Consider the following 288358-nt stretch of genomic DNA (forward strand, 5'->3'; position numbering starts at 1 on the left):
TGAATTTCTGAACATTTTGATACGTCAGAATTCTGATAGTAGGTATGCGGAATCCACAACAAAATGTATGAACGTGCGTTGCGGCGGGCCGGGCGTCAGAATTTTCTGATGAAACGGATAATGTGCGGCTATTGAAAACAAAATTTTGACAGAAAGCGTCAAAGAAAACGGTCGTCAAATGAATCAAAGTTTGAGGAGTTTCGGTTTCCCCGCTGACCGTACTAATTAGCGGTTAATTTAACGCGTAAATCAACGGGGAATTAAACTCGTCAAATGTCACATTGATTCATCGCCCCTGAACCTGCTAAGTTTACAAACTTACAACGCCTTATTTGGTTTGCTCCGTTTGGAGCCAAAAGAGCGGGCGGTGAAATGAATATGAAATGATAATTTTGTAGCTTTTCGGTATTAAGCTTAGTAGATGTAGAAGGGTAGTTCCCGAACCGGTGGTAGGCAACGTAGTTTCTTCGTTCGACTTTCAAAAAGTGTATCATGATACTACTACATTTTGAATAAGAAGATATTTTATTTATTTTATAGATTAACTTGTAATGCACTAATTTTGGCGCAAAACATGCTTAAATTTTCACCAAGTCTTGGAATTGGGGGGGGGGAGGTGAGCCAAGATTTTTTTCTTTATTTAAGGAATTGATATAAGACGAGTTTAACGTCAACGTCATGTTAACGAACGCGTCAATTCCATACATTTTTCGGCGATTCCATAACGAAGCGACAACGGAAAAAGTCTTGGCTAAATAGCCAGAGCTTCTAAGGCATTGATTTTGGAACGAAGTTACATATCGCGCGTTGCTACAGGGGGCTAGACAGAAAAAATTAAGACGAAAGAAAGATTAGTTTTAAGCCGTGCGTAAGGTAGCGCGTGTTTCTCTTTTTTTTGAGTGTATACAGGTTTTTTGTACATAAGAAATAATAACACTTGACTGACGAATTCTCAATATCAATATCGATCCGACGTAGTTTTCGGTGTTCTGATTTTTTCCGGACGTTCGAATTTTAGAACATTCGGAGGCAAGCGGAACAGACCAGCGTGCAGCTGTTCCTACCGTCTGACCATCGATCGTGAGGAAGTTTGCTAATACGTTGTTACCTGATTTACGGGGAATTTCTCAAGTCAACTGCAACTTAAATGCATCATTACTTACAGCTCTCGTAACAAATTGTTTGCTATTAATATGATATCCTGAACCTCTTGAACTTGCTACTAATATTGAATATCTATAATCTATAATAATATTACTAGCTATTTGACCGAGCTTTCCTCGGTATTCGATAAAACACGGATAAAATGACATTTTATAAAAATGATTCCTAGCTAGATCGATTTACCGCCGAAAACCCCTATATACTAAATTTCATGAAAATCGTTGGAACCGATTCCGAGATTCCTTATATATATATTTTTTTTTTTTTGAATCTCGGAAAAGGCTCGTTTAAAGATATAAGATAAATACGAAAGTGTCTGTCTGTTACCTCTTCACGCCCAAACCTCTGTAACGATTTTGCTGAAATTTGATATGGAGATAATTTGAGTCCCGGGAAAGAACACAGAATATCTTTTTCTTCCGGAAAAATGCACGGTTCCCGCACGATTAACAAATTATACCGCAACAGAGTTGCGGGCGTCATATAGTCGTTAAATATAATAATTATTTAAGTTATTAATTTGAATATCGTTGAATATTACCTTTTACTTAACTTTCACGAACCCAAAAGAAATGATAATGATATATGTAAGTCTAAATACACGTTTGTCGCCTTAGTTAAACAATAAAATAATATGTAAGACTAATTCCAAATAAACGAATAAGAATTCAGATCTGGTATTTTCATTTATTTTATGGAGAGTTTTGATGTTTTGGTGTCATTAAATAGGATCTCAAACTTCCGATTAACCTATTTTGATGAAACGTACATCAATGGAATGATTAATAATTGGTAGTCATCCAGTTGATCTAGTAATACTACTGTACTGTAAAGAGAAATGTTTAATTCACGTGTAAGTGTGACCGAAGCTTTACTGTAGTAAACTTTATCTCGAATTCACGAAACAGTTTTACAAAACATAAGAACACAAACACAAAACGTTTGCGTTGAAGGAGTCTTACGCCATCTTACGCCTTCCGGGAAAACTACGTCAAACGAAACGTCATAAGTTCCCAAAACGTGTAAGGCAAATAAGCACGTTCACGCCTACAACATAAAACTGAATTTAGCTGGTCCATGAATTACGTGTTGTACTTTCGTTTATAGTAACTACATTACAAATTTTATAGCCTAACGCACCAACAGAGGCTTTATTTTTAATACTAGTAATAAAATAGAAAGGAGCAATTGCTAAAAAGCCTGGGAATACTTAATTATTATGACTAAATTGTTACAAAATTAAAAATAAGTCGATAGAAATTAGAAACTTCCTAAGAATTTTTTTTGTAGAAAGTCTAAAAATAAAACCGCGACTATAAAGTTCTATAATATTATCTTACTCATTATAATTTTATTTTTTATAAGATCAATATTTTATAAATATACAACTGGAGAAAATCGTTTAGTTCTCTAATACATCCTGAGATTGTCATTGAACTTTGGCTTTGTTATCAAAACTCCCACTTTTGGACTACTGTGACTTTTTGACCTGTTTTGAGATGAGAATGCTAATGTTGAATCTGACACAGAAACTAGACAATGCCTATACAAACCGTAACAAATATCCAGCCAATAATAGCAGCCTCATCTATAACATCATTTCATATTTTATACCATTTTTACTTTCTCCGCCGCAAAATATCCATTCAAAGGAGAAATCGCCACAGGCAAATAATTTGCTTTGTTGTATTAAATGTAGTAATAGAATATGCCCAGGAATTTTATTCTTATTCCCAATTATTAGAAATAGAAGAATAAAGCATTGATGTTATGAATTATTGTAGACACACAAGTATTAAGTGATGTTTGAATTTCAACGCTTTGTCAAGAAAAACCAAATTTATTGCACCTACCATATATATTTTATATTAAGTAAGCCGATGACATTGTCCTTACTTATTGGCATTGACATTGTCAAGAATACGTGGATGTCACTCAGTTGCCATTAAAAATGACACCAGCAGCGCGGCTATGTAACTTGTCATTTCTACGCCATACAAAATTATATTAGTGACATTTTAGTTTTTACATATTGACGGCGCAGGCACTAGTTCTTTACGCATGTCAATTTCAACTAGCTAAAACAGCCTCCTGATTTTGTGAGATCGCTCTGAAAGTGATTTATTAATTAACTTAATGATTTATTATTTAAACGAAAAGAGGTGGTTATCAATTCGACCCGTATGTAGGTATGTAATTTTTCCAAAACTGCCCTTGTCGTATAATATGCTTGTACTTAGTCTATTACAGCGTCTAAACAATTAATGTGCCAAATGTCAAAAGTCTATGTATGTATATATATGTATGTATATACCATACGTATGTATGTTTGTGTTCCCATATCCCCGGGAACCATGAATGATATTTTTTTGCTGTAGTAAGTTTTTTTTTTATTTAACCACTAGCTGTTGCCCGCGACTTCGTCTGCGTGGACTTCAGTTTATAGCGCGCGATGTCAACAAAATTGGTGTCAAAAGCTTTAATAAAAAAAACCCTGGTACCACTTGAATCAAAACAGCTGTGCAGTGTCAGTAGGGTTGCTGAGGATTCCTCTTCCGCTTCCTCATAATGAGGAAGTTCCGCAATATTTTGGGTTCCTCAACCGTTATCGCATTCTCATAAATAAAAAAAAATCCTCTTCCGCTATCGCTTCCTCAAAATTTAAGAGGAATTTATGAGGAATTTCACTGCGCATGCGCGTCGCGTATCCATCTTTTTTGTGTGCGTGTGTTGTGTATGTTACTGAACTCCTCCTTAATTGCTGGACCGATTTTGATGATTCTTTATTGTGTGTGTTTTGAGAATGGTTTAGATTCATAGTTGGGTCTACTGGAAAATGCCCTTTTAATTATTTTTTGTGTAATGTATGTACCTAGTTATGGATAGAGAGGACAAAGACTTGTGGGTTGGGTCCGCTAGTATTTATAATATCCTATCATCCTCTTCCTCATCCGCTTCTTCTTCCGCTTTCTCATCCGCATCCTCTTCCTCAAAAAATATCCTCTTCCTCATCCGCATCCTCTAAATTTGCGCGTGAAAATTCCTCTTCCTCCTCTTCCTCATAACACTTTCTCAACAATCCTATTAGTGTGCATATAATATTTCAATTTTTTTAATTAATCTTTATATTTTATGCCAAATTTTTAAGCTTATTTACCATCCCAATTACACAACTTATAGCCCGTCACAGACCTAAGCTATAATATATATATTAATATATTTATAGCTAGACATATTTTCTATACTAAATCCACATGCCACAGAAATATATATTATAGCTGAGTGTGTGGTCACGCGAAATTAGTATAGAAAATATATATTATTATGCCGAGCTATAAATATATTAATATATATTATAGCTGAGTCTGTGACGAGCTTTACCCATAAACTATTTATCATTGATAGGTTTAAGGTTACGTCACTGCATAGATAAAGTACTGATTTAATAAGTAACGTAAAAATAAGTAACGTAAAAAGAAATAACAATCGAAAAATTTGACTATACGATAATACCACCTCTTATAGAACGACTTCTGGGCAAGCGTTAGCGCGATGTAGGAGACGCACGGCGCCATCTATTTTGAGTTTTTGGAACTAACTTAATTTGAACAAATTTACGCATTTTCACCCCCTTACAACGCTTTTTTCCAGTAAAAAAGTAGCCTATGTTTTTTCTCAGGCTTTAGACTATCTGTATATAAAATTTCATTACAATCGGTTCGGTGGTTTTGGCGTGAAAGCAAGACAGACAGACAGACAGAGATACTTTCGCATTTATAATATTATAGTATAGATTTTCGCACCAAGGATAATTGTAGTAGATATTGTTCAACTTGAAAGTACTGCAAGTTTCATCAAAATTGTTTCAGTAGTTTTGACATAGGGAATTCTACGTTGGTTTTATTTTTCAAAAGCATTAGTTATCCCACCAAAAACATAAAATGTAAAAAAAGAGGGCACTGACTTGCCCCCAGATTACATACAATTTTTAGGAGCTCGAGCACATAAACGTCAAATAGATCAAACTTAACATCCCACTTAGGTTTAAAGATACGTCATAGGTTTAAAGGACCCAGTAGTCGTATAGATAGACAATATTTTAATCTAGATTATTTTAAATCAATGATATCCTCATAACAATGTCTTAGGTTCTAAGAAGTAATACTGTAACTTCTATTAGGATATTGAATTGAACATTTAATTTCCCATGTAGAAAAGGCCACGAGATATTCTTTTTAATACAAGAACCACTGTACTTCTCTACTCAGTTTCTTTGAATAGATTTAAAATAAAGTATTGTTTTATATTCACTACGAAATTTCATAGTCTATTATTACAGTTATAACTGTGGTATCTAGATTAATCTGCTATAACTTTTAATAAAATGTATAATATTTTATCTCAATTGTATAAATATGCAGCAAGTAATTGTTAAATAGACTTAAGGTCACACTTAGACAAAAATTCAAAAAAATTCAAATTCTTTAGTATGCACACAATAATATACAAGAGTATAAACTAGGTAGCGTATATCACGTCGTCTAATCTCATGCTAAGTAAAAACTTGTGTTATGGCAATCAGACAACAGATTGCACGCCGAACAATTTTATCTTAATTCATGAAGCCCTAAGCGGCCGCATCCGGTCGCGATAACAATAGATAAGCTATTGTGTCTCGTTATTCCACGATCTATGGGTTAATATAATTTATTAACACATTCACACACACAATCACACTACAGTTTATCTCGTAAAGTCTCTTTTGGTGACGTGATGCGCCGTGACCTCCGGTAAACTACACAGGCGGGCCAGAACTCCTCCAACTCGAAGATGGTTAAAAGTTGAGTCGGCACTCTCACCACAAAGGAACTGAAATTCACTTTGTGGCGAGAGTGCAGACGCTCCACCCTCAAGGTGTAGGTGGCCTTCTCGCGTTTACTAAGTCTCCGACCGTCTTGGACCAGTGCAGTGCAGAGGTTTAAGAATTACTTAATTAAAGTTCAACGAATGCTTAAACATAAACTCCATAGTACATTTTCATTAAATTAACGTTAAGGCGCATCGCACTTTTTAGTTCGTGGAAATAGAACGTATGCAATTATATGCAGTAACGCACACGACGCGCAGCGCGGACGTGTGCGTTACTGCATATAATTGCATACGTTCTATTTCCACGGACTAAAAAGTGCGTCACGGATAGTCAGTCGTCTGCGCTGCGCCTAAAAAAACATTGAATCTCGTCAAATGCAGCTCCTAATGCATCTCTGCACTACATTACTCTGTGGGTGGTGTACAAAACAAAAGGCTGAGCACACAGCGCGGCGCTCGGAGTCGGAAGTGATGTTGGTCGGTGTTCTGGCGCTCGCGCTCGCAGTGGCGGCTCAATACGAGTACTATGCGCCGATAAGTATGTGTTGAGTATATTGCCAATATACGTAGACTACTACTATTCGTTCATGTATAGGGTATAATATTATGTAGTTTTGTACGAATTTGAGGTGTAACAATATTATGTGTCTGGAAGCTATGTGTTCTTAAGGGTTGGTTCCGTCCGCAACACGACGAGGCGAGGCGATGCGCAGCGTGGTATAAATTTGTATGGATTTGACAGATTTCAATTGCGTGAGACCTCTTGCGAATCTGTCAAATCCATATAAATTTAGAAATGCATCTACGCGTTGCGTTGCGGTCTGAATCAACCCTAACTTTACAAAAAGTATAAGAAGTCTCAAATAACGTTTTTTTCGGGACTTAATATTATGATGAGTGTAGTTTCGTTTGTGTGTATCATTTCTCATATTTCCAAAGAACAATAGATAAAATAATGTTAGAAATATTATGAAATGTAACTTTTAATTATCTAACACCAGCATGCAGTCATGGCTAGCCTGTTTTTTGGCACGCTGATGAGAACGCCTCAGGAGAACGCCGGGTAAACCAAACGTTATGAAGCGTCGCGTCGTAGCTAATGATTACGAACATAAGTTTGTACGAAAACATGTTAATATTGTCAAATCTTTTCAGATCCACCAGAATACATTCAAAGAGAACTGCTAAATTCTAATAAACCCCTACCACACAGCAAAATAAAGAAGTTCACCAATGTCAGCTTTAGCGATGTGTACAAAAAGATACAAGCTATCACCCAAGCTATGACTGTACATGCGAAGAAGCATGGGTATCATGTCGATTTCAAATTACAGTTTTTAAATAATTAGTATGAGTTTCACTGCCATGACTACAATATCTAGAACAGCTATACTCAACCTGTGGCCCGCCGGTACATTATCAGTGGCCCGTGTGAAGTGTAGTGTGAAGGCTATATTAGAGTGTATCAGGAGTTTCCAATCTTTTTGAGGCTGCAGCGCAGTTACACGTAGGAGACAGGACGAAAGCCTATTAGACACTCGAAATCTGTATGTTTAGTTAGTCTGACGTAGCTCCCCCAAGCAGGAGACGGGGCGAAAACCTATTAATCAAATGACACTCGAAATCCGTATGTTGAGATTAGGTTAGAATAAATTCACTTTTATAATCAATTACTCAGTTTGTTTCTAAAAAGAATAATTAAAACTCAGCACTAACGACGCGATACCATTTCGTTAAAAGCAAGTTCCAGGTGTGGAGGGGGGGGGTTCCCAAGCAGAACATCTTCTGCTTAGGTTAGAATAAATTCACTTTTATAATTAATTAATTAATTTGTTTGTAAAAAGGATAATTAAAACTCAGCCCTAACGACAGAGCAGATACCATTTCGTTAAAAGCAACAATTCCAGGAGTGGGGGGCAGTTCGGGGGTGCGCAACCCCCCCAAGCATTCGATAGGGCGAAAGCCTATTAATCAATCTAAAAAATGAACATAACCTCCTCCGTTCCGGAAGTCGGTTAAAAATGTAGACCATGTGTTAATCCAGGATATCAGTTAACGGCTTGTAAATTTTTGCCAAAATCGGCTCAAAAGCAGTAGAGTAGTCATTGAACAAAAAAAAAATCAAATGAAAACGATCATAACATCTCCTCCATTTTGAAAGTCGGTTTAAAATGTAGCCTATGTGTTAATCCAGGATGTCAGCTACCTCCTTGTAAAATTTTGTCGAAATCGGTCCAGCCGTTTAAGCGTGAAGAAGTCACAAACATACAAACTCACAAACTCACATACTTTCGGCTTTATAATATTATTAGGATATGTGAGGTATTAATGAGACACGCACAGCCAGTACAACCGTTTATTTCGGACTGATCCCGCGACGTCACAGACACACCCGTGCGTGCGCAGGTAATTAAACAAATACATTACAATCCTCCACCCTTATTTTATAATTATTATTAATAATAACACAGTAAAAAAACCTAACTATATTCTTACAACCAGTAGTAAATTACACAATACACGTATAGTATTGCAAAGGTAATCAGGAGATATGAATTAACTATCTATGACATAACATTTAGGACTTAATTCTAAATTCTAAACAGTATTTTAATGCTAATTAATTAATAATTTTAATTAACGTGGAGCATTATTTTGCGTCAGCATTTCACTAATATATTTATAGTTCAAATACGAACAACAATTTACATGAGTCTGTATAACTCATATTATTATACAATATACATTATACATACTAACTAATATTACACAAGCTTAGCGAGTAAACTGTTTAATAATATCAAAACCGACTGAAAATTCAAAACAGTTTTAAATTAAATTCCGCAATTAGCTTTGTATCCATAATCCGGGGTAAACGCCATAAAACTGCAAGTTTGCAAGATTTTTCTAGTTTTAATAAAGGTTATGTTAAGTGTAAATTGGTTAGCTCAGGACGACATGCAGGTCCTTACGGCGCGGCGGCGCTCATCTGCCACGCACGTGAACAAAATACCAAGGTGGGAGACATTTTTGCTGATCTCGTTATATACGTGTTCGGCAAAACGTTATGGAATTGTGTTTTTGCGCGGAAATTCTGACAGTAAAATCAAAGGTACAAAATACTTGGGTTTATCGATGCTGCAGAAGGTTTATTGTAATCATTATAATTTTCTGTTCTTTTCTGACGGTTGAAATTAAACTTTGATGGCAAATTAACAATATTATTATAAAAGATAATTCTGTAAGTAGCACTGCGTGAAGATGCTGCCTTTATTGTATACTAGCTTCTCAAAATCCACAATGAACCAAAGCAAAACCCATCCAGAAAGTTGGCAATCATCGTCGTTTCCAGTTATGCTTTTACATTATAAACAGAAATATGATTTTCAAGATTTAAAATATCTCGATACCATCCAAATCGGCTAAGATGTTTAAGAGTTAAGAGGTTACACTTTTCGCATTTATAGCAATGTGGATTTCTTCAATTTTTCAAAGAAATTGAGATAATGAAACTTTGAATTAATATCTAACACAGTGAAGTGGCAACAGACACTCAGACGCTCTCAGGGCGATAAGTCACCGAAGGAGAGCTTTCCATTATGCGATCGCATTAATCAGTCACTAATTGAAAATACTTCACTTGAAAATTCAATGTTAATTGAAGATTATATTATAGTTCTAATATTACTAGTTTTTTTATGAAATAGGGGGGCAAACGAGCAAACGGGTCACCTGATGAAAGCAACTTCCGTCGCCCATGGACACTCGCAGCATCAGAAGAGCTGCAGGTGCGTTGCCGGCCTTTTAAGAGGTAATAGGGGAGGGTAGGGGAGGGAATAGGGTAGCGGATTGGGCCTCCGCTAAACTCACTCACTCGGCGAAACACGTCGGTTTTCTGTAGGGACGTGGTATTTCTCCGGTCGAGCCGGCCCATTCGTGCCGAAGCAATATGGGCGAAATACTTTATATGGCAAAACAACGTATGCCGGGACAGCTAGTCGATATATAAAAAGAAAAAATGTTGCATTATTTTATCAGCGATACAGGCATCTACTATAACAGATAGCAACATATAAGTATAGCGCATACAATAATATTATGTACATAATATTGTATTCGTATAATCGAATATTCGCTTGAGTGATATTATTTCTTAGAAGGCCAGATATTCTGGAAACCCTCTGTAGTTGGGGACTGGTGTAATTCATGGAGCAGCAGAAAGGAATAAACATGGCGCAGGGTACGCGATTTTGTCGTAAATTTGTCAAACGCAGGGCGGCGGTAAATACTGCCAACCCCAACAGATGTAAATGTATATTGATAGTTTTATTGCAATGTCGTATTTAACTGAGAATTGGCACTTTGTTTTACTATCAGAGAAGTTGATTCATAAGCAGATGGCGGACCTACTTATTTTGGTTGCGTTTTGTCAAATCCAGCCGACAGACGATGACATAGTTAGGCATCCATTACACGATCATACAAGTGACAGTCAATTCCGTCAATCATGAATTATGTTCGACTGATGGTGACTGATGAACTGACGTGGTATTAGACGGTCACTCAATTCTATTCAGTTTTATGTCAGTCAAAGCCAAAATTTTCAAAGGTTACTATAATCGTGATCGCGTTGGGCTTGACATAAATCGAGCAATAATTAACGTGGTTACGCCATTTGTCTAAAAATCAATTTTACAGACTAGACAAAATTAGTATTTCTTAAGATGTTATTATGAAATGCCGCGTAGAATCGTAGACAATCAAACAAAATTAATTACGAAACTTACCGTGCGTACCGTCAGTGCACACTACAGATAACTAATTACATCCATCTATTCATATTGAAAATTGTAGGAGCAATTTTAAGGTCATTATTATAATAAGAACGTCAAAATATTTTTTAAAAACCTTACCCCAAGTGCATCATATTTTGAATGCGCAAAGTTTAGATTTATATCTTATATCTTTAAACGAGCAATTCTTGTAGTATATATACCTAATTGGAATCTCGGAATCGGCTCCAACGATTTTCATGAAATTTAGTATATAGGGGGTTTCGGGGGCGATAAATCGATCTAGCTAGGAATCATTTTTAGAAAATGTCATTTTCATCAAATCTGTCAAACTGCTAGTGTATATTGTAGATAGACAGTATTATATTATATACAACTACTATCTTCCATATAATATAGATATTTTATATGTATATTGTATATTGTAAATAGTAGAGTGGAGCGACTCTGAACACTCTACTCAGATATCTCTCTCGATACCACAGACATAGATCTTGATCTATGTCTGTGCTCTACACTCTAAACTAAATGGGCCACGGTAGAAGAAAAGTTGCTAATTTAGAACATAATATATTCGTACAAAATTTGGAATTTAAGGATCTATAACTTTAGTACCCTGTACCGTAGACGAGAAATTTTAATAATACTACAATACATACTAATTTGTATGATATAGGCGACAATATACGTACTACATATTAATATATTATACAACTAGCTGTTGCCCGCGACTTTGTCCGCGTGGACTTCAGTTTATAGCGCGCGATGTCAACAAAATTGGTGTCAAAAGCTTTTATAAAAAAACCCTGGTACCCCTTAAATCAATACAGCTGTGCAGTGTGCACACAATAAGTATTTCATTTTTTTATATTAAACTTTATATTTTATGCCAAATTTTAAAGCTTATTTAGCCCTCCAATTACACAACTTTACCCATAAACTATTTATCATTGATAGATTTAAGGTTACGTCACTGCACAGATAAAGTACTGAGTTATTTAATACCGTAGAATAGATATAACAATCGAAAAAAATCGAAACTTAAATGTAAGATGATACCACGTCTTATAGGAAGACTTTTGAGCAAGCGTCAGCGCGATGTAGAAGACGCACGGCGCCATCTATTATGAATTGTTGGAACTAACTTAATTTGAACAAATTTACGCATTTTCACCCCCTTACAACCCTTTTTTCCAGTAAAAAAGTAGCCTATGTCCTTTCTCAGGCTTTAGACTATCTGTATACAAAATTTCATTACAATCGGTTCGGAAGTTTTGGCGTTTGGCGTGAAAGCGAGACTGACAGACAGACAGACAGACAGACAGACAGAGATACTTTTGGCGTTTGGCGTGAAAGCGAGACTGACAGACAGACAGACAGACAGAGATACTTTCGCATTTATAATATTAGTATAGATTATGTGCACACTGCATAGCTGTTTTTGGGTATTTTGATTAATTAAGGGCCGCGCTACACCGGAAGCACTTACCAGGGTTTTAAAAAGTTTTTAAATTTGACACAAATTTTGTTGACACTGCGCGCTATAAACTAAAGTCCACGCAGACGATGTCGCGGGCAACAGCTAGTTATGAATAAAAACAATATTATATAGTAAAGTAGGTATGATTAGTTCTGTTACAATAATAAAGTAAAAATTAAAACGCCATCTGTTTTCATATATTAGAATTAAAATGTTGATTGCATTGATATATTTTCTGGATGGAATATAGGCCAACACGGTACACTCGAACTCCTTTATTTTAGAGCGCCTTCTGTTGTCAACTTGTCACATATTTTAGAAATGCAGTAGGAGTTCTATAAGATAAGAAAGATTGATTATTATTATACCAAGTGATTATATTATCGTATTACTAACGTATTAAAAACTATAAACAAAAACATACTAACTAATAAGTATCATTAGTTCTATGTTACAATAAAGTAAAAAATAAAACGCCATCTGTTGAATCGTATTAGAACTAAAATGTTCATTGCATCGATATATTTCTGGATTTTTTATAATATTATACATAAAATATGTTTAAGATTTTTGAAATTTTATTTTAATACACATCCAAGACCCAGGAACATTGAAAACTTTTTGTTCCGCCTGCGGGACTCGAACCCAGGACCCCCGGGATGAGCGCTGGCCACGCGCAATGCGAATTCATTTTCATCGATATTTTCATGGAAATAAGATATTTTCCCACATCAAAATGTAGCCTATGTCCTTTCTCAGACTCTAGAATAACTGTATACAAAATTTCATTGCAATCGGTTCAGTAGTTTTGGCGTGAAAGCAAGACAGACAGACAGACAGACAGAGATACTTTCGCATTTATAATATTATAGTATGGATAGTATGGATTAGAAATGCAGTAGGAGTTCTACATAAGATAAGATAGATTGATTATTATTATACCAAGTGATAATATTATTTAACATAATATTCTATCGTATTAAAAACTATAAACAAAAACATACTAACTAATAAGTATGATTAGTTCTATGTTACAATAAAGTAAAAAATAAAACGCCATCTGCTGAATCGTATTAGAAGTAAAATGTTCATTCCATCGATATATTTCTGGATTTTTTATAATATTATACATAAAATATGTTTAAGATTTTTGAAATTTTATTTTAATACACATCCAAGACCCAGGAACATTGAAAACTTTTTGTTCCGCCTGCGGGACTCGAACCCAGGACCCCCGGGATGAGCGCTGGCCACGCGCAATGCGAATTCATTTTCATCGATATTTTCATGGAAATAAGATATTTTCCCACGTCAAAATGTAGCCTATGTCCTTTCTCAGACTCTAGAATGACTGTATACAAAATTTCATTGCAATCGGTTCAGTAGTTTTGGCGTGAAAGCAAGACAGACAGACAGACAGACAGAGATACTTTCGCATTTATAATATTAGTATGGATGATAAATCCACCCATACGTTTATTGCCGCTGTACAAACGAATCTGCTCCAAAGCTTTTCCTTTGCAAAACGAGATTCAAATGAAGGCGCGGAATTTGAATACGTAGATTTGCAGAAAGTTTTTCATTGTTTGCTTTATAATTGAAAGACCGCGCCAAGCATAAAATAATAGTACGCCGAAAGCGTCTTGCACCGAAATTGAATTAGTTATTCTAGGACTCCCCACTTATTGAGTGAAAACTATTTTCAACTTTGTTTATTTGTGCCTTGTTTATGATTTAATTACTTCGCCAGTAACTTCGAGTTGAGCGGATCGAGAATATTCAGCTGTTAATAAAATTGTGTTACGATGTTACATTACAATAAATTCATAGCGTAATGAACATTTTTATAGCTGCTAATTGCTAATAAAACGTTTTTATATTTTAATGAAAAATTGTTTAAGGTAGCCTATCATAATTTAAAAACGATTATAATCCAAAATGTTTTAAGAAAATTATTTAACGACCTCTGTGGCATTGAGCGTGTGGCGGCTCGAGCCAGGGGTCGGGGATTCGAATCCCGCTGACAGAACAAAAAAGTTTTAAATGTTCCTGGGTCATGGGCTCATGGCTCATGTTTATGTATGATATAATAAAAATCTTATGATGTTTCACACGATGCTGACTAAAGTTTTTGCTCTAGTGGACTGCATTTTCGAGAAATAAAAATACGTCCAAGCTTAGAAAGCACGGAGGTTGTATAGCTCGTATCAATCTCAACTGAATGCGGTCGTTGGGGGTGTAATTGTAAGGAATAGGCAGACATAAGCGCCTCGTAAAAGGCTACCTAAGTGGTGATCCTATATAAAGTTTTATGACCTAGATATTTCTAGATTCTTAGAATTCGGCATAGTAGAAAAGGCATAAGTACGAGTATTTTTCGAAACGAAGTAGTTTAAAAAAAATACCTATGTACTTAGACAAAGCCGCTGCCTACTTCATATTATCGGCGTAACAAAGAAATACCATGACAAAATAACTTATTGATATTAAAGAGTTGTAATTTTTTAGCGCGGGCTTTGAGCGTGGCGACCGAGCAAGAAATTCCATATAGTAGAGTAGATCGTGGGAGATCGACCTTCACCGATCTGATAACCAGATGAGACGTATTTTTTATCAAGTGTAATTTATAAACAAATATGCCTATAATTACTTGCCTATCTAAAAGTGTTCATGGCTATTTTTAATTAAATTAACTTTAATCGATTTTTTTATCACTTTCATTCTTTTGATAACAAATGATTTTTTTTTCACTATTAGTTTTTAACACACAGAATATGCCTCAGTAGGCTTGCCTACTTATTTATGTGTATAGATAGCTACCTGGCAAGCCGATGTGAACAGGTAAGTCAATATAGGTGACTCCATCGTTCTGCTAACTTAGGTATGAAAAATTATATCAAATTTTACATTATTTTATTACAAAATCAGTCATATAGATTTGCCTGCAAAAAATCATACTTAAAGTACTGTTGCCTAGCTCAAAAATAGCCAAGAGCACTTTTAGATAGGCAAGTAATTATAGGCATATATTTTGTTTATAAATTATATTGGATAAAAAAAATGTCTCATATGGTTATCAGATCGGTGAAGGTCGATCTCCCACCGGCTCTTAGAGCAATAACGAAAAAAAACCTTCGACAAACTTCGACTTTGGTCGGTCGGTCGGTGTGGCGTTGCCAGACTTCAGCACGGTGTTTTTGCGTGCGACTAGACGTATGCGAATTATAATTGCATAAGTCGATAAAAATGCTATGCTTATTTTTGTTAAGTGATGACGGTCACAGGTCAATGTCTCTGAGTAGGATCATAATACTGGTATCGGAAGCAATCAAAACAAAGCAGGAACAATATGTACATTAATGGAAAATATTACTTAGGGCCTGTTTAACCACCTCCTGATAAGTGACGAATAGGCTATCCACCAATTATCTTGACAGATCAAGTATGGAGAATCTGTCAAAAAATTGTGAATAGCCTTATTTGGCACTTTATCAGAAAGTGGTGAAACGGGCCCTTAGGCTGAAAAAATCTTGGCCGTGAGTCAGAATTCAGAGCTACCTACGTTAATTTTGCATGAAGTTTTGCCGTATACCCGCGTGATGAATGCCGCAGTGACAGTGAGCGATAGTGGGCCCACCTCATTGTGCGCTCTGATAATATTGTGCCTAATATATTAACATGTTTGTTCAGGATTCGGGACAATTTGTTCTTGCATATCAAGATCTATGTTGTTTCTGACGTATGTTCTGTTTTTGCTTTCCCCTGTTGATCTTGAGGTCGGCTTTGTTATTAATAGCGAAAGTTGGAAGTCCTAGTCCAAAAACGAAAAATGAATGTCAACATAACTTTTGTTTTTATCATAAAGTTAATATACCTAGCGAAATAGAGAAACAATCTCGAGCTGTCAAACGAAACCAAAATTGGTTTTCATCTGTGTGAAAAATATGTGTACGTATACACTTACACAAGCATGATTGAACATGAATTCTATGAGATTAAATTGTCAACGTGCGGCACGTGCCGACTGGACGTCAAAAAAAGAGTGCTGCTGTCATGTATCACACGTCTCTTTTTACCACACAGTGTTACTGATAGAGACATCTCTCTTGCTCAGGCCTTTGTTTCTCTATTCCTCTAGGTATAATAACTTTATGGTTTTTATAATAATATAGTAAAATTATGACAAAAATATTCGTCATCCATATTAATGAGACACAAGAACTATTCAATTGGTTACTTTTTTGTTTTTAATTTGCCCAAACAATATTTGAAAGAAGTGATGCTATTACACAGCTCTTCAACTCTACAAGGGACGAATGCAGACCTTAAAGTAATATCCTTTAGATTTTACACCCTTTATAACTTTTCACTCTTTTAAATAGAATACAATTTCTTACACTTAGGCCACTTTCCCGCAGAATTTGAAATCTCGTTAGGGAACACCGAAGCCATGTGTAAACTTATCAAACGCTCAACAGTGAACGGTAAGTAATGAAATTCATTATTATAATTATGTAAAGACAAACTATCCTAAACTAACAAGTGATCGGGGTTTTGACCCAAAATGGCGCGAGGTTTCGTCCCCATTAAACCTATTGGGGCAATTTAAGCCCTGCATTAACCTAGCCAATCCCTTATTATAAAGGAAGGTATTTGCCTAACAAAAGCGGTCTAGGGGTCCCTTGTTTTTGTTTTCCATTTATTGTAATGTTTTGTGGAGGTTAATTTATTTTTACGTTTGGATTTGATTGGCTTTATGACTTTTGGCTTGTACGAGATAAATCGAGATAAATAATTAAGATTTCTAGTTTTATCAAAATTAGATTATCGCAAGCTGATTTTGCTACTTTAGTTTATAGTTTACTAGCTTCTGCCCGCGGCTTTGCTCACGATAAGAAGTATTATTATATACAATCATCCATTCCCTATTTTATCCGCTTAGGGGTGGCATTAATAAAAATCATTTCTTAGAGGATGCCTACGTTATGAAATGTACCTGCATGCCAAATTTCAGCGCGATCCGTTTATGTACTGATTTGGGCTGTGCGTTGATACATCACTATGTAAGTCAGTATACCTTTGAGTTATATAATATATAATATTATTATTTACATAAGTACATTATTTCTAATTCGTGATTTCTCAATATAATGTACTTATTATATATTATAGATTTATCGAATATTTAGTATCTTTTCTAGTCAAAAAACGAATTCTTCAATCCTATGTTTCAAAAACATCAACGCATATTCGTTAGCCACAACTCACAATTACGCATAATTAATGGTAAATAGATGTCATAACTAATAGTAATTCCTAATCCCCTCTACCAGGCTGCTCGGAAGTAGCTGCGGTAATAAATCTAATGTCACCGTGAGTACCGGCGAGATAAGAAATACAACATAATTGAAGCCATCCATTTATCATGATCAATCTTCCCGTACATCTCTTAGGTTAAGTAGCGATACGCTTAAATACGGCATAAGTGTTTCTAAACAATCGCCAAGCTGCGGTCCAATTGGGACTCTATTGTGATGGCGGAGAGTTGGAATTCGTGGATGCAAGCTGAAACTTTTTCATAACTCTGCTCAAAAGTGACGCTGGTGTGAAAAGATATATCGCGATTAAAAAGAAATCTGCATCGTTCACGGTCCATTAAAGGTGAGGTACGGCCTGATATGAAGTCGTTTTGTCGCAGATTGTAATGAAAAATATTGTTATGTCTCGATTTACATTTATGCATAAACATGGCTGATTATGTCGTATTTTTTATCCGTATTTTTATGATGATAAAACGACATCATGGCTTCGCTGTAGCGGCAACAAGTTTTGCGCGAAGATCTTTTATCGATTTTCACTCTCTTCTTTCTTTTCTTTCGATATTTTATCTTCAGAGTATGCTGTTATTTTAATGAAGCTTTAAGCACAATTGACTTTATACTCCAAGCTTTAAAACTTTAAATGTTAAATGCCAGAAATTTCATAAAAATTATTCTGTTTTGACTAGCCTTGCAAACTGGGCTACAGTAACGTAAAGATGTGAAAAACTTCACACACCTTTAATAGTTATATTTTTTAAGATCCTAGATCGAGGAGCCTAAAAAGAATAATTGCTGTTTCTCTATTCTAGACCACGGCTGTAGCTTTTGTTAAGTCAGTCAAAGGATAGTTAAAGATCAAAATACTTTTTCACAGTATTTTGTTGATTATATTATATTATATATATTTTTGGTCAGGATTTGCATCGCATTCGTTACCAGTGATCGGCTCCATTCAGGTCCGTGCAGTGTTTGCTAATGAATATTCGGGCACAATGCGTACACGTCCGTATTGGATACACCATACACCCTCATCCCGCCCGCGCCAGTAGATAGCGTTCCATTTTACTTTGAATAGAATTTCGGATATCTTTGTAACGACTTTATATTCTAGTCTTAATAAAGATGTAGGTTATTGTGTTAACTTCTTAGCTTGTCTATTTTATGTATGTTTTAGTAGGAGCTAACGTAGCCCTGTTTAGGTCATACGTTGTTGAATAAAATTTGTGGTGTGTTAGCAATAGTAACGTTATACCACTAGATACTAACTACCGCTCTACAAGTCACCTACGACATAGGCCAAAATCAAAACTAATGCTACCTATCTTGTAAGCTTAAAATTAGAGAAACGGATATTTTCCATCCACGCCCTCCTATCAATATAATCCACGATTCATTTTGGTCAGGCTCTAACATAAAGTTAATATACCTAGTGGATTAGAGAAACAAAGGCCTGAGCAAGAGAGATGTCAATATCAGTAACACTGCGTAGTGCGTGGTAATAAGAGACGTGTGATACATGACAGCAGCACTCTTTTTTTGACGTCCAGTCGGCACGTGCCCCACGTTGACAATTTAATCTCATAGAATTCATGTTCAATGATGTTTGTGTAAGTGTATACGTACACATATTTTTCACACAGTTGAAAACCAATTTTGGTTACGTTTGACAGCTCTAGATTGTTGCTCTATTCCGCTAGGTATAATATTACCTTTATGGGCTCTAATGACACCTAACCTTAGCACCTAACCGATTTTGTGTGCGTTGCAATCCATGTACCCATGACTATGTCATCCAAGCCAAAAGATCATTGTAGGTATGTGTCAGTAATTTAATGGACACAGCTTTATTACGAAAAATATATTTCGTCATAAATAGCCAGCATTTATTTTATAGCTTCATGAACATCAGAAGACGTTCACTGATTAATGTGGGCGACTTAGTGGACATTTTGTATTCGCATTATTACCATTTAATGTTTTACAAGATATATGTCGGCCATGTTTATCACATGTTTTTCCTATGTTGTTAATATGGTATTGATATTTATTACTTGTATCGAAATATACTGCCGTCTAATGGACTTTTTATATGTTTACCAATTGTGAGCGTTAGGATCGGTGCTGACTAGTTCCACTTATTTCGACGATTATGTTTGCTTTGCCTCACTTTCTATTTTGTTCTGTGTTTTATGAATATACTGTCTTACTTCTGAATTATTGACTGATGAATGAATCGTCAAATCATCAGATTTGACTCCTAAAAATGAAACCTTTTTATGGTTCAAATTGCTGCTTTTATAGTCCATACAGTACTACTGATATTATTATAGTTTATTCTTCTAGTTCAATTAATCCCTCCGGAATAGGCCGACTATTTTGGAAGATTATACGTGGGAGAGCCATGTTTCGGCACAAATGGGCCGGCTCGACCGGAGAAATACCACGTTCTCACAGAAAACCGGTGTGAAACAGCGCTTGCGCTGTGTTTCGCCGAGTGAGTAAGTTTACCGGAGGCCCAATCCCCTACCCTATTCCCTTCCCTACCATCCCCTATTCTCTTCCCTACCCTCCCCTATTACCCTAAAAAAGGCCGGCAACGCACTTGTAGCTCTACTGATGCTGCGAGTGTCCATGGGCGACGGAAGTTGCTTTCCATCAGGTGACCCGTTTGCTCGTTTGCCCCCTTATATCATAAAAAAAAGAAGATTATCATATTGTGTGCTTTCCCGTATACGTTTTAAATGTTTGTATAGGCAATGTATAGGCAACTATACGGACATTTAAAATCTTGTACCAGGTATTTGCTCTGAAAATACCTGTATAAATCATCCCCAACAGATGCAGATTTTTATTATAGTGTGCGCTGGCCCTTACGGAGCCAATAACTATGATATAAGTCAACTTTTATTAATAAACTAATGACATCCGGGGACAATTTATGAGGGCCATCTCAATCCCGGGTAGTCAGCCATTAAACGTCGCCAATAACATCCACAAAATACAAAACCGACCTACGAAATACAAGAAAAATATAATGATAAATAGTCGAAAAATTATTTGGCATGATTAGTCTATTTCATAATTGATATATAATCATACATACTAATATGAGATATACTTAGGTATATGTCTGTCTGTCTGTTACCTCTTCACGCCTTCTTTGAACCGATTTTGCTGAAATTTAGTATGAGGATTGAGAATACTTAGAAAATTGAGTCCCAAGAACTGTGACATAGGACGGTTCCCGTGCGATAAACGTATTTTATTGTTTAAAATAATATAGGACAAGACTAAATACGAAAATATGAAATGACTTGACTGACATAAAGTGGCGTCTGGCGAATTTGAATAAAGTGCATATCTTATATATCTTTAAACGAGCAAGTCTTATATATATATATATATATATATATATATATATATATATATATATATATATATATATATATATATATATATATATATATATATATATATATATATATATATATATATATATATATATATATATATATATATATATATATATATATATATTTTTTTTTTTTTTATATATATTTGGAATCTCGGAATCGGCTTCAACGATTTTCATGAAATTTAGTATATAAGGGGGTTTCGGGGGCGATAAATCGATCTACTACTATTATTACTAATTATATTTCTAACTGAAAAATATGACTCTTCCTGACATCTATTGGCAAATAATAATACTATTTTGTGAGCAACTAATTGCTTTAACGACACAACAACAGCTAAAGCTATTCCAGCAGATGGCGTTGTTAACTAACACGAAGTCAATGAGTGTTTACTATACCGAGCAAAGCTCGGTCATCCATCTACTTATTATTATTTCAGTAGTTTTTTGTAGCAACTCGGCAAACATTACACGGTAGGTTTTGCTGTCAGTTTTACCACAGTCATGACTGTGACTGATGCATAACCTGTCGTGTAATGCAGTGACTTGATTTTTGCTTCATGCAACCATCAGTCACGTATTTTGAGTGAGTGTTGTCACATCTGACAAAATAGGAAAAAATTAGAAACGTATACCTTTGAAACTTTTGGCTTTGACTGACATAAAACTGAAGAGAATTGATTGACCGTCTAATACCATTCGTCAGTCCATCAGTCGCCATCATTCAAACATAATTAATGATTGACGGAATTGACTGTCGCTTGTATGATCGTGTAATGGATGCCTTACTAATAAAAACATCGCCATTAACGCAAAAGGGACATCAGTGAAAATATTTTTGTAAATGTTCTTCTTATTGGCTTGTAATGACAGATTTCTCCAGTCTCCACTACATTACGCTATAACGTTCTTATGATAATGTCCATATTTCGCACCAATACCTCTGTAAATTCGGCCTACAAGATTTGATTTGAAATGTTTTAAAAATTGCAAAAAAATTGTGAAAAAATATGTTATCCGTAAAATTTGTTAATAAAGAGAAAAGAGTTCGAGAACAAATGCAAATTTTAGTCTTTTCTACATCTTCGAACGCGCGAGTCGCTCCAACGGCGCTGCCGAAACGCTTAACGATAAAACCAGCCTACGTTGTAAGCAGTTATCTAATCTGCTAAAAACTTAATGTGTCTGTACATTCACAAACCAAGAAGGATTATCCAAGTTAGTAGCATCGTTCATACAAATCCCTGATTAATCGTATACAATAAACATATTCCATTGAAACATAATATTATGTCATAATATGTATTGGGTCCGCGATCCATCAATATGCCCAGTGTATAGGGTCTTTAGGCTGTGACAGAAATTGATATAGCCATCGGAAGGGGGACTTATTTATTTTATTGCAGAAGTAAATGGATTTCAAATGGTATTATTTTATGTATAACTACGGAATTCTAAAAATTAACTCCATACCTAAAAATATACACATACTTACACAAAAAATACTCATTCACTTTTTATTTGGTTGTTTTTATTGGTTGTTTTTAAAATATATATATATATAAAAAAAAATATTTTAAAAAGTTTTTTATTCATTTGTTTTTTAATCAATAAGTAGTTAAAAGCAATAAATAATAATGTCGAAATTTTTAATTTGTGATGAAGATCTTTTCTATAACTTTTATTTAGTAGTTTACTATAATAGTAATAAAAAAAATACTTTTTTAAATATATTTTAAAAAGCTTTTTTTTATTCATTTGTTTTTTAATCAATAAGTAGTTAAAAGCAATAAATAATAATGTCGAACTTTTTTATTTGTGATGAAGATCATTTCTATAACTTTTACTTAGTAGTTCGTGAACAATATTTTTTCGCCGCCTTACCGCCCTATAATGACGGAAATATTTTCGCGAGCTCAGTGTAAGCTATTAGCACTGTGGGAAAATTTTCTATTTGTCCAGCCATCGACTGTGGGTGGCGGGATCTCGGCAAACAAAGGAAGCTAAAACATAGAAATATATTCTAGATGCTTTTTAATTTAATATTATTTTAGTTATAATGAATGTTTTGGAATGGACGTGGATGGATGATAGCGGTTAATATTTTACATCGGTATCTTTTCAGAAGAGGATAAGGTATATTATCAAAGTTTTTAGTTATATAATCTAATGATAACAAGGACAAATAATTTGTTTTGTCCTTACTCCTTACATATTATTGGCGTCGAAAAAAAAATAGGTTTTGAAGAGAGCACCTAATCAAATAGTCTCAAAATACAGATTTGATAGTCAAGCCTTCGGTTTTCGTTGGTAACATTAAGTTGTCGATTTCTTAAAGAAGAAGAGCTTGCTGTCAGTAATATTTTGTAATATTGACTCTCTCTTAAAGTACTTACTAAACCATTAAGAAAATTATATACCTACAAGTTGATGCCCGCAACTCCGTTGCGCCAAAATTCGTTTATCGCGGAACCGTACATTTTTTCGGGATAAAAAGTATTATATTTCCTTTCCCGGGTCTCAAAGTATCTCCATGCCAAATTTGAGCAAAATCGGTTCAGCGGTTTGAGCGTGAAGAGGTGACAGACAGACAGACGCACTGAATTTCATCACATTTGTAATATTAAGTATGGAAATATTAATATGGATATGGTGCTGCGTTATAAAGTATCTAGTATTATTAACAGTAGGTACATTATTTATCAAAATACTATTTTAACTTTAGAAATTAATCGAGGGTTTTATTGGCAATGGAAAAAAATGTTATTTTATAATTCCAAAATACATTACACCGGGTCCGCAGCCAACAGATATGGACTGTGAAACGCGATAGCCGGATTTCATTTTTGGCCTGAATAAATCTAGGCCTAAATATTTTAAGCTAGTGATCTACTGACTGAATGCACCCGTATTTGTATTGATACCTCGATTGTGGGAATCGCAGACACAATAGATTTTCAATTGTCATGCGGCAGCCGGGTTAAGGTGTTTCCTCACCGGGAGCATTCACGTCTAATGTAACATTATAAATTCGTCTTTGAGCATTACATTACAATAATACCTCCCTGACCGACAAACATTCGCGTGTATATAATATAATATAGATTCGACTTTAAGCATTCCATAACAAGTTAACTTTATCGACTTGTTTTATAGTGATTACTGATTATAATAATATATTGTGTCTAGATTCTTGTTTAATTTAAAAAGAAGATTGTTTTTGTTTTCAAGATTCGGCTGATAAAATCAAAATATGATGTGTCTGAAACCGCGTGTTCATAAAGCCTGTAATATAATTAAAGTAACAGAACGGTATGAAGTTTCTTACTTAAGACATTTATTCGCAGAAACTAATATCCATACTTCCATATCCATATCCATACTTCCATACTAATATTAAAATGCGAAAGTGTGTCTGTCTGTCTGTTACCTTCACGCCCAAACCCCTGAACCGATTTGGCTGAAATTTGTCATGGAGATACTTTGAGTCCCAGGAAAGGACATAGGATACTTTGCCTCCCAGAAAAATTCACGGTTCCCGCACGATAAACGTGTTTTGGCGCAGCGGAGTTACGGACGTCATCTAGTTAAGTCATAAACTAACGCAATGTGAGAAAACAGAAAAAATGTAATTGCGAGGTATGAAGAACGGTCAAAGGTTAAAAAAGGTTGTGAAAAAGTTCCCATCTGCTCACACACGGGGCGTAAATTAAAAAAATAAACATATTCCTATAATATTTTGAGCTTTATATGTGAATTTATGTGCAATAAAATTTGATGAATGGCTGTTACAAGCATTATCCTTATCAAAGACAAAAGAGTTCGACGCGTAATGGATTAACTTTCCCGCCATTTTGTTTTCGCGTTTTCCAAATTTAAATGATGGCGGCTTTTGATTCTTTTTCAATATTTTTTTGTGCGACATGTTGGAAATACGAGTTTATTTTAAATTCTGAGTTATTCGTATCTTTTACAAAATTTTGTTCGTAGTTCTTGCATTGTAGTCTTACGTTGTACGAGTACGTACAATATTGTAAGAATCACAATAATACCGTATTCAATTATATTTTCTACGTACCACTGCCAGAAATTCTACTTATGTACGCCCGAAGTAACAACAAAACAAATTGTCAACATCTTTTAGAAATGTGATTTTCTTAGAATCAGTTACGTACTCGTATATAGTATAATATTACAGAAATGGCTGACAAAAATGTTAAATGCCTTATACAGTGAAACCTGGTTAATTGGGATCTCAAGGGACCAAGACTTTTGTACCAATTATTAAGGGCTCCCAATAATCCAGTTATCCAATTAAGCAGGTTTAAAATTATGGGTGTCTCATTTACAGGGGCCGACACTCACAGAGGTTAATATGTGTCGTTATTTAATTTTAAAAGCTTTTATTCGTTTGAGTTTTCGTTTTCCATCAATACACTGAGACCGTATTTCTTCGTTGTTTGTAATAATTCTCCACAGGGTTGACTTTGGTGTGTTATTCTCCCTATATATTTCATCACGCGACTTTCCTATATCATAATCTGATAGACGTTTGAACTGATAACGTTTTATATTTACGTTTGGATATTTTTTACACTTTTATTCCCTTGTTTTTAGGTCAAAAACTGAGAAAGTACTGACAAAAAAGCATGCACGTTAGGCGACGCGAAATGTATGTTTAACAAACATGTCAAAACTTGTTACACCTATCGTAATTTGTGTCAATTATACAGGTTAATGAGCTACAGAGTCTCAATTACAGAGTTAAATATTGAAAAAGTCTTAAAATTCAAATCTCATTTAATCAGTTTCGAAAAATCCATTAACAGAGGTAATTTAATGAAATTGTGCCGGGACCTCATTGCAACTATCAATAATAGAGGTTTCTCGCTTAGCCAGGTCCCGCTTAACCAGGTTTCACTGTAATATAATATTTTTGAGTAAAAGTTTTGATTACTTATTATTATTATGAAAAAAGGAAAATTGACCGATAGTTGTTATCATATTACTACATTTTACATTTTACAAGGCGCGCACATTTATTAATTTATAATATTTTAAAGATTTTTTTTATTCCATTTTATTTATAGGACCTTTATATTACAATACATGTCGGTCCTGTTAGTTAAACATAATACATTATGTAAAAACAAACAAAAGAAAGTTCATTTTAAAGATTAACTACACAGTTTACAAGAAAGTAACAATAAGCAACATAGGCATTAATGTCAAAACTAATAGGCTAAACAAAATTATTCCGACGCAAGAAAAATAAAAGTTAAAACTAAATTATAAGGCTTAGAGAGAGCAACAAAATTCTATAAAAATAAAAGAGGATCAGCAAAAGTAATTTCAATAAACAAAAGATCAACAGCGCCCTTTCAGTTGTGACCAGTGTAAGCTGAGCCCCGCGTTTGTCCCCAACTCAAACAGGCCAAGTTCACGAAAACAGTATTTATGCTGGTTACTATTTCAACAGAAGTTGTAAGTCCATTAGTTTGTGTGCTGCCTTCACTTAATGCTAAAGGGGGCTCAATAGTGTCTTGTCATGAAAATGTTCTATTATCTCCATTTAGATTCATTTGTATCTTAATACCTTTAATGATGTATTTGAATTATGTTACCAATTCAAATACAATGCCACATATTATTTACTTGGATGACTCTAAAATTTTCTGTCTGATCTTGCATCGAAAAAATGTAGCTAAATTGCTATTTTCATATGAATTTGTAGCAACGATTCAGATCATGACTCTTGTCCCAAAATATAGTTATTAATATAAGCTGGGCCTGTAGACAAGTGACAAAGCACTAACGCTAACGATAACGCTAGCGCTACAAAATGTATGCGATTTGACATAAGTCATCGCTTCGCTAGCGAATACTAATGTCAAATCCATACATTTTGTAGCGTTAGCGTTAGCGTTCGCGTTAGCGTTTTGCCACTTGTCTACGGGGGCTGGTACGCTAGTACCATAATAATATTAGAAAAAAAAATACGTACGTAAGTACGAAATTTTGTCACTTGCCGAATCTATACATATAAAAATGGATTTTCAATTGTGTTAGTAACGCTAAAACTCAAAAACGGCTGAACGGATTGGGCTAATTTTAGTCTTAAAATATTTGTAGAAGTCCAGGGAATGTTTTAAAGTGACACACAGTTCACTGGGACAGCTAGGCTTGAAAAAATAGCATGAGGCACGAGGCCAGCCGCAAATGATACGTTGGCAAAGGGCATCATCCTAGACTCTAAACAACCAAACAGTATGAGTTCGGACAAGCAGCGATCTCTTATCTAAGACCGAAGCCACATTGCAGCAGTTATGTCGCCGCAGCAGCGTTGTTCCGACTTTTATAGTGTGCCAATAGTTGCGAGTTGCGACTTTAGGCCGGTTCTTCTCTTCGGGTTTCCAAACCGGTTGTAGCTCAACATGTATACTTTCTGAAAATATTATTTTCCGTTTAGAAATAAAACATGTTTTTCACATCACTTTCAGACTCGGAGTTTTGTGGGAATGCAAATGACGCGACGGACGGGAGATGAAGTGAACGAGTACAGAAGACATTACCATGTCATCGTTGCGCGTTGATGTGCGTCGTTTCAGCAAATGTATATTATGTGTCATACTATGCTTATTTTGATAGCGTTTTCCGCGTTTTCCCTGTTAAAAGGCCGGTAACGCATATGCAACTATTTTGATGCTGCTAGTGTCCATGGTCGACGGTAGTTGTTCTCTATCAGGTGATCCAATTGCTCATTTGCCCCCAAATCCATACTAATATTATAAATGAGAAATTGTGTCTCTCTGTCTTTTATTACCTCTTTACGCGCAAACCAATAAACTGATTTTGCTGAAATTTGTTATGGAGATACTCTGAGTTTTGGGAAAAGACATCTATATATTATATTAATACGTAAGCCAAAAATTTTGTATCCCTTTTGACGAAAAATGGGGAAACGTAGGTGAATGAAATTTTGCACAGTTATAGTTTATATGGTGAAGGAGTGCATCGAGCTAATATTATTTTGAAATTATGCTTTTATCATACATTTTTTTAACAAATAAAACATTACACACACACACTACAACACACACACTAGGAAAAATGACAGATTTTTGAGTGACAAGCCTATACGTACGAGTTATACTCTTTTATTTATGGTCGAAGTCTGTTAACAACAAGGTGACAAATTGAAAATGCATTATAGTTTTTTTTATTGAATCTGAGATACTATTACACAATGCTTACACGGCCAGTCTGAGATCAGCTGAGTCCCAGAGACCAGAGTTGAAAAAATTATAATATGATAAAGTCAATATTTTTTTTACAAAATAAAGGTAGTAGTCCTAATGTCGTTGAAACTAAGGTCGAATTTCGACCATTGGGCGATCTCTACTATAGAATATTCTTTATCCCGGGAAAACTACAGTCCCCGCGCGTTAAGGAAGTTTTAGCGCAACGTTTTATATTTAAAAAAAAATCGTTGCAACGAAGCAAGTCGCAACGCAATAACAATGTAACCTCGCTCTTAGATCTCATACTGATATACGGAATCGTTGCGGCGCCTAGAATTGGACCAATTTCCATTTAACAACGCGTACACGATATAGTTTAGCAATAATATTACGTAATGACAGGCTAAGGCTGCTGCCGTGGAAGTTTGCCAATCATGCACTGTATCCAAACAAGAAGGCCATTTTACAAATTCCGTTCCGAGCGATATCGGCCAAGTGTACTGGAATCAAATGTGGGCTCTGAATTCTTATGTACTACAATTTTCAGTGTGACTTATAACATGATTTTACTATAAGCTACCTGCGGCTTCGCTCACGAATTCTTTTACTTTAAAGTTTTGACGTACCAACCATTTCCTGAGATTATACATTAAAAAAAAATGTTTTTACATCAGGAAAATTGATTTGTAGCTAATCTACGTTTTTTGTGGAGCTATCCCGAGTAAATATTAGTTTTGATGTGTCGGGGCTAGATATAACCCGACCAATTTAAGTGAGCGACCATTTTCCTAAAAATCAATTCCTCTGATATATTACATTAATCATTATTAATAACTTTGCTGTCTCAAACCTCAAATCAATGTTATCTAACTGCCGGATACTTTACTAGATGTAAAGAGACACGATATCAAATATAGCTTTTTATTAGCGCGGATATTCTGTGAGTGTTTCGGAGACCGTCACGTAGGACGAAACGTTAGTATCCTGAGGGCAATGTGACCAAGGACGGTTATTTTATTATCAATTATATTATTATGTAGTAGACTACGTTGTATGCATTATTATTTATTATTTGTTTATTAGATATTATGGATGCAACATAATATAGGGTGCCCCAAAATTAACGCAAGATTTGAATTTGCCGTCATTTACGCAGTGTAGTATTGACAACCATAAAAACAAAATCTCGCTCGTAATAACATTTGGTAACGATCGTAATAATTATATTTGGTAACGCTTGTAATTACATTTGAAAACGCTCATAATTATATTTGGTAACGCTCGTTATTAAAATTTGTTACTTACGCTCGTAATTTAATTTAATCATGCTTGTTATTTTATTTGGTAACGCTCGTATATTTTTTGTACATTTACCAAATGTAATTACGAGCGTTACCAAAATATACCTATAATAACGAGTGAAACCAAATGTAATTATGAGCGTTACCAAATGTACTATACTCGTTTGTATCTGTCGAATTTACTTAAATTCGAATACAACAATTCCTTTCCTATGATACCGTATTGAAAGATTTAGGTTCTGAGAAAGTTAAGTACCACTTGGGTCCCACAGGCCACAATTATATTATGTGACTTTGATGTCAAGACATTGTGTAAATTATTATAAATGAGTAATTCTTAAAGCAAGGGTATTCAATGTAAGCACAACCATCAGTTATTATGGGCCCCTTTAGTTTAAATGGTCCGGTTCACATTTCGAATGGGAACGTTTTTTGTTGACTCTGCAGATCACAGTTTATATTACTGTTAAAATATTATATTCTCTCACTACTCTCCTTTCCTCCTTGGAGTAAAGACGTGCCTTACCGAATGCGCTTAACCAAATAAAGTGCCATATTTAAATTGAATTTCTTTTATTTAATCCATCCACGACCTCACAGTCTAAGTCAGTAAGACTAACAAGTTTACTACTGATCCGATTTTGATGAATAATTATTGATTTATAATATACGGACCGGGTACCTAACATAGTATAAAATAATACAAGATAAGATCATCATCACATTAGTTAATATTATGTATATGTCGCCGCCGACTGGTTTATATAGCCGTTCAATCAAACAGCTAGCCCTTTGACTGAACAACGCCATTCAATCACACGTCTAGCTTTTATATTGAATATTTTAGTCGCTCAAAACGTTCAACACTACAGCGGATTCAAAAGCCGCCGTCTAATTGAAGTAGTTAAGCGCGCACCGCTGCGGCGCTAGGTGCGTTTTTTTACAATATGGCGTCAACTAGCAGGTGTTTGTTGGTGTTTGTGGTTGTTTGTTGTTTGCGGAAAGAAAGTAGTTAATAAAAGTTACAAGTGTAATAACACTTGTAACTTTTATTAACTACTTGAGACAAAAATTGTGGAGGCACATACGAGTGAATCAAAATTTCAACAAATATTCGAGGAGAAATTACGGGATTATGAAATGGATGGATGCAGCCCACCGGAAAGGGGGGCTCGGGGGGCGCAGCCCCCCGCCAAAACAAAAACCAACACAATCCAGAAAGTCCAAAAGTAGGTTAGGTTAGAACTGTGACTGTGCTGCGGCAGCAGCCGGCGACCGCCACAAAACACGCCTCAGAATTTTTTAATTTTACTTATTGCATTAAACTTTTGGTCACCCCTTAAACTTAATCCGAGAATAATCTTTCAATAAAATACAAAAAGTTTTCCTATTCTCCCAAATTACATATTAAGCTAATGGTCGCCCTAGTTAATTTGCCATTAAACCAGTTGGCTAAGCGTCGTCTAGCTGTAGTGTTGAACGATGTAGTCAACAAGTCGGCTAAACGACGTATAGCCGTGTGATTGAATGGCGTTGTTCAATCAAAGGGCTAGCTGTTTGATTGAACGGCTATTTAAACCAGTCGGCTGCGATATACATATATAGATGAATATCATTTATCAATTAAAGGTGTGCCTGTTTAAATGCTCTAAATTCTAGATACACATCAAACACGTCCAAATAAAACCCGATTTAGTATTCATTTATAAGCCGGCTTCCACAGGGACTCGCTAAACATAGCATTGCATATAATTTGGGTATACCTGAAACGTTCGCTCATATTTCCCCTGAATATTTCACAAGCGGTCCAAAGTCCACTTTATAAAATTCAACCAAATATACGAGCTAATGTTTTATTGAAGGCAGCTTTATTTTATCGTTCTTAACTCTTTATATTGTATTGTATATATTATTACTCGAGTAGGTAATGAATTTTAACATTAATTAGGTAATTATACAGAGTTTATAACTTGCGCAAAAATAGTGTTCTATAATAACACTGTCTCAATAAATCTTAAAAAAACCGTAGTAGTTACTTATTTTATCACTTTAAATTAATTTAACTGCTACAATTCAATACAAATAGATAATTTTTGGACGTAGCTATCAACATAGGAAGGCGGTATCAAAAAAATTGTAAAACACTTAGCAACGTATTTCAAGTGTGCGCAAAATATTATACGTTTACGTTATACAGCCGATTCATTCGTCCAATGATATAAAGTCAACTTGATTTTACACATTAGTAATTAGTAAGTTTTGAAATATAACAGTACACTGAGCAGTGTAAATAACGCTTAGAATTGACGCCCTAGTACTATACGTCACATTTTTTTCACCAGTGGCATACCAACTTAGATTATATTATCTGATTCAAGACGTCATGGTCACTAGCTAGTGTACTGGGTGAAATTTCGGAACACACGCATAATGTCTCATGTAAGATGACATAACTGTACTCCCGTTTACACATTCCATTCCTATGCTACCGATGCCGATACAATACTGACGATTCAGTTTACAGAGAACCGTGCTCTTCTCTGGAATTATTCAAGAGGTCAAAATATGAGCCGTTTCAGTGGAGCCAAACACGGCCATTAATGATTTAGCCGGCCGCAACTTGGGTCTAACTAACCGGTCCACAGATCACAACACCACAAAGCAAATGTATTGTTTGCGATGTCCATTATTTCACCGCGTATTGATTCCATAACGGTCAGTGAGGTATGTATTCAAGTTTAATTTTACCAAGTTTCTAGTGGTCCTCTACTCCTAAAGTCAAATAGCTTTGAAAGGTATGTTGGCGCAGTATAGTCACAGCTTTTATTTCTGTGCACCAGTTGGTACTACTAATATAATATTATATTCTGTGGCACCAGTTAAGATTGACGGGGATTACAAACAACTAATAGATATTATATTATGACCGATTAATTATAATGAAACCTCTGGATGCCTTTGAAAACTATTCATTAACTTAGAGTTAAAGTTGCTAGTGTATTAAGTGCCGAAAATAAGAATTTCGGTAGAGTAGAGTGACATTATCACCTACCAATATGCTTTTCCTAACCGAGCCTAGGTCTTGTCGAGGTACTGTTTTTTTATTAATTATAATTTATTTACTAGTATTTAATAAGCAAGTGTGTGCAGAGTCTGTTTATTTTATCCTTAGTCTAATTAACAATAATCAAATTCTGTATAAAAGAATAAAATTATTAAATACTAGATGTCCCGCGCGGCTTCGCCCGCGTAAATTAGAAATTTTACAGAATCCGTAGGTACATTTTCCCATAAAAAATATTTCCCCCGTTTTTCCCACATTTTCCTGAGTTTCTTCTGTCGTATTAGTCTTAGAGTAATAATATAATATAACCTTCTCGATAAATGATGAGTCTTACTCGATAAATGATCTATCTAACACTGAGATAAGTTTTTAAATCGGACCTGTAGTTTCTGAGATTGACGCGTTCAAGCAAACATAATCTTCAGGTTTATAATATTAGGTAGATATAGATTTTTTTTAATTATCGCTTGACAAACTCGAGTCTCGATCTAAAAGACTATGATATGGTAGTGATGATGATGATGATGATGATGAAGAATGTAATTTGCATAGTAGCATATGCTTTCTGTTCTTAAAACAACGCCGAAACTCCCAAACTTGTATCTATAAAGAATCAGGAATTCTCTCAGCACCTTCCGAACCACAGTATACCAGGTATATCTCGGTGCAAAATCTTACTTGTTGGTAGCATATGCTTAGAATACTTCTCACGAAACCGAAGTCACCATATGTTTCCCTATAAGTTTTGAGGAGTTCCCTCGATTACTTATGGATCCTTCATCAGATCATCACTTTTCTGAATATAATACCAAATTGGGATGATACCCTATATACCAAAAGAAAAATTTTGAAAATCGGTTAACCAACGGCGGAGTAATCGTTGAATATAAGAAAACGAACATAACACCTCCCCCATTTTGAAAGTCGGTTAAAATTGTAGCCTATGTGTTATTTATTTAATATTTTAATCAGCACATGAATTGAATAACAAAATTTTTTTCAAATTAATCGTAGCACCATCTGTCAGGACAAACTAAAATTGAAATAGAATAATATTGAATGCGATGATAACGCCGTCCGCCGGATCTAATGTAAAACATTCCAAAATCAACAACTCCTTATAAATAAGAAATTAATTGAAAAAACATTTTCCAGTAGACCAAACTGTAAATCTAAACCATTCTCGAATCTCCACGAACACACACAAAAAATTTCATCAAAATTGGCCAAGATAAGATAAATCCGTTCAGCCGTTCTCGAGTTTTAGCGAGACTAACGAACAGCAATTGATTTTTATATATATAGATTTATCTTTCGATTTCTATATAGTCTTATTAAAAAAATAATCGGACAGAGTAACAACTTAAGTTAGCTAAAATAAAAAAATAATCGGACAGAGTAACAACTGAAGTTAGCTAAAATTGTGTTTATTTATGTACTATGTATTTTGAGACTATGCAATTTTGTCGCGTTCGCGATTCACTTTCACTTTTGTTGAGTTTCAGAACGCGATATTAGGTCCTCCAACGCGCACGCGAATTTGAACTTTATGCAGCGGTAATAAATTACAAATTGACTCTCCATTTTATTTAGAAAACGTTTGTATGGGAAATAGAAAAATGCTGTTTTGAGGATTTTCCCGGCAATTATTCGAATTTTTCTCACCTTTTAAACCTTCCCTAGACCTCCACGAATAATTCAAGACCAAGATAAGATAAATCCGTTCAGCCGTTCTCGAGTTTTAGCGAGACTAACGAACAGCAATTGATTTTTATATATATAGATTATAGAAAATCTTCGAATTTGTCAAACAAAAACATCCATCTCCGATCCGGAATGTCCGGAATCTTTAACAATCGCCGAACAATCGCTCTCGAAGTCCGGCCATTATCTGCCGGAGACGGCTGACACTGCCTTTTGAACCTGAACGAGATAGCGGAGACATTCATTCCCGTCTTTTGAAATAAAAATGACGGCATAAAATATTAGACTGACGGCTACCAGATAAGCAGTTTTCTTAATTGTTGCGCGGAATATCTTATCACAATATCCGCTAAAAATATTTAAAGGAATATTTCATGGGACTCGATCAGCAGAGGTAGTACTTTAGGTCTGTTGGCTTTCCAGGACATAACTTCCGAAAATAATATGATACAGCATTACTTGCACTGATTTTCTGCGTAGACAGCTGTACCTCTGCAGAGGTACATAATATCTTTCCTAAAAAAATCAATGTGCTATCAATAGTCATGTATACTTATATGAATAAATTTTTTTGATGGTACACGTGCGTTAAGAGCTTGCTGTCAGAAATATCAAAGCACGCTAGCCCCGCCAACACACCTCGCTATCCTCCAATCGTGATAAATAATATTATAATGATTCCATGAATCGTGCCACCGAGCATTATTCTTTGCGCTGCAGCTAATGGTGAACAATATCGCGTAACAACGGTTCCCGCATTATAGCACGAAAGAAAAGGTCGTAAGTCCCAAAAATGTTTTTGATGATTACTTAAAAATTAAATAATAATAATAATAATAATAATGAAGCTTTATTAATTCCACAATGTAAATTAAGTACTTACTATGAAACAGTTTTGCAATTATTTATCTAGATGTGGACCTCCTCAGGGTAAAAGCCTCCTCCAAATTGTTCCATTGTTCTCTATCTTTTGCAGTGACAAGCCAATTTCTTCCTGCGCTGGCCACAATCTCGTCCTGCCACCGGGCGCACGGGCGGCCTCTCTTTCTCACGCCATGCGGTCCTTTCCATTTTGTGGTGTTGACAGTCCATCGATTATCATCGTATCTGGCGAGATGACCAGCCCACTTCCATTTGAGTCTTTGAGCGAACTGCAGAGCATCTTTTATTTTTGTTCTTTTACGTATTTCTGTGTTCCTCACTCTATCTTTTAATTTTATGTTTAAACAACTTCTTTCTATTGCTCTTTGAGTGGTCTGGATTTTTTGCCTTGCCTTCTGGTCGTAAGTCCACGTTTGGCATCCATACGTGAGACAGGGTAGAAGTGTCGTATCCAAGATAATGCTTTTTAATTTTAATGAAAGTTTAGATTTCATAATTTCTTTTTGGGCCCAATATTTCTTCCATGTAATAGCTACTCTTCTCTTTATTTCCTCTAAATTTCGATCTTTATTAAATGAAATTTGTTTTCCCAAGTACGTATAGTTCTCTACGTATTCGAGAAGTACCTCATTAACCCGTACTGATGTCAACTCGCTGTTAGTCATGACTTTTTTTTTTCTAGGTTTATTTCTAGGCCCACGCGAGCACTAGCATCTTGGAGATCCTGAATCATTTCGTTGAGTTTATATGGACTTTGGGAAAACAAGACGATGTCGTCCGCAAAACGGAGATGGCTTAAATATTTTCCATTCACATATATTCCTTGTTTTGACCATGGTAAGTTTTCCATTACATTTTGCAGGACCGCTATAAATATTTTCGCAGAGATGGGGTCGCCTTGTCGAACGCCTCTATTAATACTGATCTTGGTGCCAACTCTGTCTAACCTGACTCTACTAGTGCAGTTCCTATATATATTTTTGATGATATTTATATACTTTATGTTTATATTTTGGTTGTTTAATGCTGTCCAGATGCTAGTATGTGAAATAGAGTCGAATGCTTTTTTATAATCTATAAAAGCTATGTAGAGCGGGTTTTCATACTCTATATGTTTTTCAATGACTTGCTCTACTGTATGAATATGATCTATAGTGCTGAATCCACTTCTGAATCCAGCTTGTTCCATGGGTTGGCATGAGTCTATTTGCGAGGATATTCTGTTTACTAAACAGGATGAGAAAAGTTTATATAGGCTAGACATGAGGCTAATTGGGCGGTAATTTCCTATGTCCTTGGGATCGCCCTTTTTATACAACAAAATTATTTCAGATTCTGTCCACTGCTGTGGCACAGTTTCTTCCTCTAATATTTTGTTAAATAGCAATGTAAGGGGTGTCAATAAAAGTTTCTTACCGTGTTTGATACATTCATTGGTTATACAGTCTGGTCCTGGGCTCTTGTCTGGTTTTAGTTTATTTATTTGTTGTGAGATTTCGGTTTCACTAAAATTTTGTACGTGCAGTGTATTTCTTGGTTGTTCTTGTCCTTTATTTTCTGATGGATCCGGTGTTGAGCTGTAAAGGTTTGCATAGAAGTTTCTGGCTATGTTAATAATATCTAGTCGTGATTTACAAATTGTAGAGCCCTTTTTAAGTGATGGGATCCATTTTTTCGACTTGTCTAGTTCCTTGTACGCCTTTTTTGCAGATCTTGTATTTTCTATGTATTTTTCTAATATTTGTAATCTATTATTTTCGTAACATTTTCTAATTTCTTTGTTGGTTTCTTTGTATAGTTTTTTTAGATCGTCTTTATCTTTTTTAGTTAATTTATTTTTGTTTTGTAGGGCTCTTCTCGCCTCCATTAATTGAATTGCCTTTTCTGATAGGATAGCCTTTTTACTTAAAACTTTCTTGTGTTTTAGGCTATTAGCAAAAGAGTGCTCTATCATTTCGTAGTATTCTTTGACTTTATATTTTTCGTGATTTTTTATTAATTCAGGTATAAATTTATCTAAGTTTTCTAAATACATGTCCCTTTCTTCGAGAGTTTTTAGTGGGTTTCTGTAACTAGTAAAGTTCTTTCTGATCTTCTTTTTAATATCTAGGCAAAGCGTTGCTCTTAGAAGTCTATGGTCCGTGCCAAAAGAAAGCGAGCCCAGCACTTCGAATTTTGTAAACATTTTAGGTTTTGTTGTCGTTATGAAATCAATTTCATTTCTAGTGGTTTTGTCGGGTGATATCCATGTCCATCTTTGGTTGAAACTTGATTTAAACATTGTATTGATTATTTTCAGATTATGTTCATGCGCGTACTGAATTAGTCTTTCTCCTCTCTTACTTCTGTTTCTGAATCCATATGTGCCCGCTACTCTATTCTCATAGCTTTTAGGTTTACCTATTTGAGCATTAAAATCGCCCATTGATATTATAAATTGTGTGGATATCATACCATGTGCTTTTTCCAAGTCTTTGTAGAATGTGTCTAAGTCCTCTTGGTTAGAGCATTCTGTCGGTGCGTATGCTTGTATAATTGCGAAGTGCAGGTTCCCTAAGTATATTTCTAACAAGCAAACTCTCTCTGATATGCCAGAGAATTTTATAATATTTTCTTTGTAGTGTTTCTTTATTAGGAAACCTACGCCATATTGGCCCTTTGTTTGTCCTATGTAATACATAATATAATTTTCATCTTCTATTATACTCTCCCCAAATCGGCGCACCTCGCACAGTACGAGGATATCACATTTTATGTTACGTAGTCCTGTTGTTAATTCTATTAGTTTCTCTGGGGTCGACAATGATCTCACGTTCAGGGTACAAATATTTATTAAAGTTTTTTCCTTGGAACTATGATTTTTTGGAGGGTTGCGGTCTCTCTCTCCCGCGGTGACCAGCCGTGATGGGAGCACATCTCCCATCACGGCTGGTCACCGCGGGAGTAGAGCTGTAGAGGGTCCAGCGGTGGCTGCTATGCTATGTTAGTTTGTGATGTGCTGGCTTGAGGGGTTTCAGTTTGAGTACAGATTAGTTTTGGTTTTTGGACTATATAATCTCTCATATTTGAACATTTATTTTTCTTTGTTGGTTGTCTTTTATCTTGATAAGCTGTCTGGTTCACATATTGAGGTGGTATTGTCTCTGGTGATTCTGACAGGTTTCTTTTATTTAATTGTTGGCGATGGTTTACCTTCTTTTTATTTAGTACTATAAGCTTGTCATATTTTATAAAGGCTGTATTGCCGGCTTCTTTTTCCTTTTGTAATTGAGCTTGAAGTTCTTTGCGCTTGTTCAAAACGTCTATCGGGTAATCTTCCTTGATATAGTATGATGTATTTTGCAAGCAAGATTTATTTTTCAGAACTTTTAGCTTTAGGCCTACAGTAGAGAATGTAATTACAACCGGCCTAATTTTTTCGCCTTTTTTACCAAGTCTCCTGATTACTTCGAAGTGGAATCTGTCGTATGAGAGATTAAAGTAAGTATTTATTATGTTGATTATAGTACTCTCTAATTCGTGGTATGATTTTTCCTTTTCTTGCACTCCAAACATGACCAAATTCTTATTTCTGATGTGTCTTTCTAGACTGCTAATTTTTGCGTTTTGTTCTTCAATTTTTTTCTCCAAAATAGCATTTTTCTTGTCTAAAATATTGAATTTCTCGTTTATATTGTTGTTTATAGTGTTTTTTATGTCCTCCTTCATGTTTAGAATGTCTTGTTTTTGCTGTGCCATATCTTGTTGCATTTTTAATAACATCTGTTTTATTTCGTCCATGATTCGATAACACTTAGTGACCTCTATATATTACCGCTGACGTTGTTTAGATATTCACCACCTCCTTGACATAGAAGTTCAGGTATATGATAATAGATGGCGTTGTCGGTATTTAGATAGACTTATTACTTAGTCATTATTTGGCACTTTTGAGGTTATACTTTCTGCAAGTTTAATTATGGACACTTTCTTGTATTGATTTGGATGTAACAGCAGTATTCGTTTATATTAGTAGGTTTTTTCACTGGGTAAAACTTATTAATTGTCTTTTAGCAGTTTTTAAATGCACTTTTTAGTTCACGTATTTTTACACTATTTTCGTAGTTTTTAGAGTTTTTTCACTGAGTCCTTTATTTGTTTCTATTGTTTTTATACACTGTTTTTACTTTAATGCACTGTTTATACAATTTTATCCACTTATTTAATTATAAAACTTAATGAAATACGAGAACGATATGACACTGTCGCCGCTGTGGCGCCCTAAAAATTAAATACAATACTAATATTTCCTTTAGCCATTATTTCATAAAGTGTGTGATTGTAGTAGTGCATTATTTTATAGGGTGTGTGATTATAGTAATGATAGTAACTCAATAAGTGTAACAGATATTTGTTGAAAAGCCCAGAAAGATTCATAATTTCGAAAAATATAACTATCGAGTCAAAATAAGTGAATCGTGTTTTCCGTTAGGTAAATATCAGATAAATATACAATGATTAAATAAATCTCAATTCCATTTAAGTCAATCGTCTTCCGGGATCGTAATACTTATTAGAAAACACATCAAAATTTGGCAGCCCGCTCTTAAATGTCTACCATCAGCCTGTGACGTCTTGTAGGAAGTGTTCTATCTGTTACTTAGTAATTATCTGTATCAGTGCCGTAACAAATCAGTGTATATTTTTGGCAATCGATGGCCGTTTGGCGACCATAGTGCGTAATTAATTAGAATCGATGTGGTGCTCGTTTGCCGCCTGATTGTTAATTATCGCCTGTCGACCGTCGACGACTGACTGTTATTAGTTTGACCCATTTCGCGGCCGTGTCATATTATATTCCCCCGATTTCATGTTTGCCATACAACTGAATTATGCAAATGGACCAATTAATTGCATTTCCATTTTGAGCAAAAATTACGGGATTTTATCCATAAGTGAGATTTAGGTGATCCCGCAAGGTGTGCTTGGTCAGACCGAACCCCACTCGTAAATACCCATGGAGGTACTGCAGCTATAATAATATTATAATAGCTGCTGCTGTCACTCCAAGGAGAAGTTCGCATTTTGGCGTTAAGTGGCGCCCGTAGTACCTACTTCGGTTATTTAATCTTAATAAAAGGCAAAGTTTTGATATCCAAATAGTAAAATCAACAGTGTATCTGCACAACATTTTATTGTTGCACATTGTTTCCATGTAACTGAAACTTCCGTATCCATCTCACATACGAGGCGTCACAATAAATGTCAAGATTTGAATTTCGAATACGGAAAATATGTCTGGCACTTGCAAAAACCGCAGCTGTCAAACGGTTGAGTATTTTTAAGATGCATTTGAACACACTGTTCACCGATGGTTTGTGATAGATTCAGTTTAAATAAAAAAGTTTTGTTTTCTTTCTCTTACGTTCTTACATTTTATTTCAAATACTCTTCAGTTTTTATGATTGCAATATATTTTTAATTAAATACCGCAACATAGTAAAGATCTAATTACACTTTAAATATATACTTATTTGTTTTACATTTTTGGGTAAAAATATCGTTCGATTTTCTTTCACCGCGGTTCTTCCCCATCGTAGTATACATAACGTATTCTCAGCATTAACGAAGCGTTTAGAAAATACCAATTTTAAATAAAAAAAACTAACTATTGACATAATAAAAAGCTAACTTTATACCACACACACTTTCCGTTCCAAAGAATCCTCCATCAAAATAACAACATCACGACGTAAAAATTACATACGCCATTTAAAGATATAGTTTGGCTTTCTGCCAATACAATTATGTCAGTGCGGGGCTAAACAACGCCGGTGTTACCGGTGCACCCTGCAGTACTCCTCATCAATTCCGCTGCCATGTCCCATTCACGGGCGCGTTGTAAAACTAAATCGCTCTGTTCTAGCTTTATTAGATTATTGCGGTGTGTTATGGGCGTTAAAAATGACGTTGAAAACGCTACATTCTGTGGTAAACACCATAATATCCTGGATTAGATGACGGCCGCAATTCCGTTGCGCCAAAATTCGTTTATTGTGCGGTAACCGTACATTTTTTCGGGATAAAAAGTATCCTATGTCCTTCCTTTGGGCGTAAAGAGGTATCAGACAGACAGACAGGCGGACAGACGGACACACTTTCGCATTTATAATATTAGTATGGATATACAGTGGATAAAAGAAATCAAGTTTAAGGGGGAGTTGTGAAGTTATCATGCATAATTGTATTAGGCTGAGTTAATCTTAGTTGTTGAATTATACTGATTTCTATATTTAATAAACACGTAGAACAAGAGAGACTACATTCTATTTAATCCATGATTTTTTTAACGTGGGAGAGCCATGCTTCGGCACGAATGGAACGGCTCGACCGGCGAAATACCACGTTCTCACAGAAAACCGGCGTGAAACAGTGTTTCGCCGTGTTAGTAAGTTTACCGGAGGCCCAATACCCCGCCCTATTCCCATCCCTACCCTCCCCTATTACCCTATTCCCTCTTAAAAGGCCGGCAACACACCTGCAGCTCTTCTGTCCATGGGCGACGGAAGTTGCTTTCCATCAGGTGACCCGTTTGCTCGTTTGCCACCTTATTTCATAAAAAAAAATGATTAAGTTAACGCTAATGAATTAGAATGGTTGTTAGTATTCTAGACATTCTCCTCTTCTATTGACATAATTCAGAGTAAGGATTAATAGACGCAGTGCAATCAAATTGCTGGTTCTTCACTGCATTACGATGCTTCAACCTAGACACCAGCAGGTTGTATTATAGCAGGACCTCAACCTTAATTCAACCTGACTTACTTCAACGAGACAAATCGCCGGTCAGTTATAGTGTCAGGCGATTTAGGGTAATATATAGCCAATTCACAAATTTCACTGAACCGATTTTGCTGAAATCTGGTCTGGATATACTTTGAGTTCCGGGAAAGGAGAAAGGATACTTTTTATCTCGGAGTTTTTCCCAGATAAAAAGTATCCTATCTCCTAGTACGGTACCCGCGCGATATACGAATTTTGGCGCAACGGAGTTGCGGGTGCTTCTGTCACTTCGTCACGCCCAAGCCGCTGAACCGATTTTGTTGAAATTTGGTATAGAGATACTTTACGTCCCGGGAAAGGACATAGGATACTCTCTATCCCTTAAAAACGGTTCCCGCTCGATAAACGAATTTTGGCGCCACTTTGCGGGCATTATCAATAGTGGCATATTAATCTATCTTCAATGATTGTAGCTAATCATTTCGTTATCACGATGTCAAAGCCAGTTGGGACGCGTACTTGAAATGACGCGCAAAATCAAATTTCTCGATTCGCAGTACCGGGATTTCGGATATTCCAGCTTTGTGCGGCGAAATGTTGATTAAATCAAACATAAACTTCACGTACATTAACGTGCCAATGCAATGTTTTCAGTTTAAGATGATCTATCTTTGTATGGTGTTTACAAGGGGTTTAAAATGTTTTATCAACAAATTGTCAACTAAATAATTTATTTTTATAATGCTACTGTATGTAACTCGCTTTTTATACATTTTGACCGTAAACAAGGTAAAAATGTACAAAAAGGGAGTTAGGTACATACAATAGAAAACAATTTAAATCTTACCTCATAAAATTTATGACCTTTTAACCTTTTTTAGGGTTCCGTAGTCAGCAAGGAACCATGGGCGCCAGCAGGGGGGTACCAGGTGGTGCATTTGCACCTTTTCGGAATCTCGGGATCAACAGGAATTATTGAAATAAAAAGCCGTCTATAATTCCCTATTACCATGCCGTGCAAAGCTGATAGTTCGTAATGTTGTTAGTAATGTAAAACACGTTTAAAAAGTACCTAATTTCATTGACCATACAAAGATTTTCAAAAACTAGCGGTACTACGGAACCCTTATACCCCGGAATATTGCGCGTGGCCCAGCACGCACTTGGCCGGTTTTTTTTTTAATTTTAATGCCATTTTGTAATGTACTTAAATAATTTTAATAATTCAGAATGTCATGCGCCTGCGACATTTAAGAGAGCAAAACTTTGTATTGCGTTGCATTTTTGGTTGTTCAAGCATATTTTTTTGTATATTTTGAGAAATCGTTAAGGTTATTATTATTATTTTAGCCTATTTTGCAACAATGTCACAGCAATTTTGCAGTAGTGTATAGTTTGTGATTAAATTTTATATTATAATGAAAATAATACTCTAATTTCATAGTGATAATAATACAATTCTCACGCAAGAATTAACCTTTAAATAGGCGCTAACAGTAGGTAGTAGAAAAATATTCTTATTACAATATTATCATAATTATTTATAGAACCCAATATTACGTTGATACATTGTAATCTGTTATAATTTTATTATTTACAGATAATTATTGTTAATATGTTTTACAAAGTATAATATAAATTAAGTTAAAACCAAATGAACGATCAACTGATAAATTCACCCCTAAAATATGAATTTTACCGCGAGCAACGACTTAAATGCCAAAATATTTTGCTGGTAACATCTTCATTACTATATTTCTGTATTTACAATTCAACAATAAAATATAATAAGCAACTTTTTGCCGCAATGTTAAACAGTCAAACCATAATAACCCTGGAAGCATAAAAACGTGAGAAATTAACGCGATTGAAATTGTTTTGCATTACCTATTTCATCAAATTTACAAACGTACAACTTACACTCATAACAAAATTACTTATCTGTTTACTTTTATCGTAAAAATGCACCAATAATAAAATGTAAAAAAGGTAAGTTTAAATAGGTTAAAGTTATATTATCTCCGCCGTACTCAGAGACATTTACCCAATGATATAATATGAAAAACTAGAACCATTTACCTAATTTAATTAAGGGTTTGACAGATAATGTATAGGGCTTATGTCAAAATTTTGAATAAATAACCATTAAGTAATTAATGTTCCACTCTGTGTGCGTCAGTGAAGAATCTTGATTGTTGCATTTTACTTAGGACCTGTTTCACCACTTCCTGATAAGTGCCGAATAGGCTATCCACCGCTTAACTTGACAGATCAAGTATGGAGAATCTGTCAAAGAAGTTGTGAATAGCCTATACGTCACTTTACCAGAAAGTGGTGAAACAGGCCCTTAGACTTTCAAATGACACTTTCACTTACAAACGAATCGCCCTGATGCATAATATTGTTAATATCGAATTAGAATGAAATAATCCATACTATGATTATAAATGCGAAAGTGTAATAATAATAATTTTGTGTGTTTGTCTGTCTGTTCGTTACCTCCTCACGCCCAAACCGCGGTACCAATTTTGATGAAATTTGGTATTTAGGCACAATGAAGTTGCGAGCGTCTGGCGTCATCTACCATAAATATACAGTGTGTAACAAAAATGTGTGTATGTGTTCCTTGTAGAGAGTTTACTGTGAAAGTAGCAGCGCTGAAAGACGAAAAATTTTTTTCACTTTTGTATGGGCAAGGGCCCGAGCGTCACGAGTTTTCCCATACAAAAGTGAAAAAAAAATTTGATCTTTCAGCGCTGCTACTTTCACAGTGAACTCTCTACAAGGAACACGTAGGTACACACCCTAAAATATTATCACTTATTTTTGTTACACCCTGTATAGGGTGTAACCAAACTAAGTGATATAATACTTTAGGGTGTGTATGTGTTCCTTGTAGGGAGTTCACTGTAAAAGTAGCAGCGCTGAAAGATTAAAACTTATTTTCACTTTTGTATGAGCAAGCCCTCCAGCGTCACATTCCTCATACAAAAGTATAAAAAAATATTGGTCTTTCAGCGCTGCTACTTTCACAGTGAACCCTCTACAAGGAACACGTACACACCCTAAAGTATGATTACTCAGTTTTGTTACGCCTTGTAGAATGAAAATTATAATACGTTAACTGATTTTGGAGTTCTAACTAATCGACGACGCCCGCAACTCCTTTGCCTTTGTTAATTCGTAATTCGCGATTCCTGGGACTCAAAGTATCTCCATACCAAATTTCAGCAAAACGGTTCAGTGGTTTGGACGTGAAGAGCATACTTTCGCAATAAAAGTATGTATAGTAGAGATGTGCCGGCTGCAAAGTAGCCGACTAACCGGCCGACTACTCGGCCTAGCCGATCATGGCGAAAACGCTATTCTTATCATATTCTATTACTGCTGATATGCGGATAAGTCACACACACCGCCTGCGAAGGTGTCGAATCGTGTCATAATTATTTACTTCGCGTATGTTCCTTTTTTTTTGTTTTTATGACACAGTTGATGGTTTTCAGGAAATATTTCATGTACTATCAGAGAAGTTGATTACTAGGCAGATGGAGGACCTACGTAGTTTGGTCGCCTTACGTTAAACCCAGCCGACAGAACACAATTAACATTAAATTGACTAGACCCGACTGCATGACGTTGGTCTGTCAACTGCCTAGAAATCAATTTCCTCGCACGGACGTAAAAAAAATTTTACGTCCGTGTTTCCTCGATGGTTTTAAAAATATATATTTAAAAAATATATTTCTTTACTTACTAGCAAGTAATTTCAGAAACACTTTATTTAGTTTTAAAATGTGTAAGACTGATTAAGTTTGATATTATGAACACATTATAAATAATCAAGGTTTTTCTTTAATGTATTTCCAATCATAGCTAGCAAAAATGTAAAAAGGAAAACGCCGGATAGTCAGCGCTTTTTGTCGACTATTCGCCGACTAGTCGCCGACTGCGAAAGTGGCCGGATAGTCGGCTTTACGGACTTATTTATATTTAGGGGAATCGACCAACTAAGCATTTGTGTGTCAACCCACAAAAAAAATAGTTGAGTTATGAATGCAGTCTTGTTCTAAATGATCTAAAAAACACACTCAATACGTTTTTTTTGTGGGATGATGTACCTAATACACAAAATATGCTTAACAGCATATGGACTATAGAGTATAGACTATCATCTATATAGACTATAGAGTATAGAGCCACTTTAGGCTTTGTCGACATCTGTATCATGATCGCGTATCAGAGCGTAACATGATCGCTAGTGTGGACGCAAAATGATCGCGATCATCGCGTACATTTATAGCGATCATGATACGCTTCGATGCTACGCGACGGAGATCTGATACGCGATCATGATACAGACGTGGACATAGCCTTAAGTAATTTCATGTCATATTTTTCCCAGCTCCCGCTATCAAAGGCGTTATAAAACTTGTTGACAAAGACCGTTTGTTTTCTGTTAGATATTGTCCACGTTTGTAAACAGAAACATTTGCAACTGTAACATGAAGTCGCCAGTATATTCAATTTAAGCGCCGAAACAAAAGTGCCGAGATACACCAGTGCTCTGTCCAATATTGTTAAAGTATTATTTAATATTTATCTGTATTGAATTCTGTTCACTAATTATTACTTTTAACTTAATAATAATCTGTTGACAATGGTGTGAGTTATGTGTTTACCACTTCTAAATATTATACTAGTGAATCCTTTAAAACATACGTGAAGAAATATTCAAAAAATTTTTAGAAAAGTCTGTCAAGCTGCGAAGGCCCTCCACATAAAAGAAAAAATAAAGAACTCTAAAAATAAAGTGAAAACCACCTGGAAAGTTATTGCAGATGAGACTGGAAGAGTCAACTGTCGTAACTCTAAACTTGAACTTTATATTGATGATAAAAAGATCAACTCTGACCTTGAGGTTGTGACAGTTTTTGAGAAGTTTTTTGCTGACATTCCGATCTCAACTACAAAAGACTTAAATTCCTCACGAAGTTGCGGAAAGGTTACTTAAAGAAAATGTCAAGGAATGTGATGTCAATTTTATTTTTAAAGAAATCGACTCCAGGGATATTATTAAGACTTTCAAATCGCTAAATGTAAAAAGTACAACTGATCTCTGGGGTATGTCCACAAGAGTTATTAAATCAATAATTGACATCATTGTCCCGCACTTAGCTCTAGTCTTTAATAATTGTTTCACAGTAATAATATACACTTTTCATGCACTTTTTCCACTTTTATTAATAACAATTATGTTTTACACGACCGGTTTCGATAAAATCATCATCAGGTGTAGTGATTATGTCGAAACGATGTGATGATTTTATCGAAACCGGTCGTGTAAAACATAATTGTTATTAATAAAAGTGGAAAAAGTGCATGAAAAGTGTATATTATTACTGTGAAACATGAATTTCCACCAAGAAGTTACGGTACATTCAATATCATATATTTAATAATTGTATTAAAATGGTGTGTTCCCGAACCTAATGAAGCATAGCAAGGTGATGCCTCTCATCAAAGTTGGGACTAAGTCTGACCCAGCTAACTACAGACCAATATCTATTTTGCCAACTTTTAGTAAAATATTTGAAAAAATAATTCTAAATCAATTACTAGTTCACTTTAACTGTAATAATTTGCTACATAACAATCAATTTGGCTTTACTAAAGGTAGGTCCACTACAGATGCAGGCATCAGTCTTCTATGTAGTATATTTGACGCTTGGGAGGGGTCGCAGGATGCACTTGGTATCTTCTGCGACCTATCCAAAGCATTTGATTGCGTTGAGCATGCTACATTAATCAGAAAATTGTAACATTATGCTATAAGGGACACAGACCTAAAACTGTTAAGTTCTTACCTTGCAAATAGAACGCAAAGAGTTGAAGTTAATTCTAAAAGGTCTAATGGTAGTAAAATAAAGATAGGTGTTCCACAAGGATCTATTTTAGGTCCCTTTATTTTTCTCATTTACATAAATGACCTACCTTATCTAGTTAAAGATAAGCATGAGATAGTACTTTTTGCTGATGACACTTCACAAATTGTTAATGTGAAGCGACAACAATATAATTACGACGAGGTAAATAGTGCTCTCTCAAAAATAGTACAATGGTTTAATGCTAATAATTTACTATTAAATTCTAACAAAACGAAATGTTTAAAGTTCAGTTTGCCAAATGTTAGACAAGTGCAAACCAATGTACTATTAAATGATGAGAAAATGAAATTAGTGGACACCACTGTTATAACTTTAGACAGTAAATTACACTAGTGTCCGCATATTGCAAATCTGGCGGATAGGCTCAGTTCTGCAGCATAATATGCTGTTAAAAAAATCAGTGAAATAACTAATGTAGAAACAGCGCGACTTGTTTACTTTAGTTACTTCCACAGTATTATGTCCTATGGAATCCTTCTATGGGGAAATGCAGCGGACATTAATTTAATATTCGTGCTGCAGAAGCGAGCCATACGTTATATTTATAAGATGTCATCGTGTGAATCCTTAAGAGAAAAGTTTAAGGAAATAAATATTCTGACCGTCGCATCTCAATATGTTTTGGATAACGTACTGTATGTAAGAAAGAACTTAAATAGTTTAAAAAAGAAAAGCGACAATCATTGTTTTAACACTAGGAATAAGAACAAATTAGAAATACCAGTGATCAGACTTAGCAAAGTCAGCAAATCTTTTAAAGGCCAGTGTATACGCCTGTACAATAGAATCCCAGAAAACGTTCAAAATCTCTCTACAATAAATTTAAAAATGTAGTAAAAGAACGTTTGTGTACTAAAGCTTATCAATGATTTCATCGACGACAACACACCTTGGGAATAGGGTGGTTCTTACAGGCTACTAGTATATTTTTTATAAGTAATTCCTATTGTAAATAGCTCTAAGTCATAATATTGTTATATAACACAGTCAAATTAACTAGACGCATGGTGATGACGTCATTACGATGCTTGCATGTACATTCCAGTGGTGCGTCAGGTTAATATAATGTAACGATATACATCCCGGGATGTATTTTATGGTCATTAATGTGACCGTGTTGTACTGTTATATGTTTTAAATTGTAATTTTCCATCTTTTTAGTAAAAGATGGCCCCGTGCGAGTTTCTTACGCCGGTTCTTCTCGCCGGGTTAGTTCCCGAACCGGTGGTAGGCACCTTAGTATCGACGTTCGGTAAAGTTTTTGTAAAAAAATTACTCCGAATAAAAATATTTTTGATTTTGTTTTTTAAATTGTATGTACATGTGATGAATACGTTTTAAGCTGTAAGTGTTTTTTTTTTCCAAATAAAAAAAATGTTTTTAAAAATTTACAAACAAATTTAAGATGGAGAAGCGGAGTGGATCAAAATATATCCAATACTTTTTGTATCGGGTGTATTTTGATAAAAACGACGACGACGTGTTCATGTTTTAATGAATTTCAAACTAGTCTATGCTGAAGTTATACAAGGCTTTTGAAAACGTTTACCCAATTTGGCGTACGCCATCTTGGCTCTTTGTAACCTTTATCTGGCGATCTCTGCCCTTACCCTCAAAGGTAATAAACACAGAATAAATGTGGAGCGGTCCTGGCGAAGCGCCAATTTTAATTTCCGTAGAGTTTTGCATTTGCTGATGAAATATATATCTATCGGCGAGGTTTGACGGTCGCGATAGTATCAGAATGTATTAGGTGGGTTGGAAATTTAGGAGACAATCGAATAATATTTCAGAGAGAATTCAATTAGGGGTCAAACACCGAATGGGATTATGAGATATTTTATACTTAAGGGGCCGGGTGCCATCGAAATTCTCATACATACGTTTTCTCATACGAAAATATTTAACAAAATCATTTTCTCATACGAAAATATTTAACATGTTTGAGTTATTTTTCAGCTTAAAATAGTAATTACCTAGGTTCCTACGCAAAAATTTACTACAAAATATTTGAACACTAAAAATATAGTAAAACACTAAAAAATATTTTTAATATAGGTAGTATGCCTATGTAGTAAGTAACAGTAGTATAACATTTTAAACTTTCGCGTTGCATTATAATTAAAACTTTTTAATCGGGTTTAAGTCGCGTTAAGTCCCGATTAAAAAGTTTTAAGTAATAGTAGTAGCCCGAGTTGTAGCCACCCATGCTCAGATTTGTTCACGTTCTTTGGATATAAATCCAAATGAATCTAATCAGTTTTATTAAACGAAATTACTATTGTCCTCAGGAAACAAAATATAAGCCATATTATTCTGCATCTGACTCACTAGTCTAGAAGCATAGACTGCTGAGGCGATTTTTTTATAAATGAACAAAGCTACCATCAATTTCTTAGTGACTAATAATATTTCTATTTCCCGACAAAATTATTATTAAATAGGATTTCTCTCTAACGTCCTTGTTTTTTCCGACAATCAATGTAAGAGCTATCATTTGAATGGGGGTTTTAAGAAGTCGCGCCGTAGAGATATAAAATTGTTATCGTTAATGTCTTGTACATGAATGGCGTCTAGCCTGTCGTAAAAATGAAGATTCTTTTGAATTCGGTGTCATTATAAAAGGAGATAATATTTTTTATGAGTTTTTGCCACTCAAAAGTAAAAAAAAAATTGATATTTTTTGTAAAACGTTATTATGTAAATGTTATGATATGATAATATTATATTTTCAAATCAGTAAAAAAAAAGTAGAGTGTAGACGTTATGGATTGATGATATGTAATTGCAAATCAAAGTAGTAAATGATGTTTATTGATGATAATTGAAAATATACACTAGCTAGGGAAAAAAACTGCCAAATGTTTAGACTATTAGCTAGGATTTACAAGATGACTTTCTAGTTCAGTTGTAGCTCAAGTCGCATTTTTTTGATTTCGCCGTGGGACAAAAAGTTTTTTAGTGTGTTGGGTCATAGAATATGTCCTTTAAAGATGTATATAATATTATATAATACAATGAAATTCTAAAATTATGTATAACATAAAAGTATTTTTTGTCGGGCCAAAGTCCAAACTGTCGTGACGTCAAACAAAGTCCATACTACTTTAAGTCCCGGGAAAGGGCATAAGGTAATTTTCGCCCTTGAAACGGCGGCGGTACGGAGCAACGGTGTTGCGGGTGCGATTTGCGAATAATAAAAACTAAGGAAGTGTAACTCTTTCAAAAAATTTGTTCCAATTCTACAAAATGTGACCCGAATTAAGCGTCTCCCAGACAGACGCGGCCTGCGGTGGCGGTCAGTTGGATGACTTGGTCGCGTGGCCGCGTGTGTCTGTGTCGTTCCTAGAACTCTCAAGTCATCCAACTGACCGCCACCGCCACCACATGCCGCGTCTGTCTGAGAGACGCTTTATACATGCAAGAATATACTATAATTATAGAAGTGACAATAATTGTCAACGTCCAACGGCTTTTGTCAATTTGAATGTAGTGTTTCGTAGCTATTGCTATATTATTTTAGTGTGCGAAAAGAACCTTGAGAACCAAATTCAAAACGATTGAAGTATGTGAGTTACGTTTCCTTAGTTTTTATTATTCGTAAATCGTAGCCTTTATATAAATTTCTATAAATCGCTTTCTTGCATGAAGTTCGAAGCTATTCAGTTCTAATGACCTTAGATCTTTGCTCTTGTACCCTAAATTAGGAAACAAGCAGACAACTCCAAACAATGGGCATGTTTCTGACCCTAAAAACAAAAACTGGTTCGTACATTTAAATATTAACTCAATATAAATACATAATATTATATAGTAAGTACATTAAACTTGCTCAATACTGAGGTAAGTTTTACCGCATGTATAACTAAAGTCATATTATAATTAGTCCATTGAAATGTAACAATTTAAGGACAGAATATTTCATTTATTAGAAGACACAATTTTATTTTTGGGACATGTGGAGGGCGGGGGGAGTCAATAGAAGCTTAACTTCCAGTTTGTGGGGTCGCCACCCTTGTCCCCCGACCGCCATTTTGAAAAAAGGGGTGACAACACTATTTTCGCGATATCTCGGAAACTATACGTCTTAAAAAAATGTGAAATCATAATTTGTTGCAAATTGATTTGCCACAAATATGTTTATATATAACTTTTACCCTAAATTCCCAAAAATAAAATTGCATCCTCTAGAAAATGCAAAGCTCATGTAATATTTCCATGGACTAATAATTATATTTCGGAATCTGGTGGCCTAGTAGGTATTTAAAAGGTATACTACTTAACATTATATTAATTTTAGTATGGGTACATCCATATTAATATTATAAATGCTAAAGTGAGTCTGTCTCTCTGTCACATACTCTGGGAGTGCGATCTCTGGCATGAGGAAAGAACCGATTTGTTAAACAGCCTCCAATGTGTTTCTGGAGTCGTATATTACGATGACCTCGTAGGCAGCGCGGCGCAAAGAATTTCCGTGCTTTCAAACGTTTTTGTCATAAATACTATTGGAAACAATCGAACACAAGTTTGCCACTATAAAATATAAAATATGTCATTTTTATGAAGTACTCATAATATTGTATTAAGTATAATTTTATTTTTTCCCGTGGACCGTGGTGCTTTCTTTCTGGTTCGGACATCAATGTCATTACAATTTGGCTGTCTCCCGCTTTGCTTGGGGAGGGAAATTGGATATCCCCTACTTCTCTTACTTTTCTTCTGATTAATTTCGTTGCCCAAGACAGATTTAGCTTGTCCCTCGGGCATCCCTGGGATCATATCAAAGGGTTTTCGTGGTTGGTTACCACTGTTGATCCTGGCGACACAGGAGTTGCAGTGGTGGGAATGTGTGGTGGGCCTTTTGTCTCTCTGTCTGTTACCTCTTCACGCCCAAACCGCTGAACCGATTTTGCTAAAATTCGGTATGTAGATACTTTGAGTCCCAGGAAAGAATACTTTTTATCTTGGAAAAATGTAAGGTTCCCGCGTTACAAAAAATTGTCAGTGTAACGGAGTTACGGGCGTCACCTCGTTATTTATTTTGTGATATCTTACGTTCTTTCCCAGGACTCAAAGCATCTCCAAACAAAACAGCACATACAACGGTTTAACGGTTTTGGCGTAAACAGTTAACAAATAGACAAACTTTCGTATTTATAATATAAGTATGGATATTACAATACACTTATACTACAATTGATGTAATTGTGCAAACAATTACAAGCAAGGTTCAGTCAGTTAGCGTCGCGCGCGCGAGCTGCACTTACATACATACATACAGACATACATACAAATTTCCCGTGTATTCATATTGAAATAATATTAACAACAGTGAGATATAAGAATTATTTTTTGCTATTGTTAATTATTTTTAGTATTTTTAAAGTGTATATTTTGTAAGCTTTTCAAGTGCCTCTGAATATACGTAAGTATATTTTTTATCAATTTTAACCAAATTTTATAAGTTTTTTTTTGTTTAAGCGAAAGTCCAAAACATTGTAAAAATATTAAGTAAAAAAATCGGCCAAGTCACAAGTGCGAGTTAACACTACTTTAATGCTCAAAAAGAAAATTTTGGAGTAAAAGTAGGCAAAAGATGTGGTTATGGTGTGTATGTGGTTATACAACTTACAAGTAGCACTTTTGACAGATTAACATGGTTTTTAAGGTATAGCCTGGAGACAGACAGACGGACAACAAAGTCTTAGTAATAGGGTCCCTTTTTTACCCTTTGGGTTCGGAACCCTAAAAATGAAGTACCCTTAGAAATATTGTTACAAAACAAAGCAATTAGAAGTAACTTATATACTAAGTAGAGTAATTTAACATTATAGTTTTAGAGCAGTCAGTGTTATATTTTATGTAGCTGAAAATAAATTAAATTTAAAGTACAAACGAGCAATTAGTCATAAGACTGATGAGTGATGAGTGATGACTGATGAGCAATATTACTGCTTGTTAAGGTAGTTATAATGTACCTATTCAATTATTATTATTTTCGAAAAATTAATGTGGTATTCCTTTAACACTTTATTATTAAAACCAAAAGGAAAATCCATAATATAACAATAGGATAATAAAATAATTGACTATTGTGTCTATTGTCCAATGCAATAATAATATTTTTTAGTCATTCAATAAGTTGCTCAATTAGTACTGTCCTACGTTGCCTTAAAAAACTGTTGATATTTTATTAAAAATATTTTATATTTAAATTCACTTTACGTTTTAACTAAAAATAAAGTTATTTGCTTCCGTGTTTCGCTGTTTCGCTACAGCCTACAGGCTGTAGCGAAACAGCGAACCAAAACCGAAATAACTAGTTTAAAATATTTTAAAAATTAAGTTACAAGAACTTATAATCCTGAGTTTATCTATTTAAAATCGTTATTGATTAGTTACCGTTTTGACGTCAGTCAATCAAATGTGCTAATTTATATATATCTATCTATATATTATATAAAACTCAAAGGTGACTGACTGACATGGTGATCTATCAACGCACAGCCCAAACCACTGAACGGACATGCAGGTAGATGTTGTGACGTACACATCCGCTAAGAAAGGATTTTGATCAGTTCTACCTCCAAGGGGAAAATATTATAGGGGATGAAAGTTTGCATGTATCAATTTTAAACCGATCGGGCTGAGACTTTGATACCTAATTAATAATAATATTTCTTAACGCGAGTGAAACCGCGGGCAAAAGCTAATAAATATTAACGTGGGAGAGCCATGCTTCGGCACGAATGGGCCGGCTCGACTGGAGAATTACCACGTTCTCACAGAAAACAACAATCCCCTATTCCCTTCCCTACCCTCCCCTATTCCCTTCCCTTCCCATCACTACCCTCCTCTCTTAAAAGGCCGGCAACACACCTGCAGCTCTTCTGATGCTGCGAGTGTCCATGGGCGACGGAAGTTGCTTTCCATTAGGTGACCCGTTTGCTCGTTTGCCCCCTTATTTCTTTAAAAATAATATATTATATACAATATAAACTTCTTAAAAACCTCAAACACCGTCCAATGTGTTGCAATTTACAACTTGCACCCACGAAATCTCTTACTAAAAATTAATTTAAATACTAGCACGTAATGAAAGAATGGGAGCGAGATTTCTTGTTCTAATTCTCGATCTATTTAAGTAATTGATAATAATGGAAGTGTGGGCCGCTCGTTCATCCTACACTTTCATTATTATCACTTATACAACTCAACTAATAGCGGTAAAGTCTTTTGATAGGAGCTATTTAGTTAAAAATTATCTAAAATTAACCAAGGCTTTTGCCTCTAAACTCTGTTGTTTAGTTTACTGGTGAAATTTTAATGCCAGTGTAAGCTGTCCTTTCTTGCCAAATCATTGCTCTTCTACTTAAATTGTAGGTACTATAATAATGTTGCCTGCAATTACATTTGTGTGGCTTTTTTCGAAAATGGAGATACCTAGAGTTAAGTCTCGGGAAAGGACATCTAATATAATAAAAATAAGTCGGGGTTTCCTTCCTGACGCTATAACTCCAGAACGCACGAACCGATTTCCACGGCTTTGCATTCGTTGGAAAGGTCTCGAGCTCCGTGAGGTCTATAGAAAAAAAAAATCAGAAAGAACTTCAAGAGAAAAGCAGGAAAACAGGGAAAATCATTTTATAGCAAAACAACGTTAGCCAGGACAGCTAGTATTAATATAAAATATGCCCTTTTACGAGCCTTAAAGTATTCTTAAGACAGATTTACCTTAATTAGCTTAGCGTGAAGATGTTAAAACAAACGAATGGTTCAAATTAACAATATCAGCACCTTTATTAATATAATTATTTTTTTCATAATAAGCATAAAATTTTCCAGAAATCCATGATGGCGGAGATCAGCAAGCACCTTTTCGACTCAATCTGCCGCGACCTCCACTGCAGCCAGATTGTTCACCCGTGGACTAAAAGTTGTTTTGACGTCTGGCCCATACTGCAGTTCTTCATTGGCAGCGCTAAGTTTTATTTAGTAGTGCATTTGGTAAGTTTTGATTTAGAATACAGACAATTTGGGGCAGAAAGTAAAAGTAGGTGCACAAATAAAGTGGGCAAGTTACTTAGATGGAAAAATCAGCGCCACCCACTTTTCGTATTCCTATTGCAAAAGCACACTAAAATATAATGTAGGTAATTCTTTAGATGTGTAGATCTCGGATTGTTTTATAAAGATTTAAGTTTTTTTTTTGATAAATATATTAAATATTTAATTTGTGACATTGCAGGTCCAAAATCTATTAAAAGGCAAAAAATTCAAAACCCGCGAGGATGTGCGGAGAGCGCTAGAGTACTACTTGAGGTCAACATTGCTGGGGGCACTCGTCTGCTCCACGAGCGTAAGCGGCGCCTGCTTTTTCAGGTAAGGGACTAACGTACTGTAATATAATAGCTAAATTAAAAAAAAAACAAGCTTCGGTACATATGTCATTGTCCGGACTGCTTCTTAATAAACTGCAACAAAATTACATACAATATTAGCTCTCAATTCTCATGTTAAAGCAGTAATATGGCCAGGGCCATGGTAAGGGCTACAGGCGCCTGTGTGCAAAAAAAAGAGCTTTGGCGCTCCTTTAGGCAAATTTTTTGGGTCCTTGGTTTTGGCGCCCCTAAATATGACGATTGACGCCCCTAGAGGATGGCGCCCGTGTGCATTGCACACATTGCACATATGGTAGCGGGGGCCCTGAATATGGCAACTTTTACAACAAAATAGTAGCTGGAAGAAACATCATACGCGCTCTTTTTTACTATTGTCAGTTTGCACTTAATATTAGGCGATTGGATTTCTCGTCGTCTGATCTTAAAAGATAACACGTCATAGTGTGTAATACGTGTAAAGCTCAATAATTGTATTTCATTGGGTAGCATTCTGCCGATTCACCGATGCATGCTCACTGCTGATCCCAAAATTCCCACAGCAAAGCCACTGGGACGGGAAACTTAGTTGCATAAAACGTTAAGTTGTTTAAAGCTGGGATACAAAGGACTGCGGCTAAAGTGTGGACAGACAATACAACAGTACAGCGGATTTAGTTTGAAAACGCACGCACAGACGCCCCGGCCCAAAGTAGTTTGTTACAATGCGATGAAATGTAACTGGTAATTCTGGAATTACACGGGTAGGAAATTGAGGAATAAATTTTGCCGCTTTCTTTGAAATCAGGCGAGCTCCTAACATTATTATATTTTTATAGTGCTAATGTATGTGAGTAGGATCTAAGTTTCCTTTTCTCTCTTAACGGATGGACCATCATTATGTCGTGAGATTATGCGCAGTATGCGCAGTACCTACAGGGTGACCAATCATCCATAATATCGTTTCAAATTTTTGTTATTCCAACGCGAGAATCTATAACATAGAATATAGAGCCACATATCAAACGCAGCCGACAGATCACAGCTAACATTGAATAGATATAATCCAACTAAACGACGAAGGTCCGTCAACTGCCTATGAATCCATTTCCCTCGTAGTACATAAAGATCCTCAAAGTGATGAGTGATGACACTTTGCAGATGAAAACACTCAGTGAACAAAACATCACACACAAACACGTTAGAAGCGATACTCATACTCGCAGAAAACCTTGTCATCGTACAGCTTTTAAAAGGCCGATTTTAGAAAAGCCTCCAGAATAAAAGAACCACACTCAGCGGATTCTCTAAAGAGTTCACTATGTTAGGAAAACATGAGCAGGGCTGTCGAATATCCGGCTTCCGGCGCCGGTCTCCGGTCGGAAGGCCTTTACAAAGGTTAAGTCATGTGATTTTATTTGTGTTCGGGTTAATATTCAAGCCAGAAAGTAATTTCGTGGTTGAATTCTAAATGTGGTCTTATGTTGGTGTCCCTTGGCCCAGCATTTTCATTAAATTTGTTTTGGTAGTAATGAGCTAGATAAAAAGTTTTGGAAAATAAATGTGATGATTTTTTTCGGAAAATGATTAGCTGTAAAGAGGAAATTTATATAGAGGTTTTTAGCGTAGCAAATTATTTACCAGTAGCTCTACCATGAGTTAAAATCTATAGTTTTTATCGATGCTCGATACCGACTACGTAAATATTTAGTGTGGCGATTTTAGTTCCGCACATAACGGCTAGAGGCGCTATAAAATTTGCCATACTAAAAATTTACGTAGTCGGTATCGATTATCGATAAATATTAAAGCTTTAAACTCATGTTAGAGCTATAACAGTAGCTCTACCATGAGTTTAAAGCTATAGTATTTATCGATTAGCTCTACCATGAGTTTAAAGATGTATTTATCGATACTCGATACCGACTACGTAAATATTTAGTAGGCGCTGTAAAATTTGCCATAATTACTAAAAATGTATGTAGTCGGTATCGAGTATCGATAAATACTTTAGATTTAAACTCATGGTAGAGCTACAGCTGTTGTGAGTGTTGTTATTTACCTGAGTAACATAATATAAGTAATAAGTAGTTTCGTGATAAATTTCAAAGTAAAACAATTTTTATTTAATTGATTTTTAGAATAGACAACCCTGTGGAATAAAATCACACTTTCAATTATGAGGTGAACAGAAAGTGGAGCGAGCAATTAGAGTAATGTAGATTCCGGCCGATACAGAAGAATGGAGCGTGTTTAACACTTAGGGTGAAGCCAAACGAGCGTAATTTGTGAACTGAATGAGCAGAATTTCGGCTGGCAGAAATTCTGCTGCATTCAGTTTCTTACAAAAGTCCCGTTTAATTCACACGAGCGTAGTTTTGTGAGTCATGATATTTTGTATGAGAATATATTTACGCGACCGAAATTCTGCGACTCACCACTCACAAATTGCGCTCGCTTGGCTTCACCCTTAGGTCTCAACGCTCAAGTCTCAATACAACAGTAATGCACAGAGTAGTACAGACTATATAATGGCTTGTAATTTTTAATTTTTGGCAATCTTCATTTTCTGAGGAAATAGCATAATATTTGACGACCTAGTGGCTCAATTGGTTGAGCGTGTGGCAATTGGCAGCACAAGCCAGGGTCGCGGGTTCGAATCCCGCCGACGGAACACAAAGTTTTCAATGTTCCGGGGTCTGGATGTGTTTTAAATATGTGTAGGATATCATAAAAATCTTAAATGTTATATGATATGTATAGTATAAAAGTATTAAATATATTTTCGTTGTCTGGTACCTGTAACACAAGTCCTTCAGGTACTTAGTACGGGGCCAGACTGACGTGGTGAGAAGCGTCCATAGATATTATTATTATATTATTATAATATGATTTATGAGACGTAGTTTATGTAAGCTAAAAGTAATTGAGAAGGCAGAGGGATCCCAGGATAACCAGACACAGTAGGATGTAGTAAGTACCTAGTTATACTCTGCCAAAGGAAAAAGGAACTAACTACCGTACTAACATTGATTCTTATACGATTGTTTGATTAATCCTTTACGAATCATAATAATTATATTAAAATTATATGATTACATTAGAATTATTTAATACTTAATTATTAAATTAGAGTTAAGTATATTATAAAGAATTACTAAGTACCTAATTATTTTAAATTTATTTAATCTGTTTTACCAGATGGCTACTAGGACGAAGATTCAACTACTACACATACATCTTCATACCCAACATGCTGAACGGCTTGTTCATCCTGCTAGAACCTCCTTCTAGAAGAGGACTCGTCGTTAATTTGTTCTGCAATATGGTAATTTTGTTGTGATTCATAAAAATTAACTTTTTTTTAAATTAAAAACTATTACGTGGGAGAGCCATGCTTCGGCATGAATGGGCTCGTTTCTTTTTTTTATGAAATAAGGGGGCAAACGAGCAAACGGATCACCTGATGGAAAGCAACTTCCGTCGCCCATGGACACTCGCAGCATCAGAAGAGCTGCAAGTGCGTTGCTGACCTTTTAAGAGGGAATAGGGTAATAGGGGAAGGTAGGGAAGGGAAGGGAATAGTTGAGGGTATGGAAGGGAATAGGGTAGGGGTTAGGGGATTGGGCCTCCGGTAAACTCACTCACTCGGCGAAACACAGCGCAAGCGCTGTTTCACGCCGGTTTTCTGTGAGAACGTGGTATTTATCCGGTCGAGCCGGCCCATTCGTGCCGAAGCATGGCTCTCCCACGTAATAGTTTTTAATCTCACAGAAAACCGGCGTGAAACAGCGCTTGCGCTGTGTTTCGCCGAGTGAGTGAATTTACGCTGAGGCCCTATTCCCTTCTCTACCCTCCACTATTCCCTTCCCTTCCCATTCCTACCCTCCCCTATTACCCTATTCTCTCAGAAGGCCGGCAACGCACCTGCCATGCTGCGAGTGTCCATGGGCAACGGAAGTTGCTTTCCATCAGGTGACCCGTTTGATCGTTTGCCCCCTTACTTCATAAAAAAAATTAACGTATCCAATGACTACAATTTTACCTAACCTAAAAGTAGGGCGCAACAAAGCTAAAAAGTTTTCACTTGATAATAATAATTAATGTAACTCTTCTCCTGTAATCCTTTTAAGTTTTCAATTATAATTTTGGTCATTCTTTAAGAAAAAGTTTGTTAATAAAAAATTATAATTATTTTTCCAGGTTGTGGAATACTGGTTGCGGTCGTTAGAACACGCCGGTTGGATAAGGATAACAAAGCTTAAAATGACACTTTTGTTTATGCTGGGTAGCTCTCTACTCTTCTATCTTATGAGGTTGGAAGGAGAGAAAACAAAACGAACGCCATTACTCTGGTAATTATATTGCTGCATGCAAAATAATTTTCCACAAAAAAAAGAAAATAATATTATGTTGTGACTAGCTGATACATAATAATTCAAACAAGTGACATACAGATAAACAAGGCTATTAAAATAATATTATGTAAAATAAGAATAATATTGCTGAAAAATATATTCTATGATGCCAGTTCACTGTTTTAAACTTAACTAGCCAGCTAAAGCGATGCTGCAATTGAAGGGGAGTAGAGACAAGGACAGAAAAGTATCAATAACAATAGTAAAATAATTAAAAATATTACATCCACGACATAGTGAGTTGAATTAACATAACCATTAAACTTGAGACATCTATTATTGTAGGTAGGTACTATTCATAATTATAGTTTTTGTTGTGTGATGTTGTACGTTAAACAAAGAGTCTTTATAACATAGTAATATGTAAATAGTCTAAGGAACAAACTTTTTTTTGCAAACAAAGACAAAGGCACGATTTTTAAAAGCAAATGGTAAACTATAATTATTATTGGCAACTATGTACATTGTACAACCACTAAAATTTATTCGACTATACTACACGTTATTATATTTCAATTTTAATCGACCATAGGCTTAGCGGCGTTTTTTTTTCTTTATAATATTATGGTTAAGTATAATAATAGTACATAATCGGAGGCCTATAATATAAATCATTGCTAGCTTTTCTCGAAGGCTCTGTATCACTGGCCCACTTGTACGACAACGAATACTAATTTAATAGTTAATATTCACTTTTACCTTACATTTACACACCAAAATGCCACTTTAGAAAATGCCTCTAAAACACTCCTGTCGAACATCTTTTTAATTTTTTCCCATTTAAATTCCAGGCTGTATACACCGGAAAAAGTGAAACACAAAGAGCCGGGAGAGACTCCTTGTCCGCACAGTGGGCCGTGCTCTAAATACATCTTGAAGGTTTGTCCTTTGTTGTTCATGTAGATTTTAATGAATTACAGTCACCACATGTTATGAAAATGGCTTAATGACTTTTTAATGACTGTATGTAATTGGGTATAATAAATTTTAGTAAGTAGTAACTAATAATCTCCCACACCGGTTTCGGTGACGGTGGCCGGTTTCATTGAAACCAGGCCAGCTACGCAGGAATAATATTTTTATAGTGCCCAAGTGTGTGCGCAGTGCACAAGAGCAATTTCTATTCCTTTACTCTCATAACCCAGTAGGATGGAAGACCGACACGACCGGCGAGAGTCGGATGGGCATGTAAAAAATCGATCCTGCGCCTGACGCAGACCGACGCGTGGATCATCTTACTTGTCAGACAATCAGGTGATCAGCCTGCATTGTCTTAACCAAACTTGGAAATAACATGTTTCCAACGCGGGAATCGAACCCACGACCTCGAGTCAAGAGCCGCGCTCTTTACCACTAGACCACGGAGGCGTTGTAACTACTTAATGCCAAAGGTACGGTCGTTGACGGATTCACTCTACTGCATTGTTTTAAAAGCGAGGGCAAAACACTGTACCGATATTATAATGACACTTGTAGATCCGGTAAACGTTGTTTTGCCACTTACGTACTTCCAGTTATGAAAAATAGATAGTGCCAACTTTCAGATCTGCACCCGGTGCACCAGTCAAATGGGCCATAATTTGAGTTACTCCTCCAAAACGGCTGGACCGTTTCGCAAGACTTTGGCAACTATCTTAGGCATGACGACGACTTAGATCGAAATAGATAGATTTCATGATAGAGAATGGAACATAATATAAAATACTACTGATAGTTTTAAAATTTCTTTACAGCATTTTTAGTGTTCCGTAGCCAAATGGCAAAAAACGGAACCCTTATAGATTCGTCATGTCTGTCTGTCTGTCTGTCCGTCCGTATGTCACAGCCACTTTTCTCCGAAACTATAAGAGCTATACTATTGAAACTTGGTAGGTAGATGTAGTTTATAAACGGCTTTAAGATTTTGATACAAAAATGGAAAAATTATTAAAAATTTTAGGGGTCCCCATAGATACAACTGAAACAAATTTTTTTTCATCTTACCTATGCGTGTGGGGTATCTAAAGATAAGTCTTTAAAAATCATATTGAGGTTTCTCATATAATTTTTTTCTAACCTGAATAGTTTGCGAGAAAAACTCTTCCAAAGTGGTAAAATGTGTGTCCCCCCCCTCTAACTTCTAAAGTAGGGGCTTGATAAGTCTAAAAAATATACATGATGTACATTACTACAAAAACTACAAACGAAAATTGGTTCGAACGAGATCTAGCCAGTAGTTTTTTTTATACGTCATAAATGGTAAACCTTAATTTAACTTTTATTAAATCAACTGAAATATAAAAATAAATAAAAAACCACTTAATTTCATAGATATATACCTTATTGCTGCTGCGGAACCCTTAATGGGCGAGTCCAACTCTTACTTGGCCGGTTTTTTTCTTTACAGGGCACCGCAACGTACTTCAGCGCAGGGCTGGCATTCACAGTAGTGAACCTGCTACGACCGCTCCTCAAGTCTCCGCTGACAACCCTAAGCAGCCTCAGCGGGAAGCACCTCAAGTTGGCCATGTTCCTCGGCAGCTATATCGGTATTTACAGAGTACGAATGTATGAAATGATATATTACTGATTTCTAACTGGAATATATTATATTTGTCTATCTATTATATTGGGAAATTTTTCAATCATTACATTGAGAGCCACATAAAATACTATTACTATGATGTCAATATTATTATAATATTTTTATTCTACTAATCTTTTTTAAACACCTATTGATGACGAATTGGCAGCCAATCGAATTCGGTCGGGCTGTTTGCAGGCTGACCTGACCGGACTCCTCTTGTGCATTCCCGTGTATGTGCAGGAGTTTTAGGTCGGCCTGCAGTAAGACCACTGTGAGCCTCATTATTTACAATCGTTCATGCAAATCAAGTAATCTACCACACCTTGCTCTTCTATCACCTTATCATTCTAAGGATTTTGTCTCCATATTTACGTAGCCTCGTTTCCAGCTTATCATCTGCTGGTTGTGTCACAAGCGGGGGAGTGACTCAGCGGCGCACGCGCTGCCAGCCGGCGCGATCGCGGGCCTGTCCTTCCTGTTCAAGCCCAGCCTCGGTGTCGCGATAGCGGCCTTATCTGGCGCGTTCAAAGTGAGTTCAGTGATGTTTTTTTTTTTTCATTTATTTTGGCATCAAACAGTCATATACAAAAGAAATTCAATATGTTGTAATATTTTTTTACAATAGACCTATAGTGCCGAAACATAATATTTAGTGAATTATGGAGAGACGCGTATATGATTAAGATTGACTTAAAAGTTAAAACTATAGCTTACACTAAACCAAAGATGCTACTTTTTTAAATACATGCATGAGTATTGTTAAGGGTCTCAAATAAAAGTGGACTGTAACAAATAAACTGGTGTATTAAAGAACCAAGACTTGTACAACATTAATTATTAGACGCGACATGGGTGTCGACAGTAGCCATTGTTCTCGAAGAATGCCGGTCGCCGGCCGGTGTTGCGCGGGCGCCCCCGCGTCCCGCGATCCGCGCCTCCGTCCCGCCTTCCCCTCGCTCCGTTCCAATGCACGTGGAACTTGCGTGATTGGACAAGTATAGCTAGTCATTGCACCCTGTAGGTACACTAAACGTACAAGGTACCATGAATAACTGAAAAATACAAAAAAAAATATATAATACAATTTAGTCGATCGAGTTACATATCTATAAATCATAAAATTTCAGAAGTACAAAACTCAAACTATGTTCAGTCTACGTTTAAGTTCTAATTTTAGGCTATTAAGAGAATTATTGAAAATATCAATATCGGTGAAGTTTCTGTTATAATTGTCAGTGGAACGGTATAAAAATGAGTTACGAGTGTAAGTTTTAGAAAGTTTCGGAGGAACAAATAGGGGCTTCTTACGTGAGGGTCGCACAGGGAGCCGAGAATGAGCTTTGAACGATATCATTGATAATAATGTAGGTGAATCAGTAAGTGCGTTTAATATTTTACATAGTTGTGTGATGTCGGACATGTTACGTCTGTCATAAAGAGTTGTTAATTTGTGCCTACGCAGGGTATCTTCATAAGGTTCATTGAAAACATTTAGACGGTAGTTAAGTGCTTTTAGAAATTTCTTTTGAATATTTTCAATCCGATTAGTGTGTACTTGAAAACATGGATTCCAAACTGTACTACAAAAATCTAAAATAGAACGTACGAAGGAAAAGTAAAGAATTTTTAGAGTATTTACGTCTCTGAATGGTTTGCTAATACGAAGAATGAAGCCTAAATTACGATAAGCCTTACTAATAATATGATCAAAGTGATTGCTAAATGTTAATTTAGAGTCCATAATTAGCCCGAGGTCTCTAATGGTCGAAAGTCTCTTAAGAATAAAATTGTCAATAGTGTAGTCAAAATGTATTGGGTGGGTCTTTCGTGTGTAGGACATAATGAAGCATTTGTCTATATTTAGGAACAATTGATTGATTCGACAATATTCGAGTAATCTTAATAAATCATTCTGCAGCTTTGAGCAATCCAGTATGGATTTTATCACCATGAAAATTTTCGTATCATCAGCATAAAGAAGGTGATTACTATGTATAAAATTAAATCCAATGTCGTTTATGTAAAGGCTAAACAATAAGGGCCCCAAACGGGATCCCTAGGGGACGCCGGAAGGTACAGGTAGAAATCGAGAACAGTAACCTTTAAGATACACTGCTTGGCTACGATTTTTTATATAAGAATTGATCCATCTAAGGAGGTTGCCGTGCACACCGGCTCTCGCAAGCTTTTCGATCAACATATCGTGATTTATTTTATCGAATGCTTTAGAGAAGTCGGTGTACACGACATCCACCTGCAGGTTATTGTCCATAGCCTGAGCCAAATACTCAGTAAAATTTAACATATTACTATCTACACTACGATATTTGAGAAAACCGTGTTGATGTTGGGAAATATGGTTACGAAAAACAAGTGAAGTTTGTGTGGTAACAATTTTTCCTAATATCTTACCCAAGACGCAAAGCTTAGAAATGGGCCTGTATTCTGTTATGTGATCTTTTTTATTGTTCTTGGGAATTGGGGTTATGATAGATTTTTTCCAAGTGCGAGGAAAAACACCTGATGCAATTGAAGTGCGGAAAATAATCGTCACTGGCTTTGCAAGAGCTTCGGCACATTTTGAAATAAAAATAGGGTGAATGCCATCAGATCCAGCTCCCTTTTTAGTGTTAAATTGCTTTAATTCCTTTAAAACAGTGTCAAAATCAATATTTACGGATTTTATGTCAACATTTGAAAGAACATTATTATGTAAATTATTATTTGTTCCGGGATTATTTCTAATGAACACAGAATTAAAATATTCATTAAAGGCATCACAAATTTCGTTACCAGAAGACAGAATATGGCCCTTGTATAACATTCTTTCTGGAATTTGATTCGACTCATTTTTTGATTTCACGTATGACCAGAAGAACTTGGGGTGATTTTTAATATTATCTTCCGAAAACTTGATAAAATTTTTATAGCAATCTAGGGACATTTTTTTAAAACGGCTACGTAGTATTGAGAAAGTATGATAATCTTGGGGATTGCCATAGGTTTTCCATTTTTTGTGGTACTTATACTTTTCTTTCGATAATTTTATAAGAGGTTTAGTATACCATGGGGGATACTTTTCTTTAGTTGTTTGTGTGTAAGAGGGCACAAATTCGTCAATTGCACTATTAATAATACTGTAGAGGTAATCTGTCATAGAATCGACATTATGGCATTTGGCGAGAGATGTTTCCCAGTCTACAGAGCTTAGTATCGTTTTGATTGAATCATAGTCGGCTCTGAAATATTGTCTTTTAACTACGGAGGCTTGCTTAAGTGTAGAACAATAACATATTTTTATGTCAAACTCGATAGCCTTGTGATGGAGGTCTTCTGGTACAAGAGGGCTTTCACATGGTGAGATATGACATGTTGCATTACTAAACACTAGATCTAATAATCTATTATTATGGTTAAGTTGACTGTTATATTGAGATAATAAAGACAGGTTCATAAAGTCTGCAGTTAAACAAGCTAGTTTATCACTAGTAGTACAGATATCCATCGAATTAGAGTTATAATTATATTCCCAGCTTGCGTGGGTTATATTAAAATCACCTATTAATACATAAGTATCACTGGTGTTACTTAAAATAGATTCGCTTACTCGATCGTAAAGCGACAATAAAGTTGCTTCGTGTCTATTACCGTGCGGAATATAAGTGCAAATAATGTGTAGATAGCGGTTAGATGTCTCGAGGTATCGCGCGGCAGACGTGCTGGCAGGGACGTGGCTGTTATCGCGCAACGGGAGGGAGACCCATACCTCCTCTGATAAGGGCGGCGTACGCGCGTCACTCCGCCGCCTTGGACAGAGCTCGCGGCGCACGGCGATCAACACACCTCCCCCGCGGCTATGACCTGTGTCTAAACTATTACGGTCGCATCGATAAAGTTCATACCGACTATCAAAGTATTCGCTGTTATGAAAGTTGTCGGTGAGCCATGTCTCTGTAATGCATATAACATCAAAATTGTTGTTTATGACTTCTCTTAAAAATGTGTGTGATTTCGTGTGAAGACCCCTCACGTTCTGATAGTAAAATGATAGCTTAGTGTTATCGAATTATTTTTATGATTAAATAACAAGTACAATATGTCGACGTTCCACTAACATTTCTTACACAGTTTACAATAGAATTATTATAGCGATGAGACTTATACAATGTAAAACAAATCAATGATACTATAATAGCTAATAATTTAAAGAAAAAATCTAAATCGACCTTGAATAGTACGATTAACAATATAAGTTGCAATGTAAACAAGAAATTGTACGAGAATAGTATGCACTTAACAAAAACATATTGTAGTCATTTAATTTTAGCGAGATCTGAATCATTAGAGATACAATATATTTTAGAAGAGTCGGTTTTACGTACTAGGATTTTGCATTCAGACACCCAGACATATTTGTAGTTGTTTTCAGCGGCGAGTTGGCGAACTTGCTTATGTAAAAGTTTATTGTATGGAGTCAGGTAGTCGCTGAAGTATATGGGTTTCGACGGTCCATCCATCCCAGCATCGGCAGTGGTCAGCCCCCGGCGCGCACGGACAGCAGCCAGCATATCTTTTTTGCGATGTTTTTGTTTAAATTTGATTATGATGTTAGATATGTTGGCAGCTGATTCGCCTGGGTTGTTGTTCGCGAAGCGTCGAACACGATGAATATGATCGATGTCAGTTTCGGCGATAGTGAAATTTATCTTTTGACATATATGTCGAATTATGCTTATTAGATTTTCGCCTTTTCGAAACGGGATTCCTGTGATTTCTATATTGTTAATCCGACCCTGTTGATCCCTGATGCGTAATTGTTCCGATAGGTTAGAAAGATTTTGCTGAAGTTGAGAAACATCGCTGGAAATGCATTGTATTTTGCTACCATTATTTACATTCGCCGATTTCAAATCGCCTATGTCCTTTTTAATAGACGATTGTTCTTGCGACAGCTTATCGATGTTGCTGTTAACAGTACTCAACTCGAGTTTAAACCCGTTTATATCATCACGGAGTGCTTGCAGGGTGCCCATGATGCTTTGGTTATGGCTTTTGAGGGAGGTTTTTATGGTATCCATTATATTGTTTTGGAAATCCAGTAGTACATCGGAGTAATTGCAACATTCGGGCTGCTTGCGCTTTTTGAGTGTGATACCAGCACTAGGGTCATCTCGCAGCTTAGACAAATCGGGATATGATCCAGAATCGGTTTTAGAAGATTTTTGATAACTCATTGTTGTTATAATAAGTTCGAAGGTATACAACAACAACACGACGAGAGTACACGAAGTTCTTTTCCGATGTCCTTATCTCACTCGCACTTATGCAGACGGGAATACGCGAGGACTCGCGAATATGCACGATCGTACACGAGTTATGTTTAGACTGAGATGGAATTATTAGTTTTCTCACTCAAACGTCCACTGAGCACAGCACAAATTTTATTGCAAAAGCGACCGAAAGTTTTTAGTAAAAGAGTTCAATATGAAATTGCGTTGGTTCTTTAAAAATATCGTAAAATCAAACACGCGTCCGGCCAGTAAAGAGCTTTGAACCTAAATGTATAGTATATGTAGTATAGTGACTAGTTTTAGGCTCAACTCATCAATACCGAAGTGTCATGTTCTTGCACTATAAAATATTTAAAGTTAATTTCTGCTACGAAAATATGGAAATGCGCGTTGACGCGCCTTGACGCACGCACTCTTCGACGTTTCGACGACTATGCTCCAGTTTGAGTTGAGCCTTAGAGGCCTTGAGAGCCTTATAGTTCCAAAAAGTATGTTTTAAGTGCAAAGTTTTGGGTGCTAAACTGTTAACCATACTGGGACATATTAGAAAATGCTTGTGGTATATTATAGCACCAGTAACTGTCACCGTTGTATGATTGTTAGGCGCCCATTAGGCGTCAGTGGCCTAATGGGTAGACCATTGGTTCGCACTCTTACAGGATGCAGGTTCGAACCCGGGTGGAGGCGTGTACCTATGAGACATTTTCTGATCTCAAGTACATGATACGGACGCTCGTACGGTGAAGGAAAACATCGTGAGGAAACCCGCACATAGTTGGTCCCAGACGCATTGACTAGTTCTTTCCTCTGGACTAGGCCGACTATGATGCGAGAATGCCGTATGCGCTTGGGCAACCATACGGTACATTTAAAAATCTTGTCCCAGGCACTACAGTATTTGAGGAGTGGTTACTTCGCTCTGAAAAATAGTGTATAAATCATCCATAACGGATTTAAAGGCCTAGTTTTTTTTGTATGATTGTTATTTATCTTTAAATAATTAAATTTTGGATCTATCTGACGGGTCCGGACACATAAGGATCCAAATGAGTTGATAGCCGCCAAAAAATAAAGATCACTTTATTTCATTTCCGGACTGTTTCAATAAAAACTTCCGATTACTGTTATTTATGACCAAAACAATTTAAACAATAAACCTGTTTTCTTACTTCTTGCAATGCAAATTCGACTTACCTTTAAGTTAATCATCATCATCAGCTCCAATTGACGTCCAAAGCTGAACATAGGCCTAGCCCAATAAGCGAGAACTATCGAAATGTCGGGCAGAGCTCGTCCATCCGATGTCCGTAATCTTTTTGAAATCATCGCTCAATCGAGCTGCAAGATGTCCTACGCTAGGTTCCTTTAATCTTGGTCTCTACTCTAATACTTAACTGTTCCATCGGCCATCAGCTGTCCTTCTCAGTTCTCCAGACATGGTTTATTGAAGTAAACTATAACACAAGTTAACCCTATAATAGTTTCAACAGATGTCTAAGTACCTATCTTCATTTCAAGTGCTGCAATAATATCAAACGCTGATCCCCTACTTAGCAGCTGTTACATTAATAATAATACCCCCCACACCGATTTCGGTGACGTTTGGCCGGATTCATTGAAACCATTATATTGTCTATGCGTGTGCGCAGTATACACGGGCAAACTCTATTTTTTTCTTACTCTATTTCTTTACTCTCATAACCCAGTAGCACGGACGACCGACACGACTGTCGAGCGATCAGGCCGACTTTTTAGATGTCCATCCGATGCTTTAATCGTCTGAATTGTAAGAAAATCAGGTGAGCAGCCTGTATTGTCCTAGCCAAACTTGAAAACCTGTTTCCTACGTGGGGATCGAACCCGCGACCTCCGAGTCAAGAGCTACACTCTAAATCCCTGGACAACAGACAACAGAGGCGTGCATAATATAGTATACGTGTTGTGTACATTTCGGTCTAAGATACACAGAAGGTATTGGCCATTTTCGGGCGTCGATGGCTCTAAGCCAACGTTTAATTTATCCTACGTTAAGCTGTAATAAACGTTAATGTAAGGCTCGGCGCAGACTAGCCACATGCTACCGAGACCATATCAGCATAGCTAGCACGCCGTTGCCCAGTCGATTCTTCGGAAGAAAGTAATGACAGTTTCTTTCCATGTCTACATATTATCTTTTTCCTGAGCATGACGCCACCCGTCGACTTGAGTTTCAGTGGACAAAGATAAGAAACTCTTTCCATAGCAACCGTTATAGCAACGGCAATTATTTTTTTTGACATTTAGTTTCTTAATTATTTTTTTTTATTATGGCACTTCGGCTATAAAACCATGGCCAGTGTCGATTAAATGGCGGCAAATTAAAAAAATCGACGTGTAGTAACCCTGCCTATAGCCGGAATTATAGATTTGATCTACGAAATACGAATAATAAAAACTAAGGAACTTTATTATTCGTAGTTTGTAGATCAAAACTATAATTCCGGCTATAGATAGGGTTGCTATACATCGATTTTTGAATTTGCCGCCATTTATTCGACACTAGCCATGATTTATAGCCAAGTGCCATAATAAAAATAAAAAAAGAATCAAGAAACTATATGTCAAAAGCGGTTCGTCATGCTTGACTTACAGATTTTCAAAAGTGGAAGATATCGAGATACGAAAGAAACTTTTTCTCCAATGTTTTTCCGGTAAAACTGTCAAAATTTAGTTTCTTTCGTTTGTCTACGTGCTTGTGCTAGCTATGCTGGTGGTATTACTATTTACTTCAATAGGTTGTGATCATTCAACAAAATTCAATGAGGGATTTGGTGCTTTGTAACCGTAGGGTCTGTCGTGTCAAACAGCTTTTTTAAAACGGACAAAAGGCCCACCACACATTCCCACCACTGCAACTCTTGTGTCGCCAGGATCAACAGTGGTAACCAACCACGAAAACCCTTTGATATGATCTCAGGGATGCCCGAGGGACAAGCTAAGTCTGTCTTGGGAGCCGCAACGAAATTAATCAGAAGAAATTTAGGAGGAGTAGGAGATATAAGTAGGTGTCAAACAGCGGCCATATGTCACGAAATAGCTTCCATATGTCACGATATACTTGTCATATGTCGGTCTAATACTACAATTGACACGAAAGACCCTACGGCCACATAGCGCCAAGCATCTCTCGATAAATAATAATAGAACTGGCTGTACATTGCTGTAACTTTTTATACATTTGTCGAAAGTAGCTCATCTATACTAATATTATAATTGGGAAGAGTTTGTTTGTTTGTTTGTTTGTTTGAACGCGCTAATCTCAGGAACTACTGGTCCGATTTGAAAAATTCTTTTACTGTTGGATAGCCCGTTTATTGAGGAAGGCTATAGGCTATATTTTATCACGCTAAATATAATAGGAACGAAGAAATAGAGGAAAATGTGGAAAAAACGGGGGGAAATTATTTGAAAGGGCTTATTTGAACGTGCTAATCTCAGGAACTACTGGTTTGATTTGAAAATTTCTTTCAGTGTTATATAGCCCATTAATCGAAAAAGGTTATAAGCTATATTTTATCACGCTAAGACTTATAGGAGTGAAGAAATAGAGGAAAACGTGGAAAAAACGGGGGAAATTATATCAAAGGGCCTATTTAAACGCGCTAATCTCAGGAACTACTTATCCGATTTGAAAAATTATTTCAACGTTAGATAGCTCTTTCATCGAGATAGGCTTTAGGCTATATCTATCACGCTAAGACTAATAGAAGCTAAGAAATAGAGAAAAATGTGGAAAAAAACGGGGGAAATTATATAAAAGGGCTTATTTGAACGCGCTAATCTCAGGAACTACTGGTCCGATTTAAAAAAATATTTTAGTGTTAGATAGCCCATATTTTATCGAGGAAGGCTATAGGCTATATTTTATCACGCTAAGACTAATAAGAGCGAAGAAATAAATAAAAATGTAAAAAAAACGGGGGAAATTATATGGAATTGCTTATTATCTTATGAACTACTGGAGCAATTTTTATGTTATTTGGCAAACATGAAGAATAGACCACGTGAAGGGACATAGGCAATTTTTTGCTGCGGTTGCGTGAAATTCCTAAATTACGCAAGCGAAGTTGCGCGGAACATATAGGAAAGTCAATTCTGTATATTGAATATTTTTGGATGTGATCTACTACGCTAACGCGGACGAAGTCGCGGGCAACAGCTAGTATTTTAATATTTTTATTTTTGTTTGTTCATTTACTTCATCTATAGGCGCATATTACAAATACCTTAAAACTAGTATTATACATATTTTTGTATACTTGTAAGCTATTCCTTGTCACGTGTTGACGGCGACGCGACGTGCTTCGTTCCGGAGTATCTACCAGAATATCCGTTTGACCACACCCACTGGCCAGAACTCCTACACCTCGAAGGTCGAAAGAATATTCGTCGTAATAGCAGGTACGACGAATATTCTTTCGACCTTCGAGGACAATAATTACCAAGCGACCACTGGTCGTTAGACCAGTGGTAGTAATTAGTAGCACAATAAACTATTGTGTTACCAAACCAGTAGGCCGACTTCGGACGAACTGACGAATCGGCACGGGTACCGCTCCAAGCATGTTAGGAACGCCTGAGCAACACAATGTGAAATGTCAAGCCGTGCACCGGCCAATATGCCATGCTACGCCAAACTTAGAAGTATTCTCGAAAATACTATATAGGTATTTTCGAGAATACTTCTAAGTCGGCCTACTAGTTCATTCTGTCTGTCGTATTAGTAGCCCGTTTGCACCAAGCCTTAACGTAGAGCGTAAACACGGTGTTTGAAATAGCTCGGACGTGATGTAGGAGTTTGAAATACCATAATTAATTTCCTTTGAATAATTAGATATTGCTGAGCTCTTTAGTAAACTCAGCGAAATTCTTAGTAATTTAAACGCACAAAGCACTTAGTAGTCTCTTAGCACTAATCCGGGGCAATCTTGTATATTCCTAAGCTGTCTATTACCTTTTCCATCCTGGTTTAACTAGAAAATACGTAATACAAAGGGTGCTTGGTTTTCATTAATATAAATTAATATTATATTTTAAACTTTGAAAATTGATGGTAATTTTTTTCAGCTATTTCTTTACAAAAAAGTTATGGCTTGTTAGTTTGAATATTCTTTTTATAATCATTATCCCTAAACTTGTCTTAAAAGTAATTCCAATATATAGATTCTTAAGAATAAAAAATATACTAATGATCTTATAAGAACAAAACGCAGAAAAAAATATTGAGATTTAACGTTTCACTCGTACAGATTTTCTCCACAACCCTGTATGAGAAGAAGATGATCACGGAGAAGGTGGATCTGCCCCTGATGCTGTACTGCCTCAGCCAGGGCACGCTGTTCCACGCGCGCTGCATGCATCCCCGAGCCTGCCCGTCCTACGTCTTCAACCTTATCAAGTCTGTCTCCAACGGATAGTGAGTATACAAAAGTCGCAAAGAATTGACTAGATGATGCCCGCAACTCTGTCGCGCCAAAATTCATTTGTCGCCGGGGATTCGCACATTTTTGCGAGTTGAAATTGTCCTTTTAACTCAAAGTACCTTATTCTATACCAAATTTCAGCAAAATCGATTTAGCCGTTTGGGCGTTAAGAAGTAACAAAAAAACAAACAGACAAAAACACTTTCGCATTATTAATATTACTATCAATGCCACCTGAATCGAAGACATGAGTTAATTAAGTGGGGTAACTAACACTTTACAACTTAAGAGCAATTACCCATTTTTCCCTTATAATTTGAACAAACCTTGTAACTTATATATTTCATCATCGAGCCATATATTAAGTTATTCATAGCATCCACAGTTTTTTTTTTATCATTTTCCCGGTACTAAAACCTTCATTTATGCAAAAAGTCACTTTGGAAATTGTAACTTACCCGCTTCATCCACTCATGAAATTTATTATGAAAATATTCAATATTGATACCTCATTTAATATCGACGCTGTTTTGACGCTGTGATGGAACAAAATATATAATAAAGCATAATATACAAGCTAGATTTAGAATCTCTTACCGGTGGCTGGTCATTATAGACTAAACGTACTATGAATAGTGAATTATAGATGTGATGGTAAATGCAGCATCCCAGAAGTTTTAATTTTTTTTTCAGTGTCGATCTCACATACGCTAGTATAGAAGAAGCTATCAAAAGACGTGTGATGTAAGAAGAAAATGTGAAAATTAGGAAAATGTAAATAATAAATAGACACTACGTCATTACAACTGTATTAAATTATTATTATTAACGCTCTAGATTACTAAACTATCCTGCTAAGTATTGACATACGGTTTTGCTCGATAAAGGTTTAAGAGGGCGACTAACCCGAAAAACCAAACATCGTCCTTCTCTCTTCACACTCACGCCCGTCTTTCGTATGCCAGGTGAAAAAGGACGACGCGGATTCATCGCCAAATTAGTTTTTTCTCAATAACTCGATAAATATGCAACATTTTAAAAATTCGCTAGGTCGATCTCTCAATGATAGAATTTTATACAATGTGTTAAAATATTAACTTAGTTCAATGCACTGTTATGGCAATAAATGAAAAATTCGTGAAAATTAGATGCATCTTTGTGATTTTTTTCTATCGAGAAAATTTTAAGATATCGTGTTTTTGCTCAGATCGAATTCTCGGAATTATAATGTAGTATCTAATTTTAGAAAATGAAACAATTCGAGGCTTTTTTTCAAGTATAAAAATGAATTATAAAATCGACACTTTAGGGTTATTCACCCCCTTAATCGATAGTTTTACTCCAAATCGAGCAATAACCACCGTGTGGACCGCAAAACTGACAGCTCGAAGGCTCGCTTCGAGCCGGCTCGATGGAATTAAATATGTCAAACATGTCATTTCCTTCGATTCGGAGTAAAACTATCGAGCAAAACCGTATGTGAGTACTTAGCAAGAGTGACGTTGTTACTAAACGTTCGAATAAAATACGTCAGGAAAATAATGAATAAAAATTGTACGAATTACGAATTTTAATTATCTTAGATAATATTACAATCACTTATTTTTTTAGATTTATAAGTTCACATTTACTTACTCTTTACAATTTGAATACATAATAATTGATATTCATGTTGTGCGCCCTAAAGTCTATTTTACATTTCAAGCTGAAGTAATTTCTCTAGCTCTTGTCATTTCTCTAGCTGTAGAGTAACACATTACACAAGGCACATAATAGAGGTATTATTATTATTCTAGATTTCAATACTTGCTTTCGCTTCAGAAATATCTTTAGTAACAAAGATAGATTTTATGTGCTTTTGGAACGAAGTTCCTTATCGCGCGTTCGGCGCAAAGGAGGCTAGTCAGAAATATATTTGACCTCGACACTTTTTTATTAGTACCTGCATGGTAGGGGCAGACGGCGTTGATAGTATTCCTGTGTGTCAACTAGATGGCATTTTTGAGCATAAACAGCGACGCGTTGTTAGTATTCCTGGCCGTCAATAGATGGCGTTTTTTAAATAATTTTTTGAAAATAAGAAAAAACTTCGTTCCATTCGGGTGTCCCTTGACACCTCTCAAGTTTTTTGATATCTTGTTGCAATGTTGGAATATACCGGTTATTCTAAAAGCGTGTTGCTTGTAAAAAAAACTATTCCTGTTGCTCCATAAAAGGCATTCGAGGGGCTCCACGAGCAATACATGAATTGTGTTTAAAAATGTCGTTAGAATACAGCATGAACAAAGTTAATTCAAAGACAAAGCATTATTTTTTTAGGAATCCGACAAAAATTTTAATAAGCGCTGAAATGGACTCATACATTACGATTACCACATCGGTGTTTTCTAATATACGCCAGATTGTTTTCGTAACGATCGATCCTTCGATCGTGGATTCTTGGAAATCTATTGTTATTCTATTGTGTCTCGCTCACCGGTGAGCTTATGGGGCTTGATGGGTTAATACTTAAGTAAATGATACCCAGTCCTTGTATCCTTTTGTACCATGACGTTTTTTAGCATCTTCGCTCATATAAATCTCTCTTATGCTAAGTACTCACATACAGTTTTGCTCGATAGTTTTACTCCGAATAGAAGGAAATGACATATTTGACATTTTATTTAATTCTATCGGAGCCGGCTCGAAGCGAGCCTTCGAGCTGTCAGTTTTGCGGTCCACACGGTGGTTATTGCTCGATTTGGAGTAAAACTATCGAGCAAAACCGTATGTCAGTACTTAGCATTACTTCTATTTTGTCGTCCGACTTAATCGGTACCTCTTACTGCTGTGCACCCACTTCTTTCTGTACTGCTTTGTCTGTTGTTTTGCCGGTTGCTTTGTCTGCAGCCTTATTATCGGCTTCATCAGTTAATCTCCTTTTTAAATAAATACATTCCTCGCTACACTGAAATCACAAATTAAGTAAATAAAAAATGTTACTTTTAGGGTTCCGTACCTCAAAAGGAAAAAACGGAACCCTTATAGGATCACTTTGTTGTCCGTCTGTCCGTCCGTCCGTCTGTCAAGACCCTTTTTCTCAGGAACGAGTGGAGGTATGAAGCTGAAATTTATATCAATTACTCAGGTCTACTGTCCCTTGAAGCTGTGAAAAAATCAAACTTCTAAGCCAACGCAATCAAAAGATACAGCCGTTTATGCCGCAAATTTTCGACACTTGCAAGGGAATCAAAACCTACAGGGTGCTTCCTGTGAACTCAGAATCTTGAAATTTGGTACGAAGCAACGTCTTATAGCATAGATAAAGGAAAAATTACGAAAACCATAAATTTTTAGTTACATCACATAATATATATTTTTTTAATAATTTTAAACTTACTACCCATTTCCTCATAAACGCGTAGAGGTATTAAATTGAAATTCATACCAAATACTCAGGTCTATAATACCTTTAAGCTGTAACAAAATCAAACTTCTATGTCAACGCAATCAAAAGAAACAGCAATTTAAGCTGCATATTTTGAAACTCGCAAGTACTCGCAAGGGAATCAAAACCTAAAGGGTACTTCCAGTCGACCTAGAATCTTGAAATTTGGCATGAAGCAACGTTTTATAGCACACATAAAGGAAAAATTCCGAAAACCTTAAATTTTTAGTTACATTACAAAATATATATTTTTTAATAAATATAAACTTATTACTTTTTTCCTCATGAACGCGTAGAGCTATCAAGTTGAAATATGAATTTCATTTTGCAATAAAAATAATAATAATAATAATAATAATAATAACCATAGTTATGACTCGATTGTCGTAATGAACGAACTTTGTAAACCTTGCAGGTTTGTACGGAACCCTCGGTGCGCGAGTCCGACTCGCACTTGGCCGGTTTTTTATAAATGGAAATAAATCAAAAATAATTTTACCCCCCACAAGTCCCACAACTATGTCGAATCGAATGATACCCTCAAGCTAAAATTCGATTGACCGTTTAAGCACAACAGCTTGTCAAATACTAATAAAACATATATAGGTCGTAATTATGATTGTATGTCCTCTTGAAAAACATAAACTTCTTTTTTTCCAAACTCACGTCTCAAATCACAAGACCTTGCCTTTCTATTAGGCCAGAATTTTAAGATCGCTCGGCAAACATGTGAAACGAAAATCAGTCATTTTGGGAAAAGTTCTTTTTGAAGTACGTACGTTATGTAGATCAGTACATTTTGACATTCAGACCTAGCCATCCGGACACACATTCACACTCAGCTTTTTTTGCAAGGAAGTGAGCAGGGAACTGGGCAGCGCGAGAATGTGAATAATATGTCACTTTCTCTCACAATATGCATTCACTCGTAATGGGCAGCGGCAAAAGCATTGAGGGACATATTTCCGGCTGCGGCAGGAGCAGCATTGGCTGAGTGTAAACGGTACATAAGGAAGTGCAACGCTATATAATTAGGTAATTTTGGTACAGCGAGGAATGGTGAGTCACTGAGTGCATAATGCAAATATGCATAGGATATACACTATTGCTATATAAAATGATCAACGGCATACGACACGCATTGGTACACGTACGCAGATTGCTCAACTTTTTAGCCTAGTGCGGCCTATACGAGGGGACAACCAATACCTGATTTTTTAACGGGACAATGACCCACCACACATTCCCACTACTGCAACTCCTGTGTCGCCAGGACCAACAGTGGCAACCAACCACAAAAACACTTTGATATTATGATCTCGGAGGTCCCCGAGGGACAAGCTAAATCTGAAAATATGAATCAGAAGAAAGGTACTGTACTGAAACATGGCGGTAGCGGTCATTTACTCCCTGTCAAAAACTTGTCCTTTTCTATACGAAGCCGCGATTGACAACATCTGCGGGGCTAAAATGGTCACATTTAGCAATTCCTCTCAATCAATTCAGCAAATGAATTGGCAAAACTGTCAAACTGACAAATGTCAAATCATTACAAAAATACAGAAATGAATTGCAAGCAGAGTTGCATTTTGCGACTTTAGAAAAATGAATATATGATTCATATCATGATTCTTCAAAGCGACCATTTTAGCCCCGCTGACACTTCATTGTCAATCGCAGTTCATATAGAAAATGACAAGTTTTTGACAGGGAGTCAATGACAGCTACCGCTATATTTCGCCGAGTACAGTATAGACTCTATACCTGTCGTTTAGTTTTAAAGTTGTTCCGATTGCCTCCGCAGCCCGAGTACATTCTTCTCTTGCAGACGCCGTACAGTGGATCATAGTACCACCGCACTAGCTGGTCGAAACAGTAGCCGTAGTCAAATGAAAGCGTGCACCATTGGGGACGCACTGAAAATCCATCCAAAGTATGAATGTGATAACACTGACTGTCAATGCAATGCATTGATTTAGGTATCATGTTATTTATCTTGACTATAAGAAGACATCCGAATGGTACATTAAATTATTATTAAGCCCTTCCATCCAATGTCACAATTTTCAGAATAGTTTTTAATATTCGTAGTACTAACTACTACTTTTGGTATGAACCATAACTTGCGCTGTAACGTTAATTAATATTTAATTTTATAAAATAAGGGGAAAACGAGTAAACAAGTCAGCTTATGGAAAGCATCTACTCTGGCCTATAATTGGACACTAGCAACATCAAAAGAATCACAGGTACGTTACTGGCCTTTATGCAAACCTATCTTCCTAACCTACCCTTGCACCGAGACGTCATACAATATGGATACCATTACCTCTATGCTCCCCCTTGCGCACACACTGCGACATACACTCGTTATACGTCTCGAATCTGTTGCCGTTGCCCTGGCAACCGCCCCACGTGAACTTGGTGCAGTCCATCGAGGACGAGTTGAAGTAGAACATCTCGAGGTTCGCCCGGCAAGGTCCTTCCTCCGGCTTCAATCTACAGGTTCTGTCGATCACTGAAAATACGTTTTATTACCCATCTACGCAAAAATGGGTTTTGTTTTTCAAGTGCTCATTAGTGTATACGTCTTTAACACATTCTAGTGTAGTTTAAACGCGTTTAGACTTTAGCTAAACTATGAATTAGAACTAAAAAACCTTACCTCTGGGTTTATTGTGTGAGTGCGCCTCAGTGACATCCTTCAAAGTATTATACCTGAAACTTTCCACGAAACAGAACCAAAATACAAACAAAACCAAAAACTTGTAATTCACGAAATTCATAATTCATGAAATAAACAAAACAAAACCATTCCCATAGTTTATTTTGCTATAAAAATATGGTGGTAATCGATTTTGGAAGTTATGATTGAAACGGATGTAAAATTTATTTTATTCAAACGACTAATAAAACTCCGTGATTGCAGGATTGCGGTATCAAACGGTTCGAAAATGGGAGAGAACATTTACGAGAGGGGCGAAGTAAAAAATAAAAATATTCTGTAATAAAACAAATTCCCGAAGTTAAATTAATTACGTAGTTTCAGTGTAACTTTTTTGGGATAAACTAAAAAGGTATCGATCGATTAGCTTAAGTTTTGTGTTGACGTTTGACGTATTTTACGGCTCAGCGAGATATTTTTAACCGACTTCCAAAAAGGAGGAGGTTATATGTTCGGCTGTGTATATTTTTTTTTATTCTTGATCTTTTTATAATAGTTTTAAACATAATTATCCCATCATAAAACTATAATTCCTAAAATTAAAATGTTATGATCGGAAATAATTATTAAAAGTAAAATTTAATTTGTAATTAAAACCAGAGCTTATAATATTACCTCAGGTTATAGTATGGGTAACGGGAGCCCTCGAACAAATTTTTTTTTATTACTGTCAAGTAAATTTTTTGTGAGTAGTTTCATTTTGATAAGACGAACAACATTTTTATTTGCGAATCTCGAAAGTGGTAGCTAACAAAGATAGAAAGGATTTCATACTTTGATTTGATGGTCCTAAAATATGGATTGTTCTATTTGTAGGACAATATTACTCTTAAATTATATAACTATTAGGGTAGGGTTCCGTTTTAGGGTTCTGTAATCAACAAAACTTGGTTGACTACGGTATAACCAAATTATAAGGAAAAAAACTCTTATGCTGTAAAATGTTCTTCATCCACTCATGTCTTTTTATAAATCATTTCGATACAATATGTCCGATGCACTTCATTATACACTCTTTTTTCGAGTGGAAATTGTTCCCGTTGCCGAGGCAGCCGCCGTACAAGAACTCCTTGCAGCACAGACAGGAGGGATCGAAGTAGTATCGAGTCATGTGCTCGGAACAAGATCCTGAATCCGACTTCAGATTGCAGGTGTCGTCGATCACTGAAAATGCCACTTATTAGTAAACGAGATGACGCCCGCAACTCCGTTGCGCCAAAATTCCTTTATCGCGTGGGAACTAAATTTTTTCGGCATAAAAAGTATCCTATGTCCTTTTCCGGGACTTACAGTATCTCCATACCAAATTTCAGCAAAATCTTTCAGCGGTTTGGATTTGAAGATGTAACAAACAGATATACACTTTCACATTTATAATATTAGTAAGTATTTTTATAATATTAGTATGGATAATAGATATGGATTAATTTCAAAATAGTAGATTTTTAAACTAATTAATAAATTAGTTTAAAAATTTGTTATTTTCTAACAATAGCTAGTAAGAAGTAACGTAGTAAGATTTGTTCAATGCTAAACATGTAATAATTCGGTAAGAATCTCTGACTTAATCTATACTAATAATATTATAATTCTGCAGAGTTTGTTAGTTTGTTTGTTTGAACGCGCTAATCTCTGGAACTACTGGTCCGATTTGAAAAATTCTTTCAGTGTTAAATAGCCCATTGATCGAGGAAGGCTATAGGTTATATTTTATCATGCTAAGATTAATAAGAGCGAAGAAATCGCGGAAAATGTGGAAAAAACGGGGGAAATTATATGAAAGGGCTTATTTGAACGCGCTAATCTCAGGAACTACTCTTTCGATTTAAAAAATCTTACAGTGTTAGATAGCTCATTTATTGAGGAAGGTTATAGGCCATATTTTATCACGCTAAAACTAATAAAAGCGAAGAAATAGAGGAAAGTGAGGAAAAAACGGGGGAAAATTATTTGAAAGGGCTTATTTGAACGCGCTAATCTCAGGAACTACTGGTCCGATTTGAAAAATTATTTCAGTGTTAGGTAGCCTAATTATTGAGGAAGGCCATAGGCTATATTTTATTATTCTACAGCTAATAGGAGCGAAGACATAGAGGAAAATGTGGAAAAAACGGGGGAAATTATATGAAATTGCTTATTATCCTAAGATTCTTAAGAACTACTGGAGCAATTTTTATTGTTATTTGGCAAACATGAAGAATAGACCACGTTAAGGGACAAAGGCTATTTTTTGCGGAAAAATGTACGGTCGCGTGAAATTCCTAAATTACGCAAGCGAAGCCGCGCGGAACATCTTTATATAATAAAATCGTAGGAAAGTCAATGCTGTACATCGAATATTTTTGTACAATAAATAATACTTGGGACGTGATCTACTATACTAACGCGGACGAAGTCGCGGGCAACAGCTAGTATTATATAATAATAATAATAATAATACCTACGAAAAACAAAAACTAAGGAAAAGTAACTCCGTCAAAAAACATGCTCCACAATGCTTGTCAAAAAAGTGTACCTAAATAGGTACACATTTCAATACATTTGCAATATTTAGGTGACCTTGAGCGGTACTAGGCTGACGTTACATGACAGATCAAAAGGAACCAAATTTAAAACGGTAATAGTATGGGAGTTACGATTCCTTAGTTTTTTATTATTCGTAGAATAATACCTATGTAATATGTGGTATCTATTCTGTGGTAATATTATAATTTATAAATGCAACGTGTCCGTTTCTTTTTAATCTCTTCATGGATGAACCGCTCATATGAAATTTAGAATGAAGATTCTCGAAAGTCCGGGAGAGGACATGGGATGGTTTACAGTGTGTTACAAGTTACAACGTTCCAATAATTATTTCCTAATGCCATTATTTAATTCCTTACGAGTAGTCAAAACAACAAATATTTTTTTCAAAAGGGAGGGAGAGGGTCTAATGGATTTTATATGCAAGTTCCTAAGAATAGTTATTTATTATATTTAACTACTTATAGATTGTCCCGAACCTATACTGACATTTCTTTCACATTAATCTGCTATCAACATTTTAAAACTACGACCTCTGTGGCTCAGTGGTGAGCGCGTTGGTAGCTCAAGCCGGGGGTCGTGGGTTCGAATCCCGCCGACGGAACAAAAAGTTTTCAATGTTCCCGGGTCTGGATGTGTACCTATTAAATATGTGTATGATATAATAAAAATCTTAAATATATGTATGGTATAAAAGTATTAAATATATTTCCGTTGTCTGGTACCTGTAACACAAGTCCTTTAGGTACTTAGCACGGGGCCAGACTGACGTGGTGTGAAGAGTCCATAGATATTATTATATTATTATTATATTATTATATTACACTTATTAAGTAGTACTAATATTATGCAATACTATTGTTACAAACAATGTGCCATTTTCCCTCCTGTGAGATTTTGTAAAATGGCTGGACCTGCTTTTCAAACTGCCGTAATTTATAGAAGCCTACGTAGTGGAAGTCATCAAGCGTATTGTATGATAATTAAAAACCATACCAGTGACTCCAATGACCTTTGGAGGGTTTTCCGCCAAACATTCGACGCAATAGAACAAGCACAGAACAAAAATGAATTTGAAACTCATGGCTCAACAAGAAACACAAATGTATTCGAAAAAATGTTAACGCTTTATAATTATGTGTTATGAGTTATGAACTTATAATCATAGTTTATTGTAACTCGATAATCGATTGTCACCGTATAATGATGTTCATTTTATATGAAGACTTGAGTAGAACTGTAGGTTAAAAATGCCGTTTTTATGTCATTTTGTAGGCAAGGACAATTCTGCTGATTTTTAACCAATTCGGAAATTAAACAACATGATATTATTTATTGATTTAATTGAAGACATAAGTGGATAATGTGGGTAACAAATAATTTGAAAACTGTCGTTTTTGAACAAATGGAGGCCTTTAGGACCGGCAAATGATTTGAAAAAAAAATATGTAGATGTATAGCTAGTTATTGAAGGTAAGTTCAAGAGTTCGTTCAAATTATAAGGAAAAATTGGTATGCTGTATAAAATGTTAACTACTTCATCCACCCATATCTTCTTTTATAAATCATCTCTAATCTCTATACAATACACCTGGCGCAGTTCCACATACACTCGCTCGCCGTGTGGAACATGTTCCCGTTGCCGTAGCAGCCGCCATAAACGAACTGCTTGCAGCACATACAGGAGGGATCAAAGTAGTATCGAACCTTGTACGCCAAACATCTGTAACCTGTCAGCTTCGGTTTCAGCTTGCAGACGTCGTCGATCACTGAAAATGCCACATATTAGTAAATATTTAAAAAAATAACAGATTTATAAACTTATTAAAAGTTTAAAAAATTGATATTTAAGGTTTGTTCAATGCTAGGCATGTCTGTCTCAGGCGCGGTCAGGACATGACCCCCCCCACCCCCCCAAAATCAAAGGTCAAATTGAAAAATCTCAAAATCTTGCCAAACAAGGTAATTTCTATAGCTATCCCCTAACCACCACTGCGTCTGAACTCCGACCTTAGACAGTGTAAAAATCTCTGACTTAAGGCCCTGTATTCCCAGAAACGGACGATTTTCAAGATTTAAAAGTGACTTTAGACATAAAAATATAGTAATTTAAATTCTAAAAAAAAATAGATGACGTGTTAGTTAAGGATCTAACTATAATTATTATGCAACACTATTGTTACAACGTGCCATTTTCCCTCCTGTGCGATTTTGTAAAATGGCTGGACCTGCTTTTCAAAATGCCTTCTGTAATTTATAGAAAATTAAAAACCATACCAGTGACTCCAACGGCAGAATCCTTCAAAAAGTTATCCGCCAAACATTCGACGCAATACAACAAACACAGAAGAAAAGTGAATTTGAAACTCATGGCTCAACAAGAAACACAAATGTATTCGAAAAAATGTTAACGCTTTATAATTATTATGTGCTATGAGTGACAAAGTTTTATAATTGGAATTAATTAAACTTATAATAATTATTAATTATTGTCAATCTATAACCGATTATCACGGTATAATGACTTTCACATATTAGAGTTGTATAAAATTCGTTCCAGGGATGCATAATATGCGTGTGGGCTTAGCTTTGTAAAATTCCTTACTTCATTACCATAACAAAGATAACGTATCAAGAAAACCTCTATTTGTAACTTAATCTATTACGTGCGAAAACAATTTTGTAACTCAATTTAAAGAACACAGCACATCAAGGACTTAATCAAACCGAGCATATACGGCCTAACTCAAACAGAACTTGGGCAAAACAAAGCAAATTCTTAACTTTGTACATCTACAAATTAACGACGAGGAAATACTAACGAAGTCGCGAACTCCGTCACACGCGGAGCCGGTGACATTCGCCCGATCTTAACTTGGAATTCCTATTGTAAGTTTTTCTTGCGTAACAGGAACCCCACACAGGCGGGGCACCGCGCGTTTTTAGGGCTATATATGCACTAACAATTTATGTACGTCCGCGCAAACGAGCGGTTTGGCCGCTACGCCACGAGATCATAAGCAATTGTGTAAGGATCAATTCAGACCGCAACGCAACGAAGCGAGGCGAGGCGCGGCGCGGCATTTTGTATGGATTTGACAGATTCTAACGGTCAATTCAGACCGCAACGTGACGCGTAGATGCATTTCTAAATTTGGCAGTTTTTCATGACGTCTCACGCGATTGAAATCTGTGTAATCCATACAAATTTAGAAATGCATCCACGGGTCGCGTTGCGGTCTGAATCAACCCTAACGATATTTTTAAAGTAACGATTATTCCTGTGATCTCGCGGTGTAGCCGCACATTCGAGCGGACGCATTTCAATCCATCCTTAAAGCTAACTATGGGTTAAATGTGCTCTCTTTCAAAAGTACGAAATACGAGTGATATAATATCTGTTCCAACTTTATCGTAATATATTTGTGCTAACCTCAGAACATAAGCAGGAAGAGCCATAAGATGTGACATTGTATTGCAATTGTGTCTAGTCGTATGGACTACAATTAATTGGACGCTGGACTTAACAATTACTGATGTAATATTATATTATACTCATATAATTATTTAATGAAATTCACCATCTCGCGCGACCCGAATGCGTTTCTAAAGGCGACGCGACGCCTTGATAATTTGGCTGTAGCGATATCGATTTTTCTCAGCAATGACTAAAACTAAGAAATTAAAGTTCATTGTCAGTATTCATCATGTCTTTGTCTTTCAATTACCCATAGCATAACACGATTGCTCAACTTTTATAACACAGAATAATCAATCAAAAATACCTCTGTAAAAAAAGGGATTCCTGTTTTGCCAATAGATGAGAGTGAGTTAAGCTTCCAAAATTTGTACATAAATTGGTTCAAGCATACACTTCAATTTTCCCATAGCCTATATGAAATGTATTTATGGTTTTTAAATTACGCGACAAAAACCATTTTGTCGCTTACGCGCTTTCCATTTTTTGCTGTTCCATTGCTTGTTTTCAATGAGAGGCCGGGCCGGCCTCTCATAGAAAACAAGCAATCTAAAACCAATATGCAATATCCACCTTATCTACTTGATTGTTTCTACAGCGCCCCGATTTCAGGCGAACAGCTAGACGTCAAAATGTCCGTACGAGAGCGCGGCGAGACATGTCGTTTTTCAGGATTTTCCGGCGAAAGTATGAAGGGTCCTTAGACGTTTTTCTTGCGTTAAAACTCAATTTACATAGGTACTTGCTATGAAATTCAGAATACGTGCATACATTTGCAACGTTAATTCCCTGGCAGAAAAGTTTGAGCGGGACTTCCGAAAATGTATGCGTGTGACTTATGTTTTGTAGTACATGAGTCCTGTTTTAAGTGGTATATTATGTTTCTCAGTTAGAAGCAAAATAATAATATTATAATATTTTAAGCTTAACGGGCTGAGTAAGAAAAGGGCTGAGTAAGGACCACTTTTATACACCCTAAAGTATTATTATTTATTTTTTACACCCTGCATATTATAATCTGTCAAAAAATGAGTAGAATTACAGTAAAAACGAAATAACAGGTGCTAGGCTTGATGTAACCCGACCAAATTAGTAAAGACTATGAGAATAATTACTCTAAAAGTACAAAAATAATAATAATGTAACAATAGCATTATGTACATTATGTACGTTTCAAATGATTCCAAATCACTTGTTTGTGGAATGCACTGGAGCACAATGGGAAGAATAATAAAACAATTTCGCGTCTGTCAATACGTAAATCCCGGTGCAAATACCCTGGAAGTAACTGCACTATGCTCAGACTCGAAGAAAAATCCTCAATCCCTCTGCCATGAGCAAAGCGGTTTACAGCTGTTAGTGCTAAATAACTGATGAAGGCTTTGCTACTGAAGAAGGTTTTATAGTGATACTTAAACTCGGTTTCCATTTGTGATGCTTGAAACCTGTTTTTTTTAGGATATTTAAACATTAACGGTCTTACCACAAAAAAACTAAACATTTGTTGAACAGTTGCTTTGAGACCATTTTGTACTGATTTTTTCTTTACTTAATCAACTGTTAACAGGTGTTTAAATCTTTTGTAGTAAGACCGCTAGACTCTAGGGGTAAAAGTAACGTTGGTGTATTTTTCTGATAGATTGAAATATGCCTAAAGAAATGTTGACGCTGCCAATTATTTTTTTTATGAAATAAGGGGGCAGACGAGCAAACGGGTCACCTGATGGAAATCAACTTCCGTCGCCCATGGACACTCGCAGCATCAGAAGAGCTGCAGGTGCGTTGCCGGCATTTTAAGAGGGAATAGGGTAATAGGGGAGGCTAGGGATGGGACGGGAAGGGAATAGGGGAGGGTAGGGAAGGGAAAAGGGTAGGGGATTGGGCCTCCGGTAAACTCACTCACTCGGCGAAACACAGCGCAAGCGCTATTTCACGCTGGTTTTCTGTGAGAACGTGGTATTTCTCCGGTCGAGCCGGCCCATTCGTGCCGAAGTATGGCCCTCCCACGTATGAATCGCTTTTACACATGGATAAACTTATCCTTAAGCTAATCAGAGTGTTATGTTTTATAAAGAGGTAAGTAATAAATAAACTTAATTTAAGGAATAAAGATTTATCAACATATTTCTGTTTATTAACAAAACATTTTGTAATATCAATTATTGTCTTAACAATCTCAATATTCATCACACCAACTAGTTAAAATTTAAAGTGTTTAAGGTTTCATCAAACTATCTCACTTTGCTACCAAAATTGCATCGCGCAGACACGTCAGGCTCAAAGGGTTAATAATTGGAGTTTATATTGCATTGACCCAGAGTTAACCCAGAATAAAATTCTTAGCTAAGCGCAAGCTGCGGGGCCGCGCGAACTATGCGGCGGAAGAACCTCCACACAGAGCAAGCTATCATAGAGACCACTAATTAGATGAAATAATAGCCTAATATATATAATGTATATTTTACTTGTACGTGATAATGTTACAGTGAACATTATGGCCGGCTTACATTATTCTAAGCCAGTTATCCAATCCAGCACTGGATAACTACTAGCGCTGGAGTTAGCTAAAATATACTATATTGCATTCCAACGCCCGTTTACATTAATCCAGTAATAATACAACACTTCATTTAAGTACTGGATTGGAGTAATATAAACCCGCTACTAGTAATAACATACAGCCATTTTCTTGAAATTTAAACCTAGAGACAAATTTTACGTTCATGCGATGAAATAAAATATTATTTTTCTAATTTAATCCAGCGTCTTCCTGGTAGAAAAAAGGAATTACCCGGATTTTAAACCGTTGTTAATTTTTACCAGTTCAACGATAAGTATTTAAAGCAAATTTATTTTCTACTTATAGGATAGTTCTTAGTTTATAATATTTTGAGGAGACACAATAAAAAAAAAGTTCTAATATTATGATGTTTATTTTTTCCTATTTAAAAAGACAATGTGAAATTTACAACTGCAAAAATTAACATCTCGAATTTTATTAATAAATAAACAAAAAGTGACAAATGCACACTTTATTATATTTTAACTTTTTAGAATGACAAAGTGTTAGATCTTAAAATAAGTATACATGTTAGCGCCATCTACATTTCGCATATTATGTCTTATACATTTTACTAATTTAGAGTCGTTAATTCCCGATCTTTATATAAAAAAATTTTCGACCCTGGTATCCATATGGGTATGAAAACGGCATTTTTTTTGAGTTCCCAGTATTGTTCTCATAGAAAAAGTAGTTCATTTTGACGGGCTCATTTTATGGTTTCAAGGATAACGCTGTTCACACTAATACACTGTATAGAGTAGGTACTATACGTTTTTTCACCTGTCAGTACAAAAAAATAAACGAAATAATCAAATAATTAACTCACGTTACTTGCGCGAAATGGCATCATGGAATGCATAGTTGGGTCATACTTACCCTTTTGTATGTTTGACCACGTTTATCATCCAGTCCAAACGCACACTGTGTAAGCTGACATAAGAAACAAGGGGGCAGGGCTCTAACTGCAGCTACTGAGAAGCGTGGCAATGTTACACTATTATTTTCTTAAATACATGCATTTAAAAACATCACAGGTCATTATGAACCAACCTGGCAGTCGCCGGGTTAAAATAACTACTAGCTCTTGTTTGACCGAGCATTGCTCGGTATCCGATGAAAATGACATTTTCTAGAAATGATTCCTAGCTAGATTGATTTATCGCCCCCGAAACCCCCTATATACTAAATTTCATGAAAATTGTTGGAGCCGATTCCGAGATTCCAATTATATATATATATATATATATATCTATATATATATATGTGTGTATCACGCAGTTGGGAGTAATATTCTTATGCGAAGGAAAAACAGTAGATCCAAATAAAAGATGCAATTAAAATGAGTTGAAGTTAATTATTGTTCTCTAAAGTCAACTATCTCTTCGGACACACACAGAAAATACATACAACTTAATTCGAGATTCTGGTAAGTGCTAATAAGCAATAAATGAAACTTATTATCTCTAAATAGTATAAAACAAAGTCGCTTTCCGCTGTCTGTATGTATGTGTGTGTGTATGTATGCTTAGATCTTTAAAACTACTCAACGGATTTTGATGCGGTTTTTTTTAATAGATTGAGTGTTTCAAGAGGAAGGTTTATATGTATAACATATGCATAATATGGTAGAGAAACACTAATAATTTTAGAGGTTTCTAATGTAATGTCGTAAATAAATTCATTTTTTTGCGTTTATATTGCAAACGCTGGCTAAACCCTACGAGATAGATCAAAATAATGTACTACAGTATTGTACACCTTAATAAGGTAAACAAAAAAGTCCGCGATGGTATATGTCTATTTCTTAGGTATAACTCACAATAGCCATTTTTGTTCTTTACTTTTTACGAAAAATAATGGCTTATTTACGAAGCGATTTTAACAATTTACAACATTAACCCTTATCCAAATAAATATGTTTGGAAGCTAAGACATTAAATGTAGATTATAATTGTCTTTTACACTATACAATTTCGATCAATACTTTAGAAGTTTTCAAACGTATAAACTTACGCGGAATCAAAAAATATGTCGCGCGGCGGCGGCCGAGGGACATAGCGGTTACGGCGGAACCGGCGCGGCCGGGGGCTCTCATAAGCTTCGGGCTTATGTTATTGTAGTAGATAGTGTATTTCGTCATATTGTGGTTGTGCAGACGGTAACGCAGAGGAGCAACCACAGCGCTTTCTTTCAGATATTCATTGTTTCTGGTTCTTTGGTTTCTGAATTGTCGATAAAAATATATTTGACTTGGTTAGAAAAACGGACTTTTGTTTTTGCTTTGCGATTGGGTTATTTGTTGCTTTATGGGTATTACTATACGATCATGCCTGGAAGACGTCGTCGTTCGAACATAGGTCGTAGTACAGTGAATGCCAAAAGAGCACGTTCAGCAAGAGATGAAGAATCGTCAACGGAACGTGAGACTCGCCTCAGCCAGAATAGTGATAGAAATCGGATACAGAGTGAAAGAGAATCGTCTGTAGAGCGTGAGGCTCGCCTCAGTCGAAAAATGATAGAATTCGGATACAGAGAGAAAGAGAATCGTCTGTAGAGCATGAGGCTCGCCTCAGTCGGAAAAATGATAGAATTCGGATACAGAGAGAAAGAGAATCGTCTGTAGAGCGTGAGGCTCGCCTCAGCCAGAATAGTGATAGAAATCGAATACAGAGAGAAAGAGAATCGTCTGTAGAGCGTGAGGCTGGCCTCAGCCAGAATAGTGAGAGAAATCGAATACAGAGAGAAAGAGAATCATCTGTAGAGCGTGAGGCTCGCCTCAGCCAGGATAGAGATAGGCATCAAATACAGAGAGCAAGAAAATCATCCGCACAGACACATAGCAACACCGAACAAAACGAACAACCAAACAGCCACAGACCCGAGAGGGTAACTAATTCATGGGTAAATAAAGAAAATTCTGCCAATTTTTGCGAAACTTTTATAGTTTACGCAGCACAATAGGAAAAATCACCCGATTTTGAAACATTCTTCATTGGTGCTCCGCTTCTATTGGTCTTAGCGTGATAATATAATATTATAGGCTACATCCTACTAATATTATAAAGGCGAAAGTTTGTTTGGATGTATGGATGTGTGGATGTATGGATGTTTGTTACTCTTTCACGCAAAAACTACTGAACGGATTTTAATGAAACTTTACAATAATATAGCTTATACATCAGAATAACACATAGGCTACAATTTTAACCGACTTTCAAAATGGGGGAGGTGTTATATTCGTTTTCTTATATTCAACGATTACTCCGCCGTATGTTACCCGATTTTTATATTCACAAAAGTGGTGATCTGATGAAGGATCCATAAGTAATCGAGGGAACTCCTCAAAACTTATAGGGAAACGTGTGGTGACTTCGGTTTCGTGAGAAGTATTCTAAGCATATGCTACCAACAAGTAAGATTTTGCACCGAGATATACCTGGTATACCGTGGTTCGGAAGGTGCTGAGAGAACTCCTGATACAAGTTTGGGAGTTTCGGCGTTGTTTTAAGAACAGGAACCATATGCTACTATGCAAATTACATTCATCATCATCATCATCATCATCACTACCATATTATACCATTTCATAGTCTTTTAGATCGAGACTCGAGTTTGTCAAGCGATAATTTAAAAAAAATCTTTATTTTATTTCTAAAAATAGATTGACGACCTCTGTGGCTCAGTGGTGAGCGCGTTGGTAGCTCAAGCCGGAGGTTGCGGGTTCAAATCCCGCCGACGGAACAAAAAGTTTTCAAAGTTCCTGGGTCATGGATGTGTATTAAATATGTGTATCATATAATAAAAATCTTAAATATATGTATAGTATAAAAGTATTAAATATATTTCCGTTGTCTGGTACCTGTAACACAAGTCCATCAGGTACTTACCACGGGGCCAGACTGACGTGGTGTGAAGCGTCCATAGATAAAAAAAATCTATACCTACCTAATATAATAACATTGAAGAGTATGTTTGCTTGAACGCGTCAATCTCAGGAACTACAGGTCCGATTTAAAAACTTATCGCAGTGTTAGATTGATCATTTATCGAGTAAGACTATAGGCTATATTATATAATATATTATCACGCTAAGACTAATACGACCGAAGAAACTCAGGAAAATGCGGGAAAAACCGGGAAAATATTTTTTATGGGAAAATGTACGGTTTCTGTAAAATTCCTAATTTACGCGGGCGAAGCCGTGCGGGACATCTAGTATATTATATTTTTCTAATATTACTTTATTGCTTAGTTTTCTAACACTGAATAATTATTTAGTTCAAAATACTCTAGCAGTCTCTGTAAGCGAGTACTCTGTAACGCCAACAGGGAACAAACTATGGACGATGTTTGTTCATTAGAGGTTTAATTTGATTTTTCTAGCGCGTCCTAATTGCACTGCTTTATATCTCCCATTTGTGGAGACAATTAGTCGCTGTGTCCGTCGCACGTTGTTTTGTATATGTAAATTATTTGCATTTACATTCAAAACGATTCCTCGCGGAATAGCATTTGAAAAATCCGAATGCTATTCGAACGATAAAACATTTTTAGAGTTTTTGTGATATCGTTTTGTCGGCCCGTGAAATTTAAAATTGTGAATCAAAATTGAATAGATTAAGACACTTTTTGGTCTATTCTTACACATTTTGGACCCGTCGCAAAGTTGATTGTATATTTTATTTTCTTTGGATTTCTAAAAAAATGAAACTACTTTACATTTAGAATAAAAATGAATAAATATTATAATATTTATTTATTTTAATAACAACTGGATAAAGAACCTAACTACCAGGAACACATAAGTCATAAAGAGGTTAAATTGGAAGTTAAATATTTTTACTTGGCCATAGATGTCGCTTTTAACAAGTTCTTAAGGGCCCCCGAGACGATCAGACGGTTTGATTTAAACCTTACGTGTTTGATGAAACCGTTTGATGTCGGTTTGAACGGTTGTCAATCCGTTCAAAAAAAAAAATAAAAAAAAAAAAATCCTGTACACTAAGCCGAGTTTGTTCAAACGCATCGGAACACGATCAAACGGCGCGTCATATACAACAAAAATATGAAATTCCATCAAACGAGCTTTAAACACGTAAATGTTTGACAAACCGTTCAAACCAGCTTTGTAAACGATCAAAATGGTTTGAGTCAAACCAAAATTTACGTGTTACAAACAAACCGTTTGACCGTCTCGGGGGCCCTTTATACTTAAAATTAATGCCAAAAAAGTAGGGTAGTTACAAAAATAGAAAAGCGACATCTATGATCGAGTAGGGTGAATCTCTTCTTGAATAATTTCTTCATAACTTTTGCTTGCCTGGTATCACTTTGCATCGTTTATCCTTAAACCTAATTGGATAAATAATAATATTAAACGGTTTTTTGTCCTTGTCTCACGAGACAAGGACAAAAAACCTGAGAAAGGTTGAGCAACAGTGAGGCGTAGCAATTTTTCAGGTAGAAATATTAACACACAAAAGAGGACCTTAAAATTTTATTTATATCAATATTTACAATTTACAATATCAAAAACAATCAATCTCTACCTATATCAAATAAACAATGAAGTTCCACATCGTGACAATATTATTATAAATTTATTACAATCTTAGGGACATACTTAATTGTTTTAATTGGATAAAATAGAAATCATTTATCAACGTTCGACTAACAATTTGTAAGTGCTTTAGTTACACAAACGATTAACAAGTAATATAATTAAGTACTTAGCAATATTAGCAACACGTAATAAATTATAATTCAATTTTTGATTCGTACCATCAGGAAATTGATTTATAGAGAAATAGTGGACATACATTATTTGGTCAGGTTATGGTCAATGACGTCTCAAGTCATTGTTAGTCGTGATATTTTGTCGGCTAAGGACCTGTTTCACCACTTCCTGATAAGTGACGAATAGGCCATCTACCAATCAACTTGACAGATCAAGTATGGAGAATCTATCCAAAAATTTGTGCAGAATAGCCTATTCGGCACTTTAATTTTTCCAACCAAGTAGCATAATATAATTATTATGCTATGTATAATTATTACTATGCTACTATGTTTGATGTCGGGGACATAATATTATAATTATAGGAGGTATTTTTATTTATAAAATACCTCCTATAAAAGTATTATTTCAATTTTCAAGCGAAACTCTTGGCAAATCGACTAGGTGTACTATTATAGTTAGAAGATATAGTTACATAATGTTATATGTATAATAACTATATCTTAACCCGGCGTGAATGAGGTGAAAAATTATTACACCAGCTATGAGGTGGGTATGACATACCCTAACATTGTATTGTCGAATTTCGTAACTGAAAATTAATTTAGAATAATGTTTATCACTATAATAATTAATTAACATAAAGCAAATGATTTTTTACAATAAAACAACCACGTCCAATTATAAACAAGTATCTTATTTTCTATTAGTAACAAAGTGGTATTTTAATACGCACAAATCAACTTCATTTTGCAACTTAGGCTAAAAATATAAAATTTCGACAAATTGTGATCAACATTGTAATTAAAATTAAACAATAAATCACTCTCTTATCCATACCAATATTATAAATACGAAAGTATTTGTCAGCCTGTCTGTCTGTCGGTTACCTCTTCACGCCCAAACCACTGAACCGAAACCACTGAAATCTTGCTGAAATTTGGCATGGAGATATTTTATGTCCCAGGAAAGGACATAAGATACTTTTCATACCGGACAAATGTACCTTACCCGCACAATAAATGAATTTTTGCGCAAGGAAATTGTATTCGTTATCTTGTAATGTACAACTTCAACTTAATATAAAATCAATAAATATGACAAAAGGTTGGTCTTATATACAAATTATATAACATTCTAGAATTTACACACGTAAAAATAAGGAAACTTTATTATTAAACACATAAAATTGAAAAATAACCGAAACACAAAATAGTGACACCGACTATGAGGTCGGGTATGACATACCCGCAATGCGTTTTGCGCACTTATAGTTTACATTGCTAACGATATATTACTGTTACTATCACTTAAAATCAGTCCTCAGACTACTCCCTCCAGCTACTGAGCCAACCAAGTCCAGGAATCGCAAAGTTGAGAAATATTAAGTGTTTTGTATACCGCCGGGTATGACATACCCTACCTCATTCACGCCGGGTTAATTGCACTCATTCCTTAAGTCATGTGACTTGTGAGAGAAATTATTAAAGATTTTTGATTTCTTATAGAAGAGATAGCCTGTAGACTTAATAGTAGATAATAAATCATAAATAACACAGGTTTTTAAATAGGTACATTACGACAAAAGAGGAGGAAAAAAATAATTGTCACTATTATTTTTGGCTGTTGCTAGTCGTCCGGTAATCGGATGAATAAAATAAATCTTAGTCGTCCGATTACCGGGTGAATTAAAAAAAATAATTTATCCGATTAACGGACGACTAGCAAGTAGCAACAGCCATTATTTTTTTCTTACTTTACTATCGCTTCTGCTTGCAACGTGTTCTCATAATAATGAAATCTAGTCTATCAGTTTACAACAAAAACTTTTGAACAATGATGTATTTTGGCTGGCTTCTAGGAAGCAGAGTTTTGATTTGATTGATTTCTGAAATGCGGTGATTCAAGAATCTCAGCTTTGGGTCTGACTCTGTAGAAAAAAATAGTCAGATGAGGGAGTTTGAAATTCTCTTAGCCACCAGCTGCTGCTATGTATCCTTAGGGTCTATCGTGTCAAACTGCTATCATAATATGTCACGATGTAGCTATCATGTGTCACGATAATATGCCTATTTGACACGATAGACCCTAAGTCTACATAGCGGCACCTGAATATGGCAAATAGAATAATTTTAAACATCCTCATTGGGCGAGACATATTTTTTATATCCTCAATATACCCAGATGTATAAGTTTTTTTTTTTGGTAATCTTTGTTGACTAACGACAGTAAAAGCTGGGCATGTAGGTACTCGCTTAGAATGTAATATATCGCCCATTGGCACACATACAAACCACTGGCATGTTGTTAATGCTGTACCTGACATGCAACACTACTAAGTGAGTAGCCAGCTGAACCGAGGCAAACTACCACACAGACGCAGGCGTGAACAAGATGCATTTAAGACTGGCTGACCCTGTGTGATAAGTTCTTAATCAACATCAATTATTATAGATCTTTCTGTATACCTACACTATTCAGCCAAAGTCGTACTTAGTTAAAATTTTCGTGCCGTGATCAACTTCTAGATTTTTACTCCTTGTTCCACGTAACATCCTACAAACAAGAATTGAAAATCTTCTATAATTTACCATCCCTCTACAGATTACATTTCTTGCGACAGCAATGAAATTCCTATTTCATTATTGACAGGAGGTTTTATACAATTTTCGCCTGCTTTGTTACTTTCACAAGATACAAAATCATTGCCTGTTGAACACATTATTTCTCGTTATATTATTTGAACATACTATTTTAGAGTTTTTTTAAATTTAGTTAAAATTCTATTTTGCTATTATAGGATTTTGTGATTATGTTTAATCTTATTTAAACATCATTATTACTTAGATATCATACAATAAAAATTGTAGCGACTTAGTAAGCACGACAGAGCATTCAATAATGGTAATTTCTATGTAATTCTAAATTCTAATAAGGAAAATTAAATGAATCACTTAACAAATTTATAATATCAATGCAAATTTCATAAATAATAACAGTTTTCTGTCTTGCAAAAATTCAGCAATTATTATCTACTTATTATAGAACTTCGCACAGTAAGCGATGGAAATTTACTTTCAGTACTGCTCGCTAGATGTCGCTAGTTTGGGTATTTCAGAACTATATTGTACTTGAAATGGAAACCCTATTAGGTTTAAAAATACAATTTTATACAAGCACAGTTTAAAATTGCATTTTCAAGCAGCTAACTTAAAATTGCCTATTTGCTCTGTCGGACAAAAGCATGTTTACAGTCAAAATATAATTTACAGTAAATTCTTAACTTTTAACAACTTTATAAATAGCTAACGCTCAGCCGCCGACGAGGGATATTCTGTTATGTTCGCTATCATCATCGTGTGTCACAGGTTCTTGGCGGTGTTGCTTCAGCATGATCGGGATGATGAGCAAAAATAGCAGCAGCAGCTGGTTCGATGCGCAGGTCGAGGCTCCGCCGTTTAGGGTTACTGAAATAATTTATAAGAAGTTGAATAGAGGTTAAATATTTCTGTCAATTACAATAAATTTATTCATACTCTAAAATATTATTATACCTATGGAAATACTTTGGGTCCGGGAAAGGACATAGGTCTTTTTATATATTACTATCCTGAAAAGTGTACGGTACGCAAGAAAAGAATTTCAGCCGGGTCATTTTAGTATCAGCTCAGTCCATGAGTCTGCTCAGAACGGCAGAAAAATCATGAGCGTGTAAACTCTTGACTAATAGATTTACGGCTTACCTACAGAACAAAGTTGGCAAAAAAAGTTTTTGTCGCTCAACAGAACGCAAATGATTTTGTCTTCCAGTGTGTAACCTAAACATTAATGATTAAATATAGTGAAACAAAAACAACGTAATAAATCAACTTGAAAATATTTATGAAGAATAAGTGATATCTCCTGAACACAACGTCTCTAAGGCTTACTTAATATCACCTCGCTTTCTGTAGATTAACCGACATTTGTTTCGGCTGCGGTGTAATTTATCGGTTGTGCCTCGTACGGTTGTAAGCGACGCAATTAATACGACGAGGTAATGAGCGTCTTAGTGCTGTGCGGGAGCGTAAAATGCTAATATGCATTTGTATTTGGTCACATAGGCGTTAAACTTATACTCCTATTTAAAGCTAAATATTATGAATCATGTTATACAAAGATTTAAATGTCTTCTCAGAGTTGGCGTGTGGAAAACCTAACAAAGAAGTATTCGACTAGTAGTAGAGTCTATATAACATGTATACCCGAGGAAATTGATTCCCAGGCAGTTGACAGACCAACGTCATTTGGTCGGATCATCTCAATTCAATGTTAATTGTGATCTGTCGACTAGGTTTGACATAATGCGACCAAACTACATAGGTCCTCCATCTGCCTATGAATCAACTTCTCTGATAGTGCACCGTATATAATATTATATATAAAAAACTGTTGTGTCTAATGATAATGCTTCACCCACATTTCAACGAAAAGGGCTACTGTCACCTATTATATAGGTTTGGATGGCTTTAATACTCATACCTTCACTATATTCTTTTTCTCACACTCTATCCAATCACTTACACGCTCCCAGGGTCGCACACAGGCACTTTCATTTCCCTCTATTTGTTACACACACTCTCACATCGATACTAATCGATAGGTACTCACTTCTCTCAAGCCACGGGTCAGTTTCCAGTGTGAGAAAATCCAGTTTTTCGGATTTGATTATATCTGGTAGAGGGACGCGTAGCAAGAACAGACATCACACATAGGCACTCTCTATTTCTCTTTCACTCAACCCCATACTCACTTCTCTCAGGCCACGGGTCAGTCTCTGGTTTGAGGAAGTCCCTGTTTTTCGGACTTATCGTACAACTGGTAGAGGGACGCGTAGTCGGACAGACATAAGTCACACACACACACACACACACACACACACACACACACACACACACACACACACACACACACACACACACACACACACACACACACACACACACACACACACACACACACACACACACACACACACACACACACACACCCTTTCTCTCTCACTCTCAATCAGATTCTCACTTCTCTCAGGTCGCGGGTCAGTCTCCAGTGTGAGGAAGTCCAGCTTCGCAGACTTGTTGTACAGCTGGTAGGTAGGTGAGGGCAGGGGAACAGCATCCACACAGACACTTTTTCTATCCATCATTGTCTCAATTCGATAACTCATTTCTCTCAGGTCGAGGCTCAGTCTGCGATGTACGGAAGTACAACAGGCGGTTTTGATGTACCTACCAGCAGGGGAGAAACAGTCGTAACTCACACACAGACATTCTCTCCGTCTCAACCTCTCATACTCATTTCTCTCAGGCTGAGGGTCAGTCTCAAGAGTAAGAGAGTCCAGCTTGGCGGACTTGTATAGATGGTAGAGGGACGCGTAGCACGTGACGCGCAGGCAGCGGGCAGAGAACAGCTGAAATGTCACAAACACGACGTTTCTCTCTCTTTTTCTCACTCTCTCAACTCGATACTCACTTCTCTCAGGTCGAGGGTCAGTCTCAGGAGTAAGGAAGTCCAGCTTCGCAGACTTGTTGTACAGCTGGTAGAGAGACGCGTAGCACGCAACGCGCAGGCGGCCGGAGGGGAACAGCCGTGACGTCACCGGTACCTCCACCTTCACGCGCGTTGTGAAGAGGCCGCTGTCAGACGAGAGCAGGCTGGTCTCGAGCGCGCTGATCTGGAAATGTGTAATTGCATAATCACTAATTTTATCTCGGAAATCATCATCATTATCCCATTATTTAGCTTAGATAAGATGTGTTACAAACTTTGGGACCTAGCTTTCCAAGTTGGATGCTATATCTATGACATAATATATTGTTACTGTATAGATTCTACGACGTATTAACCAGATTCGTCTTTAAGCCAAAGGCGAATTTTATATTATTAGAAAAAATCAGGGTAATAGTTTTGATAGTCATGTGGTAAAAATAGGCAGTAGTTAAACAACTTAATATGCAACTTTAATGAATGAGGTTATAATACGCCACTTTGGGTTTTTAGACGTAGTCGTAGTTATAAAGTCGGCTTGTGACTTTTAGGGGCTGTTTCACCACGTCCTGATAAAGTGCCGGGTAGGCTATATTCACAACTTTTTGACAGATGCTCCATAGTCTATCTGTCAAGTTAAGTGGTGGATAGCCTATCCGGCACTTATCAGGAAGTGGTGAAACAGGCGCTGTATATTATGTCACAAGAGCTTACCGGCTCCTCATTGACGTATACGGTGAGGTTGGTGGGGGGTCGCGCGGGGGGCGAGGTGCAGTTGGCGCGCAGCAGCTCTCCCGGCTGGTACCTGTCCTTGTCAGCCACCAGCACCGGCGTCGACGTCGGCAGCGCTGGAAATGGTCGGTACAGGATGTTAGAAACTGGGACCTTTATTTATATATAGGTATTATGTTGAGCATTGGGTTAGGTTAAATCAAAGGGAGTCTCAGACACGTAGAAATAATAACACAAGGGTGTTATTATTTCGTTTTTATAAAAACGCGTTTTTCTGTCTTTATGTCTGTCCGTGGCTCTGTAGCATCCAAATAGATGGATCTTTTTTGATCATTTTTTTTAATACGCTTTCATGAGCTTGGCCTGTATGTGTGCAACAAGATCTTTGAGCACAATTTTTACCTATCTTCAGTAGTCTAATTAATTCGAAGCTTTGCCTTGCTTTAATATTAAGAGCCAATGACAATGCAACAATTTGTTGAAATAAAAAAAAACAAAGCGTGTTTTTTAACTATTATTTATTGTTATTTTTATCACTGGGTGTCAGTATTAGGAATTTAGAGGTAGTTATTTTTAACCCCTGACGAGAAAGAGGCTTGTCGAACTTATAACACCCTTCGATTTATAAAGACGCGTCTGTCTGTCCGTGGCTTTGTAGCATCCAAGCGGCACCTATTTTGTTTTTTTTTTGTGATAAACTTTTGGACTTATACAGAATTCCCATTTTCTCGGATTTTAGAATATAATAGAATACGTTTATTTTTTTAACATATATACAAAACAGAAAATAAAAAAGTAAAAAGGACTTTGGCTATAATTTATATTAAATTATAATTATACGTAGGTATATGACGTTATGTGATGTCAAAATTGGCCCCAGCTCAGCTATAAGTAGCAAACAAGCCTGCTGCACTGGTATTTTGCAGGGGCCAAAGAGTGACTTCACAACATAACATGCAGGGATAAACAATAAATTACGACTACAACTGCAAACTACAACAGTAAAATAAAAGACAGAAAAAAAGAAAAAAAACAAAGAAATAACTAATTACTATAAATAAATACAAGTGTACAAGCATCATATTATTTACCTAAGAACTAAGATTATTGCCAATTTAAATAGAATCTGCCAATTTAAATTTTGAAATTAACCGTGTTGTTATTATTCATCTTTTTGGTCAATTATGTTATTAGACGTGTTATAAATTATTAAATTAGACCAAATTAATTAAAAGATGTCTTTATCCTTTTCTGTATACATTTTTTCCAGTTAATCAACCACCACAGCCAGTAACCAAAAACATATTACAATACGGTAATTATTATTATTTGCAAGTAAAACCAACCGCATATTATTTTATCAATTATGATAATTATAATTTATGGTTGGTCATTACCAAAAACTATGTGAGCATCGAAACTGTGATTCAATATTAAATTTTATATTGAAATTGTTGTAGTCATGATCATCAGCCTGTTCCACTTTTACGTTGAAATTATAAATACTAGATGATGCCCGCAACTCCGTTACGCTAAAATTCGTTTATCACGCGGAAACCGTGCATTTTCCGAGATAAATCACTCTCCTCTGTTGGCAAAATAGGAATCATTTTTTACCGAGGTCTTTTTTTTTCACGATTCACGATTGGTCAACAACTGATTGAACTTTAATTTCTTAGCTTTAGTCATTGCTGAGAAAAATCGATATCGCTACAGCCAAATTATTAAGGCGTCGCCTTAAGACCCCCCATACTCAGAATGGACTGGTCTGTGATCAATTCGACGGTTTTTATATTTCCCAAGTGTGTGCACAATACACAAAAGCACTCTAATTGCTTTCTTTACTCTCCTAACCCAGTGGGACGGATGATATTAAATACAGTCGGGAGGAGCGATTTTTATTTTCCAACGTGGGAAGCGAACCCATGACCACCGAGTCGAGAGTCGCGATGTAATCCACTAGACTACGGAGACGTTATTTAGCTAATTACTTGCTTCTATGCTGTACTCAACTTTGAGGTTTAGTAATTTACGCTTTACAAAACACACAAGCTCCTAGATAATAAAGTTTGGACTATACTGTTTAAATAAGAATTTAATTATATGTCTAAAGTTGTAAATGAAGTAGAACATTTAATTATAGAATAACTAAATAGGTCTTCGCCTGAGCCAGACCGCTTGTTAACCAAATGAAAAGGAAGCCTGCATTCGTTAGGGTTAGACAGCGATGTGTTTATAACTAGATAAATCATAAAAATAAAATTATAAGTTCCTTTTAATTTTTCGAGGATATTATTGATGATTGATGTATATAGTGTATGCTTTACATTAAAATCATTTAAAATATAAATAACTTTAAGTTGCATCAATATTTTAAAGATTATATTAATTTTAAGGCTATTTTGTTGCCTTCAAAATCTTGATAGTTGAGCTTAGGCTCTACTATCAAGATTTTGAGAGCCTAGTATAGTAAATTCTTTAGAGAAGTTACTATACTAGGCTCTACCTTCAAGTTTTGATAAATGAAAATAAGCATTACAACAATATTATTATATTTTAAAGACAATCGTTCTGACTTGTAGAATACTACATTAAGTTTGAATATATATATAACTCAAAGGTGACTGACTGACTGACATAGTTATCTATCAACGCACAGCCCAAACCACTGGACGGATAGGGCTGAAATTTGGTATGCAGGTTATGACGTAGGCATACGCTAAGAAAGGACTTTGATAAATTCCACCCCTATAAAATAGGGGATGAAAGATTGTAAATAATAATACTTCTAAACGTGAGCGAAGCCGCGGGCAAAAGCTAGTGTTTCAATATAGTACTCAGAAGTGACAAGAAGTCAGTATTTGTATTTAAAAATAACGTTTGTGTAAAATAAAATGTAGTTTTCAATATAAACAATCTATAATATCCATAGTAATATTATAAAAGAAAAAAAAAAAATGTCTGTCTGTATATCTGTTACCTCTTCACGCCCAAACCGCTGAAACGATTTTACTCAAATGTATGGAGACACTTTGAGTCCCGGGAAAGAACATAGGATAATTTTTAACCTGAAAAATGTACGGTTCCCGCGCGATAAACTAATTTTGACACAACGGGGTTGCGGGCGTCATCTAGAAGTTTTATATATTCGTATGCTAATGAAGTAATATAGAGTCTATAACTACAGAACATCGATGTGACATGAATGAATTCCAGTGTTGGCGAAATATAACCCTATTAGATGTTACAGCTCTGTTGTAGCGCTGAAAAATACCCTCCCCGGCGGAAATAAGTTGATCTTTCAATTAATTACTAATTTTCATTATCGAAGCTAATAATTACAAAAGTTACTTTACTCTACATTAAATAAGCAATATTTAGTGGTATAGAAGGTGCAAAAGAGTTAGTAGAGTTTGGTTTTAAACATAGCGCTACCGGCCGCCTGGTAAGATTGACCCCTTTGGTCAATCTTACTGATTATTGATTGCAAAATAATCAAATACATAAATAATGGTAGTCCATCCGTCCAAAGTAAGAAAATAAGTAATATCTTTTAGTAAAGTTAGTCAAAAATAACATTGACTTACTTTATATTATTACTTACTGATACACCCATACTAATATTTAAATACGAACGTGTGTCTGTAACTTTTATATTTTGATGATTCTTTGGGCTCCCGACTTAAGATAGTTTTACCCTGGCAAAATGTACGGTTCCAATACACCTTCTGCAGAAACGAAGTTGCCAGCAATATCTAGTTATATTTTAACCATCGTGGAGCAATAAAATAATAATATTTATAATAATGGAGTTGTGGAGTTCGATAGTAGCGGCCACTCCGGCCATTATAAACTTCCCCACACGGGCCAATTCCATTTTAACTTTTATGGCCCGAGTATTAATTATATTAGAGAAACGGTTTCCTATTATTAATGTTAGTGAAAGGTGCAAGGTTATTTTTTTTTTATGAAATAAGGGGGCAAACGAGCAAACGGGTCACCTGATGGAAAGCAACTTCTGTCGCCCATGGACACTCGCAGCATCAGAAGAGCTGCAGGTGCGTTGCCGGCCTTTTAAGAGGGAATAGGGTAATAGGGGAAGGTAGGGATGGAAAGGGAACGGAATAAGGGAGGGTAGGGAAGGGAATAGGGTAGGGGATTGGGCCTCCGGTAAACTCACTCACTCGGCGAAACACAGCGCAAGCGCTGTTTCACGCCGGTTTTCTGTGAGGACGTGGTATTTCTCCGGTCGAGCCGGCCCATTCGTGCCGAAGCATGGCCCTTCCACGTTTTAAAACGCCAAAATTCGATTGTCGCGTGGGATCCGTACATTTTTCCATGATAAAAAGTATCCTATCTCCTTTCCCGGGATACAAATTAGTATATCCATACCGAATTTCAGTAAAATTGGTTCAGCGTTATCGACGTGAAAAGGTTACTAACAGAAAGACACACTTTCGCATTTATATTATTAGTAATATAACATTATAAATGCGAAAGTGATGGAAATGGATGAAAATTGATGAAGATACTTTGAGTCCCGAGAAAGGACATAGGATACTTATCGCGGAAAAATGTACGGTTCCCACGAGATAAGCAAATTTGGCTCAACGTTGTTGCGGTATCATCTAGTTATGTATATTCAAGTCTTGTTCAATTAAAGTGTTTCAGAATGGAGCTCAATTGTAGAGTTCATGTTTTAGTTTTAGTCGTTCTTTCACTAAAAGTTTCCTGACACAGTTATTTTCTTGACATAGTAGAAGGCACTAATTATTCCGCATCTACGTAATAATTATATACTTAACAAGGACGACTAAACTACAGGTCATTAATAAAAAAAATACCACAAGAACCAAGAGATATTTAACTCAAAACGTGGCGTTTAGATATTATGATCCAAAATTTTTGCTGATAGTTATATGTCCAATTACCATCTGACTCGTGACGTCATTACGGCAGGATAATGAGGGTGTGACGTGAGTTTGCGAGTTTTAACGACATCTGGCCCTCCTCATTATGTCCTTCAAGCGTTATTACAAAAATTAAAATGGCATTTTCGCTGATACTGTAGACTGTAGAGTATTTGAGTAAGAATCATCGTTTCTTAATTGCTGACGGTGCAAGTTTTATTTCAAGTAAGGTTTTTAAATTATTGACGTCTCAAAGAGTAAAAGCTAAATTTGCAAGAACTGAAAGAGATATCTCATGAGGAATTGTTTTAATTATCCTTTAAAATGAAGCTGTAATATTTCGTGCTCCTTTGAAATCTTCTCTTTAAGAACTTAGAAAAAGGAGCATAAGTTTAGAGCATCGGTAATCCTAGTTTTTACAAATCCGCAAAGTTTTACCTCGGTAAGTTATAGGATTACGGGTTCCGTGTGTTATCTACCGGTGGAGTTAATCGAGTAATATATTTCGGAGCGCAAATCCCCCGACTACCGTCTTATCTCATTTATAAAGAGTTCTACTATTGCTACTACATTTTTTATACACCTAATCAATCAGAATTTCTATCAAAATCCATCCATCAAACTCGAGCACCTATGGGTCAGTGGCTCGTTTAGATTCATCGTTATTGGAATAAATGATGCAAATCCAGAAATGACGGTCTAATATACGATACTCCATCTTCGTTATAGTTTTGTTTCGTATGTGATTTTCGGAGAATTTGTTAGAATTTATTCGGAGAAATGAAATGTGAAATCTTTTAGCATAAAAGTTTGATATGATAAAAGCCGAGGTACGATAGATAATCCGAACCACGAGGCTTCTTACTAACATTCACAGAAAATTTTGGTATTATTTTATAGCTAGTAATAAGACCTACAGTTTTGTACAATTACGACCTAAATATCGCTAAAAATCTTGATGTAACAAAAGTCGGCGACCAAAATATTGTTACTTGATATGTGCTGTCGTATTAGGTACATAACACAGCGTGTTGGTTCCAATAAATATGTATGTATTCAGGGCTAGATCGATTGAAATGGAAATTTCGATCTTGATACGATAAAGTTGTACAGTCCGCTGTGAGATCGAAAAAGCGGAATGAAGTAATACGTATTTCTTATGTAGTAATGTATGTATGAAGTTAGTAGTAGTAGAGGACTAACAACTAATTGGATAATATAACAACATCTATACTCTATAGCCTTCGGTTATCTCCGGGCTATAAATACAATTAATGCAAAAATATAATAAAGAATAAAAATCGATCGAGGGTTTCGTACCGTTATCTAGAAGTAAAATAGACCAAAAATTGTGTTTTTTGTATGGGAGACAGACAGACAGACATCGAAGTCTCAGTAATAGGGACCCGTTTTTACCCTTTGGGCACGGAACCCTAAAAAGTAACAAGTTCGTAAATATACATATTATTTTTACACCAACAGATTCTGGTCACTCGCCAAAACAGCCTTTATTTGAACTGAGATAAAAAATAATCAGTACTAAATTGAAATTTTTTCAAACAGATTGCTTCACAGGCAGAATCGAAAAGTAATGTTTTAATATTCACATTTTTTAATGAAATAAGTGGGCAAACGAGCAAACAGGTCACCTGATGGAAAGCAACTTCCGTCGCCTATGGACACTCGCAGCATCAGAAGAGGTGCAAGTCCTTTGCCGGCCTTTAAGAGGGAATAGGGTAATAGGGGAGGGTAGGGAAGTAGGGGATTGGGCTTCCAGTAAACTCACTCACTCGGCGAAACACAACGCAAGCGCTGTTTTACGCCTGTTTTCTGTGAGAACGTGGTATTTCTCCGGTCGAGCCGGCCATTCGTGTCGAAGCATGGCTCTCCCACGTATATATATACGTGGGAGAGCCAAAAAGCCGTGTACACAAAATTTGATAGTATTAAATCCACGGATTTCAATGGAAAGAAACGTCGAAATGAAAATTTAGAAGAGTTTTCATTAAAATATAGAATCAATCTTCATTAACTTCTCTCAGTTTTACAATTTAAGTCGCGAAATAAAAGTTCTTGGAATTTATTGCTTATAACGACGCGAACAAAACAATTTCACGATGATTAAACCATCCTTTTATTCAGTCTTATTTTTACGCCTGGCTCTAAAGGTATAGTCAGAGATCAAACATTTTCCGGATCTAAATACAGCCTAATGACTCTACTTTTTCGAAAGTAAGTAATTAATAAATAAAATATTATAAATGCAAAATTGTAAACATATTTGTTGGCTTTATAAGAGCACGATGTCTAATGTCTATCTATATATATAAAACTCAAAGGTGACTGACTGACTGATTGACATAGTGATCTATCAACGCACAGCCCAAACCACTGGACGGATCGGGCTGATTTTTGGCATGCAGGTAGATGTTATGATGTAGGCATCTGCTAAGAAAGGATTTTGATAAATTCCAACCACAAGGGGTTCAAATAGGGGATGAAAGTTTGTATATAATAATACTTCTTAACGCGAGCGAAGCCGCGGGCAAAAGCTCGTAATTAAATAAACGAGCTTTTGCCCGCGGCTGCACTCGCGTTAAGAAGTATTATTATTAATTATTACTAATTAGTTATCTAAGTCTGAACCCGATCGGTTATAAATAATTGACAAAGTTTCATACAAACTTTAATTCCCTATTTTATACCCTTGGGGGTGGAATTGATCAAAATCCTTTCTTAGCAGATGCCTACGTCATAACATCTACCTGTATGTAAAATTTTAGCCCGATCCATCCAGTGGTTTGGGCTGTGCAGTGTGCGTTGATAGATCACTCTGTCAGTCAGTCAGTCACCTTTGAGTTATAATTTATTATATAATTATTTAGATAATCGACCAAGTGCGAGTCCGTTATCTAGAAGAAAAATAGGCCAATAATTGTGTTTTTGTCTGGGCGCCCCACCTTAAAATTTTATTTACCCGTAACACAAATCCTTAGATACTTACCTCGGGGCCGAAAGAACGTGGTGTGAAGCGTCCATATTTATTTAGGTATTCCTTGCTCACGGGAAATTAAATCCCGGACCTTTGGAAGGCATGCGTGGGGCCGGCCAACACGTAGAGGCCCGTTACACAGTTTTTAATCTAAATATTATGTGACACTGGCCGGCGACTCTCCTTGTCCGCAGTATGGGAGTACGACCAAGGAGAGCCAGCGGCCAGTGTAGGACTATTACAGGGAATGGATATTAGAAATAATACCGGACTATGGGGGTGAGGTGCTAGTGGATTTCCATGGTCCCAGTTACCCAACTGGGACTATGGAAGGACTATGGCGTCTGCCGATACAACGTGGAAACAATACTATTGTTACGTGCTAGGGTTCGAGGATTTGGAGAGAAAGACCTGCTGACTCTCTTGAAGACTTTATTCACTAAGTCTAGGTCACACAAGCGCACACTAGGTCCAAACACTAATCACTAGGTCCAATCACTAAGCACTATCACTGTCCTAGGTCGTAGCCAAGTCGCGGGTTTCACTGAATCACTTACTTTCACTCCGAATCGCCTTGATAATAGCTCGAATCGAACTGAATTTGGCCCGACTGTGTGACTATTTATACAGGCAGGATCGAATCTCAGAATGCTTTGGAATATCCCAGAATAAACCCGATATGCGTAAACAAGTATGGGATACTTCGAGAAGCTTAACGCCATCTAGTATCCAATAGCGAATTTACGCTGTCTGCGTTTCTTCAATAAGTTGCGCTGGTGTGACACTAGATGGCTCTATGTGTCCGTAACACTACTCCCCTCTTAGAGATGCTCGTCCCGAGCATCATTGGTACTGCCATGGTAACGCTCCACGCTGTTCCTACGACTACTCCTGGTCTATGGTCCCTTTACAGCAGCGCAAGTAATACATCTGTGGCATCAATCCTGCACATCATCTCTCCAATGCAACCAGAAGAATCGTTCTCGCACTTTCCTTAGCATCCTCTTGACACCTAGATGATTTCCTGATACGCCCTCATGTATCTCGCGGAGAACATCTGGTACTCTCGCCCTTGAGACAATTATCTGAAAATAGAACTCTCTGCCGTTAGCCTTCATATGCCGTATCATAAAGTTGCAAGACGGTGACTCGCCAACTCTTTGAATGGGCCCCTCAAAATGGTCGCCACGCACGGTGCACCGAGGTGACAACATTGACAGAGCGGCGTGAGGCTGGAGAGGTGTCGCTGGACTTTAAACGCCGGTCCCATCACGTCGCCCACTAGCCACTTACGTTTCAAATCCCCCTTCCGACCCGAAGCTCTTGGGACTCCACTCCGACCGGCTGGTTAAGGCAAGGCAGAGGTAGGGCCTGATTCTCCATCAGTGTTCACTCCGGCCGGCCGGTGAAGGCAAGCCGGAGATGGAGAACAGGGGCTTCCCTGGGAACACTACGAGCAAAAAAGACAAAAAAAGTAACGTTAAATTTGTTGTGTGGGAGCCCCCCTTTTTGCTTTGCTTTTATTTCGCTTTTGTTTCGTTTTTAGTATTTGTTTTTATAGCAGTAACAAAAATACACAATCTGTAAAAAAGTATAGCTATAGCGGTTATTGAGTGGAGACAGACAGACAGACGGACAAACATCGAAGTCTCAATAATACTAGGTCCCGTTTTCACCCTTTGGGTACGGAACCCTAAAAGACGGATGTATATTACTAGTTTTTAGCCCTGGGATGGTAGAAAGTGTAATTTTTAGTCCTGGGATGTTAGAAAGTGTATTTTTTAGTCCTGGGATGGTAGAAAGTGTAATTTTAGTCCTGGGATGGTTGAAAGTGTAATTTTTAGTGTTAGTATGGTAGAAAGTGAAATTTTTAGTCCTGGGATGGTAGAAAGTGTAATTCTTAGCCCAGGAAAACTGTTTCCCGTTAAAACAGTACAGTTACCGTCGCAAAAAAGTTGAGAGTAACATTTTATAATAAGGCAAAAATATTCCCAAAGTTTTAAGTCATAATTTATTTAATGAATAAACTAGCAGACATTATTTCGTGGAAGCGGCGAGCCATGAAACTGGACACAAAATTCTGCGGTCTCTGCGACCTTAGCAGCGAAAAACCCTGCGCACCAAATTTGTGGTTATATTTAATAGAATACTTATCACGTAACCCAAAACAACAGGTTGTATATTATTTATATTTAATATACAGGCTGTATCAAAACAAAGTGATGATAATTTAGGGTGTGTATGACGAGTTGTCATACATACCCTAAATTATCATCACTTTGTTTTGTATCCTTGTTTTCACAAAAAAAATCCTTTTAATTTACTTTCGAAACTTTCTTTTTACGAAAGTAAAAGCGCTGAAACAGCATTTTTTGTGATTTGTATAGACAAGCGCGTCATGAATTTGGCCTTACAAAAGTAAAAAAAGGTACTGTTTCAGCGCTGCTAATTTTACAGTTCTCTGAGAGTTCACTCTACTGTACAGGAGAATGATACACACCCTAAAATATTATCATGTTGTTTTGTTACACTCTGTGTTTGGTTGAATAATAATAAGTGCGTCACTTTTTGATTTTTGTTTGTATATTATCTGTATATTTACCTAATATTATGATTAGCGTGTATCATAATATCACTGCCAAGCGCTACTAACAAGATGACTACAGTTTTTTACTACTTAGGGCCTGTTTCACCACTTTCTGATAAAGTGCCGAATAGGCTATTCACAACTTTTTGACAGATTCTCCATACTTCATCTGTCAAGTTAAGTGGTGGATAGCCTATTCAGTACTTATCAGGAAGTGGTGAAACAGGCCCTTAAATTTTTAAGTTTTACTAGCCTAGCTGGTCAGTTTCATGAACCAAGTAGCTTAACTAACGAATAAACAGACAAAATAGTGTATTCAGCTGAATAGCTTCATAAAGCAAATAAGACAAACTCTTGCAACAACGTACCCAAATTAGGCTATGCACTGATTAACACAAACGTAATAATTAAAAGTTAACAGTTGTTTGAGAGAGGCAATTGGTGACAACTGACTACGTATTTACTGCGAGTTCATACAAGCTTTGATTTTGTAAGGACAGGCTCATCCAAAATATTTAAATGTCTCCAATAGCTCACATTGTTAAATACATATTGTGCTATAATTGCGCTACTTTATTCCTGCACCGGTGTTCAAATTATGACTATCTTACTAATGAGGTGGCACAGTGCACACTTATATACTAATAAACCAACTTACACTATGCAAAAAAATAATTATTTTACATTTACAGTTTAAACTTAACAAATTAAGCAGGGATTGGGACCATCTGGCAAGTATTAATTACTTGTATTAGGCACTAGGCAGCCCCGCTCTTCCGTAAACTATAGCATACTTAACAAAATTTAACTATAAAGGCTCTATAAAGCAGAGATTTTGCAAGAAAAAGTTATTTTCTAAAAAGAAAAATGTTCCTCGATACCCATTCTTGCTCTGCAATCACTAGCGCTAACGATCTTCAAAATTCTAGTCGAATTCTAAATGTAGGACTCTGCGGACCGACTTGTAGTGGAATTATTCATAGCACTTCTGTTTGTCCGTTCGGACTCCATTTCGTATGCACTCGATTGAATACGAATCTGCGGCACACATTCTTATTGTTATGAATCTAGAACGAGAATTTTGGGAGTTCACATCTTTTCTTTACTTTGCTAACTAGTTGCCAATTTTGCGATCCAATATTTTTTCTGTCCTATGTGTTTATTGATTTCAGGACACAAGATACAATATTAAAATTGAAGACGTGAGTGGATGAAGTGGCCAGTGGGTAATTAACAATTTAAAATTTACGTATTTTTGCATAAATGGATGCTTTAGGACCTGAAAAATGATATACAATAAAAAAATGAGGATTTTATGCATAGCCATATATTATAACAGCCGGATGATAAAGTAGGTGATTGTCGTTGTTATAAAATGTTAGTTACCTACTCTTTCCGCTTACGTTTTAATTTCTACTGTATTTTGTGTACTGGTTACATGAGGCAACGTGGAGCTTCAAAATTAGATCGATGTAGGTACATTGTTTTTTGACATTATTATATAGGCTCTTACTCTATTAAATAAATTTGCGTGATAAATGACAAATTTTCCTATCGTCTTTGTATTCGAGATAATACCACATAATACGGAAGAACCATCAATCATTATTACATCAATGAAGAACAAAATAAATGACACAAAAATCACCTCATACAAAAAGGAAAAAAATGTTTAGACGAATATTTTCGAAAACTACTAGACGGATTTAGATTGAATTGGGCACAGATATACATATCTGATAAAATATAAATATTCCACGATTTCTACCTACATTTCTGCGTTAGAAATTGCATTTTTATTTTTTTAGCACAATATTAAGTAACTAGCTGTCCCGGCAAACGCTGTTTTGCCATAAAATGATTTTCCCTGTTTTCCTGCTTTTCTCTTGAAGTTTTTTCTGATTTTTTTTTCTATAGACCTCACGGAGCCTGAGACATTGGAGGAAATCGGTTCGTGCGTTCTGGAGTAATAGCGTCAGGAAGGAAAACCCGACTTATTTTTATATAATTATTAGACAAGCGAACTTAGAAACGTAAAAATAATAAAACGGCAAATATAGGTTTACTCCCTATTATTTACCATATCTGCATAACTACAAATAAACTTAGAGAGATCTTAATTATTTCAGATTCGAGATAATAACATTCTAATTATCATACCGCAGTTTCCTAAAACTACCTCATCTCAACTCGGTCCAAGTTTCGGGAACTTTCTATTAAATTACTTTAATGTTCAACTGCCAAGAACATAATTCAGTTTATCAATTATGCCGAACATCCTGGCGGTTTTCATCTTTTCCAGGTACGATCCCCGTGGGAATCAATGGGAATCAGTGGGAATGGGTCATGAAGCTGACGTCAAATGAAAAAAAAACTGTATTTGTCAGGGGGATATCTCTTCAGGAAGTATTTAGAGAGAACAGAGATTTAAATCTTCATAATCTCTATTCTCTCTAGTTTAGATAATTCATGCTGTAAGTCTAGAGGAAGTATTTAGACAGATTTGAATCTTTGGAATTGAGATAAGTCATTACTACGCTTAGCTTTCAATAATGCTCTTTGTTAGCGCCGCTTGGAAGAACAAAGAGTGTGGACTTTAATAAGAGCGCTACGGTACGGCTGTGTTAACTGTCAGGCTTTTAACAATAGCACAGGCATGAAAAATGTTATAACTTCTATTTTCCAGGCATTTAAAATTAAAAAGTGATACATAACTCCAAAACAGACAAAGAGCAAGTTGATAATGAGATGAAATGATTGCTTAAGAATACTTTCTATTAAATAAACTTAAAAAACTGCATTAAAATCGGTTCATTTATTTAGGAGCTACAATATTATGGAAAAACATAGATACCTACTTCAAACTTACATCGTCAAAATAAGTGTCAAACACACTATGCCGAATATCCGCGACGGAAGTTCGGCTTGATTCCACCTGTAATGTATTTGTAATTACCCATGACACACCATGTCAAAATTCCGTCGCGTTATATTGTATGCGTTTGACATTGCTGACGTAAACACGCGGAATTTCCGCCGCGAAACTTCGGCATAGTGTGTTTAGACACTTACTGTAAGCTGGCTATGCGATACTCTGCCGCGCGTTGTCATCAAAAACAGGTCTACATAATAATATTATATTTTTAGCCGGGTAGTAAAGAATTTTTATTGAATTTTCAAAATGGCCGCTTAAATCATGCCATAGATCTAGCATTAAGCTACTGTTAGCGGTAGTTAAGCGGCGTTTAAATCATCCGGCGGGTCGTTACGACGAATCTCCAACTTCAAACGGCCGTACATCAGAATATCACAATACAGTGACCAGACTCGAACCCCGCGTTGCGCCCGCGATTTATGGGGTATAAAGACTGTTAGGACTCGGCTACATGATTTATAACGTCTAGAGGTTAAATCACTTCTGTTTAGGGTGTTTGCACACAGCTTTATCTATGTATACTTACATTATATAATACTATGAAATGTAGAGTTTCGTTTGCATTGAATAAGGATTAAAAATGTAGTGGGTATGTAATGCCTCTCTTTTGGATGGATAATATTGTGTTATCGGATGTTCTCTTAATTTAATTTTAAACACACAAAACTCTAGTTCTGATTCTGACTCAAGAGATCGTTATCAATTTCGCAAATAATGCTCTGCAATAGTAGTTTTTTATAATCTCTTTTTTTACAAAGATTTTGGAATGCTATTATCAGGATGATGAAGCTGTACACTCAAAATTATTATTTTTTGTGAGAGGTGACCTGACAAGTCAAGAAGACGTTATTGAACGTATTCTTAAAAATGGATAGTCGAGCACCTAATATCAGGCACTTGTATGAAATGAGTTTTTTAAGTGATTTACTATAGAAAGGTTAAGTGAGTAAAATATAAACCAGTTGTAAAAAGGAAGCAAATAATAATAATAATAAAACTCTTTATTGCACACCAAAATACATACACAATATAAATTATAAATTAATAAATATTACTTATTGATGTACAAAAGGCGAACTTATTGCTACTAAGCAATCTCTACCAGTCAACCTTTAAAAATGCAACGCAAAGTGCGTTAGCGTTGAAATAACACGATATTTGATTTACAAAAATGTTTTTAAAATATTTTAAACTCTGTAATGTGTGAACTGACTATAGTAAAGCTAAGATATTGTATAATATACTCTACAGTCTATTGACATATTATAAGCGTCGTATATTTATTTTCGAATTTTGCTGTAATTAGCAAATATGCAACTTGGCAAAACACTTTGCCACAGCAACTTCGCTACGTCACGTGTTGTAGCGAAAATAAGTCAGCGGCAACTAGACAATACGATCGTAGCGACAAAAACGTACAGATTAAAGGGTTTTGCTGTACAAACTACAAACACATTGTGTGGAACGTTTAATAATATACGGCAATTGTTTGTATAATATATCATTGACTAGCTGTCCCGGTGAACTTAGTTTCACTTTAAAACCTTCCCTGGACTTCTACGAATTCGTTCAGCAGTTTTCGAGTTTTAGCGTTACTAACACAATTGAAAATCCATTTTTATATAATACTAGCTGTCCCGGTGAACTTCGTGTCACTTTAAAACCTTCCCTGGGCTTCTACGAATATTTTAAGACTAAAATCAGCCAAATCCGTTCAGCCGTTTTCGAGTTTTAGCGCGACTAACACATTTGAAAATCCATTTTTATATATAAAATATAGATTATATAGATTATGTAATACATTTGTATTTAACGATTATGCACTTCTTGAAATAAAGATTAACATTTTTATTGATTTAATTGTAATCAATTTTGTCAAAAAAGAGTAACGACTTTTCGCAACGCTGAAATATTTTACACGTCATTATGTGCCCATCCTAACAGATACGAGGAGTCGATTTATTCGCACTATCGTATCGCGCCACTAAATCTGGCGTCGACAGCAAAATACTGCCCGGGAGAGATTGGAAGGGACCCACGTTGACATACATAAATACAGGACTTTCGGACTCACAAAATGATAAATGAAATTGAAATATTTTGTAAGAAATGTAACAATTTGAAAGAAATGTAAATGTAACAATATATTTTTTTTAAATTTAACTTTTTTTTTAATTTTACTAGAAAAGTGATATTTTTAATAGTTACCTATTGCAATATTCATATTATAATCTTTAAAAGTTTTTGTGAGAAACAGCTATAGTTTATCATTTAATTGATAAACTGAGAATTTTAGAAAAAAGCACACGATAATACTTTTATGTAAGTATTAGATATTATCAAAACGTCTCCGTGGTCCAGTGGTTAAGAGTGTGACTCTTGACTTGAGGTCGTGGGTTCAATTCCCGCGTTGGAATCATGTTATTTCCAAGTTTGGTTAGGACAATGGAGGCTGATCACCTCATTATCTGACAAGTAAGATGATCCATGCGTCGGATGGACATATAAAAAGTCGGTCCTGCGCCTGATCTCTCGCCGGTCGTATCGGTCTTCCATCCCACTGGGTTATTAGAAGTAAAAGGAATAGAGAGTGCTCTTCTGTACTGCGCACACACTTGGGCACTATAAAATTACTCCTGCGTAACTGGCCTGGTTCCAATTAAACCGGCCACTGTCACCGAAACCGGTGTGGGAGCTATTATTATTATATTATTAAACACAAAATCTTTCCTCAGTAGCGTTCACCATTCAAAGAAAGTTTATTAGCCACATATAAAATTTCAAAGTCAAAGGTATTACAGACACACGTGCAACAAAACAAGAAAGGCCAATATCTCAAAAGAAATTCAATATTAGAAACATAATCGAGTACAATTCGGCAATTTCCCGAAAAGTCGAACGTTCGTAACCTGATTAGCTTTCCCGTGCCTTCGGTATTTCGGGACAAATTGATACCGTGTTTGTACAACGTGTGCTTCTATTGATATTTCAAAAGGAATTGAAGACATGGGTGGATGAACCGGGTAACTAAAGAATTTGAAAACTGTAGTATTTTTGCAAAAAATGTGGATTCTATGTATAACTAGATATGCTTAGCCAGATGATGAAGTAGGTAAGTCACTAGATTTACTCAAATTATAAGGGAAAAAATTCGATGTTGTGAAATGTTGGTTAGCTACATCAATCGCTCATGTCTTCAATTTATTATTTTTATTGAGAAGGAAAAGGTAAAAATAAAACTCTGATCGTATTATTATATTAAAGCAGACTTTTCGAATGATTATCTGTTATTTCCACATTATTATGAACAGTCTTTTCAACTGTCCTTATTTTATCTTCGAATTCAAGTATACAGAGCTACCTTGGCGTCAAAGCGATATATTTTTATCTGTTCCATTCTACTATTAACGTTTTATGTTTACCATTAAAAAGTAAACAAGCCCTTTTAAATTGAAATTCCTTATTTGATTTTGAGCTATCCATTCACTACTAGGAATAAATTATATTTATACTATGTACGCAGTACGGATAATTTTAAAAGACGTGAGTGGAAGAACACAATAAGTAACAGTAAAAAAAATCATAAATAGAGTCTCTAGGGTCGGAAAAATGATCAGAAATAAAAAAAATGCATTTTATGTGTACCTGTATATATATTATTAGCCCGGTAATGAAGTAGGTAAGTTACAAGGTTTGTTGATATTATAAGGGAAAAAATCGGCCAAGTACGAATCGAACTCGAAGAGTTCCGTACCGTTATAGAGCGAAACTCGAAAGGAAAAAAAGGTGTTTTTGTTTGGGAGCCCCTCTTAAATATTTATTTTATTTAATTTTATTATTAATGATTAAAGTACTTACAAATATAATTAAGCATGTTATGAAAATTTCAAGTGCCTACCTGTTGCCATTATTAATTACGAGGAAAAAGACTTAAAAAATAACGTTCGTTGTATGGGAGCTCCCCATTAATAATAATTTGTTTTAGTACTTATATTCTGTTGTTATAGCGGCAACAGATATACACAATCTGTGAAAATTTCAAAAGTCTAGCTATAGTGCTTCTTGAGATACAGCCTGGAGACAGACAGACAAACGGACAGACATCGAAGTCAGTAATAGGGTTCTGTTTTTACCTTTTGGGTACGGAACCCTAAAAATGAGTAAACGTCCGTAGTTGTACAAAATGTTATTTGAACGAATGAATGAATGAATGAATGAATGAATGAATGAATATACTTTTATTCATTTACTATATAATATACGTTATTTATCGTTTTCTTCCACTTAATCTTGTTTTGTTCACAATGAATCTGATCAGCGCATACCTTTAAAAATCTCGTCCATTATAGCGGAGTTCTGAGCCACAGAGCTGGATTATATTATCTTCGTCTCATTTTAAGCCCCCAGTATATACGGGAAGACCAATCGAATCCGGTCGAAATGATCGATTTGATCGGCCTTCTTATACAGGGTGTAACAAAACTAAGTGATTATTATGATTATTTTAGGACGTGTATGTGTCCCCTATATTGTTTGCTGTGAAAGTAGCAGCGCTCAAAGAGTTTTTTTTTTCACCTTTGTATGAAAAAATATGTGAGGAGCTTGCCAATACAAATCACAAAAAAAAATTGCCCGTTTAGCGCTGCTACTTTCACAGTGAAGTCCATAATATAAGGGACACATACACACCCTAAAGTTAGGTTACTTACGGGCCTTACGTTACTAATGTAAATGCTTGCTGTATGAATGATGATGACGATTCAACTACGTGTTAAAACTCTTTGAAGACAGAATGGAGAATTTATGATATTTAATATAAGTACCGCTTGCGGGTGACGGGTTCAGTGTGGGTAATATACAGCGTGAGTCTGCGGTGTCAAACGCATGTGCCGACGAGGTGCTAGCTTTTAGCTTCAAAAGACGAAGGAACTTATATTACAATTGATTTTCTAGAACTGGGTGTAATAATGTCTTGCTTATTGATGTACTATCAGAGAAGTTGATTCCTATGCAAATCGGCGACCTAAGTAGTTTGGTTGCGTTACGTCAAACCCAGCTGACAGATCACAATTAAGCCTGGCCGCACATTGTCCGAAATTTCTGATGCGAAACATTTGAACGTCGGCCGGACCGCCACACCGCACACTATCCGAAATTTCTTTCCGGCGAGTTCGAGCTCACTCGGCTCAGTACAAAATGTAAGAGAGAGCGCGATCCGTCAGAAACATTTGAACTGACATCCGATCGACGTCATCTGAGTCATTTGACATATAATGACAGACGCCCGCCGGAACGCAATTAAAAATTTCTGCCATTCGATACACGGCATCTGACAACTCATCCGGACCGGGCGTCAGATACAAAATATATGAGCAGAGTGCGTTCCGGCAGGCATCTGACATTATGTGTCAGATAACGTCGATCGGATGAGTACTCTGGTGTTTCGTCCCAAGGTTTTTAGGCCCAGTGGGCCCAATGACCAGATATGAATTTTTAACATTTTATCATCTGGCGATTGGTTCCACTTTTATGATTCATTATTTTCTGGCAAGAAATTTTGAAATAGGCACAAAAACACACACAAAAATAATCAGTTATTACCATAATATTGTTTTGTAAATTTAAAAAATATCTAACATAATATCACGTATTGGTCACGTATTGGATATACGAGTTTTCATTTTACTAATTATTGCAACACCGCTTTAGCAGGAAATATTTAATATTCAAAATAATAATAATAAATTACATAAATAATAACTTATTTAATATTTATTTATGTCAGATATAATAATTGTTAGAAGAGACTATGCCGATTAAGCCCAGCCGCACATTGTCCGAAATTTCTGATCCGAAACATATTTAACACTAAAAATATCTAACACCTTAAAACTTATATTATTATTATTATTAATACCTAAATATACTGCGTTGAATCAAGTTTTTAAAAATACCTGCTCTAATAGGTACTGCGTGAAATTTTAATGGTTGTTTTCCCATAGTAAAATGATTCTATCTTAGTTGTACGATAGACTTGGGAAGTTTTTTTTTTGTATTCAAATCATAAATAAAATTCAGCCGGGCTATAGCCGCTCACGCCTATCGGCATAAAGTTGCTATAGCACCTACGTGATACAAAATATTTTTCATTTTCAAATTCAAATGTCTTTATTGCCAGAATGTTGTTGATATAAAGGTTTTATTAAATACTTATAATTTTAACATTCTGCCAAAACAATGGCGCGTAATTGAATTAAACTTACTTATATAAAATTAATTAACTAATTGGTCGTTCTCTTACAAAAAAAGATATATGCCTATAATTTGCCAATTAAAGAAATATATAAGCTTTATATAAAAATAATAATTATAAATAAATTTTAAACTGAAATAACCATATAATAATAATACATATAGTTGGATTATTAATTTAGAAAATAAGTACTTTTGTTATTATTTATGTCATAAGAGATTTAATATATACATGTCCATTGTATTATTTTTCTTTAAATATCATATTATTATATTCATTCAGTGTATAATAAATGCTTTCATACAAAGCAATTATTTTGTTTTTTATTCAAATCTACAACTTTTTTGCTAGCCCTATGGACATAAGCCCAAAAGTCATAAAAAATAATTACTTGGGACCAATCGCCAGATGAAAAAAATGTTAAAAATTCATATCTGGTGATTGGGCCCACTGGGCCCAAAAACCTTGGTTGGGACAAAGCACCAGAGTACTCGATCGGATGGAAGTTCATATATTTCTGATCAGAAATTTCGGACAATTTGCGGCCGGCCTAACATTGAATTGAATATTCGACCAAATAACGTTGGTCTGTCAATTGCAAAGGAATCAACTTCCTCGATGATACTTTGTGCTTATTTTTTTAATTATTCTGCACAATGTGCATAATATGGGTGTGTAAAGGTTAGCATTTTCTCTTAAGTAAAGACAGAGCGTGCACAATCACAAAAAAGTACTTTAGACTTACATACAAAAAAATAATAAATAAAAATAATTTTTAACCAAAATAAATAATTTATAATACCATACTAATTGAAATAAATACAAAATCATTCACCTACTAGCTGTTGCCCGCGACTTCGTCCGCGTGGACTTCAGTATATAGCGCGCGATGTCAACAAAATTGGTGTCAAAAGCTTTTATAAAAAAAACCCTGGTACCGTACCCCTTAAATCAAAACAGCTGTGCAGTGTGCACATATTTCATTTTTTAAAATTAAACTTTATATTTTATGCCAAATTTTAAAGCTTATTAATTAGCTCCCCAATTACACAACTTTACCCATAAACTATTTATCATTGATAGGTTTAAGCCTTAAGGTTACATCACTGTATATAATATAAAGTACTGACTTATTAAATAACGTTAAAATGAAATAACAATCGAAAAACATTTTAAACTTTCACGTTGCATTATAATGAAACTTTTTAATCGGGACTTAACGCGACTTATTTAAGTAGTAATGCTACTACGAGTACATACTTTTTTCTCGACGTTTCGGCCGTGTTGCAACGGCCGTGGTCACGAGGGTCCCCTCGTGACCACGGCCGTCCCGCAACAAAGTCCCGATTAAAAAGTTTCATAACAATCGAAAAAATCGAAACTCGAATGAATGATGATACCACCTCATATAGAAAGATGTTGGGCAAGCGTTAGCGCGATGTAAGAGACGCACGGCGCCATCTAGTATGAATTTTTGGAACTTAAGTTAGTTCCAAATTTCCAAGTTAGTTCAAAGAAGAGTTTCGATTTGAACAAATTTTCGTATTTTCACCCCCTTACAACCCTTTTTTCCAGTAAAAAAGTAGCCTATGTCCTTTCTCAGGCTTTAGACTATCTGTGTACAAAATTTCATTACAATCGGTTCAGTTGTTTTGGCGTGAAAGCGAGACAGACAGACAGACAGACAGAGATACTTTCGCATTTATAATATTAAGTATATTAGTATAGATTAATACGTAAATACCATATATTGCATATTTAATAACGGTATTAAATGGATTCTTGAAGATAATGCTCTTTTAACCTTTTTTTTTTAATATACTGATAGTGGGGCTATCGCGAACAGCATGAGGAAGTGAGTTCCACAATCTGACTGCAAGAACAGTGAATGAGTAAGAATAAAAGTTGGAACGATGTGGTGGGAGGGAAAGGTTCGTTTTCTCTCCATATCCCATCCCAAGGGGTCGGGAAAAATTGAATCGATCGACAAGGTTCCTACTTGTCGATCGATTCAATTTTTCCCGGAGGAAGATAGAGGATTATACAGGATATTATAATATAGTAAGCTAAGGATATGGGAGTTGCGACGGAGATGGATGGGAAGGGAAACCACATGAGTTTTAATCTATATTCAAAAATGTGATCGAACTTTTTTAGGCCAAAAATATAACGGATATACAGAGATAATAATTGTTGTTTATTATATAGTGGCAAATATTATAAAATATAAAGAATTCAACCACCATTTAATTAAAAATCGGTCAAGTGCGAGTTGGACTCGCACACGAAGGGTTCCGTACCATTATTGAGCAAAAATAGTAAAAAATCGTGATTTTTGTATCGGAGTATCTTAATTATTAATTTTATTTACATTTTATTATTATTTATTAAAGTATAAAATATACAGCTGAGTATTTGATGAACATTTCAGGTTCCAATCTGTTATTATCATTGATACCGAGCAAGAAAAGTTTTAAAAAATCACGTTTGTTGTATGGAAGCCACCCTTGAATATCTAATTTATTTTATTTTTAGTATATTATGTTGTTATAGCGGAAACAGAAGTACGGAGTCTGTGATAATTTCAACTAGCTTGCATTTACTGTTCTTGAGTTACAGCCTGGAGACAGACAGACATTTATACGTGGGAGAGCCATGCTTCGGCACGAATGGGCCGGCTCGACCGGAGAATTACCACGTTCTCACAGAAAACCGGCGTGAAACAGCGCTTGCGCTGTGTTTCGCCGAGTGAGTGAGTTTACCGGAGGCCCAATCCCCTACCCTTTTCCCTTCCCTACCCTCCCCTATTCCTTTCCCGTCCCATCCCTACCCTCCCCTATTACCCGATTCCCTCTTAAAAGGCCGGCAACGCACCTGCAGCTCTTCTGATGCTACGAGTGTCCATGGGCGACGGAAGTTGCTTTCCATCAGGTGACCCGTTTGCTCGTTTGCCCCCTTATTTCATTAAAAAAAAGACAGACGGTCAGACAACGAATTCTTTGTAACAGGATCCCGTTTTTATTCTTTTAGGTACAGAACCCAAAAAATAGTGGTAACTGATTTGTAGCACTTTACCCTATTCATCTCCATTATCAGCTTCTATCCTACCTCTTCCTAACCCACACCACGTTTATTATCTAACGATCACTGATTGATGCTAATCCTATTAATTTAATCATGTGTTAATCGGCTTTGTGTTAAACTAAATGGTGACTAAATACAATATTAGGTGAGAATTAAATTGAGACTATAATTATTGTCTGGCTATACGCGACCTAATTATTCGGGAACTAGCTATTTCGTAATTATGGGAATGACAGGATTTGATAATTTTGTCTATTCGACTTTGAGCACGTGAAACTTAACATCATAATATTGTTAATATCACGGAGAAATATATTAACAATATGATGTTAAGTACAATCAATCGTTAAGTACAACCAAAGTACAATCCTCGCAGACACGATTCATGGAATCATTATAATATTATTTATAGGTACTTTGCGCTGCAGCTGCCCCGCTATCCTCCAATGATCGTGATATTATCACTATTGGAGGATAGCGGGGTGTGTAGGCGGGGTTAGCGTGCTTTGATATTTTTGGCAGCAGGCTCTTAAAATCGGTCTCGTAGTTCTTATCTGATGCAATCAAACGACACAGCCTTTCTTATTTTACATAAAATTGAGGAATTCACAAAGTATCAAAAAGAACCTTTGTATGTTTAAGCCCGGGCGCGCACTAGCGGCCAGGTCTCGGCGGCCATCGAGATAGATATACTTTAGTATGAAACCGCCATAGACTACGCGCACCTGGCCGCAACACGGTCAGCGGCCACACCATACTTTCGATGGCCGCCGCGACCTGGCCGCTGCGGCCTGGCCGCTAGTGCGCGCCCGGGCTTAATCCTTACTAATATTATAAATGCGAAAGTGTGTTTGTTTGTCTGTCTGTCTCCATGCCCAAACCACTGAACTGATTTTGATGAAATTTGTTATGTATTTTTTTAGTCCCGGGAAAGGACAAGGGATACTTTTTATCCCGGAAAAATGTACGGTTCCCGCGTGATAAGCAAATTTGACGCAAAAAAGTTGCGGGCATCATCTAATTAGGAATAAAATTATTCTGCTTAAAAAGTTGTTTTTTTTTTATTTTGAATTTGTTTAAATGTATGTCTTTTTTATAAAAAGTTTCTGGCCATCCAAATAAATATAATGTTTTCATTATATTCAAATCAAAATATATATACCAAGAATTTTATCGAAAGTCTGAAGTTATTATAATTTAAATAATGAAATATTCATAAAACCTCAACATTTTTGCTGAAGGTAGCTCAAATATTACGCTGTGCTTGGAACACATAATCCTGATAAGACAGAAGTGACAGCCTCTAATATTATCCCGGCTCTAGCACACGTTATTAATCGCTAATTGGGCGTCTTATAAAGTTACCAGATGTTGCTCGTTACTTTATTTGCACAGAATTATCGCGTGGAAACCGTTTCTCGTTACAAAAACTATTCTTGAAAGTAATATTATGCTAAGTACTCACATGCGGTTTTGCTCGATAGTTTTACTCCAAATCCAGTAATAATTATGTGGACCGCAAAGCTCACAGCTAGAATTCTCTCATCGAGCTATCGAGCAATGCTGAATGTGTGGACGAAAGCCCGAGCCGCGAGTTTTGCTCGCCGTTATTGCTCGATCGAGCAAAACCGTATGTGAGTACTTAGCATTACTGTTACTTTTCCGAATTCAAGGGTGTCTCCGTACCAAATTTCATTAAATTTTCATAACTGAAAGCATAAAGAGGTAAAATATAGACAACACAAAGTATAAGCAATCTCAATAGAAAGTTTTTAATTAAAATTATTTTAATTATTCACCATTAACAAGGCTTGACATTGACTTGAATTTCTATAGATTATAGGATACTCGAAACGTTCTAAAGGAGTTCATACTAATATTTTAAATATTATGAAAGTGTGTCTGTTTGTTTCCTCTTCACGCCCAAACTGCTGTTTGTGCTGAAATTTGGTATGGAGATACTTTGAGTCCCGGGAAAGGACATACTAGGATACGTTTTATCCCGGAAAAATGCACGGTTCCTGCACGGTAAACGAATTTTGGCGCAACGGAATTGCGGTCGTCTATTTGATACATCTATACTCGGGCTAACTTGTCGCTAGCGGTCATTGACTCCCTGTCAAAAACTTGTCATTTTCCATATAAACCGCGATTGACAATGAAGTGTCAGATATTGTTTATCGTGGTTTTATATGGAAACGAACAAGTATTTGACAGGGAGTCAATGACCGCTAGCGACAAGTTAGCCCAAGTAGAGTATAGTATGAAATAAACGTCAAAATATACTTTTGTTAGCACCAGAAGTATCTAACCACTTCCTGAAGTATGTGAAGTCGAGTGGACCATTAAATTGTTGTAAAAGTTTGTCAAGATTGCAGCGAGCTGACAGAGTGGAGTTTAAACCTTTGTCGGAATCGGTCGTCGAAGCGACGAACTTGAGAAATGCTCGTCGAAATATATCAACGGATACAACTACTTAAGCTTTTGTTTGCGAAATATCGTCTATCGTTTTGAATTAACTCGGGTTTCTGTAATCCGTGTTTTGTTGTTCTTTTAGATTGGAATTGTTTTATATACAACTCCTTGCGTATAATATTATGCGTGGATAAAATGACAAATTACATTTACTCAGGCAGTCTACGTTTTATATGTGGTGATACGTAAACGTTACGCCGTAGACCTCGTGCTACAAGTACGTTCGTAGCTTTAGCTACGCAATGCTATACAATTATTATTATATTATTAATTGCTGTCTAGTTATAAAATATTATTAGCCGTAGTAATTAAATCGTTATTTCTATTCATACTTCCATACTAATATTATAAATGCGAAAGTGTGTCTGTCTGACTGTCCGTCTGTCCGTCTGTCTGTCTGTTACCTCTTCACGCTCAAACCGCTGAACCGATTTGGCTGATATTTGGCATGGAGATACCTCGAGTCCCGGGAAAGGACATAGGATAGTTTTTATCCCGGAAAAATGTACGGTTCCCGCGCGATAAACGAATTTTGGCGCAAGTTGCGTTGCGTTTTTGTTGCGGGCGTCATCTAGTGTAATAATATTTTAGGTTATACGCGGTTTTCGAAAATCATATAAATTTCAATACTAAACATTGGAACGCGCCGCCGCCGCTTCCGCCCCGCTGTTCGCTGATTTCGAGACCTGACGTCGCAACCTGATATGTTATATGCGTTACATAAACCACATTACTTTTGTTGGCGCTTACCTATGACGTCGATGAACCTGGTGGCGATCTGGGTGGCGAAGGAGGGCGAGTCGGCGGTGACCTCGCAGCTGAAATTCCCCGCTAGCCCCAGCTCCAGCCGCCGCAGCAGCACCTGGGTGCCGTTTGACCGGTTCATCTGGAATTATATGGCAACCCTGTTAGGTACTACATGGAAACCCTAGTGTTATATTACATGGTAACCCTGTGGTATATTATCATTAAAATGTTTTAATCGAACGCAATGTGACAACATAATATTTTATTCTTATAATTTTCTGTTCTCATGTAAGTGACCTATTGTACGTCAGTGAGAATAAAGATCTTTGAACCTAAACCTAACCTTGTTAGATATTACGTGGCAACCCTGTTAGATATTACATGGCAAAAAATAATAACATCACATACACAAAATTAATGTAAGCTTTCGTAAAACTTGTACAAAGATACGTTGATTTTAATAAATATCGATTGATATTCAATAAGGAACTTGATTGAACTATCACGAGATAAAGTCTTTGAGGTCGTTACCGGGAAAATACTTCCAATATTATGTGAGAGAAACACGTAAGTCGTAATATTTTTATTGGCGAAACGAAAAATATCGTTATGGGATTATGTAACGGCGTTTCCAATTTACGAGTGATTTTCAGTTCTACTGCTTTGTTTTCTTCTTATTTTAGGTAAGTTGAGTTATTGTGTTAAGGCTAATCATACCAGAGATGTTTGACACTCTAAAAACGTTATCAAAATCTTAAAAACAACCACCACCATTGAAAACTAAGAGAACTATTTACCGCGTATCTACAAATATTTTTTTATTTGACACTTGAAGATGACGAACGCTTGAAGAAGAAGACATGCATACTTTCGAATACAGTAAGTAATAGGCTTGATGACTATTTTTTTTCTTATTGGTAATTGAACGACCCTTAAAAAATAGAAACATCGCTGAAAGAATGACTCTGACAGCTTAAAAATTCACCAAGATATGACAATTCAAACATCTTTTAAAATAGACCTGCCCGAAACGCTCCATACAAAGTGCTACGAAAGACTGACGTCACTCTTTCGTAGTTTGTACGCATCGGGAGAGAACTTTGTTTGATAGGTATATTAAATATTGTGTTTATGAAAGTGGTTTTATTACAAAAGTTGCTTTTAATTGTATAAGTTATCGAATGGTATACAAATATTAGGAATATAATTGAAAAAAAATCGACTTGATTATCCAACTTTGAAGGCGCATAACAAAAAAAATACAAATGCTATCGAGCTGAAATTTTGGGAACACTTATGTTTTACCGTGATTTCTTTATTTTATTAACAAAATTTGCTAATCTTTCACCTTGTCATCATCCCTATTCTACCTATGTTTTAAAATGAATCGCTGATATTGATGATGATCTCTGAATTTTTCGCATCGATCACGATTCCGCGAATCACCCCATTACGACGGAAGATAAAACTTCGCCAATAACGGGCTCATTTTTAATTAAATTTCAAAAGTTCGTAATCAGTTCCATGAAAAATGATTCGTTAATCCGATTGTTTGTCAAAAACTACGGCCCGTGCGCATTAAAGCGGCACATTAAAAGTTACCGGTGTCTGGACTGTCGAGTAGTGTGGAGTCACGTTTTATCATTGAAGGCAATGTCATGATAAAAAAAAACTTGAGAGGTGTCAAGGGACACCCGGATGGAACGAAGTTATTTCTTATGTTCAAAAAAACTGTATGCTTATTACATATAAGTACAGTATACACTCAAAAAAATATATTAAAAAGCACCATCTATTGATGCCCAGAAATACTAACAACGCGTCGCTGTTTATTCGCAAAAAACGCCATCTAGTTGACGCACAGCAATACATACTACTATCAACGCCCTCTGCCCCTACCATGCAGGTACTATTAAAAAGTGTCGAGGTCATAATATATCCCAGGCAACCCAAAAAACCCTCGTGTCAGGTTTCTCCATGGGCGTGTAGCGGTAGAACTCGTGGTTCTTGCGGTACCACTTGACGGAGTAGAGCGGCACTCCCTGCATGTCGCGGGAACACTCCAGCAACATCTGGCTGCTTCATCTCATCATACTCACGTCCACATATATCCCGGGCAACCCAAACACCCTCGTGTCGGGTTCCTCCATGGGCGTGTAGCGGTAGAACTCGTGATTCCCGCGGTACCACTTGACCGAGTAGAGCGGCGCTCCCTGCATGTCGCGGGAACACACCAGCGCCGCCGTGCCGCCGCGAACCACGGTCGTGGGTTCCACCAGGAGACGGACATCACGAAGACTCGTTACACCTGGAACGATAAAAGTAGTTTTCAAGTTAAACTTGAAAAAAAATTGCACATACCTACCTTGAACAACCATAAATTATTTTGATCGATTGATTTCTACTGTACAATATTGTCTATTACATTAAATTACTTTTTAAGCGCCTTTCAAGACATACAAGCAAGAAAAAATTCCTTAGCATGGTAGTTCATAATTATTATCTGTTATATCCCATCTTTGATAACTTTAGATAAATATACATACACTGGATACAGTTTACTGCGCATGCTCTCTGCAAACACAGAAGTAGGCTAGACCAACTTATTGTTGAAGTTTACAAGCTGCTCTTTAAAGCTTGAAACAGCTTCACAATTCACAATAACTAGTATCTGCAGAAACTGTTGGCTAACGGGCGACCTATGCGTCGATTAAAATGGTCCCTTTAGTTTCTAAGCCTATTTTAAACCGACCAAAAATATTATAAATAACAATATTCTAGCTGACTTCGTTAATATTATTTTGATAGACGTTACTTTGGGTGTCAAAACTAGATGTTGGCAAATTCTCAGACCCACAAAATTACAACACAATCAGTCCAGCCGTTTCAGACGAGTTTATTTACAAACACCGCCACAAAAGAATTGTATATAAATAATAATATTTGAAGTATATTGTTATAATATACTTCTCTATCTATCTATATTTTTGAAATTGTGAAAATTTCAAAAAGATCAACACAAACAATTGATAAATCAAAGAATACGTAACATCATCCATTAATTATTGGTAGGTGAAATAACCATAGGCCGTTGCTTAGAAAAATTAAGGATTTAATAGTAATAGCAATGATTATTTTACTTTTTTTAATTATTCTACTTTTTGTTCCTGTTGATTTTAATTTTACGACTATGATTTTCAACAATTATGTAGTTTAAATAATTTTTTATTTACATTATTATTCTTTTTGATTTGTTTTAATTTTTCGACTGTGATTTTATACAATTTTAAAATAATAGTGTTAGGATAATAGCTGTAATTCTATTACATATATATATATATATATATATATATATATATATATATATATATATATATATATATATATATATATATATATATATATATATATATATATATATATATATATATATATATATATATATATATATATATATATATATATATATATATATATATATATATATATGATGTATATTACTATATATTCTATAAATCTGATACTATATATATTTTTTGATTTTGATATAAATGACATTCTTGTTACCACTTTTCTATACGCCAGTATAAATAAGTGATTAGCCTAAAAATATTTAATAAAATTTGTGGTACGAATCCACCCATACCAAAAAAGAATTAGTCGTTTCATACCACTCCAAGCACCGCGGTATGAAACAGGCAAGTCAAAAACAGTACTTCGCTGTTTCATACCGCGGTATGAAAAATATGTGGTATGAAACGGGAAGGACCCTTACGTAACCAACATTTCGATTAGATTCGACTCGGAGAATAATCGAAGGTCGCTCGGTCTCAAGCACTTGAAACTTGAAAGTCTACATCATTAATCAGATGTTGACGAATAAAAATGTTGGCTCAATGTTCCAGCTTTTGAGAGATCGATTATCATGATATATTATGGTCACTTTATAAACGGCCACGTCCATGCTATACTGAAAAGTATCGGCGTGATATGTTTCTTAGAATATGAAGTGCAGTATTTACATTAAAGATTTATTCGCAGTTTTTAAAGCTGTATTTGAAAAAGTTTTAAATAATACCAGCAGAATTGAAAATTAAAAGAAGGCATAGAAGGCTCATATGGGTGAAGCCTGAAACTCCGTTGAGCCAGAATTCGTTGACCTTACATTAACCGATTCAGTGCGGATGACACGGGAGCCGTGTCATACATGTTTTTAACGCGAGGCGTATGGCGCATTTAAAAAACGCTTGTATCTCCCTCCAATTACATTTTAGAAGGTTCTACTCTGAACAAAATCATCTTAATTTTTCACGTAGAACAAGCCTATAGGCTTCGCCTCTGAATAATAATATCTATGGACGCTTCACACCACGTCAGTCTGGCCTGTAGAACTCTTCTACTGCAAGCTTCAATCAGGTTATATAATAATATTATGTCTTGTCCTGACACGAGTTCAAAATGTTTTACTCTTCCCAAAAATACACATTGCCGCTAGAGAAGTTATCGATTAACGCTGAGTGTTAAAAGCCTCTTTTAAAAAAATTGATAAAAAAAATACTTAAAATGCCAAAAGCTTATAATATAAACTTTCAAAGTACCAACATCATAATATTAATACGCGAACGAAAAACTTTGTAACCCTTTTTACGAAAAATGGGGAAACGTAGGTGCATGAAATTTTGCACAGTTATAGTTTATATGGTGAAGGAGTGCATCGAACTAATATTATTTTGAAATTATGCTTTCATCATTTTTTAACAAATAAAACATTACACACACTACAACACACACACACATGAGAAATTACAGATTTTTGAGTGACAAGCCTATACATACGAATTATACTCTTTTATTTATGATTGAAGTCCGTTGACAACATGTTGACGAATTGAAAACGGATTAAATTTTTTTTTATTGAATCTTAGATACTATTAGACAATGCTTACACGGCCAGTCTGAGATCAGCTGAGTCCCAGAGACGAGAGTTGAAAAAAATATGTATGATAAAGTCAATATTTTTTTTTTACAAATTAAACATAGTAGTCTTAATGTCGTTGAAACTAAGGTCGAATTTCGACCATTGGGCGATCTCTAGTTTACGTAATTATACTTTCAAATTCAATTTCACAAAAATGAAACCGTTCAAATAATAATGTCAGTTGTTTTGACGAAATAATTCAAATGCTAACGATTGGATTATGGAGTGTTAACTGTGTTAATATAAATTATTCGGGCCCTTGGCACTAATATAACGTCAATTTGCAAGTCACGTCGTCGGAGTTGGGCGTGAGTCGTGAGTCGGCAGAACTTCAGAATCGCCAGTAATCACCTATCTATCATTTACATTTGATTTCAGTGTGGATTCGGATGGAGTTTCTTGATATTCTAATAAATGCTCGAGGTTTTATTTGCGTATGGAAATCCTTGGTAATCGTACATTTTTCTTCGATAAAAGGAGGTCCTTTCTCATGGTCTACTCATATACTCTATATGTTTGTCAACACCTCCGTGGTCCAGTGGTTAAGAGCGTGGCTCTTGACTCGGAGGTCGTGGATTCGATTCCCGCGTTGGAGACATGTTATTTCCAAGTTTGGTTAGGACAATGCAGGCTGATCCCGTGATCCCGACAGTTAATTCCCGTGGTGCTTCTCCCCTTCAGTTCTTTGACTTTCGGTCACTGCAACTTTGTGCTGTCTCCCGCTTTATATTGGGGAGGGAATCTGGAATTCTTCCTACTCCTCCTATTTTCTTCTGATTAATTTCGTTGCGGGTCCCAAGACAGCTTTAGCATGTCCCTCGGGCTCCCTGAGATCATATCAAAGGGTTTTCGTGGTTGGATGCCGCTGTCGATCCTGGCGACACAGGAGATACAGTGGTGGGAATGTGTGGTGGGCCAAAGCCCGTTAAAAAAAAAAAAGGCTGATCACCTGATTGTCTGACACGTAAGATGATCCATGCGTCGGATGGGCATGTAAAAAGTCGGTCCTGCGCCTGATCTCTGGCCAGTCGTGTCGGTCTTCCGTCCCACTGGGTTATGAGAGTAAAGGAGTAGAGAGTGCTCTTGTGTACTGCGCACACACTTGGGCACTATAAAATTACACCTGCGTACCTGGCCTGGTTTCAATGAAACCGGCCACCGTCACCGAAACCGGTGGGGGGGGGGGGGGATTGTTATGTTTGTCAAAATCGGCCGAGTAGTTTAAATAATATAGAATATATAACATTTTTGGTAATTTCAGTTCAACCGTAGAATAATATGTCCATCAACAATTGGTGTTATACAAAATGTTATAAACCCACATCAGTAACCCCAAAACGAACTAATGAACCTTCTAATTGCATCCTTTTAGACCTCACTTAATCTCCAATCAAATATTTATCTACCTCAGTTTTCTGACATAAGTTAAAGAGACGTTTATTCTATTTTTAGTAGTTCTTCTGTAATGGTGTTATGACGTTTTTACTCCGAAATATGGCTGATATTCTCGCTAAATCTCCATTATCCTTCCATTGTATTGGGGTGATCTGAAAAGGATTGCCGACACGTAACAAGGAGTACTATAAGTGCCCGATCCATAAATATACAAGCCGCTACTGGAAGTTAAAATCTCTGAGAAATTCGAGAGACTTTATTTTTATGCTTCCCACTACGATATTAATAATAATTAATACTGTCACCAGCTGCAGTATTTCCGGATCTATACGACCTGCAAACCTTCAAGAAAGGAGCGTATTCCCTCTTAAAAGGCCGACAACACACCTGCAGCTCTTCTGATGTTGCGAGTGTCCATGGGCGACGGTAGTTGCTCTCCATCAAGTGACCCGTTTGCTCGTTTGCCCTCTTATTTCATAAAAAAAAATATATGTAAAATATGCGAAAGTATGTCTGTGTGTCTGAAGTAATAGATATTTTGAGTCCCGAGAATGGACATAGGATACTTTTATCTTGGAAAAATGTAAGGTTCCCGCTCTATAAACTAACGCAATGGAGTTGTGGGTGGCATATTCTTGTCTTTAATAAGGGAAAATGGTAAATATTCCGTATCGCGCCACCAGCGATTTTGAGGCCGTTTTTAGGGTTCCGTACCTCAAGAGGAAAAAACGGAACCCTTATAGGATCACTTTGTTGTCCGTCTGTCCGTCCGTCCGTCTGTCAAGACCCTTTTTCTCAGGAACGCGTGGAGGTATGAAGCTGAAATTTATATCAATTACTCAGGTCTACTGTCCCTTGAAGCTGTGAAAAAATCAAACTTCTAAGCCAACGCAATCAAAAGATACAGCCGTTTATGCCGCAAATTTTCGACACTTGCAAGGGAATCAAAACCTACAGGGTGCTTCCCGTGAACTCAGAATCTTGAAATTTGGTACGAAGCAACGTCTTATAGCATAGATAAAGGAAAAATTACGAAAACCATAAATTTTTAGTTACATCACATAATATATATTTTTTTAATAATTTTAAACTTACTACCCATTTCCTCATAAACGCGTAGAGGTATTAAATTGAAATTCATACCAAATACTCAGGTCTATAATACCTTTAAGCTGTCGGAACCCTCGGTGCGCGAGTCTGACTCGCACTTGGCCGGTTTTTTTTTTACAGTCGCGTTATAATCTGTAAACATCAGAACTAGTATTGTTATGATGGCGCATGATTATTTTTCGAAAATTTAAGATAATTTTATCTTATAATACGTACCTATATAAATATATTTCATGTTATTTGTTGGTAATAATGTAAATATTCTAAACAACAAATATTCGTATGATAAAATTAGAAAAGTCGGCAAACATCGTTTGTCAAATGACAGAAAAATGATCAAAAACATCAGTCTTTCTTAACTACTTAGCCACAGATACCAAAGCGGGGGGCGGGGGGGGCGGGGGGGGGGGGGCAGCCCGCCGCCAAAACAAAAACAAACACAATCCAGAAAGTCCAAAAGAAGGTTAGGTTAGGTTGGAACGTAGACCACAACGCCCAGAAATTCAGAATCCGACTTTCTTTTGCCAGAAATAGATATGCGCCATCATAACAATACTAGTTCTGATGTTTACATATTATAACGCGACTGTAAAAAAAACGGCCTCAAAATCGCTGGTGGCGCGATACGGAATATTTATCGGGAAAACAATGATTGATACTAATTATGATTAAAAATTCATTGCATCGACTTATCACGTTGCAAAAGAATTGTTTTTAGGATCCTAGAAACTCTAATCTTACTCTTCAACATGGGCCTTTATGATTTAAGACTCTCCCAATTTAAGATTTGGCTGGCTTTTAGCATTATATTTTCATAATTCATAATCCATTTTATATACATTTTATTTTAGCACACCTGCTATATGCGTATACAGGGAAAAACTATTTTATGCCCTTAGAAATCCAAGGTAAGACTGGGCAAAGAAATTTTTATAACGACATAAATGTTTCCCCAATCTTTCGGGCCCTATGGCATTTTGTAATGATAGCTTTATACTTAACTCTTATGTAAGACGTTAAAAATATAATATTATATAATAATTATTATTCTACTTTAATATAATATTAATAACTACCCAGTTCTCTTACGTAATATTAACGTTAGCTAAACACTTTTCATTGTTCTTAAACGCAGGGAACCTCAAAGTTCTAAAACTAACATTATTCACGTCGTTTCTTATTAGTTATTACACTACACTTATTTACTGTAGATTTTACCCGACTGCAGGGAAATCAAAAGTTATGTTTTTTTAAATATTCATTTTCAACATAGGTATGTTGAAAAGTAGGTAGGTACCTACTTTACTACCAACGTCAAGCTTTCCAAAAAGATAGGTTGTAACTTACGTCGGTATTTTACTTGGGAAGTATCAGTAAATAGAAACTGCCCACATGTCGTCCTGTATATTTATTGTTTCCGAGACTTTCCCGATAAACTTGTGGACGTCCCCCGCGAACCCCTTTTCATCCCGGATTGACAGTCTGAAGATATCACCGCATCACACTTTTCGCTGTGGGCTTATAAAATCCCGCTCCATTTTGTACAGTGTTTCAGTAGGTTTTATAGTCTTTACAGTCCATTCTAATGACAGCTCACAAAATGCTAAGGCAGAGCGCTTGAATGTGTGACCGCTCTCTGTGTTATAGGTGCCTTAAAGTTTGAGTAAGAAAGTTGTAGTTACTATATTATATGTATAACCATAATATTTGCAAAAGCACACATAACTTGTATTCATAGAACACCTTTAAAATTGATTATCTTTAAACATAAAAATAATATTATTATTATATTGTAATCATTGCTATTTTCATAAATTTCTAAGCAGAACGATTTTTAAAAGGCATGTATTTAAATCAATATCTGTATATTCTCTTTTCTCGATCAAAATATTTGAATGTTTCACCAAAAATACTGACTTGCACACTAATTATGCACCCTAAATAATGCGAATTCAGCATACTATTTAAAGTTATTTGCAAAACTGTTTTACTGAACGAATAACTATTATTAAAATTGTATATCTAACAATTCCTTAGTTCAACAAACATACTACAACTTTTTAAAGGAAAACCATCATCTAAATCACTTTTAGGAACATCATTTATTCTAAATAAAACCCAATTTAATCTGTTATGTTCATATAATTAAGAACACATAAAAATCATCAAGTGCTAACTTAACATGGATTAAACTTTGGCACAGTGAATGGTAACTCAGTTTATAAACAATAATAATAAACAATCGGCAAAGAGCGAGTCGGATTCGCGCACAAAGGTTTCCTTACCGATATATTGCAAAATAATTAAGCCTCCGGCTTAGGAATTGCACTCTAGGGGTTGACAAGCTACTAAAGAAAAGAAAAAATTATGAGTCGACGGAGCCCTGCTACGCGGGGCTCCTACTTCTGGGTGGTTCACAAAAAATAACCACGATGGCTAAGGCGGGAGCTACGCTCCCGCCTTAGCCATCTAACCTAACCCAATCAAGTCGTATTGGGCCAACATTGCTACTAATTATTTAAGAATCATTAATAAATTTATTAACCCATACAATTACAATACAGTAGTAAATTTTGATAATTTTTCTTAATTTTTATCAAAAAACCTTGAATTACTTATATAGTTTTGGAATGATAAAATCTTTCACCATATCTCATCATAATTACCAAAAATCTTTGTCGCTAACACAGAAATAGATCAAAATATATCTGTGGTCGCTAAAGAGTAAAGAGTGAGCGCAAAGGAGTGAGTGCGGCGTTAGGCTAAAAATATTTTAGTTGCACGATTTATAAATTTGTAGACTTGTTTTGATAATAGAAATTGATTTTATTGTGGTGCACCTTTCGATATCGTTTTTAGAAATTCCTTTGTAAGATTGTCCAATTTAGAGTGCAAGTTAGTATTTTTGATAAGCAATTAAAATTTTAGTTTTACAAATAATATATCCGATGTATGAACCATATTTTTGGTGTGAATTCGGTTATAAAGGTCGCCTCGTTTTGTATGATGTTTAAGTTTTTTTTGGAGGACATGTTCAGTTAATCAGTTGTTTTTTTTGATCAGCATTAGTTTTTCTGGTATGCATTCAGTTAATTAGCGGAGTTAAGGTAGTGTGCTGCAAAATTATTCTGATGTGCATTTAATAATATCCCTTTTTAAAATAGTTCTTATTAAAAGGAACTCTGGTAACCAGACATTACTCTAGTTTGGTTCGCAGACAGCGACAAGCAATATATTCTGTGAAATAGGCATTACATCTTTGTCCATATGTGTAAGGGAGGTGTGGTTGGAGAAAATCTATCTTCCTAGATCAGGAACACCAAATCTGGTCAGTGTTTGCTGGATATCTCATATCCCGTTTAAATAACATCAACTAAGTGATAATACTTTAGAGTTTAGGGTGTGTATATGTTTCTTATATCGAGTTCACTGTAAAAGTAGGAGCGCTGAAAGAGCATTTTTGTGATTTGTAGGGGCAAGCGCCCAAGCGTTATGCATTTTCCAATACAAAGGTGAAAATAAAAGTTTGCTCTTTCAGCGCTGTCACTTTCACAGTGACTACACAGCCTAAAATATTATCACTTAGTTTTGTTACACCCTGTATAAGTAGTGAACCTTTTTAACACCTCCATCGTGGGTATCGCAGACACAATAAATTTTCAATTGCTATGCGACAGCCGGCTGCCGCTTGGGGATTGATGGATTAAGATGGAACTACTCGTATTCCAAAATGTGATCAACGTGACAAATTCTTAATCTCCGTATAGTTGAATTGGAAAACTTCTTATGTGCGATGTTAAACCATATAATTTCCGTCCCTTCAGCGCGGATACTTCGGCTATAGCGGGGGATCCCCCGGGATTAGAGCGCTAACGTCCAAAATGTCAACAGCCGGAGAGCAATCTAAAGTCATTGAAATAACTTCCTATAATGACTTTCTAAAGACTGTTAAACGATTCTATTAAACTTTGAAGTCCGGGATTTTCTAGCCTTCGTTAATGTTTTCAGTAACGAAGGCTAGAAAATTCAGGTTATTTGGAAATATTTTTCTGATACTTACTGAAAATTGTTAATAATTTTCAACATACTTTCACACGAATTTTTAATCAACTTTGATCCTAAATATAGTTTAATTAATGAGGTTTAAACTATAATTACTATTATAATAATATTTTTTAATGAAAACTGTGAACAAAAGAAAGTGATCATTCTTTAGGGTGTGTATGAGTCCCCTGTATAGTGATTACTTAAAAAGTAGCACTACTTGGGAGAGCCATTCTTCGGCACGAATGGGCCGAATCGACCGGAGAAATACAACGTTCTCACAGAAAACCGGCGTGAAACATCCGAATTCGCCGAGTGAGTGAGTTTACCGGAGGCCCAATTCCCTACCCTATCCTTCCCTATTCCCTTCCCTTCCCATCCCTACCCTCCCCTATTTCCCTATTCCCTCTTAAAAGGCCGGCAACGCACCTGCAGCTCTTCTGATGCTGCGAGTGTCCATGGGCGACGGAAGTTGCTTTCCATCAGGTGACTCGTTTGCTCGATTGCCCCCTTCTTTCTTAAAAAAAAAAAAACTTTTTGTTTACTTACTGTTAACTCTGTATAAAGGACACATCACACAATACACACCCTAAACTTGAGTATTATCCCTTTATTTTGTTACACCCTGTGTTTTATTCATGTCGTATCATAAAATGGAACCACGTTTTAGCACAGTCGTTCTTAGTATATGATAAACGTTCATATTTATTAAATTTACATTTTAGGGTCATAAAAGGCCGGGTCAAAGCTAGCGTCAGTTATTTAATTACCCAACCGTTTCACGTTAAATTCCTTTGGTAGCACTTATTGAAACGTCCAAATAAATTGAGTCAAAAGTAATATCCAGTAATGCAAATGACACACCCCTTTCTCGATAAAACTCGCACGTTTCGGAAAGTGGAAAAACGTCGGGAATATTTTGTTGGCGAAATCAATTTAAAAAAGTGGCGGCGGACAAAGGAGGGGTGGGACTTAATCCTGTGAATGTGTAATCGACGTTGAATTAAAGGTAAAAATGTTGATTCGATGGTAGTTGAAGGATAGGTAAATATTTTGATGCTCTTTTATTCATGCTCATGGGCGTACGGAGGGGTGGGGGGAGGGCAGGGCCCCCCCCCCTGGATCATGTTAACGTCCCTAGTAAGTATATTATCTAGTACTTTCATCTATAAAAATTAAAAATAATAAAATGATTTTTTGCCATTTGTTTGCAATACAATATTCTTACAACTAAAAATTATTAATTTTTTATTCTTTATAACCACCTAGCTTATAAAAAGTCTGATTTGCCCCCTCTGGCCCAGAATATGCGTAATTTGCCCCCCTGGCCCAGAACCTGGGTAATTTGCCCCCCCCTGGCCCAGATCCTGGGTACGCCCATGTTCATGCTGGAAACTATAGTTATCGCATCACAACATGTACCGTCGAAGAAATTGATTCAGTCATACGTAATAACTCCCTACGGATATAAAAATATTGTACACGACATGAGATTCAAATTGAATCAAGATTGTCTGAAGGTTCTGAGCGAGTTATTTATATTCTAATACGAAATGAGAAGCCACAAGTGGTTTTTTTACTGTCTCATCGGAATATCGCATTAATATTTATATCCGCGAAAAAAAATAAAAAACCTAAAATAAAAATAAAAACTTGAGAGGTGTCAAGGGACACCCGAATGAAATGAAGTTTTAAATTTCCCACCAGTTGACGTCATCGCACACCACCGCCCTCTGCTTCTACTTCGCAGGTACGAAAATAAGTTCGGTCAAAAAGTGTCGTTACAACTTTTTCCGTCTAGCCCCCTTTCGCAACACGCGACAAGGAACTTCGTTCCAAAACAATAGTTTGCAGTCCGCAAGAAGTGAAAATTTAAAAGGAGAATTTTCGATCTGGTTATTTTGAAATTACGCTGTATATACGGACATAATTATTGTGTTTGGATATTGTGTTCGGAGCTTAGCAATTTTAGGGCCAACCCACACGTACCACAGTCCACAACCACACCACAGCACAGCAGTGGTTACGTGTGAATGGTGTCGCTGCAGCTTTTTGTAGTTGCGTTTTGGTACCGACAAAATGTCGATGTGGTTGCGTTGTCGCCAGTAGTTGCGATGTGGTTACGTACGAAAGCCAATGAAATGGAGGGGGGAAAGAGCGTGTGGTATCACACAAGTGGTCGACGACGACTGCAAAATGTGCTACGTGTGGATGGTCCAGTTCATTTACAATACGAAATATACGCCCGACCACGTGGTGTGGTTGCGGTCAGGGGCGGATCTTGAATTTGTGGGGCCCTGGGCTAATACTGCTTAGGGGCCTTACCTAATTACTCAAATAATTGCTATTTTGACAATAATTAACTGTTTTCTGTAGTGATGTAGGTATATTATGTTAAGTACAGGAAGAAATTTTTTAATTTATTTATATGGGCTACTAGACGTTCCGCGCGGCTTCGCCCGCGTAATTTAGGAATGTCACGGAAACCGTACATTTTTCCGCAAAAAAAGAAATCTATGTGGTCTATTTTTCATGTGTGCCAAATAACATAAAAATTGCTGTAGTACGTTTAAATAAGCCCTTTCAAATATTTTCCCCCGTTTTTTTTCACACTTTCCTCTATTTCTTCGCTTTTATTAGTCCTAGCGTGATAAATTATAGCCTATAGCCTTTCTCGATAAATGGGCTATCTACCACTGAAAGAATTTTTCAAATCGGACTAGTAGTTCCTGAGATTAGCGCGTTCAAACTAACAAACAAACTGCAAATTCTTTTATTTGGTCATCGCACTGTAGGTCCTTTGTTAAATCAAAATTTATCGAAAGAACTGATAATTAATGATGACATTCTTGTACTGTATTTGTTTTCTATATACGACATCCGGGAGAAAGAACGCTCTGCCCCCGTGTATTATATTTCTCTATGGCTCTGCTTCACAGCTAGTGATCAGCATCGTTAAAAAATCTTTAAGATGGTATAGTAGTTTGGGAAAACATCGAGTTTCTTTTCATAAATTAGCCAAAAAATTTCACTGCAAGAGGTGTAAGACTCTGTCTTAGACTGCAGTAAGTACGATTTTAACTGAATGCACTCATTCTCTAAATGTTCGTCTACGGCATTTGGAATTTGGATAATGCGCCAACCTTATGATCGGTTTTTTTTTATTCTAGATAATTTTTATTATTGACAATATCGTCTATAATTAGTTTCAGTTCAGTTGGGGGCCCTCTGTATTCGCGGGGCCCTGGGCTGCAGCCCAAAAAGCCATATAGTAGATCCGCCCCTGGTTGCGGTGTGGTTGTGGTACGTGTGGGATAGTCCTTAGTCATCCAAAAAAGCGCGCTGCTAATAAATTTTCACATCAACAACCATCTGTCAATATTTTGTACTATTCTACTTCATCATATCCTAGGAATACGGAATCCTTTAGAGCAGTCATTCTCAAAGTTTATCATTCCCTGGGCCTTCGCAAAGACCTTGTAGAGACTCCACAAGCGATACATAAATTGTTTTTAGAAATGTCATACACCAACATGGAGGCAATTCATTCAAAGACTTCTTTTGTTTTAGGGGTCCGTCAAAAATGTTGCTTTTATTAAAAGGGTTCGTCACTAAAAACATGAGAACCAGGGCTTTAGATGTGTATTTTTAAATCCTTGCATCTGCTACTGATACAAGACTAATTGTATTCCACAGCGAACCGATTGCGTCGCGGCATGAGAATTCCATTTTCAGCTACATTAGCTAAGAACAGCTGCTTGCTGTAAATTGTTTATTATGTAACACCGATGAGTGAGCCTTATACATATAGCCTTATACTATTATGATCGCATTTTTCCAAACGTGGGAGAGCCATGCTTCGGCACGAATGGGCCGGCTCGACCGGAGAGATACCACGTTCTCACAGAAAACCGGCGTGAAACAGCGCTTGCGCTGTGTTTCGCCGAGTGAGTGAGTTTACCGGTGGCCCAATCCCCTTCCCTACTCTCCCCTATTCCCTTCCCTTCCCTACCCTCCCCTATTACCCTATTCCCTCTTCAAAGGCCGGCATCGCACTTGCAGCTCTTATCTTTTTGGTATATGATGCTGCGAGTGTCCATGGTATCTATATTTATTATGCATAATTATTATCGCGTACTGCAGAACATACGTACTAGGATTTGATATGATTACTTTGGGCTTGATTACACCTACCGAGTAGATTGGCGAGACAGCACACGGCCAACCACTCGGCACTGTCCAGCCTCTACACGGTAGGTACAGGTAGGTAATCCACAACGTGGGCTCAAAATTGCTAATTGCGCATCGCCACCGATCTAGCGTCCAGAAATTGCGCGAAGGATTTAGGGGGAGGGGACCAAAACTAATGTCACTGAATGTAATAAGTAGGTAAATATTGTTTAAAAACCTCGTCTTACGAAATATTATCACTTGGCCAATGGTCATTTAACATTTGCACGTCGACGAAATCGACCAAAATATTTGAGACACTATTAAAATCGTATCACCTGTACCATATTTTAGCAAACAAAGATTTACCATATTTTAGCAAACAGAGCTCCAAGACAATGTTAGGGTCCCCGCAGACTTACAATTTAAAGTTGGCTCGTGTTCATACAAATTGGAGCGAGATGGCGCTTCTATCTTGATCTATTTCTGTGGTTTGTACGATAGTCGGCCAACTTTAAATTGTAAGTCTGCGGGGACTCTTAAAGTGCCAACAAATCGGCACTTTAACATTGTTATCGCAATTAAATGAGGAAAAATTACTCGCGCGTAGACATTACGCACGAGTAATTTTTCTTTAAGGGTCTTCATGACTCATGACGATCACAAGAAACAATTTCCTTAAAAAATTAATGGTAATTTATACGTCTTGTAACCACGTAAAAAGGAGACAGTTGTATACATCTCACATTATTGTCTCGCATGTGTATCGAACATAATACTACAATGGCAACCATAATATCTATCTAATATATTTCGCGTCATGAACCATTGACCGCGTATTATGCTATTTACGCTTGAAAAAAAAATAGACGCCGAATAATATCACTCACGTCTGTAATAAAAAAAATATATTTTTATTGTTATAATAAGTACCATATTATTATGACTAGAGATCGCCCAATGGTCGAAATTCGACCTTAATTTCAGACAGACCTGATCTCAGACTGGCCGTGTAAGCATTGTCTAATAGTAACTAAGATTCAATAAAAAAACTATAATCCATTTTCAATTTGTCACCTTGTTGACAACAGACTTAAACCATAAATAAAAGAGTATATTCGTATGCATAGGCTTGTCAATCAAAAATCTGTCATTTTTCCTTGTGTGTGTGTTGTAGTGTGTGTAATGTTTTATTTGTTAAAAAAATGTATGATAAAAAATAATTTCAAAATAATATTAGCTCGATGCACTCCTTCACCATATAAACTATAACTGTGCAAAATTTTATTCTCCTACGTTTCCCCATTTTTCGTCAAAAGGGATACAAAGTTTTTGGCCATCATAATAAATAGCTATTTCATTATAGGTTATTTCATTTAAATATTCCTTTTTTATGACCACTTATTTTGTGTGTATATATATATGATATTATGTACAAATTGGCGTTATTAATACCTAGCAGACCCCATTTAAAAAGTTGCCATGTACACACGTCTTAAAAGCAATTATAGACTTAGAGCGAGAGCCTGTTTCACCACTTTCTGATAAAGTGCCGAATAGGATATTCACAACTTAACTTGACAAATCAAGTATGGAGAATCTGTCAAAAAAGTTGTGAATAGCCTATTCGGACTTATCAGGAAGTGGTGAAACAGGCCCTTATCTGACAGGAGGTATGAAATGGAAACGTCGCGACTCGTCACATTATTATTATTCCGCCTACAGCGTTTTCATTTTACTTTTTGTTATTTGAGTACATATTTCTAAATTTATGGAAGCCCGTCGTCACCCCAGCGTGGGTTGAGCTTTAAAACCTTATTTCTGACCAGTAGATGCCAACATGTGCACAGAAATTCATTAATGCGAGCGAACCCGTACATTTTTCCGGGATAAAAAGTATCATATGTCCTATCCGGAGACCTAATAAGTATGTCCATACCCAATTTCATCAAAATCGGTCCATTAGCTTAGGCGTAAACAAGTGAGAGAGACAGACTTTACATTTTGGCGTAAGAAAAAATTTATGTTAGCAGCTACGTTACGCCAAATCTGAAATCTACAACATTATTTTAGCTCCTTGGTGGTGAGAGTCCCGACGCATCATCTACCGACCTTCGAGAAGGAGGAGTTCTGGCCGATTGGAGTCGTCTACAGGAGATTCCGAGGACGACTTTCGAACACGTCACACCCCACGTCGCAGACAATACGTGTTTAGTGTTAGTGTTAGTTTTATTTAATAATTGTATGTATGTTAGTCTATAAACAAACAAACAAACAAATACACTTTATTGTGCACATATTGATAACATTACAAACACAAATAGGTACAATAATATAATTAATTGAACTGCACACAAAGGCGGCCTTATTACTTTAAAGCAATATCTTCCAGGCAACCTTTAACACGTCTTAAGAGATGAAGAACTTAGGAAAATGGTGATGTGCAAAAGTATAAACATTTTGACAACAATTGACTAATTATGTTATAAATATTATATTCAATAAATATTACAATAATCAATAATATATATTAAATATACTTAGTATATTATAATACATACATATTACATAATATACAATACATAAAATTAAATACTTACTTACAATAAAAATATTATATAAATATATATATACATACATATACAGGATGTAACAAAAATAAGTGATAATACTTTAGGGTGTGTACGTGTTCCTTGTAGAGAGTTCACTGTGAAAGTAGCAAGCAGGAGCAGTCGCTCAAAGACCAAAAATTTTTTTTTTACTTTTGTATGAGGAAACTCGTGACGCTCGGGCCTTTGCCCATACAAAAGTGAAGAAAAAAAAATCGTCTTTTAAAGCTGCTACTTTCACAGTGAAATCTCTACAAGAAACACGTACACACCCTAAAGTATTATCACTTATTTGTTACACACTGTATATATATATATATATATATATATATATATATATATATATATATATATATATATATATATATATATATACATGACTGATGATTGATGAATTAAAATAGTGATTGAAAAGTAACGACTTTAAGTGAATATTTATAATATGGGCCAAGATGCCTGAATTAAATAAATAAAAAATTCACTGTACACAATTTTTTGGGCTTTAGACTCAAGGCTAAATGGAATCCTTTCAGTGTGACGAGTTTTAATGAATTTTCCTCTTTGTAGGATTTTATATAATTATGTAGTTCGTAGACACTACACCGAGTCAAAACATATAAAATCGTCCATAAGTATATGTAGAACATACAGAGCTCGTAACACTAATAGTGCAGTTTGCAAACTTTTGACCACGACCAAAGAACCGAGGTATTAACTGAAGTTAAAAAATACCTAACCGTACGCTGTCGCAACGTAACTTAGCAATTTAAGTTTCGAAAACTGAGTACAAGTCGGCAGCTAAAGGTTAGTTAAACGCCAGACGCGAGAGGTTACTATTATAGTTGACAGCTCTCAAGTGAAGAGATGTAGCGATTTATTTAATTAAAAAGTTTCAAGTGTGATTCTCACTCGTATAAAATTATTAAAACTTATAAATTATTATGTTAGTAGTATCAATTTTTAAGTTTCAAAAAGAAGTAATACTGTAGATTTAAATAATATTTTAACGTGGTCCGTATATTTGACTGACTATTCCCGCTAAAAACTAGGTCTTTGCATCCATTGTGGATGAATTATACAGTATTTTCAGAGCGAAGTAACCACTCCTCAAATACTGTAGTGCCTGGGACAAGATTTTAAATGTCCGTATGGTTGCCCAAGCACATACGGCATTCTCGCATCATAGTCGGCCTAGTCCAGTGGAAAGAACTAGTCAACCCGCAGAATTATGTACGGGTTTCCTCACAATGTTTTCCTTCACCGTATGAGCGTCCGGTTTTGTTCATTTAAATCAGAAAAATTACTCATTGGTACACGCCTCTATCCGTAATCGAACCTACACCCTCTAAGAGTGTGAGCCAAAGGTCTACCCATGGCCTAATGGCCACGGACGCTCATCCCCGCTAAACCGATTAAGATTTTGGCATACTTTAAGATGGGTATAGGACATTTTTACGAAAATTTCTCGCTTGTTTCACGAATCCTGAACGAAAACACAATATTATTGTACTGAATGTTAACCATACATTTTAACAGTTACTCTAATATTATTATTCTGAATAAGAATTTTGTGATTGTATTTACTCATTTCTGTACCTATTATTATTGCCTAGCTGCTCTCGAGAAAATAAATTTTCTCAAGAAATGCTAGGCTGTACAGTATAATCTAGCAGTGACTTACAAAATATAATAATTATACTAAAACGCACCCCCAAAACGTGATGATGTTGTTATTTTTCAGGGACATTAATTGCAAGAAAAAGGAAAAAATAATTAATATCTTTTACGACCTTACTGAAAGAACAAGGAAAAAACAAAGATTTTATTATTAACATTTTATTGCCAAAGCTGTTGCGGTAAAAGCAATTAATATTGTCACTTAAACCAAGGCTTTTTATTTGAACCCGTGTAACTTTATTAATCTAATTATTATATTATATTTTTGAACCTTTACCAGTCGACTTGGGATGATTTAGGTGATTTAGGAAAAAATATGTTTTCTTTCTAAATATTTTGGTTTATCAAATAAATTTAATATTGTTTATAGTTTGTAATACTTGAAATTATATTCAATTATTACCTGTGAAGAAATGGTGTTGAACACTTTGGCTACAGCCTTTTGTTCCCAAAATTATAAAAAAAAAAGCGATAGCTTCGTACCGTGTTTAGTAACTGCAAAAACTGTTGTAAATTATATGAATTATTCGCACTAATAATATTATAATATAATTTCAATAAAAATAAAAAAACGATTTCAAACAGTTTTTTTATCACGGAACAACCTGCAAAGTATATCCTCTTTCCAAAAAATAATCATCAATATCGGTTCACAAACGGCGAAGTAATTTGTGAATAGACAGATAAAATATACACATATATTAGTACGGTCGAATTGAGAAACCTACTTTTTTAAGTCGTTTAAAATACACTTTTTCCATTATATTTTTTAATATTATTATAGTATTTTAATTTTATACACCTAACTATAGATTTTAATTTTATAAACAATGAATTATTATTTATTAATTTAATTTAATCTATTTATTAATTTGGTTTAATTTACTCAGCTGAATTTTATTTATGACCTTAAATCAATTTAATTTCATATAAGTTTATTTTATCATAATTATAATGCATGAACTAGATTATTGGTAATTTTAATTGTGGATTTTTGAATTTTCATGTGATGCTAAATTAATGAATTTTTCACATGTTATGGGTCTTTGATACCTGAAATAAAGACATTTTATTTTTATTTATTTTATTTAAAATTCGGAACTTTAATAATAATCGTGAACAAAAAGTCTGAGTTTCACAGAAACCGTAAATTATGCAGCTACTGTAATAGACCATAGATTTTTTTTTTACTATGGAGTATAATATCTGTAGTACAGTGAAAATTAGCCCAGTTAGTTTAACGTGGGCTTAACATTAGTATAACAAAATTCAAATCGCTTCAGCGCATGACTCACACGAGCAAGAAAGCTCACGAACGCTTTTAACACTAATTTTAGTAATTTCGGTCGGTTTAAGTCGATTGCGCCGCGACGCGTGCATGTGATGCAACTAAGATCATTACTGTTAATGGCACGGTTCTTGCCAAGTGTTGTGGGGTCGGGTCGGGTGTTGTTGGGTCGGGGGAGGAAAAACTTTATCAATCTTACGTGGGATGAGCGCTGTGTTCATCATCATTACGCGAAATTACAGCACATTTCCGCAGTTTTTATTGCACGCAAATAGTTCTACTGAGCATATTTTATGTAGCTCTATAGGTAAATCAGATACATAGCTGCACGGTTAGGTATAACTCTACATTACATACAGAGGTATACCTAACTGTGGAGCTATAAATCTGATTTACCTATAATGGGGATTGACCATTTTTTTAAATTTTGCTCATTACAAAAACATTTCGAGGAATAAGGTCAGTGATCGTTTTTCTGTATATAAACGAAAAAAATACCCATTAGTTGCTTATATTTTTGAACAAATATGTTTAACCTTTGTTTGACCTTCAATGGCGTTAAATTAGCAATAAATTCGACCAATATTACGTTTCGAACTTTTGGTAAGCTTCTCGTATCAGCTTTCACATAATGAGAACTTGCATTTGACGACCAGCCATTATAAATAAGATTGAAAGGAAATTTAAAACATACTGCGGAGGTCAATTGGCCGCCGATGATGACGTCAGAGCGAAACTTTAAAAATTTATTGAGAAAAAACTAGCCAATGAATTTCAAAATTATTTAATTTGTATTCTTAAAATATTATTTTAACGAAAAAAATTACAATGGGCATTGTCCAAAAAAACTCACATGTACTTAACATGTGAGTTTTTTTGGACAATGCCCATTGTAATTTGTACTATATACACTGCAGGGGTGGCCAATCGGTCGATCTGTCAGTCCAGTCGATCGTGGCCAGGCGTCTTCAGCGGCGGTCAGGCGTGTTTCATTTAATATTTCGAGAAGTGTGCACTTGGTAGATCGCACAGAGTTTCGTTAGTAAACAGTAGATCTTAGATCTAATAAAGTTGGGGCCACACCTGAGATACAGTATTTAAATGGAATTTGATGGAGGCCAGGTAAACGTAGTACAGCTGGAAGGATCAACGATTAAAAATCACATGATCTGAGATCGGCATGGTGGACGCACATTGGAGGCCTTTTTTCCGTTGGGTAAATGCATTTCTGCAACCCCGCCGGGGAGTGGGGAGGGCCACCGTGGGGTATGTGGGATTCCCCGGGGGCGATGAAGACCGCGCCCGGACATATCCACTAAACCCCAAGGGTATTCCTGCTCTTCCACTTTAGGCAAAGCTACGGGATAAGCGGAATGCGTATTCCGCGGTTCCTCCCCAATGCGCTTCGCGGTTGTGTAACCGCGAAGCGCAGCGCGAGGCAAATACGCTTAGCACTGGACGGAAATTGGCTGATGATGATGAAGATAAAACGTTGAATGAATCCTCAATATATTGAGAAGTTATCAGATTCACACGTAATCAGATATATAATATAAATAATCAAAGTTTTGCGGCTTCGTATTTTCCGATAAAATATTATTTATTGCAAAAGCCATTTCAATTAATGTATCTTCATAAAGTTCTTCAATAAATTTATTTTATCGAAGGGCCATATTCGTTTCATTTCTGAGAGAAACGAAAACTTCACGGAATTATTTATTTTTTGTATTAAATGTAAATAATATTATATTAAAGTTTCATTAATTTTTAAGATCAGACACGGACGTATTACATCTTTATAAGATGTACCCAATTAAATTTTTATTTACTTACCAACGTCACAATTATATTTTTACAAATCATTTATATAATATTTTATTTATAATTGGCGAGCTTTAATTTGAAATTGAAGAAATTGAGATAAGTTCACATTATTTTTATTTTAGAACTTTTAGAGGTAGGTAGGAAAAATTTAGTATACAGGTACCTTTATACAGGTAGGTAGGTATAAGGCAGGAAAATTGAGTGCGTTTTCACATGGCGACCACCAATAGCATCGGGAAGATTTTACATCATCGACATTGTACTATCCCACTAGTAAGTATATTATATTTTGTGGTATGAAGGCAGTGAAACATGCGAATCATACTTGATAACTTTGATGTTAGCACATTTCATACAACGTTGAAAATTCACGTCGGACTGCAACTACCCCCAAACATACAGCCTGAAATCTTCAAAATAATATTGTTCTTAGTTCTTATGGTTGGCGCACCCACAAGCCACAACTTATAAACCGACCGGCAACAGCGGCTCAGGAAATCGCTCCTGAAAACTTCACATACAGAGAAATTTTAATAAAATGCACACGAGTAACATGGCAGCCTTTTATAAGATTTGAAGTGGTTTTAAAGTCAAAGTCTAACGTTGCACCTATTGAGAGAGAATCCTTATAATATATTGGTAAAAAACCATAATATCCTTACGTATATGAAATTGGCGTTTTGTTGTACAGGCCACATTGATCTAAAATATCTCCTCTGGTTAAGGGCCTGTTTCACCACTCCCTGATAAGGCTATCTACCACTTAACTTGACAGATAGAGTATGGAGAATCTCTCAAATAAGCCTATCCAGCACCTGATCAGGGAGTGGTGAAACAGGCCCTTGGAATTCCAAATTCATATATTCATTTATTTGGTACATATGAGTTTCCAAAACAGTCATTCATTTGTTTTTATTTCGTGCTTTTTTTTTGGAGTCGTTCATAATTATAGCATAATGGAAAAATTAAAATATCGCTTTATTTACGCATATGAGTTCTACCGTGGCACGAATGCTGCAGAAACAGCTCGAAGAATTAACAATGTGTATGGCACTGGTGTCGCAAAAGAAAGCACGATACGGTTTTGGTTCCAACGTTTTCGTTCTGAAAATTTCGACCTTCAGAACAAGCCCCGTGAACGACCCGAGGCCAAAATGAATAATGAAGAATTAAAGGCTATTGTGGAAGCGGATCCACCGCAAACCACTTCCTTCATATACTTTAATCCTCTTGAAGCAAATTATTGGGAAGATAAAAAACTTGAAAGGTACCTCATGAATTGAGTGAAGAAAACCAGAAAACACGCGTCGACTGCTGCGTTACATTGCTCAACCGACACAATAATGAAGGGATTTTTAATCGAATTATTACTTGTGATGAAAAATGGATCCTTTACGATAATCGGAATCGTTCATCGCAGTGTCTATCCCCTGGAGAATCAGCCAAATCCTGCCCTGATAAGCATATTATGGTTTTTTACCTCTTATAAATTTATAAATAACAAATAACGCTATTGCTGTAAGGGTTAAACTATATTTTACTAGCAAATTATAGTGGCGCAACCAGTCGCATCTATGTCTTTATATTTCATTGCTTGCGTAAATCAAATGTAAAGAGATGAGGCGACTGGTTGCGCCCGCGCCTTATTTATTTTTTAATTTATTATTTTGGCACATCAACAGGTAATAGAAATATACTATCAGAGAAGATGATTCCTAGGCAGATGAGGCCTACGTAGTTTGGTCGCGTTACATCAAACTCAGCCGACAGATCACAAATATTAACATTAAATTGGCATGATCCGACCAAATGGCGTTGGTCTGTCAACTGACTAAGAATCAATTTCCTCGATGGTACATGCCTTCATGGTGTTCAGGTGAAGTATAGCTCTAGCAATGGCTGCACTGCCACACGTACGGACAATCAAAGTGAATTTTTATTAATTTCACCTAAAACTTTATACAATAATAATTATTATCAATATTATGATAATATTATGTCAAGTACCTTATGACCTCCTTTTTTCTGTGTAAGTCCGGAAAAAAGTGCAAATGCTATTAAAGTGAATAAATATACAAATTAACGTATAAAATTATACAGTGAAAGAAAATCGAAAACCCTTTAGTTTCCAGCTGTACAAACCGCAGTCCGATTTTAATTTATTTTGCTCTATAAAATATTTGAAAGGTTCAAAGTTTAACGCAAATATTGTCAAAGTCCTCATATTTCCAATGCAGCGGAAAATTTATGTACCCCATTTTATTTACAGTTCACTCATTGAACGAGATTGCCGGGAATAAACTCCTAGTCATAATTAAAAAGTGAATTTTAGCGTTAAACACACTTGACACCGAATTCTGGACCTGCAGCCGGCAGTTTGCTTACATCAATGACGTGTTCACTTTGAGATTCAATGAATGGAGCCTAATTTTGGCGTTTAGAACTAGACCGTTACGCCAAAGTTTATCGCGCGGATACCGTCAATTTTTCCGAATATTTTATTCGGAACTTATCCGAAGTCCTTTCCCGGGACTTTCAGAAAAAATTGTTTACGTTTGTTCGGTTTGGGCGTTAAGAAGTAACAGGCAGACAGACACAATATATGTGACGTATCAAAGGCCAAAAAAAATATTTAGCCGTTTTTCGGATCTAATCGATACGCACATGAAATTTCAACACGTAAACTGTACTCGATCTGGTTAGATCCATAATTCCGAAAGTTTCCTAAGAATTTAGCAGTAAATAGGATTCTACTCCTTTATAATAGATCCATTAGCAGTGACGTCAAAGCTCTATGACAGACAAGACATAGCCTTATGACCCAAAAAATTATAGGTTCCATCGAGGAAATTGATTCCTAGGCAGTTGACGGACCTACGTCGTTTGGTCGGTTTATGTCAATTTAATGTTAGCTGTGATCGGACGGATGGGTTTGACTTAACACGACCAAAATACGTAGGTTCGTTATCTGCCTAGGAATCAACTTTTCTGATAGTACCTCTCTTCATGTTGGGCTATAATGGATAACCATGCTGCCATGATTGCGAAACTGATGATAACTGTATACAATTAGTATAATATTATATCTATGGACGCTTAACACCACGCCAATCTGGCCCCGTGCTAAGTACCTGAAGGACTTGTGTTACGGGTACCAGACAACGGATATATATTCAATACTTTTATACTATACATATATTTAAGATTTTTATTATATGATACACATATCCATGACCCAGGAACTTTGAAAACTTTTTGTTCCGTCGGCGGGATTCAAACCCGCGACCCCCGCCTTGGACAAATGAAAATCATAGACGAGACGAATATGCCCGCATCTATACGTTAATAATAATCGTTCGTATTGATCCATTAAAAGGAGGTATAATATTTTTTTTTTGCTTTAAATGCAACCCTAAAAGCAAAAATAATAACTTAGATGCAATAAATAACCGAAGATCATGTAATTCCGATAAGTATCCATCAGACTGATTAAAATAATATTCCCGACATTTCATCTGCGCAATATTAAAATTCCAAAGATGTATCTCAACAAACACGTCAAATATTATCTGAGAATCTTCACTGTACTAGGAACGGGGATTCTTGAGATTTCACATTACAAAACTTCACATTCATAAATTTTATTTTGTAGAATATTATACAAAAGTTCACATTCCTCGTTCAAAAAGCTTAAAGTTGAAAAGCACCCTCACGGTTAAGAGCGCGAACACAATCAAGTGGGGACAGATGTACTTTACAAATTCAATTCCTCATCACATCAAGTCATCCACTTCGGAGATGTGACTCCATAATTGAAGTGAAACTTCTTCACCGAAGTTATACACTTCTTTTGGGATGGCTAAAATGTTAAACTCGCGTCGGGATATCTGATCGAATATTCGTCATACGTTGAACTTTGAACAGTAAACGGTGAACATTCAGGAATATTCTGGTGTTATTTTGTGGCCTAGTTAAGTAAACAAGGACTTCTTTTAACAATGACTTTACCTTAACTTTCACGTTTAGAAAATAAAATAGGTGTAAACACAGAATACAATTATGTCCAAAGTTTCTTTAACAAAACAAAACAACCAACTAGACACATAAATTAATCGAGTAATAAGAAAAGAATAAAATTTTCAACAAACAGCAGTTTCAAAGGAACGGAATGTAATAATAAGAAAATCTGTAAAGTTGAGAGTTAAACAAGTCGACGAAACGTTCCAAGTACTGAGCAAGCGTTATGAGGTTGTCAGAGCTCGTTCATTAGAACTTTATTGCTTCATATTATCTTGCTAACAAAAATTCTGATGCAATTAGGAATTTCGTTGCAAAAAACATACTGCACAAAGTTGCATTCTAGATGAAGAACACTTCGTGCGCGTACTACCATATTTTTTTGCGAACTGTAATATATTTTTGCAGTGGGTCAATCAGCCTATATCTAGGAGCACGGCAGTGCCCCAGCCAAGCTTTTTACCAAAGGCACGGCCGTACCATACTTTTCTCGAAGCGGCTCGCGGCTATTTCTCACCCCCTTTATCTCCAATGTTAACAAAGCTAGGGATTTAGAATTTCGGTCACTAGGAGTAAGTAAACTAGCTTAACCTCTAAATTACATGAAATTTTGATAAATAGTTTAATAGTTACGGATGGTCAAAGTTACTACATTTTGTCACACACTGACTGACAGATCATCAAAATTCTAAGGTACTTCTGGCAGACTTAGAACCTTGAAATTTGGTACCTGAATAAGTGTTTATTCACAGTGAAAGGAAAAATTATGAAACCGGCCAAGTGCGAGTCGGGCTGGCGTACCGTAAATTTGTATGGGAGCCCCCCTTAAATAATATTTTTATTTAATTTTTATTATTAATTATTAAAGTTAAAATAGAGTTGAGTATTTTCTGAAATTTTCAAAAACCTTACTGTTACCATTATAGATATAATATAGTAAAAAAGGGAAAAAATCGTGTTTGTGAAAATGAGGCCCCATATTAATAATTTATTTTATTTTAATTGGACTATTAGGTTTTATAACGACACCAGAAATACATATAAATTGTGAAAATTGCAACTATCTAGCTATTGCGGTTCTCGAGATCCAGCCTGGTGACATAAGGATGGACGACGGACAAACAGCGAAGACTTATTAATAATACTTTAGGATCCCGTTTTCATCCTTTGGGCAGGGAAAGCTAAAAATTGAAAAATAATAGAAAAATATAATACTTCATTAAATACAAGAGAATATTTAATTTTGTTTGTAACTTTGCAAGAACAGTATGAGTTTCGACTGTATATTTGTTTTACGTACAAAAGTTAGTTATGTACTTAATGAAATAGTATTAATTAAATAAAAAATAGTATTAACATCGTTAATATATTTCATGAACATTCACTCTTAATAATTTAACAATTCTAAAATGGTTTTCACTTCTGGCACTATCTTCTAAGATATTCATCAAGTTAGATATTATGTGATTCATGGCACATCATGATTTTTTATTGATACCGAGATAAATCGAATTCGATTACATGGGGACTGTAATATATTCAGATCTTCATCCAAACTAGATTTCTCGCTATAAAATAGAGCTGTGTCCTCAAATATAGCGTTTTTGAGCGCGCAGACCGTGTAACGTATAATGTGGGATCCATTAACATATCAAAGGCCACATTCGTTTAAAAAACATGAACGAATGTTTTATGAATTCGCTCTTTCTCTTTTAACTATCCATTATTAGATATTTGTCCTACTTATATCTTTGTGCTTTGTGTGGTATAGTTTCAGTTTTAATAATGTTGTCACATAAAATATTTACTAAAAACAAGGTTGTGTTGACTTACGCCGTAAATATATTTTGGAAAATATTCAGTGATTTTAAGAGGTTATGAAATATTATTTATATTCTCTATTTAAGGCTCCTTCTAAATTATTGGTAGTGGGACAAGTATTTTTTGCTATTTCACACAGGTAGTGAATACTAATTAAATTAAGAGCGGGCTGTAAAATTTTGCTCTATTTTCTAATAAGTGTTACGATCCCGGAAGACGATTGACTTAAATTTAATTGAGATTTATTAAATCATTATATTTATGTGATATTTGCCTAACGGAAAACACGATTCACTTATTTTGACTCTATAATTTGTTTAATACGAATTAGAGGTATGACAGGTGACATAAGTACACAAAATAATATTGCCAATTGAGAACGTTGACATATAAAGATCCCACCTAGTATAGGTTCATATCTAGGCAGGTTAAATAGAAGTTGTTAGTTCGATAGTTGTTATTTTAGTTATAGGATGTGATAACAGATGGCACTGTACAAATTTTGTAATCCGCTACATCGCGCTATCGAAAACCTAATGTGAGCCTATATAAGCCTGAGTTAGTTTCGAATAAACCGAGTTCCAACAGCAGTGTGGTGGTTTCATTGAGGTTACCCTACGCAGCAACATATGGTGCCGAAACCAGGGAAGTAAGTGAGTTAAGTGTAGTGGACAGTGAAGAAGTGAATAGTGAATAGTGAATAGTGAGTGCGGCGGACAAGGTAGGAACCCAGTGAATAGTGAGTGCGGTGGAACAGTGAATAGTGAGTGGACAGGACCCAAGTGACTAGTGAGTGCAAGTGACAGGACCCTCGGATTGCAGTGACAGGGACCCTCGGATTGCAGTGACAGGAAGCTCGGATTGCAGTGACAGGAGATTCGGATTGCAGTGAGTAGTGCATGCAAATGACAAGAAAATTGGATTGCAGTGAGTAGTAGGTGCAAAGGACAATAGACCGTAAGTAGACTATAAATAAGAGACTCTTCAAATTAAGTGGCTTGGACTTGTAAGTTGTATTCAGAGCTGTGCGAATTGTCATTAAGCGATTGACATAATGGAGTCACTTTTGCTAGAACAAGAGGAAATCAGTACACTCATAAAGAAAGGTTTTACTAACTATAAAAAAACAGCCAAAGATAAATTAACTTCGATTTATATAAACAATAGATTGGAAATTTTAGAACCAATATGGACAAAATTTAGAGAAAACCATTTTAAGATTGTGAATACTGTATCTAAGGCCGAGAGATTACAGACACCTTATTTCATAGAAGAGTGGTATGATACTGTAGAAGAGACATACAGCGAATATAAATGTAGATTAAAGTTAGACATGAGTATAAGAAGTGAGATAAGAGATGCACCTGCGATTTCTGCATGTAACCAAAGCTGTAATCCCGCAAAGCCAGAGGTTAAATTACCCCAGATCCAGCTACCTACTTTTTCGGGAGCATATGAAGAGTGGCAAAGCTTTCACGATATGTTCCTGTCGCTCATCCATAACAATGACTCTTTAAGTGCTGTGCAAAAGATGCATTATTTGAAGTGTGGCTTAAGAGGCGAGCCTGAGATGCTATTGCGAAGTATGACTACTACCGAATCAAATTACGCCGAAGCTTGGGACAAACTAGTTAAGCGGTACAGCAATAAGAGATATAATGCAAATGAGGTTATGAAAAAACTATTTTCATTGAAATCCGCAAATAGCGAATCCGCAGCCGCAATTAAGAATTTGCTTGACACTACTGCCGTTTGTTTGAAATCGCTACAGAATTTAGGAGTTGAGACGGATAAATGGGATGTGATTATTATTTATATCACCGTCTCAAAGCTAGACTATGAGACACGAACGGAGTGGGAGTCGGAAGTAAGCCGAAGAGAGTCAGATGATTTCCCAACCTGGAATGAATTAGTTACATTTTTAGAGAAGAAATTCAGAACCTTAGAGATGTTGTCCGATTCCAAGTCCGGTCGCCGCTTTGCATTGTCCAATGAGATTAAAGCCCATCATTCTTCAACTGTCCAATTTAAGGGAAGCTGCGTAATGTGCGAGAAACCACACTTGTTATACCAATGCAAACAATTTGGATCTAAGTCTCCCCAAGAGAGAACAGAGTTTATACAATCCAAGAGGCTTTGTTTTAATTGTTTTGCACATACCCACAACGTCAAAAACTGCCATCAACCTACGAGTTGCCGACGTTGTGGTCGGAGGCATCACACACTGCTGCATTTAGAGAGAAGTCGGCCTCAAGAGGTTACCAGAGCGTCAACTTCATCCACTGGTACTGCATCCAACGCAGTGGATGCAGTTCTCAGTCATGAGAGAGAAACTCCAAAATATGAGAAGAAAGTAGTAGCTCATTTTGCCAATGAGAATTATCAAAAGCGTAACAGAGTTTTGTTAGCTACAGCTTTAGTGAGGATTAAATCACAAAATGGCTATTATCAAAGAGCGCGTGTGTTAATCGACCAAGGCTCAGAAGCATCTTTTGTGACTGAAAGTGTAGTTCAATCACTTGGTCTTAAACGCACACCAGTTAATAGCTTAGTGACTGGTGTTGGTGAAGGGAAGATTGTATCTAAGAGCATTGTTAATTTTGAGTTAGAGTCACTTCATAATTGTAACTTTTCTTTATCAATTAATGCCTTTGTTTTGACTTCGTTGACATCATTTCTTCCATCTTGTAAAGCTTTCATTCTGAATTGGCCAGACCTCCATGAATTACCCTTAGCAGATCCTTATTATGGTTCACCTGGAAAAATAGATATAATTCTAGGAGTAGAGGGTTATAGTCAAATATTATTAAGTGGTCTTCTTAAGCATTCATCACCCAGTGGTCCGATTGCTCAGAATACCCAGCTAGGCTGGATCATATCTGGCAATGCAGGTCGTACAAGAGAGCAAACACCAAGAGCTGTTAGTTATCACCTAAAAGTAAAAGAAGATAGTATGCTGAAACAGTTTCGAGATATAGAGAGAAAGCCAGACATAAAGGAAAGGAAATTATGTAAAGAAGAAAAGAGATGTAAAGAAATAGATGAGACTCCAGCTGCAAGAATTACTAAAGGCAGACATGTTGTGAGATTACCCTTTCGAGATCCTGATCCACAGTGTATGTATGATAAATCCAAGGATGTCGGAATAAAGAGATCTAAACAGTTCTTAGGGAACAAATTTAACAGAGATGAGTTTAAGGAAGTACTTACCACGATGGATGTTGATCACGTAGCACAATCCCGTAGAGTTGCACGTTTTCACTGATGTGTCTCAGGTGGCATATGCTGCAGCCGTGTACCTAAAGTCTAAGAGGTAAAGTGGTAATACTTACGTATATATCGTTGCAGCCAAACGTGTTCAAAAGCTTATTAGTACTATTCCAAATTTTGAGTTGTGTGCAACTATGATTGGAGTAAAGGTGTTGTTTAAGGTATTCACAGATAGAAGATACCTAAGGAGAAGTTATTTGCCTGGTCCAATTCCACTCTACTTTTAGCTTTAGCTTGGCTTCGAAGAGAACCGAGTTGTTAGACCACAATATAAAAGAGGTTTCCGAAATTTCGACCAGAATACGACCACTGGATTCACATTGCCACAGATCAAAACCCACTGACTGTGCCTCAAGAACAAGAGGTACTTCGGTCAGAGAACTGAGAGCACGATTTGTGGTGGTATGTTCCAGACGTAATGCAAGTGAGTGATATTCCCTGTAAGAAAATAGATGTCAGCCCTGACATAGAAGCGAGAACAACCACGGTGCTGGCAATTTATCCTAAAGAAGATTTGTTTAGCTGAGACTTCCAAACTTGAGTGAATCCAGAGAGTATTATTATACTTCATGAAAAGAGTCGGAAACCTAAAACAAAAGTGATACAAGTGTTAAAAAAATGGACGAAGTATTTGATAGAAGTCTAAAAGCTGCTCAATCATTTTATTTCCAAGATTATTTAATTTGTCGGAGAACTACGAGAAGTGTTACGAAGAAAAACCAACTGCACCCCCTATCATCCATTTTCACTGAAACGGAGTGTTCAGGGTGGGCGGCCATATTACCCATTGTTCTTTTTCTTACAATGAGAAACAATTTTGCCTAGTGACTCGCTCGTCAGAGAGAGGGAGAGTACTAGCAACACTTACCTTTTTTGAGCCTGGTGGAAGTCGCTTAAGTTTTATATCCAATCTACTTTTTGAGCGAGAACACAGATAATCCAATGCCCTTGACGTCCGATCACTTTTTGATCGGTGAACCACTGGATACAATTTCAGAACCAGATTATACTGAGAAGCGTCTAACTGGCGTTCAGCGATGGAAGCTTACTCAAAAGATGGTTAATGTGACTTTAAATAATATACTTAAATGTTTCCCATAAAATGCTGTACCAGAAGTTATTGATTTTGTAGTATTTGAGATCAAAATATTTCATCAGCTAGAGATAACTGTGTATGAGATAAGAGTAGTTAAAACCATGCAGGTAAAGACAACCTTACCAGAGTAGTTAGTATTAAAATACTATCTGTGAACGTCCATATAATAAGTTGTGTTCATTGCGAAAAGCCTAATAAGTTTTGTTTAATTTGAGTTATGTTTTTACTTGCATTATATCTTGTGTGTCTACTGTTACTTAATTATGAGTTTGAATGATAGTGTAAAATTGTTTACTTTTTAAGTTTCATGTGTTTAAGTTACATTGTTGCTCTTTACACCAAGGAGATTGTTAATATTTATTATTAAGTCAAATGTGGGAATGTCAAGTTTGAGAAAGTGAACATTTTCATGTAATTGTAATAGCAACAAGATGTAAGTTAACTAGCTTTTTCCTTTTTATAAGTTTGAAAAGGAACGAGTCCTTTTGGTGGGCGGGATGTTTAATACGAATTAGAGGTATGACAGGTGACATAAGTACACAAAATAATATTGCCAATTGAGAACGTTGACATATAAAGATCCCACCTAGTATAGGTTCATATCTAGGCAGGTTAAATAGAAGTTGTTAGTTCGATAGTTGTTATTTTAGTTATAGGATGTGATAACAGATGGCACTGTACAAATTTTGTAATCCGCTACATCGCGCTATCGAAAACCTAATGTGAGCCTATATAAGCCTGAGTTAGTTTCGAATAAACCGAGTTCCAACAGCAGTGTGGTGGTTTCATTGAGGTTACCCTACGCAGCAACAAATTATATTTTTCGAAATTATGAATCTTTCGGAGCGTTTCAACATATATCTGTTACACTTATTGATTTACTATCATTAAATAACTTACACTACTACAATCACACACTTTCTAAAATAATGGGTAAAGGAAATATTAGTATTGTATTTAATTTTTAAGTAATCATCAAAAACATTTTTGGGACTTGCGACCTTTACTTTCGTGCTATAATGCGGGAACCGTTGTTACGCGATATTTTTCACTATTAGCTGCAACGCAAAGCACAATGCCCGGGGCACGATTCCGGAATGTATGAATGGTGTATAGGCGGGGCTAGCGTGCTTTGATATTTCTGACAGCCCGCTCTTAAAGTGAGTCTATGGATAAAGTTTTTAGGCAGAAGGCTTGATAAATACAAGCCTATCCACGTGGTTAAATAACCACCTTTGTCTTTAGATCTGCTGTAATATTATACGAAATTTAAATTTAAATAGCAAGACCGAAGACGTTCGAATATCTCGAAAATATCTAATTACAATATAGTTAATGCTTTGTGCAATGTTATTGAAATATTGTACTAGCGTCTACTGAAACTAGGTATTTACCAAAGCAAAGACTTCATATGGAGGGACTTAAAATTACTTTATATCGAAATGAAACAGTTTATATCAAAAACATTCATTTTACATCGCAAACTTTTATTTTTCTGTAGCTCGATCGAAGAGAGATCTTAATTAAGGCGAACAAAGAGGTGAACAGCGGATGCATTACAATACTCCCTGAAAGGGGTGCATTTTTATTCTGCGTTTCCCGGGCTAATTAACGCAAACCTGTGTTCGACGTTAATAAATGATTTAAATATTAATTGTCGAAAGCATTCTTGTTTTCGCAAATGGATGATTTATATTGGGGTTTGAAATTTTAATTGAAACGGTACCGTAGTTAGGGACTGACCGCTAGGCGTGGCTTTGGCAGATAAAGTTTTGCCATCACAGAAATTCAAAGTAAAAGCGAAGCGATTAATGCTTTGAGCCCTATGTGATGGTGACGCTTGTTAGTCGCATTTTAATTTAAGTCGAAGCTTTTTATTTAATAGGGGTGGGTTAATGTAACTATAACAACGCCAATGGTGCACCATTGGCGTTGATGTAGTTACAGTTATGGTCAGAGTCAAGGTTAAGGTTAAATTTACTTTTAACCGAGCGAAATTGCGCAGTTAATGTTGTGGCGGTACCCACAATTCGCCTAACATTCCTGCATCGCGCTATCGAAGTTTCAGAGAACGGCCAGATATATACAACGTCTGAAATGACGTCAGTGGGCTTCGGCCTGACCGAGCATGCTATCTCGCTCGGTCGGAAGATCTTCCTTTTCGGCCGCCACTAACAACAACGTTAAATTGATGACCACCGACAAGAACATACATCCTTCTGGACATCAATTATCATCAACACACCCCGCCCATCCGCACCACGTCAGCAGACATCAAGCATAACCGGATCGCCTCGACCATAAGCCTAATGACTTTAAACAGAGATGTGACAGTTTATTTGACATTTCGTTATAGTTAAAGTTATAGTTCTGGGTGAGCATGTTTCCCTTTGACCGTGACGCTTTTTAGGTTTCCGTAGCCAAATGGCAAAAAACGGAACCCTTATAGATTCGTCATGTCTGTCTGTATGTCTGTCTGTCCGTCCGTATGTCACAGCCACTTTTCTCCGAAACTATAAGAGTTATACTATTGAAACTTGGTAAGTAGATGAAGTCTGTGAACTGCTTTAAGATTTTGATACAACAATGGAAAAATTATTAAAAATTTTAGGGGTCACCATAGATACAACTGAAACAAAAAAAAATTTTTTTCATCTAACCTATGAGTGTGGGGTATCTATGGATAGGTCTTCAAAAATCATATTGAGGTTTCTAATATCATTTTTTTCTAACCTGAAGCGAGAGACACTCTTCCAAAGTGGTAAAATGTGTCCCTCCCCTCTAACTTCTAAAGTAAGGGCATGATAAGTCTAAAAAAAATATATGATGTACATTACTACAAAAACTACCAACGAAAATTAGTTCGAACGAGATCTAGCCAGTAGTTTTTTTTATACGTCATAAATGGTAAACCTTAATTTAACTTTCATTAAATCAACTGAAATATGAAAATAAATCAAAAACCTCATAATTTCATAAAAATAAACCTTATTGCTGCTGCGGAACCCTTCATGGGCGAGTCCAACTCGCACTTGGCCGGTTTTCTTAATTGATCTATTTATTGTAGTGTGCGCGTGCACTCATAGGTAATTAGTGTGTACTGATAACACATTGGCGAAAGCTTGCACACATATACTATAAACAATTAGGAGGAATAGTGGGGCGCGTCTTCGTGGATTATAAGTTGATGTAACCCACCCAACAATAAAATTAACAAAACGTATATACCTATGCTTAACTTAATCAAGTTGCTCGTAAGTGAAAAAATCACAAAGTTATTTTTCTATTCGCTATTGCTGGCTTATAGAGACGAGACAATAATCATCCAACTTACAGGATGTTGAATGATGGAGGTTGATGAATCAATTATAATATCAAATCTCATAATATTTAAATGGAAGAACTATGGTTATAATTGTTAATGGTTCTGGTACCATTTCCATTTTCCCTACGCTATGTGCGCCGGCTTTTTGTCAGAATCTCATGCATGTAGAAAAATTTAAGTGCGTAGAACCATACAATTAAGATCGGAATCACGGCGTAAGTTCCACCAAACAGCAATCTCCAGCAATCTCGGCCGACAAATGGTTTCGGCGGAGAAATTAGCCGGCTGTTATTTATCGTCTGCCGTATCCACCTTATTATACACACCGTATACACGGATCTTATTATACGCATCGTAATATACGCCGATCCTATTTTCTACAAGATTTGTCATGAACGTCATTGATGTTTTTTGCCCTTCTAAATCCATACATACCTGGCCCTAGCAAACAGACTTTTTGTAGCGATGCAACCGTTTGCAAAACGCGCGTTGTGTGTGCTAGGGTCCAGGGATCTCATTTAGGGAGATCGCAGACGGCATACTTTTTGTGTGATCGAGTCTGCGGCGCACAAACAGTCGGCATGGCGTCGCCATAATGTTATGAATTTGAAAGTAGACATACCTCTTGAGACTTGCGCCGCAGAAGGCAGAACCGATTTTCATAAAATTCTGAATGCTTTAAGCCCCGGGAAAGGATATTGGATTGATAGATTTGCACGGAGTAATGACTTCAATAACTATGTTAAAATAGAAGACTCACTTAGTAATTAAAAGTTTGGGAAGAAGTCCCCTAGGACTACATAATACATGATATTATGACATGACATATGACATAAATTTAATACATTAGGAATATTCTTCTTCGTATATTATTTCTAATTCTGGCTAGGACCTTATCACTTATGTTTAAGGTCACATTTATTTGTGTTGAAACCACTTATATCCGCCCACGCGGTATTTACTCTGACTATTTTTCATCTCATCGTCTAAGTAATTAATTACCTATAAAGCAATTTGTAGTGTAGTGTGAGTAGGTTTTTAATCAACTTCGAAAAACTGAGGTTTTGTGATCGACTGTATTTTTTTATTTAATTTACTTTATGTAGAATAAATATGTTTTTTTTTTTCAAATTAAAATTTTTCATCTTTCTCTCGGTGGATATTTTTTCGTGAAATATGTATTTTCAATTAATTGATGAAAAACGTTAAGTCTACGTATGGTCCAATCAAATTAGGTAGTAAACTTGGAATTCGAGATACCCAGCTGTAAGTCTGTAAATATGTGTATATTGGCACCCTAAATGTTGTCTCAAAACCTACATATGGTAACGCAACTATTAAATTTCAAGGTCAAAAGGTCACAAAAATCGGTTTTTGCACTTTTTTGTAAATATTTCATTTTCATATTCAAATTCTCTACAACTTCTGTTTAAAAAAAAATTATACGGTGAACCGTTTCCGATAAAGAGGGCGGAGAGTGCGCGGTCAAAGTATCAATTCAGGTTAACCGGTGCCTCCGGTCGAAAACGCGCCATATTCAATGTGTCGCGACACTGGTGTCCGATCCTTTAATGTCGTGATGTATGGCATATTTCATCAATAAATTGGCTCTCAAATTTTTTCTCCCTCCCACGGTTGTAAAATGGCAGCCATTTTATTTTTTCCCGGGCTTTCATACTAATTCGACCAATACTTCTCATGTAAATATCCTAGAATATAAAAAAGGTCTTATTTAAAAGCTAAACTTATGAACTACGCTTACACAGGCAATACGTTATTAATTTCGTGGAATTAAACAAAGAAAAACCAAAATATAAGGAAAAAAAATGTCTTGATAGGCTGCAGAGAATCGTTTCGCATTGCCCAACCTAGAGTTCCAAATCATGCCCTAACCATGTCCGATCCTATAATGTTATGGTGTATGGCATAATATGTTATTGACAAATTGGCTCTCAAAAATTTTTTCTCTACCTTTTGAAAAAAAAATTTTTCTCTGGCTCTCATACAAATATGACCAATACTTCTTAATAAAATCGTTATAACTTCTTAACTATCTGATTACTGACCGAAAGCATAGAAGCAAAGGATTTTTTTTAAGATCAAAACCTCCTTTATCTTTTTAAAACAAAAAAATATCAGTTTAATGCGCTATATTTTTCCCAAAAAGCCATTTATTAAAAAATACACAACATTTTTCCCGATAAGAAGGCGACTAACCCAAAAAATAATAATAATAATAATAATATCTATGGACGCTTCACACCACGTCAGTCTGGCCCCGTGCTAAGTACCTGAAGGACTTGTGTTACAGGTACCAGACAACGGAAATATATTTAATACTTTTATACTATACATATATTTAAGATATTTATTATATCATACACATATTTAATACACATCCATGACCCAGGAACATTGAAAAACTTATTGTTCCGTCGGCGGGATTCGAACCCGCGACCCCCGGCTTGAGTTGCCACACACTCTAACCATTGAGCCACGGAGGTGGCTCAATGGTTCAAATCAAACATCGTCCTTCTCTCTTCACACTCACGTCCGTCTTTCATATGCCAGGTGAAAAAGGACGACGCGGATTAATCTCTCTAATCTCAATAACTCGATAAATATACAACATTTTAAAAATCCGCTAGGTCGATCTCTCAATGATAGAATTTTATACAATGTGTTAAAATATTAACTTAGTTCAATGCACGGTTATGGCAATAAATGAAAAATTCGTGAAAATTAGATCCATCTTTGTGATTTTTTTCTATCGAGAAAATTTTAAGATATCGTGTTTTTGCTCAGATCGAATTCTCGGAATTATAATGTAGTATCTAATTTTAGAAAATGAAACAATTCGGGGCTCATTTTCAAGTATAAAAATGAATTATAAAATCGACACTTTAGGGTTAGTCGCCCCCTTTAATTTTGTTTTTTCTATGTTTAATTTTTGAAATTCATAACGTATTGCCTGTGTAAGCGTAGTCCATAAGTTTAGCTATTAAATAAAACTTTTTTTTTTAACAGAATATTAACATTAGAAGTATTGGTCAGATTAGAGTGAAAACTCGAGAAAAATTAAAATGGCTGCCATTTTACAACCGTGAGAGAGAAAAAAATTGAGAGCCAATTTATTGATGAAATACGCCATACATTACGACATCAAAGGACACCGGTGTCGCGACACATTGAATATAGCGCGTTTCCGACCGGAGGCACCGGTTAACCTGAAGTGATACTGTGACCGCGCGCCCTCTTTATCGGAAACGGTTCACAGTGTGAAAAACATTTTTTGAACAAAAGTTGTAGAGAATTTTGTATTCTACATTATGGTAATGAATACAAACAGCAAAAAACCCATAGGAAATTAAATATTTACAAAAAAAAGTGCAAAAAAACTAATTTTTGTGACCTTTTGACCTTGAAATTTAATAGTTGCGCACACCCTATTACTTGCGTACACCATATTATGGAGGTTTTGAGATAACATTTAGGGTGCCAATATACACATATTTACAGACTTACAGCTGGGTATCTCGAATTCCGAGGTGAACTTACTATATCAATTGGACTAGTAAGTTATTCAAGGCCTAGCCGGGTGGCAGTAAGAAAACCCTAAGACCTAAAAGGTTAATAATAATAATAACAATTGCAGTGATTTAATATTGCAACGTTTTCTGTAATTAAACGATTCTCATTACACTTGGACGTATAAACCCAATCCATTTGTATAATTTAAAACAATCAGCATTTATTTTTTGTTCAGACGTAAGCTCTCGCCTTGGCAACGTTCAATTTATTTTATTACATCTGGTGAAATGTAAATATATAAACACAATTGAACAAACATTTTTACATTTGAGTGGAGGAATTGTCTACTTTCCTTTCACTCACACGCGCAGGAAAGTTATCAGCTTTATTTTAGTGAAATAATTGTAAGCTAATTCATGTGTCATAAACTTTCAATGTCCATAAAATTGATGGCATATTTTTATTTGATCTACGGCTAGATAAAAGTGTAAACACTCACTACCGTCGTTACTGCCGCAGAAGTATTCAGAGAAATATTATTGCAGCGTGAAGAGCAGCGACAGTGGATGAATATAAGGCGCTTTGCGGAAGGAGGGGCGGGGCGGGCCGGTCAGTTTCGCCGCGAACGATAGCACAAAGGGAATCCTATATTACCAACGCACACGGTGGGCAATATGACCGCGCCGCAGGTGCCCAGCGGGCACTGGCAGCGCGTGTCCGTCGCTGTCCGCCGTGGATTACACAAACCAGTTTACATGCACTAACGCAGACGGCGTGTGCTTTGTGTACGCGGGCAGCCGCAGACATCGACGGGGGTTGACCGGCCCACCCCGCCCCGTCGTCTGCACAGCGCCTAAGCAATTCATAAGAAATCGGTCCACAAACGGCGGAATTATCATTTAACAAAATAAGCTACTACAGCAGTATAGAACCTCCTCATTTTTTAAAAGTCAGTTGAATATAAAATATTATCATTTTGTAAACACGTCGTCCGTTTTCACGTACAGAAACACAAAATATCCTTTAAATTGTAGTAAGTTAGTGCCCACATTTTAATAAAAATCCTCTACAGTCAGAATTCTTTATTCGTTTTGAAAGGATGCTAGGATGGAGCTTGTTTTGAAAGTATCTTTTGAAATATATTTTTATTACACTAAGTGGCTTGACGGAGCCGCTATTTAGTAAATGTGTATTGTCGGTTAAGTATAGTTTATTTTTGTGTTCTTTGAGAATAATATTTTGTAGTTACAAATATTATGATAGCATTTTTGTTCTGATTTTTATAGCAGTAATTTCATAAGTTGTGAATGGGCATTGTCCAAAAAAAAATCACATGTACTTTTTATTTATTTTTTTCGTTAAAATAGGGTATTTTAAGAATAAAAATTGAATAATTTTGAAATTCATTGGCTGTTTTTTCTCAATAAATTTTTAAAGTTTCGCTCTGACGTCATCATCGGCGGCCAATAATTGACCTCTGCAGTATTTATTGCTAATTTAACGCCATTGAAGGTCAAACAAAGGTTAAACATATTTGTTCAAAAATACAAGTAACTAATGGGTATTTTTTTCGTTTATACAGAAAAACGATCACTGACCTTATTCCTCGAAATGTTTTTGTAATGAGCAAAATTAAAAAAAAATGGACAATCCCCATTATCACAACTTAAAAAATTGATAGTATAATACGAGTATTATAATTTAAAACATCATCGAAATCAAAAACAAAATACTAATACTAAGATATATACATAGTTCATTTACGGATCACCTCGTTCCATATTATATCGAAGATTACGAAAAGAAATAGGGAACCTGTGACGTAAGCCCACCGATATTACCTACCCAGACCTTTACCAATAAAGTTCTTTTATTGCCAACATAAAAAATACTATTAGGTATTTTGATCGTCATCAAAAATTTTCCATTATATATTCTAGTGTAAGACGGGACTTACTTAATAGGGGATCGTGTGCGGGTTCCCCTGATTTATGTTGACAGAAATTATTTATGTCTAGCCCTCTTGTTAGTATCGGGTTGACCGAGAACAGGATTTTTTCTATAAAATATTCGTCCTATGAAACATGGGAGAAAAGCTGTTGATTTCCTTGAATTGTTAAGAGGATTCCACACCGCCATTTTTTCCATACAAACGTTGTCCCCTGTTTCCTCCCTGGATAATGCTAGTAGAGTTATAATTTTTTTCCTGAATATCTACGGCCACTAATACAATGTCCCTATGTTTTCTTTTTTTTCATAATTTAATTATTAAATAAGATATGAACGTTCAAAAACCCAAAAAAATGGCCAGATTTTCCACTGTGTTCAAACGTCCAGAAAACAGATTTGGATAGATTATACAAAAAAAGCAAAACATAGGAACACAGCTCAAGCCTTTTTTTAATCTTTAATGAAAAAAGTACTTAAATCGGTTAAGTTTTGGAGAAGGAATCAGGGGACAACGAATCGTTGATTTTCTGGATTTTCTGCAGTTGTCTCTATCGCGTTCTGCGGTATAGGCTTGAGGTAAGGGAGACAGCTATAGATATTACACGTACTTTTTTTTCATTTCTCTAGCCGCTGTGGTATCCTCTTAAGCTGATGCATAGCTGTTGTCGCGGGCTTTGCGCGCAGCGACCTAATCAAGACATTCCGTAACGAAAATAAACCTAACACCCCCCACTTCTACCGGCATAGCGGTGCGGCATTGCCGTGCATCGTCTAACGTCGTTTCAGTTTGACAGACTTCGGCACGGTGTTTGTGTGCGTGCAACTACTTGCATATTTTGCATAGGCAAAATATAATTGCATAAGTTGATAAAAAATGTCATGCAATAGCTTTACCGCGGCAGTCCTCGAGTGCCACAGGTATTTTTATTTTAATGGTAGAGCTATATTGTTTTGATTAAGTCTGAGGATCATATTCGCTTGAATCTCACTTAAACATTGTATGAGCTCTATATGGAACATTCACATACCACAAATTAAAATGTTCAGCTCTGCGGCGGTGTAAGGATAGCAAACGCGATTGCAGCAAATCCGGGCTTAAGGATATTGTGAATTGCCACCGTTGGCTTTGTGATTTTAGAGCTCGAGAAACATTGGCCCTAACTCAAAAACAATTGGACGTCTGAACGTGTTATAATAACGTTGTCGGAACTTATTTCGTAGCGTTTCGCGGATATCGCAATTTGGTAGAAAACTATACTTTGTTTTAAAATTGTTTGATTAGGTTTTCAAAAAGAAATTGTGCAAGTAAGAAAGTTTTTGTAAAGTTCATCTGCTTTACTGCTTATGTCCGGAGATAAACTAAAAACGTACAATTTTTAAATAAACTACGGTAGTCGTTTCCAACATCGTAAAACTTTTTCCCTATCATCATACATGACAAATTTAGTACAACATGGCCCTTTGTATCGCATGTGTTCATCATGTAATGCTATCAATATGACCTATGACATTCTCTGGTTCTCTTGTCTCGTCTAAAAAGACTCTTAAGGAGATCTTCGGCTAGGGTAATTACTGTTTTTTCTTTGTAAGTAACTCCAACTAAATACGTGTTTAAAAATACTAGTTAGTTGACACAAATTCTAATTGTTATGTGCATGTTGTGTTCACTTCTTAGAGAGATACATTCTCTGGCATTATTCATTTTATACTCTATTATTTATGGCTACATGTATTGTGAATTGTATCTTGTTTTGTGAACCTAATTAAAAAAAAACTAGATGACGCCCACAACTCCGTTGCGCCAAAGCGCGCGCGGGATCCGTACATTTTTTCAGCATACAAAAAATTATCTTATGTCCTTTCCCGGGAACCAAACCAAAAGCATGGAGATACATGCCAAATTTCAGCAAAATTGGTTCAGCGGTTTGAGCATGAAGAGGTAACAGACAGACAGACACACTTTCGCATTTATCAGGGCGAGCGAAGCGAGCCCTAGCACATCCCACAACCCGAACATTATGTGGTACACTTTACGGAAAAACTATCAAGCTTATTGATTTGTGCTATAACATAGTATTTTTTATTTATAATATGGATTATTATCATTAAAATTTTTTAATCGGGACTTAACGCGACTTATTCAAGTAGTAATGCTACTACAAGTACATACTTTTTCTCGACGTTTCATATACTTTTTAAATATCTAAATCAATTATAAATATTTTAACTGTTAAGTATTCAAAATTGCATTGATTATTTTTCCGACCCAAATATCGACCAATAGAATTGCACCATTCGACGTCACGTGGTACAACCTACATGGTATTATACTGATAATTTTTTGAAATTTTTTTCTGGTAGTTGCTATATATAAAAAACAAATTCTAATTCTATTGGCCGACATTTGGGACGGAAAAATAATCCCCCGAATACCACACGAGCTTCAAAATTATCTGGCATTTCTGGCAGCTCTTGTGGTATTATAAGTGAAAATTTGTGCGCTTCTTAGGCGTATGGTTATCTTTTATGTATGGTTATCTTTCTAGGATTAATAAACTATACGTGAAAATAAGAATAATACGTAGCTAATTCTTCTTACCAAAATAAATAAAAATGGAAACAAAATTACATTTTCAGATAGGTAAACAACTGAAAGCAGTCACCTGAAAAACAAAACAATATCTAGCAAAGTTTCTTGGACTAGAACTAAACAGCAATTTATATGAATTCTTAAGCGCAGAAAAAATTCAACAAATATATTAAGGAAACTTGTAAGTATATTTATTATAAAATGAACAGTTCGTAATTGAAGTTACCGCCTTAAGTAAACTCCGTTTCATCAAAGTTTGTAAAGTAGATTTATAAAAGTAAATGCTTTTACGTTCTACAGAATTAAATAGTCTGTAGGCATGGGCGTACCCAGGTTCTGGTGCCAGGGGGGGGGCAAATTACCCAGGTCTTGGGCCAGGGGGGGGGCAAATCAGATTTTTCATAAGCTAGGTGTTTATAAAGAATAAAAAATTAATAATTTTTAGTAGTAAAAATATTGTATTGCAAACAAATGGCAAAAATTCGTTTTCTTTTTTAATTTTTGTAGATAAAAGTACTAGATAATATGCTTAGTAGGTACGTCAACATGATCCATGGGGGGGGGGGGCTGCTGCCCCCCCTCGGTACGCCCATGTCTGTAGGTATTGGTTCTTTATTTGGTTAAGCACTTTAGAAGCAGACAATATGATTGAATTTATTAGAATTTCTCTTTAAGGCGCTCCTCCTACGGAGATGCCGTAATTTACCGTTTTTAGAGCCTTATAACTCATAACTTGAAAGCTACAAAATTTATTAAAAATACAGCAATAATCTTCGGTATATAAATATTTCTTTTCCCGTTATTAATTTCCTTTTTTTTATTATACTCATGATATCAGTTTCCAAAGAAATACCAATTTGTTAAAATTTTAGCAAACTTTTTAATTTTAGTATCTCCCTAGTATTTACAAATTACTTTTATTTGAAACACACGCCAATAGATCGACAATTTCATTGACTACAATATATTCGCCGTTTGAATTTTTTAAAGGTCAATTTTGATCTAAGATAAGTAAAAAAATAGGATTTTGGTGCGATTTCGGCAACACGGCAAATGTGTGGTCAAGGTCGTTTGCTCCGGGGATGGTCTTAATGTCTAGTGATAATGTCACCGCAGTTTTATTTCACGCTAAACATTTTGCTAATGGCGCTAGAGTTGTATTTTGTGCACCAACAAAAGTTATCCTATGACCTTTCCCTAGAGTTATTTTTTTATGATTTTTTTTTATGATGATTTGATTAACATTATTTGATGAAATCAAGATTATAATTTAGCCATAATCTTGATTTCATCAAATAATGTTAATCTTATCACCACAAAGGAAAACATAAAAAAGGAATTAAAATTATGGCAACATGCCATAACATTGTTTTATTCCAATTTTTATTATTGAATAAATTCATTGTCACTGGTAAGGTACTATTTCGAAGGAAAATCATTTTTCTCGTCGGCCGTTCACGTGAATCACATTTTATGTCGACGTCGAGACAACCCCTGATTTTTATGCCTTAAGTTTTTTATATCACACTATTTGTTTTATTTATTTACCGTCATAAAAATAAGTAACATAAAAATAGGCTTGAACTATGATTCATATTTTTTAATAACCCCATTTCTACTACCTTCAACATTTAATCGGATTCGTTTCTTGTTTGATTAATAGCCACACTCAGACACAAATATTAATTATTACTTATCTGTAATTTAATGACGATTTTAATCTAATATATGCCAATACATCCATACTAATATTATAAATGTGAAAGTGTGTCTGTCTGTCTGTCTGTTACCTCTTCACGCCCAAACCGCTGAACCGATTTTGCTGAAATTTGGTATGGAGATACTTTGAGTCCCGGGAAAGGACATAGGATACTTTTTATCCCGAAAAAATGTACGGTTCCCGCGCGATAAACGAGTTTTGGCGCAACGGAGTTGCGGGTGTCATCTAGGACTTTATATGGCAAAACAACGTTTGCCGGAACAGCTAGTTATCAGTAAAATGTTCATTTAATTGCAGTTAAGTAATCTCTGGGTGCGACAGTTATACTGTTTCCTTCCAAAATAATAGGCAATGGTATTCATCGCATTTCAGTATTTGAATCGGAGGAAAGTCGGATTGGCGAAAGATTCATAGAGAAAACATTTTCTATTATCAAGTATCAAATCAATAGAAAATCAACTAACCAGATCTTTCCACGCTAATAAACAAAGTTTAACATGAGAATGAAATAAAATTCGTGAGTTCTCCGCGACCTAAGCCCCTAGGTATTGTAGATAAAGTCCTAATGAAAGCCTCGTTACGGCTTGTGGATTCAGAGGGTCTCGCCCGCATCCAAGAAATTAAAACTTAAAAGCTTTGTCCACACTGTGCCTTTTTCTGTTCGTCAAGGGCATGCGTTATAGCGCAGTCAACAGCGAACTTGAGGCATGCCCGCGACGCATGCCCTCTGGCCGTATCCAAAACTTTAAAAATGACTATTGGCGTAGCGTTCCTTGACGCATTCAATTATTGAATGCGCCAATATGAAAGTTGATGACGAAAATTGAAGATGAAATTGAAGAAGTGTGGACATAGCTATACAGATCTGACAGCTGTGTGCTGCTCAGCGGAGCGAGAAACGCGCCGTTATTATAAAGTGTTTCTTAAAAGTTTTAATACTATAATTTATGAATTATACAATCATATAATATTAAAATCGATTTAAATCGATCTCTACAATTTACATACTCTAAATAGTACAGGTACAGTTGTCGAAACCCACATAATAAGTAACAGCACATAATATTATATGACTTCCCCTAAGGATGTTTTCCTACCTACAAGGTTGGCATATTTTAATCTCTAGAGAGTGAAAAAATATTATAGTGTTCAAAAATTTAACATTACAATTCATCATTGAAAATCTATGACATAATAAAATAAAAGTTAAAACTGTGGAAATGAAATTTTTTACATTAAAGATAACAAAATAAGTGGGGGTGTCACCACATCGCTAATAGATGCCAAAAATGTGGTTAGTTTTTTGTACGTCTGTCTGTCTGTATGTATGTTCCAGCATCACACGAAAACTACTGATCCGATTTGAATGCGGTTTTCGCAAATATCAGGCGTTACATAACATATTTCCAACGCGGGAATAGAACCCACGACCTCCAAGTCAAGTGCCATGCTCATAACCACTGGACCACGAAGGCGTACTACCAATAACGTTGTATGAAGTTCTATGTACCGAATTACGTGTAAGTTGTAACTTATTAATAGCGTTTAGCATTGTTAATGGAATCAGGCGTTACTTTGAGGAAATCCATAGTTTAAATTTAGTTTGTTATTATTTTTAGCAATATTCCGCGAAAACATTTTTTTCGCGGAATATTGCTAAAAATAATAACAAACTAAATTTAAGCGTTTAGCATTGTTAATCCTATTTTCTATTATCCTTTGTTTGTTTATCCTTCACGCCCAAACGAAGCGACCAATTGACTTGATTTTTGGCATATACTCAGTTGAAACTTGAAAGTATGGAGAGTAAATAGGTTAATTTTAAAAAAAACATCATCATCCCAAAGGAGGCTTACGCGATCTTCGAATTTCACGCGGGCGAAGCCGCGGACAAAGCTAGTGTAAAATAAACTTATCTAACTACGCAAATAAGTCTGTAATGCACAGCGTAACTCGTGGACGCCCCGACGTCTGTAAATACAATGTAAATTTTTGTGTTAGTTAAGATAAAATTGGATCAGAACATAGTCTGAATAGGTATTTAAGGTAAATAATAAAGTAGATTTTTCTTAGCACTCGTTACGACAGTTATCAAGGAGACTGTTAATAATTCAAGGTGATTTCGAGCCGTTGAAGTCTTTTTACTCGTCCCCTGAGATTCAACTCAGTCCGCGTTCACTTATATAATGTCGTTTTATGATATATAAATTATACATTAACATAACTATTCAGTTTGTAATTCTAGTTAAAATAAGGTAATTTATGATTTTTTCCATCTAGATATTATACATGTTACACAATATGTTAAAAGTGGCACGAACAAATCTCCCCATGATATTTCCGTAAAAACGTCCGTTCAGGATTGACTCCTTGGTGATACGAAGTCTCATGATGACAAAATTTTCTTACCTTATCTGAATTCTGTGTATCAGCATCTCAAAATGTTTCAAGGGAGACGACATAGTATGAGACGATAAAAATTCTTACCTGCAACAAAAAATGTGTTTTAACGTAGGTTTTAACATTTGTATGAATCCGCGACTATTGTTTATATTGAATAGGAGCTATTTTGTAAACCTTTTAGGTTAATTCATGTACGCAATTATTTTCATTGCAAATAAACAACTTCTAACACAAATAAAACGAACTAAAAAGAAAAAAGGTTAACAAAATACACTGAAATCCCACGCAAGGATACTGAATAGATGTGATGCTAGTTAATTTCTCATTAATTAAGTTACTACTACTAACACAATCAGTACAACTAAACCTAATTAGTAAGCTTGCTAATAATGCTTTGTGTAATAAAGTACGCAATTATTCGTAACTCATACAATCTAATATAGGCGGAGAGCCCTCGACCGCTTTGAGGGAAAAAACGTTATTACATATGGAGCTCAAAGGCGGCTCAGGGCTTAATTATGATAAATGAAATATTAGTGAAAATGGTGGGCATTATTAGGGGAAGTGGTACATTATATTTTGACTAGATGACGCCCGCAACTCCGTTGCACCAAAACTCGTTTATAGCGCTGGAACCGTAAATTTTTCCAGGGCAAAAAGTATCCTATGTCCTTTCTCGGGACTCAAAGTATCTCCATGCCAAATTTCAGCAAAATCGGTTTAGAGGTTTGAGCGTGAAGAGGTAACAGACAGACAGACAGACACACTTTCGCATTTATAATATTACTATGGATCGTTAACATAATCCAGACGTCCTCTTGACCTATTTCCGACCTGGCCTTAGGACACTTGCAAACTCACACAATAGGTAACTTTCTTACCGGACTACGTTAGATACAAGTATTTTTAGTTTTAAATATAATAAGTATGACTGTAAGCTATCAGAGTGACTCTGGGTATACCAATTTATTGGTTTTTCTATCTTATGGTTCATACAGTAAGTTGTGTACATAAAAAACGAAAACAATACCTTAAAGTCTACGTCCTAAGAAATAAATTATTAGTATAATATTATTATTATAAGAAACGAGCTTTTGCCCGCGGCTTCGCTTGCGTTAAGAAGTATTATTATATACAAACTTTCATCCCCTATTTTAACCCCTTACAGGTGGAATTGATCAAAATCCTTTCTTAGCGGATACCTACATCATAATATCTACCTGCATGCCAAATTTCAGCCCGATCCGTCCAGTGGACAGTGGTTTGGGCTGTGCGTTGATAGATCACCATGTCAGTCAGTCACCTTTGAGTTTTATATATTATATAGATATAGATATAGATAAAGCATGTAGAGTTCTTCTTTCTGTTTTCTATAACTTACATGATAGAATAAAAAGACTAATGAACTCGGTAAAAGGTTTTCCTCGAACTCCCTACTTCATTTCGATACAAGAACCACTAGATCTATTAATTAAGTAAAGTTGCAAACCAGATTATTGTTAATACCAAAAGTTACTCAACACGGACATCCATCCAAAGGAAAGAAACCAAATCAATTTCTATCTTTCGTATACAGAGATAGATAGCATCTCAGTTTATCAAAGACAATAAATTGCGTCTATACTGCACGGAGTGAAAATATCTCACATGGAAATATAAGACAAGCATACAGGATAAATTTACTCGAATTCCTTATATTTATCGATTTTACGAATGAGACTGGCAAGTAAACAGGGATAGTAGATAATATTATTATTATAAATGCGAAAGAGTATCTTGCTGTCTGTCTGTAACCTCTTCACGCCCAAGCCGCTGAACCGATTTAGCTGAAATATTTGATTGCTATATTGGATATACCTACTTTTATTCCCGGAAAAGGACATCTGACACTTTTTATCCCGCAAAATTGACGTTTCCCGCGTGAGATACAAATTTTGACGCATCGGAGTTGCGGACGTCTTCTAGTTGAAAATAATTATACCGCTCGCACCGGTATCGAAGTCGTTCTCTTAAAACCCGGCTAGCCAGATTTGATATAGTGCCAAAGTGTGTGCACAATACACAAGAGCTCTCTTTGTTCCTTATACTCTTGCGACCTATTGGGACGAAAGACCGATACGACTGGTGAGACATTTGGCGGCAGGACCGACCGATAGGACGAAGTCTCTCTCTCTCTCTCTCTCTCATTTGAGTCAAGTCGAGTTACGCTCTAAGCCACTGGGGACGGACAGGAAAGTCTTCTGTAGACACATGGGTGGGTATCTTGAGGGGGAGACCATATGGTGGAGTAGCCATTCTCTGGAGAAAAGGTATGTTCGACTCTGTATCTATTATAGAATGTCATAGTAAGCGATTAGCTGCTATCAAAGGTACAATTGGGGATAGATCTATCTTGGTTTTTTCTGTATACATGCCAACTAAATCGCATGAGAACCTGCCGATCTTTACTGATATTTTGAGTGAGATAAGTGCAATCGAAGCGAGTAATGGTGTGGAGAATTCGTTTATTTTAGGGGACTATAATGCACACCCTGACGATTTTTTCTATACCGAACTGGATCGCTTATGTACTGATCAGTCTTGGGTATGTGCGGATGTAAAAATATTAGGACCGGGTGCGTATACATTCATGGACCAATGTCATAGAAGTAAAAGCTGGCTAGATCACTGTGTGGTCTCCCTGTCAGCCTGGCACACGGTATCGGGTGTAGGTATTGTGGAAGATGTATTTAGTTCGGATCATTTGCCTATTTACTTAGATTTTTTAATTAATATTGTAAGGCCTAAGCGGGTAATACATGATAAAATGCAAAGAAACCTTGTGTCATGGGGCGAAAGAGACGAATCCCAAATGAATGAATATCATAAATTATGTAACTTGGGGTTACGTGACATTAATTTCCCTCCTGAACTGAATGGTTGTGCGCATGGATTTTGTGATAGCATATGTCATAAAAATGTAGTGGACAACTTATATGAACAAATTGTTAATGTGTTAATTACGGCAGCTATTAAAACAAAACGTAGTGTTACTAAGCCTCGCAAACAAAAGGTTTGTGGGTGGAATAAGCACGTAAAAGATGCTCATCGGGTGGCCAGGCTTAACTTTAAAAAGTGGGTGTCACATAACTATAGATGCTGGCGGGAAAGATTCCGAATTATTCCCGTCGAATACTTCGGAAGTATTCCGAAATATTCCGAAACTTTGGGAATATTTCAACTGTCAAAAATAACGAGGAAAATTGCGCTTGGAAGTTGTAAACTATTTATCTTTAGTTGTGTATCTAAGAATATGTGATGCCGGTTACTAACATTATTAGCCAAGCGGCGAGAAACGGCTTTTTTGGCTTATTATCTTTACTAGCGATAAATAGCGGCTGGTAACGGCTTGTTACTTTTGCGCGGTATGCGCGGCGGCGATCGATGATTGATGCAAAATACGATTTTTCAGGTTAAATAAAAATTCATATTTTTTTTTTATTAAATTCATTTTGAATAATTCAAATTTAAAGAAACTTTCCCAGAAGTATTCCGGAATTATTCGGAATTTTTCAGAAGTTTTGCAACTATACACATAACAGGCCTACAGTTGGTAATATTTATGAACAGATGTGTGAATCACGTAAGATCTTTAAAAGTCTGTTAAAATGGTGTCTAAACAACCAAGAGCAAATCAAAATGAATATGTTAGCTAAGTTACGAGCTGACAAAAATTTTGTTAAATTTTGGAAATGCACTAATAAGTTCGATGTTAAGCCTGGCCTCCCGACCAGTGTCAATGGCATTAGTGATGAAGAGGGAATTGCGAATATGTTCATGGAACATTTTAAAGTGCAGTCCCCGCTCAGTTCTACTACTGGGTCCGGCGTGCGGGGGGAGGTGCCCGTGCTCATGCTTACTGCTAAAGAGGTGAGAGATGTAATTAAGCGTATGAGCAGGGGCAAGTCTCCCGGTCATGACGGACTTAGTATCGAACACTTAAAATACGCAGGTACACATCTACCGAGAGCTTTAGCTCTGCTCTTTAATATCTGCATACAACACGCATATCTGCCAACGGATATGATGAAAACTATTGTAGTTCCCATTGTCAAGAGCCGAGTAGGTGATATCTCGGACAAGGGAAATTACCGCCCTATATCGCTTGCTACTGTGGTGGCTAAAGTGTTGGACAGTGTGCTTGACTCATATCTGCAAAAATATCTGGAAGTGCATGATGGGCAGTTTGGGTTCAGACCTAGACTGTCCACGGAAAGTGCTATCTTGAGTCTCAAGCATACTGTCCAATACTATACAAGCCGTAGGACACCGGTTTACGCATGCTTTCTGGATCTTTCAAAGGCATTTGACCTCGTTTCATGGAGATTCAAAATGGAGAGCATGGGTATACCGGTAGATATTATAAATATTTTTCGTTACTGGTATCGGAATCAGACGAATCACGTGAAATGGGCCAATAGACTCTCTAGGGCGTACAGGTTGAATTGCGGTGTGAGACAGGGGGGTTTATCGTCTCCTAAGCTATTCAATCTGTACGTGAATGATCTCATAGTGGAGCTCAGCAGTATGCGTGTCGGATGCAAGGTTGGTGGTGTTAGCGTTAACAACATTAGCTACGCGGACGACATGGTATTGCTGAGTCCCACTGCGAGAGGAATTCGGGAGATGCTGAAGGTGTGTGAGAGATACGCTGATTCGCATGACCTGACATATAATATCAACAAAAGTGAAATTATGATCTTTAAGGCCGCTGGTAAGTATCCCGAGTCCATACCTCCAATATACCTCGGCGGAAAGGAGCTGAACAGAGTATTTAATTTTAAATATCTCGGCCATATACTTACCGATGACCTTAAAGATGATCTAGATATTGAACGGGAGCGGAGGGCTTTGGCGGTGCGAGGTAATATGCTGGCCCGCAGGTTCGCACGTTGTACGGATGAAGTGAAGATCACACTCTTTAAAGCGTTCTGTCAGAATCTGTACACGGGCGGCCTGTGGATCAGCTATACCAAAGCATCTCTAAACACCCTTCGCATCCAATATAACAATATCTTCAGGATGATGCTGAAACTTCCCCGATTTTGTAGTGCGTCCGAGATGTTTGCACAAGCAAAGACGGATAGCTTCCGGGCACTCATGCGCAAGAAAGCTGCATCTCTAATAAATCGCGTAAGGGGAAGTGACAACAGCATCCTGAAGATTGTGGCAGATGATCCGTATGCACCTATATTAAGGAACTATGTGCGGATAATGAACGAATTCGAGAGCAGACCTCCAGGATATATTCGCTCATAGTTCTGGATGAGGTGCATGATTTTTGTTTAGTTTTAATTATTTACTTTAAGTTGTGTTTTGTTCTTTTTAAATAACCCTAATAATTTTTAATTTATGTAATACTAACCAATGGACCACACTGTAGTCTGAAATAAAGATATTTGAATTTGAATTTGGATCTAGTGTGTTGCTAAAGCCATTAGCCTGGGTGACGGTGACTTTATTATAGAAATCGTCAAAACACGCTAACACGGAAATTCACTCCAACAAAAATCCGTTGAAATTCGCTGATTTACAAAAAATGCGACCTAAATTGAAAAACCGATCCCGTTTATCCATACGTTTACCTCCCATCCTTAAAAATGCCAAATTGATGGATCTGAAATTCGGCTACATTTGCAAGGATACGGGCGCCAATAACGACGCCATTAATTCTCGCTGAATATTACGTGATAAACTTAATAACTGTTTTTCAATTAAATTTCGAATCATTAACCTTGCTTTTTTTTAAAGGGCGCAAATGAGTCGCGATGATTTTTCAAAATACATAGGGTTGTGTGTTCGGGGTGAACATTTAAAAGTGTACGTACGTATATTATGTCATGAAAAATTACACTATAATATTATAATACTTAACGTTATCGTTAAACAAATATTATATGCTATGAATAAGAAGATTACATGAAGACGAAAATCATAAAAAAAGTCCAACATTTTCCTAACTAACGACCAGACGTTTCTAAGGAGTTTGGCAACAAGCAACGGGACATGAAAATTTTATAATAAGAAAACCGACCTCCTTACGCCAAAACTGTAAAGACAGAAATGTCTCGCAATATTAGTATGTGAACAAACAAAATATAAACTATATTATTATAAAAGAAAATACATTTTAAGTTAGCCTCTTCCAGCTCAAACAACGGTACTTTTCATCCAATCCGATTTTAAATCAAAAAGCTATACAGCGCAGCATTGGTTCAAAAGGCGTCTTATCGTAAGACGATCTTACTCAAACGGCCTTTCTTCATAGAGTGGCGTAAACTGCATAAAAGGGTAGAGAGTTCGGGATTTATAGATTTATTTACCTGATTAATCGAATCAAAAAGGAGGGTTATGAATTTGACCAGTACGTACTTGTATGAACGTATGTATTTTAGATACAGTGAGGTTACAAATAGGTTAATATCAAAATAAAAGATTTGTCATAATGCAGCGCTAGGTGAAATGGCGCTTGCGACACCTTATATCAAAACTCATATTCATACAATATTAATTAAAACTTACAACTTGGCTGGCAAACTATTATTTTAAATTTTGAATCCTAAAATTTAAATTTTAGGATTAACGACGATAATTACGAGTATAATATTGCTATGCGATTAACCCTAGTTTAGTCTAGAGAGATCCTTCAAACCACAGGTCTCAATATAAAATTCTTAAAAGTCTTGATAAATTATTTCCTATGATTTTGTTTCACATGCCTTATTTTGACCGTATTGTCGGTGGAGGTAGCTAACTATTATAGTACCTCCACAATGTATAAATAGAGCGTAATAAAATGAAACTGTCCGTCATTTGTCTTGCTGAAATCCCTTTCCAAATCTCCATATTTCCCGTATAAACTAGCTGTTTGACCGAGCTTTGCTCGGTATTCAATAAAACACGAATAAAATGACATTTTCTAAAAATGATTCCTAGCTAAATCGATTTATCGCCCCCGAAACCCCCTATATACTAAATTTCATGAAATTTTTTGTATATACAGTGTGTAACAAAAACAAGTGATAATACTTTAGGGTGTGTATGTGTTCCATATAGAGAGTTCTCTGTCAAAGTAGCAGCGCTGAAAGACCAAAAAATTTTTTCACTTTTGTATGGGGAAACTAGTGACGCTCGGGCCCTTGCCCATACAAAAGTGAAAAAAAATTTTGGTCTTTCAGCGCTGCTACTTTCACAGTGAAATCTCTACAGGGAACACATACACACCCTAAATTATTATCACTTGTTTTTGTTACCCCCTGTATATATATAATATATATATATATATATATATACAGGGTGTAACAAAAACAAGTGATAATAATTTAGGGTGTGTATGTGTTCCCTGTAGAGAGTATGTGTTTGATTTATCTTATCTTATCTTATATATATATATATATATATATATATATATATATATATATATATATATATATATATATATATATATATATATATATATATATATATATATATATATATATATATATATATATATATATATATATATATATATATATATATATATATATATATAAGATAAGATAAGATAAATCAAACACATAGTATTAAGCACAATATAAAGTTTTGATGTTTTATTAAAACTCGAATAGATTATTCATACTATATTATTATATATTACTAGATAATCTGTCCCTTCCTCTTCACGCTTAAACGGCTGAACCGATTTAGATAAAATTTGGTGTGGAGATACTTCAAGATACGGAAAAGGATACAGAATAGTTTTTGTTTCCAAAAAAAATACGGTTTCTTATTATACAGTACTTTATTTTCGTTTAAATTAAGGCGGAGGACTTCACGCTGCACTTAATATTATAGCACTAGGTAATGCCCACAACTCCGTTGCGCTAAGTTTCGTTTATCACGCGGGAACCGAATATTTTTTCGGCATAAAAAATATCTTATCGCACCTTTAAAGTAATACCGTTACTAAACGAAATTTTTCATAAATTGAGGTATCAATGCCATCTATCTTAAATAAACGTAAACTACAAGATAAACTTGTTTTTTTTGCAAAATGTAGTGTTTTGCGCCATTTAGCGGTAAATCAAAGCGTTACTAAGCCGAGTTTTGTTCGGGTCGATAAATACAATATGGTGTCTATACCAATAAGAACATGATCGTGATAAAAATCGTGATAAGTAATATGTTCCCGGGACTCCCGCGACTCAAAGTATCGCCATAGTCCATACCATATTCGGTTCAGCAAAATAGGTTCAGCGGTTTGGCCGTGAAGAGGTAACAGACAGGCACAAAGTCAGACAGACAAACAGACACACTTTCGCATTTATAGTATTAAAATGGAAGTATGGATAACATCACCAAATATAAAGATAATAATCGGTTGAAAAATAAAGTATTTCAAATCACTTGACGACAACAGTATTACTTACTTGACGACAAACTATCGCATACGATTTACGTGCAGCTTAATATCGCTCGCTGCGGTTTCTAGTTGCCGAGCAACTTCGCAGTGCTTGTTCCATGCGATAGAGCACGCCGGACAAAAAGTACAGACTGTTATGGCCGGTTCACATTATACCAATCCTACAATCAGTCAAGCGCTAGACTGCTATAACTGGAATGTAAACGGTCACTGGTATGAAATCAGTGAATTCCAGCGCAATCTAGTACCCGTTTACTTTATCCCAGTAGAAATCCAGCGTTGTATTGGATAACGTGGTAGAGTCATGGTTCGGCATGAATGGGACGGCTCGACCGGATAAACCGGCGTGAAACAGCGCTTGCGCTGTGTTTCGCCGAGTCAGTGAGTTTACCGGAGGCCCAATCCCCTACCATTTTCCCTTCCCTACCATCTCCTATTTCCTTCCCTGCCCTCCCCTATTCCCTTCCCTATCCTCCCCTATTACAATATTCCCTTTTAAAAGGCCGGCAACGCACATGCAGCTCTTCTGATGGGCATGGGCGACAGAAGTTGCTTTCCATCAGGTGACCAGTTTGCTCGTTTGCCTCCTTATTTAAAAAAAAATTGGATTGGAATAATGTAAACCCGAAATTGTGGAGATCCGGGAATTTTATATATCTTTTGTAGGAAATTAAAACGATATGTACAGGAAATGTAATTAGGTTTGCTTATACTCCTTGCGTTGTTTACAGTTTGCAACCAACCTATATTTAAGATGATTAAAGTAAAATATCAGGTAAGTACGGCAAAAACTAAAAAGGTAATTATGTACTAGGTACATAATATTATCTTTTTCGTTCTACATTTTAAATTTTAACACAAATAAAACATAATTTTAGTTAATTGCAAGCTTTTTCCACTATATTCATAAATTATAGAATATAGTGGAAAAATGCACGTAAAATTGTGTTTTATTTATACTTATATAAATTATTATTTAATTCAATTTTGTGAGTGAGTTAAGAATTTAAAGACGTACCATTACTTACATAACATAATATTTTTAATCAACTTTAACTTAATTAATAATTACTTTTATAACACTTATGATAAAAAAAGTTTATTAAACAAATGACGAAATGTACGGCTACAAAGTACAAAAGTCTCCAGCGTCTTTTAAAATAAAATTTCATTTTTTTAATGAAAGATGCGTCCAAACTAAACTCGTCTATTTTCTGAGTGATTTGACCCCGATATAAATACTAATATTAAAAATGCAAAAGTGTCAATCTGTCTTAACTCATGGATATGGAGATACTTGGAGTCCCGGGAATGGACAAAGGATACTTTTATACAGAAAATTGTACGGTTCCCACGTGATGAACGAATTTTGGCGCAGTTTCTCTTACGTAACTAGACGTCATCTAGTTACGTAAGAGAAACCTCGTGTATTTTAATACCTCATAAAACCGGTCTATACAGTGGCATATTAAATTTCAGCACCGTTTCTTTGTTCGCAAGTGTACCGTGCAGTATTGTCCGTACGCACTCAGCGTAGTTGGCGAACTCAACTGCTTTTTACAACAGAACAAACGTAATATATTATGATATCTCAGGTGGAGCTGTATACTAATTTTGGTGATGTTAGTTCTATTCGACGAAATTCTTGTTTAAGAATCGCGCAATATTAATAGATTACCAATAAAACCTAACATTTTTTTTAGAGAATTACACAATTGATCTTTTTAAATTAAGTGACTTTATCCATGCAACGTACGGTCGTGGCGAGTCGTTAAAGGTCTGATGTCTTTGTCTATCGTGTCACGTGTGATTTGTTCATTAAGTCAGACAAATAAAGCAGAAGTCCTAAAGTTAAGTTTGGTGTAAACAATTTTGAATTAGGGACCTAGAACATAAAGAAACATTACGAAACACTAATAGGTTCTTTTTAACTTATCTTGTAACAAAAACCAGCGTTTGTAAAGCCGTGTTTACACTGGGTGGGTGTTTAGCGAGGAGTTAGCACTAATCTAATTGGTCAGCGGCGAATCAGGATTCACTGGAATTTGCCTTTTATTTGAATACTTAACTATGTAAATAGCCAAGTTTGAGATTATTCATTTAATTGATAAATATTGTTTCTGATAATGTCGTTATCGTTGTCGTTAATCAATATCGTTACTAACGTAATTCAAACTAAGGTACTGATTAATGATTAGTAGCCTGAGAAGCTAGCGAATGAGATTTTGTATCAATATTATGCTTAGGCTAATTGATTTATTGCGCGATAAAAAAATAAAGACTGTCTGGACGTAGGCTATTTTTACAATGTAAATTCTAAAGACGTTGTTATAATTATTATTAATTGATTAAATAGAAAATAATAGAAAAATATACCGTGATTAGTTTGAAATGGTTTGAACGTGTGCGCAGTGGCGTAACTATAGGGTGGCAGGGCTGGCAAAATTCCTCGGGCCCCCGACCCATAAGGGCCCAAGAGGCCGTGAGAGCAGAAATTTTTATACATTGTTTTATTATTAACGTGACGATTTTTACTAAAAGGGCCATATCAATGGGGCCAGGGCCCCGGATGTTATAGTTACGCCACTGCGTGTGCGTAAGAACAGGGCGGGCACCTATCCGCAGAGTACATTTTTGTATGAAGATATTCCACTGGTCCAGCTCCATATTGCTGCTTAAAAAACGTAAATTACGTTATTACGGTATTATAACTAGCACTAAAGTGCAGTGCAAGCACAGGGAATAAATATTCATCAGGAATAGAAACCGCCTTCGCAATATTAAATTGAAACGAAGACAACTATTACTCAACAGCAGCTCGGTCTGAATAAATGATATAAAACATCTCAACTACTCCAACTCTTTGTATTTATAAGCTAAAGTTGGAGCAAAGTAAATTCCTGATCCCGCGAAGTGAACGAGGAATCTGCGGTTGTACTCCACAGTTAAATTGTTCATGTTTTCTTTATTCATTACTTCTATTGCTTTAGTCAAATTTTGAACGTGAAGGAGTACGTGAAGATGTAGTGAAGGAGGTTTCGTCACGTTTCTTTGTCTTTACGCTAACTCCCTGACTAATAAAAATATTCACGTGGCATTTATAGGAGGTCTGATTGTCTTTATTTTTTAATTTTTGGAAACGCAACACGACAAGCAAATACAAGGCACCTTGAATAATTGCGGTAATTAGCTGCACACACAGTTTTTATTTGGTGTGACCCTTAGCTTGTTTACCAGATAGATCTTGTGAATAAATATGATTGTCTAACTTGTGTAAGCATTATTCGATTACCATTGAAAACTTTAGATGACATTAACCGATGATAACGCAAAACTCCAGAAAGTTTATTATATCCTACAATAGATAGTGTATTTTAGGTCAAATATTTTTTTCCAAAAACCATAATCCAATAAGGGTTGTTAGTAATGTTACAATGCGCGTAATAACGGAATAGTAACACGTCCTTTACAAATAGGCGTAACGTGAGTCGCCTCCCGATCGCGCATTATCAGAATAATTTGACAACAAGAAGGGCTGGCTCGTTAGATTTTCAATATTTTCCTTTAAGCCCCCACATCGAACAGATAGCCCTAGTGACCCAGATATTTGGGGTAATGACATAATGTACGAATGCCGTAGTTCCCCGGGCTCGTAAAAAAAGTTACGTGATTCCACTGTATGAATGCAGGCATCAACAGCAATATTGTGCCCATCAGGCTATATCACAACTTGAGTAGTAAACGAAGTAAGTGGTGTTTTGTCTTCGTTATAGCTGGCGATATACAATACAAAGGCCATCCAGTGGACTGATCGCAGATTATTCTGACCGGATGTATATTCTTGTGCATGTGTGAGAGACCGATCAGGTTGGTCGATGATCTGTCCAACAGGATTGACTTCCCTCAGGATTTATAGGCTGGAATTTTATGCGGTGGCGCGAACGCTCGGTTTGGCCGCTATACCGCGAGATCGCAAGGAAATATATTATGTAAGAATTTATCGCAATGGCGGCGTATTCATGCTGTCATTTACATACATTTTCTTGAAATCTCGTGGTGTAGCCGCGAGACCGCGCGTTTGAGCGGGCGCGTATACATCCAGCCAGCGTATTTTTCTCCACGAGTCATTGGTTTGAGGAAGACGTAGCAATAAAACTAAAACAGTATTAACAAAATATAATTTGAGAGCAGTAAATAACGGACGGAAACGGTCCAGACGGATTGCTGAAATATTATAATACGGCTAGTGATAACCACCGCCCATAGACATACGCAAATCCAGTGTGTGTTGCGAAATCGGTCTTATCGTTGTTCAAATAATTATGTTCAAAACAAGCGCAAGCACACTTGCTTTTATGCTTTTATGCTGGGGCGCTCCCCAGCATAACGAGTTTCCCCATACAAAGGTGAAAAAAAAATTGGTCTTTCAGCGCTGCTACTTTCACAATGAACTCTCTACAAGGAACACGTACACACCCTAAGGTATTATCACTTAGTTTTGTTACACCCTGTATAATATTAGTAATTAGGAGTATTGACTATCTAGTTGCTAGTCCTAAGTATCTATTACCATAATTATGAGGATACACCAGGGGCTAGAGAAATGAAAAAAAAGTACGTGTAATATCTATAATCGCTGTCTTATCTCCCTTACCTCAAGTCTATACCGCAGAACGCGATAGAGTCAACTGCAAAAAATCAACGATTCGTTGTCCCCTGATTCCTTCTCCAAAACTTAAGTACTTTTTTTAATAAAAATTAAAGAAAGGCCTGAGCTGTGTTCCTTTATTTTTTTTTGTATAATTTAGCCAAATCTGTCTTCTGGACGTTTGAACACAGCGGAAAATCTGGCCATTTTTTTGGGTTTTTGAACGTTCATAATATCTTATTTAATAATTAAATTATGAAAAAAAAGAAAACATAGGGACATTGTATTATTTAGTATATTCATAAAAAAATATATAACTCTACTAGCATTATCCAGGGAGGAAACAGGGGACAACGTTTGTATTGAAAAAAGGGCGGTGTGGACTCCTCTTAAGGACCTAGTAATATAAACCTCACTCGGTCACCCTATCTCATTTAATTAGCTCGTTTTTGTCGACGAAGAATCCTCGCAGGTGGCCGATATCGGGTAACCAAACCCGAGATGTCCCCCGATATTACCTTTGTGAGGATTATGTAAAGCAAGTCGATAATATCCGTATTAGGGCCTGTGCGTACTGCACATTTTAACCGCGCGTATTTTCGCACTTTCGTAACACAATCCGTGAATCTGTGGCGGTTCCCACAATAATATTATTAGACTCACAATCTTGCATCGCGCTATCGAAGTTTCGGAGAACGACAAGATAATAATATGTGGCGGTACCCACAGTTCGCTTTATATTCCTGCATCGCGCTAACGAAGTTTCTGAGCGCGTCAGTATACCTAGCTGTTATACACGACAGCTGAAATGTATCATGTGGGCTCCGGCCTGACCGAGCATAACACCTCGATCCGCCGGAAGATCTACCTTTGCGGCCTCCACGCATATAATATCCCACATCCCTCATCATCATCACTCCTCCATCCATCCCTCCGCACCGCGCCAACCAGCATCGCCTCATTGTGCATCGGAGTAACGTCTGCTATGAATTGACGTCAGTGGGCTTTGGCCTGACCGAGCATGCTATCTCGCTCGACCAAAAGATCTTCCTTTTCGGCCACCATTCACATCGTTAATTAAAAATCTTAATATGAGACTTGAGAGTATAAATTTGCGCAAATAAAATCCGTGCGTTTAAAATTCGTAGTGCGAACAGTCTGTCTGTCCGCCCGTATGTCACAGCCACTTTTCTCCGAAACTATTGAAACTTGGTAAGTAGATGTAGTCTGTGAGCCTTAAGATTTCGGTACAAAAATGGAAAAATTATTAAAAATTTTAGGGGTCCCCATAGGTGTACTGAAACAAAAAAAAACTCTTAACCTATCAATATACAGAAACTCAACTCGTCAGGGTTCCGTTTTAGGGTTCTGTAATCAACAAAACATAGTTGGCCACAGAACCCTAACCATCTGATTTTTTGTATTTTGATAGGTTAATAGTTACGAGTATGTAATTTAAGAGTAACATTTTTATTTTTATTTAATGCTTTATTGTGCACAAGAAATATAAACAAAACAACAATTCACACAGTAAGATGACACAAAGGATCTGATTATTTCTAATAGAAATCTCTTCCAGCAGCCCTACGGAGAGAGATTGGATAAGGATAGCAGATAGGACGTGCACAATCATGAATGTAATATTATAAAAACTAGAGATCGCCCAATGGTCGAAATTCGACCTTACTTGCAACGACATTAGGACTACTATATTTTGTAAAAAATATTCACTTCATCATAGTTTTTTTAAATTCTTGTCTCTGGGACTCAGCTGATCTTAGACTGGCCGTTTAAGCATTGTCTAATTAGTATCTAAAATAAAAAAAAAAATAAAAAACAATAATCCATTTTCAATTTGTCAACTTGTTGTCAACAGACTTCAACCATAAATAAAAGAGTATACTTAATTCGTATGTATAGGCTTGTCACTCAAAAATCTGTCATTTTTCCTAGTAGTAGTGTCGTAGTGTGTGTAACGTTTTATTTGTTAAAAATATAAATGATAAAAGCATAATTTTAAAATAATATTAGCTCGATGCACTCCTTCACCATATAAACTATAACTGTGCGAAATTTCATGCACCTACGTTTCCCCATTTTTCGTAAGAAGGGTTACAAAGTTTTTCTTTCACGTATTAATATATAGATGTACTTTTAAAATAAAACTAATAAAATAATAATAATAATAAGCCCGCAACTTTAGTAGAACCCTGCAAAGGAGAATAAAAACCATAATAATAATAATAATAATAATAATGAATAGATAAGATATCATATGATATGCTTATAAGTTCAGAAATTCCCATTTTAACTTTAATTGTGTCAGTTATTATATCGAATAACTGTTCGTCACTACTTTAAAGGATACCATGGAAAAGCAAAATCTTCTTCCGGAAATAGGTTTCATGCCTATCCAGTCCAATTGTTAAATGATCTAGCTGTGATTTTAGTTTAGTGAGAGTTTGCCAGACAAAAGTCTTAAAATTGCGAAACTCACTGCTTAGTGTTGAAAGGTCTGGAACTGAGGATATGGATGCAGTGTCCTGGAGGCGCTGCTCGTAGGTATCCATGCGGGACTGGAACATCTGAGCCAGGTATTCCGAGTTGGCAGCGAGTTATGATGATATATCCATTCTAGTGGTGACTGATGATGGTTGGTGATTAAAGTGGTAAAAAGTGCTGAAGTTGAGCAAAGTTAATATTGTGGCGAGCAAAGGAGGGGTTTAGTAATTATTTAATGCTGTACATAAGTAATTTAAAGAACTGTAAGTATTTTTTAATTTAAATTTAAGATTCCTGAGTCTACTTTTAATGTCTTTGCACCGCCTACCCGCAAAAAAAAAACATTGTCTTACAAAAAAAAAACAATCCATATTTTGGGACCATCAAATCAAAGTATGAAATCCTTTCTATCTCTGTTAGCTACCACTTTCGAGATTTTTCGCAGATAAAATTGTTGTTCATCTTTTTTCATCAAAATGAAGCTACTTACAAAAAATTAGCTTGATAGTACTTAATCAAAAATTTTGTTCTAGGAATCCCGGACTATTACTTAATGTTAGTTCTGTATTATAATATTATATTTGTGATGTGCCCTAGGTGTACCCTAAATTGCATTTTGACATTGCATTTACAGGGATGTCAAATGCTAAGATATTTCCTGAAACGAGGTAGATTGCTACGAAATTGCTTACGGCACGCATCCACGGGGCTCCGAGAATCACAAGTAAGACTGAAACACGTTTGCATTGAATAACTGAAGACGTGAGGGGATGAAGTGGATAACTAACATTTTATAACATAAGGCAACTAGTCATTTTTAGGGTTCCGTACCCAAAGGGTAAAAACGGGACACTATTACTGAGACTTCGATGTCTGTCCATCTGTCTGTCTGTCTGCCAGTCTGTCTGTCTCCAGGCTGTAACTCAATAACAGCTTTAGCTTGACTTTTGAAATTTTCACAGATTGTGTATTTCTGTTATAACAACAAATACTAAAAACAAAATAAAATTAACATTTAAGGGAGGCTCCCATACAAAAAATACGTTATTTTTGCTGCTCGTAATCAATAATGGCAACTGCCAGGCACTTGATTTTTTTATAAAGTCCTTAGTTATAAATGTCTACTTTATAATAATATTTAAATAAAATAAAATTTTAAGGGGGGCTCCCATACAAAAACACAACTTTTGGCCTATTTTTTCTCCATATAACGGCACGGAACCCTTCGGGCACGTCCGACTCGTAGTTGGCCGACAATTTCCCTCGTTATTTGAACAAACCTTGCTACTTACCTTCTCCATCCAGCTTATTCAGGCTACAATTTTTTTGATTTTATACATTTTCCCGGCCCTGAAGTGAAGTGAAGTGGGTAACTAACAAATTTTCAATTTGTTAGTTACCCACTTCTCCCACCCGTCTTCAACTATAGTATACAAACACCCTGTCTCCTCACGTCTATGCTAACGAACGCTACGTGCGCCGAATTACCGCCGCCAAATGTCAACTCACTCTTTGTCTTTATTTCCATCAAATTAAATATTTGGAAGTGTTCGACAGAATCAACTTTGTTGCTACGAAATCCCAGGCCTTTAGATAAACTATAGATAAAGAGTTGAACATGGGGAATCCCATTCTAATTACAGAAAAGTTATCTGTTTGTGGAAAGTATACTTGGATTTCTAGGCATTATCTGAATGCCTTAAATATTGCTTTAAGAGAATAGGATTATAAAAATCACTCATTGAATTCTCGAAAGCCGCTTATAAATTCACATTTACTGCAGTGTAAAAATAAATTTAAACTTGAAGATTAATGGTGGAGTTGAGAGCCGTCAGTGGCAGTACGAATGCCTAATGGATTACTTCTGAGTGATTGGGACACAAATATTTTGTAAACAAATTTTGTAAGGCATTATTAAAGCCAAATCTTTCTTAACTCTTTGTATGAGGGTCAAAGTGTATTTTTTATTCCTTAATTGAAAATTTTTAAAGAATATTTTAAATCTTTTAATTTACCGACCACAAAAAACCACACGAACACCTAATTTAAGTATACAATTTCCTACATCTAAAGTATCTCCATTCTCCGTACCAAGTTTCATCTGAATCGGTTCAGCCGTTTAATCGTAAATATAGTATCAGACAAAAACAACTTCGCATTTATTATATTAGTAAAGGTATATTATATAATGGTTAACTCAATTCATATTGATATTAGCGTATATTATTATGAATTATAATCATTTGAAACAATGGCAAGGGACAATGGCGATTATAATAGCCTGATTGAAGGTACCGGAAATAGTTGTCCTTCCGGTTTTACATCTCAAAGGGACGAGCAGTGGGCTACATCAATACTACAAGGTTAATGTAATGCAAAACACTGCAATAATAATGGCTACACCGCTTTTGGTGACGGTAGCCGGTTGCATTAAAATCGTCAGCTATTTTATAGTGTACAAAAATCATAACTATAGGTATTTGTATACTACGCATATTGTAGCACTGTTTCTTCCTTTCCTCTCATAATCCATACGTCGTTTTTGTGTCATCGATATTATCGTTCTAGTCAATTTGTCTATTATTGGACTGTCTGAGAAACCTTCTTCTCAAAAATAAAGTCCAATAATTTTTGGCAGCCCTAGAGCCAGAGGTCACGTAATGTCGAGTAACTACTTACCTGAAAGCCTCGTACTTGTAATTAATTTAATCTAACAATTAAGGTTAAGCCCAAATTGATGTCACAATATTCGACCCTCGTACTCAACAAAAATTGCGATTGTTTTAATTATACTATCTAAACCCATTCGCAAAATGCAATGTGTAAATAGACTGTTTAAAAACTCTTGTGTTGGCCATGGTAGGAATCCAAGATTGTGAAACTATTTATTCGCACACAATCTATACTAATATTATATTAAATGCGAAAGTGTATGTCTGTTTGTCTGTTACTTTTTCACGCTCAAACAGCTGAACCGATTTTGCTGAAATTTGGTATGGAGATAACTTGTCCCGGAAAGGACATAGGATATTTTTTTCCGGAAAAAATTTTGGCGCAATGGAGTTTCGGGCGTCGTCTAGTTACTAAATAAGGCGAAAGTGTGTCTGTATGTCTGTCTGTTACCAGCTTCTTCACGGTCATACAGCTGAGCCGATTTTGTTGGAATTTGGCATGGAGATACTTTGAGACCCGGGAAAGCCGAAAGGACATAGCATATTTCTTTTCCTGAAAAACGTACGGTTCTTGCGCGATAAATGAATTTTGGCGCAACGGAGTTGCGGGCAACATCTAGTCGATCGCCTCCGTGGTCTAGTGGTATAGAGCGCGGCTCTTGACTCGGAGGTCGTGGGTTCGGTTCCCGCGTTGGTAACGTCATGTTATTTCCAAGTTTAGTTTGGACAATGGAGACTGATCACCTGATTGTCTGACAAGTAAGATGATCCATGCGTCGGATGGGCATGTAAAAAGTCAGTCCTGCGCCTGATCTCTCACCAGTCGTGTCAGTCTTCCGTCCCACTGGGTTATGAGAGTAAAAGAATAGAGAGTGCTCTTGTGTACTGCGCACACTCTTGGGGACTATAAAAAACTGCTCCTGCGTAACTGGCCTGGTTTCAATGAAACCGGCCACCGTCACCGAAACCGGTGTGGGAGTTATTATTATTTATCTAGTCGTTTATAAACCCTTGCTGCTCTAAACTTTCCCATAGAATGTAAAGGCATAAATTAAGACTTAAATAAATTGTCCTGATTTTTTACTGTTCACACGAATGATAAAAGAGTATGTGTTATTTACTTAATTTAAACAAAAGATTTCTCTAGTCTAAACACGTTTGTGGTATAATACGCTTAAAAATTGACGTACCTAACATTTATTCAAACTACTGTACAGTAACAACGCAACATAATACAAAGAGAAGTGACAGATATTGTATTCGCATAGCGGCGCGTCAGAAGTTGGCAGTCTTGTTACAGTTTGTTGTGACAGTGGGACTGCTCCAATAATTTGTTGCTTTAAGACTCATTCAACATTAACGTTTTTGTAGGGTTCTGTATCCAAAGGGTAGAAACGGGACCGTATTACTAAGACTTCGATGTCTGTCCGTCTGTCTCTCTTCAGGCTATATCTCAAGAACCGCTATAGCTAGACTTCTAAAATTTTCACAGTTGCCGCTATAACAACAAATAATAACTAAATAAAATAAATATTAAAGGGGGGCTCCCATAAAAAAAACACAATTTTTGGCCTATTCTTGCTCTATAACGTTAAGAAACCTCGGATTTGGCCATTTAAAACTACGAGCAAAAAAAGGCTGACTCGATATCTTATTTGGCTTCAGAGAAAATAATATTAGCTGCCCAGCTTCAAGAGGGGGAGACGTGTATACGTGGGAGAGCCATGCTTCGGCACGAATGGGCCGGCTCGACCGGAGAAATACCACGTTCTCACAGAAAACCGGCGTGAAACAGCGCTTGCGCTGTGTTTCGCCGAGGGGATTGGGCCTCCGGTAAACTCACTCAAGTTTACCGGAGGCCCAATCCCCTACCCTATTCCCTTCCCTACCCTCTACCCTCCCCTATTCCCTTCCCTTCCCATTCCTACCTCCCCTATTACCCTATTCCCTCTTAAAAGTCCGGCAACGCACCTGTAGCTCTTCTGATGCTGCGAGTGTCCATGGGCAACGGAAGTTGCTTTCCGGTGACCCGTTTGCTCGTTTGCCCCCTTATTACATAAAAAAAAGCTTCAAGACTGGAGAAAATTAGAGGGGGATGTCTGCGTATTTTCACTAACTTTGTATTGTACAGTGGCTTCCGTGGACCAGGGTATAGAGTGTGGCTCTGGACTCGGAGGTCGTTGGTGGTTGGTTGGAAACGTGTTTATTTCCAAGTTATTTAAAATGTTTGTAGTGAGGACAATGCAGGCTGATCACCTACTTGTCTGACTAGTAAGATGATTAATGCATCGGATGGGCATGTAAAAAGTCGGTCTTGCGCCTGCTCTGAGACTGGCGAGAGTCGTGCCTGTACTCGGTCGTGCGTCCAACTGGGTTATGAGACTAAAGGAATATAGAGTGATCTTGTGTACTACGCACACACAATAGGGAACTATTAAATTACTCCAGCGTAACTGGCCTGGTTTCAATGAAATCGGCAACCGTCACCAAAACCGTTGTGGGGTTATTATTTATTACACTACATAGTGTAAGTCATCTAAGGGTTAAGGGAAGTATATAAGTGTAGGCGCACACTAGGCGACATGCGTCAGCGACAGCTCGGCGACTAGACGCGACGACAAGTCGACCTGTTTGCGATGGCTTTAAGCCATCAGACGATCAGTGAACCGTCAACAAATAAAACGAAGTTAATTTATGTCTCATTGTTGACATTCCGATGTAACCTTAACACACATTGTGACGAGGCGCAGCGAGGAACTGCATTTTTATAACCCAGTGTGTGATGGGTCATAAAACTTGTATGAAAATGCGGCCTACCCTGCTGCAACCATCACAAACTGCGCGAAGCTTTAGTGTATCTATATTTTATATTCTGTGACGTAACACAACGCGTATTCCAGTATTTGCAACAAAAGCTAGGCCTCAGCTAGTTTATGATGAGGAAGGAGCACGTACGTCATATTGTCTGCTTACAAATTATGGATGAGGAGCGCACCCGTGCTTAGTTATGATACTTGTAACTTACTGGCTAGTGAAATATCGCTTGTGACTTATAGAGGCTGCTTGTTGTGAAATATCTCACTGCCAACGCGATAGTCACGGACAAAGTAAGCTCATACAAATGCATTACTTCATTTGTATGAAATTTGTGTGCACTGGCTTGGTGTCCGGCGCGCAATGTATCACGTTTCAATAAAGTGCCTCGTAAAAGTGTCGTCAGAGAGTTTCCGATTAATAATCTTGTCAACCCTAATCCCAAGTCCAGCAAGTTTCATGAAAATGTTTGATTTACTTAGAGTTAGCTAGGGTTATGTGAAGTTTCAACGTCCAGCAAGGCACCTAGCTGACCTCTCTCTGATGATTTGTACAGCAAAAAGGTAGGCGGTTTAATACTTTTAATATATTTCCATAAAAAAGTTTTGATAAACTTGTTTAATTTTAAACGAGTTCAAAACTAATTTTAGGTGTGATATGTGGTGTAACTATCCCAGTAAAGCATAATATCAAAATACAATATCACAAAACGTACAAACTCTCAATTCCTTTCATTGTAAGAATTAAAAGTTTCTACAAGTTTACGAGACTACTTCTACACACAATGTAAGGTTTTCCTTACGTTTTCCTCTCTAAATAACAGGTGTATCACTACAACGCGACGGTACAAGCGCGGTATAAGTACGTTATTATGTTTCAGAGCAACAGAATCAAAGACGAAACTTGACCTGTTTTTGTATGGAGGCTTTTCAAATTATTTCTTGATGACATTTGCCTTCATTATGATTCCGTGCAAGTTTCATTTATCGCAGACTTTTTTAGAGTAATTTTGTAAAAATACGACACCTAATTAGTATTATTTCTCCGGTTTTATTCATAAAAATACTGCCTGCAAGTTTAATGGCTCAGAAATTCGTGTACTGTGTATAACCGTATATTTTTTCGGGATAAAAACTAACATTTAAGACCGATTCATACCGGAGTGGCAGCACAGCGGCAAGCATTTTCAGTGTCATATGATTTTAAACTTTATCTTCATAATTGTAATACATAGTATCGCTTGAGAAACTTGGAAAGTCTCACGGCTGCCGGTGGCCGCGATTTCTCAAGCGATACTATGTATTACAATAATGAAGATAAAGTTTAAAATCATATGACACGAAAATGCTCGCCGCTTCGCTGCCATTCCGGTGTGATTCGGCTCTCACTCTATCCCGGAACTGAAAATATCCCCATACCGAATTTCATCAAAACCAGATAGGCGGTTTAAGCGTGAAGAGGTCACAGACAGACAGACATATTTTCGTGTATATTAGTACAAAGTACAAATTACTGAATATTTAAGGGCAGAAAAACTTTAGCACGCTACTTGTTGAAGTGTACTCGTCTATTCAAAAGCCCTTAAGGCCAAAAATCTTAGAATTATTTTAATAAATTTCCATATTCTTTTGAACAGGCTCGGCCGAACTTTATTCATCTCCAATATTATAAAAGTTTATTGAAAAGGAAAGTAGGTTTCGCATCCAGTGCTTCTAAAGTGAAAACTTCTTTGGCGAATCTCGCGTTTTTACTTTCGACTAATGATACATCAGATTCATATATTCGCTTTAAAAGTTAAAATATGCTTAATAATTTATTTTAGTCTTCACATTCATCTCTGTAAATGGATCAGGAAAATAATTATCCTCACAAGTACACAAGAAATCTAAATAAACTTTGAAATCACTAAATGGGCATTGAACTGGGATACGAATAAATATAACTAGCAAAATATGATCATTATTTATTTTCTCGTAGGTATTAATCACGATACTATATCGATGTAATTTCTTAGAGCAATCTTGAGCTCGAAAAGGAGATCTTAGATCAAACGAGAGGTCGATAAGACTAGTACGGGAGCCCTAGAATATTTTTTTTTATTACTATTAAGCTATTTTTGACCGACTTCCAAAAAGGAGGAGGTAATACATTCGGCTGTATGTATCTTTTTTTTATAGGGTTATCAACAAAACTTGCTTGACTACTGAACCCTAAAATGGAACCCTAACAAGCAGATTTTTTTGTATATTGATAGGTCAATAGTTATAATATTATAATTTAAAAGTAACACTGTCCTACAAAATATGGAACAATCCATTTTTAGGACCATCACGTCAAAGTATGAAATCCTTTCTATTTTTGCTAGCTATTACTTTCAAGATTTTTCGCAGATAAAATTGTTGTTCGTCTTATCAAAATGAAGCTACTCACACAAAAATAGTTTGATAGTAAAAAAAAAAAAATGTTCTAGGGCTCCCGTACTTGACCGAAACCGAATAAAAGTACTAGGTACGTACCTTATACTATATATTGTCATGACGTCATTACACATGCTATGGAAGGGTAGGGAAGCCTCAAAGAGGGGCTAAATCCATCTATACCGTCGGAAATTATATGGATATTTTCGGACAAACTCGCTGTGGCAGAAGGCGTGGCAAAACCCCAAAGCAAGAACCTAGGAAGATAATAATCGCCAGACTCCACAGAAGTGTCAAGTCTCAGGAGAAGAGAAGGAGCAGAAAAAATCGCCTAAGGGTTGATTCAGACCGCAACGCGACGAGGCGAGGCGAGGCGCGGTGCGGCATAAAGTATGGATTTGACAGATTTCAATTGCGCGAGACGTCTTATGAATCTGTCAAATACATATAAATTTATAAATGCATCTACGCGTCGCGATGCGATCTGAATCAACCCTTAGAGCTGGCGCGCACTACGAATTTTAGTCGCGCGATTATTTTATCGACCTACACAAATTCAAATAAAATGCCACTTTATGACATAAGCTATATATTTTATTTTGCTCTACGCCATTAAAAAACAGCGGTAGCATGGGTCGCTAGACAAATGTCGGTAGAAAATGAAATCTGTAGCCTATTTCATAAAGTAACATTTTATTTGAATTTTGGTCGGTCGTTAAAATAATCGCGCGACAAAAAGTCGTAGTGCGCGCCAGCTCTAAAGGCTGTTGTTATTAGCAGGGATATAACCTACGGTATAACATAATATTATGTATATGAATACAATCTTCAATAGCGCGATCCAGGACCTCTAATTGGTCCGCCACATCCCTTTGTTTAGCGCTGCACGTGACGTGATATTAGTTTAACACAGCAACTAGGTATTTCAGGTAATAATCTAAATAACTAGGCTTTATAATATGACCAGCACCTATTGTCTAACAGCTAGCCGTAATTCATGCAATAACGTGAACCGCTGTCAAACAAAATATGGTTAACACAATGCCTGAGTATACTGACGTAGTTCGTAGTTCCATATAGGGATTAGGGTGTAATACTAGGGGCTTAAGGCGACGCCTTGATAATTTGGCTGTAGCGATATCGGTTTTTCTCAGCAATGACTAAAGCTAAGAAATTGAAGTTCATTGTCAGTATTCATCATGTCTTTGTCTTCGAATTACCTATAGCATAACACGATTGGTCAACTTTTACAACATTTAATCAATCAAAAAGACCTCTGTAAAAAAAAGGATTCCTATTTTGCCTATATTCTGTTCAAGTATACACTTTGATTTGCCCATAGCTTATATGAAATGTATTTATGGTTTTTAAATTACGCGACAAAAACCGTTTTATCGCTTACGCCCTTTCCATTTTTTGCTGTTTCATTGCTTGTTTTCTATGAGAGGCCGGCCCAAGCAATCTAAAATATATCCAACACGGTTTTTTAATTTAACGCGGCGTCACCTTAAACACGATCTCATGTATTAAAACTAGACGTTCCGCGTGGCTCCGCCCGTGCAATTGAAGATATAAGTGGATGAAGTAAACTGACATTTTGTAACCTAAGGACAATTACTCATTTTTCCCTTATTATTTGAACAAAGGAAAATAATTTCACAAATTCATCTTAATCTAGTTTTAGTCTATCAAACTTTATAGTTTATACCGTCTTTAAGCAATCTGGAATTTCCCCTGACACTTAAATTTTTAATTTCGCGTTATTAAATATTAACATTGAAATCGCCTAAATCGCCTTGAAATCGATAATTAATTATTCGTTTGAATAAAACTGAATTCTAAAATAACTGTACTGTTTAGTGCGAAGGCTCTATTGGTAGAGTGTTGTGGACTTTAGAACAGAATTTACAAATTTCGGTTTGTCTAGATTTTTTTTTAATGAAATAAGGGGGCAATAAGGGGGAAACGAACAAAGGTCACCTGATTTTTTTTTCAACTTTCGTCGCCCATGGACACTCGCAGCATCAGAAGAGCTGCAAGCCTTTTAAGAGGGAATAGGGTAATAGGAGAGGGAAGGGAATAGGGGAGGGTAGGGAAGGAAATAGGGTAGGGTTTTCTGTGAGGTATTTCATGAATGAAAAATGTTTATGTTTTAATTTATATTATTGGAAATGTGTTTTATTGTTAATATTTAAGTGGACGTCAACAGCATTAGTGCATTTCTTAAAATAAAATATACTTACTCCGAACTACTGAGTGTAAAACAAATAATATTATGTAATACTAAAAACGAATAAAATAAAAAGATAATAAAACAAAAAAAAATAGAATATAATTCTATTACTTTTACTTAAAAATATAATTACCTGTAGCTTCTATGTAGACTTTTTAGATAAGCTAGAATCTAGATACTTATTATATGGAAAATCACATAGCTCTCAAACATCCAGCAAGGAATTCACCGAAAAAATGTTACTTTAACCAACTCAATACGACAAAGATTTATTACGTAACATAAACAACGCACAAACAAACAAGATATATTTATTTATAGAGCAGGGTTATTTAGAGAAGAAATATGAATGTTTGATGGAGACCTCTTAATTGGAGATTCATCTTCATGTCAATTATTATTTGACGACTCCATTAAATATTAGAGAGTGTGCCCCAAGTCAAAAATAATACAAAACTGAAATTTTTGATGTAATTCTGCTAATTACTAAAAACTTGGTTATTTTCGTGGCACTTCACTTTTCTACTAACTTTAAAGGGTTGTTTGTTGAAGGTACTACTTATTGATACGAATCCAGATTCCAGATAGTCGTGTCGTAAATGTTATAAATGCGAAAGTCTGTCTGTCTGTTACTTCTTCACACCCAAACCGATACTGAACCGATTTGGGTTGAATTTGGTACGGTATAAACTGTGATGTACAGTTCCAATAAAACAATAAAAATGTATAGGTTATTACTGTTTTTAGCTGTTACTTTGGGACTTTTAATAATAAAGGATATATACTTAATATAATATTACAATATTCGCATGCCATTAAAACGGCAAAACATGTACTATTTTACGCTAATTTGTAACATCTTTATATAATGTTTTGTGCAAATAAAGATATTGAATTGAATTGAATTCCCTCGCGATTTAAGAATTTTGGCGCACCTGAGTTGCGATCGTCATCTTGTATCTTATAGAAGTATAACGTGAGGTTGTCTAATGAATAATGATCACTGTTCAAGTGTTCATTCAATCAAATGACCGGTCAATACGCCAAATACGTACGTAAGAGCGTCAGCCAATGCACCTCTCTATATTCGTCCTAGTACTGATTTATCCGATAAATGTAAAATAACAATACAAGTTCGAATTAATTGACCTCTAACAGAACCTTAACTCGTCCACATAAGGATTAGTTTCAATATAATACTGAACGGACTGCAGGATAAACGCTTCGTCCTATATCCTTTCTATCCCTGTTTCCCTGTACACCGTGATCGATAAATTATTCTGGTCATTGTGACCAGGTTGGAGCTAATTAGTAGCCCGTGTTGCTGCGGCATCATCGATTGCGAGCTTGGGTTCCGTCCAAACCACTTAATTCCCTGTGCCAAGCGTTTTTTGCTATCACATCAGCTTGTGTCCGTTTCTCACGTATGTTGAGACTATGTTGAGATGGGCGTATAAAACTTTAAAAATATAATTTTGATGGAACTATATTACTAGACTGCGCGTTGCTGAGGAGTCCACACTGCCGTTTTCCATACAAACGCTGTCCCCTGTTTCCTCCCTGGATAATGCCGGTAGAGTTATGATTTTTTTCCTGAATATCTATAATAGTGGCCATTAGCATGTCCGTATGTTTTCTGTTTTTTCATAATTTTATTATTAAAAAAGATAAGAACGTCCAAAAACCTAAAAAAATGGCAAAATTTTCTTCTGTGTTCAAACACCCAGAAAACAAAACTGGCTAAAATATACAAAAAAAAGAAAACATAGGAACACAGCTCAAGCCTTGCTTTAATTCTTGATGAAAAAAGTACTTAAATCGGTTAAGTTTTGGAGAAGGAATCAGCGGACAACGAATCGAAGATTTTCTGTTATTTTATTACAACTTTTGTCGTGTTGTCTCTATCGCGCTCTGCGTTGGGAGACTTGAGATTGGTGAGAGAGCAATACATTTTCAAATACCTTTTTTCAATTTCTCTCGCCCCTGGTGTATCCTCTTAAGACCGGGAAAATGATTTCCATTTAAAAAATAGGAATGTATGTTATTCAGTATACTAGAAATTCACAGTTGTTTAATGTTTCTGGTCCTAAGTCTCAATAGAAAATAAATATTTTAAAAAATGTAAGTTAGCCATTTCACCCGCATAATACGTCTTTATTTGTAACATACAAGTTTTTCCCGTGCGTAAATATGTTAGTATACAAAGATCACGAAAATAGCGTATTTTTTATGATGTAAAATAATTATATACAACTAAGAATCATCTCAAATTTTAAACTCAAAGTAGATCAAATTATGATAATATTTTGATCTCAGCTCTCTCAGAAACTCGGTAGGTACTATAAACAAATACGCAGACAGACAAAAATCAAACTTCGAATACCCCTGTGTAGGAGTTAATCTAGGGCGCAAAATAGCAACTCAGTACTTCCGAAGTTTGAACACTCAACGAATTCAATTGAAAGCGAAATCGGCCAACGCGATAAGAACTCCGCATTACTGTTTGAGTTTGTATAGCTATGTCCACACTATGCGCTTTTGTCTTCAATTTTCGTCATCTTCTTTTATTCAGCTTTCGTTTTGGCGCATTCAATAATTATTGAATGCGTCAACGAACGCAACGCCACCGTTGTCATTTTTGAAGTTTTGGATACGGTCAGAGCCTCACGCCTCACGTTCGCTGTTGACTGCGCTATGACGCATGCCCTTGACGAACAGAAAAAGGCACAGTGTGGACAAAGCTTATAAGATTTGAGATTAATTATTGGTCAGCGATGCGTTCATTTAATTAACAATCTGCTCAAGCCTTTTACGTAGAAGACTGACCTAATTAAGTGTTTCAAGAATTACTTTTAAAGAAAAATGTAATTAAAAAATTTAAAAACTCGTCTTGTCGACCGGTTTCATTACATTAATTAATTTCCCTATCAAAGATTAGAAAACGCCGAGTCTGCAACACTCCTCGGGTAATTGGACGACGAATTAAAAATCCAATTTAATTAAGACTCAAGTAATATCAGGTAATTACAATCCTTTGCTTGAAAAAAATTGACAGAAACCTGTGTCCAGGGGTTCTGTTTGTATCAGCACCTTCGGAGGCTAGAGATTCCGTCATGGTCGAAAATATTTTATTTTATAAGGCCGCGTCCCCAATCCCCATCAAACACGGTGCGGCGCCGCCGTATCGTGACACGAGACGGCGCCGCGCCGCAGCACGGTGCCGCGAACGGTGCAACGCGCACCACTATTTTTTTTTTGTATGAAAGAAGGGGGCAAACGAGCAAACGGGTAACTGATGGAAAGCAACTTCCGTCGCCCATGGACACTCGCAGCATCAGAAGAGCTGCAGGTGCGTTGTCGGCCTTTTAAGAGGGAATAGGGTAATAGGGGAGGGTAGGGATGGGAAGGGAATAGGGTAATAGGGGAGGGTAGGGATGGGAAGGGAAGGGAATAGGGAAGGATAGGGTAGGGCCTCCGGTAAACTTACTCACTCGGCGAAACACAGCGCAAGCGCTGTTTCACGCCGGTTTTCTGTGAGAACGTGGTATTTCTCCGGTCGAGCCGGCCCATTCGTGCCGAAGCATGGCTCTCCTACGTTATTCATCTGGGTTTCCTTTCTAAGCATCCTTTAAATGAGGCATATAAACCTACTCTTAATCTATGTTTAAGCTCTTGCTTAAGGCGTAAGTCCTATGGTTCAAGCACCGAGACAAATAACAAAATATAAATTAAATATCAGTACTTATTTAATTTTGTGATAATATCTCGTTAAGACCATAATATAACGATCAACGAGCTAACTCATTTTGAGTTAGCCTTGTTTTAAAGTTATGTGCATATAAATTGTAACAAATATTTTAATAAGTAGAACAACTGGCAAAGTTTTGTAGATATGTGCTATCTAAGGAGGATGTATATTTGAAGAAAATGTAAAGTGAATCCGAACTTGGTCGTTCATGGCGTTTATTTAAAACACTCCACGAAGTTTGGTTTTATTTGAATTTCTGTTCTCGACTGGCAAAGGGACGGAAATGTTAGCAGTTAAAAACTGTACTTTGAACTACGAGGTACAATATGTATTACTTTTGGAGTCATTATTATTGTGTTGTTCTAGATTTTTCAAGACGACCCAAATCACACGAGATACAAAGACCCTTTTCACCCTAAAAATTTTCCCTTCGTTTACTAAAAACTAGCGACCCGCCCTGGCTTCGCATCGGGTATAAAATATATAGCCACTGAAAAAATGATTTAAATCGATTCAGCAGTTTTGACTTATACTCATTACTAGCTGTTACCCGCGACTTCGTCCGCATCAACAAAATGTAAAATACGTAGGTAAAAATTAAAAAAAAGTAAAAATATATCCTCCTCCTTTTTGGAAGTCGGTTAAAAAGTAGCCTAAGTTACTCCTTATTATATCAGCTATATTCTGCCAATAAAAGTCCCGTAAAAATCGGTCCAACCATTTCGGAGATTAGCTGGAACAAACAGACAGACATACAGACAGACAAAAATTCTAAAAATTGTTATTTTGGTGTAAGTACCGTCTTAATATTCATATGCATGTAGTAAAAAACGGTTATTTTAATATTACAAACAGACACTCCAATTTTATTTATACTCGTATGTATAGATGTATAGATATGTATAGATTAGTTATTACGAGTACTACCCGTGACCCGCATTGGTCGGTACCGCCGCAAAAGCTACGTCCCGCGATTTTTAAATCTATACTAAAATGCGAAAGTATCTCTGTCTGTCTGTCTCGCTTTCACGCCAAAACTACTGAACCGATTGTAATGAAATTTTGAACACAGATAGTCTAAAGCCTGAGAAAGGACATAGGCTACTTTTTTACTGGAAAAAAGGGTTGTAAGGGGGTGAAAATACGAAAATTTTAACAAATTAAGTTAGTTCTAAAAATTCATACTAGATGGCGCCGTGCGTCTCTTACATCGCGCTACCGCTTGCCCAACATCTTTCTATAAGAGGTGGTATCATCATCCTTCGGGTTTCGATTTTTTCGATTGTTATTTCATACGTTATTTAATAAGTCAGCACTTTATATTATATACAGTGATGTAACCTTAAGGCTTAAACCTATCAATGATAAATAGTTTATGGGTAAAGTTGTGTAATTGGGGGGCTAAATAAGCTTTAAAATTTGGCATAAAATATAAAGTTTAAATTAAAAAAATGAAATGTGTGCACACTGCACAGCTGTTTTGATTTAAGGGGTACGGTACTAGGGTTTTTTTTATAAAAGCTTTTGACACCAATTTTGTTGACATCGCGCGCTATAAACTGAAGTCCACGCGGACGAAGTCGCGGGCAACAGCTAGTCCGTAATATCTTCGAAAATATTCATTTAAATTTTAGGCTGTAAAGGGCCATATCTAGATCTACATTAAAATAAAAATGTATTTAAGTTATTGAATTGGATAAGGATTAATGCTGTATTTATTAAAATTGCTTCGAAAATAAGCCATTATTTGTCGTAAAAAGTAAATTACAAAAAAATGTTATTGTGGGATATGCATAAGAAATAGACATATAATACCATCGCGGAGTTTTCTGTAGACCTTTATATATATATATATATATATATATATATATATATATATATATATATATAGATTATAGATTTATCAAAATATGTACCAAGTGTTATTCAAAAAATGTTTTGTATTAGTCTGATAAGTAAAAAAGTCACATCAGACTAATACAAAACATTTTTTGAGCATATATATATATATATATATATATATATATATATATATATATATATATATATATATATATAGATTATAGATTTATCAAAATATGTACCAAGTATTATTCAAATAATGTTTTGTATTAGTCTGATAAGTAAAAAAGTCACATCAGACTAATACAAAACATTTTTTGAGCATATCTAGTCTACCATTAGTAGAGGGATTTTAATACATAATACATAGAAACTACAATTTGAGTTTTACTGCTAATTTGCACCCATCAATATTTTATTACGGCTCTAAAGACGAGGACTTATCAATTTATCAATATTAATGTACCAGACTAGCGGAATCTCACAATCAGACGCAGAACATTGTCAGATGATAATGGAATTTAATAATAGTTGAATGAAGATGAGTAAGTCCCCACACACTCGTATTATATGCAAATACAGATGCCACAATACAAATATATGCAGTAGGATAACTCAGTTGTGATATTGGAATCAAACTCATGCAGTGCAGAGGCAAGTCATACGTGCGATCATGACATTGCATTTCCGTTTTTTAAAGATCCCAGAGAAGAAGAAGAGAGAGATTTGCGGAGAGGCCGATAGACCCGGTCGGATGGATTACAGGCTAACGGCCATCTGGCAGGGTCGCAGTTGTGTATTCCGCGTAACCCGTGGGCTCTGCTGTAAGCGGAAGAACAGGAACACCGTTGGGGTTTTAGTGGGTACGCCCCCAGGGAGTCCCACATACCCCGGTAGCTCTCTCCAGACTGCCGGGGATGCGTAAACGCATTACCCCAACGAAAAAAAAAGGCTAACGGCCATGCCACACAGTGCGGTGCGGCACCGCACTGGTGTCCGTCTCACCGGACTACCGGCCACACGGTGAGTGCGGCACCGCAACGTTTTGCAGTACGAGTACTATAGCAGCGACGGACTCGAGCTCCCCGCGTCCCCACCTCATCTCGATTCCGGTGCGCGTGCGGTGCAGCGCCGGAGCGCACCGGACGGCGCCGTGTGCCATACCATGCATTTTTATATTATTTAGGACACCGGAGCGACACCGGTCAGGCGCCGTACCGCAACCGCACCGCATCGTGCGGCATGGACTTGAGCGGACTCGTGCGTATACACACTACAATCATGCTTAAAGGATGTCTAGTAAGTCCGACTGGATTGATCGGCCTCCCCATAATAATCTAATATATAAAATTCTCGTGTCACAGTTTTCGTTGCCATACTCCTCCGAAACGGCTTGACCGATTCTCATGAAATTTTGTGAGCATATTGAGTAGGTCTGAGAATCGGCCAACATCTATTTTTCATACCAAACATTATTTATATGGCAAAACAACATTTGCCGGGACAGCTAGTATTATAATATACTTAGGCCCACTTGCGCCAAAACTTTGAGTTAAATAAATAACCCGTGTAGCGAGTAGATGTAGCGAGTAGGCAACACAGTCGGGTGACGGTTGCTAGGCGACGGACTGTGAGGGATCGGAACTTGGTTCTTGGCGATATTGTATGTTTTGTAACCATTTCTAATTTACACTTTGTGGATTCTGTGGTAGTAAACGATTGCACTGCATTACACTGGCGCCCAACCCGTGGCTATATTTTTTTTTCAAAGAAATAACAGACCCAATCCCAGTGCTCCGTGAACTGTTTAGCTAGCCGCTAGCCGGACTGGTATCGAAAATGCCACGAAACACAAGACAACATCCCCGTTACGAGAGTGACAAGGAGACACAGCAAGCAAGCGACGACGGAGAGCCCGGGAACGAGACGATGGTTTTCGCCGACCCGCGGCCCACCCCGCCTACATCCACCGCGGCTGCTGGAGCATCTACTACCACCTCGACAGAACGAGTGATGTCGGCGATGTTAGAAATGATGATGCAATCGCAGCGTACGCAGGAGGAGACCAACAGAGCCCTCCTGGAAACACTCCGAGCCCTCCCACGGTATGACCCATCCGGCAATTTCGGAGCTTTCACCCCTAACACGGCGACCTCAATGCAGAGAAGCTCGACTGCCCCTGCTGCAGTCGCCGCCCCGCCGGGCAATTTCACTAAATGCACCGCGCGGTTCAACGGGAAATCACGCGACGCCGAGAAACTGGAGGCCTTCTTGGACGCCGTGGAGGTATATAAGGAATGCGCAGACGTCAGTGAACAGCACGCGCTACGCGGCCTGAGCATGCTGCTGGAGGACGACGCGGCTCTCTTCTGGCGCGGCATCAAGGACAACGTCTCAACATGGGCGGACGCCGTCGCGCGGCTGCGAGGCATGTACGGCACCCAGCTGCCACCGTACAAGATCTTCAGAGAGGTTTTCCGAACTGAACAGTGTGAGACTGAACGTGCCGACGTATTCGTGTCGAGACTGCGTGCCCTAGTAGTGAAGCTACCCTATAAGGTTCCGGACGCGATGCAGATCGATATGGTTTACGGGTTATTGCATAGGCGTATTCGTAAAAGACTGTCGCGAGATGATGTAACTTCTATGGACAACTTCATAGAGAAATTACGAGCCGTAGAGGACGCGATCGCGGAAACCAATAGGTTATCTATTGTAATCCCTTCCCTCTCGCCCGTACCCACGACCCCGGCTAAAATCGTAGATTTACCCGCGCACGAAAGAGGCCCTAATACACGTTCGGCCCCTACTATGAATTCGGTTCTCACGCCAAACTCGAATCAATTATCGAAACGTAATCGGATACGTTGCGCGTATTGTAAATTGTATGGCCATATTATTGACAATTGCCGCAACCTGCAAGGTAAAAGCGAGAACATCGGTAAGTCAGAGTCTAATGATATTTCTAGTACTTTAAGGTGTTATGGATGTGGCCACCAAGGAGTAGTAAAGTCTAAATGTAAAGTCTGTTCGAACACACAGAGAGCTGGTTCGAAACCAGCTGATTTCAACACTTTTTCTTGCGATATCGATTTGTCAAATACTTCTTTAAGTACGGTCCCGAGCGAGAATAGTGTGAGTTCAAACTCACAAAATCTGGGGGCACGGCAGTGCCTCCGCCAAGTCGAGCACGATATATTTTTTAATCATAATAATCGCCCTTGCAATTTACTTTCGAGTAATGTTTATTGCGACGGCGACGACAAAGCCGCTTTTATAATAAATAATTCCAATGTAAAGGAATCCGAGGCTTATGATATTGATACGACGTCACTTCCCACCGTATGTATTAATGTTGCAAATCGCGAAGGAGTGGCTATTATTGATACCGGCGCAACTCATTCTATAGCTAGTACTAAGCTGTACTCCGTGTTAGTTGAACAGGGTGTTCGATTTAAGGAGACAGAGCGCACAATAGGATTGGCTGATGGAACGCATAGTAAAAGAAGAGTACTTTCCGCTGATGTAAAAGTCACTATTGGAAATCGCGATGCAATTATTGAGGACCTGCTTGTCTTACCAGGAGCCTCAACTAGGACGTTGTTAGGACGTAAATTTGTTAAAGAGGCTAATATTATCCTCGACATTCCGCACGATGTATGGTATTTTAGGGATAAACCGGATCAGACTTTTGATTTCGTTAAGTCTTATTTCCTTATCAGTCCCGAGCCGATCGCGGACAGCAGTGGATACGGTTTGGGAGCGGCTTTAATGCAGGGGGAGAATCTGGTAAAAGATCCGCATATTAGGAAAATATTAGAAAACATTAAATCCGAAGATCCAATCCGTCGTAGACTATGGACGGATAAAGGTCAAACTTATTTTGTGCCAAAGAGGAATAGCCCTTATAAAATAAACAAAATAATAAATACCTATGAGTTGGGTAGTTTCAGTAATGGCACCTCCATAGGCGAATATCACGCGACACGCCTTACCCCATTTGTTGGTCCCATCCAAACTCCTCTAAGGGACAAGCGCAAACGTGGACGGCCACGAAAGGGTCCTATCCCAAACGCGGGGACGTCAGGTTCGGGATAGAGGGGGAGGATGTAGCGAGTAGATGTAGCGAGTAGGCAACACAGTCGGGTGACGGTTGCTAGGCGACGGACTGTGAGGGATCGGAACTTGGTTCTTGGCGATATTGTATGTTTTGTAACCATTTCTAATTTACACTTTGTGGATTCTGTGGTAGTAAACGATTGCACTGCATTACACCCGGGGCTTACTAATTCAGTGTTAACGTTTTTAATTTTTAACTCATACTACATATTGCACCAGAAGAATTTATCCCAGAGTCAACTAACCCGGGCTTATGTCATGTTCATTCATTCTTTTTACATCCCGCCAAATATAATAGAGCGAATGCTGAATAATTTAAGTGTACTGCTCTCTCTCGCTCCACAGTACTTTAAATAAGGCTATCTCCTTATGTCAGATTTGAAATGACACGTGGTTCTATGTCGCATTGTGTTATGAATTGTGATATTTTGTGCTAATAAATTAAGCGGAAAATGATGAAAATTGGGAAAAAACACTTGTATCCAATGTTTATCTAGTCTACCTATTTATAAAGGAGTTCACTAAAGACGCACTAATCCAATGATATTATTATTAAACTTTGGTAGGGAATTACTTTTTATGCTCATTTGTATATTGCAATTATTTTCAATTTTATTTAATAAAAAGAGAACAGTTTCTTTTTCTAGGCGAAATCTTGGATGGAAATTTTTGTCTCTTTGTGAGTAAATACGGGACCCTAAACAGATCGGTCCGTTCTACAATCCTTCTGTAATACGAGACCGAACTAATATATTCCATAATTTCTTCATCATCATCAGATAACAACCACTGATTGTTATCTGATGATTCAACTCTCCGACATCGGTGGGTTAAAAATTTAAAAAATTAACACGAGGTTAACTCCTAACTCTTGGTGATGCAAGACATGCTGTCAATTTAAATACGAAGTATAATTTAACTCAGAGTTAGCGTGTTAACCCAGTCTGGCGCAAGTGGGCCTTAGAGGCCTAAACTGCGTGCGGCATGACGTTTCATTATTTAAACGCGTTTTGCTCTCTAATTTATCTGAAATCACGATTTAATATGTGAGCAAAGTCGATTCAAACAGCTGTTAGACTATCTATAATCTTTATCTACGGCATGTTACTTATTCTGTGGTGATACTAACCTTCCATTCCCCGTTACTTGTTCATAATATTACATTTTCGTCTCCGCACTGAGACCCGAATATTATAATATTATATGTCTCTATTTTATTTTTCATTATTACGCATGAGTCTTTTACAGAACACTATACGTTACAATAATAAGTATAATTTATTCTATTTTCACAAAAAAAAATCTTGAGAGGTGTCAAGGGACACCCGAATGGAACGAAGCTATTTCTTTTGTTCAAAAAACCTATATACTTACATAATTATATACACTCAAACAATTATTTAAAAAACGCCATCTACTTACGCCCAGGAATACTAACTTCGCGTCGCTGTTTATTCTCAAAAAACGCCATCTAGTTGACGCACAGGAATACTATCAACGCCCTCTACCATGCAGGTACTAATAAAAAAGTGTCGGTACTACTTTTTTAGTCTAGGCCAAGGCGCAACGCGCGATAAGGAACTACGTCCCAATATTCTGTCGTTATTATTGGCGTTATATTATAAAATATTCTTATTGACCTTTTAAAAGTAACTTATAAAATATATCTATTACATGATATAACTTATAGATACTTACTACTAAATCCCTGTGCCAAAAGGACGCTTAGCCGGCAATAATAAAAGGGTTTTCGATATTTTATTTGCTGAGGACAGACGTGACACAGAGGAACCTGTGGGCTGTGGACTGATGGACTCATGTTTTCAAAAACTGTCAATAACAAATAAGAACCATAGCTCGTTTTAACTGTCTTGTCAAACAGCAGTTATATGACATGATTTAAAAAATCCTCATTACTAGCCACAATACAGTGTACTTACAATAATAATTATTATTCATTGTAAAATTAGTATTATAAGTATTACAACACAATGGCAAAACAGTTAAAATATCAAAATGAATGGATGGACGTAACGTCCACGTACATCCTTCGGACAATGGACGTCCTACAAATATTAAATGATAATAACAATTTTAATTATATTCTAAACTAAAGCTAAACTAACATGTAACCTAGAAAGGATCAGATAGTAATCTCGTTAAAATTAAATTACTTTAGATAATGAAAACTACGAGTAACAGGCTCTCATAACTGTTAAGGAGTAAAAAGGTATTTAAGCATTTAGTGCAGTAATCGCGTACTCTAGATAATTAGAACAACGTTAAGCCCGCCCTAGAAACCCTAATTAGGGACTACAAAGCGTTTCTTATTATCTTTTCATTGTCTAACTTGTGTACCTCCGGAGGGCACACCGTATAGCTGTTAAGTGATAACGAAGGCTGATAAGGTTATCGATTTACGATTGCAAACTTCTCCAGTTTTACATCATGAATTTTTACAAGTATCTTATCTTATATCTTTAAACGAGCAATTCTTGTATATATATAATTGGAATCTCGGAATCGGCTCCAACGATTTTCATGAAATTTAGTTATAGGGGGGTTCGGGGGCGATAAATCGATCTAGCTGGGAATTATTTTAAAAAAATGTCATTTTATTCATGTTTTATCGAATAGCGAGCAAAGCTCGGTCAAATAGCTAGTAATACTAAGACGTATGGATTGGTGTTAAGTAGTTATTAAGTCTGCTAAATATTTTAAATGACTATAGTATTTATATTGTCTATACTATATTATATAATATATAATAATATAATATATAATAATATTATAAAGAGGTAAACTTTGTTTGTTTGTTTTATTGTAATGAATCAAAAACTACTGGACCAATTTTAAAAATTCTTTCACCATTCGAAAGCTACATTATTTACGAGTAACATAGGCTACTTTTTATTTTGGAAAATATAGGGTTCCGTAAGATATTTGGGATTTTCTGACACAAGGTGAAAAAAATCAACCATAAAAGTTACTTATTTTGCGTACGCTGCCTAAACTATAAAAGATAGAACCATACAATGTTCTAAGTAATGGAGGTCTTATAAATATCTACAAAAATGTCCGCGACACACTATACCTATCTATGTCGATTGAGGCACAACAACCATTTTTTTATTTAAAAATCTTGATTTTTTTGACTACATTTAAACGTATTTATTTTACTCATGCTGATAATCCTTATCAAAATAAATTATTTCATCACTAAGTACAGTTTGTGTAGATAATATTTTCCCTTTGAATGATTAAAATTGGACGTTTGATTTTCGGCACTCCCGTTTCGAAGTGGGCGCTACCAAGACGGGGGTGCGCCGCGCAGTAGCGAAGATTATGACCGGCCCGGCAGCTGGTGAATCTTTATTAATATTATAAATGCTAAAGTATCTCTGTCTGTCTGTCTGTCTGTCTCGCTTTCACGCCAAAACTACAGAACCGATTGTAATGAAATTTTGTACACAGATAGTCTAAGGCCTGAGAAAGGACATAGGCTACTTTTTAACTGGAAAAGGGGTTGTAAGTTGGTGAAAATGCGTAAATTCGTTCAAATTAAGTTAGTTCCAAAAACTCATAACAGATGGCGCCAAGAGTCGCCTAGATCGCGCTATCGCTTGCTCATATGTATTTCTATAAGAGGTGGTACGATGTTGAGGCGGGTTTTTCGATTCTTTCGATTGTTATACACGTCATTAATTAATAACTCACCTACCAACTTAGATATCAGAAACCAATGATATTCTATAGAAACAACAGCGCCAAAACTACTGAACCGATTGTAATGTAATTTTGTACACAGATAGTCTAAGCTCTATGGCCTGAGAAAGGACATAGTCTACTTTTTTACTGGAAAAAGGGGTTGTAAGGGGGTGTTTATGCGTAAATTTGTTCAAATTAAGTTAGTTCTAAAACTCATAACAGATGGCGCCAAGAGTCACCTAGATCGTGCTATCGCTTGCTCATATGTATTTCTATAAGAGGTGGTACCATGTTGTGTTTAATTTTTCAATTCTTTCGATTGTTATACACGTCATCAAATAACTCACCTACCAACATAGATATCAGAAACAACAGCATACCATTAATAAATACTAAATAGTTTATGGGTAAAGCTAAAGTTGTGTAATGCAGCTAAGTTGCGATAAGCTAAATAAGTGCCCTTAAAATTTGGTATAAAAAAGTTTAATTAAAAAAAATAATATTATGTGCACACTACACGGCTGTTTGGGGTATTTTGATTAAAGGAGTGAGCACACTGAGACGAGCCGTGCCGGGGCATGCCTCCATATTGTATGGTATATATTGTATGGACTGAAGTATAAATTTGTATAAACTGAAGTCCACGAGGACGAAGTCGCGGGCAACAGCTAGTAAATTATAATTTTGATATTGATATAAGGTCCGACTTGCGTTTAATTTGCGCTGAAAAAATCTTATATCTTTAAACGAGCAATTCTTGTATATATATAATTGGAATCTCGGAATCGGCGCCAACGATTTTCATGAAATTTAGTATATAGGGGGTTTCGGGGGCGATAAATCGATCTAGCTAGGAATCATTTATAGAAAATGTCATTTTATTCGTGTTTTATCGAATACCGAGCAAAGCTCGGTCAAATAGCTAGTAATATTTACATAACAGAATTTTTTATTCCATCAACCGAACTAGTTATTTTGCTAGTTTCATTTTGCATAATATTGTTGTTTTTACAAAACACTTGGATTCAAGTCGAAAGATAATTTTCTTTTTGGGTTTCCGCCAAGATATTTCGATGCCCGCAGTCTTCACAGAGTTTTAGTTTTAATTATCTCCCTATTAGTGTTTCCTTAAAAGTTTAACAATGTTTATGCTAAATTGATTTTTACCGGGCAAAATAATATCTTCTTATAACACTAATTAAAATAAGTGTAATATTATTCGAAGTTAACACTATATGGAAGCCAAAAAAGAGAATCTTCAATTTTGAGTTAAATAATAATAATCATTAAATGTGGCTTTGTGTGTATTAAGCGCTAATATAATTAATAATATAAAACTATTTTATATTATTAATTATATTAGCGCTTATTAATTTAAGACTATATGGAAGCCAAAAAAACATAATATTTTAGTTTAGAGAGCTTAGTTATGTTTGCCCCCTGTTTGACAGACTTTAATTTAAGTAAATAATTAAAATTTTACCAAGCTTATGTTAGAATCTTCAATTTTGAATTAAGTAATAATAATCATCAAATGTGGCTTTGTGTATAATAAGCGCTAATATAATTGATAATATAAAATGAAGATCATGGAATACTCCCACAAAACAGTAGATTGGATACACATTACGCAATATCTAGCAAATTATGTTAACTTTCTGAAACAGCCTACACCGTTAATTGAACTATTACCCTTAAGGGCTAAAGATACTAATGAGTAATGAGTAAGTAATGAGCCTGCTCTACATTGATGGTGTCTTTAAACTCTTTTGCATTACAACATTGCCCTTTCTTAATAATTACTAGAGATCTTCCATTAGTCGAAATTCGACCTCAAATAAAAAAAATAAAAAAATAAATTATAAGTTTCGAATTCCAACGCTTTTCTATAATTGATATTCTATTATCAAAATATCGACTTTATTATTTTTTGAGACATGCTCAGATTAATAAGGTCAAATGATGACAGACTGGCCGTGTAGTAATTGTCTAATGTAGTATTTAAGATTCAATAAAAAAAAATCTATTTTCAATTTGAGAAACTTAATAAAAGAATACAATTCGTATGTATAGGCTTGTCAATCAAAATTTCCTAGTGTGTGTGTAGTAGATAGTGTGTGTAATATTTTTTTTATAAAATAAGGGGGCAAACGGGTCACGTGATGGAAAGCAACTTCCGTCGCCCATAGACACTCGCAGCATCAGAAGAGCTGCACGTGCGTTGCCGGCCTTTTAAGAGGGAATAGGCTAATAGGGGAGGGTAGGGATGGGAACGGAATAGGGGAGGGTAGGGAAGGGAATAGGGTAGGGGATTGGGTCTCCGGTAAACTCACTCACTCGGCGAAACACAGCTAGCGCTGTGCTGGCGTGGTAGAGCGCTGGCGCGCTGTTTCACGCCAGTTTTCTGTGAGAACGTGGTATTTTTTCCGGTCGAGCTGGCCCATTCGTGCTGAAGCATGGCTCTCCCACGTAATGTTTTATTTGTTAAAATAATGTATGATAAAAGCATAATTTTAAAACAATATTAGCTATATGCACTCCTTCACCATATAAACTATAACTGTGCAAAATTTCATTCACCTACGTTTCCGCATTTTTCGTCAAAAGGGATCCAAAGTGTTTCGCTCGCGTATTAATATAATATAGATAAAATTCTCGTGTCACAATGTTAGATAGGGTACTCCTCCGAAACGGCTTTACTGATTTTAACCAAATTTTATATGCATATTCAGTGGGTCTGAGAATCGGCTACTGGGTACTTTTTATATTGATACGTGCATTTGTTGAATAAATAATAGTCAATTATTACAACACGAGACTGACGGCGACCATTGTTTGTGCGACGGGATAGCGATGGACGTTGCCATGGTGACATACTTATTTAGTCACTTCAATAAAGTAATATCCAATGGGTGAAATACTTTATATTGCAAAGGAACGTTTGCCGAGACAGCTAGTATAATATAGCTGATATCTCAATCGTAAACTGTATGTCACTGGGTAGTAATCAGTGACAACATCAAATAAATGTTTATAGTTTAAATAAATGTTAGGTTACTTATTTCTGATTTTCTTTTGAGATTATGAACGTACGTTTCTGATGATTTTCAGCTCTTTTGTTTGGCTAACGCGAACGTTATCACTAACCAATCAAACGTATCGAAACTATAAACTCCAGTTCAAATTCCGAAACTGGACGTACGAAAATGAAACATAAAACCGATATTATATTTGAGATCAAAATTACTGCGATAACGATCTCCAATTCTCAAATAGGAGGTCGTTACGTCAAAGTACATCAGACGATGAAAAATGACCACACACTTTATCATCGTAATACTTCCGTATCTCATTTTTTGGACAATTTTTATTCCCATGACACGCTAGCGGCTAGGGTAAAAAAGTACCTAATGCAGTTTTAGAGTTAGAACGATTATGTACTATCAGAGAAGTCGATTCGTAGGCAGATGGCGGACCTACGTAATTTAGTCGTAATCGTTATGTCAAACTCAGCCGAAAGATCACATTGAATTGACATAACTCGACCAAGTGACGTAGGTCCGTCAACTGCCTATGAATCAATTTCTTCGTTGGTACTAAATACTAATAGTTTTATTTTTACTAGCTTAAGAAATATAATCAGGAAGTAAAGACATTTACTTGCAGTTTTTTGGGGTGGGTAATAAATGTGAAACTCGCATCAGCACACGTGGTCTGATCGGAAATTCGTAATACGGAAAATTAGAACGTAGCGCCGGTGCCCAGGAGGGGAAGCGGCGAAAATGTATTTTAAAACAGCAAGAGCTTTTGTTTTCAATTTTCCCGATAATATCGTTATTACAGTATAATAAATTAGTTTTAACGTGTTTTTTAACAATCCTTGTATGCCGCGCCTGGCGCGTCATCGGCCTCACTGAATCTTTTTAAATGACGCGCTGAGCGCGGCAGTGGCCACGAATCGGTTAAACTACCAGTTTGGGCACAAGTTAGGCAGCCCTAAGTTCACTCTCGCCGTACAACAGCAGTATATTAGTATTAAATCAGCAATATAAGTAGTAACAAATAACAATTGAACTTAAGGCTGTCTAATTAGAGTAACAAGTGACTCATAATTGTACACTTGCTTCAAGATGGCGCGTGCATAGTTCATGTGTCATTTCGATAACTATTCTCTGGCGGACATATTATTATACTATGGATGTACTATGGAATTATTACTTTGGATTTATTTGTAATAAAACATGTTATGTACCTGTTTTACTTTATAAATAGTGCTAGTGAATGGGGAATGCAAGTTTACTGTGAAATATATGCATAGTATTTAGTGCTAAACTATTCACGTAAAAACATTAAATTCATTTTAAAATACAATGAAAAAATAATAAAAATATTGAACATTTTTAAATTGACGGCAGTTTTTCCTGGAAACTTTTTCTATTATGTTTAAAGCATAATACATATAAAAATTGTGCTTATTTATAATATCTATTAACTAGATTAATATGGCAACTCCATTGCGCTAAAATTCATTTATCGCGCGGAAACCGTACATTTTTCCGGGATAAAAAGTATCCTATGTCCTTTACCGGGACTCAAAGTATCTTCGTACCCAATAAAATCGGGTTCAGTGGTTTACTGTGCGTGCAGTGGTAACAGACAGACATAATTTCGCATTATTATAATTATGGAAGTATGGATCTGAATTTTTGGCGTTTTCTATTTTAATTTAGATAAAAAGATTATTCACAGAGCAGTGGTAAATACGTTATAAGCGTTCCATTCACCGCCGCAGTAATTTCAAAAGATCTTAATGAGGAATAATTAAAAAACAAAATGACAGCACATTTTCTATAAAGTTTTTATTCTAGTTCCACAATAACGTTTTATTATAACTTACCTGTCTACATTTCTTTGTATATAATTATTTGTTTGAATGATTATTATTTTCTGCTGTATGAATCATATTTTTTAAAATTCATATCAAAGTTGGCGGACAACTTTTTTATCTTGTTGAAAATTAAAGAAAAAAGGGGGCAAACGAGCAAACGGGTTACCTGATGGAAAGCAAATTCCGTCGCCCATGAACACTCGCAGCATCAGAAGAGCTGCAGGTGCGTTGCTGACCATTTAAGAGGGAATTAGGTAATAGGGGAGGGTAGGGAAGGGAATAGGGTAGGGGATCGGGCCTCCGGTAAACTCACTCACTCGGCGAAACACAGCGCAAGCGCTGTTTCACGCCGGTTTTCTGTGAGAACGTGGTATTTCTGCGGTCGAGCCGGCCCATGGTCGTGCCGAAGCATGGATCTCCCACGTGTAAATTATCTACTTAACGTTGACTGAGCTTTTTAATAATTAATTAACGACTTTTAACAAGCTATCTTTAATAACTTTCATGAAAACTATGAGGATTATGTATATATTATTATTTCGAGTAGTTTTGTTGTATTCAGTCGTAGGTAAGTGGGCATTGTATTTTCAGTTAAAGCACGAAGTTAGCTAACGAACCCGGTCGAGTTAGTGACAGCTGATTGTGTCCAATTCAGTTGCAGGTTTTTGAGGTTAAGCCCGATATTTAGGAGTAGCCAATCAATTTTAGACAGCGCTATACATAAATTGATTTTTCTATTTTTTAGTCAGCAATAGGGAAATGGAAAAAATGTCAAAGCTATAAAGCTACAAAAGCAAATATTTAAGGAAAGCCCAGATTCACCCGCATACGCGTCGCGTGTCTTGTAAATTACGGAAAAAACGTTCGTTTCGCTGATCCCTCCCCCCGGTACTATGACAATAAGACTTCAGGCCATTTTTAGCCAAGACTTTTTCGTTATCGCTTCTTCTTAGAATCGCCGATAAAAATGTACTGAATTGACATAAGCGTTCGTTAATATGACGTTGACGTTCGACTCGTCTTATGTCAATTCCATAGAGTTTTATCGGCGATTCTATAAAGAAGCCATAAAGAAGAGATCTTGGCTAACCCCCCAGTACTCTTGTGGAAATTACGCGGTTGAAATACTAAATCTGACATTTACACACATTTTAACCTTTCCTTAACTCAAGCAATCTGTATTTAACACGTGCAAAAATCGTGGTTGCTGAACGTACCAATCCCACAACACAAAAAACCATGTGACGAGATCTTTATAATATTGCACTAGCTGTGATAGTGAATTTTCCGGCTATAAAAAAAGTCTTCTCCGTCGCCTACTCTATATTTGCCCAAAAATTCGTCCGTGATGTAGTGACCAAGGCAAAAATATAATAAATAAAAGAAAGAAAGAAATTGTTAGTTTATAGTTATTTAGTAGTTTATTATTTATTGAAATAAAATATACAAAAGTGTTTAAAGTCTTACTTGGACAGGGGTAGACAGTGAGGAGACTCTCGAATTTCCTAATGCACTGGCTTTCTGAGCAATTCCTTAAGGTTTAAGCGTTGATCCTAGTCGACAGTATTAAATCCGAAAGTGTGTCTCTGTTACCTCTTCACACTTAAATGACTAAGCTGAATTTGCTGAAACTTTGGTATGGATATACTTAGAAAATAGACAATATCTAGTATATTTAGGACATACTTTGCGTATAAGGTATAACTGCATAGCTGTCAAAATCAATAAAAACATTTTTAAACCCTCTGACTTTCATATATTTAAAATATAGTAATACAAATTAAGTTTCCAAATAGTCTACTAAATATAGAACCCTAAAAACCACTTATAAGACAAACCAATATAATTATTCCGTCCAACGCGTCTGAGCTATTTGAAGGTATATTTTTGGAAACAATATTATGTTTTCACTCCCACATAGGTCTACTTCATTAGATACGTTGTAAAGTGAAAGACTTAGGGCCCTTCCACACGACGTTTTTTTACGCTCCTTTGTAACGATACAAACGCAAGTTGAACGCTCAGCAAACGGAAGGAAGCCGATACGTTTTAAACTTTATAATATCTGCCAAAACGCGATGAAAACACGCAGAAGATGAGCGCATCAGAAACGCGCGTTGTCAGTGCGCAAAAAATACGTCGTGTGAAAAGGCCCTTAATGACGACGGGATATGAAACACAAATAATCGGCCCGGTGCGAGTCGGACTCGCGCACGAAGGGTTCCGTACCATTATAGAGCAAAATTAGGCCAAAAATTGTGTTTTTTGTATGGAAGCCCCTCTTAATTTTTAGAATTGGAATAATAATAATTGAGTGCTTCTTTTTTCCGCTTTTAATGAACATTTACAATGTTTAAGTTTGAATGTACAGCTTGGCAAAAAATGGTTTTAATGGAGGGATTTTCTTTTATTATAGTATACTTACCGTATGTCACTTCTGACACAATTTGTAGTATATACGGGGATACGGGCAACTAAAATTGCTCCACAGTCCACTCCAGTCAATTTTCGTCAACTTTGACGTCACGACTACATCAAGCAATTTTCGGCAACAAGCAGCAACAAGCGGCAATATTGCGCAATACATCGCAATACAGTTGAGCGATATGCCGCAACTTTATCAACTAGTTACTAGTTATTATTCGTATCGGCGACATTGAGTGATATGAAATATCTGGAGCAATATCGCCGAAATAATTGCGCAATTTATTGAAATTGCTCCATATTGCTCCACTAATTGCTCCAGACCGGTCCATTCGTGTCGTCGGGCAATTATTATTGCCGCAATTGTTGCCCGTGTAAGCGCTTTTTTATTGTAGTGCAGTTTAGTGACAAGTAACTTTAATGTTGCCACAAATAGACTTTTAGCTCCAACTGACACCGCTCACTCTTTTCTGCCAAGCTGTAAATCTGGGAGCACGGCCGTAGTATACTTACTTTTCTCGAATATATTTTTACCGGTAATACCGGCTAACCGGTAAAAATAAAATCATTACTGGTAAAATTACCGGTAATCGAAACGGCCGGTAATTTCAAGCCCTACTGAACACACATTAATGCTATTGCATTTTTGACGTTGCCTTAAACGTTGAACCATTGGCCATTTCGACCTGATGATAGTCAATAATAAAGGTCTTGAGAGCCGACAACGAGGAATCAGTAAAGACTGTTAAATGCTCCCTCGATCGTGGATTCCTGGAAATCTATTGTTTTCGCAGTGGAATTCGACCGCTTGGGAGTTGAAGCATTACTAATTAGCAAACTAATTCTAATATATAAAATTCTCGTGTCACTGTGTTTGTGCGCGAACTCCTCCAAAATGGCTCAACCAATTTTAATGAATTTTTTTATGTACCATCGAGGAAATTCAATCCTAGGCAGTTGACGGGCCTACGTCATTTGGTCGGCGTAGGTAGGTCAATTCAATGTTAGGCTCTGTGATTTGTCGGCTGGGTTTGACTTAACGCGACCAAATTACTTAGGTCCGCTCTGCCTAGGAATCAAGTTCTCCGATAGTACGCTCCTGAAAATAGGTTTTTATCCACTTTTTATATTGAAACTAGAAATGATTTATCTGGCAAAACAACATTTGCCGGGTCAGCTAGTTTTATTATAATTATGGTTTGATTTTTCGCTGAAAATTGCACATTTCCTATAATAAATTATGGTAATCGAGGCAACAGAAGCAACATTGCCAATTTGCTTCTGTTCCTCCTTTTTGAAAGTCGGTTAAAAATCAATTCGACGATCGGATAGCATTAAAAAAGTTTTCAACTTTTGATATTAGAATTAAAACTAATATATTTTATCGAAAAACAAAATGGCAAAAAATGTGCTGGCAGGCTTTGAAAGTTTTTAATTTACTTCTTCAAAAGCAGTTGTTTTTGTGCCCTAAATCAAGTAGGCTTTTAAACTCAAGGGCGCTGTCGTTAATTTTATTGGGGAACAGTATGTGAATACAAATCGAGTCGGATACATCAAGTTATTGACTTCGGTATTATAAGTGCGTACTTCGAACCCTAGAATGTTCACCCGCTTTTTAGGGTGTAGATTAAGATTCCAGAATTAAGTATTAGATAGAGAAATTAAAAACAGCGCAGAATTAAATCATGCCAAGTTTAAAAAAAAAAATGTTTGTGCATTGATGCGTCGTTTGGAGATCTTATGTCATAGGCTCTGCTCACATAAATGGCACTTGTAAAATGGAAAATAAACGTAATATAGGTACGTTAATTTCGTAAAAATAAATGTCGACCGTTTCTGCTTGACCAATGTGCTAACCATCAAAATTGTTCCAATCGTTCCAAAGAATTTTGGCAACAGATTCCACGACACGAGAATTTTATAAAGGGGGTAACGAAACTAAGTGATAATACTGTAATTGAAACTAATTAGGGTATGTAAGTGTTTCTTGTAGAGATTTCACTGTGAAAGTAGCAGCGCTGAAAGACATTTTTTTTGTGATTTGTATGGGCAAGCGCCCCAGCATCACGATTCACGAGTTTGTACAAATGTGAAAAAAACTGGTCTATCAGCTTTGCTACTTTTACAGTGAACTCTCTATAAGGAACACGTACACAACCTAAAGTATTATCACTTAGTTACACTAAAAGAGGTTACATCTTCACCACCTTTATTCGTCGGTTTATCCGAAGCTAGCAAGATAAACTTTGGGAATAAAGTGTCTCCGTACAGAGCGTATTCCTTCATAAAATACGCTTGTCAATGCGTGAAGATATCGTTATGTATCTGGTCGCTTATTGGCCTACTAAACAAAATTAAAGAAATAATAGGAACCTAACCCTACCTTCGGAGCCTTTTAGACGCCAATAAAAGGGACCTAGCTAGATGGTTTATCAATATAGAGAAAGTCGAAAGATAACGCTTAACGTTACACAATATACCTACTTAAAAATAATATAATAAACCTGTTTAGTTTAATAAAAAACATTAAATGTTGCCCGTTGAGTACTGCGTTGCGCAGAAATTATTTTATCGCATAATCCTGCATACTATACATATCCATATTATAAACGTGTCTGTCTGTCTGTTGCCTCTTCACGCCCAAACCGCTGAACCGATTTTGCTGAAATTTCGTATGTAGATACGTTGAGTCCCCGGAAAGGACATAATATGATGCTTTTTATCACGAAAAATGTACAGTTCCCGCACGAATTTTGCCGCAATAGAGTTGCGGACGTTATTTTTGGTCTTACACTAACTTTATACTAAATTTCATCTTAATCGATTTAGCTGTGTCAGCGTTTTTTTTTTATGAAATAACGGGGCAAACGAGCAAACGGGTCACCTGATGGAAAGCAACTTCCATCGCCCATGGACACTCGCAGCAACAGAAGAGCTGCAGGTGCATTGCCGGCCTTTTAAGAGAGAATAGGGTAATAGGGAAGGGTAGGGTTGGGAAGGGAAGGGAATAGGGGAGGGTAGGGAAGGGAATAGGGTAGGGGATATTTGGGCCTCCGGTAAACTCACTCACTCGGCGAAACACAGCGCAAGCGCTGTTTCACGCCGGTTTTCTGTGAACACGTGGTATTTCTCAGGTCGAGCCGGCCCATTCGTGCCGAAGGATGTCTCTCCACCGTAAAGACAAATTAACGGACTGACAGGCAAACTTTCAATTTAATAATATTGGTTAGGATTATTTTTAACTTAAACGAGAAAATGAAGTTTAATTAAGCTTTGACGCGCCGCGGTCTCGGTTTATCGGGAGTTGGGGCACAAGTGAAATTCATAAATAGAACGATAATATAATTATTTTATTTTATTCGACTACGACAAACCAAAATAAAGGTTTTACTATTTTTATAATTAAAATAAAGTATCTGTTGTTGTATGTTAAATTATTTTGTCCAGTTAACTACTAAGGGTCAATTCAGACCGCAACGCGACGCGTAGATGCATAAATTCTAAACTTGTATTGCATTGCATTGACAGACTTCAATTGCGTGAGATGTCATGCACATCTGTCAATTCAATACAAATTTAGTTTAATTAAAAGATTTAAGAAACCCCCGCCAAACAAATTTAAAAAGTAATGAAATAATTTTTACTGACTTTTTTAAAATAATTCGTAAGTGTAAAGTAATATTTTAGTCCATAATTGTTGTCCCGGTGTGTCAGGGGACCGCCAAGTAAACTCCGACAACAGCAACTTTTGCATATTTTTGTATCACCATAATATTAATAGTTGTTGATTGTCACGATTCAGTTTGCTGCGACCTGACCTTTAAACTATAATGTTATGTGAAATCAAACATATCTTATATATCTATACATTAGCGGTCCCCACAAAAAATATCCACAGACGAACATTTTAACCGACTTCCAAAAAGGAGGAGGTCCTTTTTGGAAGTCGGTTAAAAAATTTACCATGTCTCCAATTTTTTTTCTTTAAATCATAAGAATCTTTTGCTTATGCCTTCCCTCGACCTTCAACGTTCGAAAAAGTTCTTTCAAAGTTAGTACAGTAAGTAAGTTATATTTTTATGTCAGCTGGCCATTAATGTTAAATAGAAAAATAGTAAAACATGTTCTCCTACCTTCAAACAGGAACAAAAGTAACGTCAAAACAGTTATCCCGCGCAAAATCATGTTCAAAAATGTCACAGATCACAGAACACCAAAAACTTTTAAAAGCTTTCCGAATTCAATTCAAAAAACATTCCAAACTCAAAAGTTTTTTTTTTTATTATCCAAGAAGTTCGAGGCGCCCGAGCCGAACGGCCAGCGCGTCCTCGCGCTACGAAAGTGAGCGAGCAACTGAAAAGTCCTGAACGCTGAATACAGTCCGGTCGGAGTTATTTTATTACGGACGTGACCTTTATGCTGGTGGCATAGGGTCCACTTTCATAGGAACTCCGAGGTGAAACAATTTTGAACGACTATAGCGACCGTATCAGATTTTAATGGAGAGCAACTCCAGTAATAGTTGGAATAACGCTTCGATTGGACCTTTACGATATTGCCGTGTCGAGTACATAGTAGTTTGTTAAAAAATTAAATTCAAATATTGGAGAAACGAACGGCAAACATATTGTACAAAATGTAGAACATTTGCTGCTCTAGTAAGCCTATAAAAGTAACAATAAAATAAATACTTATGCCAGTGTGGGTTAAAGTTAACACTTAAAATATGTTCTGTTATTTTTCTCGTTGCTGCTCGTATTAGGGTCAATTCAAACCGCAACGCGACGCGTAGATACATTTCTTAAATTGTACTGAATTGACAGATTTCGTAAGCGTGAGATGTCTGTCAAATCTGTCAAATCTGTCAAATCCATACAAAATTAGAAATGCATCTACGCGTCGCGTTGCGGTTGGAATTGACCCTTAATGAAAGGAAAAACATGACATTCTAACATAACAATTTCATTGCGATTGGCGTTTTAAAAATGTTCATGACTGGTTCTTCTTATTCTTTTTAATGGCTGACTCAGTGAGTTGCCAATGTCAGAGTTGCACGAGAAGACTTTGCTCTATGTAGAGAAGTCTGGTGAAGTAACCGTATTACTTATATTTGACGTAAGTTAGTTAAAGCCCTCTTCACACTCGTTGTGTGAATTGCGGCCGCGATTCACTGGCGCTACGTACCGTGAACACGATGCGAACAAATACGGCCCACTACATTCGCGCTCTTCGCGTTTACGTTCGCGCATTTTGTGCGGGCATCACACATGCAGCGCGAAAGCCCGCGAAGGCCGCGAACCGCGAGTGCGGAGGGTTTCACGGCTTTCACACTTCGCGGCTTCGTATTTGTTGGCCGCAATTCGTGCCGTGAGTGTAGAGCCCGCATGAGTAAAATGGACGTTGAAGTCACTGTTGCTGAGGCTCTGGCATTGTTTGCGACAATAAAAGCGAGTGTGGATAATGTTCGCGTTCGCGCTTTACGAGCCCTTAGTCGCGGGCCAATAAACCGACACCGGACGGGGAAAGCCGCGAAGCCGCGAAACCCTCCACACTCGCGGTTCGCGGCTTTCGCGGGCCTTCACGCTGCGAGTGTGGAGCCCGCTTAAGGTACTAGAAAAATATGGTCAAAAATTTACACTTCAGTTAACTGTTAAAAATCTCAAAAATCTACCTATACCGCAGTAAAATAAAAGAATGCAATATGCTAGTACAAAATTATGTTTAATACCCAAAATCACAAATTATTACAATACAACGGCATTCCAGTAAACATTACAAATCAATTTACACAAAATATGTAAATTCCGTGTAATCACATTTAGTGAATAGTTTCGTTACATAATGCGCGGTGCGCCGCGGGGGCGAGCGGGGGCGCTAGGGCGGGCGGGGAGCAGGGGCGGATTAACGCACGGTAAACACACTAAACACCTGGTTTAGAGCATAATACAGCTTGTGTTACATTTGCATGTAGTATGCTATGATAATAATGTATCCTTAAATATGAAAATAATAACTAGATTTAAACGTGGCAACTTCTAACATTTTTAGGGTTCCGTAGCCAACTGGCAAAAAAACGGAACCCTTATTAAGCTATTGCATTGCTTTTATCGCGGGCTTTGAGCACGGCGACCGAATCAAGAAATTCCGTAACGAAAAAAACCAAACACATCATCTAATGTCTTTTCAGTTCGGCAGACTTCGGCACGGTACTTGTGTGCGTGCGGCTAGACGTGCGTGTAGACTAGATATTGCTATGAAGTAGCTTTGCCGCGGCAGTCTCCGAGTGTCACACATTTTTAAAATAATGATTAATGGAATGGTCGTTCTAATGAGTTACAACTTATGACTATGAGGGATGATTTAAACATCACGATAGTCAAGATCCAAGAGCCTATCAAAGTGAAACTACGGAACCTTAAAAAGGCAGTTTAAAATAAAAATATTATGTATTTTAATTGGGAACACTGTCCAACCTTGAAAAATAATAAGCTAAACCTTGATACATTTATTTTTTTGGGTGGCAACGACAAAATAATTGAAAATAAGCACAGATACTTTTATCTAGAAAAAAACCAACAAGATAATATTGAAGACATGACCGCCGCGGCGGCGAGAAACGCTGACGCCGCGGCGCCGTGTGTAAGCACGCTTAGAGCCAGGAAAATGTTTTGAAATCAAAAAAATATGGATTCTAAATATATACAGTGTGTAACAAAAATTAGTGATAATACTTTCGGGTGCGTACGTGTTCCTTGTAGAGAGTTCACTGTGAAAATAGCAGCTCTGAAAGACGAAAAATTTTTTTCACTTTTGTATGGGTAAGGGCCCGAGCGTCACGACTTTCCCCATACAAAAGTGAAAAAATTTTTTGGTCTTTCAGCGCTGCTACTTTCACAGTGAACTCTCTACAAGGAACACGTACACACCCTAAATTATTATCACTTGTTTTTGTTACACCCACGCATTAAATCACTTGAACCGCGGAATAATAGCAGTTTTATTTTGACCTTCATAATATAAATGTTCCGCAAAAAATATATTTTTGTAACGTTTATAGAAACTTAAATAACAATATTTTAGATCCTCAAAATCATATTTATTATATAATTTATGTTAAAGGCGCATTATACTGTATGATACTTCTTCATGCGGGGCTGAACTGATTTTAAAATTTGATTTGAATCTCGGAATTCGATGTAGGAGCAGTCGCAAAAGAAGGTTCTCACAGCATTTAATATTTCTTCTAGAAAAATATTTATGTAAATTGATAAAAATTAAATTACTAACATAAAAGCCTTATAGCGATCATAAATATTTATAACTAGACGACGCCTGCAACTCTGTTGCGCCAAAATTCGTTTATCACCCGGAATCGTAGATTTTTCCAGGATAAAAAGTATCCTATGTCCTTTCCCGGGACTTACTTAAGTATCTCCATACCAAATGTCAGAAAAATTGATTCAGCGGTTTGGGCATGAAGAGTTAACAGACAGACAGAGAATATTAGTATGTAGTATGTAAGTATTTATTAAGATTGATCGAACAATATAAATTTTAATAATATTAACCAAATGTACTTCCATTTAATATACCCATTATAATATTAATTTTGCTCGATCGGAACTGTCCCTGAGTCCTGACCCAACAGAAATAAAATATCAAAAATCGCAAAATTGCGATAAAGGAAATTGTTATAACTTCGAGTATTCGATGTATTTTATGTGGAATATTGCTCATTTCACCTGAAAGCCTTCGCCTATAAGGCAAAAAATATAGATATTCGTAAATATCTTGACTCCTAGTTATATGACGAATAGTTCAGAAGCTGCCTACTTTATGCTGGGTGTAATAAAACTTATAAAACCATGTTATAACACTTATTATATATTATATTAACTAAATTATATATTATATAGACTATGAAAGTGGCAGCGCTGAAAGATATTATTTTTTTTGTTTCGTATGGGAAAGCGCTCCCTCGTCATGAACAATTTATCAATGAAAAGAAGAGAAAAAATTGCCCTTTTAGCGCTGCTACTTACACAGTAAACTCTATATTATGTATAAGGATTAAGGAGTATAATAATTATTATGACTTAGTTTTGTTACATATATCCAGGCATTAGTGCGTATAATAAAGTCTAGATAACCAGGCAAACATTGTTTGACCATTATTCAGCTTTGAAAGTAGATTTTGGCCGATTCTCAGAGCTATTCGATAAGTACACAAAAATCAAAATTCCATCCAAATTGATACAATCGTTTAAAGAAGTTAGGCATGAAACACTGCGACAGGAGATTTTAAATATATTAGCAGACAATAATTTGAGTTTCGTCAAGAATCAAAATGCAAGAAATCAACATTATATTATATTTTATGTTATCTAATCTAATAATATTATATAAAAATAAGTCGAACTTCCTTTCTGACGCTATAACTCCAGAACGCACGAACCGATTTCCACGGTTTTGCATTCGTTGGAAAGGTCTCAGGCTCCGTGAGGTCTAGTGAAGTCCGTGAAATCTGAGGTCAGAGAAAAAAAATCAGAAAAAACTTCCAGAGAAAAGCAGGAAAGCAGGGAAAATAATTTTATGGCAAAACAACGTTTTGCCGGGACAGCTAGTTGTTTTTAATTATTAGTTTTTACTGCGTGTAGTCCAAAATGTAACTATATTACATTTTGGACTACTTTGTATTAAACTACATGACGCCCGCAACTACGCTGCACCAATTTTTTTTTTTTTTTTTTTTATTAAATAAGGGGGCAAACGAGCAAACGGGTCACCTGATGGTAAGCAACTACCGTCGCCCATGGACACTCGCAACATCAGAAGAGCTGCAGGTGCGTTGCCGGCCTTTTAAGAGGGTATACGCTCTTTTCTTGAAGGTTTGCAGGTCGTATCGGTCCGGAAATACTGCTGGTGACAGTTCATTCCAGAGTTAAACAATATATAATAATATTAGAATCGATTAAATTGTATATTGTTACTTTATTATTTATTCAAAATATTCAGAAAACTTTTAAAACTCTGAAGAGGGAAATATTTTGTTTCTTACTCTTTGTAAGGAAACAAAATATTTCCCTCTTCAGAGTGAATGACATGTCGGTGATATATTTTATATTCCAATGTCGTATTTTGACGTGACAGTAAAATTAATTTCAATGAATTCCACGCATGCGATGAGGTCGCTGGTCTTACGATCACACATCGAGAGGATATTCCACCTTCACCCGAGGTCAAAGTGGTAATTTAGTATCTGTAGGATGAACGAACGATGCCATGACATTAAATTTTTGTGAACTTTGGGAATGCCCAAAGATTGCGATCAACTTCAATATTGCTAAGACTAATGCCCGTGCGTCCTAACGCTAAAAGTCTCGTAGTGTTTTTATAAAATCACGTTCTCTCAAGAAAAAAAGTGAAACTAAGTAAGTGTAAAGGTGACTAGGACTTTACGTAAAGTTATAGCTGGTAAAAATAGGGATAATAGTAGAAGAAAAAAACTTGTTACGTTCATCAAAAAATCGTTAAAGATATTACGATACATTGATGTGAATAAAACGTTAAAAATAACTTTCGAATAACCTGGATATTTATAAGACTATTATACCCAAAGGATCCTAAAATGATACAATATTAAAGGGAACATATTGTGAATACTGGGAGATACAAAGATATCCAGTTTCCTTTTCACATTCGTTAGGAAAAGTTTTATGAAAACGATAAATCGCGTGAGTGTATCTTCGGGCATTGTTCGGTGAATTGTGAATGTTTGTCTTTGTAATAGAGCCTCTTACGTTACGATCTGGATCAGGCCATTTACATCGAGCGGGCAGACGTGCCACTTCGTACGTTTGTTTGTCGCTGCGACTACATTAGCTATATCCACACTATGCACTTTCATCTTAAATTTTCGTCATCTTCTTTTATTCAACTTTCGTTTTGGCGCATTTAATATTGAATGCGTCAGTTGCAGTGTCTGTCAGATTATTGTAATTGCGATGAGAAATTTTTACTGGGTGGAATATGTGCGACTTATTTGGTCATAAGAAATTCCAGAAAAAAAGAACCAAGCGAAAGTTTTAGATACGGTCAGAGTGCATGCGTCGCGGGCATGCCTCACGTGCGCTGTTGACTGCGCTATAACGCATGCCCTTGATGAACAAAAAAGGCACAGTGTGGACATAGCTATTTAATAATAAATTAAAAAAATACGTGTAGAACTCGGGGACTGCCGCGGTAAATCTGTTGCATATAATTACTATCAACTTATGCAATTATAATTCGCATACGTCTAGTCGCACGCACACAAACGCCGTGTCGAAGTCTGCCGAACTGAAACACGATGCACGACAACGCCGCACCACACGAAGTCAGAGTGTTAGGTGTTTTTCGTTACGGAATTTCTAGATTCGGTCGCCACGCTCAAAGCCCGCAATAAAAGATATGCTATAGCTTTTATTGCGGGCTTTAATCCTATATCTTTAAACGAGCAATTCTTGTATATAGGTATTATATATATAATTGGAATCTCGGAATCGGCTCCAACGATTTTCATGAAATTTAGTATATAGAGGGTTTCGGGGGCAATAAACCGATCTAGCTAGGAATCATTTTTAGAAAATGTCATTTTATTCGGGTTTTATCGAATACCGAGCAAAGCTTGGTCAAATAGCTAGTATATTATTATAAATTAACAAATTCCACTAAATATTTTTTACGTTGCCCTCAAATGATTATAAGAAAATCCCACAGTACGAAAAGCATTTTTGGAAATGTTCGTTTATTTTGATTTAAAATATTTATTATTTTCGCTGGACTTTGTTAAGGAAATTTCATGAGTTTTTTATTGCCGATGAACTTTATTTTAAGCTCACAACTAATTATATTTTAACTGTTTAGGGCTATTAGATAATAAAGCTTCCTAATCAAGAGTCTAAACCAGGGATGGCGAACCAATATCACGCGTGCCACCAGTTGCACTTGACATAAAAGGAGCACGCTACTGGTCACAAAACTAGTATCAAAATAATTATTACTTTACCAACAATTAAGGGTATAGAGCCACCTCTACATAGTAAGCACCAAATTAGGCAAATTTTGGAATACGCAACGAACCACAAAACAATTAGATAATTGAATGGCACGTTTATGACTTCTTCGTAAGATTTCTTTAGAAAAGGGCACGTTGATACGAAAAGGTTCTAGACTCTAGACAGAAGTCTGTTTTTCACGAGCCACGCAACATAAAATTGTTAGAAAAAGTCGCTGGTCTGTGCTGTACGTCAGCTAGAGGACTAAATAAACAAGGCCGTTGTTCCTCATTTAATTCCGTTCTTCTGACGCCACCGTTGTGAACCAGTTAGTTTTACTACCTATCAACGCTAGTTTCTTCCTTGACTCAATGGAAATTCGATACAGATTAGCAAAAGAAAAAGGAGTTACAATCTAAATCCTGAGAAGAGGACCACTTTTTCCTCCTGTGTAAGTATTTAAAGACACAGTATAAATCAATATTAATTAAAAACAAATCCTTTTTTTTTTTAATAAACGTACAGGATATAAGGACCGATTTTAGGTATTCCCGCTCCTGTATAATGTATTATCTCTGTACTCGTATATCTCAGTTTTAATTTCTTAAATTGATTCAATTGATTAAATCTTTAATTTATTTTTTCAACCTTATACAATACACTTTGTATTTCATATAAAAACACAATGTACTTCAATCTGCCTGTTTCCTTTAACAATTGTTAAGCCTATACAAAGCCTACCGCGGCAAACAATACACTCTAATTAAAGACTCTGACTCAAATAATACGCCTGTGGTTTTTCTGGTAAAATGACACTTATTTTAACTTTCAAAGGATGTACAGACCGAGCAACACGTGTTGCTCGCATAAAATACAAGTAAGTATGTTACAAATACTACTGTGTTTTTTTTTTTATATTATCCATTACTGATACTATAAAATATGTGAAAGTGTGTATGTCTTTTACGTCTTCACGCCCTTACCACTGAACCGATTTTGCTAAAATTTGGTATGGAGATACTTTGAGTCCCCCGAGAAAGGACATTGGATAATATTTACCCTGGGAAAATGTACGGTTCCCGTGCGATTAACGAGTTTTGTTGCAACAGAGCGTCATCTAGTCTAATGTACAATAGTGTTTTATAAGCTGCCCGAAAATGTGTTCGTGCAAAAATATGTTCGATGTACGGAAACCGTATTTTTAAATATGTACCAACGAAGAAATTGATTCCTAGGCAGTTGACGGACCTACGACATTATTTTGGTCAGATTATGTCAATTCAATGTTAGCTGTGATCGGTCTGATGGGGTTGACTTAACGCGACCAAACCGCCATCTGGCTAGGAATCAACTTCTCTGATACGAATAAACTTTCTGTCAAGTATCTAAATAGCTACTATCTTACATTTCCTGCACTCATAAACTATAAAACATCACGATATAACTGGAATTTGCTATTGTATGTTTAATATTTAAATGGATATAATTAACAAAAGTGGTCGTGTGTCGGTGATTTTAATATGAAAAATTCGTGCGCTAGGGCGCGGTCGGCTAAATCACGTCACATGTCATTTGTAATGACTATTCCATGTTAGGTCATGACAAAGTAGCGATTTTATTATATAAAATTCATCGTCTAACCTAGTTTATAGTGACTGTATAGTATTATTCCGTGAAAGGTTATAAAGTTCATACTTATTATAATATCAATTCGGGATGCGATGCGATTTTAGCATTGCGTTAATGGATTGAACTTTTATAGCAAGAGTCAAAGAAGTTGTACCACTATTTGACACCACTATTGTAAAACTTGAAATTTTGTATGGTCAATAAAATTATGATTCAAATGATATCTTACAATAATTATATTTTTAGCACAACACACACACACACACACACACACACACACTACGGCTGTACTCAGAGAGATTTAATGAGTACAAAACTGATTAAGTTTATGAAGAAATTGACATAAACTCCATTTTCTATCAAACTCTCCATCAACTCAAAGTTAAGTAATCGTTAAATCTATCAAAGTGTGACCCGACTTTTCTCCAAGGTCTAACCCTATTCCATGGAATAACGTCCACATTACGAGAATACACTCGTAAATCTAGTGCTCTTGAATCAACTCGTATTACATAGCAATTAGCAATAAACAGTAATCTTGTTTTGTCCGTGGGAGAGCCATGCTTCGGCACGAATGGGCCGGCTCGACCGGAGAAATACCACGGCCTCACAGAAAACCGGCGTGAAACAGCGCTTGCGCTGTGTTTCGCCGAGTGAGTGAGTTTACCGGAGGCCCAATCCCCTACCCCCCCTAGAAATGCCGCAGTTGAAAAACAATTTGTTACCCCAGGAGGGTACCAACTGCGTTGGAGAATCCCTCTCTGGACGTCCATGCTCAGGAACCCCTGGAACTGAACGTGGACGTCCAGGCTGCCCCTCGTATTCTGGGGAGGGCAAAACTGCGCTCCGATCTGCTCGGGGCAAGAGCAAACACACAAAGGCACCCCCCTCGATATTAAACATGGACTTTTGTAATATCAGGGGATTACACTCCAACCTTAATGCCGTCCATTACCACCTTGAGACGGCAAGGCCGGCTTTGCTCTTTTTAACCGAGACGCAGATATCATCTCCGAGTGACACATCATACCTTTCCCACCCAGGGTATTACCTCGAGCACTCCTTTCTACCCAAAGCTGGAGTGTGTGTGTATATCAGAGATGATATCAGCTCTCGCCGCCTCAGCAATCTTGAGGTCATGGACCTATCAAACTTATGGCTCCGCATAGATTGCGACGACCACCCTCGCGTCTATGCGTGCCTATATAGGTCCCATAGTGGTGACCCCGAGACGGACCGACTCTTGGAGCACCTACAAGCTGCTTCAGATTTTGTGCAGCGGCAGATCCCATCCGCAGAGATCATAATACTTGGCGACTTTAATGCCCACCACGCCGACTGGCTCAATTCCAGTAAAACTGATCACGCGGGGAGATCTGTCTGCAACTTTGCCCTTGCGAACGACTTGACACAACTGGTTACTACGCCTACGCGAATCCCAGATGTGGATGGTCAGAATCCTTCCTTGTTGGACCTCCTGCTGACTTCAAATCCTGACGGCTATCAAATATCCGTAACCGCACCACTTGGTTCATCGGATCATTGCCTTGTTAGGAGTTCTGTGCCACTTACGACGGTGTTAAGACAGCGCGCTGTTAAATACCGTCGTGTGTGGCACTATAAGTCAGCAGACTGGGATGGGATGCGGTCGTTTTTTGCATCCTATCCTTGGGGGCATGTGTGCTTCTCGCCGGATGATCTCGACAACACTGCCAACTCTGTTGCCGATGTGGTGATGCAGGGGATGGAACTTTTCATTCCGACCTCTGTAGTGCCAACTGGCGGCAGATTTCGTCCCTGGTTTGGTTCATCCCCCAAAAAAGCTTCTCGCCGGAAGCAGGAGGCTTACCAATCCTGGGCCAACGCAGTGTCTGCTCGGGATTTAAATACCAGCACATATAAAAAGGAGTACAACCTTGCCTCTAGGTCCCTCAAGAAAGAGATTACTCGGGCAAAGCAACAGCACGTCAATAGAATTGGCAAGAGACTTGAGCGCCTCCCCTCGGGAACCCGTGCATTCTGGTCTCTGGCCAAAGCTATTGAAGGAAATTTCTGCAAGCCAACCCTACCATCCCTACACGTAGGAAATGGATCGTTGGCCCAGGACGCAAAAGACAAAGCCGATCTTCTGGGCAAGCTCTTTGCGTCAAACTCGACCCTGGGTGACGGGGGGCAGAAACCGCCGACCATACCGCGATGCACGAGCATCATGTCGGATATACGGTTTCATCAGCGCTCAGTGCGAAAAGCCCTCTGTTCCCTTGATATCCAAAAGTCGAGTGGGCCTGACGGAATCCCGCCTATTGTGTTGAAAAAGTGTGCTCCAGAGTTGGCTCCGGTCTTGACGCGACTTTTTCGGCTCTCCTATTCCACTGGCATCGTCCCGGCTTCCTGGAAGACAGCCTTGGTGCACCCGATCCCCAAAAAAGGTGATCGCTCAAATCCTTCCAACTACAGACCAATCGCTATAACCTCTCTCTTCTCGAAGATAATGGAATCCATTATCAATAGCCAGCTTCTTCGATACTTGGACGGCCAGGGATTGCTAAGCGACAAACAATACGGGTTCCGTAAGGGTCGCTCGGCTGGTGATCTCTTGGCATACCTGACTCATCGTTGGGCTCAGGCAATTGAGTCGAAGGGAGAGGCATTGGCTGTTAGTTTGGACATTGCGAAGGCCTTCGATCGGGTTTGGCATAAAGCGCTGCTATCAAAGCTTCCATCATACGGGCTGCCCGAGAAATTATGTAAGTGGGTCACTAGTTTCTTAGCAGACAGAAGCATAAAGGTCGTAGTTGACGGCGAATGCTCGGAAACTCAGTCTGTTAATGCTGGTGTCCCTCAGGGCTGTGTGCTATCGCCTACTCTATTCATACTGCATATCAATGACATGTTACAAACCAAAGGCATTCATTGCTATGCGGATGATAGTACAGGTGATGCTGTATATACCGGCTCCCCTAATATTTCTCGGCAAAATGTCACTGAGAGTCGAAACGAACTTGTGTCTAAGGTGGAGAATTCATTGGAGAAGGTCTCTGAATGGGGTAGACGTAACTTAGTCCAATTCAACCCCGCCAAGACACAAGTCTGCGCGTTCACCACTAAAAAGTCACCAATGGTCGTTTATCCTCGTTTCGAGGGCACATCTTTAACCATCTCCCCTAGCATTGAGATACTTGGCGTCAACATATCGAGCGAAGTCCAGTTTCGATATCATCTTGAGGGTAAGGCCAAATTAGCCTCGAAGAAGCTTGGCGTTCTTAACAGAGCGAGACAGTACTTCAGTCCGGACCAACGCCTACAACTCTACAAGGCGCAGGTTCGGCCTCATATGGAATATTGTTCTCATCTCTGGGCAGGGGCGCCAAAATACCAACTGCTCCCTCTGGATCGTATCCAACGAAGGGCTGCTCGAATTGTTGACTGCCATAGTGTTTCAAACAGCTTGGACCCCCTGGAATTACGCCGAGATGTTGCTTCACTCTGCATCCTCTATCGGTTGTATCACGGGGAGTGCTCTGAGGAATTGTTCGGAATCATACCACCTGCAACTTTTCGCTATCGTCCCACGCGAAAAACATACCATCCTCATCACCTTGATGAGTGGCAGTCTTCCACAGTGCGTTTTTCGCGTAACTTTCTGCCGCGCACTGTAAAACTCTGGAATGGGCTGTCACCAGCAGTATTTCCGGACCGATACGACCTGCAAACCTTCAAGAAAAGAGCGTATACCCTCTTAAAAGGCCGGCAACGCACCTGCAGCTCTTCTGATGTTGCGAGTGTCCATGGGCGACGGTAGTTGCTTACCATCAGGTGACCCGTTTGCTCGTTTGCCCCCTTATTTAATAAAAAAAAAAAAAAAAAAAAAAAAAAATCTATTAGCCGGATATCAACACACGCTGGTCAGTCGCGTCTCGCATTACCACAGAACCTAATTACTTTGACCCTTTGATATTCTAATTCATGCTAATTATTATCATTACCATGCAATCTAAATATTATTATCACAATTAACGCAGCATTGATTGGCAGCCACGCCCATTTCATTAGGACTTGATATACATAATTATTATAAGTATCAGGGAGACCGAGCTTCGTTCGGAGTTAAAGGTAAGAAAAATCGGCCAAGTGCGAGTTGGACTCGCGCACGAAGGGTTCCGTACCACAATAGCGTAAAAATACGTAGAAAATTCTGTGTTTTGTATGGGAGCCCCCCTTGATTATTTCATTTATTTAAATATTATTATAAATTATTAAATTACAAATAAAACTGAGTATTTTGTGAAAATTTAAAGTTCCTATGTATTGCCGTTACTGATATCGAGTAAAAAATAGCAAAAAAATCACTTGTTGTATGGCAGCCCCCCTTAAATATTTAATTTATTTTGTTTTTAGTATTTTTTGTTATAGCGGCAATAGATATACACAATCTGTGAAAATTTCAGAAGTCTAGCTATAGCGGTTCTTGAGTTACAGCCTGGAGACACACAGACAGACAGACAGACGGACAGACGGATAGACGGACAGAAATCGATGTCTTAGTAATAGGGTCGGGTACGGAACCCTAAAAAAATGAATATCTCACAAGTGCGCAGTTTTCCTGAGGCCTAGCTACACCGTGTTGTGTTGACTCACCCAATATCGATAGATGAAGGATCTGCCCTTTTATCCTTGGTTGAACTGAGAAATGAGAGTCTTTCACGTTTATGTTTTTCATAGCGTTGTGAATTCACGTATGTACTATCAAATAAATTAATAATTATTCATATCAAATCATTGTTAGTCGTGAACTGCCAGCTGGACTTGACATAACCCTACCAAATTACGAGTACGTAGCTCTACCTATAAATAAATTACTCTGATTACTAGTATTTAAAAGGTTCACAGTCTCCCCTAAGTGTATCATGTCTAAAACACAACTTTCGATCAAACTATTTATGTAGGTTACTTAGTTCATGAAATATAATATTATTATTAACACCATAATGGGGTATCAAATTAAAGCAAATTGCTAAAATACCATTATGAGTTCACCACCCTCCTGTGACCCGGTTATCAACAAATCATTTTAATTATACAAAACAGAGATATCATGTTACTTTGCGTGCTCTTCGCCAATCCTGATATAAAATATGGCACGTGTAATGCTTATAATAATATAGGGCATTATAATAAAACAATATTTATAATTTAAGGAAGTCGTTATCAGTGATTTGTAATTTGCAAGTATCGCATAACTAGATGACGCCCGCAACTCCGTTGCACAATTCGTTTATTGCGCGGGTACCGTGCATTTTTTCCCGATAAAAAGTATATTTTGTCCATAATTGTAACTCAATGTAGGTATCTCCATAATTATATATCCAATTTCAATAACGGTTTAACGGTTAGGGCGTGAAGAGGTAACAGACAGACAGACAGAGAGACACACTTTCGTGTTTAAAGTACATAATAGATATTAGGACCTGAATAATTTTAAATACAGGCGTATAAAGATCTCTGGCACCTGAATGTCATGGAACCGTGGATGCAAAAATTTCAAAATGGTAACAACGATCATTCGTCATGTTGGCCACGGGCATGATTATTATTGTATAATATATCATGTGTATATCATTTATAAACGTCTCTCAAAAAATATGTATTAACGCCTCCGTGGTCCAGTGGTCCAGAGCGCGGCTCTTGATTCGGAGGTCGTGGGTTCAATTCCCGCGTTAGAAACATGTTCTGATCACCTGATTGTCTGACAAGTAAGATGATCCATGCGTCGGATGGGCATGAAAAAAGTCGGTCCTGCGTCTGATCTCTCGCCAGTCGTGTCGGTCTTCCGTCCCACTGGGTTATGAGAGTAAAAGAATAGAGTAAAGCTCTTGTGTACTGCGCACACACTTGGGAATTACTATAAAATGACTCCTGCGTAACTGGCCTGGTTTCAATGAAACTGGCCACCGTCACCGAAATCGGTGTAGGGGTTATAATCTATATATATATAAAACTCAAAGGTGACTGACTGACATGGTGATCTATAAACGCACAGCCCAAACCACTGGACCGATCGGGCTGAAATTTGGCATGCAGGTAGACATTATGACGTAGGCATTCGCTAAGTAAGGATTTTGATCAATTCCACCTCCAAGTGGTTAAAATAGGGGATGAAAGTTTGTATATAATAAATCTTAACGCGAGCGAAGCCGCGGGAAAAAGCTCGTAATTTATAAACAGGAGGACAATGGTTTCTTACATGACGTGATCATAATGATGTGGATGTATAGTCATAGTAAAATATGTTAATATGTCAATTTCCACAAGTCTTTTAAGATATAGGATCCATATTAAGTTGGCCTAGAGCATACCATATCAAACATATACATATTATCATGTAAACACCTTTTTCTGACGCAGTTAGTAAAAACTGGAAAATATGACACAATATACAGATTACAGTAACATGTTTCTAACTCTACCAATTGACTATGTATTTAATACTATGGTATGAAATGACTAACTCAGACCCATGTTACGACAAATAAGTCCTCGGGGGCCTATTTCCTAACCCTACGATTAGATAAAGCGATATAAATCCTCAATTTAAACTAAATACAAACAAATATTATGTTTACGTTCGATTAAAACAAAGTTATCCCACCGCTGGCTCTAAATCACTGATATAGTTTAATCTGAATAGAGTATATTATATATCAGCAATACTTATTTGCTCAATTGTGTTGCACCAAAATAAGTTTATGGCGCGGGAACCGTAAATTTTTTTAGAATAAAAAGTATCCTATGTTCTTTTCCGGGACTCGAAGTATTTCCATAACGTTTCGGGAAAGTCGGTTCAGAGGTACAGACAGTCAGACACACGCAGTAAACGGACACACTTTCGCATTTATAATATTAGTATGGGTTTATGTATTATGTATATTAACCCGTCAATCGTGGAAAAACGAGACACAATAGAATTTCTATTGTGTCTCGGTCACCGGTGACAGTATGGGGCTTGATGAATTAAATAATAAATATTAATTTGAGAAATCATATTCATTTAGCAGTAATTTGCGTTTGGTTGCATCGAGCGCTCACGAAAAAAGACGAATAATATAATATACTTACGTCTTAGGGCCTGTTCCACCAGTTTCTTATAGAATGCCGAATAGGCTATTCACAGCCTTTTTGACAGATTCTCCATACTTCATCTGTCAAGTTAAGTTGTGGATAGCCTATTCGGCACTTATCAGGAAGTGGTGAAACAGGCCCTTAAACTTCTAATCAAAATATACATTTGCACCATATTTTACGATCTTATCATTATCTTATCTTATATGTTAGGAGAGAAGTGATAAAAAGTTCACCTGTCATTTAATTAACAATAATTTTTATTATTTTTCCACATAAATCTAATTCTTGTTGTGATACTTTTACGAAATGAAACCCCCAACTTTAAACTTCAACACTTCACTCGCAGCAACAAATCATTGCAACGTCAAAACTAAATCCTCCTTACATTCAAGAATTAAAGTTGTAATCCGTTGTAACACAGCTGTGCTGGGAATTTTGTTTACGTTTTAAAACGAGGCCATACTAACTTTATACCGCAGCTTAGCGCCCCTAGCCAACACGTTTTGTTTATTAAATCTCTTCCTTATGGAATCGCCGATCTAAATTGTATGAAATTGATATAATATGCATGTCAATTTCATATTCGTAAACAAGCGATAAATAAAACGTATTGGGACTTTGGTTTACTGTGAATGGCTAAATACATACGTGAACTCTTGCGTTTTTTCGAGCTGCACCGCGCTGCGTAGCGCGGCATTGTTCTTACCGAAACTCAACAGCTAAACGTCTGTATGAACTGGCGTTTAATACAGCTTAAAAAATATTGATTGCTGGGAAATCATCACAAACAGCTGATAAAATGAGATCAAGAGGTTATACAAAAAACCAACTTTCATTTACCAACAAATAATACGAGAATATCCGCATATTATTTCAATTAATACAATACGAAACAAAGTAATACAAAGAGTTATTGTTTGCCGATATCCTTCAGGCCGAGATTGCGGGCGGACCGGCATTCTTTACTGCAGAGCGCTGAGCGAAAAACTGCATCAATTTCTCGTAGAAAAACCTAGAAATTACTTTTTTAATATCCCATTAAGTTTATAGTGGATTCTTCAACAACTACGGACCAAATAGTTTGCATTAAAATCCAGACGGCGACATATTTTAATTATTGTTTCTTGCTATAATATTTGTTTTTTATCAGCTGATGCTTGTCCTTACCTCTCTTTATATGCAAGGACTTTTAATACCTTTATAACATCATTATAATTATTTGCTTACATATGAATAATTTTCCATTATTTTTGATAAAAGTTAATAGCCATCGATTTTTTACGCCGGTTCATCTGCGCAGATAAGTATCACTATCCTCTCCACTACTCTAAGTGCTAGGTCGAAACATCAACAAGTATCTTTATCCGCTCCGCTACTCTAAGCGTTAGGTCAAATTGCCCACAAGTGTGGATATCCGATCCGCCACTCTAAAGTCTAAGCCCTAGGTCAAATTTCCCACAAGTATCGCTGTCCGCTCCGCCACTCTAAGCGCTAGGTCGAATTGCCCAATCCAATCCGCCATTTTTCAACCTAGCGCTTAGGCGCTAGGTTGAAAAATCCATAAATATTGCTATCTGCTCCGCTAGTCTAAGCGCAAGGGTTCCATTACCTACAAATATCGCTATCCGCTCCGCTACTCTAAGCGCAAGGGTTCCATTACCTACAAATATCGCTATCCACTCCCCCACTCTAAGCGCTAGGTCGAATTACCCACAAGCTATCCGCTGTCCGCTCCGCTACTTTCAGTGCCAGCCGCAGCCGTCAGTTCAGCTGCACGCCAATACCACGCACGGTAATGGACAAATCGAGTAATTAAAACCGACTGCTGTAATTGAATGTGGTGGCCGCAAACGGTGGCACTGATACTAACGGGGTTAGATTTCTTCGTAACTTATAGTTTTTAACCCCCGACGCAAAAAGAGGGGTGTCATAAATTTGACCTGTCTGTGTGTCTGTATGTGGCATTATAGCTCCCGAATGGATAAACCGGTTTCAATTTAGTTTTTTTTTACGTGCGAATATTCTTAGACATGTTTCATTAACCCTGAACCACTGAAGTACGTATGTGGTACGTCACCCACGCGGTTTTTCATTCAAAACTCAAAATTTCGCGGAAATTTCTGCGTGTCATTTTTGGTAGTTTCCTAGTTGCCAGTGACGCGTCGAAGGCAGGGGAGAGCGGATGCAGTGCATATCTGCAACAATGTGATTTCGACGACCTGACGTATGAGGTACGTAGCGTCAGCGTTAGTGTGACTTTTTTCAAGTAATTACTTTTTGTTTGTCCATAGATAAAAATGAATTTTAGGCTGTTTTATTCATCTTGGGAACCCTAAAAGTCTAAAAAAGGCCAGTTGAACAGAATATTTCCAAAAACGACGAACAAATTGAATTGATACCGTAGCTTTCACAAGAGCTCTCTAGGCTTATTGGTTGGCCAAGGATAAGGGTGATGAAGTTGGTCAAAAAAGCAACAAAAGTCATAAATTTTACACAATAAAAATTATCCATGTATATTTCAAAGAAAAACGTCGCAGAACCCGAAACGGATGTCAATTGCTTGCATAAATCGGTTTGCTTGCAGTGCTCTAACTCGACCTGCAACAACTGTCCTTAAAAAGTGCCTTATAATTTGATTTGTGGTGATTGTAATTTTTTCCTAATTAATATAATCCTTAATGATTAATAATAAACCAAAAAAAAGTTCCAGTGGTTAAGGGTTAAAAACGGTTGAACCGTTTAAACGTTGTGGGGGGTGACAGTGAGGAAGAATTACCGAATGTCTGCAAATATTATATACTCGATTGGGGTCTCAAATGAAAGCGCATTCCGTGCATATTACAAAATAATATATCGAGGGATTTTTTTTTTTTTTTTTTTTTATTTATTTATTTAAGGTCGCTTTAACATCAGGGTCATTAGCGACTACAACAAAGAATACATTACAGAAGACTTAAATACATTTGTATAAATTTATCATTTTCAAAAATTGTAGAGTTTTAATACATCCATTTTCATCATTTAAACATTCTTTTAGATCGGTAGGTAATTAACAATAGCTTCTTTCAACATTATAGGATAAACATTCAACAAGGAGGTGAAAAACAGAAAGAAAACATCCACATTTGCATTTGCTTTTTTCAGTCTTAGTAATATTGTGAATATGGGTGATGTTTGTATGTCCAATTCGCAATCTGGTTATAACTACTTGATCATTTCTACACGAAAAGTGGGCAGGAACTTTATCAAATATAGAATTTCTAATAGAAAATAATTTAGAGACATTGCCTGATTTCCAATTATTAATGTCCCAATTGCTTTTAATTTTGTACTTTATATATTTCTTTATGTCTGAATATGTAACTTTATTTGTACATTCAATATTTATTTCATTAGTTGTGTTATAATATAAATTTAATTCTACTTTTAGATACTTTGGAATCCATATAATTTTAAAATTGTAATTATTTTGCAAAAGGCTTATAATCCTAAATTTTAAATCCATGATGATAGGATCCTTGTTTTTAAGGTTTAAAATAGCAGTTAAACATGATTTTGATGTAGTAAAAATAATATATTTTTGTTGAGAGGAACTTTCAGAAATGATTTGAAAAGTTTTAATCAAACCCATTGCATCCGAACTAAAAACTGAAAAAATGTCCAAAAGTTTGTATATATATTTTTTGTTTTTTATTAAAACAGAACAGCTTGGTTGACTATTTGTGGTGAAGCCATAAGTATATATCTTTTCGTAATCAGAAAAGGTATTCATAAATTCATGAAATAAATCTTTAGATGCTATTTCTTCATTGTTTACTAATTCAAAACTTACTGGAATCTCATAATTATGCCACGGGCAAAAAGGTGATAAACGTTCAGTAAAAATTGGAGGTGAAATAATATTTAAATCTTTTATATATTTAGCGGCTCGAATACGTATTGGTTGGGATAATTTAGGTTGTTGTAAATATTCGGAATCAACAGCTAGTGACTGGGTGTAAATTTTAAAAGGGCTATCAGTCCGAGATGTAAATTTAAAGCCATACGATAAAACTAACTCCCTCCTTCTGTACTCTAATGGTGCTTCATTAGCTTCTGCCAAGATGCTCATTATTGGGCTAGTCCTAAAAGCACCTATACAAAGTCTAAGTGCTTGATTTTGTATTGGGTCCAGAGAATTAAGTGTGCGTTTTTTTGCAGAATCATATAAAATCGATCCATAATCAAGTTTCTGTCTAATTAAAGCACGATAAGAATTTAATAAGCACCTACTGTCAGCACCCCATTTAGTAGAAGATAATACTTTTAATATATTTAACCTCTTATAGCACTCAGATTTTAGTTTATTGATATGATCTATCCACGACATCTTTTTATCAAAAATGAGCCCCAATATCTTTAAGTTTTTAGCTTCGTTTATATTATGTCCGTTTAAATTTAACTGTGCATTCTTAATTTTAGCTCTTTTTCTGGTAAGTATCATAAATTCAGTTTTGGTTTTTGAAAATTTAAATCCTGACTTATTTGACCACTCGTAAAGATTATCTAATGTATTTTGTAACAATTTTAAAGTTGGTTTTAAAGTTCTACCACTGCAAGTTAAAGTTAAATCATCAGCAAATAGAAACCCTTTTACAGGTTTAATAATATGTGAAAGAACATCATTTATTGTTAACAAAAACAAAATTACACTAAGCACGGAGCCTTGAGGAACGCCATTTTCTATAAACATTTTGTCAGAAAGGATATCATTAATTCGCACTCTAATAAATCGGTTTGAAAGAAAATTTTTAATAAAGCCTAAAACGTTTCCCTTAATACCTATGTCCTGAAGTATTTTTAGTACTCTGGGTTTCCAAACCATTTCATAAGCTTTTTCAATATCTAAAGCTACAATAATTATATAATTTTCATTTGCAAAATTGTCGAGCACCTCTGTTTCTATATTTATTAAATGATCCATGGTTGATCGATGCTGCCGAAAACCAAATTGATTAGGAGAGAGGTAATTAATGCCTTCTAGATACCACTTAAGTCTTTTGCTTATAATTTTTTCTAATATTTTGCATAAATTACATGTTAACGATATTGGTCTATAACTTGAAGGTAAAGATTGTATTTTTCCTGGTTTTAATATTGGAATAACTATGGCCTCCTTCCAAATATCCGGGAATACTTGCTGTTTCCATATAAAGTTATATATGCAAAGCAAGTAATTAAGACCACTATTTGGTAGGTTTTTAATTATAATATTCGGTAAATTATCGGGCCCTGGACTAGAATTTCCTACTTCTGATAGAACTAGCAAAAGTTCATGCATGTAAATTTCACTATTAATCGAATTAGAATTATCTAATGTATCAAAACTGTAATTTTGTAATTGATTATTATTTATTAAATTTCTAAATTCATCGCAATAATTATTCGAGTTAGAATTATTGGCAAAAGTACGAGTTAAAATATTAGAGACTTCGATAGGATTACATGTATAAGATTCATCATCTTTCTCTAAAGATATGCCATTATTTCTTCTGGTTCTATTATTAAGACAGTTTATCTTTTTCCACATATCTGCTAGAGGCGCACTGTAGTTAATAGATGACACCCAATCTTCCCAATACTTTTTTCTGTGTTCCTTAAGAATTCTTCTGCTTTTTGCTCTCTTTTTCTTATAATCTATTTGGTATTTAACTGAAATTTGATCGTTATTGGAATGTTTTTTGTAAAGTCTAAATGCTTTCTTAGCTTCTTTCACGGCTATTTTACAGTCTTCTGTCCACCAAGGTAAGTATTTTTTATTAAATATTCCAGATGTTGTGGGAATGGCCTTTATTGCTGCTTCGTATACTAATTTGTTAAATTTGTCAACAATTTCATTAATCGAAAAATCACTTAACCCATTTGGAGATACTAAATTGTTAATCTTTTGATCAATTTCATTACGAAACATATCCCAGTCACCTTTATCAAATTTCCACTTTAATGGAAATTTTATATTTTGAGATGATAATTCATCAACTGTCGTTTGACTTTTAATACTTATTGGGAAATGGTCGCTGTCATATAAATCGTCCAAAGCATTCCATTCAAAATATGGCACTATATTTTGTGAAGCCAGCGATAAGTCTATATTACTTGTGCGACCAGTATTGCAATCAAAATGAGTGGGGTGGCCGTTGTTTAAAATTAACATATCTGTATGTTCATCAATCCAATCAGCTATTAATTTACCTCTATTGTCACATTTTTCAGAACCCCAGTAAAAATGGTGGCTATTAAAATCGCCTACTATAATGTAAGGAATAGGAAGCTGTTCAAGTAAATCATTTAATTCTTGTAAATTGAGAATTCTACTATTTGGGAGGTATATATTACATATTGTTATAGGGAAAGGCAATTTAACTTTAATAGCTACTGCTTCCAGGTTTGTAACTAAATTAATTTTTTCTGGAATTGTGTAAGTTTTAACAAATATTGCGACTCCACCACTAGCCCTGTTACCTGTAACCCTATTTTTGTAAAATGAATCGTATTCTTTGATATTAGAACAATGATCTCCTGTGAAATTCGTCTCTTGTAAGCAAATGCAAGTTGGAAGTAATCTTTTTTTAAGTAATTGTATATTTTCCAATCGTCTATAGTAGCCGTTAACATTCCACTGTAAAATGTCCATATTATTCATTTTAAATTTATAGAAAGAATAAAAAGCGTATCAGCTGTTTTTTTTTTTTATAATCTATGAATTACCTAACATTTGATGTAGTTTTTTTTTGTAAGTCTAGAGCATCTATTTTTTAAACTTTTATTCATTTTACAGTGTAATGTGTTGCACATATAAATGAGATCTTTTATGTTATCAGTATACGAAAGAACTAGATCTTTAACATTTTGTTTACCTCTTGAATTGTCTAACAAACTAATGAATTGGTCTAGGTTAATAGGAAACTCACTGTCTTTCTTTATTTCATCAAAATCGTTTTCAATACGTCTCCAAACATCTTCTTCATTCTTAGAATCGGATCTTTTTAACTTCTTCTTACTTTTCTTTTTTTCTTTATCTGTTGAAATATTACTGCAACTAGATTCATCAGTTTCTCCTTCCATATAATCACTCTCTTCGTCTTTATTATCTTTTTTCTTATTTTGTAATGTAGATATTTCACTTGTTGATGGAGAATGGATTCGTTTTATTCCTTTCAGGTTTTTTTCCGGGAGCTGAAATGATTCAGGAACTTGTGGTGTAATAAACTTAGTACTAAATGAAAGATCGCCACGGATACTACTTTCTTGATTAGCACTTCTTATGTTAGGTGGTTGAGCATTTGAAGAGAGTTGAGTTAATTCTGGCATAGGAGATGTGACAACAGGAGGACTAAAAAGAAGATTCTCGGGATTTCTACTTTCATAATTTTCAGTTTCGGTTTCCATATCTAGGGGTTGCATATTGGAAGAATTTTTGGTGCAATTTTTGGCTAAATGACCCATCTTGTTGCAGGTGAAGCACTTTAAAGCGTCCGTTGACACATATATCCAATAATTAGTGTCTTCAAAAGTAACTTGGAAGGACTCGGGCAGTTTAACTTCGTCTTCTGGGCTGATAAACAGCTGTCTTCGGAAGCTCAATATATGTGAGAAACCTGGTTCAGTGGCACCAATTTTCATAAAAGATATTTCGGACATTAATTTAATATCAAATTCTTCAAATTTGTTTTGTAACACACAATTCGGTATAACGGGACATACGTTTGACAAAACAATTCTTTTATTCTTGGTCACCAAGGGTTTTATAGCTAAGATATGGTTTTTTACACTAATTGTTTTCTTATCTTCAATTAGGTTATCGGCTGTTTTCTTGGTGTCGAGATAAATACAAACTCGAGCGTTGGAAATTCGTGACACAAATCTAATAGACGCAGCAGGTGTAACGGAAGATAAGCTCATGATGTAATCCCTTAGAGGTATTCCCTCAATCGCATCTAATATTACAGCTTGGTCTTTTTTGGGATAGCACATTGAAGAAGTTACATTTGCATAACTTGATGTTTTCTGGGACATTGTAGGTAAGTTTGACGATGTGGATGTTTGTGACATTGAGTTGCTTAAGTACGTTGGGTTTGAGGACATAATGAATAAAAGGGTCTCCTGTTACCAGGAGATACCCTTCTTACGTTTCCGATGTTTTGTTTATATCGCGTCGTCCGTAGGCACTGAGATACGAAAACAAGTTGAGCGGAGAACAACACGCGCGTCCGCAGTGAGCTATCGCACGATACTCTTTTATTTTTTTTATTTATTAGAGAATAGTATAATAATTATTTGTATCATTCATGTCGAGAGAAGTAGTGCCTTTGATAAAGCTCCACTTTTTAAACGACTTCCAAAGAGTTTATATTATGTTGGGCTATGAATTTTTTTTCTAAATGGCCTTTATTCGCTATTATGCTACGGACATTTTGCACACCATGAACCTTCGTGTCTCACCAGTAGGGGGACGAATCACGTTCTATGTCCTTTCCCGAGACTCAAAGTATATCCATACCAAATTACAAAAAAAATGGTTTAGGGGTTTGGACGTGAACAGAATACATTCAAACACACTTTTGCATTTCATACCATTAGCATGATTTTGTAATAAATATATTAAAATAAAGTGGAATAAGTGCAAGGAAAGTGTATAGTTATTAAATTGAAGATGAATTTCCACCAAGAAGTGACAGTACCAGTTCGTACCCACATCCGTAGAGAGATTACATCATCAACTACCAACTTAACAGTTGTCAAGACGTGTGTGTTCATTATTACTAGTCATTACAATCAGCCATTACAATGACTAATATCCGCAGCCAACGATCATTATTGATATACCATTATGATGGATGTCGCATCTCATAATACATCGACATAGTTTACTCATCCTAGCTGCAGCTTTGAATTCTTAAGATTGGCTTAAATTACTTTTATGATGAGGGGGCCGGAGCCGGCATAAATTGTAAGAAAGGGCAACTATAATAGAACTATATAGCATGAATAGCGTAAAACAGTATACCGTACTTATATTATTTTATCACTAAACCTACCTATTTACAATGCTGCAGCCTGCACCGTCTTATGCATCAAAACTTCGAAAGCTATGCCGGCCTCAAAATTTAACATAACCAGCCTATCTATACACTGCTTAAGTCTGAACCTAGGCCTCCAGCCAGCCCCAGATTTATAAATAGGCCGATAAAGACTGACTGATTTTTGACTGCCTAGGGGTCCCGCAGCGTCGATAGAACCCTACAGACTACGTACATGGAACGGCGGAAAAAAGTGGCCTACTCTCATAAAAAATATGAATTCGGCACTGCCTCCAGCAACGATCGCCAAATATACCAACCTTTTTTTTGATGCTCAGGGGAAACCCTTTATGGGTGCCCCGGGTTGGGGATGTGCCTCAGTTAACTGCAGCCCTCACCAGCTGCTCTTCTTCAAATACTCGCTACATCTAAATGTATGTTACGTGAGTACAGTATAGTAATATTCGATACTCAGATTAGGTATTGGCCCGGCTAATGAACGATGTATTATGGTCTCGTCAGGATGTTGATTCAGTGCTAACCACCCACAGGCCTATTGTCTTGGCCCAGTCATTTCGCTAGTTATAGACTATAATATTGTAGGTATAGAATATACAGACTACAGAGCGTCCGTGGCCTAGTGGGTAAGAAGCTACTTTGCACTCGAAAGGGTGCAGGTTGAAGCGGTTACCAATGACTAATGAGACATTTTCAGATATCAAGAACATAATAAGGACGCTCGTACGGTGAAGGAAAATATCGTGAGGAAACCCGCACAAGGTTGATGCCAGACGTATACTGCATGCTGCCGACCTACGCTCCTTTGGACCAGGACGACTAAGTTGCAAGACCGGGACCGGGACATTTCAAATCTTGTCCCGATTTCATTACAAACTAAATAACTAAATTACAATATTAAAATAATATGTCTTTAATTATTGTGTTAATACGAAGTTTCATAAATTAAGCTAAAACCTAAATTATGTTTACTCAGTTGAGTTTCCAAGAGAAAATTAAGATAACGTATAGGTAATTTACTTTTTAGGTGTGCTGTTTATTACGTTAAACCGCTCCTATACCTTTATTCTTAGTAAAATTAGCATTTAGTTCATTTCGTACATATGTAATGAGTAGATAACTATAATATTATGTCCAATATATTTATCAGAATTAAAAGAATTAGGTTAGGGGCCTACTTAATAGTTAATTCAACAAAAAGCTACAAAAACTATATTATATACTACGATCTAGTAATACAAAAAACTAGATTTATTATAATTGGACTTAATAACATCATATTTTATTCGGTACTAGCTGTCCCAGTGAACTTCGTGTCACTTTAAAACCTTCCCTGGACTTCTACGAATATTTTAAGACTAAAATTAGCCCAACCCGTTCAGCCGTTTTCGAGTTTTAGCGTTACTAACATAATTGAAAATCCATTTTTATATATTTGACTTTTAAGTATTATCAAAAATCTTTTGTATGGGAGTATAGAAAAGTGTTGTTTTTAGACTTTTTCAGGAAATTTTAATTTTTTTTAGAATTTTTCTCTCCGTAAAAACCATCCTCGTACTTCAAGGAATATTTAAAAAAAAGAATTAGCGAAATCGGTCCAACCGTTCTCGAGTTTTGCGCTTAGCAACACATTCAGCGACTCATTTTTATATTATAGATTAACCTCAGACGGTTGATGAAATTAAGACTAGATTAAAGCACCTTCTTGGTTAACTTGCATCGGTCTTGGTTTTTAGCCTGGATTAAAATTATGATGCGTCCGCGTGAACCCACATTTTAGCCGTTACACCGAGAGATCACAACCTATTGTTACACACTATTGTATGTAACGATTTATTTAAATAGCGTCGCGGTTCCGCATTTACATACAATATGCATGATGACATTTTTTTTTCTTATTGGTAATTGAAAGACCTCTCAAAAATAGAAACATCGGTGAAAGAATAACTCTGATAGCTTAAGAATTCACCGAGATATGACAATTCAAACATCTCATAAAATAGACCTGCCCGAAACGCTCCATACAAAGTGCTACTCGATTATGTCGTCACCGTAGAGTAACTTGTAGGCATCGTGGGAGAACTTTGTTCGATAGCTATAGATATTATTAATTGCGTTTATGAACGTTTCATAACAAAAGTTTCTTTAAATTACATAAGGTATAAAATGGTATACAAATAGAAATAATTTAATTTTAAAAAATCAACTTGAATTTCCAACTTTGAAGGCGCTTAACAAAAAAAAAGTTATCAAGCTGATATTTTGGAACCACTTATTTTTTACCGTTATTTCTTTATTTTTTTAACAAAATTCGCTAATCTTTGACCTTGTCATCATCCCTATTGTTTATAATCTGCGCCAAACCGCGCGGTCGGGCGGACGCATATAAATCGACTTTTAGTCCTGGGACATGATGTTCATCATCTTGTTTCTCGTATTAATGAAAGAATAGGTATAAATTTTACTTTATAATTCTGATAGGACTGTTTTTGCTACAAAAAATACAACTTCATGATGTTAACTCAGTTTTCCGACATCGTAACTTTGAAAACCATAACGCTGACTCCACTTAAGCGGCATACATTAGAGGGGCTGAATTATAAAACAACTTCCTCATTACCCTCGCTTATCCTGCTCCTGTAAACGCTACATAAAACTATTATGCAGCTCCGGGACAGTATCATCAACTGTGTGAGATAATTGAGGGATTTTAGGGTTACCGCTTTGCAAAGGCGTCTTTGCTGGCTATTTTCGGAAGCATTACATCATAATTTATATTATATAGGTATAATTTGGTGGTTGTACTTTGGCAAGGCCTATTAATAAGTCATTGCATTAGAGCATAATTATTATATTAAAGCAAAAACTATTACAAAGTTGGTTCTTGAAAATTGCAAAAAAATGGGTCATGATAGATAGCCATGATTGCACAGATATCTCCAGTAAGCACAATCGACATCGATGTTTGTCAAACAGAAAGGAATGTGTGTTCGTAACAACCTTCGTCTAACCATTCGATTAACGTTCGCCACGCTAGGCGTTGACCAATGATCGCACGGTAAAGATTCCGAATTCGAGTCGAATGGAAATCGAGAATCGCCCTACAGGTGAAGAGCCACGTGCTAAAAATTAGGCAAGCAAAAGATTTCATGGCTAGTACTCGTATATTATACCGGATTTTTTTTTAAATCAATAGGTACACGTTTAGTGATCAAAGTAATTAGAAAACCAATTTAATAATAAAATTGAATCAGACCCACCATCTTGTAAATTTTAATATAAAATATTATAATCAAGTTTTTTTCCTGTAACATCAGGAACGAGCTATGGGGACAGGAAAATATAAAAAACCTCAAAGTTAAGAAGTTCAGATCAAGTTCAATATTATAAATTAAAATGCCTGCAACAAGGTAAAGTTGGATTACAGTAAATTCACGATATAATGTCCTGGCTTGAAGCGGTTTTCAGAATATTTTATTAACACATTTTGCAGCTAGAAGATTGCGATGTTTTCCTTCAGCGGCAGAATACGGAAATTGAAAAGATATTCAAAAGTGAACGAGGCGAATAAATATTACGTGTTATTATACAATTTACTTCTGATTTCCTTGTTTATCTACTTAGAACACGGTAAAAACAACAACAGGAAACTTGGAATGATAGTGAATACAATATTAAAAGTCACAATGCACATAGTCTCAAATCTAAATTCCCAAACGCTTTTAAAACCACGTTAGAAACCCGCCTGCCTCTCAGAGCCCTTACAGGCACATGTATCTTATGACAGTGAAATAATGTTATTATCACTAACTAAATTGCTTTTGCACAAAATGAAAGTAAAATGCCGTTAATAAAATACATAATATTATGAACCAAACAAAATGATAAGTTTATATTTATAATCTTATCCTTAAACGTTACGATTTTAATTCAAATTCAAATTCAAATTTAATGTCTATTAAAATAATTTTGAACTTCTATGAACTGAGGGGTCATCATTCATTGAAAAAGTTTGTACATTTTAATTTTTAATGCAATAAAAATGTTACGGGATTTAAATGAAATGTTTTGACGTGCGTGCGTGCCGTATAGGGTGTGGGCCTGTAGGCCGTGGGCGCTAAAGGTACTCCTCACTAGAGAATCACATTTTTTATTTTATTTTTAAAGGTACCATCGAGGAAACTGATTCATAGGACGTTGACAGATCTATGTCATTTCCGCCGAATTATGTCAATTTAATGTTAGCTGTGATCTGTCGGGTTTGACACAACGCGACCGAATTACGTAGGTCCACCATTTGCCTTTTTTTTTTAATTATACGTGGGAGAGCCATGCTTCGGCAGGAATGGGCCGGCTCGACCGAAAATACCATAGAAATACCACGTTCTCACAGAAAACCGGCGTGAAACAGCGCTTGCACTGTGTTTCGGCGAGTGAGTGAGTTTACCGGAGGCCCAATCCCCTGACCCCTACCCTTTTCCCTTCCCTACCCTCAACTATTCCCTTCCCTTCCCTACCCTCCCCTATTACCCTATTCCCTCTTAAAAGGCCGGCAACGCACTTGCAGCTCTTCTGATGATGCGAGTGTCCATGGGCGACGGAAGTTGCTTTCCGTCAGGTGATCAGTTTGCTCGTTTACCCCCTTATTTCATAAAAAAACAATGAATTAATTTCTTTGATAGGACACATTTTTTAAATTTTTTAAAATGTTTAATTATAGAGGTATATTTAGATCAATTTTAATACGATTGCAAATAAAATTATATAATATTACTTATATTATTAATAGTACCTACATTTCTTTATTACACGGTAAACACACCGTAATTACTATTTGAATCACTATGAGCTTGAAGACGGAGGGGCACTTCGTACCCACTGATGTCGGACTTAGAGACATATACCAAATAAAAGGGCTTGAAAAGTTGCACATTTTATTGTATGACAAAAATCTCTAAACCATGGGAGAAAAAAGTTAAGGAGGGTAGAAGGTAACAAAAATCACAAAAAAACTTCACTCTAAGCATAAACTTATATACTATAAGTTTATGCTGTGAATTTTGTCTGGGCCACGTATGACTTATATACATTAGAGCAAAACACAGCATACAAAAATTTGACGCAATGCGAAACTCTGATATTTCTCGATGAAACTTATCATGAGTTAACCCTATTTTTTCCCTCTTTTTTTTATTTGAAGCCATACATCGTATGATTAAGGCTACCTTTGATAAAATAAACGTTTGTACGCTAAAAAAACTGTTCTGGTGTTCCTAATTGGATTAGGAACACCAGTACAGTTTTTTTAATTCTAGCAGCCCAGTGTGTATGCACCACTATCACACAAGGGTGTGGTAATGGTATTTATATGTACAAGGACGATTAAATATTGCCTTCAGCGTACCTTTATATAATATTATAATCTCGTGATATTGTTAATATACCGCTTTTATCAGTTCGAAAATAAGAAATATGACAATAATATTATAAGTAATAATAAATTTATACGTGGGAGAGCCATGCTTCGGCACGAATGGGCCGGCTCGACCGGATAAATACCACGTTCTCACAGAAAACCGGCGTGAAACAGCGCTTGCGCTGTGTTTCGCCGAGTGAGTGAGTTTACCGGAGGCCCAATGCCCTAACCCCTACCCTATTCCCTTCCCTACCCTCAACTATTCCCTTCCCTTCCCTTCCCTACCCTCCCGTATTACCCTATTCCCTCTTAAAAGGCCGGCAACGCACTTGCAGCTCTTCTGATGCTGCGAGTGTCCATGGGCGACGGAAGTTGCTTTCCATCAGGTGACCCGTTTGCTCGTTTGCCCCTTATTTCATAAAAAAAAAACTGTAACAAAACTAAATGATAACATTTTAGGGTGTATATATAATAATATAGTAATAATAGTAATAATATCTATGCACGCTTTACACCACGTCAGTACCTGAAGGACTTGTGTTACGGGTACCATACTGTTATACTATACAGTATACACAAAATGTATAATAATTTGATTGTTATTATAATATGATATACACATATTTTATTTAATACACATCCATGAATCAGGAACATTTAAAAAAAAACTCAATTTGCACAGTGAACTCTACATGAGTTCACTATCAAAGCAGCGCTGGTAGAGCAAATTTTTGTGATTTGTAAGGACAAGTGCTTCAGCGACATTTTACATCGGAAGCAAGGCTCATCTTTCTTATTAACCTTCTACGTCTGTTCTTCGTTCATTCATTCTCAAATCCACGACCCTAGTCATGTCATATTGTAGGGTGGGAGTGGTACGAGGGGGTTTTCCTCATCCAACCCATCCCTCCTCAACCCACTTCACCACCAAAATCATGGGGCATGATTCTAAACTTTAGTCGTAAGCCACATGACTACATTATAAGTATAGGAAATCATACCAGCATATAATTATACTATATGCTGGCATGATTTCCTTCTTTGCAAGTAGCAAATTTCACCACTGTAATTTATTATTGTATTGTCAACCCTGTTATTTGTCGACTTGACCCAAGGGCGAGGCAATTGTTACCCCACCTAGTATTCGCATGCGCCATTATTTACCTTAACGACTCTCTTCATAATAACTTGACATCACACAAAATCACTTGTAGGCTAGAAATATAGTTCTAGATTTAGAAATGTAAGGGTCTGTTTACAACGTGAGGAGGTGATTCGTTGCGATGTATTTTGGATATTTGAAACCGAAGTTTATTTGTTAAACAAGCATATTATGCATATATCGATTGACATACTTGCCGGTCGCGGTTTTGGATAATGTGCTTCGATGTCAAATGGTACAGAATCCTTCGTACGAGAGTCCCACTCGCACTTGTCTGGTTTTATTTACTTTTTAACTGGATCGAAAACGAAACAAATAATAATAATAATGTATCATTAAAATACTACAATTAGGGGTGGAGTAATAGGGTTACAAACGATAAAGTTTTCTGTCCGTGATTCGTAGTTTATACTTGTGCGATATAGTGAACAAAGTCACTATGTCGCACAAGTATAAAACTTTGCTATACATGGGAGAGACTAGACCGGAGAAATACCACGTTCTCACAGAAAACCGGCGTGAAACAGCGCTTGCGATGTGTTTCGCCGAGTGAGTGAGTTTACCGGAGGATTAATCTCCTACCCTATTCCCTTCCCTACCCTCCCCTATTCCCTTCCCTACCCTCCCCTATTCCCTTCCCTTTCCTACCCTCCCCTATTACCCTATTCCTTCTTAAAAGGCCGGCAACGCACCTGCAGCTCTTCTGATGCTGCGAGTGTCCATGGGCGACGGAAGTTGCTTTCCAACAGGTTACAAGTTTGCTTGTTTGCTCCCTTATTTCATAAAAAAATAGTATATTAATATAGCACGATCGTTTTTTCAATGTTCTGGAATTCTGTCGAATATCTGCGTTGGACGTGGGCTGAATACAGTCTCGGTGATTCAAAGGGAGGAATCGTCGCGCGCTACAATAAATAAGTGAAATTAGAAATTTTATCGTCACAGCGGGCGCTGCTCGTAGTGTAAATAGTGCCCATTATTATCCGACTATGACTAATTCTACATTTTCTGCAATGTTAATTTCATCGTATTGTTTTTAGTAGTAGTGCTCGCTCATAACTCGAACGCCGATGATGGTTGGCTGACTCACATGCTGTCTTAAGGCCTAGATTAGGTAAATCTACCGAGTAGAGTGGCAGTAAAGTACAAACAGACAATTTGATTGGCCGAGACTACTGTCTCGGCCAATCAAATTGTCGTAACTCAGTAACTCGGTAGGTGCTACAATGCTCTAAGCGAGAGTGGAATGAATTGGGACGTATGAGTCCAAGCCGAACGAAATTTAAAAAGTTTGGTTATATTAATGATTGTAGTTACGTTTAAGAGGGCGACTAACCCCAAAAATCAAACATCAACCTTCTCTCTTCACACTTACGCCCGTCTTTCATATGCCAGGTGAAAAAGAACGACGCGGATTCATCGCCAAATTAGTTTTTTCTCAATAACTCGATAAATATACAACATTTTAAAAATCTGCTAGGTCGATCTCTCAATGATAGAATTTTATACAATGTGTTAAAATATTAACTTAGTTCAATGCACGGTTATGGCAATAAATGAAAAATTCGTGAAAATTAGATGCATCTTTGTGATTTTTTTCTATCGAGAAAATTTTAAGATATCGTGTTTTTGCTCAGATCGAATTCTCGGAAATATAATGTAGTATCTAATTTTAGAAAATGAAACAATTCGGGGCTTGTTTTCAAGTATAAAAATGAAATATAAAATCGACAATTTAGGGTTAGTCGCCCCTTAATAAAAGCAAACATCATACGGAAAATGTTTAATAGCAATGCTTTTGTTAATACAATCGCCTTTGTCATTTCGAATAAGTCTAAAAAAGTCTTTATAGAAAATATTTGTACCCTTTATATTACATTCGTTTTAGTGTTATTTTCAGTGATATTTGAAACTTACGATTCTCTCGCGCCGATTCTGATCACGTAGCAAGGTGCTCCACTCGTTTTGAATTGTTTCAAAATGACAATGACAGAAATTGTTGACGTTGATACTCAGTGGCCAAGAAGACGTCTGGAGGGTATGATATTAAGATTTCAGACTTAAGTCACCTTCAAAATCCATTGACCTATCGGAAACACTCAAGTTATGAATGAACAATTTAGAAAATTTTACTAACAAGTCTGATTATATTGGCTCTTTTAATGAATTGTTACTTTATCTGGTTAGGCTAGGTTAGGAGGTTAGAGCATCAATTTCTGCCCGGTCCAGGTTTAGATTTTAGGTTTAAATTTCTTGACTGGGAGATCCTTAATTCGGTCCTTGTACAAACCTCAAATTATACTTAATAAAATATAGTTAACTAGATTTTAATGAAAATTATTTTAACCAAACAAATCATTTGTTTAAAACAAGTTTTATGTTCATTTTAAGATATCAATAATATTATAATATGTATAAATATATTTTATTTTATTTTGACGACCTCTGTGGCTCAATTGGTTGAGTGTGTGGCAGCTCAAGCCGGGGTCGCGGGTTCGAATCCCGCCGACGGAACAAAAAAAGTTTTCAATGTTCCCGGGTCTGGATGTGTATTAAATATGTGTATGAAATAATAAAAATCTTAAATATATGTATAATATAAAAGTATTAAATATATTTCCGTTGTCTGGTACCTGTAACACAAGTCCTTCAGGTACTTAGCACTGGGCCAGACTGACGTGGTGTGAAGCGTCTATATATATATTATTATTATTATTATCTATAGATATATTTATTCAGTGTGGGTTACTGTTTAAAAGGAAAGGAGATGTTAATGTCAAAAAACATTTAAAGAGCTTTTTAAGTCCCTAAAGGGCTTAGACGATAAGAGCATTGAGGTTTTTGTGAACTTGTACAATGTTTTACATAAGCCTTCACTTGGAGTATTTGTACAATATGATACGAGCATTACTTATTAATTATGTTACGATATTAAATATCGGGGATAAATTTTATCTGAGTTCTTTTGTAAATAAACCCTTATAATATCATGATAACCGTTACATGCCTGCCCCCTCACCAATGTAAATCCTAAGTTCTGGAACCTTAATTCTGGATCTTTAATTCAGCATCATAAATTCAGGAACCTAAATGAGGAACCTAAATTAGGGACCCTTATTCATAATACTTAAAGGAGGATCGTAAATTCAGGATTCGACGACACTGTCATGCAACATTGCTGCGCAACATTGTCGTGCAACAGCCGACATGATTGCCTTCTCAACATTGTCGAGCGGAACTATCGCCTGAAATTATCGGCTAATCATAAAAAAATCGACCAACATTCATAATTTATATCCGAAATAATCCAAATTGTTATAATAAGGGAAAAAATATTTTGCTGGTTAAAACCTAAACGGTTAATGTTAAAACAGTGTACGTACACATTAATATATAATGCTTTTTAATTTATTAATTTGGAAAATATACAGGGATTTCATTAACAACCTTAGATACTATATAAACTACACATAGAACGGTCAAACATAGTATCTTACTATTGTCCGGCAAATACAAATAACGAGCAGAGCAAATCAATCCAAACTTGACTAAAACAGCTCCAGTTGGGTTTCATTTACAAATTGTACCCTACCTGTCGACACCTGTACTGGATTCCTACAAACTCAATCCAATATTCCTTTTGGTACAAACTACACTGGCAACACTATAAGTACTTACTTTACATCAGTAAATTAAATTTTCAATCTTGATACTTATTGATTTTAGTTTACGCGGCGAGTAGGTACGTTTATTTAGGCGAAATAACAGAAAGTTCCATAACAGACAAGATAGGAAGTAAAGAAATTCAGAAGGCAGGGAACATAGAACAAAATGTCATTAATTATTATTAAATAATAATAATAAAATATCATTAATTTTATGACAATATTTTAGGCTATTTGAGGCAATATTTAGCTGCCTATAATAATTATTATAGGCAGCTACCACAGTCACGTAAAAAGGCCTCCTTCCTATAAAAAAACTGCGGAATAGCTACCTACATTATAGTAACTTGAGGAAAAAGAATATCATTGTCATAAAAATAATTAGCAATCGAAGTGTATCTTATTAAAAAAAATACAATGTATTTCTTTGAGGAAATAGCAAGTACGAAATAACAATGAAAGCTAAAAAATTGTACCCCAAGTCCCAACTTTCATATTACTAGAGATCGCCCGTTGGTCGAAATTCGACCTTAGTTTTAACGACATTAGGACTACTACCTATTTGTAAAAAAATATTGACTTTATCATATTTCTTTCAACTCCTGTCTCTAGGACTCAGCTTATCTCAGACTGGCCGTGTAAGCATTGTCTAATAGTATCTAAGATTCAATAAAAAAACTATAATCCATTTTCAATTTGTCAACTTGTTGTCAACAGACTTCAACCATAAATAAAAGAGTATAATTTGTATGTATCAAAAATCTGTTATCTTTCCTAGTGTGTGCGTTGTAGTGTGTGTAATGTTTTATTTGTTAAAAAAATGTATGACATAATCATAATTTCAAAATAATATTAGCTCGTTGCACTCTTTCACCATATAAGCTATAACTGTGCAAAATTTCATTCACCTACGTTTCCCCATTTTTCGTCAAAAGGGATACAAAATTTTTCTCTCGCGTATAATATAATATATAGATAATAATGATTATTGATTACTTATAATTAATGTTTCACACTCATATTCACTGTCACCGACACAGTTAATAGTCGTATATCTTTTTTTTTTTTTGACTTCACCGTAGTTCAAACCCAAACTAATATTATTATAAACGCTTCGCACGGGTATAAATTATATCATAGCCTTTGTCACTCACTGAAGAAATTATTAAAATCGATTCAGTAGTTTTTATTGAATAATAATATAATATTCATTACTACCCGGTACCGCCGCAAAAGCTACGTCCCGCAATTTTTTAATCTGTAATATCTTCGAAAATATTCATTTAAATCATATGCTGTAAAGGTATATATCCATAATGTATATTTTAAAGGATTTAATTAAATAAGGTATATTACATAATATTATTTTGAGTCCCGAGAAACGACATAGGATATTTGTTCCAAAAAATTTACGGTTCCCGCGTGACAAACGAATTTAGCGCAACAAAGTCTCAGGCGTCAACTAGTTACAAATAATTTCTAAAACGACAACGTATAAAATAATTCGCGAAAGCGATTGAAAGTGCAAGTTGAAGGAAATGTAAAAGGAGAAAAATTTTGAAGTGAATTTAACACTTTGGCAAATGCTGACCGTGGATCTCTAATAAGAAAAGAAGATTTTTTTAAATCTCATTTTAAATACAAATGAAAGAACTGGTGCAACGGAGTTGCAATTCGTACAAAGATCTATTTCAATTTGCTTTTAGTGCAAAAACTATCGGTAGATATGCTTTTTGTTAGAAACGATATTTTAATAGAATTTATGATCTCCAATAATTTTTCATCTTCTTAGGATTAAATACTAACTAGTATAAATAATCACCAATATTAAATAAGCGGTCGAGAATGAAACTTCTTTCACTGCCTCTAGATTTTTTTTGTAGCTATATAATCTATTAATTACATTATAATAACAAGTGTCTACGTATTTAAGGGCTAATTCGTTTGTATCGTCTCTTTTTGCTTGAATACTAAAACCAAAATATCCAAACAGCCTTGACACTAAATCAAATATTGTATAACAGGCTTTAGCTTCAGTGAGATATAACAACAAATAATAAAGCAATAAAACATCACCGATATACATAAAAACGCCATAATTTTCGACGACATAAACAATGGTCCTCCTTCGTCCCCCGAACTTCATCCCCGAAGCTTCGTCCCCCGAACTTCGTCCCTCGAATTGCGTCCCCTGAAATTCGTCTCCTGGCGTTCGTCCCCCAAACTATCACCTACATTCGGTATTAATTCCCGTTGGTTCCGGAACGGGGCAAGAAATACTCGTATAAATCACGCCGTAAATACACATTGATAAACAATTCCTGATATTGGCGATGTACGTACGTACTGGGATACTCGAATAGGTAAGGGACTCAGCTCGTGTGCCTAAAGCCTATAAAGCGAATTTTTTTTGGGTGTCTTGTCTTTATTTTTCAAACATTTATTTTTAAATTATACGTAACACCGATAACTTTCTTGAACTAAAATATAAATCTAATAGCGTTTTCAGCATCTAGAACTGCCCTGGGGCAGGGCAGGGACTACAGGATGAATGTATATGGAAATAGCCGAATAAAACCGGTGATCCACGAAGCACTTAGACGTAGTACATAGTTTACGTAGTAATTTAAACTTCGGCTATTTTCGTATCCATTCGGCCCACCGTGCCCCGGGGCTATTCTAGATGCCCAAAAACGCTATAAACGCCATATATAATATACTAGAGATCGCTCAATGGTCGAAATTTGACCTTAGTTTCAACGACATTAGGACTACTACCTATATTTTGTAAAAAAACATTGACTTTATCATATTTTTTTCTACTCTTGTCTCTGGGACTCAGCTGATCACAGACTGGCCGTGCAAGCATTGTCTAATAGTATCTAAGATTTAATAAAAAAAACTATAATCCATTTTCAATTTGTCACCTTGTTGTCAACAGACTTCAACCATAAATAATAATTATAATAATAATAATAATATGTTTATTGCCAAAACTTTTTTACACATAACATACCGATTCTATATTGCAATTTGCTTAAGACTAGGATTTTTATGACAAAACAGTTTGCAGCGGCCTTTGCACTAAGCACAGCTTGTGTCGCAAAAACTAGATAATGAGATACCAATTAACCTGCTCGGATACAATATTACTAACCACTAAATCTAAGTTATTTTTAATCTTGAACAAAGACATAATAAGGTTTGTTGAAGTGTGTTAGTGTGTGTACTGTGTTGTGTATGTGTGTAAGTGTTGTGTGTGTGTGTTTGTGTGTGTGTGTGTGTGTGTGTGTGTATGTGTGTGTGTGTATATCTTTTATAAGTGGCTCAATAAGAGTTCAGTTTCTATGTAGTCTATACCTAACAGCCAATCCTCCAAGATTTTCTTTGAAATAAAGGAGTATAGTTCGTATGTATAGGCTTGTCACTCAAAAATCTGTAATTTTTCCTAGTGTGTGAGTTGTAGTGTGTGTAATGTTTTATTTGTTAAAAAAATTTATGATAAAAGCATAATTTCAAAATAATATTAGCCCGATGCACTCTTTCACCATATAAACTATAACTGTGCAAAATTTCATTCACCTACGTTTCCCCATTTTTCGTCAAAAGGGATACAAAGTTTTTGGCTCACGTATTAATATATAGATATTTTTATTACAATAATTTGGGTCATCTATGGGCTTTTCGCCCATATCCTTTAAACGTCATTCATTTTTGAGGGGTAAAAACTATCCTTTGTCCTTTACCGGGATTTAAAGTATCTGCATACCAATAATCAAAATCTGTTCCGTAGTTTAAGCGTAAAGGGGTAACAGACAGACAGACACTATTTACCATTTTTATTATTAAACTGTACAAGTACTTCTATCTGCTCTTTTACTATTTAGGAAACTGTAGTTGTACGTACCTCTCAAACACATAAACAATACCAGATTCCGGTAAATGAACGGAACGCGTGTATTTGCGTACGTTTGCAAATGATTATAATTTGTTATAAATTGTCGAAACTGTATCGCTGCTTGCTCCGAACTTCGCTCAATGCCGTTCGGGATTTCGTAAATACGCGCTTCGAAATTCAACAATAATTTTTACGGTAAATCGGCGACATCAGCTGTACTAATATCATTGAGATGGAATGTTCCTTTGTGTGTTTGCATAAAATACTCCTAAACCATTTTTTATTAAATTATCTTTGAATGTCAGTTTTTATTGTCAGGATTAATAAATAAATTATTGTATTATTTCAATAGTAATCCGTATGCTAAAATTGTTATACCTTTTTAAAATCATATCATTTTTAAATGTAAATCACAAAATACTAATGGCTATAACCCCTTTCTGAATTACTGATGGTACGTCGCATGTTTTGGGGTTTGATTAATTAAGTAATTAATAATGCAATAATGCGGCCAGTCCACCGCGACACCTGTGCCTAAACCTTTAATTTCCAAATTCCTTTATTCGAAGGTTTTTTTCTGTGCAAAAGCTTCTAACTGTAAATATTACAATACGTAGTAAGTTTTTGCGTAGATTACAAATTATTGTTATAAAAGTGAAAACAAACACGTAAGCAATTTATAAACTAAATACATTATCCACAGCGTTTTATACGCTACGTAGTTATAAAAAGAACCTTATGGGCTATGGCTAGCGCTACTTAGAAATGCTGCGGTCTTTACTTGACGACCTCTGTGGCTCAGTTGGTGTGCTGTTGGTAGCTCAAGCCAGGGGTTCGAATCCCGCCGAGGGACCAAAAAGTTTTCAAAGTTCCTGTGTCATAGATGTGTATTAAATATTATGTATAATAAAAATCTTAAATATATGTATAGCACAAAGCCAGACTTACGTGGTGTGAAGCGTCCACAGATATTATTATTATTATTATTTACGATCGCTACGTAGCAAATCTACGGTCGTTTACGTAACAATGCTACGGTCTCTACGTAGCAATGCTACGGTCTTTACGTAGCAAAGCTACGATCGCTACGTAGCAATGCTCCGGTTGCTACGTAGCAATGCTACGGTTGCTACGTAGCAATGCTACGGTTGCTACGTAGCAAAGCTACGTTCTCTACGAGCTCCATAGATGAACTTAAATAATTTTTAATAATAAAAAACCCGTAATATTGTAAAGTTTTTTTTATGTTCATCGCTATAAAATCTGAAAGTTATAAATTATATATTAAACAGCGTGTGTTTGCTTTCAAAATCTTTAAGTTAGTTGATCTCATCGCAAGCACAGTGTGTACACTCGCGACGGCAGCTGTTTGCGCTGCAGGCGCTCGGTTCAGGACTGAGATGAGAGCTGACACAAGACTATTGATGTGATAAATTATAGGATACTAGATTAAGCTCGCAACTTTGAAATCTTAGAAATCACAGACGAACTAATTTTATAAGACAAAAACTATCTACTTATTATTCAGGACTTGAAGTTTATATGTTACGCTCAAAGACCGAAAACGCTCAGTGAGCGAAAAAATAGCTCACAACGCGTTGTGGTCACAGTGAAATAGCCACGACGCGAAATTCGCGTTGTGGCTCTTTTGAAAATGGCCACGACGCGTTCTGGAAATCACAAAAAGACCATAACCAGCTGTTTCTTTGTATATTGGTAGGTTAATGCATAGCTTTATAATTTAAGAGTAACATTGTCCTACAAATAGAACAATCCATATTTTAGGATCATCACTTCAAAGTATGAAATCCTTTCTATCTTTGTTAGCTACCTACCACTTTCAAGATTTTTCGCAGATAAAAATGTTGTTTGTCTTATCAAAATGAAGCTATATTTACAAAAAATTAGTAATTAAAAAAAATGTTCTAGAGCTCCCTGTATAAAAAATATAATATTACTAATATATAAAACAAATAGTGTTTTATATTTTAGTAATATTATATTTTTTAGTAATTATTACAACAACTTTATAATTTTGTACAATATGTAACTAATTAGCTGGAACATTATTCTATTTATAATAATTAATTATTAAGGTTTTGCAATAAGTGTGTATTGTGATGTGAAGTAAAAGCTGATATTAATTTAATTAATGTTTAAAATTAAAAACATCAGACTGGCATACCTCCAGCAACTATGAAAGTTTTTTACGGTTCTAAAATTAAATAAGAATGCATCTCGTACCGCTTTAAAAAAATAAAAACATTACACAGCCATAACTATAGAACACAATAACTATCAAAGTTTTAAAGGCTTTAAAATTAAATAAGCATAATTCGTCTGTCCGCATAAATGTTTGTCGTAAAATCAAAAACAAAGAGCAATCTCCCGCCGGGATTAATATGGTCGCTTTAAAAATGTAAGAGGAATTTCTGGAGGAAATATTCTTGGAGAGTAAACTGAGCGAGAGGGTAACAGCCCGGGTATAAATCCATCATCAGTAATCGATTGTGCACTCACGGCCGAATAATTTCCACCGAGAAAATATGAGGCCTTAATGCGCTTAGTTTGGGACGGTCTAATAAGAAATTAGCGGATTAAAGATATGTTGCTCACTAATGTGGTTTCGACGTTCGTTTTCCGACGTTATTTTCAGACGAAAAATTATTTTAAATGAAAATATTTTTTTAATTAAATTAGAGGGCAAACGAGCAAACGGGTCACCTGATGGAAAGCAACTTCCGTCGCCCATGGACACTCGCAGCATCAGAAGAGCTGCAGGTGCGTTGCCGGCCTTTTAAGAGGGAATAGGGTAATAGGGGAGGGTAGGGAAGGGAAGGGAATAGGGGAGGGTAGGGAAGGAAATAGGGTAGGGGATTGGGCCTCCGGTAAACTCACTTACTCGGCGAAACATAGCGCAAGCGCTGTTTTACGCCGGTTTTCTGTGAGAACGTGGTATTTCTCCGGTCGAGCCGGCCCATTCATTCCGAAGCATGGCTCTCCCACGTCTAAATATTATATTGATTCTTTATATTTTATTGATTTATTTTATTTTACTATTTTTCGAATTTCGTTTACTGCGCGAGTATCTACACTAATATTAAACATTCGAAAATTCTGTCTGTGTTCTGTCACTTCTTCATGCTTCAACCGTTGAACTGATTTTGCTCAAATTTAGTAATTATGGAGATATTTTGAGTCCTGGGAAACGACGTACTTTTTGTCCTGGAAAAATGTACGGTTCCCGTACTATAAACGAATATATTTGCTACATGCATCAACTTGTGGTAAATATTTTTATACGATCACTAATCTATACTTTCATACTAATATTATAAATTCGAAACTGTGTCTGTCTCTCTGTCTGTCCATCTGTCTGTCTGTTACCTCTTCATGCCTAAACCACTAAACCGATTTTGCTCAAAGAGATACTTTGAGTCCCGGGAAAGGACATAATATTATTGTGAATATTTTTGGACGTGTCTCTGGCATAGATCGTCGAAAGACACTTATAGTAGGTATTGCTTGATGAATTCCGATTTAAAAAAGACGAAAAACATAATCCGCCTACTTTAGAATGAATAAAATATTATCATAATTTGAAGAGCTATTAAGCGGGTTATCAAAATATATACAGGATAACTACGAATAATAAAAACTAAGGAAGAGTAACTCCGTCAAAAAAAGTGCACCAAAAGGCTACAAAATGTGACCCGAATACATGCATATTTATGCATGTGTTCGGTACACATTTTTCGTGTATATATTGAGTGACATTCAACCAGGTTGACATGACAATTTTGTCAAACTCATTTTACAATTTGTTTACATAGGTTTGTTTACTTACTTTTTACAATATTTTTGTTGTTAAAATGCCTAAATGCCCTGTGAAATAGTGTAGAAGTCGTATGTCAATTCAATTCAATTCAACCGTTTTAAATTTGGCTCCTTTGAGCCAAATTTAAAACGGTTGAAGTATGGGAGTTATGTTTCTTTAGTTTTTATTATTCGTAGCAGGAAAATAATGTAAAAGGAAGTAAGCCCGTTACAGCTTTGGATTTTTTTAAATTTTTTAATTTGACTATAAGGTAAAGTAAAACAAATACTTTTTATTGATAATATTTATTACACTAGGAATCCCAGAAAAAAAATGAATCATTGTCAATAACTAAGACGTCATAACGCGGGAATTAGAGCCGCGTTGCGGCGCCGCAACCGTTTTAGCCCGGCCGCACATTGTCCGAATTCTGATCAGAAACAGTTGAATTTCGCCGGACCGCCACCCCGCACACTATCCGAAATATCCTTCCGGCGAGTTAGAGCTCACTCGGCTCAGTACAAAATGTAAGAGACAGCGCGGACGTTCAACTGTTTCTGATCAGAAATTTCAGACAATATGCGGCCGGGCTTAGGGCGCCGCGCCGCCGTGGTTATGTGTTTCGGCTCTTAAGGTGACGCCGCGTTAAAGTAAAAAACCGAGTTGGATGTGTTTTAGATTGCTTGTGTTCTAGAAAACAAAAAATGGAACAGCAAGAAATAAAAAGGGCGTAAGCGACAAAATGGTGGTTGTCGCGTAATTTAAAAACCATAAATATATTTCATATAAGTTAGGGGCAAATTAAAGTATATACTTGAACTAATATATGTACAAAATTTGGAAGCTTAAATCACTCTTCTCTGTTGGCAAAATTAGAATCCCTTTTTTACAGAGGTCTTTTTGATTGATTATTCTGTGATCTGTGTTATAAAAGTTGACCAATCGTGTAAAGCTATAGGTAATTCAAAGACAAAGACATGATGAATACTGAAAATGAACTTTAATTTCTTAGCTTTAGTCATTGCTGAGAAAAATCGATATCGCTACTGCCAAATTATCAAGGCGTCGCCTTAAAGTTGGAGGTTCTAAAATAAGTTGTCATTGCATTAGTTGGGACATCTTACGTTATGACTAATTTAAGCGTATCTATTCTGACATCGTTTGCTGGTAAGCAAGTAAATCTTTAATTTTGGCTTATAAACTGATTCGTTAATTTACTTAAAATTTACGCATCGTTTTTCCAACGCAAAGTAATCAGAAATAATTAATCTGAGTTTAGCGAATTCTGACAAAGTCTTTACCGTAAATAAGACTCATGGAAGTCAGTTTTATAATGAACGATGAAATTTTACCGTCACTAAGGTCAGCAATAAATTTTCTTTTACCGGACTCGTCCGAGAATTATAATAGGGTTTTAACAAGTTTTGCAAATCGGGAATTCTAAAAGAGCAAATATTAAAATAATATTATTGTTTACTGTTCCCTTAAAGGAATAGAAAAACAATATTTTCCATTGAATAGTAATAACTCCCACACCGGTTTCGTTACGCAGGAGTAATTTTACAGTGCCCCAGTGTGTGCGCCTTTACTCTCGTAACGCAGTGGGACGGAAGACCGACACGACTGGCGAGAGATCAGGCGCAGGACTGACTTTTTACATGCCCATCCGATGCATAAATCATCTTACGTGTCAGATAATCAGGTGATCAGCCTGCACTGTACTAGCCAAATCACTATTTCATTTACTTATTTACTCATAAAAGCTGGGCCCTGCGAGTTTCTTATGCGGGTTCTTCTCGCCGGGCTGGTTTCCGAACCGGTGGTAGGCATCTTGTAGACGTTCTAAAAGCTTTAATTTTTAACCAATAAAAAAAATTCATTATTATTTTACTTCATCGACACGCTAGCAGGAGCAAAAAAATTCAACGTCGTACAATTCCAGTACTTAAAATAGTTTTCAGTTAAAGTGGTTACTCTATTTAATTCAATATGTAAAAGGAAATTATTATTGAGTTACTCCTTCAAATGTCTGCCATTATATTGAACAACTAAGAATTTCTTTTATAAAACGGTCTTTTCTAACTTAGTTCAGATTTATTAATTAACAAATTACCCAATGCATTGTTCTTCTTATCCTACAAAAAGCTGTTCACCATCAGTCAGTCAAGGTGTGACGATGCAAGCCCTCACAAAGCTCGGATTTTAGCTAGTATTATAATTTATAGCATTGCTTACTTTTTATCAATTAGCGGCTTTTGAGTATAGATGAGATAATTTACTCTAAAAATCTTATTTACTCGTGTAGGATCGAACTGAGGATTCAACTTTCGCATATTGTATCCATACTAATACTATATATATGACAGTGTGTCTGTCTGTTTGTCTGTATGTTACCTCTTCACGTCCCAATCACTGAACCGATATTGCTGAAATTTAGTGTGGAGATACTTAATGTTGCAATAACAGGATACAATTATTATCGTATGTTCGATAATTGTTATCCTCGAAAAATGTAGGGTTCCTTTGCAATAAACAAATTTATGAAATATGTTACATAACATTTGTCGACATGGATTACAAGATAACCATGACATTTAAAGAAGAGAATGAAATTTGGGGCGGTTCAGGTACGTTTATTTAAGAAGGGTCGCAGTAAATTGGGGTGTTTATCGTCCGGCCAGTAAGTAATTGAATATAAGCTGAGAAGGATCATTTAATTTGCGAAAACATGAACAGACCAGGTTATGGCGGTTGGTGTGTTGTACTTTGTTAGGTTGTGCAAAACGATACCATGGCTTGACTAAGGAGGGTAAAACGTAGCTATCTAATACATCAAAATAAGACGGGTTTTCCTTCCTGACGCTATAACGCCAGAACGCACGAACTGATTTCCACGGTTTTGCATTCGTTGGAAAGGTCTCGGGCTCGGCTTCGTGAGGTCTATAGAAAAAAAATCAGAAAAACTTCAAGAGAAAAGCGGGAAAACAGGGAAAATCATTTTATGACAAAACAACATTTGCCGGGACAGCTAGTCTATATAATATATATAAAAATGAATTTTAAATTTTCTTAGTCTGGCTTGTTCTTGAGAACGGAATAATTTCTCGGGCAGCCCGTATGATGGTAGCTTTGATAGCAGCGCTTTATGCCAAACCCGATCAAAGGCCTTCGCAATGTCCAAACTAACAGCCAATGCCTCTCCTTTCCACTCAATTGCCTGAGCCCAACGATGACTTAGGTACGCCAAGAGATCACCAGCCGAGCTATCCTTACGGAACCCTACTTTTTGTCACTTAGTAATCCCTGACCGTCCAAGTATCGAAGAAGCTGGCTATTGATAATGGATTCCATTATCTTCGAGAAGAGAGAGGTTACAGCGATTGGTACGAGTATGTAGTTGGAAGGAATTAGGCGTTCACCTTTTTTGGGGATCGAGTGCACCAAGGCTGTCTTCCAAGAAGCCGGGACGATGCCAGAGAAATAGGAGAGCCAAAAACATGCGTCAAGACCGGAGCCAACTCTGGAGCACACGGAGGGCTTTTGGCACTGAGCGCCGATGAAACCGAATATCCGACATGATGCTCGAACATCGCGGTAAGGTCGGTAGTTTCTGCCCCCCGTTATCTAGGGTCGAGTTTGACGCAAAGAGCTTGCCCAGAAGATCGGCTTTGTCTTTTGCGTCCTGGGCCAACGATCTATTTCCTACGCGTAGGGATTTATTTATTTTTATAGACTCACCAACAGAACAGCATTTGTGATATTTTTTGTAGGATATATTACAAAAAACGACCGCATCCCATCCCAGTCTGCTAACTTATGGTGCCACACACGACGGTATTTAACAGCACGCTGTCGTAACACCGTCGTAAGTGGCACAGAACTCCTAAAAAGGCAATGATCCGATGAACCAAGTGGTGCGGTTACGGATATTTGGTAGCCGTCAGGATTTGAAGTCAGCAGAAGGTCCAACAAGGAAGGATTCTGACCGTCCACATCTGGGATTCGCGTAGGCGTAGTAACCAGTTGTGTGTTTGCTCTTGCCCCGAGCAATTTGTAGTGTTAGTAGTTTTGCCCTCCCCAGAATACGAGGGGCAGCCTGGACGTCCACGCTCAGTTCCAGGGATTCCTGAGCATGGACGTCCAGAGAGAGATTCTCCAACGCAGTTGGTACCCTCCTGGGGTAACAAATTGCTTTTCAACTGCGGCATTTCTAGGAGGGTAGGGGTTTGGGCCTCCGGTAAACTCACTGACTCGGCGAAATACAGCGCAAGCGATGTTTCACGTCGGTTTTCTGTGAGCCCGTAGTATTTCTCCGGTCGAGCCCGCGGCCCTTTCGTGCCGAAGCATGGCTCTCCCACGGTGAAGATACTGTTACTACCTTTTTATTTTATTTAAACGGAAAAATGCAATTCAACTCACAATTCATTACAAAATGCAATAAGTGGAGAAATACAAGCCATAAACTGTTACGAACAGAAATAAAAGTCGAGAGCGCGCGAAAAGCGGGAATAAAGTACACGAAAATATGACGTCCGCGTCGTTGATATTGTGGACTTTGGCCAAAGCTATATTACCGACCAGTCGAGAGGATCCTGGTCACTTAACATTCTTTACTTAACAGTTTCTCAGCTAACTCGTGCAGGATACTTTTCTTAGTAATCATAACTTAAATCGGTCATATCGAATAAGACGAAAAGAGGCGCTGCACATTGCACAATTATTACCCACACAACAATGATAATTTCAATATCAGTTTCGTAACGGCATACACTTTCAGAGATAATACCCTTACGAGGACCATAATATTATTATTAAGGTGAGTGAATGACTAGAAAAGTGATAATAATATCTTTGTTAAGCTGGTAAGAACAGCAGACAATAAAAGGTTAACATTACTATAAAATGGTAGGAAAGCAGCAGGATTTCTTAGGCTGCATCGATATGCGGCGGCGCGAACGCGCGGTTTCACAGCTACATCACGAGATCACAAACGATGGTATGTGACGATTTGTTACAGGCGGTGTAGCCCCCAAACCGCGCGTTCGGGCGGACGTACATAGGTAAATCGAGCCTTTGTTTGTATTTGAAAACACGAGTCAGACACATCCGGGTCTGACCCCTAGCGGCGAATGAAATATCTCCTCATTGGAGCGGGTGTGATTAGCACGGAAAGCGGAAATAAACAATGTGACGTCATCGTAAGCGCGGATTTTGGCGCCAAAACGCGCATTACATATAGCTGTTGCCGGCAATTTATTCACCTTAATATTTCACGGCAATAGATTCGGCGTCCGCTGCCAGCTATATCCATTGCCTGCCAATTGCATGTTCGTCGGTTTTAATACCGATACGATTTGATTCGCTATTCAATATAACAAATTTTATTGTAATTACGATTATTTCATATTTTAGCTAGATTATTCCTAAGAAAAAAAAATCAATAAAGTATAAAGGTACAGGATAAACCAGTTTGGAAACTTACTATCTTGTCAGTGGCCTTGTATTAAAATATTTTTACGAGTAGAAAATATATATTCCTACGGGAAATGCAGATAGCTAATGCCCGATTTATAGGGTTTTGACCGGAAGTTTTCTATTTAACAACGTTGTTGAGTAGTTAATGTTTTGACCACAGACAATCAACCGGTACTAGAGCGAATAGGTAAACTCCTGTCACAGGACCTCTGAAATCAAGATACAGAACTCAGAAAATAGAGACGCTTTGATTAACTTCTACTGAAAATAAGAACCATTTATATTTTTACAGTTTTTTTTTTATATGTGACAAAATGAATTGGTAACTTCGTATCACATCCTTCCTAACGTAAACATTCCCTGAATCTCCACGATTATTTTAAGAGTAAAATTAGTTCAGCGCTTCCCAAGTTATAGCTTAACTAACAACATTTAAAATAATTTTTTATTTATATAAAAGTTTTTTTGTCAGAATCTATATAGATTCTGACAAAAAAGCTTTCTATTAAAAAAGACATTGGGGTCATAAAGAGTTCGGAAAAAAACTGTTTATTAAAAGCTATAAAGTAAGAATATAAAACTATTTAACACCTTACATTAGAATTAGAACAACATTAATAAACTTCGTTATGAAACTTTTTTAGTTTTTAGACCAGTGAGTTTATTTTATCTGAAGACGTGCAGACTTTTCGAATAACTTTTATGGACTTAAGTTTTATACTTTAATGTATTCTTAAAACTTATAAACAGAAAGAGATTAGTTTTTAAGTGTTTTGCACGAAGATTGCAACTGGGAAGTGTTTTATATGACAAAAATAATCATGTTTTCCATATTTTAACTACACTCTTAAGAGGATACACCAGGGGCGAGAGAAATTGAAAATAGGTATTTGAATTTTTTTTTAATTAAGAATTAAAGCAAGGCTTGAGCTGTGTTCCTATGTTTTATTTTTTTTGTATATTTTAGCCAGTTTTGTTTTCTGGGTGTTTGAACACAGAGGAAAATCTTGCCATTTTTTGGGTTTTTGGACGTTCTTATCTTTTTTAATAATAAAATTATGAAAAAAAAGAAAATATAGGGACATGCTAATAGTAGCCAAAGATATTCAGGAAAAAAATCATAACTCTACCGGCATTATCCAGGGAGGAAACAGGGGACAGCGTTTGTATGGAAAAACTGCGGTGTGGATTCCTCTTAGCTACCTTAGCATCATTGTTGTAACGTATTAAATAGATTGTTAATCATGTACTATATAGTCTATATTTTAGTTTTTACACCTCCGTGGTTTTGAGTTAAGAGTGTGGCTTTTGTCCCGGAGGTCGTTGGTTTGATTCCCACGTTGGAGTAATGTTTCCAAATTTGTTTTGAAAGTGCAAGCACACATAAGGCCACTATAAACTCTAAGTAGCAGTCCTGGTTTCAATGAAACGGGCCGCCATCATGAAAACATGATGAAAGGCATCCATGTATTAAACACTAAATAGACCGTAACAAAACTAAGTGATAATTATTTAGGGTTTCTCTTATAGATTTAAAATTCACTGTAAAAGTTGCACCGCTGAAAGAGTGGGAGAGCCATGTTTATACGTGGGAGAGCCATGCTTCGGCAGGAATGGGCCGGCACTACTGAAGAAATACCACGTTCTCACAGAAAACCGGCGTGAAACAGCGCTTGCGCTGTGTTTCGCCGAGTGAGTGAGTTTACCAATCCCCTAAACTTTCCCTTCCCTACCCTCCCCTATTCCCTTTCCTTCCCTACCCTCCCCTAGTACCCTTTTCCCTCTTAAAAGGCCGGCAACGCACCTGCAGCTCTTCTGATGCTGCGAGTGTCCATGGGCGACGAAAGTTGCTTTCCATCAGGTGACCCATTTGCTCATTTGCCCCCTCATTTCATAAAAAAAAAATTTTTTGTGACTTGTATGGGTAATTGGGAAAGCATCCCCGCGTTATGATTTTTGACATACAAAAGTCCAAAAATGGTTAATTTTTCAGCGCTGTTACTTTCACATTGCACTCTACGTAAGGGACATATTGTGTACATACTCTAGAGAATTATGACTTACTTTTGTTATACTAGACATATATAATATTAGACAACAAAACTTAAATATAAAATGACCTATTTTTAAGCGTATATCACCTACTCTATATTCGATCATACTAAGTGTTATGTGACATGGAAGGTCCTCGAATCGAGTCCTACTTGTGTATTTAAATTTATGTGAATACAATCAGTGTCTTATTACAATTTCAAATTGTAAAGCTTTCACTCTTCAAGTACTCTTGTAATTATTGATCATGTTAAATAGAACACTCCTCATCTCATACTTAAGACTTTATATTTTAATGTAATCGTACATACATACAACTTCTTTTAAATTATTGTATAACTAAATGACGCCCAAAACACCGTTGCGCCAAAATTCGTTCATTGCGCGGAAACTGTCAATTTTTCCGGGATAACAGTATCCTTGTCCTTTCACGGGATTCAAGGTACATACATACCAAAATTCAGTAAAACCGTTCAGCTGTTTGAGCGTGAAGATGTAACAGACAATCAAGCCCCTCACAGACTTAGCTATAATATATTTTAATATTTTTATAGCTAGGTATATTACTATATATTTTCTATATTAATTTTCGCGTGACCGCACACTCAGCTATAATATATATTTCTGGTAGCTACTATAATATATATTATAGTACGGTATATTAATATATTCTATTATAGCTAAGTCTGTGACGGGCTTTAGACAGACACTTTCGCATTTATATTATTAGTATGGATGGATAGCATTTATTAAACACGAGTCAAGGTCCCATATACGAGAGCCCAATTTGAATTAAAACTGTTCGCAGACAGTCCGACTGGAAGATCAGCATCCCAGGTTTTAAAGGCCCCAACCCTGTGTTTTATTTGGGAGCAATTATATTATGTACTAACTGTGTGTGTGTGTGTATAGTAGATCACGTCCCAAGTATTATTTATTGTACAAAAATATTCAGTGTTATTCAAAACAGCATTGAATTTCCTACGATTTTATTATATATAGATGTTCTGCGCGGCTTCGCTTGCATAATTTAGGAATTTCACGCGACCGTACATTTTTCTGCAAAAAATAGCCTATGTCCCTTAATGTTTCTATTCTTTATGTTTTCCAAATAATTTCCCCCGTTTTTTCCACATTTTCCTCTATTTCTTCGCTCCTATTAGTCGTAAAATAATAAAGTGTGGCGGTACCCACAATTCGCCTAACATTCCTGCATCGCGCTATCGAAGTTTTCTGAGCGCGTCGGTATATATACGACAGCTGAAATGTATCACGTGGGCTTCGGCCTGACCGAGCATAACACCTCGCTCGGTCGGAAGATCTTCCTTTGGCCGCCACGCTATTCCCACAAAAGTATAGCATATGGCCTTTCCCGATATATAAGCTATCTAACACTGAAAGACTTTTTTAAATCGAACTAGTAGTTCCTGAGATGAAAGGGCTTAAATGAACGCGCTAGTTCAAATAAGCCCTTTCATATAATTTCCCCCGTTTTTTCTACATTTTCCACTATTTCTTCATTCTTATTAGTCTTAGCGTGATAAAATATAGCCTATAGCCTTTCTCGATCAATGGGCTATCTAACATTGAAAGAATTTTTCAAATCAGACCAGTAGTTCCTGAGATTAGCGCGTTCAAATAAGCCCTTTCAAATAATTTCCCCGTTTTTTCCACATTTTCCTCTATTTCTTCGTTTCTATTAGTCTTAGCGTAATAGAATAAAGCCTATAGCCTTCCCCGATAAATGGGCTATCTAACACTGAAAGAATTTTTCAAATCGGACCAGTAGTTCCTGAGAATAGCGCGTTCAAACAAACAAACAAACTAACAAACTCTGTAGAATTATAATATTAAGTATAGGTATCTCAGTTTATACGCAGATTTGTAACTGAAAGAGACAAGTAGCATTAAACCTTTTTCAAAACAACTTCCCCTCTTCGATAAGTGTGCGTAGCAACGTAGCCGTAATTGTTTATATTATAAATTTTTATTTCCTGTATAAATTGTCATTATGTAAGTATGGTAAGAGGGAAGTAGTTAAAATGCTTTCTGCTGGCAGAGAAAGTGATAGTGAACATAAGTGATTTTCGTGCTACATGCCATTTTGTGTAGGTCGCCGGCAAACCAGTTCATAGTAATGTATATGGGCAATTATCTACTTCACGAGGTGATCGTCGTAGTAAACAAAGATCAGTATAACTATTTTTAGAATTACGGTTTCGAGCTTGCAATGTTTGGCAACTACAGTGCAGAGAAAGATGTCATATTCAAAACTATAGCGGATGAAAACTAGATTTGTTAAAATCGCATTACTGAAAAACAAAAATTTTGAAAATCGGTTCACAAACGGTGGAGTAGTGGTTGAACATACAAAAATAAAAAAATAAAAATATCCACAGCCGAACGTATAACCTCCTCGTTTTTTTTTTTTTTTTTAATTAAGGCACATATTTAAAAGTACTTAATTAGATACAAGCAACTTTACTTAATAATTATGTTTAAAGCTTAAAATTGGATTTTAATGCAAAACCGTAGCAGATCTTCGCACTTTTATACATCTCCTAGTAGCGAAGTGTCGCGTTGAGTTGCCGAGTACTGCATTATGGTTCATTAAATTAATTGTTACATAAATATTATGATTTAAATAAAAATGTAAATATTTATCAGTGTCGTGTCACAACGCTTTGCTTTAATGTAGTTACGCGCGTTGTTTCACCTTTTACGTGTATAATGCACCACAAAATTCAAAATTAAAAAAAGGCATTAAAAATGTGGCTCTACTGATCTTTCTCTCCTATGTTGTTATGAATAGTAGTCTCATGCATATGCGAGTGGCGCGATACGTTGTCCACGACGTGCACTTAACTCACCACCACCTGCACTACACGGAAACGTCTAAAATATCACACTGATCATGCTAAGCTCCTAACAACCAGTATAGTCATCAAATGCCATGCAAATTTTGACGGTAGTGGAATGTGTTTTTTTCAGTTATTATCATTACTCACGATTATAACAATACTAGAAAAAATGTGAATGTTTATTTATAAAATTTTGGACGGAAGTGTTAAAGTAATTAAGCGAATACTTTATTTAGAAAAAGTAAAGTAATCGCAGGTACATGGATTAATAGAAATAAATATCAAGAATTTCCCTTATGATTTTAGCCTATACATATTTTCCTGAAATCGTATTAATGTATAATAATAATTATATTTCTGGATATATAGCCTTTATCTGAAGCAGAAACGTTAAATTATAATTTAGCGTTTTTCGGCTACTAAGAATAATAAAATTTTAGGCACCTAAGAATCGCGTAGCACCTTGTAACATTTCGTAGCATATTGTAGACATTTCGTAGCATCTCATAGCCACCTCGTAGCTTTTTCGTAGCACCCTGTAGCATCTCGTAGTCATTTCGTAGCCACCTCGTAGCTTTCTCGTAGCACCCCGTAGCATCTCGTAGCATCTCATAGCCACCTCGTAGCTATCTCGTAGCACCCTGTAGCATCTCGTAGTCATTTCGTAGCCACCTCGTAGCTTTCTCGTAGCACCCCGTAGCATCTCGTAGCATCTCATAGCCACCTCGTAGCTATCTCGTAGCACCCTGTAGCATCTCGTAGTCATTTCGTAGCCACCTCGTAGCTTTCTCGTAGCACCCCGTAGCATCTCGTAGCATCTCATAGCCACCTCGTAGCTATCTCGTAGCACCCTGTAGCATCTCGTAGTCATTTCGTAGCCACCTCGTAGCTTTCTCGTAGCACCCCGTAGCATCTCGTAGCATCTCATAGCCACCTCGTAGCTATCTCGTAGCACCCTGTAGCATCTCGTAGTCATTTCGTAGCCACCTCGTAGCTTTCTCGTAGCACCCCGTAGCATCTCGTAGCATCTCATAGCCACCTCGTAGCTATCTCGTAGCACCCTGTAGCATCTCGTAGTCATTTCGTAGCCACCTCGTAGCTTTCTCGTAGCATCTCGTAGCATCTCATAGCCATTTCGTAGCTTTCTCATAGCACCCCGTAGCATCTCGTAGCATCTCATAGCCACCTCGTAGCTTTCTTGTAGCTCCCCGTAGCATCTCGTAGCCACCTCGTAGCTTTCTCGTAGCACCCCGTAGAATCTCGTAGTCATTTCGTAGCCACCTCGTAGCGACCAGTATCAACTCGTAGCATCTCGTAGCCATTTCGTAGCCACTTCGTAGCGACGAATATAAACCATTTTAGATTGGATTTTCGTAACAGGTGTGTAAAGGTATTGTAAGGTACGAGGCCAGACAAGAACTCGAGATTGGCCCGACAAGGGAGTTTGCTCAGACCATGCGTGATGCCCAATTACGGTACACTACGGTGGACTACGGCGGACGTTAAACACGAAACTGACTAAACTGGACGTCGACAATCTAATATCAAATACAATGGGCGCTGAGAAGGGATTTCATCATCATCAGTAGCTAGGCTATTTTTTAAAGCGAAAGAATTTTTTTCGAGTTATCTGGTTTGAAGTAAAGTAATAATTATTAGTATGATTTTGTTGTCAGTGTGGCTAAAGCTTGCAAAAATGAAAACTTTACATAACAAGAAGGACTAGTCCAAAGTATATTAAACTAGCTTAACAACTGATGTTTATTTAAGCTCATACGTGGGAGAGCCATGCTTCGGCACGAATGGGCCAGCTCGACCGGAGAAATACCACGTTCTCACAGAAAACCGGCGTGAAACAGCTTGCGCTGTATTTCCCCGAGTGAGTGAGTTTACCGGAGGCCCAATCCCCTACCCTATTCCCTTCCCTACCCTCCCCTACTCCCTTCCCTTCTCATCCCTACCCTCCCCTATTACCCTATTCCCTCTTAAAAGGCCGGCAACGCACCTGCAGCTCTTCTGATGCTGCGAGTGACCATGGGCGACGGAAGTTGCTTTCCATCAGGTGACCCGTTTGCTCGTTTTCTTTATTCATATAAAAAAAAATAACCGATCTATATGCAAATACCAAAAAAATAGGAATTCATCCATAATAATTTATTATTATTTATATACTGGTAATATTTAATTTTCTTATTTCTATAGGTATAGAAGCGCGAGAAAGAGACAAACAGTGATGGGTCAATCTCTACGACTTCGATGACCAGGCTATTAAATTGCTAGTAATTCAAACTTTACAGAAACTTTTATCGGAATGAAAATACTAGCTTGATACTAGCTAGACTGAGCTGACAAAATAAGCCTCTCTTGTATCACGTATAAACCGTATGTAAAACTTTGCGATAAATCTCTCAGTTGCTCTTAGTAAAAATTAAAACGTACACCTTGCGCCCACCGGCTTTATTCATAAAGTTTGCGCAAAAAAGTGTCACGGTGGAGCGAAAAAGCGGAGCTAGTAAGTCAGGACACAGGACAGTAGTTGGCATCGGTTTGGCTAAAAAGAGGATACTGCACTTGGACAGGGGCCAGAAAAAACTCCTACCGCCGTAGACCTTTGTTGAACTTTACTGTATAACTTTATTGGTTACTTTATTCTGTGGGTTATCCAAGCATGCTTCCTGGGTAACAGAAGATGGTTTCAACAGTTCTTTAGTTTTCGAAGTGGAACGGTGCGGGGTGATTAAAAACTTATTAGTAAATGATGAGATAAAATCATAGACAATATTTTAGCAAAGTAAGTTGTAGAAATAGGGTATTTATTCTTAAATCTTATCACTATAACCTACTTTAAACCTCAAATGGAGTATAAGCATTATGTCTCTTATTCTTTTCATAAACACGTTTTTTAATAGAGTACGTAACAATGCGTTCTACATAACCATGTAATACTCTTAAACATAAAGTTTTTGTATTGTTCTTTAATAAACAGGTAGTACCTGGATGACCGAGCTTTGCTCGGTATAGCAAACACTCATTGACTTCGTGTTACTTAATAACGCCATCTGCTGGTCGTTAAAACAATTAGTTGCTTACAAAATAGTATTATTATTCGCCAATAGATGTCAGGAAGACTCATATTTTTCTGTTTATCGATTATCGATACACGATACAAAACACGCATTCAAAGACATTTTATGAAAATGATTCCTAGTTAGATCGATTTATTGCCCCCAAAACCCCCTATATACTAAATTTCATGAAAATCGTTGGAGCCGATTCCGAGATTCCAATTATATATATATATATATATATATATATATATATATATATATATATATATATATATATATATATATATATATATATATATATATATATATATAAGAATTGCTCGTTTAAAGATAAAGATAAAGTAAGATTACTTCCCTCATCATCATAGAAAATGGTTTGTAATAACTATCCGCCATGTTGAAACACTATTACTTTTTGCATTTCATTATTATGCCATTTTAAACTCGGTTCATAGTTATGCAAATTGACCCAATCATCAGTATCGGAATGAACTTATGAATTTTATAACACGGTAGAAACATTTCTGAATTAAAATAGTATTGTAAAAGATAAAACCGACTTCAAAATTGTATATAATTGAGAATTAAAATTCCGTATCTCATAAACTACTGAATCTATTTTCATTAAAGAACTACTTAAATATGGACTCGTAGTTCCAGGGAAGGCAAACACAAACGTAGAAACATACATACATACTTTTATCGCACATTAATTGTTCAGACGCTAATAATAACATAGGATACGAATACTGGGCAGTTCTAGAAATATTACATTCATACGAGTCAAATTGATAACCGTCTTTTGTAAAATCGGTAAAAATACTCGGTAACAAAAGACAATGATGTGAATATAAACCTTCATTCCACCAAAAGCCTATGGAGAGGTCTCCGTTTTGAGGTCAGCTCTTGAAAATTGTTGAGTTGGTTTTTTATTCGGGAGCTGCGGCTACGACTGCACAATGCGCGTTTATCAAAGTTTACTTTTAAGGGTTTTGTTAATATTTTAATACATCAAGGCATAAAATGTAGTAAAAGACAAAAGTAACTGGAGATGGTTAAAATGAGTACAAAGTCTTAATTATCCAAAGAATGTAGTATGCTATTTTATTTCCACTAGCCTTTCATCCGTACTTTGCCAAAATATGATCCCGTGCGTTATCTATTCTAATATTGTGAAAGTGTGTCTGTCTGTCTGTTACCTCTTGACGCCCAAACCACTGAACCGATTTTGCTGAAATTTGGTATGGAGATACTTAGAGAAAGAACATAGGAAATTTTTATACCGGAAAATGTACAGTCCCCTGCGATAAAAAAATTTTGGCGCAACGTATTTGCTGGCGTCATCAAGTAGGTAATCAAACTTTTAAAAAGCGGCCCACTACGTTACGCCCCGTCACAATGTGCGCGAATTTATAAGAATTTAATTTGAAGCCGAATTGTAAATCTTTCTTAATCTTTGTTATCAGTCTATTATCGCTAATGACGCAAACATCAACAGTCAAAGATTACAAGCCTTTTCTATTTTACAAATTCAAAATTAAAAATAAATAATTTTCACACAAAGTTCGCCTCGAATTTCCTTCCAAAATACTCGTAACTTCAAAATTAGCGAAACTTTGCTTTTGGCTAAAGTTTGCGTCATTAGACCCTTAAGGTAATTAAAGGTATCTGAAGGAGGCACTTAATGTCATTATGTAAACTTTATTTGAGCCGAAGGCAGATTTATTGGAGTGCTTCGTGTTTTATACGAATGAATAGAAAATTAGTTGCGTATAAAGGAGCGTTTTCGGCGAATCCATCCGCGTTAATTATAAAAGTTTATGTGTAAAACATTGTTTCTTTTAGTTTTAAAAATAAATGCCTGCTAACCAAATTTATTTTAAAATCTATTTAGTTGTGTATAATATTATAAGATTTGTACATTTAATATATATTATAATAAGTTTGTGATTAAGTGAATATGACTTTATTTATCTATTTTATTAATTCATAATCACAAACATTCACGTAACAATTCAATTGAGCTTCGTGATCAAATAAATAAGCAACTCTTAATTATTTTATTTACCTAAAACTCCACCTCGTATACTTTTGTATTTGACCCAAAAATACTCGCAACTACGCTGGCAAACTCGAATCCATCGAAATAGAAATAAATAGACATTTTCCAATTTTTACATACTACAAACTTGTACAATCCTAAACCGAGTGTCGGAATTGGATTGACAAAAAACCCAATCATGGTGTACGGTAAATTGGGACAAAAATACCCGATAAAGTGGATTTTTCAAGCGGCAACGTGCGGGTTAATCTAACGGCCTATGGCCATTGCGCGGGTGAGCGCAAACGGGATTCTCTACTAAAGAGATCCATAGGTACCAATATTATAAATAATACTAGATGACGTTTACAACTTCGCTGCCCCCAAAATTAATTTATCGCGCGGGATCCGTACAATTTTCCGGAATAAAAAGTATCTTATGTCCCTTCCCGAAACTCAAGGTATACCCTCAGTTCACACCAAATTTCATCAAAATCTTTTCATCGTTTTCGGCGTGAAGAGGTAACAGACAGACACACTTTCGCATTCATAATATTAGTATGAAGGATTGCCATAATAATATTAAAAATTTTCAGTGTTTGTCAAATAATAACAGTACGTGCTTGCCATGAATGTTATAGAAGCTTGATGTCCCGAGAGACTGCCGGCTGCTCTCACCTTATAATACATCAAATCTTTACTAATATTATAAATGTGAGAGTGTATTTGTCTGTTACCTCTTCACGTTTAAGCCGCTAAACCGACTTTGATGACATTTGGTATGGATTTAGTTTGAGTTCCGGGTTTGAGTTTGAGGACATAGCATACTTTTTATCCCGTTTATTTGGTAGCCCGTCTGCGCCAAGCCCTAATCTAACGGCCTATGAACAATGTCGCGCACGAGCGCCGCCGGTCTGCGCGCCGAGATAAAGGGATAACTCGCTAATGCACCCCATAGACTAAAAACTACACTCTTCTTATAAACCAGGAAGTAAAGACTTCTTAATCCTGAAGTTTTTATAATGAAATAAAAATTATTGAGATTGGTAATAGAAAACAAAAGAGCTGCCCGGTATTAAGGAATGCTATGGATACTTTGTGGCAACTGGACATATTAAGTTTAAATAAAACAAGTAACATAATACGTATTATTTGGCGGTAAGTAAAGGTGAAGCGAGATACCGGTGTATGATATTGATTAATATAATTATTATTATTATTGACGTACCTAAAAGCGATGCTCGCACCTCTGTAGCACAATAGACATAACGACCAGTAGTTCGACTGCAAAGAGACGGACAGGTTTCAATATCTGTCAAATTCGTCGGGTTTCACTAGGATTATGAATGGAATGTGCCTCGCGCTGGCTGATAAAATTTATTTTTAAATATTAAAAATAAAGTTTTCAAAATTTTATTCTGACAATTTTAATCACATGTGCCAAAACACAAACAACAATACGACCAAAGAGAAACACGTCCGTCGAATATGACATATTTTTAAATTCGTAGGTAACAAGTTAACAACCCTAGCGCCGATTTTCGTCATAATACGTCAAATTTAAAAATTTCAACATCAGTTCTAAGTCGGTATACTCTATCATTCTGTCTACTCTGTCTATAGTTTGTGCGTTTTATGATGATATGCGTGACACATTATAATTGACAATAGTAGGGAAGTTACCTAACAAAAATTAATCGATAGTTTAAAAATATCGAATCACTTTGTAAAGGAATTGCAATCGAAATTATCGATTTCGTACTGACATTTCAGTGGTGCCGGCGATTTAAGATGGCCGGCCTTTTTTATCGATTTGATTTCGATTCAACAGAGTCAATCTCTATTGACATAAGTTCCGTTTCATGCTTAAGACATTTTTCAAATGTTTTCGTAACAATAATTTTATACTCCTATTTCACAGTTAATATTTATAATTTTTATTAATAAGTTAGCATTTAGCAAATTTTCATTTTTATTCATTTACAATTATAGAAAATATTTGCCTTTGTAGATGGAATATAATTTATTACATTTTGATTTTTTTATTTTCTTGTAAAAAAAACCGTAGCAAGGAACATGAAAACTGTCACCCATATCATCTTAGAACGCACAAACTATAATACCCCATCTTTTTTTATTAAAAATGAGGGGGCAAAAGAGCAAACGGGTCACCTGGTGAAAAGCAACTATCGTCGCACATGGACACTCGCAATATCAGAAGAGTTGCAGGTGCGTTGTCGGCCTTACTGCCTATCTTGCTTATCTTGATTTACTGCCATACACTCTCTCTTTACACATTGTTAAATTTAAAATACGATTGGCTTAAATATACATTAAATCTTTAAATATGGTTAAATTTAAATTTTATCGATTGTCGCCTCTGTTTAACGTCTGTCCAATGGCAGAAACATGCGACTTATTTCACAAAGCATTTACCTTCGCGAGCGTCACTTGACCGCATTATCGCACATAGGTACCTAGTACAACATAAAATATTCGATTACATTTTATTTATACCACTACCTAGAGTAGCTATAATATTTATTTTATATTATTATATTATAATATTTATTATATTACACAATAAATGAGAGTCATCTCAGCTTTGAAGAAGAATGATTCGAAATCAATGTGCTCAGGCCCAACCACTAGAATACCAACATTTACCAGTTAGTGTATCTGCTGGTAAAATTGTTTTGGGATTAGGTTTTTTCAGACAAAATACTTATTTTGTTTTATTTTAGTAAGTACCGATTAACAGTATGAAATTAAAAAAACAAAAGGAACAGAAAAAAAGCATCTCAAATAGATGTTGACAATAATTACTTTTTACTGATCCACCCAACAAATGGCAAAGGCATAATGGCTATTAAGCCAAGATTAAAATTGTCCAATATTAATAAGTTAACAATTAAATGTGTATTAAATATGTGTATCATTTAATAAAAAAATTAAATATATTATGTATAGTATAAAAGTATTAAATATATTTCCGTTGTCTGGTACCTTCTCGCCGGGGTAGTTCCCGAACAGTGGTAGGCATCAGGTAGACATTCTGAAAAAAATTGATTCAAATTTACTCAGAAATAAAACATTTTTTATTTTATTTTTTATATTTTACCCGTAACACAAGTCCTTCAGGTACTTAGCATGGGGCCAGACTGACGTGGTGTAGAAGCGTCCATAGATATTATTATTATTGCTAATCAGGGCGAGCGAAGCGAGTTAGCTAGTAACTAGCTAAAAGCCGAGCTTTGTGAGGGGCTCGCGTCGTCACACCTTGACTGACTAATGATAACACATCATCATATTATGAATAAAAATTACTATGATATATCACAAATCAATAGGCGTGATAGATTTTCCATAAAGTGTACCACAAAATGTAGAGGTTGTGACTTGTGATGGTTGTGGCATATACTAGGACTCGCTTCGTTAGCCCTGATAGAATATTATTATTTAAAAAAAACGATTAAGCCGCAAGTCAGTCATAATGCAAGTCCAGCATATACAGCTGTAGAATAGCAAGCATATGCGAGCTGTCGCGAAGAGGTTTATGAATGTGCTAACTTTTAACAAGTTTTAAGTACGCCACTATGCTAAGCGCCGAGCTGAGCGTTAAGAAATCGTCGGGGTATAAAGTGAAAATATTTCACTCATTCAGTTTATTTTAACCGATTGCGGAAAGGTAGTTTCATTAAAATAAACTATTTTCATTAGATTACATAATTTTATTTAAAAATACTAATAAAATAAATTACAATCATGTATATTTTATACCCTAAATAAAGTGATATAAAATTTAAAATGGAATTTACAATTTTTTATTAAGTTTCGAATAGCGAAATTTTCACTTTTAATAAACTGTTGATAAACGTAGAATTCGCAAAAAAATTATTATCCACTTTAATTTCTCTGGGCGTTTTTAAAAATATGCCTCATATTATGCTGATAGTAATTATTTCGTCTTGAATATGAATTATTGTGCGCTGGTTCACAGCTGCAGT

The 288358-nt window shown here is 36.3% G+C and overlaps 4 protein-coding genes and 1 long non-coding RNA gene across 6 annotated transcripts; 2 read left to right on the forward strand and 3 right to left on the reverse strand.

Moving 5' to 3' along the window:
* The first annotated feature begins 6428 nt into the window (after positions 1-6428).
* LOC121725347 lies at positions 6429-7381 on the forward strand. The gene is made up of 2 exons (XR_006035365.1): positions 6429-6571; positions 7189-7381. It is a non-coding gene; the product is annotated as an uncharacterized LOC121725347 (long non-coding RNA).
* A 45963-nt stretch (positions 7382-53344) lies between these two features.
* On the forward strand, positions 53345-74870 carry LOC121725289 (transmembrane protein 135-like). The gene is made up of 10 exons (XM_042112179.1): positions 53345-53369; positions 55790-55951; positions 56193-56326; positions 59524-59650; positions 60526-60677; positions 61532-61619; positions 63127-63279; positions 63695-63835; positions 73886-74052; positions 74753-74870. The coding sequence occupies exons 2-10, from the start codon at positions 55796-55798 to the stop codon at positions 74805-74807; spliced, it is 1173 nt and encodes a 390-aa protein (XP_041968113.1). The 5' UTR covers positions 53345-53369; positions 55790-55795; the 3' UTR covers positions 74808-74870.
* Positions 74871-76141: 1271 nt separating this feature from the next.
* LOC121725290 (BPTI/Kunitz domain-containing protein-like) lies at positions 76142-80320 on the reverse strand. 2 transcript variants are annotated; one of them, XM_042112181.1, is made up of 5 exons: positions 80152-80320; positions 79816-80004; positions 79251-79402; positions 76878-77006; positions 76142-76225 (listed from the first exon to the last, which is right to left on the reverse strand). In XM_042112181.1, the coding sequence occupies exons 1-4, from the start codon at positions 80270-80272 to the stop codon at positions 76881-76883; spliced, it is 588 nt and encodes a 195-aa protein (XP_041968115.1). In that variant the 5' UTR covers positions 80273-80320; the 3' UTR covers positions 76142-76225; positions 76878-76880. The 2 variants fall into 2 exon arrangements, with proteins under 2 accessions (XP_041968115.1, XP_041968114.1); XM_042112180.1 differs by lacking the exon at positions 76142-76225 and adding an exon at positions 76605-76639 and having other exon boundaries at positions 76843-77006.
* A 3977-nt stretch (positions 80321-84297) lies between these two features.
* LOC121725291 (kappaPI-actitoxin-Avd3d-like) lies at positions 84298-85152 on the reverse strand. Its single transcript, XM_042112182.1, has 2 exons — positions 85015-85152; positions 84298-84506 (listed from the first exon to the last, which is right to left on the reverse strand). Exons 1-2 carry the CDS (start codon positions 85106-85108, stop codon positions 84316-84318), a joined length of 285 nt encoding a protein of 94 aa, XP_041968116.1. The 5' UTR covers positions 85109-85152; the 3' UTR covers positions 84298-84315.
* A 12344-nt stretch (positions 85153-97496) lies between these two features.
* LOC121725337 lies at positions 97497-226359 on the reverse strand. Its single transcript, XM_042112228.1, has 6 exons — positions 226166-226359; positions 128856-129064; positions 126760-126895; positions 100756-100889; positions 100027-100228; positions 97497-97982 (listed from the first exon to the last, which is right to left on the reverse strand). The coding sequence occupies exons 1-6, from the start codon at positions 226215-226217 to the stop codon at positions 97828-97830; spliced, it is 888 nt and encodes a 295-aa protein (XP_041968162.1). The 5' UTR covers positions 226218-226359; the 3' UTR covers positions 97497-97827.
* Positions 226360-288358: the final 61999 nt, after the last annotated feature.

The sequence above is a fragment of the Aricia agestis genome, chromosome 3 (assembly GCF_905147365.1).
Source record: "Aricia agestis chromosome 3, ilAriAges1.1, whole genome shotgun sequence".
NCBI lineage: Eukaryota > Metazoa > Arthropoda > Insecta > Lepidoptera > Lycaenidae > Aricia > Aricia agestis.

Bases quoted from the DNA above. Each gene is read 5' to 3' on its own strand.
- LOC121725289 (XM_042112179.1), top strand. From the start codon at position 55,796: ATGATGGCGGAGATCAGCAAGCACCTTTTCGACTCAATCTGCCGCGAC. The intron at 63,280-63,694 runs GTACGAATGTAT...CCTCGTTTCCAG, and splicing joins GCTATATCGGTATTTACAGA to CTTATCATCTGCTGGTTGTG. The intron at 74,053-74,752 runs GTGAGTATACAA...TTTTTTTTTCAG, and splicing joins AAGTCTGTCTCCAACGGATA to TGTCGATCTCACATACGCTA.
- LOC121725290 (XM_042112181.1), bottom strand. From the start codon at position 80,272: ATGAATTTCGTGAATTACAAGTTTTTGGTTTTGTTTGTATTTTGGTTC. The intron at 79,403-79,815 runs GTAATGGTATCC...ATGGATTTTCAG, and splicing joins GCGCAAGGGGGAGCATAGAG to TGCGTCCCCAATGGTGCACG. The intron at 77,007-79,250 runs GTATAGAGTCTA...TTGTGATTTCAG, and splicing joins ACTTTAAAACTAAACGACAG to TGTAGCGAGGAATGTATTTA.
- LOC121725291 (XM_042112182.1), bottom strand. From the start codon at position 85,108: ATGAGTTTCAAATTCACTTTTCTTCTGTGTTTGTTGTATTGCGTCGAA. The intron at 84,507-85,014 runs GTATGGTTTTTA...TGGCATTTTCAG, and splicing joins TTCTGCCGTTGGAGTCACTG to TGATCGACGACGTCTGCAAG.
- LOC121725337 (XM_042112228.1), bottom strand. From the start codon at position 226,217: ATGATTTTGCGCGGGATAACTGTTTTGACGTTACTTTTGTTCCTGTTT. The intron at 126,896-128,855 runs GTGAGTATGATG...ATATAATTCCAG, and splicing joins TGCCCGGGATATATGTGGAC to ATGAACCGGTCAAACGGCAC. The intron at 97,983-100,026 runs GTGAGTATCGAG...AAATTATTTCAG, and splicing joins TGACCCTCGACCTGAGAGAA to TAACCCTAAACGGCGGAGCC.